The sequence below is a fragment of the Falco biarmicus genome, chromosome 5 (assembly GCF_023638135.1).
Source record: "Falco biarmicus isolate bFalBia1 chromosome 5, bFalBia1.pri, whole genome shotgun sequence".
NCBI lineage: Eukaryota > Metazoa > Chordata > Aves > Falconiformes > Falconidae > Falco > Falco biarmicus.
Genome location: NC_079292.1, coordinates 70,754,480 through 71,003,778, shown reverse-complemented (window position 1 = coordinate 71,003,778; position 249,299 = coordinate 70,754,480). Strand labels below are relative to the sequence as shown.

Here is a 249,299-nt window from a genome sequence, read left to right as displayed (position 1 = left end):
TACCCTTATCCTTGGTTGCCCTATTAAATAATGACTGACCAGATGGACAATTCTGTCTTTCTCTCCTGGGCAGGTTACATCTAATTAAAAGCAATTCCCTCCTTCTACCCCTACTGCACACTATACATATCATCCAGATGTCAGCTCTAGTAATTTCAGCAAAAGCTCACCAAGATTTAGATAAAACTTGCTATTGTTGTTTTGTGTTTTTTCCCCCCAGGGGAGGCAGAGAGCCAAAGTTCCAACTGAGCAAAATAAAATTAAAAGTAGATCAGTTTTTTCTGTCTCAGCAGCATGTGCTAGGGTATGTAATGTATGTTCCCTGCTTCACAAAGGAAATGAAAGAACGAACTTATACAACTGATGAAATAAAGATATCAAAGTATTACTTGCCCCAGTTGATATGTACACTTCACATATAATTACTATTTAATAACTTTGTTTCCTAAAAAACAGGAAAAAAGCTTACCCTCTCTCCCAATTCCCTCTTCTTGTAAATAAACTGATGCAGAATCTTCTAGATTTGCAGTTTCTGCTTGACTTTCTTCTTGAATTTATTCTCTTCTTTGCAAAGTAATGTGGCCTACAAAATGAAGCTATTTAAAATCCTAAATGACTAAGTGTTACAAAAATAATAAATTAGTATACAAGACTGACTTGCACAAAACATAAGTTATACTCTGAAACATATTTAGATGGGAGCACATAATTGCCTGTTCCTTTTCTAATGGCCTGAAGCACAACACAAAATCTGAACTTTTCCCAAAGTCTATGCAGTGATGGAGCGCTGCCCCCGCCCTGGTTCCCGACTGGGTTCAGGTCCCCATCGCCTTTCATGAGTTGTCTGCAGGACTGACAACCAGCTGCAGCAACCTCGAAAAATCACAACCGCCCCATCACCACAGAACTAAATAGCAGCAAACAGCCATCAGCGACAGGAAAGATAGAAGACAGTGGAAGTGCTGGTCAAGGGGAAGGGCAGCAAGCCTAGGAGACCACACTGCAGGCACTTCCAGTTCCCTGTGGGTGGGGGTGTAGGTCCTGTCACACCAGCCTCCCACCTAAGCTTAAAATGCATGTTAGTCCCTCTACCTCACATTCTTCGCTCTCAACTGGCTCGGTACTGGAATAAGACCAGCAACTGCTCTGGCCCTGCTCAGCCTCCCCCCACCCATGGCAGGGGTGCAGGAGCCCCACTTCAGCTCAGCCCACAGCCCTCAGCGGCTCCCTGAGCTATGCTGCAGAAGTGATGGTCTCCAGCTGTGCCTCCACCTCTGGGATGGACCTCAGACCTGCACTGTCGGTAGCTATCTCCTGGATGGGCCCCTTGGACATGCCTTGTCACATGTCTCCAGCCCAGTCCCTGCTGCTCCTGATGGGACCCCTAGCCCAGGTTCATCCCCTTGCATTGCCTAGGACTGTCAACAGACCAATACCTGGCTGGTACCAGCAGCTTCTGGGGGGGGCGGAGGGGAGAGACAAGGCTCTGGGTCACGTTGGGGGTCCACAACCACAGACAATATGAATACAGCGCACTTGAGTGAAAGAGAAGTTAAAGATAACCAGTCACTCTAACACTGAGCCTTCTGCTTATTCCTTGAAAAAACCCCACCCCAAAACCAGCATCATCTTTATTTGGATGTGTTTACAGATTGTTACCTTTACATTTTTTCTTACACACACACACACTCCCCACCCCACCCCCCAAATTAAAGGTTTCAATGGAAAAAATATTTAAATTACTTTCCAGTCCAGCTTCTCCTAAAACACTGGTTGGCTTGGAGTTGCACAGTATTTCACATCGGTGTGTTCGCAATGTTTCTGGGAAAGGGAAGCAGCACCGCCTTGTAGTTCCCATAAAATCCTCCATCCACATGGCTTTCCAGGAAAAGGAACCTCTCCCTCTGCAAATGGAGCCTGTTCCGTCTGAAGCAAAGTAACCAGCAGCAGGCCACGTGCACATCAACATGAAGGGAGCCATTGACAAAAATATAAACAATTCCTCCTGGCAAGTTAATTAATCGACATGCAGCTCCCATGGAAACAGTGAGGCTGTTCTCAGAGGCCCTCACATTAAATAGTTAGGTGGCAAAGTTGGACCTTCATTGATTTTAAGGAACTACACAGGGTCCTTCACCTAGAAATGAAAGCATCTCCCAAAAATAGCTTCTAGCTTCGCCTTAAAGGTCCAAAAGACAACCAACCACAAAGTGTACTTTGCAAGTGAAGTAAATATTTCTGTTGTGAACGTATTGAAATGCACTCCAACATTTTTACGGCTATAGCTGAAGAGCAGCAAAACCCAGTGCATGGCTGCTGGGAGGGCATGGCAGAGGGTCACCCTGGCAAGCACCTGGTAGGAGCTGACTGCACACAACAGGCTCTGTATTTCTGAAAGCTCAGCAGCAGAATTTTCCTCTAAATATGCAAAGAGCCAATGGATTCTTCCTTCAAGAAACTGGCAGTGAAATCAAAAGGAGTACCCATGGCAAAAAAGGCCACTTTCCAGGAAAACAGATGTGTGGATAATACAGCCACAGCTCAGCTTCATTTTCTGTGGTGAGACCTAAGCCAGAAAAAGGCTGAGCCTTGGATTAACTACTTCCTGGGAAATTAAGGCCTATTTTTAGTTCTGAGCACTGCATATAAGATTTTGATTTCTGTATATGTTTTTTCTCTGATATTTTTTTTCTCCTGTTCAACTTTCCTATCTGTCCAAGGTGTTCTGTCGAGCACTAGTGATTCAGGTGGTATAACCAGATAAATAACTGAGTTATTATCTTTATGAAGCACAGATCTCTCTGTAATGAATTTAACTTGTGGCTTGATTTACAGCAAAATCCTCCTCTTACTTCCCCGATGAGACCTACTTAAGTCAGTGAGACTAGTCAAGATGATAAGATAATTAAGTTTTTAGTACAACTCTGGTTAGTGAGCAGAATGCAGTTCTGAAGTAATGAATCTACTAGCTCTGGTCTGATATTCAAAAGGTGATTATGATTTCGGTATTGTTCTTAATGTGCTCTGAGAAAAGTACTTTTTACATTAAAGCTGTACCCCCTGTATAGGACACAATTCAAATCACCTTTTAAATCAAAGAATTGCTTTCAGAATGGCAAAGTTGAAGTTCAACCAGCATAACAGTGACACCTGCAAACTGACAGTCAAACCCCCCTACATTAAAATGGAAAGATTTGCATGAATGTGTTTTAAAATGACAGGAGACAGGAATGGGAGCTTCTAAGCAAGTTAGACTAAAATTTTAAGAGTGAAATGCCTAAAAATAGGTCCCTGAATGCATAGTTAGGCACCTATGTAGAGGCTGCTTGATTTTCAGTTGTTCTGATCACCCAGAGCTCCCATTAACTTCAGGAGCAACTGTGGATACTCAGCTGTTCTAGAAATCAAGCCACCTTTATTCAAGGGTCTAAATATGGATGTCTGTGCCCAAGTTTGGGGGAAAAAAAGACACACAAAAAAAAAGGCGGGGTTTTTTTTGCTACAGAGACATTTTATAAAAGAAAGTAATAGTCAATTTTCATTTTCTCAGATTACAATGCCTGAAACCGAATCAACATAACAATTAACAGTGCAACACATCTATAGTAGATTTTGTCTAAGGTGAATGGAAAGCTATTCCAAGATCTATAGCTCTTAATTAGCAATCTGAAACATTCCATAGATATTTCATACTCTGCGACTGCAAAGTGTTACCAGGCCACCTAAATCTTTTTCATAGTATTTCAGTGTTGCCATTAATAAGCTTTTCAGGCTGGTCTGAGGAAGACTTTGCAAGATTAACTTTGCAAATCTGTAAGTATTAACTATTTAACTATTTTAGAATTACCATTTTTTCTGCTTTTGGATCAAGTACAACCAGCAGACTTGAGCATATTTTTAAATACTATAAAATATGAAGAAGGGAGAATTAGGCCTTTAATTCTATCCTATGCACTTGCTTGTCAGAAGACTTGTGAATGCTGTATGCTTAAAGACCTCTTTTGTAAAAGTAATCTTGAGTTGATTTTGTGTCTAAGCCATTGCCAGGTCATGCTGAAGTGCATAAGAGCCAGTCACATGATAGAAAATCTGCAAGAAAAAAGAAAATTTATGATGGAATTATATATGACTATAAATCTGAAAGTGTCAAGAAAGTAACAAATTAAAGTGATGCCAGATGAAGATGATGGATATCTGTTTGTGTGTGTGTGCATAAAATATGATGTAATATACCTTTACATACTTGTTTATAGGATCTGAACTAAGGGCTCTTGCTGCTCTGCTTGTGAAAAAAAAGAAAAAAGCAAAGATTCTTGCTGCTTTTAACTAAGCTTTCAAAAAGAGCCAGGTAGAAGACAATGCTTTACTCTTATTGTAATCTCATTTTGATGCTTTCAGTATTATTTTGTGATATTCAAAGTATCCAAAATTGCTTATGCTTTTATATGGCTCATTTCAAACTAATCTTTTAACTGTATTGTCTTGGAGGTGAGGGAGTGTTCTCTCCATTTTCTGTGTTTGTTTGGTTTTTTTTAATACCTATCTGTTTTATTGATTATAATGATTGGGACATTTTATTTTACGTGCTTTTAGATGGCACAGTATAGCAGAGCTTTGGTCATGACTGGGGCTTTTGTGCGATCCCTGTCAGATAAAATGATGCTACCCTTAGGAAATCGGAAAAAACTGTGTGACACAATCACTGGCTGTGTTGTAAGACACAGCAGTGACAGCAGTGGAAACAAGAAAGTTCATGCTGCTTTGTCATAACCAGAGACATGATTTTAGGTCAAGAGTGAGGCAGAGGTAGTCTGGCAGTGAAGAAAGCCAATATCATTCTCATTGCAGGAGTGAGCCAGGGGTTTTCAACAGTCATGAATATTCACCTGACATCTCTCAGCTGTTCTGTATTTCTTCAGACATGTCCTTTTTTCAGTTGCTAGGGAAGGTGGGAAGAGGGAACAGACTGACACTTTTTTTTTCTCCCCCAAATCCACTACATCTCATGTTCTCCCACCAGCAGCAACAGCACAAGGACTCTCAGACCATTTTCTTGGTTAAAGCTAGCATCACCTCATCTCCTGGGTTTAATGAACACAGGAGTGAAGTCCAGCAGCCCTAATGGTTTAGTACTTCCTATGACACTGCACTGTTCTCAGCTATGCTGTACCCTTCAGGGCTGATACTCTGTGCCAGTGAGGCAGGTCATGGGTAGTGAGGTCAGAACCCTTCTTCCCACCAGGAACTACACATAGCCACTGCACCTCATACACTAATTTGTCTGCCAGCGAACACAGTGACCAGCCTGCACAATAATAAAATCAATTAGAAAAATGAGGCTTTGTAGAATGCAATTGCTTTTCTTCCCCAGGAAATAATCAATATGTAAAACCTACTCTATATCAAGCAGTACCATATGTAGCATGAGATGTGACTTTCTCCAAAGCATGGAAATGTATTGCGAACAGTTGGGGCACAGTGGTACAAAGGGTCTGTGAGATATTTTGAGGGTCAGCTGAACTGGCAGCAGCCAGGAGTGCAGGGGAGTGCACTGCCATGTATTTGCAAAAGACTCCATATATATGCAAACTGAGCCTCTTTGCTCACTGCATTGCAAAGCTGGCCCAGGCACTTGCCAGCTGGTGGAATATGACAGTCCCAAATGTCTGTAAATGACAGGCCAAATTTAAAGAAACACTGGGCTGGAAGTGAACCTATCATTAATAATTAGTTATATGTATGTTCTATTATCTTTTAAACAGCACCAAAAAGAATATTCTGCAAAAACAGTAGGCCAGCACATTTAGAAAGACTACTTTTTCTCTCCACCAAGCTGGAAACTGTTAAACAACTAACCTGTCTCTCAATGTCTTCCAGCAAACTACTGGCACCCAGGCGAAAGAGCTCTGGTGTTAGCCATTCCACTCCCAGTTCCTCCTTCACCAGCATAAGCCAAGTAATAGCTTCTTTTGCTGTCCGAATGCCCCCAGCAGGTTTAAATCCAACCTTTATATAGGAAAAAAGAAGTGCAACACACATTTTCATTCATCAGTAACCCTAGAAGAGCAATCAGCATTTGTACACCTGCAGTCTCTAAGTGCCTGTGGTGTACGTAACAACTCTGCTCGGTATGTATCTGACTGCAAACAGTATAAACTCTGGACTAGCGCTGAGAGCTATCAAGCCACAGCCATCACTGCGAAAGATAACATTTTCATCACGAGGGACAGCAACTGAGGGAGTAATGCTTTCTTTGACCCCAGTGCACTTTCTCAGGAGCTGGGCTTGAGGTCTAATGGGAGTACTTTGCCTGTAGTGCTGAGGGATTCAGGCAGAACCTGGGATGTCTGTGTATCACCTACTGCCCACGTCACAAACTAATTCCAAATATATAACAACAAATATACGTGCAATAACATAACACTAAACGTGCTGAAATAAAGCACATGAGCCAGCCAACTCATGTGGAGAGCAGTGAGAGATGGTTGTACATTATAAAACCCCTGTGCACTACAGTTATACATGACTGGGCTGCATATTCAAACCTATCAGTGGTTTAATTTTTACTAAAATTTTCTAAATGAGACCTTAAATTAGGTCTGTCTTTACCATAAATTGAAAGTTTTGTGTTTCACAGGAACTGCAAAACTTGTCTCCCAATACATTCTGGATATGCTTTCAGACACTTGATGTGACATATGTCTCATACACGGTCAGGTGAAATGCCACATATGCAGAGGCATACATGCCAAGAAGAACCTATCTTTGAGGTGAAGCATGCCTTGAATGCCATGCTCAACCTGCAGTGCAGAGCCAGCACGGAGGTGACTTGGCATGTATGCCTCATGCCAGTCTTTTGGTTACGTGCCATTTAAACACATCTCATTCTGACGCAGAGCTTGTGACATGCAGCTATCAAACCCCGTACAAAACAATTTGTCACCTGCATTAGCCGAAATGTTGGCCTGCAGCAGATTACTGAACTCTTCAAAAACAAGAATTAGGAATACTTTTCTGCACTAAAAAAAAAATAAAAATCTGAATGATCTGTACTGTAGCGCACAGTGATTCCTTCTACATTTCCCTCTGCCACAAACCTTTAGCTTGGGTACTCCTTCCCATCAGCCTCCTTCTGCAAGAATTATCGTTCTGATTTCCGTGTATATGTTCCTGAAACCTCACTGTATTGAGGATTTCTTTGTGCCTTATGGATATAACAGTAGAACCAAAAGCATCTGTTTTTAAATCGTTTGGTCATTTTTTTTTTATAGTGATCTCAGGACAAACGAACACAGAATAAATCCTTCTCTCATAATGAAGCATTGTGATAACAGCATGTTTCCAATAAGATTATAAAGAACAATAACAGGAAAAGCTTGATAAATCCAAAACATGAACACTGTTTTTTGTGGATGGATGGGTGCACGAGTGTATGCATACATCTGTTAACACTAGATTTTCAAAAGGAATTTAATACACAGCAACTGGAAAAGCATCTTCTAGACAATAAATTAAAATAGTGGGAATGTGTTTTCCCTCAGGAAAAGAAATTCTAATGAAATTCAAATTTAGATTTCTTCCTAGAAATATTACAGCTCTTTTGAGATAATCTGTGGCAAAAACAAGTAAAATAGAGTTAATAAGAGAATTAAAAACATCATGCAGAATTCCTTCTCCTTTTAGCAAATTCGGAAAGCTCTTTTCTTTGCAAAAAAGCTGACAAAGACAAGCCTGTCCTCTCCTCCATTTACCCGCTTTCCAAATGGCACATCTGACTGCCATAAAAACGCAAAAAGGAAGGGGGGTTGGAATTTAATTCAAGAGCTGTACAAAGTCCAGCTACCACTTTCCTGCTGTTTCACAGCATTTCATTATTTTGCTTAATAAGTTCATCTCCTCAAGAATTTTCTCTTCACCTTATATTATTAAAAGTAATAAGTTTTTCTGGATTGGGGGTTTTCCCAACAGAAAAACCAATTTATGTATGTCTTTCAATAATGACAGGAAAAGATTATTTCCCATTATATTGCACACTTTTCATATCACCACCACAGCTTATCATTCAATAAATGTTACTCTGCAACTTGTTCCTTTCCTCGAAGAAGTTTAATTTCTGTATTAACCTGTTTTTCCTAGCCAACGCCTTGCCAGAAAGCATCCCTACAGCAGCAAAATTAGTTTGTTAAAGAAACCATTTAGAAATCTCTTGTCACTGATAATATTGTCTTCAGTTAATAAAATCACATAAAGTCAGTTTACATCTAATTCACTGACACACACATGCACACAGACATAACCACTCATTCTTAATAACACATTTTATACCATGAATGCATCCTTTTAAAGAAAAAGGTGAATTCAACATTTATATCCAATTATAGGTACAAAGCTGTGTTAATGCAGCACAGCCCAAGCTCTGGCACACAGCTGCTGTGAGCAGCACAGGCACTGAGGTGAGTCGCGTGGTCCCAGGGATATGGCTCAGGCTGGCAGGAGTGAGGATGCTCCCACAGAAGCAAGACGATGGGAGCTGCTTGAGTTGAGTGGCAGAGAGAGATGCAGGCTGGGGAACGGAGGAGTGAGGACAGCCCAGGGATCCACACTGGCCTCATCTAGATGACTACAGAGAGCAGATGGACACGTCTACCCTGTTGTCGTGTGCTCCTCAAACTCCAACAGCCCCTGAAGCCACCTGAGCCCATATCCCACTTCTCATCCCATGTCCTAACATCATACCTTGAAAGGCCACCTGCAGAAGGGACAGAAAGGTGAGGTGGAGAGGACAGAAGGGTGACCCAGAAATGGGGAGAGGGTCTCAGCTAGGGATACAGTTTCCTTCCCTGAGGCTGCAGGCGAGAACAAAGCCCTCTGCTGAACACCAGCACCAGATCTAACTGGCAGCCCCCACTTGCCTGTGGATAAAGGAGGTGAGAGGTGACTTAAGCGTTCCTGTATAACCTCCTCCTGTCTCATTGCTTCAGTGCAAGGATGGATGCACAGAGAGTTCATCACTGGCTCTGCCCTATGGTTCCTGCTGCTCTTTGCTTTCACTGACCTCACTTGACAGTGGTTTGACACAAAAATGTTCTGTAACAGAACATAATGTTCTTCCAGGCCCTGTCCCTTCCTCCCTCCCTCCCTCCCAAACAACAGGATCCAACTGGATATGCCTTCTTGTCCCCTTGGAAAGCCCCTCTGGCGAGGGAGGAAAGGGCAGAATTTATCCCTTGGGTTGCCAGAAAAAAATTTAAAAAAAACAGTTGTGTACACTGGACAGACTCTTGATGGCTATAAATTTATATAGCTCCGCAGAGGTTTGTGGGAGTACACTAGTCACGGTCAGCTCAAGATTTGCCCTGTTATTAATGGAGATGAACATTTAAATACCTTAAATGGTGAAACAAAACAAATCCAAATGCAGCAAGGGATGCATCAAATTTCATGAACTTTTAAGGAATGAAGTGACACTTATTCGAGGAAGGAAAGCCAAAAGTGTTTTGTTGGCTTTTGGGGGTTTTTTAAGTATACAAATATTAGCAAATCCAATGAGGCATACAAGAGAGAAGTCCCATTACCTATTGCTCATATAGCCATGGAAGCTAATCTATGTGGATTTATATGTACTGCATTTTGAAGCGATTACACTTTCATTTCTTTCTGAGTGAGCGTGTTTGGTTAATTTTTATAAGATAGTGAGAATTACCTTGTTGCCAGTTTGCCAGTAGAATTCTCTAATGGCTCTCATCATAACTACTCCGACTGGAAAGGTTGCATTTTCCACCTCCTTTCCTGTAGATGTCTTTATAAAATCAGAACCTGTAAGGAAGTAAAAAGCTTTATTGTAGTTTTAGAACAAGAAGCACTCTGCATATACATAGTTCACTCCCTCCAAAGATGTTCTTATTCTTCACAACAATTAGGAAGCATTCCTTTACACGTACGTCCCTGTGGTGTCGGTGCTAACCTTGCTCTGGTTGAGGCTAGAGCAGGATGATACCCATCTGGTTTCAGAGAAAGTCAGACATCCCAGCAGCTAAAGGAACATCCCAACTCTTAGTTCTTTGCTTTAGCTATTAGACCAACAATGTCTTCAGGTCAGTCCAACATAATATATGTTCCTGTATGGACACTCAATAAGTATGTATATATACATGAATAGGAATGTGTCTGATTAACCACAACAACGGGGATTATTTCCTCCAAGCAAATTTTGCACATAAATCAAAATTTTATTATTTCCACATGGATCTTTCTAAACAGAAACAATTTTCTTTTTTTTTTAATTGAATTTTACTCTATTTAGTCTCATATTTGACAGCCTACTATTGTATCTCCCACAGCTGTTTGAAGTGAAAGAAATCCCACGTGTACTTACAAAACCAGCTGTGGCATACCATAAACTAAGGTAAATCCCCCTTCTCATGCATTTTGCTGTTGTAACATTGCAAATTACTCTACTTAAAAGCCATGGTCCAATATAATGCAGTAACAAGGTCAAAACATCCGTATTATTTAAGGAAGGAGAGTTAGCCTTGGCTTATTTTTTTTTTCCTGGTTTCTCACTTGTGAATGATATTATCCGCTGCCTGTTCTGAATACTTGTGTCGTGCTCTTGTGCATTCTTGCTGTTCCAGGTTAGCTTAAAATGAATCCTGTAGAACAATGTAACAAAAAAGCTAAGAAACTAACCAAAAAATTTGCTTTGCAGTGTATGATCCTGCACTGACACAATACAATGACAAAACTTCTTTAATTGCATTAGGGCGCACTTCATCCCAGGGAACCCACTTAGAAAAGGTGTACTGTGGGATCATTAATTATCAAAAGTAATCGGGAGAAGAAGAGGAATAATTCAAACATCGTGTAGTAGTGCATCATCCACTTAAGTCAATTGGAACTGCATCTGCTTCCACTTCAAATTTGGCTTAGGGTCCGTTTTCTCTCTTATTTGAATGATGATGCCTCTACAACATCCCCTAGAGTAAGCAAGGAAAGTTTCACTACTGGCTCAAACTAAAGAGCTAGATTACATTTTGACAGTGTGCTGTGGCACACTCCAGAGACCCATCTTCCTGATGACACAGTCGATTGGCATACAGCGAGGTCTCAGCCTGGTGGAAAGTTAAGACAAAGCCAGGCATGTTTCTGTGCCTTGTGGTTTAAACATAACCGAATGGTATCGCTAGCATCACGTCTTGTAAGACCACGGTTTTCTCCTAGGCACTGACTAGGCACCCACTGGTAATTAAATTGCACCCTCCCGCAACAATTCCCATTCTAAAAAGAAACAGTTATTTGTGAAAAAAGTTCTAACTCCAGAGAAAGTGCAACGTGCAAGTGAGGCAATTAATAGTTGATTGAGCTTTGCAAAGAATGGAGCACATAGGAGAGACAATTGAGTTACATATTTCAGCTACTCCCTTCCAGAGAGACACTATGGACATCTGATAGTCATATTAAAACAAGTAACAGTGGAAGTGAAACTTCAGCATCACCAAATTGTATTTTTAATTTCCCTTTCAAAATGTAGCACTTAAAGTCCTTCAGTGCGATACTTTTCATTTTTTCTAGTATAAGGTAAGTCAAAGCTTTTATAAGTCTTATAATTACAAGTCTCTATGGTACAGTTTCATTAAAAACTTTCATTAAACAACAGCTGCCCTTGTATATGGTCTTCTAATCAATTTGGTCAAACAGAATGACTTCTAATCAGCTGTTGATAAAAATAGAAGATGAAATTTTAATTCTAATAGATTAACCACAAACTCAAGATAGTCTTCAAAATCCATCTAGCTCTATTCTCCAGTGGATTTAACGACTATTCAGCAACTCATTACTAAATAGAACAAGATGAACATTTTCCAGTTCATTAAAGAAATGTACTATGTATTTTTGCATTGTCCTCATGATTCGTTACAGGGAGTCTTAATTACAAGATAATGGATAATGGTTATTAAATGCAGACTCCAGTAATGAAGCTCTATTCATTTGCGAGCCTCAGAGACTGCAAAGAGGGGAAAATAAAATTACTAGCTTCAAAAGATTAACGGATCAAATTATTATTCAATTTTGAAAATCTCATTCAGACTTCATAGAAACAAGAAGAGATTAAAAACTAGTATTAGTACAAAAGTAGTGCATTTATATATTTATTTTTATATAATATCTTAAGGCTATTACCAGAATAATCAGCTTTAGATGTGATTATTAGACAAACATACAGCCAATTTAGTAGCATCCTCTAACAATGAAAACAATAAATTTTTATTTCCTGAACAAATTCTATTTATGACACAAGAGCCTGCCAGCGGGACTGCATGCAGCCTCTCGCAGAAGACAGAAGACGCATGTTAGCAGGGAGCACCACAATGGAAGGTGCTATTAATGTTTAGATTTCAGGAATGAAAAGAGGGATTTAAAAACTGACCACTACCATAAAAAGCACCTCATTAAGTTGAATTTACGCCAACCGTGTAAGGGAGTTTCACCAAGTTTATTTCTTATTCAGATTTTCAAAAACAAGACTAAGGAATGAACTTCAGCAGGAGTTTCATCTGGAAACAGGTGATGATTTACAAACCGAGTTTTATCACCCATCTTATCATCTTCCTACAAATGTATACACCCAAAAAATCAAGTTGTAAGGTTAAAATACATGCTGGATGGCTTTCCTTTTCCATAGAGTAGGTTACATGATTCAATGAAACATTAAAACAAAGACTTCAAAAAAATAGTTCTTCAGGGTAGATTTGTAGGCTCAGTGAGCCTGGAAAATGTGCTGCTCGCTACTCTCTTCCAATGTGTAACCACAACAGTGCGCTGCCTTGAAAGGCAGCAACTCATGTAAGACTCATTGAATCAGTCCAGAGTGGCGACATCAAAGCCTTTTTGAAACACAGCAGCATCACGCGCCCACTTCAGGTGGGCTGGCTGCCAACCTAGTAACCCACCTGTGTGTGATACACTACAGCATCACAGCCTGACACGCACAAACCCCATCAGCTTGCTTTAACCAGAGATGGAAATCTGAATAAACCTCAAGAAACGTGAACAGTGCCACAGTCTCTGTTTTGAGAGGCTCTCTCTGGCTGAGAGCAACCGAGCTCTCAGCGTCATCAGCAGCCAGACCACCTGGGCTGCAGTCACACATCTTGTGAAATCAGGTAGAGTATTTTAAGATATTAAATGCCCTCTTCCCTTGCACTCTCACCCCCTACACACAAACGACCCTCAGCCACTGCAATCCACCAAGGACCACTCAGAATAACCCAGGTGAAGGTGCGCATGCTAAAAAGAAAATCAGTGCCTTCACAGCGCGTATACCTAAAGGTCAAGATGAAGTCCATTACATCATTTCTGTTTTAGATACTCACACAGCCTTACTTGTGGTAGCACCTGAGCACAGGTGTAAAGCTTGAAGTATACAGAAGATGAGTGACTTGCCCGAGGCCTCTCAGCAAGCATTTGGCAGGGCAGGGATTGAATGTCCTGGTTCCTGAAGGCCAGAAGAGCCTGGCCTGCCGCTCTGCTATCCCCTCTATCATCTCAAAATGCTACAAAGCTTCCCAGTCCACGTAACATTGAAGCAGAGCACGAGAACTGGAGAATCTTATTTAGATGACAGTACCCAGGAAGCACACTCTGGTTCCATAATTAAGCAATAAGGAATAATAAGCAGTATAGCAATCGTGGAGTAATCACAACCTTTTGGTTGTGAAGTGCTTCAAATGCCCTTGGGGAATGATTATCTCCTGGTAACTACAGACTGTGTTGTTGCCTTACTCTTAATAAAGAACAAAGATGCATCTGGCAGTTTTAAACAATAGTTTAGAGTGACACGCTTGCAGAGGGACAATTATGCCACACTACTTTGTAAGTACTTGCAATGAGCACAAATACTATCTTGGTTGCTGCAACTCAGATATAGCAATATGTGGTGACGTAGGGTGAACACGTACCCTTCCAGGGCTTCTAGGACTGGTGGCAAAAAGAGCATGCTGCTGAGGGGACCTGAAAAAGCCCTGGTGCTTGTGCTGACAAGGTAAGCAATGACAGGATAGTACATTATCAAATGTGCATGATGTCCCATTAGCAAATCATCTTTCTATTTTATGAGTACCTGAAATAAGGGTCTTAGGATTTACACACAATTAGCCTGACTAGGGGCAACCAAGTTATCTACCCTCTGAAAATGAGGCAGGGCAAGATATAAAAGGCTAATGTAGTAGCCAATTCTTGTCAGTAATTGTCCACTTACATGTCCTTATCCTACTCCAGCAGCAAGATAAAATACTTTCCCTGCTAGCTTAACTTTGCCACTGAGAAGAGAATACAAAACTGTGACAACTCACTTTAGCAGTAGCTCACCATGTAGCTTTAACTCCACTGCCAGACCACTTGGTTAGATGCCTATGCATGTTTTCACATGCCTGTCCATTTGACCATTTTTTAAAATGCTAGCTTATAACTTGGTCTTTTGTGAACTGCTATTTTTTGCAATACCTTTTGGAAAAGTGCCTGCATGGAGGGGGAAAGAATATTTAAAAAATCACATCATAGGGCTACATGTTTAATGTCTGTTTACAAGTAAGATAACCTTTCTAATGACCCATCCTATCATCTCAGCTTGGTTTTCAACACTCAATGGATGCTTCCTCTCTTGCATACCACTTCCAGTAATAGGTGTTATGCAGGCCAAATGATGCCTTTAGGAACACTTACACATGCACACGAAGGGACAAATTATTAAGACCATACTTATGCAAAATCCCCTGTAGATGATACCTGAAAGAATTCAGCATTGCTGAATTATGCATAGCTTGCTAATGCACTATTATAGTGCCTACCACAGGTCTCCACAGAATACTGTTACTTAATTAGTATTAGTTTCTTGTGTATTCATTTAAAATGTGTTTCTTTAGAAGATTCAACAGAAAGATCCATACCACCTTCTGTTGCTTGGCTATATAGCATGGGCTTTTGCTATTTTTAGAGCATTCCTTCCAATCCAATCCCTATTTGGTATGGTGAAAGAGAAGATAAATAATTGACACGTGCTCCAGGCTCAAAGGCCACAGCTGGAATCCCTGTGAATGGTGGTTCTTGGCTTTAGGCTTCAAACCACACTAAAGCACAGGAGGAAACATGCTCCAGTCCCCTCCCGTGTTGCAGCAGGCAGAAGCAGTGTTGGGAGATGCCAGGGTGCAGGAGCAGCACAGGCAATTACGTGCTGCTGGAACAGCCATTTCTCTTCCTCTCCGAAGAAGCAGCAGCAGGATATCTTTCCAAGAGTGACTAGTAGGACCACAGGGAAGCTTAAGGAATTCCTGGATTGTTATCTGCTTGTTAAATATCGTGTTTCTTTACCGAGATCTCATTTTTCTTCTTTAAAACTGTGTACCATGTATTACACTCAAGGGCTTTACAGTGTATGACCTATATTAACCTTACTTAATTTTGCAGATGGCATTACTGGAACTGGTTATACAGTTTGCCTAATGACACATGACAAGCCAAAGGTAGAAAGAAGAAATAAATCAATACATTCCAACACCTAATCCTAAAATTACTATTAAATCACTGAGGAAAAAATACACCTTTCTTCTCAACTTAGCCACTTGCAATCCTGTCTTCCTTTACAGACTACTCTGCAGGCTATTTTTTGCCACAACTCTTCGGATTTTGAGTAAGGCACAAAATACAAGAGACCGTGCAAATCTCCTCTCTGCTCTAGCACAAGCTCAGCCCAAGAGCACACCGCAGTGTGCACCCACGGGAGGAGGCAGTGCTGGTGGCTGCCGGCCCCAAATGCCCTAATCTGTGGCCTCCTCCAGCACAATACACATGACCAAACAGAAGCAGGTAGCTGTGGCGCATGTTATCCAGTGGAGAGAGGAGTGAACAGGGTCAAAGGAGTAGCAGTAGTGGTACAAGAAGATAAAAGAGTATTGGTTACCATTGGCTTTAAGATGTGGCTGTTCCATGAGCTACCAAAATACCTGAAGGATAAGGGGAAGGGAGTAGAAGAACCACAAACAATCGAAAAAAGCATAGATAGTGTGCTAGTGGTGAAAGTAGCTGCAGTACCTGCATAAAATCTAGTGGAAGTGCTCTGCAGCACGCATGGAGGCACAAAGCAGCAGACCTGCTCCCTCTCTGCCATCACTGCCACCGTCCCCACAATTACACAGCAGTTACCTACAAAAGAGGCAGTCGTATCTTTCAACACCTCATTCCGACTCCTTGCTGCAATAATAGTGATGGCTGAGTTTTGCAGATTGCCCTAGTATCCAAAAGTCACCATTTGGTTAAAAAAAGCTAAAGGTTATAAAACACAAGTATATGGCCATGGTCAGGGGCTAAGAAAGGAATGGTGACTTTCCCTGCTTTGGCAGTGTTAGTGTCCCACATACAGCAGCTAAAGGCATGCTGCGTGTTTGAGAAGGAACCATAACATTTATTCTCATTCCTTTGCCAGTAACACACAGGTTGCTGCTAAAAAAAAGTTGAGTCTCTTGTTTCAGGTTAGATGCAGGCACTCAGGTTCTCAGTACTGAGCCACATGCTCCTGCTAGGCTGGGTGAAAAAGCAAAATGCTGTGGGAGAAACTAGATTTGATTTGAAAATCTAACTCATTAAGCTTCTGTTACAAACACTGAATTGTATTGCATCATTTACTTGTTCACACTTAAACTAATCTGAACAATGATAAACTATCCTAAACTGTGATATAATTAAAACAGCACTGATCTAGGTCAGGCTTTTTCCCTCTTGGCATTCTTGGGTTTGGATCAATACATCTCAGTCTCACAAAATGTTGTCCAGTACATGACGTTATTACAGACTGAGGCTAAAACCCTGATATATCTACCAGTAATAGCACTGCAATTTGGAAGAAAATAATAAATATGCATGGCTGCTTAGAATCACAGCACTACGTGGCATATTGCATACCACATTTTAGCAATCACATTTAGCTTTGTGCTTTTTAATGTTGATACCAACTTTGAAACAAATATGTTAACATTAAAACTCAGGTATGCTTACATATTCTTTATTAGCTTGTAACAAAATTACTCAAATTGAAGAAATAGCTGTTTAAAACCCATTTGGAAATACTCCACACTGAACAGAGCAAGTAGAAAATCAGTCTACTTTATCAAGAAGGTGCTATGAATTTTAAAGATTTTTTAAAAAAACTATACATTATACAGCCAAAATCATGAAACTTCAATGTCATTTTGAGTGTTTTTCAACACCTCATGCTAAAAGCAGTTTAAGAGTCTGTTCCAACCCTAACCCAGAGAAAGGCAGGATTGATTTTTGAGATTTAAAAGTCATGTCTTAATGCCACCGTCAGAATCTGTCCAGCATCTAGCCTCTTTGTCATGCAGAGGACAAACAGCCAGCATCAGCCCCTGTTCCACACTGTTCCCTACACATAAAAGGGCAGCTGGCACAGCTGGAAGCTTCAGCACTGGGTGGATTTCCAGTACCAAAGGCATTTCTCAAGAGCATTTCATGGCCAATGTCAAGCTTTTGGCTTTGCCTGAAAAAAACATATAAGATGCCAGATCTCACTGGATTCATCTGTGATGGATGTCCTTGTTTCCTCCTGGCTTTTACTGATCAGGTAAAATAGGTTACTTAGGAGCTTGCATAGAGGGCTGAATAATCCACTCCCATGCAATCACTAGGAAAATGTTAGGCACTTTTAGTTTAATTTTTATGATACTCGAAAGCCTTCAGTACAATCAATTTACAAATATGTAGATTCTGTCATGGATCCCTGGGTGCATGTGTTGGGCATTCTCTTGATGCAACGAATACCCAAAGGGTAACACCCTGGAAGGCCTTACCTACATATAAGGTAGCACAGTAAAACGACGAGCTATGCTTGGTTTTGAAAGGTACCAATCTTACTCACGGCTCCTGTTTCCCAGAACTTTTTGCCCCTCAGAGTGTTTCCTTCTTCTTTCTCCAACTTGATAATTTGACATCTGGCAAAACAGCAAAAGCCCACATGTGTATGCTGCAATGTGGGTGAGAAGTTCCAGGACTGACAGATGTTTTCACCACTGTCAGTAGGGTTGTTTTACAAGGTTTCTAGCTCTTCAGGTAGCATGAATACCAAAAAGCCTACCAGTCCCCTTCAAGAAAAACACAACCAAACCCCCTAACTGTGCAGCCACACTCCAAGCAGGAGGCAACTCTCTGCTGGGGACAGGGAAAGACTCTTCTGGTCTTTTAAGAAATCCTTTTTTCCCCCCACTGTATTATTAACGATGCTTACATGGCAAAACTAATAATTTTATTTCAAAGGGATGCTTTATGAAGGCATGTTGCTGATAAATTCAGTCAGACTTTTCTGGCATAACAATCTACTGAGCAGTACTTTAAAAAAAAATGAAGGAAATCAAAAAGACCCTTAAGCATAGTCAGAAATAGACAGCAACTCATAATAAGGTATTTAACATGCTGGGGCATTGTTTCTCCACCACCATTTGTCAACAGCTTCTGTGCTGAGCTGGTCATGGACCGCAGTCATGGTGAGATCTCAAGCCAAAAGTACCAACAATCTGATTAAACAACTGCCTGGGTTTTGGTTAAAAAAATTGAAACTGATATAGAAATGCACATTTCATTAGTTCACTGGTGAGATTAAGACGGTATTTCAATCTTCAAATCTACATTTTATATATAAGCTTACATTTTAAAAAACCTACACTAAATATATGTTATAATTTTGTACTTTGGCATTCCAATCTTTTTACTGAAATACTGTGAATGAAAGAAATTGAGGATCAAACTGTCTTTGTGTTAGATGTATATATATCCTCATAGGTATTTAGTGGCAAGTTATTAAATGTCACTATTCATTGAGACAGTACATTTTATGTCTTTCTTACAGAAAAAAAAAAATCTATCTAAAGTTTGTAGCTTTGCATGGCAATATTTCAGAGCTTCACTTTGGTATCAATGGCTTCTTCATCCACACTTACACGTTCAGAAATAGAAGTGGTCAAGCAAAACACTACCTGTGTTTTACCGAGTTGTCACTTGCCAACCTGCCGTGGTAGTGATGGGGTCACCATCACATCAGGAAGCACGACCACCTGGTCTGTACCTTCCCTTCTGTAATCCTAAGCTTCTGACATAAATAGCAAAAACTTGCAGTACTCTCTCCATTCGAGCTTGGTCCTAAGCATGCTCTGTTCAGGTCATACGGAGCATAACGGTAAGCAAAGCCACCCAATGCTGCACCCCAAAGAAACAGATATTTAATGTGAACAGACAGACCCTAACTTGATAAAAGTAAAGCTTTGCAAGATCCACCATTTTAACTATGACTTCTTACAATATCTAAATTGATATTAATATTTCTGTAGTGGCTGCAGTTATTCAGTGTCAGGAGTGGGATCATGAGACATACCACCATGTTCCATGTTTCATACATAATCTGAAAGAAGATTATGAAAGTTTTAACATGATCTGTGGGGCTTTTGTTTTTAATAGCAGACACTTTTAATTAAGTAAATCTTGATAATGCCAGGAGACTAAAAATGAGGAAGCTTAAAAACTTGCCACTTGGTTCTTTTCTCCCACGTTCCAATAACGACGTGCACATTGCAATAATGCAGCTTTTTTTTACAGATACTGAATCATAGCTGAACTTATAAGGAATGATGTGTTCAGCATTTCTCTACATCAAATCACATACAAAGGTATCTAATAAGTATTTACATTGGAAAACACTGGCCTGAAGTATAGCAGTGTTGCATATCCCTGATCTATCAACTAAGCACAGTATTCACTTTGCTAGAAATCTGTACAGTGCTTTGAGGCCCTCAGATATTAGCCCGAAGCAAAAACACATTGTCTTCATTTAATTACCTATCTTTTTGAACTTTCTGTGATCAACATGACTGAGTTAAACAGAACGGCTACTAGTAACAGGAGACCATTGTTAACCAGCAAACTAAGATGGGGGTGTGTGCATAGAGCTAAGAATAAAAAGATGCTGCTGTATGCTGTTTGCTATTCGCTTCTCCAATGTGAATTTACAAAGGGGAGTGAAAGTGCAACATCAATTGAACTAGCAAGAATTAAAAGAATTAAAATCCCAGGAACCAATGAAGTCAGAGAAATGGAAAATGGATTCAGCCCTAAAAAGATAAAATTATTTAACAACTTATTAAAACAGTTCATCATTGTAATTAAAATCCAAGTGCCTAGAAAAAAGTGGCACAAGAAAGGTAATTATTTATGAGGAGACTTTAAAAAGCCATTTATTGTCAATTTGGGAGAGAATCAGCCTGAAAGAGTTGGTAGTAAAAAGAAATTGTTTGTTTATTCATAAAACTTATTTTGGTCTAGCATACCACTAAGAATCCCTAACATCTGCTCAATGGCAGCTGTAAGTAACATTAGGAACACTCAGCCAATTTATATCTTTCTTTTCTATTAAAAAATAAACAGGTCTTTTTAAATTATTCACTAGTAAATTAACATAAAAATCAGTGCTGTAGCAACTCACATTTTGTGGAAAGGCATCTGCAAGCTTTGTATTATCATGATGATCTAAATCTTTCTACATTTCACTGACTACTTTACTCTTTATGTGATGTCCCACCTAATCTAGCAAATTAAAATGTAGAAAACCTACAAGCCACACCAGAGTCACAGCCAGGAATAACAGAAAACATATCACTGATACCTCAAATGCCATATTAGTTGCCTCCTTCCAACCTGGAACAGATTCTCTTCTTCCTTTTGCCTTCCACCATTTAAAAATTCCACTCAGTCTCAGATCCTATCCTGCTTCTGTCTTTCACAAACCAGACATCAGACAATAACCTCAACTGGCAGAACCCTTCTCCTAAGTAACAAAATGCAGCAATATTCCTAATTAATAATTATTTTTTGTCATCTGCAGCATTTTCATACACAGATTGCAAAGAGCTCTGTATGTTCCTGTGTTTCACTCCAAAACTGTATTCTTAGGGAGTAAAAAAGGCACAGGAACCCTTCAAACATAAAGGCTTCTCTTTACCCCTCACTAACACTCTTTTTTAGTTAATCTCTTTAACATTTCAAAAGAAAAAAATATTACTTTCTTCCTAGGTTTCTCTCCTACCTTCAGTTCTTACCTCCCAACATAAGCAAGTCCCTGCAAATGAACTCGCCAAGAAGTTGTTCAAAAGCATGGAGTAGCTCTTTATTTTACTAGGATTTTTTTTGGTTTCCTTCTAAGCAACAAACCAGCATTTCTGCAGTACACTCTGGAGACAGCTAGTTTAAAGCTAAGTGAGCTGTAATTCTAACCCAGGCACCAGAAAATGCTGGAAATGGCATCATTACAATTGCACAGGGTCCATCCAGCTGAAGTTCCCAGAGGAGCCTGCCTCGAAGCTGCAACCGTGCTGCAACGGGCAACCAAGCAAACTGCTGTGAAGCTACATTTGCTTATATCCAGAGTAGCTGAACATACAGTACCTGATTACAATATAAATGTAACCAGCTAGCTATCAACGGCATGTATACGGTATCTTGTTATCAGGGCACGACCTGAAAATGCTACCCCTCCTCTTATTGGGGACCAGAAGTCATGAGAAACATGGCATCCCCTCCACCACACCCCACCAAGCTGCTTTCTCATTCTGGGGCTTGGGTTCATTTCACAGCTCCATTTATGCGGAAGGCTCTGTGTTTCCTTTGAGCTCTCTACATGTCCATTATCCAGAACCAGTGGGAAGAAGGCTTTTGAAGATACATGATTCATAATTTTGTATTGCATAATTTAAGTTTAATGTGCTGCACAGAATATGGAACATCATAATCTCTTTCTTCTTTGGTCGGCTAGGGATGAATTAACAAATCTTCTTGATAAGCTACAAGACTTCACCTCTGCAATGTTTGGGATAGGCTGGTAAATTGGACATTGGATTGGCAGTGTAACTGCAAAGTGATGGACAGAAGACTTTGCTTGACAAAATTTTTTCTACATCTTAGATTTAGGGAGAACTCAATTTGAGAAATCAGCTGCAGTTGTACACTGCAGGGAAATCACTTTATAGCGCAAATGCTAAAGGGGAAGAAACATCAAAGGTGCAAATGACAATCAGATGTCAGATCCCTGTTGACTTGCCATGAAGACTACGGACTTTGCTGTCATCTGTGCCTTTGAAAAAGCTCTCTTAAAAGCAGGACTATTACAGACAGCTCTGGGAAAGCTATTGTCTCTGGTAACTATAAAGTAAGACAATTTCTTGTGTCTGACTATGTTTATCTGAGAGACGCTGAAATTAAAACCTACCATTTCAGAAAGGGAATTTTAAAAAAAACATAAATCAGGAACACTTCTCAGAGAATGAAATTCCAAAGTATAGTTCCAAAGAAGGGAATATCTTCTGTTCTTTTCAACATCTTCCCACCACGGTTTGCACTCTGGCAACACAAATCAAAGGAGCACAGAAAGCCTGGGAGACAGGCTTCAAGTAATCCAGGTACCTACCAAGGAAGTTCAAATTACTTGTGCAATTCACCAAAAATTCTGCAGGCAACCACAGAGGCAAGTTGGAAAAAGCCATGGAGCTCTCTTTCTGAACACCACGGAAATGAGCACATGCCTGAAGAATATTGATGTATCACAGAAACACAGAATGGTCAGGGTTGGAAGGGACCTCTGGAGATCATGTAGCCCAACCTCCTGCTAAAGCAGGTTCTCCTAAAGCAGGCTGCACAGAATTGTGTTCAGTCAGCTTTTGAGTGTCTCCAGAGAAGGAGACTCCACCACCTCTCTGGGCAGCCTGTTTCAGTGCTCTGTCACCCTCAAAGAAAATATGTTTTTCCTCATATTCAGATGGACCTTCCTCTGCTGCAATTTGTGCCTGTTGCCCCTTGTCCTGCCGCTGGGCACCACTGAAAAGAGCCTGCCCCCATCCTCTTGACATCCGCCCTTAAGATATTTGTATGCACTGGTAAGATCCCCTCTCAGTCTTCTCCTGGCTACACAGGCCCAGCTCTCTCAGCTGTTCCTCATAAGGGAGATGCTCCAGTCCCCTCACCATCTTGGTAGCCCTCCAAAGGACACCCCTCCAATTCCTTGTCTCTCTTGAACTGGGCAGCCCAGAACCAGGGACAGTAAATAGGACCATATCCTATGGTCATATTGTAACAGAAATATTTTCCTTTGAGAAAAGACTGACAAAGTTTATTAAGAAGACCTTTTAAATTGCAGTTAAGCACTTAAACTCATATGGAAGGGAAAATGTTAAACACAAGCATAAATGTTCACATTTGAATAAGCAGTTTTGTTTAGCTCAGTGTGGAATGTGTATGCAGCACCATGCAATCTGGCAGCCAGCTTGGGTTTCAGCCTGTTTATCTGCACTTAATGACGTAACACTTTGAAATACAGCATCAGCACTATTAGTACATGATCTGTTAAAAGTTAGTGCATGTTTTTATATTAACCTCAGTGTGTCTTAACACCCAGTTTATCAGTAAGGAAATTATCCATAACGTCCTTATGGCAAACATGACTAATTTTTGTCCCACTTTAATACCTCAGTAGGTATTTCACTTATGTTTGTGGCCATCTTTTGTTAAGCTTCTTTGTTTTCCACTGTATTCCTGTTCCTTATGAGTAAATAGGTTCATTCAAATAAGTGTCCATAGTGTTTTGAGATAACTTATTGATGTTCAAGATTACATAGTCCTAGTGTATTTTTCTACTCAACATCTTCCTCTTTAGAAGTCTAATTTCACATTCCTGCTGTCACGAGCATACACCTTCAAATTAGATAGGCATGATCAGTAGGCCTTGCCACCTTTAAAAGCAACAAAAAAAATTCCAGGACCTACAACCCTAAATTCATGCTTAGTTTATTCCCACATCTTTATTAAGTTTCTGTTAAGGAATTTGATTTTCTAACTAGTGTTCCTACTTGCAATCTCTTAAAAGATACTTTAATATTTCATGAGCCAATTTTGTATAATTGATAGATACAGTAAATTAAATATTTATTTCTATTTTTCACTGGTTTAGTAGAATTTAACACCTGCTGCTGATAGAATAAAAAAACAACCTGATATATCAGAGAAATAAATAGTACCCTGTACATCTATTGATTTTACATAATATTTCCATGTTTTAAAATTGCATTCTCTCAAACCATTACCTTCAATACCAGAGCTTCACAGATGCAAAGTTTTTTGCTAGGAAGCCGTGTTATTTTGATGGCATGTTTAACTACAACTATTCACTGTGCAACGATTTCTGAGTCTGAGGCGATATGAAACTTCAGAAGTTTTAACTCAAATTCTAACAAATTATTTAACATAGAAACAAGGTTTCATTCATGGGGAAAATTAACGCAACAGGAGTGCTTTCTCACCTCTCTGCATCAGTTGTTATAAATTGAAAGTATACCATTTAGATATTCCTTAATTAACATGCTTTGCAAAGATCTTGAATATCAGCAAAAGAAAAATGCTATTCAGGCATTTAGGATAGCTTGCTAATAGAAGGTTGACCCCTCTCAACAGTATGTTATGCTGTCAGTACATGCCTACTCACCGTAACCTACTATTTCACAACCAGTTTTCAAGGTTGAAGCACAAATGGCCACTTTCTTACAGCTCAAGAAGCAGAAACCTGCAGATCAGGGTTCAAACCCTTCTCTGAGATCCAGTGACAAGTCCTAGGATTTCTAGGGAGTTACCACACTCCTGCTCCTCTGTGATTTCATGTAGGGCCATACTGCTCATTCCATTTGGCGCAGTGCAGGGAGCAAACACCAGAGCACAGCAAAACAGGCGCACAGGAGGCACAGTATAACTCTTACATTTAAAAGAACATTTTGAGCAGAGTGCCATGAAAGCAGATGCACTGCTGACTGGCAGTGATGGTCAATCATGCAGTGCGCCATACCGCTACCCTAAAGTACCACTGCAAGCAGTGCCAGATCCCACCTCCACTGCTGCCCCTAGGGTCAGTTGTACTGGGAAACCAGAGTCAGCAGCTTCTACCAGAAAATTTCCAGACTTCCTCTTGCTCTGTTTCCCAATTTCAGTCATGACCAAGGTATTCCATCTTCATGCATTGGCATGGAAAATTTCTGCCTCTAAAATGAGAGGAATATATTTCTGCTTATACCCTAATTTACTAGACCTCACAGAAGTCCTATCAAAAGTGCAATGTTAATTTTACACATGGAAAAACAGAGAAGCTAACAGAGTTGTCAAAGGTGATGATAAGTTAGGAGTCATTCAGCTACCTCAAACAATCCTACCCATCTACTGGCTTCCTGACTTGGTATTCTTCTGGTGAGAAGTACTTGGAAATAGCACTGTTTCTGTTCATAAACCAGGCTGGCAGAGGGAGAAATTCCGGTGGTGTTGTGGATAACACAAAATCAAACATACAGGTACAGACCTGACACATGTTATCTTTCTTACACTGGTATTTCTTTCCTGACTTCAGCAGAGGGTGTATATTGCTATTTTCTGATTACAGTGGAATACCATTAATGGAACAGACTTTTCACAAAATTAGCAAACTGAGTTGCCAGGCATCCTGGTATGGCAAATATGAACGGCCCCAGATAACTATCTCCCCTCAGATATGGCTGTATAGGCTAGCGTACAGTTCAGTAACCACATAAATAAATGCATAAGAAAATGTGGCATCGCATGCACGTCTGGGTTTCTAGCTTAACAAACTGCAAACAAATGAGTTTTTACTGTACACACTATAACTCTGTTCTCCCCTTACAGACTATGGACTATCTCCTCCCCCACCCCCCGCCCCCCCAACATCTCTCTTTCCCTTACATATTACTTCTGTCCTTTACTTACCCATACAGGGTCCTGTTGCTCTTCTGACTCTACTGAAAAGACTTTTCATTAGACCCTGCCCAAACCCTGAGTGTTTTTCAACCACTTTCTGTTCCTTCACTTCTGATTCCCTATATACACATTATTGAGTTTCAGACAGATATTTTGAGTCTCATTTTGCATTCCTTCAAGGTCTGCTTTACTCAAGCCCAATTTTTTTTTTGTACTACTACTCTTTGTATGGACTCTCATCAGTCATCCAAACCCAAGGATATTATGTTTGCATTGTTAGAACTTTTCAACTCCAAGCTTATCTATCACGCCTACATTATTTCTAGTGATTAGCTGCAGCATCACTGTTAAACTTGTAGGCAATTACATTATTTAAGGGAGAAACCTTGTACTGCCTTACCGAACGTGCAGCTATCTGCATTTTTATACTACTGGATTTTATTTCCCCCCACCCTGTTTCAGAATAAATGAAGTCACTTGTTCCCGTAAAAACCTCTTTCAGACTGATTATATTTAAAGACCATCCATCTTTTGATCTAACTCCTAACTCAAAAACTGTTTTAGTCAATAATATCATTCAAAATTTTGAGACAGATTGTGTCACTTTTACCTGCTCTGTGTCTTGGTTTTCCACAGCACATCTTGTGCTTGTTCCTTGCACTAAACTTTCAGTGATGTTAACCAGAGCTCTAAACATGCAGAAGAACCACAGACTATGCAGAATGCAGGACATCTGCTGCAGCGGACAGGGAAGTTATCAACTACTAATATAATTCTATAGCGTTAATGACTGTCTTACAACAGCCAACTGCAATCACTTCTACATATTCAAGACAGTAACCAAGGCTATGTTCCTAAAACAACATACAACGCTGCATCTGCATGATGCAAAGTGCTGAAGTAGTACAAACTCTGCAAGTTCAAATTTATCTAAAAATTCTGAAGGAACGGGCAGACCTTTGGACAAATGAGGTATTGTCTGCATGCATGCAGAAAGAAGTCAGCTGACAAACATCATTTTATGCAGTCTTGGTAAACTAACAGAAATTCAGAAATGTGCTCATGCCTATCTAATCTGTACTGCCAGAAGATTTCAGCCAAAGAAAAATGGAATTATTTACTGACTTACAGCACAGGTGGGAGAACTCTCTCTGCACTGTGCTTTGTTGTCTGAAGACAGACAGATGCAAGAATAAGTTGCATTTCAACATCCACCTTCCCCAGCCAGTGAGCGCAGCTTGGCCAAGCCAGAACAGCAAGCAATCCCCATCACACCTTGGACTCACTCTGACTCCTGCTTGGTTGGAGGGAGCGAGGAAACAGCTACCTGACTGTGACCGAGAAAGCCTTAGTCACCACTCAGGTGGTAAATCCTCCTCCCACACATTCAGAAGAGTAAGGACTTAATAGCTTGTCCCCAGCCCTATACTCTGGACCTCCAGACCAGAGCTTAACATCATGTGTCACCCTGAGACAGTTCACATCTGTAAAAATGAGCTGACAATTTTGACCTGGTCTGCTTTCAGAAGATGACAGCCATGCATTGCCCCTGATTTCTGACGGATCTTTTACAGGGTAAAGTGCACCCTTTACAGATACACTGTACACTCAATACAGATGATTGTATTTCAGATGTTTAAAATGAGACACAAATTGAAATTTTGTTTTATGTGTGTTACCAAGCCTCCTCCCTTAGTTTGCCTTTCATCTAGAAGTGCTCTATTTTGATTATATGATTTTATATATATTTGATAATATGATTGATATAGAAATGGGCTCTAACAACTGACTGACTTAGCATCAAATTACAAAATGGGCTCTAACAACTGACTGACTTAGCATCAAATTACAGCTGAAGTTGTAGACACATAATTAAATCAATACACAATACAACTCACATGTTATTGAGGGGACCCTCAACTTTTGGTTTGAGCATAGGATTTAAAGCCAGGAACTCACAACTGATTGCAGTTTGACTTGTCTGTTGGTATCTTTGTCTCATATTTCACAGGGTGATTGTAAGATTTATTCTGCTAGTGTCAGTATGTGCTTTGAAGATGTGAAGTGCTATCTAAGTGCCAAGTAATATTACTTATTCAGCAGTCTTGTTTCCTACATTAGTCACATTTTCGGAAAGCATACCTAGTTTTTCAGTCAAATTTTGCTAGTTCAGTTTCCTTTCTTCTCTTTCATTTTTCATGAAATGTCAGCTTGATAGAAGTTCTGGATCATGGTGGTCCACATCCAGCGGTAGGAAAGTCATCTCTTGCACTTACCTGCTAGCATGTTTACAGCCACACCACCTAACCCTGCTCAAAAGAAATCTTTGCCAGACAATTCTCAAAACACCAATAGCTATTGGTAGCTTAGATTTTGTCTTCCCATTATTCATACTAAAAATGGATCTGCACCAATATTAACTGCAGTATAAACTCCCTTATTTAGAGCTGAGGTAAAAGCTTTGTGTAGCCAGGCATTATTTTACAATGTTCCAAACCATATCTCTTGGACTCTCTCTTATAATCATTAAACAGTTACACTTTTTCTTAATTCAGGACAAGACTTTTGTACGCAGTGGGATGTTTTGGTCTTGAGGATTTTTGAGGAAACCTCTTCATGCACTACTGCTAAGTCCTGCATTTTCTTTGGGGGAACATTGTGGCACTGCTTTCCACTTTAAGAGACAAAGACTGGATACTACAGCTCTCAGCCAGTCTCTGGATCCAGTACAGGGCCAGCCTATTTGTGCCTTTAAGTTTTGGTAAGGTTTGCTGTGAAAACAGCAAGTGTGTATTGACTGGAGCCACTCCTGTAAAGCAGGATGAAGCCTGGAAGGATTTGATAGTGGGCTCTCCTGTGAACTGCAAAACACAGCTTTTCTTCAGTGTTTGGCTATATTCTTTCTGTTCACTTTGGAATGAACAGTATCAAAGCATCTAAAAAAATTTCTGTTCACACATTTCAAGTGTTTTAATTTTCTTCTTCTAGACTATCAATATCAGAGACCTTATTACCTCAGCCATCTTCTGCTACTTTTTGCAGGGCTTTTTTGTCCTAGCGACTTCAGAAGTTAGTTTGTTTTAGCACTAACTCATTACCTTTCTAAATTTAATTTTTACATTTGTCAGTATCTCAGCTTACAATTTATGACTGATTGCTTCATGACCTATGAAAAAATTGTTTTAAAGCCATACATTTAGTAGAGCTGCAGAAGAACATACATCACTCCTTTCTGATCTTTCCACAGGTATTTGTTTAGATACATAAAATGAAAACAATATCTTTCACACATCACTGCTGTGTTTCCCTTAGCCACCCAAAGAGTGACATAAAAGTAGCTGTAATATCAAAAGCAGGTTTTGACAGTTAAAATGACACAGATTAAGTTTTCACTTTTTAAGTTCATTCACTTAATCACTTTCTCTGCCCCTGCCCCAGTCTGTATATCTTAATTAATATGAATTGTTACACAGAAGAATAAAGATTCTGTAATTAGGTGATATAGTTAAAATGTGATTTTCCAAAATAAAAACCTTACATGTGACTGAAATATGCAACTAAATCATCCACACCTTTACCTAAGTATTCCTTTCCCCACAAGTTTATCATCTTTCCCTTCCTTGTCTAGCTTCCTCGGCAGCTTCTGATGTTTGTGTCAAAAAAAAATTAAAAAAAAATAAATAAAAATGGCCTAACTCTCATAAGAGAACTGTGTACAAGACCTACTTTTTTTAAGGACACCAGGATGAGGAAACAGAATAGTTATCACTGGTATGGGGGAGTCAGGCACTCCCATCTGTGTCCCTTAGGTCTGTTTATTCCAAGAAGCTACAAAGACACAGATCTGAGCATCTCCTGTAGAAATGGATGTGACTCGCACAAGTATACACAAGATGATGGAAACTACTAGTTAGCTGGCTCCGCTCATTGTCTGGAAGTGTTGAAGATGCAGTAAGTTTCCCTTCAGAAGCTTATGTACTCAAACCACAGCCAAGACTTCAAGAAACTCAAAGAAATGGTAGCAGACGTTATAAACCAATAACCAAAAATTCCCTGGTTCAATGCTGAGATCTTCTCTCGGTCAGCTTTCTGAAAACAATGTGCTCCTTTAGTAGTGACATAGAGCCGCTGATGTGCAATCCTACCTGCCGTTATGTCCTCTGTAGTACTGCAAAGATTATTCTTGCCAGGTGAGTCACTGCCCTTACAGGGCTGTCAGCCTCTTTCACTCAGAAATAGGTTCTTAAATATTCCACAAGATTTTATTACATGTCAGTCAAGTCTGGAAAGGTATGGTTAAAAGAATTTAAGAGAACCGGGTGCCTGCTCCCTTCTTGATGTCTTTCTCCTTATGTACTGTGCTAGAGAAGGAAGAAAAAGTAGTCATAGTAGTAGTCCTGATACAATTTCAGACACAGGAGGAGCCAAGAACTTCGAACAGACTCAAATTGTTTTCATAACTCACTGTGAAGAAACACTTTTTCCCCCAAGTCCCCAAGGTGCAAGCGTTAACATCTTGTACACAAGCGCGTTGTGCAAAGCACCATTTCTGCAGCTGGCCTCCCCCCGCAGTGTACTGCTGGGGTCCACACGCCTCGCCCGACTCAGCCTCGCCTGCGGGTGTGCAGCAAATGGCTCCTGCCCGGTCCTGCAAGGGCTGTGATTCAGGCCACAGCTGTTTGCCTGCACAAGTGGCCTGTGCAATCAGCTTTGAATATAGAAGCGCACAGGCACACCACCCCAACCTAAGCATGGCCCTTAGCATTCTTTTAAAACCCCAGCCAATGTAAAGATGCAAATTTTTTGACCTTTTACCATCCCTTTTCAAGGTCAGCCTCACATCCAGTGGCTGAACCCCCACCTGCTAGCTGAATCAGACCAAATGTAATATGCTCTGGTTCCCAGCATACACCAGTAATTCCTCAAGCCTGTATAAGGAATACTGTATACAAATTTTGGGAAGTTATTTAGGAAAGGAGACATCTGGGTTGTATTCCCTGTTCAGTTAATTGCTTTGTGCAAAGCAGAGCAATTTTACCAGGAGGGACCCAGTCCTTAACAGCAAATCAACTGTAAACTTGACCTCTGTGTGGGAGAAGAACCCCAGTCAAAGAAAACAAGTCCCAGACATCCCAGGCAAGCTTTGTAACCACAGAGCTACTGATAAATCAGCACTGTGTTACTCTCTCAGCCTTCTGAGTCTCATAAATCAGACACATGGAAAATACATACATTTTATGTACATGTTGCAACACACCTAGTGGCTTTGTGCTTCAGGACCTAGGTGAATGTGTGCATGCTCAGCAAGAGCAACAAAAACATCTGTAAATTCAGGATTTTGTGCTACCTACATGATAGGCTTACATTATGCACAGTAAAGCGAGAACAGTTTAAGGACTGCACACCATGTCCTCAGTTGCACTGACACAATTGCATGCAAGGCAAGGCTGTAAACCAGATTACTGAGGCTGTGACCATTTGAAAAAAAGCACTGCCAGCCAATCACAAAAAAATACACAACAAACTAGTTAACCCTTTTCTGGAGTAATTTTTAACTGTATTACTTTGAATGCAGCATGACAAACACTTCTAACTGCACAGCTGAAGGAGCAACAAATTTTGGCATAAAGGACAGGAGCAACTGACCAGAGGCAGCAAAAACTTCTAAAGCAAGTTTTGCAGCTGAAACTAGTATACGGTGTCACTAATTTCCCCATATAAAACTAATTACTAGGGCCGAGTGTATCAGAGCTGATGTTTTTATCTTCAGATAAAAGTTGCTAGGGCCTGCCATATCAACAAGATCATCTGGGTTTTTTCTTTCTTCCTTTTAAATCATAGTTCCAGTTGAAAAAGAATATATGGATACTAAAGCTAGAATTTAAAACTACTGTGACGAATTACCTTCTCCCCAGAATGCTACAAATACACAAATCAAACAAAATTTAACTGGAATTTGAGGTTCTCAGCAGTTCTGACAAGTTGCTCTGAAAATCTGGCTCTCCATACATGCACACAGGGCACTAAAAAATTTCTTAGTTTTACACCTACCCACAAAGAAAAAGAGACTGAAATAAGGAAATTACTGCATACATTCAGATGGATATGTATCTTGTAAAACGAATAACTATGCAAGCCAAATCATTAACAATAGAGCCATCTGCTGTATTTCAAAAAAACTACACCAGCAAAAAAATCTGAAAATGTTAAAATGCTTTAAAACCTGAATTTTTCAATATTCCATGTTACAGAAAGTGATCATAATGATTAGTACATCAGTTTAAATGACAGGAAATGTGTATTTCTTACACCTCTTCTTATTAAAAGCAATATTTACTGGCATAATACTGATCCTCTGTATCTAATGCTACTAATTGACATTGTAACTGAGCATGTAAAAAGCCTGAAATCCTTCCCATTCCATTTGAAGCAGATAAGCATAGTGTTTGTAAGGAGACAATGAGGTCAGCAGCAAGTTGAATATGTATTTAAATACTGACAACATGCTTGGATTATTTTTTCTTGCTGTAAAATAAGAAATTCTAGGTCTGAAGAGCTTACTATAGAGAAAAAAAAAGAAAAAAAAAACAACAAAAAAGCAAACCACCACAAACACCACACAATTGACACAAAAATGAGGGAAAATTTAGAAGCCAGACTAACCAAAGTGGTTCTTAGTGTATCTTTATATTTGTCTCTATTAATATACTTGAAGACCCCTCTTTCAAGCAGGTGTCTAGAGCCCAGTTCAAAGTTCATAGCCTTATCAGCCGATTACTGGTTTTATGTCTTAAAAATGGCATTAAAACCCAGCTCTAAAATCCTGGTTAAACTAGGGAAAGTTGTACCACTTCAGGTCCAAAGCTGCAGAGAGAATACACTGCTGTAATGAGCGTTCAGATGAGTGCTTTTCTACGTTCAGTCTGCAATGGCTATAGCTATGCAAAAAAAAAGTAATATCTACAAACTATGCATAACCCCTGAAAACGCTATGCTGCTCATGGGCACGTGCTTCTAAGCTGAAAGATTCAGCATAAAAGACAGACTCCTAAACATTAGGTCAGATGTAACCAAATTTTCAAAGACAGGGAAGACTGAACACCTTTTGAAGTGCCAATTAATTACCAGTAGCAAGTGCCACCACATTTGAGCATGCCAGTTAAACCCAGTTATAACCTAGCCCATCCTAGCGCCTGCTGGAGAGCACAGTGCTCATCCCCTCACTGCACTTCCAGTACAGTCGGTTTCCCAAGCCACATTCACATTGTGATCACAAACCACAAACCAGAGTGATTGCAAACCAGAAACAAGAGCTGTCAGCATGAATCTTCACAGGGAAATTCCCCCTGCATCAAAAATAAGCTTATGAGCCATATACCTGCACCGCGTCTGTAGCTCATCACAGTAGCCTGGATAATATGTACATCTGCCGCAGATGTGTGTGTCCTTATTAAACATACCAAGGATCAGATGTTTGATGACAAATATTACTAGTTCATATAAATTTTGTCATTCGGCAGTTTTAAGTGTTATTTAACATTTCATGCATTTTTTGTAGGTTATACAAAACAAGTGACACTTCATTGCTCCACCTGCAACTTCAGTAACTGATGTATAACTTTTTTCTACTATCGGCAAAACTAAACTCACAACTAGAATTTTTTAAGCTTCATAAATAATATAGCAAAGACATTCTTGGCTTAAAAGCAAAACCACACATATTTACCTGCCATCATAGCTATCATACTGGCTTTGTAGACATTAGCAAGGGACCCCAGTTCACCTGTTGCCAAGATTGTTTTCATATGCGCTTCTCCGCAGGCCTCACGGCACTGACGTATCTCCTCGTAGAGACCTGTGGATAAAAGCATGTGCAAATGATCAAAGTCGCCTGAGAGACGTTTTCAAGTATGGCTGTAATTTCCACTTCTGGATTAATTTCCAATCTTATAATTAGTCATAGCACTCAAGAACTGAAGTTTTGTAAGTTCAATAAATTACATGACTGGAGGTAATTAACAATGCCACACAGTTTCAGACTTAACTTAATAGCTATTAATGTCGGTTCTCTCAAAACTAAGAATGTGCACAGTATGCCAAACACTCATGAATACATCAGGAGTAAAAAACGCTACGATAGTTAAGATTGATTTTAAAACATCTTTTTCAGCAATATGGTGGTACATTGGATCAGTACATTGAACGCAGAGACAGTTATGTTTTCCCTTCCACGTCATGCCATCAACCTCTCTGTCCCATTCAGCCACATTTGCCAAAGGGCTCAGCCTAAAAGACACCAAAGGTGTGACCAAGTTGTCTAATCTAGTGCCACCTGAGATGCCATCACATACCCCCCTTGGATTCCAGCTGCCACTCCTGGAGGCTCCACATCTCCCTTTGGTTTCCTACCTTTCCCTCTGTGGGACCATATTGGCAAGTCTGATCACGGAGCTCAGTGTCAGTGTTCAGGCATCTGATTCTCAATTTCAGCTTCTTGAAAATAAGAACTTCCTGAAAAAATCAATGCAGTCTGCTAATTCCTGTTGAGGAGAGACTGAGGCCTGGGATCACATCTCAAGGACCAGCAAATCTGCATGGATCTGCGTTTACAATCCACCTCAAGTAGGTGCATTGCCCACAAGGTTAACAAGGACTCAGACCATCCTGTGCTGTGACCTCAAACTGCCCCAGCAAAAGTGAAGGAAGCACCGCGGCAGGGCCAGCAGGACAACATCTGTCCACCATGCTGTGGACCTACAGCTCCAAGGGCAGAGCTAGACCCTTGCTTGCTGAGGAAGCCAGCGGGAGCTCAGGATGGAGGTTTGTCACGAGACACTTTTATACACACAAGCGCTGCTGCTTGCACTGACACAGATGGCAGGACTGACTTACATAAAGCCTTTCAGAATGGCAATAAAGCAGACCGTGATCTCTGTATCTTCACACCACTAGGAAAACAAAAAGCAAACCCTGCCTCGGAGTCATCCCTTCCTCCCCACAGAGAACTCCACCGCCTTCAGAGGGCCCCTTGCTACCAGTCTGTCTTCAGACCTACAGCTCTCCTTAGCTCTCATCTCCAAGCAGTCAGCGTGTCCCTGAGGCAAACCAGGACACATCCCACCTAGCTCACCTCTTCCCAGCAAACCACCACTCAACCATCTGGCCCATCAGCTGCAGCCAGGGAGAAGCAGGGACAGGGAGGACAGGCCAGCATTTGGCTGCTCATGGACATTGTCCAGAGCAGACCATCCCCTCACAAACTCCTGCTTTCGGATTTATGAAGTTTCATGGCCAGAGGGATGCTTAACCTTCTAACAGTTTTATATTTTCACAGACTCAGTAAGGACTGGAATAAGGCTAGAAGTCATGGACCTGGTCAGGTAACGCAACACGGGGGAGCACAGGGAAATCCTCCCACCCTTTTTTGCAAAATTCAGCAATGCTCCCATAAAATTTTAAACATAGGGAGACTAAAAGAGGTAGAAATTACTGAAACATAACTGTTAGAAGCGGCCACTTGGTGATGTTTAAGAGTCCTCCAGTGTGGAGAGACAAGCAGCTCTTACAATGTAACAGCCACCACCTCTGGAATTTGAACTTAAAAAAGAAAACGCAAAATAAGCACACAGGATTCTTTGCAAAAGAGTAGTTTTCACAAGTCGTACTCAATCTTCCAACACATAATCAAAAAGTTCTTCTATGGAAAGCTAAAATACAGCTTTTAAGCAATCTTCCTTGCTAAAAAAGTCCAGGACATGGCCATGAAGACTAAATTTTTTCAGCTTTCTTTTCCTCTCAGTCCTCAAGCCAGACCTGGAAACATACAGTAGGGTTTGCCAGCTGCGGTGCGGCTGGACCTCCCCTCCATCCGTCATGCTGCAGCATCCTATTAGTGCCATCAGCACACCAGGCAGCCCAAGATGGGATCCCTGGGGTGGGTCCTCCAAGCCCTACTACACGCACTAGTAGAGAACTGGCTAGTGCACTTAGGTCCCTTTACAGGCACCAGGCCTCACCTTGTTTCTTACCGCGTACCAAAGGCGTGAATTAATCAGTACTGGCATGCAGTCTAACATGTTTTATTAATCAATTGATGACACTCCAGAAACATACATCAAATTGACACTCAGAAAGGAAATACAAAGAACCTGCGCTATTTCCTTGTGCATTTGATAACACTGCTCGTGTTAGATCCAAATGCAGTCTCTTTCTGTGGAGTGGCTCTTTCCTGAAGCTTTTGGGAAGCCAGGGAAAGCAGCTTTCATATTCTTCTAGTTTCGGTAAAAAGATGAAAAGACTCGAGTTTTTTCTACCTTTAAGATGTGCCACCAAAAATGTCAAAATAAAATCAACAAAATGTACATTTAGGTACATTTACATTTCTTCCATGAAAAGAAATTATATCCTCATAGCTGTTGTTCACTGGAGTTAATACTGCAGCTACAGCATCCTCCCTATTGTTGGAAGGTACTTTTACATGCAATTAGTGCCAAGATCATTTGAACAGTCACTATCTGACAGCATGCATCAACCCACAGACAGGAACAACTGAGGATCTTCAATCATCCATGTCTATCAGGTTATCTGAGGTGGTGGAAAAGTGGGCATACTTTAATAGGGCAGGTGTGTAGGTAATAAATACCGCTCTTTATTCAGAGACCAATTATCGCAGACAATAGCTGGCATTCATAGGACATTCTCAACCCTACAGTAAAAGCACAAATAGAAATGCAACTACCTCTGGGACAGAGAAAATTAGCCAGTGCACCCCAGTTCCAGTGCAAGAAGAAACCGCTTTGATACAGAACAAGTGCAATAACTCCTACTCCTTTCAAAAATAAAAAAAAAGTAGCTGCTGTACTCAGTGAGATTTAATTCAAGGTACAAATAACTTTATTATCCTGAAACTTCCTGGCAAATGTCTAAAGTATTGGTGAAGTTATCACACTTGAAAATGCACTCAGTGTCTCAAGGGATCCTGAGCTGCTGCTGGGACAGTCTGTACTGCCAAAAAGTCCTCCGCTTAACTCCGTTCCATCAAGCCAAGCAGGAGCACAGCTGGACACTGCAGTTCAGGGAATATCTGACCTGTGCAGAACACCAGTAACTGACACAGCAGATAGAGCTTCTCTGGTTAGCAGCAGTGGCACAAAGATTTTGGGGAAAACCTCTATTGCAGAAAACCCTGCAGGAATATTTTCAGCTGTGAGCTAAGACCACCATGAGGAGGTTGTAAGAGACTGTCCTGACTGCTAAAAATAAGGAAAAGAAAATCAAGAGTTATCCATTCTAAAGGAAACCCGGGGGGGGGGTGGGGCGGCAAGACCAAACCAAATCAAACCACAAAAATGCCTGAGCAAGCCAACCTACATAGAATGTATGTGCAGCCAAAAAAAAAAAAAAAAAAAAAAAAAAAAAATCACAGCTGTGGTTTTAATTTCACTGTTATGACAGTGTTGGAAGGTGTCTTTTTTGTCGTCTTCCTAGAATTGTAACTATTTGGTACATTACATTGATTTTTAGCAGCTATTAAATGCACCAAAGAAAAATGTTCCTCCCCCTACACATTTCTCAAGCAAAGATCCCTGACAATTACTGCTGGCTATAATCTGCCCTAGATTTTCTAGATGGTCTTTTGCTTTGGTGTATTACATTTGTCCTAAAAATCACAAAATAAAGGGGATAATCCATATCTCCTACAAAGGAAATGAAAATATTAAGAGGGGGAAAAAAATCACAGCTTAAATTTTTATGAAACAGCTCTTCTCCAAAAATGTGGTGATAAAAACATTTAATTTTTTTTCCAATTCAATTTATTTGCTGTTTTTATCTAGTCAGTCACATTGACTGATGTTAAGGGCAGAAACTGAGACAAGGAGGGAAGATGTTTCGGATTTATGTTAGACCAAAAGATGAAGGTAATCGTGATGGGAAACTGGAAAATGAGCTGGAGTCCCTTCTGTCTTGCATGTTAATGGCAGGTTTGTTAACAAAATGACAAGCACAAGGCTATCGGCACAACACGACTCTTTCAGTTCTGCTCTCAGCCACATATGTGCAACTCCAGGCTCCAGCAATTCACATGAAACTGAAAACAGAGCTTGGCTTCAGGACACTGAGCTGCTGCTGCCAATATAAGACAGAAATCATGCAACTAGACTTTGAGATCCCAAGTCAGCTTGCACATCTAGAAAATGGTTAAATCCAATATAATATTTCTGAACAACATGTGGAGTCTTTTCCAAGTCTCTGGAGCAGGGAGTGTACTTTCTCTGTGCTGTTTATAAAGTATGTGGTTCAAAAGAGCACCCCGATCCCTGAACAAAGTATCTAAGCTCACAGTTGAATATTAACAGAATTAAAAGGCAGCGTTCATAACGAGGTTATACCCAATACATTTCATAGATGCAGCCACATTCAAATTTCTCAGAATAGACTTGGGTTTTTACCTTTTCTTGTAGGAAAATGCAACTGACGTAGAGCAAATGATGGGTTAACAATACCCCTGAAGCCACTGACATTGTAGTATGTCCAGGGGGTTGCTAAAAGCTGTGGAATTAGAATTAACATTACAGCACCCCAGACAGATTCAGAAGGTACAGTAACTCCAACGTATTCATTGATAATAGGGAAAAAAGAGAAAAATAAATAAATCTGTTTTCTTTCAACAATTTTTTGGTCAGTTTCATCACTCTATATACAGACATCACATTCTGTGCCTAAAGACAGTATCTATATTGTGTTTTTTAAGCTTATTCCATACTTTGTCAAGTGATACAGGGCAATGGTTGAGTAAACGATTGTAAAGTAGTATTGCTTTAAAAGTTAATATGTTGTAGAAGGTATGTAAGTTCATAAACTTAGATCTCATTTAATGTTATTTCCCAATGTAATTTAGCTGTCCAATAAAACTGCTTTCATGTTCAGTGCTATTAAAAAGATCTTAAGAATTACTTCATAAAGATCCAGAAGATACATTCTGATTGTTATAAAGAGCTCCAGCAATATTTAAGAACTGCTTTAGAATAACTTGACATAATTGGACATATACTAAAATATGTAATAACCAAACAAGCCTTTGAAACAAATCACAAAGCAACACTACTCTATCATGGTGATCCCAAGCATTGCACAGGTTAGAAAAAAAGCTAAAAATATAAGAAAGGTAACATAAAGCCCTCTATGATGTACAGATTTTTGTCAATAACTCCTGAAGTGGTGAAGACAGGCAACATGAGAAAATAACAATAAAAATATATTAGTGTCATAAGCAGAAGTTCTGTCATAACTGCAAGGCAGCTCTAGCTGATGAAGCACCTCGAACACAGGCGTAGTTACTGCACTACACTTCTCAATATTATGTAATACAGGGACCCAGCCTAAAAAAGACTTCACCCCTTCTTCTAGCTTTCTTAAACATACTTTATACATTGTTGTGCATCACATTTAATCATTAGACAGAGACGCAAACCTGTATGTTTGCACAGGTGACATCCTCTTTAGCTTGCAATAGAGGTAAGACAGAGCTCTAGATTTCCACCAAAACATCCATATCACCTACTGAAGTAATTTTTTTGGATGGGCAAGTTAAGTATTGTAATTTTTCACCCTGTATCATCGTTATCTGTATGGCAAGTAAATTCTGTTCCTGAGGTAGCTCTTTTCAAGACCATGTAAATATGTGCCATATACAGATTCACGATCAGGAATAAACTTTCAGACATTTGGAAATAATTTAAATTCTGCCCTCAGTAAAAAACCTAACCATTGCCAAGAAAAAAAAAAAAAAAAAAAAAAAAAAAAAAGATGGCTTCCTACCTTGTCATAACTTCATAACTTCAGCTCTGGATAAAAGAATATTCATACCAGATCAAAAGTCATCCTTAATTGACTTATTTAGTAAACAGCTTTATACTACATCCATCACATTATGTCTATGTACTACTTCCCTGTAATTTGTGATCACAAAACTCAATGCATTTCCCCATACAGAAAAACCTAACAATTTATGTCCAGTCCATTTCGGTCACCGACACAAACTTTCTCTCTGAAGCTAGCGCTGTGTTTCTTCTCCGAGTTCTCCTTCACAATCCCAGACAATATAACCTCAGCCTGCATTTGCAATTGCCTACATGCACTAACTCTCTGATCTCTGCTTTATGCAGTTTGCACTCAACAGTGGTTTGTACCATGAAGTCTGAAGCATGGTAAGCACAGTTATGGCAGAAATTGCTACAAGACAGACTTTTTCAGACACAATTGCTGCTCAAGCCCAGTTTAGAGGTCTTTTTTTAGTCTTAGTGACAGATCACTGACTCAGCTTACTTTGTATCCAAGACCAATACGTGCTCTCAGCAGAGCGCATCTCCTAGAGGGAGATCATAGTGTAGACCCTAACAAAGATACAGCGTAGGAAGATGTGAATGTACTCTTGCTGCCAGCTGGTACAGAACTTGATCCATCATTCTGTCTTATTTAAAACTGCTCAGTCACCCAGCCTCTATATGCAGCAATTTCTGAGGCCATACCTGAACTTAAAATAGCCACTCTGAAAGAAAAACATATCTGCAACAACGCCCATCCTCAAGAAGCCAAACATTTGTAAAGCTGCATATATTTAACAGCAAAAGGACGGAGATGGTAAATACTACAAAAGAGGTCAAGAAGTTACAGCATGTGGAAATCAGGATATCAGTCCTGAAGACACAGATGCACAAACATGGGGGTTTTGGTTCATGCTAACTGCTAATTGAAGGAAGACCAAAATAAGGAAATATGATCTGTTACAATGTTGATTTTATTTCTGCATTATACAACTAAATGGAAAACTCATTCCAAGACAATGATGTGTTTACCTTCACATGGAGATTAGTTATAGCAGCATTGTCAGCACTTAAGGCAAACCATTCACAGTACATTAAGGAGGCAATTAGAGCAAAAACCATCTTCAGCATTATTGTTCTTACTAATTAGTAGTAGTCTACAGACACAAGAACATCAATAATAATATGAACAGCCAATTTGTACCCTCAACTTTCAGGAAAAAGAAAACTACTAAAATACATATTTTTGTCAAGAATTGAAACATGTATATTTAACAAGGTATCATCTACATTAGCAACCCCTTGGGAGTTTTAAAAAACTGTTCAAATAATTAGGCATTCACTTCCACTTCACTTGCTGTTTTTTTTAATCCTGTAAACAAAATCCTCTAAAGGCACAGAAGGAACAGACCTGAATTTTCAAAACACAAAGTAATTTTGCATGCCCAGCATGACAGGACTTGAAACATCATCCTTTTAAAGAAATGCAATCATTTGTCATAAATTCATTAAATAGTTTTTATTTAGTTCAGTGCCCCAGATTACCAGTCACCCGTGGAAGAGGGACCAAATTCTTCAATGACTGATGTGGAGACCTGGGGAAAAGACGACAGAGCTTGCACGTGCATATACAGAGGTTTAGGTTCCTTGCCAAAGGGTGGGTGCTTACCTTCCCACTGACCAGTCAGCACCAGACTCCTGCTAATGACAATGTCAATCTCCCTGGCACCATATTCCACAGCTAGCTTTATTTCGGCCAGTCTGGTTTCTAAAGGAGTTTGTCCAGATGGAAACCCAGCAGCCACTAGCAAAAAGGAGGATGCAGGTAGAGGGAAGAAAATGTTTTATAAATTGACCATAAAACTGCATATACCTTTAATACATCAAAGAATTTGAATGTTATTTTATTTCTTATCCTTACCATGATTCAAAAAACCTAAAGGCACCTCATCCTACCCTCACTTCATTCACAAGAAGCACTAGTTCTTCCCTTAAAAATCAATGGCCAGCAAGATACTAAGTACATCTTGTGAAAAGGTCTCTTTTCACATACCTTAATTTTTTCCAAAACAGCCTATATAAGAAAGCACAATATCTATGGCATCCAGCAGAACTGAGCAAACAAGAAGTGAATTCATATATGAAGCAATACATAATTTTTAATTCTCTCTAATTCTAAGTAGTATTTCAAGTTAAATTCTAGTCATATGTTTAACAGCTAAATCACAATATAGTAAAAATTGCTTTCAATGGGGTCTACTGAAGATTAAGTTTAAGTACGAAACCCAAATGTACCTTTGCAAATGGAAAAAATAATGGCTTTGTCAGAGATACTCTATTTCTCTGACATATAAATGCATTTAATGTGTAATTTTTCCCCTACACAACAATGAAACAACACCACCAAAAAAAAGCACACCAGAAAACATGGACCTTAGCATTAAGTACCAGATCTAGCATCAAAGTTAGCCTCTGCTTTGAGTAGGAGGTTGGCCCAGATGTCATCCAGAGCTCCCTTCCAACCTGCATAATTCTTCAATTATTCTTCTTGCTTATTGTAGATTCAGGACTTGTCTGTCATGTGTGGTGACTGGAGAAGAGCTGACACTACTACATTTGTAAGTGCAAGTCCTGAACCTGTGGGCTGCTCAGCAGGCAATATCCCTTGCCTCTGCACACAGCTTCATGATGTGCTGGGTTTGGCTGGGTTAGAGTTTCTTCATAGTACCTAATATGGGGCTATGTTTTGGATTTGTGCTGGAAACAGTATTGTTAATAAGGCATGTTTTAGTTATTGCTGAGCACTGCTTACACAGAGCCAAGGCCTTTTCTGCTTCTCACGCTGCCCCACCAGCAAGTGGGCACAAAAGGCTGGGAAGGGCCACAGCTGGGACAGCTGACCCCAACTGACCAAAGGGATACTTCATGCCATATGATATTATGCTCAGAATATAAACTAGGGGAAAAGTTGGCTGGGGGTCGCTGCTCAGGGACTGGCTGGGCATCAGTCAGTTGGTGGTGAATGATTATTTTGCATTTGCATTGCTTCTTTTTCTTGGGTTTTATTTCTCTCTCTTTTTTTTCCCCCCCTTTTAATTACAGCAGCAGCACCAGCAGTGGCAGTAGTGGTATCTAATTTCAATTATTAAACTGTCCTTATCTCAACCCACGAGTTTTCCCACTTCTACCCTTCCAATTCTCTTCTCCCCCACATCTGGCTGGCAGGGGAGTGAGCAAGCAGCTGTGTGGCACTTAGTTGCTGGCTGGGGTTAAACCATGACATCAAATTATAATTAAAAGCCAAACAACTGATAGGGAAAAAACTTTGTATTTCAAAACTCCTAAAGCTTTTATTTCAGCATGATTAGTAGTAGTAGTAGAAGAAGAAGAAGTATTTATTAGTAGTAGCATCATCTGCTTAGCGTCTACTGATATTTTGCCCAGCACACTATCTCAATTTCTTCTATTCAGGTGAGGAAAACAGTGATATATCTTAAGGACCTCTTTGAAAATCTTCCAGCAAAACAGACTTGACATTCCTGATAAGCTTGAAGTTGAAAGAAAACAAAAGACTATACCAGAAGCAAATCCTCTCCTCCATTTTCTTCCTTCCACCTGCTACCTTTTAACCTTACTCTCTGAAACAAAACCTTGTCCAAACTTCAGGATTTTTCTACATATTATATAGCATCAAAATATTTAATTGGGTATTTTTGAATAAAGCTTACCTGAAGCTACAGGTATGTTACAACCTGCAGCTTTTAGGGCATTAACAGCATCGGTGACTCTTGCGGGATATACACAAACCGCTCCAACAGTAATACCTGCAAAAGCCACAGTTCACTTTTTCATATATAGATTTCCACCTTCTGAAGTGCAATCCATATTATGGGCACATGTGCATTGTTCTTACCTCCCATTTCTGCATTGTCACAAGGGTCTTAAGCATCTAAATAGGGATGTCATACTGCTCAAATGGTTCAGGTAATTCTCCATATTGTTGCCTACCTCGTGTTCCTTCACCTGACCCTGGGAGCAAGTTTGCATTAGCAGGAGTTGAAACACCAGGATTTTTATCAACAGATTCACTTTTTAATGCCAATGCATGCAGTTAAGACATGCTTAGTCAGCGCATTACTACTAGAGAAACCACACTGCCAAGCTCTGTCCTTACTTGTTGAGCCAGACTGAGCCCAGCAGCAAATGAGCAGTCTATGTTAATGCAGTCCAACTGCATTTCTAGTTAAAATGCTATTCTCTCAAAGTCTTAGGTAACTGACCTCATACCTAATACTTCAACTGTCTACAGAGTCCATAAATCCAAGTTTTAATAAAAGACTAATCTTTGATATTTTACATGTATGACTTAAAACCAGAGGCCAGATTCCCCTCTGTTTCTACATCACATGACTTCGATCACTGGACCAATGCTTATTTAAAACTGAAATATTTCAATAGTAAAAGCATGCCCCAAACGTTGCAGGGATTTTCTTTTTGTTAGATCATCACAAGGTCAATGTGACAGGACAAAAGTCAAATGGCATCACTGACACATCAGTGACTACATCTGGAAAAAATCAGAAATGCTGCTCAGATGTAAAGAGGTTTTATTGATAGCTATATTGACTGTGTCCATTTGCTCTGAAGTTTTATTATGTTCAGTCTGGAGTGTAATGTTGGGACTTCCTATGGAGCCTGCCTGAGTAACATCAGTGACAGTTCTACCACTAGTTCTTAAGGGCCATCTTCCACCCCTTCAACTCTGTTGACTTAGCTGGAACTCCATGTGTGTGCAGGGCTGTACGTATATGTGATAAGCACACAACCACATATGCTCACTACAGGGCTGATTCCTAAAAGTAGACTGGGCTGCAAAGATGTTAAGATCCAAAAATGGACTGTTACGATACTATCTTAACTACTGAAACAAGCAGGTACAAGACAATGTTTTCTGAAGGAAAAATAACATGATTAGAACTATGGAATGCATCTTTTCTGACAGGCAGTGGCCAGCTTGGCAGTTACATACAGAAACAGCAGCTAAGTGCTGAAATCCAAAGGAGTCACCGAACACTACCCCCTTCTCCAGTTTACTAAGGACATCAGCAGATTAACAGAATATTCAGTTAGTTTCACCTTAGTCCATTGTTATTAAAAGACACACATTGAGGTTATACAACTGTGACATCAAATTTGCTCATTAGGTATCATAACTTGCAGTGTCACCCTGTGTCCATGCTTCACTTTGGTTGCCAAACTAAGAATGGAATTTTTTTTCTCCTTGTATTCTTATGTTAACTCAAAGGAATAGATATTTTGCAGTTAGAACTTAAGACAGTTGCTTTGAATTAGACTGTATAGGATCTAGTTTGTTCTGTCAGGACTATCAGTTCTGAAGTGCTGCCTACCAAAACTGTTTCCATTATAGGAAGAGGCCATTTTTACACCTTTCTGAAAACTGAAAAAATAATGAGGAAATGTAGACATTTTCTCTATAAAATACACACAACAAAAACTATTGTACCTTTATCATGCATGTCCAAGGCTTTCAGCAGATCCTCTCTAATGGGATGCTTTGCTTTAAAACACAGTCTATGAACATTTGAAGGAGTATCATCGCCTGAAAGAGTGGTAAGGTCTATGCAGGTGACAGCTTTCAGCAGCCAAGCAGCCTACAAAGAGAGTGAAGCAAGGAATACAGTATTTCCGTTTACACTTCCAAAGCCAAACTGACTTAGAAGATGCAGGAATCAGAAGCTTGGCTCTCACTCTAAGAATGAGGAATCGCATGGGATATAACAGGAAGGATATGCAAAGAATGATTTATGACAGACAGGGTTGGCAGATATTTGTTCATGTCTTGAGCAGTTTTAGAAAGGATTTGGAATCAAAAGTCCACTCTCTCAGAATCAAAGGATCAAGTTCCAATTTTTGGTGAAAAAGCTAACTACGAAATGGCACACTGTAAGAATCAGAACAATTTTGACCCAAACAAAAAGCATTTTGTTTCAAATTTCATTCTGTAAGACAAAGATAAAAACACCACCTATGCGAGGAACCTCACTGTTATAATATGCTCCATTCTATACAGTAAGTCTGTATCTTTAAGGCTTGTATGCATGAGAAATTATACAAATGCTGTAAGAGGAGCACAGGTTTGCAATTGCCAGTAACCGGATGACTCTACACATCAGTAATTTGCACATGGAATCAGTGGGGGGTAAGAACCCAGACCTTTTAATGCATAGGGTCTAGACTCCAGATGTTTCTACTTCCGTGTGAACGTGGAATAAAAAACATCTGTAATAATTCAGTGCAAAAGACAAAAGCAAAAGCTAAGTGACTAGGCTAAAGCACTGCATAGATGAGAATGCTACAGAACTTTAAAAGACTTACTAATCAGAGAATGGAACAGAAGCACAACTAAAAAAATCTTGAGCTTTTTTACTTAACAAAAATTGAGCTTAAGACATTACTTCGAAATATTTGTGTAAGATCTTCCAGCAAATTCTTATTTACAGTGACGGCTTCACTAAAAGCTGACATCTCTTAGTGGGCACTTGTTCAACCAGGGCAGAGCTTGCAACAGCAAAGTCCATTTGAGTCCATAAAGCCCCTCTCTGACTGCTCTGTCCTGCGACACGATTTGTCACTATAGGCAGCAAAACCTGCTTCTGCATGGAGGCACTACTCTGCAAATCTTAAGTGTCTGGCCAGCCTACAAACCTTTCACATTTTGCTGATAGAAGACTCCTTTCTGAACTTGCATTAAATGTTACACTGAAAGGTGCTCTGGGGTGACTGAATGGAGTAATGAACTGACCTCTGTTAGTCTAAGCTTGACTGTTTGTTTCTAACCAATTTCTACTCTCACCCTATAATACTTTGAAAGGGTTTTTCACTTTAAATGGTTTTAAGTTTCTTTTACTTGGATTTTTTTATCCTTTGTTTGAGGGAATTTTTGTCTCATCTCTTATGACATGAATCATAAAGTCATCAAGCCAGATGTTGTCAGGGAGTTCCAAGAACTGGTACCAACTTCATTTTTTTTAAAAAAAGGGTTTTTCAGATGTGTATTTTGGGAAATGGGTTTCAAAATTTGTATCTGTGGTGCTACTTACATTCAAACATGCAAAGGTTCAAAATCACCTCAGTGAAATAAACAGCACACGACTATCCAGCAATGACAGTGTTCAAACACAGGAGAGATTATTTTGGCATTCTTCAAAGTAAAACCTTACTTGAGTAGCTCACTACTGGTGTTGCTACACAGAGGAGTGGAGAAATGTTAGTACTAATTAAACATTTGTCCTACAGCGATGTTGAACGAGTGACACTAAATCCCTTTCTTCCCAATCATTCTTTGTAAAAGAAGGAAAGCCTGTGCCTCTCTAGGTCTTTGCTTCTTATACAGTAACTTTGGTCAAATCAGAAGACTTAATTTTTACATTACTGCACCTGCAGTATCTGAAGATAGCCAGGGTTATGGAATATCCTCTGGATTTTCTCACTGACACTGTTTCCCAACCCAAAGCCACTGGACTGCTAAACTTGGTATCAAGTGACTTCTCATGCATAAGAAACTTGAGAAATGCGGAGCGTGTGTCTAACTTCCCTCAGTTTATGTCCATTTTTTATTTAATCATAACATTCAAAGCACAAGCTTTCAGGTTCATGTAACAGGAGGAAGTTCCTTTCTATCATCTTCCAGTAGGATCTTGCAACTACATCCAATTATCTTCAAATTGTCACCCACAAAATCTGTGCTCATTGCAAACGCAACTTCAGCCAGCCAGCCCAGAATGGCTCCCCGACATGCTAAACTGAGGATGCCAACTATTTTGAACATATTTTTGTAAGAATTAAGTATAATTCATTTATTCTTGCTTTGTTCTATTACATAGCGCTGTTAAGACTGATCCTTCATTGTCTCCTTCCTCCTACTTCCAGGCATTCAGTTACTGTTGCAAGTAAATGACTTGTTGAGTGTGTATAGGAGGGGAATCACACACATTTGCTTGCAGAACAGCTGTTGGGTGAACGAAGAATCAATTTGTCCTTTGGACACCGGTTACAGCCCCATGGCTGAGAGCTCACTGGGAGCTCCGGGTCTGCTGCATGGCATTTCTCAACCCTCGCTCTTGGGTGAACATTGCTAAAGCACCCGCGGCACCCTGCGGCCAGCTCTGCTCGTCATTCCCCTCTCAGTGCTTCCCGTCCTGCCCCTGCACATGGCCATGCCTCACCTGCTCTGCTTTGCAGAATGCATTAGTTCACGCTGTTAACCTGATGACTTTGCATTACGATTCTCATATACAAACTGGAGAAACCAAAATTCACACCAGGCCAGTATCTGTCAATTGTGCCGGGGGGCACTAAACAGCAGAGCCTGAAGGTAACTGCTGAGATACTCTAAACATATGCATTCAATGCATACAAGTCACCCTCGTAGAAAAGTTCATTTGCACCACTGGCTTTAGCGAAGGTTATGTGAACCTATTTTCTACTAAGATGGATGGACAATAACCGATCATTAGCCTTATCTCAGAAGTTGAGAAGTCAGTCACCTTAACATCAGTGGGTTCGTTCTTTTTTTTTTTTCCTTCTGGTTTTGTTGGGGGTTTTTTCCCCTTTCTTCCCCTGAATGCCATAGCCAGCCAGGATTTTGGAGTTTTAGGTAAGAACTAGTTGAGCAAAGACATTACACGTGTTGGGGATATTTAAGTAAAGAAAAATCATCCAGATAGGTCAAACTTGACAGGGACCATGATCCCTTACAGCTTTAAAATTAAAAAATAAGAAGGCAGCATGCAGAGAAGACTGTCTTCAAAACAGAATAAATGTGGTGGGATAGTAATATACAATTTAATCCACTCATGAATAAAGATGACTTAAATTCATTTGCGGTTTTGCCACTCATGAGTTATAAGGTTTTTAACTTGTTTGGATAAATGCATCACGTTATTCCATCCCATCATCATCAAATACAAATTATTAAAATAAGACATGGACAACCACATCTTTTAAGTTTACATGTATCTTGAAAAAAATTCAATATTGCAGCCAGGAGAGGAAGAGTGACTGCTTTAAAAATACAGGAACAGAATGCATAAAAAGAGCACTTACTTGCCAATTACCTTTCACAGTTCTCCATTTTTTAATTTGTTCTGCATGCCTCACAACTGCAGGTCGATTCACATGCACTTTTGAGATCCAGCCAAGTTCTGGGGTGGAAAAGGAAAAAAAAAAAAATATTTTTTCTGTGTTCTTTTAGTATATGGTGTGGGACTTCAGAAGAAAGTTGTAACTTGGTTTGGAACTTCGGAATACCATATTGTGCTTTCATGTCCTTTTAAGGACTTGCATACTTATCAACAGTACAAAATAAGACAATAGCATTAGCTTCTGTTATGGTATGGTCTGTGAACTGGATGTTTCACACAGCATGTTTTGTTTGTCTTACAACTGAATTAAATTACTGCTGGCGAGAGACACTATGTCGCCAGTCCTGGGCTATGAAGTTTATCATACATGTCGCATGTAAAAAAACCCTGCAGAACAGCCTTGTGCCATTACTGACTTAACTCTTGATTCCAGAATATGGTAACATTTATTCAGTCCTTTGTTTGTCTGCTGGCACCCAGGATACAACATTTTGTGTGTGTGTGATCCTTTGTTTACAGGAACTGTACCCCACATGGTCACCAAAACATCTGGACAGACCGCTGCATAACAAAGCATTTGGGCTGTTATTGTCTAGAGCTAATGGTACTGAATTTGCTACTAGGGCCTGACTAACTGCAGGTTTCCAAAACCACTGAATTCCTGGTCAGCATACCTCCCTGGAAGCTGCCCAGATGTGTGCCTGCCTTGAGAAGTGCTCACCTTGCCAAGCACCCGGGAGGACACAGGGCAACAGCTTCAACATGTAAATTCTTTCAGGTGCCCACTGCAAACAGCCTGGCTCACAATTTCAATGACTTTCGGTATCCATAAACAATAACTAAACCTAAAGACAAGCAGATGCTCAACATGTACTAAAATAATGAAACTGTTTAAAAACAGAAGCACCAAAAGTTGGACACTACTTAATAAAGGGCAACTGACTGATAAAGGAGAACTAAGGGTTCAGGCTCCAGAATCTAAATTTTCTGCTTAGCATGATAAACCAACGTCTTCAAAATCTCTCATATCCCAATACATAAATAATTCTTCTAAATACTAATCATATAAGCAATCCATGAAAACACTCTGAAAACAGCATCAACAATCATTAGTTACCAATCATCAGTAAATCACCACCATCAATCATCAAATATCATCAACAGTTAAGGTCAGCATATGGACAATGGGCTTAGATACTAAGAGATAGTAATTCCAGGGGACTTAATAAATTAAGAGCATTTCATCTCTACAAGTCTTCACTACTGTATTAAACTTACATTTCACTTGAGCACATTGATTAAAAAACATTTAAAACTTTTTAAAAAATCCAATAGTCAAAATTACTAATTTTGTACAGAAATCTTATCCTCAAATATTTTTCTTCCTATTTCAAATAGCCACAAAAAGTTCAGAACTAATGTACTAGCTAAAGTATGCGTAAATACAAACTTGCTTTGCTAATTAGACTTACAGAAAGCTCTGGAAAAACCAATTTAGGGTAAAGATGACTCAGTGGAAATGCAGGACAAAGGCATGAAACAGCTGAAGAAAATCTTGTACTGAACATAGTAAGTCACCTTTCCTATTACCACATACAAGTAATTAAATGAGTGGTACCTGCAAGGTCAAAATGTTAGCCAAAAGCAGAAAAAGTAAATCAAAGAAGGAATTTCAAAGGAATCCTAAGCAATTTAAAGATTTCTTTAAAAATTTAGCATCAGTCTGACTGTATGGTGACAAATAAAAAGAGGAGCTTGCAAAGCTGCAAACCAGCTGAACGACGAACCCTCCTTACTTCTTTCCACTTCCAAAGCCACAGGTTTATCCATTCTGCCCCAAAAGCAAAAAGCTCAACTGACATGTAGAAAGCAGATGAGAAAAGCTATTGCAATAAAACCTTTGGCTAGAACTTTGATTCTTTTTGGATATTGATAAATGCAAACCATACAAACACAGAGAGCTGAAATAAAAGCTAGCGAACCTCTACATCCTCTGCAGTTGCTCTGAGGTCAAAGCTGCTTCGTGATCAGCAAAACATACATCACTTTCCATGAGACCACTATAGGCAATATTTGACAAAGTCCACAGGGAAGGAAAATACGAATAAATAAAAAAATAAATAAAGGAAACACCGACGCTGTATTGTGATTCTCCTACTATGCACCAAGTGCTCAGGCAGAATCATTTAATCATAATTCAATTTATCAAGGTAACTTTTGAACCCTACTGGGTGCATAGTGACCTTTCAGCCCCCTTGAAAAGTGTGATAAAAATCAAAGCAAGCAGTTTAAATAAGGAACTCAGCTTCTCGCTCTCTAATAAGGATCACTTCAGTTGCTCTAACCTGTTCTTTCTACATTATGAAAGACAATAAAGAAATCCAACTAAATAATTCATTTATAAAATTTATAAAAAACTACAGCCTTCTATAGACAAGTCTAGAAGAATATGAAGATCATGTCTAATCTGCTAGATATGGAAAATTTAGGTTTCAGATGAAAAGTTTGGAAGAATATGAAGATAGTGTCTAGTCTGTTAGATATGGAAAATTCAGGTTTCAGGTGAAAATTGAAGTGACAGAACAGAAACTTCCCCCACGAACAGGTTAACTCTTCATTACTTATTATTTGGAGAGGATCCAGCCTGATTCATCTTGTGTTGGACTTCGGTAGAAACATACATACAGCTATTGTACCTGCCCCCACCTGACTTTTGAGCATAGCTTCTCGTAGTCTGAGTAAACTTTTCAGGAGATAGACCACTGCACACTAGATTAGCTTGAAGGAAATAGTCAAGTACAAAACCATTTGGAGAAAGGAAGAAAAAAAAAAAAAGGAAAAAATAAATTTGTGATCAATGGGAGAAGAGATGGGGAAAAACAGTAGAAATGAAATAAGCTACTGCTGTTGCTTTGCCCAAAGGCACCTGGGACACTTACCATGTATCGGGTGATCAGCAATAGTCAACTACGTGTTCTTTGCAAATACGATTAAATTCATTGTCTTAGGCCCTTTTCTTTGCGTAGCACATTTTACTTTCTGTTTTCAATAACTCAAGACTACTCATGAAGGTAGCTGACACATGTCAATTCAGTAAGGTATAATTTCTAACATTTGTGCCTGACACACAAGTATCCTTGGAAGAGCAAAGAACTGGGATCTCCAAGTATTTTTTTGAATGTGGGATATCAAACCACTGCGCACAGCACAGGCAGAAAAATTTTTTAAAAAAGTCTTAAAAAACCATCAGAACTCCATCCTGTCTGTACAACTTAACATGAGACATTATGAAGCTTCCTAAAGGAAATAAAATGGTGTAGTAAAAACAACGCATGGCAAGGAAGGACAAAGGTTCTGGTAATATGCAGCAGCAGATGGAGACTTCTATCTAACACAGACCTTTTATTCAAGCCCACTTCTCCATTAATTAAAGCAGTGGGCAAGTGAAAACAAATATGTCTCAGTATAATTGTCTCTAAATAGACTTTCAAAGTTTGTAGTGTGAGGTCTCACCAAATCGTTAAATGTAAGGCTCTATTCAGAAAAATCACTCGCAATTCCAGCTTTTTTTTTTTTTTTTCATTAAAAATGAGGATAAAATAATTATTTGAAATAGAACTGACTGCCTTCGGATTCTCCCCCTCCCCCACTCCCCCAAGCTTTATGATTTAGAATCTGGCTAAGGAAAACTATATTTAATTAGGCTCATTAACCTTGCAGTGTGAACACATCTTTTTTTTTTTTTTTAAATAAGTCATCTGCTAGTCATCTGCACAGTCATGTGGCTTCAGGGATAAAAGTAATTAAAGCAGTTACACTATAGCTAATTAGCCAATATTCTGTAATCACTCTTGAAGTTTACTTTTTTTCTCTGAAGACATTTGAAAAAAATCATATTCAAAATCTTAACAGGAAATTCATCTCCTCACTTTGAAGAGCACGAATCCAAAAATACCAAGCATTTCCTCAGAAAACAATAAATAAACCCACTTCATTAGTATAATTACATAAATATCTAAGACACCTAACACATTCCTCATAAAGCAGACTAAGCTTTCAGAAACTTAAAAAAAAAAAAAAAAAAAAAGGCGTAGATGGCATCCCTTCAGATGGTAAAACAGAAAGCTCAAGAATGCCTGAGGCTGTAGTTTCACAAGCATTTTAAGACAGCACTGTCCCCAAAAGAAGCTGCCCCCTCCAACTGGTTATTTCCTCCTCTGTGCCAGAAACAGCATGTGTGCTCCTGCTCCTACCATGAACACATGATAAAAATGGGTAAGGGAAATGATGACAGCTGTTATTTCTGGAGAAGCAAGTGAAACATGCCCTGAACCTTTAGTGGAGGAATGAGGTATTCAGCTGGACACAGGCTGACCCCAGCCGGCCATGCATAGCTGAGCAAAGACACCAAGGAGAGGGAAAATGCTTCAGGAGCAGGTTTTGTTCCCGTTACCTTACCACGTAAGCTGTTCAGAGGTCTGTGGGTTATTCTGTTTCTTTGGGACAGAAGCTGTAGCTATTTTTCCCTAGTGACTCTTGCTACGGACCTATTTTATTTTCAAATGGGTCCTCCTTCTACAAAAGAAGTTCAGTCTCTAAGTCATCAGCATTCATATACTCAAAGCAGGACACCAAGATGTGAGTGCTGAACTAGAAATCAGCTCTGCTAGCTTGTGGCAGTAGTAAAATCACACAATGCTGACCATGGATCACATGAAGTGGATCGTGGTATCCTCCAAAGCACTTTGAAAACCACTGCCAAGCCTTTCCTTAGAAAGCGAGCAGCAGAACAACAGCAGCTTGATTTCCTGCAGGTCCAAGTCTTCTGCTGTTCCCTCTCTTCTTCTCTGGCTCCAGAGAACTCTCCTCACCCCAATAACCCAGCTGTCTTGTTATGCTTCTTACAGCTATGGAGTTAAACAGGAGGTTGTCACTCGCATAAAGCCCGAAAAAGATGTAAAGTCATGTAATTGCCGAGCTGTGCCTGTCTTTCCCTCAACAGAGGGACTAATTTGGCCACTCCACCCAGTGACTGACTTATTTCGAAAACGTCTAACTGTCCTTTAAATTTGATTAAATTATCCAGCAGATTCAAAAGGTGTTAGAAAGGAACAGGGAAGAAACCGCTATGGTACAGGCTAAAAGCAGCTATTAATATATTAGAACAGAACTATGCTGTCTTGAAAAGGGACACAACACTTCATTCTCTAAATGCCACTTACCAACAGGCTAGCTCTCACATGTAAATGACTCAGAAATACCAACTCTAATTAAAAATATCAATTGAAACATAATGAATGTATTTCTGGCCCTTCAACTAGAGGGACTAAGCAACACAGATGGATTACTCATTTATTTTTTTTTTAGAATTCAAGAACATACTTCTCAAAACAACTGCAACTAATTATTCTTTACTCAGAATATATATATACACACATATACATACATAGACACACACACAGGTAGTCACAGAATAATTTGAGTTGGAAGATCTCTGAAAGTCTTTTGTCCAAGCTCCTGTGCAAAGCAGGGTTCAGCTCTGAGCTCAGGCCAAGCTGCTGAGTGAGGGCTTTTTTCAGTTGAGTTCAGAGTGTCCCCAAGGATGGAGACTGCACAGCCTTTATAACAACCTGCCCTACCACCTGACTGTCCTGCGTGAAGTTTTTTCTTTTATCCATTATGAACTTCTCTGTCTCAGGACAAGCCTGCTGTTTTGCTTCATCCCATGATGCAAACCTATGATGAGCCTGGCTCTACTTTCTTGATATACTCCCCGCAGGGATGAGCAGGCTGCTGTTAGGACCCCTGAAAGCATTGTTTTCGCAGACTGAACCAGCCCAGGTCCCTCCGCGTCTCCTCACAGGGCAGGTGCTCCAGCCCCTGGACTATCTTGGTGGCCCTCTGCTGAACTTGTGGCAGTTTATCAATCTCTTTCTTCTAATGGGGGCAACAAAACTGGACACTGTCTTCCAGATATGGCGTAGCAAGTGCTGAGCAGTCCCACGAGCTACTGGCCATGTCCCCACTGGTCCAGCCTGGGGGGTTGCTGGCCGTTTCTGCTGCCGGGGCTCATCTTCCCCGCTCTGCCTTCCACCCTGCTCAATAACACTGGGCTCCTGTTGACCCATTTCCCCAGCCAGTTTGGGTCCCTCTAAATGACCTGGCTAATTTAGTCTCATCTGCAAACTTTATGAGCAAGCAGTTCATTGCCTCTTCCAGGTCATTGAAAAAAATTTTACACAGGATGTATCCCAAGCTAGACCCCTGCACTACCCTACGTGGTACCAGCCGCAAAATAGAGTGTGACCTATTAACCATCACCTTCTCTGCCCAACCATCCAACCAGGTTTTTAACATTTTGGTATCCACCCATCCAAACATCCCAACTTGGATACAAAATATTGCAAAACAGAGTGTCAAAAGCCTTGCAAGTGGATGTAAATGGCATCCACTGCTCTCCCCTTGCCACCACATCCAGTCATTTTACTATGGAAGTCAATTAGACTGGTCAGGCATGATTTACCCTTTTACTAATACAATATATGATGTAACTATGTGACTGGCAATCAGCTTTGCTGTTGTTTTGCCACATGACCTTTGTTACTGTTCAGGCCATTCCCCCTTCCCATTTACCTTCTGAGTGGCCTGAAGAAAGACTTGTATCCAGGCACAAGTTCAGGCTCCATGCAAACAAGCTGTATTATCTGCTTGGCTTTAAACATCCTACTTGCCATCTTCTACCTCTGCTCAAGGTTACCGACTGTCTGTCTTTCTCCATGAATTCTGAAGCTGTTGCATCAAGACTCCATCTGCACAGAACCCAAAATCCATGTGGCAGATGTCTGCATCCCCACAGTTAAACCAAAGGAGCATGCTACTAGCTCACACTATAAAACAGATGTTCATTGATGTGTTTCACTATTTTGTTGTGAACTGCATTAAAAAGTTGCATCTGATGTTTTCCTGAAATGTGACAAAACATAAAGCATCTGTTCCATTATACTCCAGTGTCCTTGGAAGCAGAACAGGAGAGGCAGACTCTTTTCAGGCCCTGCAGGCATCGTGGTGAACCCAAGTACCAAGAATGATCTCACCAACAGTCCCTGCAGAATGACAAACTTACAAAATTCCTTATCTCCCTTCTTTAGATGATTCTCTGATGACAAACATATCACTGTATTAAGACTAGTGACCCTCTGATAGTTCGCATAAATCAGTGTCTTTTTAATCTCTGTTACATGTACCTGTTCTTTACTACAAGTAAACACCTTGTTCTTCTACTAAGGAACAGCGATAGGAAGAAAGAAAGAAAGAAAGGATGAATTAAGGGCTTTTACAAAAGTGTATTTATTTTACAAAAAAACCCCAAACACATGGGAAAGCATTATATACCACAATTTGAGAAAAGATTGGCTTGTCATTGATAAACAAAGAGATGCTCCCTAACAGCTGCATCAGAAATTTACTGCTTAAATAATGACACGGGGCAGCAAGTATAGAAACAGCAGACAAGAGAAAAGGACTGAAAACATTTTTAAGTAAAAGATATTTTACCACTAGGTGTCCCTGTTAGAAAACTATAAGCCTACAGAATGCTCTGTGACATACAGGGCAAATCATTTGATTTATTGTTAAAGCTGCTGGCACAAGCTGGCAAAACCTTCAAAAGCCAAAGGGCCTAAGTGACAGAAGCAGTGTGTACCCTTAGCAACCATGAAAGATAAAGGCAAGGGTTTAACATGTCCTTTTTGAGTACTGCTATCAGCCAAGACACAGCATTAAATAAGATACTGCAACTTAAATATAGCACTTCACATAGTTCAGATGTGCATTTAGTGGGAGAGTGAATGGCAGGGAGTTTAATTCTCTCTTTAAAGCAGTCAGCATAAGGCAGCTGTTAGAAACAGCCACAGTGGGTATGCTGCTTAATATAAACATGGTCATGGCTGCACCATTTCCCTACTATGTCTGTCCTGCACATCCAACCCAGCTCATTTTGACCGCAATGGATTCACACAAAGATCACTGGGAAGGGATGGCAACAAGTACCTGCAGATAAGCTGAGGGCAGTGGCCTTTCCAGGTAAATCAGTTGCAGCTGGAAGAGGCCATATGGTGCAGCCCTGAAGACATCCATCCCTCTGTGCTCTCCGTTAATAATCTTGAGCATTAATTGACTCTGCCTCTTGGGCAGGGGACAGCTACTTACAGAAGACAGAGTTACATTAAATATTTGGAATGTACTCAGATTATTTTAGTGGCTGCAAAAAAAGCAATGATTATGTTGCATTGGTCAGCTGCACATTGAGTAATTTTCCCTCGACTACAGTTGTCACAGTACGACTACAGTTGTCACAGTAAGATCCAGCCAAATGTTACTGTTGTCGCCCATCTCTCCCAATAGTTTCCCACTTGGCAGCACAGCCTTCTTTACTACATATATGCCTGTCTGTCGGGGGATGACTGATAAGAACTGAACTGACTTCACATTCTGGACTCTCCACACATACTGACAATTAATTGTAAGGATAAATTTACACTAAGAAAAGGCACAGCATGCACCTAGTTTAAAGTAACTGGACCACATCTGCAAATCTCTGAGCTAGCTTTTTTTCAAACAGACATTGAAGTTTTGCCACTGTTATTAACACGTTTCTTTCAGCAAAAAGAGGGTGTTGAGATGATTACAGGTGAAACTCACCTGTCTCTGCAAGCAACCCACAAATAAGCACGTTACAGAGCAATGAGACAGCTCACTTTCAGGAACTACATGTCAATGACTTCAGTGAATGAAAATGCACTTGGCTTTCAGTTATCCACATGCTAATCATTTAAACTGCATGTTAGCTCTGCCCAAAGCCTGTGCTTGTGCTAGAGACCGGAGCACAGCCACGTGACTCTGTGCAGCGTGGCCTCCTGAACTCCTCTCGTGCTAACTTTGAGATCTCCCTGTTCCGCACCAGCTGTCCTTTATTTCTCACCTTCCATGATGCCATGCCTGTACCTCGCCAGGCAATTGTCCATCTACTCATATTGACCAAATTATCATATGCTGAAGGCAGGCTGTGGGAAGGCTCACCACCTTGATTCATTCCATCACTGCAGCTGGGTCTCACTGGGTGGAGAAGTCAGAAAGCTGTAGCCCTTACTCCTTCCCACCCCAGCAATCAGCAGATGGAGGGCTCCAGCCGGGAAATAGCAGAAAAAAAAAAAAACCTTTCTCGGCTGCCCTCTGTCGTACCTGAGGCACAACCACCTTTCAGGTCTGCAGACCACCTGTAAATACCTGGAAAATCCTTATCAGTTTTCAGAGAGCAAGCGACAGGGAGAACAATAAGGAAAAGTAAAACCCTGAGTTTGCAGATCAGAACCCAACTAATAAGTGTTCTCAGCCTCTTGGGGGGAAAGCGGGGGGAGATTTGTTCAGCAAGAAGCAGACAGGTACACAGAGGGCACCGGGCCCAGCCACCCGCCAGCGCGGCGCCCTGCCCGCGCCTTCCCCGCCGAGCCCTTTTCACCGGGCGTAGCAAGGGCGAACAGGCCTCCCGCAGCCCCCCGTTCGTATCCACGGCATCTGTCAAAGGATCTAGGGAATCGCAAGCACGTTCCGACTTCGGCTTTTCAGAAAGAGAAGGTTTTGCAGCAGCGCGGCGGGGGCGCGGGCAGACACCAGCCCGCAGCCCGCAGGCCCCCGCCACCTCGCCCGCCCGGCGCTCACCGGCACCGTGAGCCCCGTTCCCGGGGCGGGCGGGCGGCCCTGCCCGGGCCGCGGCGCCCAGTCTGCCGCCTCCGGAGCCCCTCACCCCGCCACGGCTCCGCAGCCAAGAGCTCCCACCGGTGGAGCCGCGGCCGGACACACCTCCACGGCCCCCGCCCGGCGGGGACGCCCCAGCGGGCACGGCCCCGGCCCGGCCCGCAGGCCGCTGCCCCTTACCCAGCTCGGTGCCGGGGTTTCGGCCCGCCATGGCCCGCGCTGCCGGCGGCTCCCCGCTCCCGCAGCCCGGGAGACTTCGGCCTCACCGGTCCCGCCCCGCACGGACAGGAAGCGGCGGCGGCCAGTCTCCGCGGGAGCACGGTGCTGCCACGCCGCCACCGCGCCCGCACCGAGCCCACCGCACCCGCGCTGCCGGCGCTGAGGCAGCCCAGGCCCGGCCCGGCCCTCCGCGGGGTGAGCGCGGGGCCCGCCGCCACGGCAGCCCCTAGGGCACGCCGGTCCGTCAGCCGTCCGCGGCACCTGAGCTGCCATCTCGGTAACGAGCCCAGACAACTCCAGGTTTCTTCGGGTTGAATCTTCAAGTAGAAACTGGTGTCACAGTACACTGTGGGCTCTGGGAACTGACTAACCTTGTGAATTTCTAATGAACTTACTAACCTGGTAAATTTCTAGTAACACCTACAAAATCAAAGACTGGTAACAAAGCCACCAATAGCTTCACAGCCCTTGCTTTGTTACCGAGTTGTAATGACAGAAACACATGTGAAAAATGTATTAAACCTTGTTAATATTCTCATTTAGATGAAGTAACTTGCAATTTTAGCCCTATTTGCTCAGTACTAGCAAAGAAACCACAAACACAACAGCATCACATAAAGCAGCCAAGGGTCACGGTTCTGAAATCAGAGGACGTCATTCCAGACATCTCCAACTGAAATGTTGCACACCCTAACCGAAACACAGCTCAAAGGCCACAGCCTGCAAGAAGCATCACCATGGGGCAATCTACGTGTTTCTTGGATTAAGCACATCCTCCAGCTTGTAAAATGAACAGCTTCCAGGTTGAAGCACTAGATTTTGAGCCCTCACAAGCCTTAATGGAATTAAAGATAAGGCTGAAACAATTAGCTATAAATCAGATGCAAGTTGCTTCTTTTTAGAAAAATGCAAATAACTGCAAAACTAATTTTGGAATGAAGTCAGAGAAATAACATGCTTAACACTACTATTGCACTAAGAAAGAATGATACCATGAGTCATGGTTTGTTTTCCTTTTTACTTCCCCCTGCCCAGCAGCTGAGGCTGGAGGAGACCCCTGTCAACCACCTGCATCCAACCACCTGCTCAAGCAGGTTCAGCTTCAGTAGGTTCCCTAGGGCCACTGTCTAGTTGGGTTTTGAGTATCGTCAGGAATGGAGGCTTCATGACCTTTCCAGGCAACCTGTTCCAGTATTTACCACCCCTCATAACAGAAAAAGATTTTTTATACATTCAGACAGAATGGCCCATGTTTCAATTTATATCTCAAATGTTTAGCTTCAATTTTTCTAACATGACAGCATTACTGTACTCTTAGGAAAAAAATCCAAAAGAATCTAATTACAAGTACAAATATGAAAAAATAAAAAGGTGCATGAATAAATATACCTCTGTATAAACTTTTCTTCTTTTCATACAGAATGCATTATGTAAATTCTTCAGTATAACATTAAAAGGAAATGACAAGTAGAACAGCAATATTTTCTTTAATGAAGAAAATATGATTTGTAACCTTGAAAGAGTAACTTTTTTTATCCAGTCTGGGGAACTAAACTCAAGCTTTATACAGATTCAGAGCCAACCGCTCAGATTTTCCATGTACAACCCAGTATTTCAGGCAGCATGTTTAATTTCGAGTTTTAACTGGTTTTGCTTTTAGAGACTCACTTTTACATTCAAACTTTAAAGAACAAAAAGACACAAAGCTTACACAATCAGAGAACTTGCCACCCTCGGTACCAGCACTAAAACATCCTTACTGCTTTTCTTCTGTATAGTACAAAAGCAAGATGCTCAGAAGATTACATAATTAACTTGGTTATTTCTCCATTCTGTGAACCCAACGCTCAACAGTAAGATATGAGTTTTGAGTCATTTTATTTAGACAACTGAAAACAGTTAAACATTCAGAAGCAGCATACAATGAAACAAAACCCAAACCAAATATTTTAAGTACATAATCCCTTCTTTTCAACTAAAGCCAAATTTTCCAACTTTCAAGGAGGGGAGGGAAAGAGGAAAAAAAAAAAAAAAAAGGAAAAACCATTGTGTCTCTTCTCCATAATAAAGAAAACACACTACAATGAGTCTAACAAACTGGAGAGACTGGATCTCAGCTTGCACACTTCTTTTAAAAGACAGTAGGCAATCATGCTAAAGAGATAGCAGAACTCTACTAGTCTTTTTTTTTTTTTTTTCCTTTTTTTTTTTTTTGGATACTCAGTTCTCTTACAGACAACACCTAGCCAGTTCCACCGCATTCTCATCAATTACTGCCCATCTTTGCCTTATGTAGAGAGCACACTCTGGAAGGCTGCTGTTTATCACTGGTCACTTGATTTAGTCTTGTATGTCCGCATGTCGCATAACAGTTGCGATAATCAGGCCTTAACTTCAGGAGTTGAGCTGTACACTGAATCTGAGTTTTCAGAGGCAAGATCTTCTGCAATTAAATAAAAAGTATTATTTAACTTCACCTTAGATATATAAACCAAAGAAACGTTGCACGGATTGCTTAAAGACAGATTCAGTTTGTTTTCCCATTTAACCTGATCCAGCTATTCCACCCTGTATGTTCAGTCTGCACAGCTCTAGTCACTAGTCTGACACTTACCAAATGGTCATTTTCAGGAAAAAGCAAAGATCTTTGAGAAGAGCGAAAAATGGCAAAAGGTATTTGGGGAAAACTACCTTGTCCACACTAAACATCTTGACTGATCTTTTAACACTTAGCCCAGTTGAAGCTGGCAGTTCAGTGCATTACCTATTTCCTCCTCTGCAGTTCCTGGAAGGGTGGTCCTTGCTTTTGCTGCTTCTGCATTCTCCTCTTCTGTAGAGGGGAGGGAGAACGAACAGTTAGTACCTTCAGTTACCCCCAACCCACCTTAATAAAAATAAAATTCAAAAAAATTTCCCACTTAGTGTTGAGAAGGAACAGCTGGGTAAGCAATTCCATTAATGAATACTCACTTGCAGTTTCCTAGACATTACCCCCGCAAGTATAGAGAACCAAATTACAATATAATTTTTTTAAAAAAATATATAAAAAAAGTCATCCACATTTCTTTCTAGAGACTTTTATCTCTTTAAGACTTATAGAAGTAGTATTTCATATTCCTTACTCTTTAACATAAATATACATCAGATTATTTGCTTAAATATCCACAGAATATCTATATTCAATAAGCTTACAGGTTTTAAGTGCTGTAATGGCAGCTACAAAAGTAAATCCTTCAATCTTAACAGATTTGAGTGGATATAGAAACCCTCAGAAGACAGTACAAGTTGCTGTATGAAATTCAATGTTTATCACTTATGAAAGTTAGTAAGTGCACATGGATCAGCCAAATTTCACCAGAAACAAGCACTTACCAGGAACTACACACTTCCAGAGACCATAGGTTTTCCCTACTGTTGTCTGCCACAGCCTTAGTGTACCATCCTCAGAGCCACTTGCATATAACTCTCCATCAGGGCTAAATCTCACACAGTGAATTGGACCAAAGTGTCCTTTGTAAGATTCTATAAGGGAACATACCAAGACCATTAATTTCAAATTTCAGCCAACAACTGAAATTAGTAAGTAAAAACTGATCAGAAGAGTGGAGAAAAATACTGACAGGGGGGCCCTTTTAGCTTCTGATGCAAAACAAACCTTCTATTAATTGTTATTTCAGCAATCTCCAATTTAGGTAACTAACATATTAATGTTTTATTAATTGCAAGAAAACTGGTGCTTATTTATTCTAGGCAAAACTACAAAGCAAGCCAGTAGCATGGAGCACACATGCCCTGTTCCTTCAACCACTCACTCCATACACATACAATTTTAAACAAGAACAGAATCAAATAATACACTTAGAAATACACTTTTTAAAAAATATATTTGGCCAACATTATCAAGAACACAAACATAAAACATTTTTCATAAAAGCAAGTAGCTGCAAATTAGAGACACCTAACGAATGCTATGGTATGGCACAAGTTAACATACAACTTGCTATTGCAGCTACACAGAATCATAGAATTGTTTAGGTTGAAAAAGGCTTTTAATATCTAGTTCAAATATAACCTAGCATGACAACTTTTTCTAAATAGGTGCAAGAAGCTATTTAATGGAGACTTTAACTAGTCAGGTATAGTGAGAAAGGAAGGAATGCTTGCTTAACTGATAACATACCTTTTCATCCTCTTGCACAGCATGCTATGCAAAGACCTTATTTGAGTACAAGCTTATTAGTCTTATTTCATTAATCTAATACCCATTTCAGAACTCATTTTTGATTACAGAAAACAAACATACCTAATTCTTCTCCTGTATTATAGTCATATTTATAGAGTTTAAAATCTTCACCACCTGCAACCAAACATTCCTTTGCAGGGTGAAGTGATGCTGAATTGATTGTAGCAGGTGCTTCAAATGATTTAATCTGCTCTAGACTGAGAAATAAAAGTTTGTTAACAAAAGTTCATTTAAAAATATCCTGAAAGCAAAGAAACCGTGATTCTACTAATCACAACTGCTTTTAAGAAAAACAGAATACACCCACACGGTTTCTGAAACAATTTTTAATACTTGAAAATCACACTTGTCAAGTTAGAAACAAGTTCAGAATAAGCAAAACAAAAGCTCACACATTCAGAACTACTTTCTGGAATATGCTTAAGTGTGTAACTTGCTTTCTTAAGACAACAGAGATGTATAAATAATTAGTTCTCTGAAAAGCACTGAACTGAAACTGAATCCTGATTTAACCACAAATACAGTTAGTATGAAAATGGCACTGAACCTTTGAAGCTTAGTATTTCATAGACAGTTTGGGTTCACTATTTTAGAAGAGGGTAGCTGTTTCACACTCTGCCTCTGACAAGACAGCAAAGACATTCACTAATACCAGTTCTGACAACTTGGTGATTTTAGTTTTTACCCACAAATAAGCCCATTACTCAACCTGTGCAAATTCTGTGGTCTGGACTCACGTTTCTGCACTATGAAAAGCAATAGTCTTCCCGTAAGTTATCACAAGTATCTGTCCTTCTGGAACATACTCCATGCTGCTCACTGACATTGCAACATTTAGTGCCTTCGCTTCAGTCATGGTACTCCGGTCCCAGAGGCTTAAGAGGAAACAAAAAGGAAAAAAAGAGACTCTACAATTACTTCAGCAAATCAAACAATTTTCACCTCCCATCCGTGTCAAGATTGGGATCAAAAAAGCCACCTAACAAAGAACACTGTTTGACTCCACAGGTACTTCAGATTGTCAGTGGCGTCCTTACCTTCATTCTCATCTAGGCAAAGTTTTAATACATGCTTACTTTAAAATACTTTTACTTTTGAAGCTTCATGCAACAACATTAAATGGTACACAGATCATTTAACTACTCAAGGATTCTCTTAGAGATTAGAAATCTTGTTTTTAGTCTGAGCAATAGAGCTTTCTAGAAGCAAGGCTTGAAGATTCCATTCTGCCTGTTTACCTTACAAGGCAAAGAGGTAGTAATGCCAACTTATACAAAGAACAGTGATTAATTTTAAATAATATGGTTTTCTTTGTAGGGGTGCAAGAACTATCTAAACAGAAAAGAAATTAAATTGTTCTGCTATGACAACTAAAAATCTTCATGCATTAACTGACTGCTGCACTTCTATGTCTACAGAGAAAAATGAACAAGACCAGGCCCTTGCCTGTCTTGAACACTAGGAAACTGAAAAGATCTGGAGCTGAAAAGGAGACTACAGGGAAACTGCACCAGTGACTTCATGCTCCCATCCTTCCTTCCACAATGTAAAAAACACCATTCTGCTTCTCTCTGTCCTGAGCCATAAAGAATCACTAATCAGCTAGGTGTGAGACGACACTGTTCATATCAGCCAGAAAGCTGAGGAAGCAGTTAGGCACATCTCCCATCTTTTCTGGACAGCATAGTTTGAGGAAGGGTCTTTGTTAATTAATCTCCCAAGCAGCCAGGTTTGTCTAGGTTTCAGCACATCTACCAATTGAGCATCAAGTAAACAAAATACAACCATGACTGGATGAGCCATCTTACAAAAACACTAAAGCCTACTCAACTTATCAGCATGGCAGAGAAATAAGGCTATGTCTATCAACAGTGCGCTCTTTCCAGATACTCTTCCCAGTCTTTTATCCTAATGCCTGGCTAGTCCAGGCCTCATGCATCTTTCAAGGCTCGATTGCAGAAGACAAGAAAGCAGTATCTCAGCACAATCCGTATGCACAAGACCTCATCTATCAATTCCTCTTCTCTACGATTGCAAAAGGCATAAATTTATTCTTACTATGCAGTTCTCAAAACCCAACTCTTATCAGGGAGGACACTTTCAAGGAGTAAATCAGAATTATTACAAAAGTTGTATATCTAATTGCAGGAGAACTGTATTAGGCATGCAGCTATAATAACCTAGGATCAAATAACCTGTGTTACTTATACCCTTTATCAAAACACACAACTATCTTCTTGTACAGATTATGATGATAAATACAAGTGAGCTTCGTAGATAAAAGAAAGTTACTTTTACTTACCGGACAGTTTTATCATCAGCTGAAAGAATCTGTTTGTCATCACTGCTCCATAAAGCCTTTTTAATGCCAGAAGTATGTCCACTGACAACATCAGGTTCTTAAAATAAAGCCAAATATTTTAATACATGTAAGAAATTGAAATACCATCATGCAGCAGTTTGGGCACTTTAAGTTATATGGTTTTCCATTTACTAGAAACATAAAATTACTTCAAGCACTTGTGACTTTATCTGTAGATCTTACTCTAGGAACTGGATAAATGTACACTGGGTAACTGATTGGCTAAATTTAAAAAGCATCATGAGTTTAACATCAAGGTTCTCTAGCTTCATATTACACATCAGCAGTTTAGTATTCACATTAATTTAAACAAACTTAAATATGTGGAATCTTTTTTCTTTCAGATAACTAAATTATGATTAATTAGACCTATTTCTAATGAGTCTGTATCAAACTGAAACATGCTATCCTTGAAGTCCATTACAGGTAAACTCCAACTCACTTGTAAAAGCATAAACTTAAAACCATCGAGGTTATCTTACTATAGCCACTATAGACACTACATTTGAAAAAACAATCATCAGCTTTTATAATTCATAACAGAAAGTAGATCTTAATTTCAGAACTTAATTATTTAACTCCACGAAACAAGAATCAGTTCTAAAAGACTCACCTGCTTCTGGCTTGCTCAAGTCATAGATACGCAACAGTTTATCTTGTCCACCTGTTAACAGATAATTGCTATCCTGAAACAGAAGTTATAAAGGGTCAACTCTATTTTGAATCAAAATACCAGCCTTCACCCATGAGTCTTTAAATAACAGTTCTTTCTCTCAGAAAGCCTCTTAACACACTTAACTACAGTTAAGCTACAATCCTAAAAACTAGAAATGGTATGCTAGATTATTTGCCTGTTAAGATACACACGTAAAAATTTGGGAAGTAACTAATAGCAAAACAGACCTTAAAAGCTTACTTCCCTGATGAAAAAGGTACAAAGGTTTTTCATACCTGTGTAAAATCCACACTTTTGACAATGTGTTTGTGAGCCAATGTGATTAGTTCATCGCCCGACACAGCATCCCACACTTTGCTAAACAGCAAGAGAAAATATTTGTATTTCAGTAGCACCAGGACAAATCCACCTCGATAGTCAGATTAGTTTGTAAGCAATCTTTCCTGACACCATCATAACATTTTATCATAAATGCTACATTCTTATGTATTCTTATAAACGAGTTAGTGAGAACACTTTATACGTTTTTATTAAAGCTTTTTTTTTTACTATGCCACCATTTAACTTTCTCCTTTTCTTCAGGACAAAGCAGACTAAATAGTATTTTACTTTTAAGACAAAGGGAGCTCTCCTCTGCAATTTTATTGACAGAGATTGCCCTCTACTAACAGGATTCAACTTGCTAAATATTAATTTATGCTGCAAACAGCACAAACAAACAACAAAAAACATCAAAGAAATAATTTAGTAGAATTTTCAGAAGAGCTTTCTTGTAATAAGAAGAGACTACCTGGTAGAAGCAAAATAAAAATCACTCTTTTAACTCTGCCAGAACTACAGTTGCTAGAGATTAGACACACATAGAAATGTTATTCTAGTGAACTGGCACGCTAATTAAGTATATTATCAAGAAGCAGTCACTTGTTCATCACAATGGCATTAACTGCAACTGCTTTCAAGAACCTAAAGTCTAGGTTTTATTTTGGCTAGCCATAAATAAACTAACAATTACTAAAGAAAAACAAATGGCTCGGTAATTTACTACAGCTACATGTCACCAAAGAGCAGTAAAGACTAAAATCAAACTACAGACTTCAAGGACAGATAATCACTTACGCTGTAAAATCTGCTGCTGCTGTAGCTGCTTTAGTGGCATCAGTGTTCAAAGTGGCACCCCAGACAGCACCTTTATGACCGAGAAACGTGCCAATCCAGTCTCCTGTGTCACCCTGGCGCAGCATAGGCTTACCATCTTCAGAAAAACAAAATGAATATGGTAACATGATAAAAAAAGGAAGTGGTTAAAAAAAAAAAAGATTCCTTTGCACCAGCATGTGTAAATACTGCAGATTTTATGAACCTGTTCTTTGTAAAAGAGTTTAGCTGAAGAGTTTAGATATGCAGCTGTACTTGCTGCATGTACCCAACACTGTGTAAACATTACAATACTACTCCAAATGATTTAGGTTTGTGTTAAGGTAATACGGAGACAGAAAGGAGCACAAGTCTTGTGCTTGCAATCCATTATGTTTAAAACACATACAGAGATGGTGTAAAAATGAAATAGACTTTCCCATGATTATTTTTTCTGGGAGGCTATCAAAAAGCTCTTCACATAAGAAGATATTGAGCTGAACCAGAAGTGCTCCAAGGCAGAAAGAAATGTCTTTTTGAACTTACGAACACATACAGAAGATTAACATATACATGAATGAAGGGGAAGTGCTATTCACATAGTGAGTTCTCATGGGAAGGGGGCGGACGTCGTCATCCTACACCCAGCGAGGCAGCTGCCCTGGCTAAACGGGAGCTCTTTAAAACCCACAGCTATGCGCACAGCCGGCGACAGCGGGCAGTTAGAAATAAAGCTTTTCGAGGCTTACCCCCCCCGCCCCCCGCCAGCAGTTCGGATCCAAACTGGGCGAATGCGGGCTGTGATACCCTCCCAGCCCAAAACAGCGACTAAAGCACCACGACAATCAGCCGCCCGCTCCCTCCTCCATGCGGCAGCACCGTGCGCTGGCGTTACGCGGCAAGTACCGGCCTTTCGCCGGCCGCACAGGGCACCGGGCACGACCGCCTCGGCGAGCTCCGGCCGCTATACACACACACGCCGCCACCCCCTCGGGAAAGCGAGACGCGGCCTACGAGCAGGCGGGCCGGCCCGCCGCCCCCCGCCCCCACCCCCCGGCCCAGGGCGGCCCGCCGCGCAGACTGCACAACGGGGCCGGCGCCGCCGCTCACCCTTGCAGGCGCTGATGAGGAAGTAGCCGTAGGGGGTGACGCCGCTGAAGGCCAGGTCCACCACGGGCCGCGTGTGGCCGGAGCACGTCAGCGGGGTCTGCCTCATGGCCATGGCGGCGGCGCGGCGGCGGGAGGGGGGGGGAGGGGGAGACGGCGCTGGCGCGAGGCGGAGGCGGGGCGCGCGCGCACGGAGCCTGGGAAGGGACACGAGTCCCCTCCTGCCGGGCAGGAAGCGGCAACGGCGGCGGCGGCGGGGAAGGAAGTGACGGCACGGAAACGCTTCGGAGCGGAAGCTGCGTCAGCCAGCGGGCGCGCAGCCGGAAGCGCCGCTAGGCGCAAGCGCGCGGCATTCGTTGCTGTTATCGTTGCCGGGGAGGCGCGGTGGGCCGGGCCCGGGCGGGGCCGGGCGGGGCGGGACTCTGCGCGCCCGGGACGCCGCCCCCCTGCGGAGCCGACCCGAATCGAGCCGAGCCGGGCTATGCCTGGCGGCCTGTGGGCGGGAAGCCGGCCCGCCCCGCGCTTCCCGCGCTGCCGAGTGCCTTGTCAGCCCTCAGGGCTTCTGCCGCCCCCGCGGCATTCTTTCCTCACCCCCGTTCCCGAAGGAAGACTGTCTGACTGACCCCAGGGTAGGGTCCAAGGCTCCTCAGAGCTTCTTTATTGTGTCTAGGAGCTCTTCTACAGCAGTTCCCGGCAGGTTCCAGCTTGCACTTGCTTTTCAGCAGTTGGGGTGTCACAACGCAGCCTGTCTCCCCGTGCCCAGCTTCTTCCCAGTTGGCACTCTGTGCCCCTGTGGTGCATCTCTGGCCTCTTCAGGCTCCTAAAACAGCAGCAAATAAACCCTGTCAAAAGGAAGCGCAGCTCTTTCTGTAGAGCTAGCTCCCTTTATGGCTCTCTGCAGGATCCGATAAGCCTTGCCAGCCACGGAGGCTGGTGGAAAGACAGATAGGGGGGATGTAGCGATCTCGGGATGCATAGCAGCACCCACCTGGGTTTGCATAAAAGAAGAGGGAGCTAAGATGGTGGTGGTGGTTAGGGCTGCCCTCAGAAGCATCTAAAAATGGCATTGGAAGATGTGTCAACAGCCTTCCTTAAAAATTAGGGATGCTGTTACTCTTCTTTCAAGAGGCTAAAAAATCAGAATGATTGACAGCTGCTCATCTACTTTTTCAAGTCTTACAGCTAGGAAAAGCATTAAAATCATTAACAGATAATTGACGTTTAAAATAACTTTGGTCTTCCACAGGTTCTCTTTAAAGGATAGGCACCATATTTCATTTTCTGACCTTCTGGTATTTCATTTATGCCCCCAGAGTTCTTAAAAGTAACTCCTAATGATTATGTAATTTCATGACACATTTTCATGCATACTAACCACTGCTGACACTTCCAGTTTTTCCACACACAGCCACAGACTACCACATAGACCTTTTAAGTACCTGAGATTTTCCAGATTTTTTCCTTGCAGTGATAGCAGTCTCTCACTGTGCTTTGCCAAATATTCAGCCTATAGCTGAATCTATCAAGTCTCAGACAATCATGGGGAATTCAAATGTAGCTCTGAAAGATTTAAAATTAACGTTAAAAATAACTTCCCAAAACGTGTGTTTGTCTTGGTAAAACTGACTGAAGAATTTTCTGTATTTTATCCCGTTGTTAGGAATACTTTGAGAGCTTAATGTACAAAATACTCGGCAGAGTGGCTAAAACTTCAGAGTGCAAAAGTCAAATGCCGTTTTATTATACTTTATATTATAGCAGTGTTTCAAAAATGTCATGGCATATTAGTGTTCTAAACTTTACATGTATGTTCTCTGTTTGTATTATTCCTTGTAATTTTTTTTTCTTCATTCCTAACCGTATATGTGTTTTGATTCTCAGTAGAGCCATTACACACCAAAAATACATTTATAGGAATGGGGCAGAAACTAGGGGTATAGATGGAGATCCCTTATCTAAACATATTTAAAACAGGACTAAACAAATATTTATTAGTTTCACATTTTTCAAAACCTAATCTAAACATATCATTGTGTCTCCTAATTGGAAATGCTGCTTGGGTTTGCATTTTAAAAAACTGTTCTGGTAACTGATGTTATAAACTTTCTGAGTGTGTGTGGGGGAAAACCAAGGGTCGGTAAAGTTAAAAACTTTGTACTGAATTTAAATTACCTACTTAAAAATCAGTATTGAGGAAGGGAAAGAAAGGGAAAATTGTGTTTAGGGAAGTTTATGATTTCATAGTTTTGATTGATTTTGCCTTCTGTTAAATTGGAGCATGATTTTCCACCTGCACAAAGAAACAATATGACATCTACTTAGGAAGACATAAAATCTGTAACAGGCAGACATGTAAAAACATTTTCAACTTGCCAGTAGGTAGCTGAAAATCAGAAAAGGAGAAAAATCATGGAGATGCAAAACCTATAAAGTCTAGACATATTAATAATCCCATCAGGCCCAGAAAAACTATAGGGTAGTACTATGAATTAAGTTTTTCGTATGCTGCAGGAACATGAAAATTCTAGGAAAGGAGCATGATGGGTGTCACTAAAGCCAGACCCTTAAAAAGAGACTTTGATACCTACTGTGGGACCTGGGCAGACTTGAGGCATCATACTGTTAACTGCTGTGTTTCATCCTGAGGGAAATAATTGTACTGGGTAGAGACCTGTGTACTGATCATCACCTACTGGCCAGTTTTATAAAAGTTATGAAACTGCTAGTAGATGGACTTAGTACAAGCATGTAGATGATTACGTGAGCACTGATCCCACACAGTGCTGGTGTCTGCCTCCAGCAGTAGGTGCTTGATTGATTCCCAGTTAGAGCCTGACATTTCCCCACTGCCCCCAGCCTCAACCTCTCTGGCCTCATTGCCCAGGCACTAGCTCCTCCATTCTGTACCAGACAGTGGCTTCCACAAACTGATTTTTGCCTTCCGCTCTCGATGTGTTTCCATTCCTATGTGCAGTAACAGTATAGCCACATGGCTGGACAAAAAGGATAGGAATTAGGCCCTTTGAGTCTAGATTTAACAGTGATATAGAAGGATATGACTTCTTAAATCACAGTTCTAGAAAGCAAGGGGGAGCTTTATTATCTTTGGGAAATACGACTAAGGACATACAGAAATAATACTGAAAATAAAACTATCTACATTTTTTCCTTAAATCTTTAATACCAAAACAGAACATAGTAATTGAAAGTCTCTGAAGTTTGTCCTAGGCCTAACTCGGGGTATATCATGCATAATGTAGCCAGCCAGTTTGTTTGGCGATGATCTCAGACATTTCCTGCTACATTCTGGTGTACATTCTGCATCTGTAGCCCAAATCCAACCAGAAATTTTTAATGCAGAATTTGTTAAACTGGGCGTGGGGAGGGGAAGTACTACCATGAAGCACGTTTGTGGCTGGAGAAGGAGAAACACTTTGCCATGGAGCCACTGCAAGGTGAATGAATGACAGGTGTGTCCAGGAGGAAGTATTTCAAACAGAAGCAAGAGCAAGGATTAGAAAGGAAGGGGCCAAACACACACAGAGCAGGAGCAAAAAGAAATGCTGAACTGATCCGGCATCGTCAGCGAGCTCTTGCTAAGGAACACATCCTAATATCATTTCTATCCGATGTGCTTCCTCTGCTTGTATTTAGAGCTGTTGTTTTCCTCTGTTGGAGCCTACCAGCCTTTGGCCCTAGCTGCCACTCCTCTGGTATTTCCCCTGCCATTGCCCTCCTTTTATCTCCCTAGTAGCATCTCCATTTAAATATGTTTATTCCCCACAGTCTGAGGATGTTTGATTTAGAAATACACTAATTCTGTGCCCTCAGGCTAAGCTACTTTTAATACAGAGATTGTTAGAGAAGCTAGGAACTGTGAAACAGGCCTCAGTTCTTCAAGAAAGGCCAGAGAAGGTACAAGGAAAAATAGAAAAAGTAGTTACTTACAACTGAGAGCCTAGCAAGCTTAAAATAAAAATACTAAGTTAATACTGAGTTTTATTGTTTTAGCCAAGGTGATTATTTATCAGATTCCAATAATGTTACAAATAAAAGAGATGTCATTAAAAAAGTTTTATTCAAAGTTTTGTATTTATCTACTTATTGTCCAAATAACTGTCTTGTAGTGTTAAATAAATATTCATCAACTCCAGTTTGTCGGCCTTGTAATCATACATAGTAATTCACCCCATTACTGCACGGAATAACAAGTATGCTGATCATAGTTTATAAAGTATCTGGGCAAGACTCTTAACATTTATAATTCAGTACCTGGTTAATTAAGACAACATCTTTTCACAGTCAGTGATTGAATTTCCTCAGAAATCCTGCTGACAATGAATAAAGCTATCCTATGAAAGGTCATGATTCTAGTGCTTTGATTAAAGTAAATCATGCAGAGATTGAATTAAGTAGAGGGTGTTTAGTATACATATTTACATTTCCAAAAGTTGGAAATACATTCTCTTGCCACTGAGTGGAGCTCTTTACATATTTATTAGTACATTAATTACCTAGCTGAGCACTTCTACTGTGAGGTGGCTTACTGATGTTTTCATCTTGTACATAGCAGCTTTGTGGACATAGTGCTCAAGAAGTTACGAAATAAATTAGCTAAATAGGTAAATGGAAATCTCTGGGTGCCACAAGAAACAGCAGCAAAGCACCCCGTTTTTTTTAGCAGACCTTGAATTTGCATTATTTTTATATGTTGTGAAACATTCAGTGTAATCTGTAGGCACACTGATGCTCTCTACCTCTTTGGAGAAATGTCCCCTACTAATCTGTATAGCTAACCAAGGGGAGGGCGGGGGGTGGGGGGGGAATGGGGGTATCGGGATGGAACACAGGATGGGGGGGACGGGACGGAGGGCAGGATGGGACCACCTCTAAAAAGCCCAAGGAGTATCTGTTTGCTAAAGGATATGTTATGAATGCTCCATGCAGTTATGTGAGAGCAATTGCAGAGCACGTTGCTGTGTTTTCACTGTAGGAACAATTACAGCTGAATGCCAGCCTTGAGCAGTCAGTTATCACTGAGTAACAAGATGTAAGGCAGATGTAATCACATTTCACAAATAATAGAACAGAGTGCTTCAGGTCAAGGAGTCCTTTCTAGATCAGCCTTTCACAGCAGGTGACCATATTTCTTCTCATTTCAAGCAATTTCTTCTAACAGATCTAGGGAATGTGAGTGCTGAACCACAGACACTCTTCTCTTGGATGTGCACGGTGGTATAGTTTGTGGGTGTGAATAGAGGCCAAGGGTATTAGACAGGGAAATGGGCTGTGGAGGGATAGGGAAGAGTCTGAAGATGAGTTTGAGACAGCAGCAAGGAAGAGAAGCTACATGGTTTAGCAGGAGAAATACAGCACATGGAAGCTGGGTAGAAGGGGAAACAGGAGACTTACTCAGAGTCCAGTTGTGTACCTCATAGTGGGATGTGTACTTTTTTTCTCCTGTCTCTTTATGTGAGGTCAGATGTAAGAACACTTCTTTAATCACCATCTTAGTGCTAAGATCTCAAAAGGATTTTTACTCTTCTGAAAAGAATATTTTTCCTAATGGTGTCTGCATTCAACTTAGACAATCAGGAACCTTTCCATCTCTCTGGAGGTCAGGAATCAGGCATGCACCAACCAAAGAGTGATGAAACCAATAAAGAATACTAAAAATTGTTTTCTCTTTGCTTTGATAGCTTTGTTCCTTAGTCTTCAGGTCCCGTTACGTCTTTTGGAAGGACAAAGTGCTGGCCAGGTAGACAGGAGACTGATAAGAAAAAGAAAGGCTAAACTTTAAATAGCCAGTGTTTTCACTGAAAGGCTGAGCCACTGCAAAACCAAAGGGACAGTAACTGAAGAGGTTATTAAAAAAAAATCCAAGAAAATGAAATTCTTCCCCCGTTTCTATCCAAATGCTCTCAGAATATACTATTGCTACAGCTAACCCTCAGGAAATAAAGGAATGTAAAGTAAATATATACATATTTAGGGTCTAGGCTGAAAGGTGTAAAGACATAGCTGGGGAACCTCAGACAGGGTCAATATAGGGAACATACCCGGAGAGGAAAATATAGTGCATGTATTCCAAAATCCTTTACTAGGACTGTTCTCAATCAATCCATTTAACAGTATAGAATGTTGCAGTAAGCTGATTTGTATGTTATGCATTTATAGAAGCAACAAAGGTCAAAGAACAGCATTATCACAGCTCATACAAGGTTTGGTGGGATAGGTGACCTTGCAATGTTAATGGGGGAGGTGGGAAGGGGAAATGGAAAGGAAGCTACATAAGTGTGTTCCCATGCTTAGAGTTCTTGTAACCAAGACAAGTGAAACAACTAAGTTATGGGTATTATGGTTGCCATTTTCTGGCTGAAATAAGCCATTTCTATATTCTCTTAGCAGCTTTTCTCTCTAGACCATTCAAAGCATGACTGCACAGTAAAGGAGGAGACATAGGAGTAACATAAGATTCTTTTCCTACCTCTTTTCAAGCCTCATATTGGAACCACTTGGTAATTCAGGCTAGGTAAATAAGTATTATTTGCCTCTGCAAAAATAATTTCAATAAATAATAATTGCTTTGCTAAAGGAGAATTAAAGTTGTCTGGCAGTTCATTTGCTTTCCAGGAAACAGTTTAGCAGAATTCTTATTCTCTAAGTATCATCACATCTGTAATACCTCTCTCTGAGCTTACTGTACTGTAAGAAACAGTAATACAAATTTTCAGGGGCAAGCTTTAGCTGAATTCATTCATAATTGTAGTCTCCTTTGATGTTTTCACTTGGAAGATGTTCTTCACAGTGCAAGATGTTTACACTTAGTGTTCTAAAAAGCTAAAGTAATTCAAACATCAGCCACTGAAAATCAGCTATAGCAGACATCCTTAGTCCTACTATCCTAGGTGTAGTTAAGCTGACTGGACATATACAAGTGTGTGGGACCAGACAGAACCTTCCCAAGAGTGCCAAGGGAGCAAGTCAGTGCTATTGCACAGCTGCTATCACCTTTAGAAGTCATGGGCATCGGGGGAGGTTCTTCATAAATGGAAAAATGTAAATGCATCCATCTTCGAGAAGGACAAGAGAAGGATCCAAGGAACTGCAGGCCAGTCAGCCTTACCTGTATTCTTGGGAAGGTTGTAGGGCCATTTCCAGGCCAACAATAAATTATGCCTGACCAACCATACTGCATTGTATAACAGGATACCTGGCTATGTGGATGAGAGGAGAGCAATGGATGCCATGTACTTTGACTTTAGCGAGGCTTTTGATTCAGTCTTTTATAGTATCCTTAGAGCTGAAGTGCTAAGAAATGAGTAAGAGGCTAGGTGCGTGGAAAATCAGCTGGAGTGCTGGGCTCAAGGGATTGTATCAGTGGTACAAGGCGAGCTGACAGCTGGTTGCCATCAGCATTCCTCAGTAATCATTGTTGTGGCCAGTTAACATGTAATGTCTTTTTAAACAGTCTGATGATGAGATAGAGTGCACAAATCTGCAAATGATTCCACATGAGTGATCCCAGGGGGAGAGTGTGTCTGTTGAAGGGTGGAGAAATGGGCTGAAGTGAACCTCGTGAAGTTCAGCAAATGCAAGTGCAAAGTCCTGCACTTTATGTACTGGGTTCATTCAGACATAAGAAGATAAAGCAAAGGTGGAGTACCTTATTGTTATGTATAAAAGGATGTAAAGAAGACAGAGGCAGACTGTTCTCAGAGGTGCACAAGTGAAAGGATAGGAAGCAATGGACACAAGCTGGAATATGAGAAACTCCAAGTAATGTAAGAGAAAAAAAAATCACCACAATAGTAAAAAAAAATGCTGGAAGACCTGGCCAGAAAGCTGGTGGAATCTCCTGTCTTAGAGATACTCAAAACCTGACTGTTCAAGTCCCTGAGCAACCTGATCTATGTTGTCCTGCCTTTGAGTAGAAGGCTGGATGAGGTTAACTCTGGAGTTTCCTTTCAGCCTATGTGATTTTATTTTCTTTCCCGTTTCTTTTGAATGATGATTTCTTATGCCTTCACTGCACGTACTTCAGCCATTGAAGGTGAGTGAGAAGAGCTTCCAAAACTGTCATCTTGTTTAAGGCAAGTCTTAAATGACTGACAGGACTTTATATTCAAGCATTGACCTGATTCCTCAGAAGCACATCCTGCTCCACTGCTAAATTTTACAAGTCCTTCACCTTCAAGACACAGGATGTCATCTAACATACTCATCCTATGCATTATTGAGTTTATATATCAGAGAAACACTGCTGACTGATGCAGGATTGCTACAACTCAGTATCAAATTGTATCATTTAGAAGAATGATACATCTGCTTCCTTTACTCACACAACCAGACATGGCAGGGAGATCAGTGATACTCTTATAGTGACCTCCTTACACTGCAATAACGCCAAGCTAGTACAACAAATGCTTCCAACAATGAAAAGAGCTAGACCAAATGCTAAGAACACAGTTAAATTTATTTGTATAATCCATGGCAGCCATCAAGACTTCTGCAGGGCAACAGATACAAAATTAAATTCATGTTGGTGTGTACTATTTTTCCCCCTTGTTTTGGGAGGTATAAGCTTTGCTGAGTTCAATAGTTTGGAAAACAAAAAAAACCTAAACTGGGTAACATCAGTCAGGCTTGACTTAAGACAGGCTTAATAAGCCTTTTCTAATCACTTTTTGAACAATCATGCCAATTTTTTTCAGATTCTGTTCTTTAGCAGTCTATTGCAAGTCCAGTTTTTATACCATTAATATTAGTGGTACAGGGCCAGGATGTAAAACGCTCTAATCTCTGATAAATAAAGCTTAGCCTGTAACTTGACTGTGAGCCTCTCTTCACCAGGCAACATGAAATCTGCTGTTTTATCAGAGCAAATTGTTCATTGCAGAGCACTAGAACACAGCAGTGTTGTTCTGCTACTACTTGTACAGTAAATTAGAATTTAAAAAATAGAACTTTCTTTTTTTAAAAAAGGAAAGTACTATGTAGTAGACTGTCTTTCCCTTTTAGGACACACCAGAAAAATAGGTGAACTTGAAATTAGAAGATAGAAAGAGAAGGGTAAGAGAGACTGTTTATTTGTGTTATATAGAAGAATTACTAGATACAATTTCTTTGCATAGCCAGCAATTCGTATGATTATCTCTGCCCTGAGGGCATAAACCACCAAACTTTTAAACAAATATTACTGCTCTTCTGAGATTTGAGAATATGTTCCATTTCAAAACAGCCTTAAGCTACATTTGTCTCTGGACTGAATCCACCAATGTCATCAGTATTAGATCATGGATTAATTTGGCTCATGGTATTATGGTTGGAGTAATTACAATTGTGGGGTTTTGTTTTTTTGCCAGGATCAAACTTTGAAAGAAATTAATAGCACTGATGGTAGAAGAGAGTGACCGTGCTTTTACAAGTATGAAACATGACAGGAAGATTTGTAATGGTTTCCATTTTATTGAGATTTTGGGGAACACAGATTATTGTCCCAAGTTGTGTAATAATTTTATAACTACAAGTAACTGAAAATATGTAAGAGTGGAGTGAGTCAAAAAGGTAGAAAGTACCATTATTATTCTTGAGCAGAACTTTGCTCATGAGGCTTATACAAATATTTGGAAATTCATTAGTGCAATGAAGATACTTGCCAGTTGGGTTTCTGTGAGACTGGCACATTTGGTGCTGCACATCATGTAATCATGCCATGCAAAATACAGACTAGGATTCCAAGAAGTGTAATTATTGTTTATTTCTTTTTGGTTTTTGATGGTGATACAAGAACAGCTTGACAAGCTGGGGGGAGGCATTAGTTGATCTCACGGTCATGTCTAAGCTAGTCTGTACTAGTAACGGATCATCTGCAATCACTGCAGGATGCTAAAAACAAGAAACCTATTTACATGTGAATGCTGGTGTGACCCAGGTTTTCTATAACATTTAATGAGGGTGTATTAATAGCTTTATATGAAAAATCAATTTAGATTTAGGCTGGAAGTGGCTAACTGTCAGAGTGCATAAAAATAGAAGAAGAAATAATCTTTAGACACCCATACTGCTTGATTCCAGGTCAAATCATCATTTTTGCTTATGAAGTTACAGGTTCATCAGCTGACTAAGCATGAACCAGGAAGAAATCAGAGGTTCCCAGAGTAGCTAGATCCTTTCACACCCATCACCAGCCTTTGAAGTTTAACGACAAAGCCTAACTCTAAGGACATAAGTATAGGACCATGTAAGGAAAAATCATTAAATAGTTAATCTTAGGCCTTATCTGGAAAGTACTTTATTTCTATGGAAACTGAGTACTTGGCTCAGAATGCTGGAGCATATCATAGGAACTCATTGTTAGAGTATTGGAGCAGAGGTATCCAGTGAGGTGTCAGCCAGAACAGCATTCTCTAGTTGTTCTGCTTGTCATTTCCACCCCCCACACACACACACACCACACACACCCCGTTTTATGGTTAATCCTTTACCTCAGTTTTTGTCCTTGTGTTTTACAGACTTGTATTGCCCCATTGTCATTGTCGTGGGGGTATTAAAACCAAAGGAAGCAGTGTATTCAGTGTATTCAGGGATCTCAGAGATATTCCCTGAGATAGTTGGGGCACTCTTCATTCGCTAAAGTACAGAGGACCAGCGTGGGAATACTATCAAGTGCAGGCTTTTGGGAAGGAATTTTTCTGGCAGACAAAAAAACTCATTTTATGAAACAGTAACACTCTATAGCTCCTGCAAATCCCTTGAACAGTGTGACCACCTAAGAGTTGACAGCTGCAAACAGAATACAGACAAAACCCCATATCACACTAGCATATCTGGGGGTGTCAGCTAGTCTATTTACATGAATAATAGAACAACACTAAAAATAACTAATGTGAATTATAGTATTACAACAAATAATACGCGTCTACTATCTCACCCATTCAAGGCACTGAACAAATAACCATATGTGAAGCAAGAAATGGGAGCAGAATTTGGAAACTGGTAACCTACAGGAATGGTATGAGTACTTTAACTTATCATGTTACATTGTAGTGTATCAGCCAGAAAAAAAAAGAAAAAAATCCATTAAAAATCTGCCCAGCACTAGGGAATGGGCTGTTACTACAGCTGGCAAGAGCTACAGAGATTTCCATCTGTGGACCATTAATCAAAGCTGTGCCAACTTGAAAGACCAAAACCTGCTATCAGTCAGGTTGCCATCTTAAAAAAAAAAAAAGTAAGTATCAGAAAACCCTCTTGTTGACAGCATCACTGCTTGAGAAGCCAAAGACAGTTTAATCTTATCATCTGAATAACATTCCTTCTTGTGAGAGTTACAATACATTGGTGGAAAAGTACACAGTTTAGTATTAGTGCATTCATTCCTTTCTACTGAAAAACTGATCTAGTCTACATCTTCCATTAAACAATTGTCAGATCATCATCTTATCTGTCAGATCACCAGCTGATCATAGGCACTGCTGACTGTAGCTGAGTGTGAATTGGTTGCCTGGAAGTGAAATGTTTTGTTCACTGTGATAACTGAAGTAATCCCTACCCTCCTGCAGGCCTTCAGACTTTTGCCCTGTGGCTTCTAACCAGGCTTTGGTACCTCTCCACTTTTTCTGTTACCTGCCTCTTCTGCTTCTTGTCAGCTCCTCCATTAAAGCTACAGCTAGTGCTTAAGCACATTCTTATCCTTAATGCTTTACAAATGTTTTGCTAAGTAAATTTATCTATTCCCTTAACCTGTTTTCCACCACAGAACTTGATGACAATGCAGGAGACTCCAGGTGAAAGCTGCTTTTATGCAAGCTTTCAGTTCGCTGCCTGTGAGTCTCCTGGTCCCAGGAGTGCCAGCTGCTGGTTTGATTCAATCTGTGAAACTCAGAATTGAAGTACTTGCAGGGATGTGAGTTTGAGGGGAAATATAGTTACTGGATGTTTGTTCAGAGCTGTAATGTGAACGAGTAGATAAAAACAAACATACCACTTTCTTACGTTCTTGATCTGACTGCAAGTACTGCAGAAAACAGTGATAGGAAACAAAGGTTTCAGGAATAAAACCTATGTTAATTCCTTTGGTGAGAATCTTTATACTTCTAGGAAAAAAACAATGCTATGCTTTTATCTCAATAGATGTTGCTGAAAATAGCTCAAATTCCACATCCAGATACCACATGACTTGGCATTAAGCTTGTAGCTACAGAATTTTTTACAAGTAGGTCCCTTCTTGTATAATGTCTTAAACCAAAAGCCAAACTATCAACCTTAGACTTTTGAGTCTATATAGGGCTTGTTTTCACAAAACAAGTTAAATGAGTCTAAAATTATTTTTAACTGTTTTCCAGAAAACTAAATTTAGCTTTTAAAACCATCTTCATTAAAAAACATAGGTAAAATATTTTTGCTTTGAGATCTGGGTTCACTGAACTCTCCCAAAGTCCTAACAAATGCATGAGCCAAAAAAACCCATGAAACAACTGTTCACACAAACTCCTGAGAACTAAGTCAGCTGATTCTGGCAGAGCACAAATGTTTTTAAACTAATTTCAGATTCTTTTATGAAGATAATCCAAGCAGTACCAACTAGCTCATTCCACAAGCATCTTTTCTGCTTCTCCCAGGGCAAAATGATAACATAGGAGTCAAAGACTTGCCGTGTCACAGAGTCACGACCTAGGTTTTCTGTAGTGTAGCAACAGTTCTGTAGGAAAGCAAATATAAATATTTCCATATTTGTAATATGGAAAACAATGATGGAAAATAACAGAAATCATAATCTTTTTTAATTAACCACAGTATATTTAGAGAAGGCTGGAATGCCCTGTCTCTAATGTAAATGTACAGTACCCCATTTAACATACTTCTTTTATTTATTCTGTCCTAGTAATCAGCTGCTGCCTTTGAAAGGGTAACAAAATTAGTTTTTATTCCTACACACAAACATGCACATACAATGTAATGTATTGTGACTGATTTACTTTTTTTATAGAAGCTAAAAAAGGAGAAATAGACAAGAGCACCCTTGTTTGAATAAATACTGGGCTGTCTGTATGGAATAACAATTATATGCTGAAGCTAGAGCAGATGTATGGGTGTGAATCACATAAGGGTAGGTTGGGGAATTATAAGCAGCCAAACAGACCTAGGAATCAATCAGCAGTGGAAATTTTTGTGTGGTCAAACAGCAGATTTTTCTAACTATTATGGGGCAAGATGGGGAAAGTAATTTTCAGCCCATGTTTTGCTGCAAGTCTACTGTGGAAGTTCCCAAAGTGTAGGACATGCATTTGTGGTACAGAAATGTGAAATGAAGTGAGAGCTGGCACCACCATTGGCAGCCACCATTAGGACTGCTGAAGAAAATTTTGCAGACTCCTTATTTAGTACTCTGCAAGAACAACTCTGTAGTTAAGACTGAGGATGTGAATGCTTTTTTTTTTTTTTTTACTGGTTTTGCCATACACTCTGACCTAGGTCAGATTTGGACTGATTTGCACCACCGCTGGGTATACAACTGTTACTGTAGTTAGTAGGAGTCAATAAAAGTCACCTTCTTTGAAGGATGAGGTCAGCTGCTGTGTTACAAATCATGCAATATAATGGTATGTCTTCATTGACTCTTGTGACATTCCTTCGATACTTTCATATACAGAGTAGCCTCAAAGCACTGTTTAAAACATGTTTGCCTACTTTTCATCATTTCTGCATTATCATACAAAAGATTTCATCCAATGAGGTCATTCAATGTCTTTCCCAGTAGTGTGTTTATTACCCACTTACTTATAAAACAGCTTTACCTGAACCATCAACGTAGGCACACTCCCAAAGAGAGTTAACCTGGAAAAGCCACGCTGCAAGTTTTGCCTTCTACCAAGTCCTTTCTTGTCTCCCGTGTATTTTGCATTTCACTTGGTGTCACATATCTTGCATTAACTGTTGGAAATAAACAAAGTAATCTGCAGGCTGGGGGTTCTAAAGCACCCTCCAAAACCTGCCAGAAGCATCTTCCATCAACTTCAAGTAGTACGCAAATGGGCTTGTTAACTTCTTTCTTTGTTGTCAACCTAAAATACACCATGGCCTAGGAGGACTGAGAAGAACAGGCAGTTACTGATTACACAACATTACCATTTGACAATGGGGTGAAGTTTATTTAGTGGGGTAGCCAGGGGGTTTTTGTCCACCTCCCTAAGATGTCTGCTGATTAAGAAAAGTAAATTTAGCTAGATACTGTGTGGGCAGTCTCAGCTGAGAGCTAAGACATAAAGTGGAAGGAACAGAACCAAAGTCATTGGTAGAGCACTGCAGGGAATGCGGAGTCTTGCAGTCGCTGCTTTTGCTGCTCTCATACCTTCTCTGAGTGGAGAGATGACAGTAATGTCTGTCATTTCATCACAAATGTTTTAAATCTACCAAAGGTAAAGGTCTTATATTATACTCAATTTAGGATTGAAGGAAGTTTCATCGCTATGATGCCCGCTACAGAAATTCCATGTGCATTAGCTGCTGCCCAAAAGACATGTAGCTGATCCTGGCAGTTAAGTATTTTCTAGTCCCTGAATTAAAATAATTCAAAATAATTTGGAAAATATGTGATAGTCCAGATTTTTTAACAACTTGTAAAAAGAAATATGAGTATTTTGCAATAACCTTGGATATGGTTATGGAACCAGTGACAAAAAATTCAAGCCTTTATATTTCTAGTGATAACTGAAATGTGTCCAGACTTCTTTCCAGTCAAGCCAGTGGGTATTTGTACAATAATTTTAGCGAAAGTAGATTGGGCACTTAATTATTTTCCACAATCTTTGTTAGGTAGACTTAAACATTATACAAAACTTAGTTGCTTGAAGAAAAGATGTTACATTAAAAGCAAGAAAACAAACCTATTGATTTATAATTTTGCTTAAGATATTAGACGACTGGGGATTGCCTATCTAAATATGGCTGAAGTTTGGTTTTGGTTTTGGGTTTTTTTGCAGTTGCAAGAAGCCACCATCAGAGTACATACTACCCCCACCATCAGAATATATATTATCTCCTCTGTAGACCTTTTTTTGCAGAAACTAGAGATCCTTTCTTCCAGAAGCCTGAGAAACTCATCTGGTAAATGTATACATATGGAAATAATTACGAAGCATCACAGTGGCACACTGTGGAGAAGATGTATGGTAGCTAAATCAATAGATGATACAAAGAGCATTAAGACAATTGAACAGTTGGGGACAGAGTTTTTAGTAGGGCCTGTTGCAATGGGTTCAGGGGTAGTGGTTTTAAACTAACAGAGGGTAGATTCAGACTAGATATAAGGAAGAAATTTTTTGCAATGTAGGTGGTGAAACACTGGAACAGGTTGCCCAGAGAGGTGGTAAATGCCCCAACCCTGGAAACATTGAAAGTCAGCTTGGATGGGACTCTGAGCAACCCCCTGGTCCAGTTGAAGATATTCCTGCTCATTGCAGGGGGGGCTGGATGAGACGACCTTTAAAGGTCTCTTCCAACCAAAACTATTCTATGATTCTATGGTTCTGTGATAAGAAGTTATAGTGGCTTCTATAGCACCATGGAATGCATTTTCAGTTTGTGTCCAGCTTTTTTTTCTTTTGTTAGAAGAAATGGAAGACACACAGCATCCCTATTTCAAATAATATTCAAATATTTTTTTGCAAAGTTATGTCACCTAGTGCCACTTCTCATTTAAGCAGATCTCTTAGCTTTTTATGCTGTTGTACTAATCATGTAATGCAGGGGTCCTCAAACTACGGCCCCCCAGGGTCCTCAATCTGGCCCCCGGTATTTACAGAACACCCACCCCCCCCCCCCCCGGGGGTAGGGGGAAAAACCAAGCAGCCGCAGATGACTGCCTGCCACTTCATCCGCGCGCCGACCCCCTGGTTAAAAAGTTTGAGGACCCCTGATGTAATGCAACCACAGCAGTGATATCTTAGATGACTTATCTATCCTATTTTACAGTCAATATCAGCCAAATAAGAGTGTCACTCCCAGAGGACAGAGGATTTTCACCTCTCTGAGTTAGTTTTACACATACAAGAACCTCTCGCATTTGGGGTCTAAAACATGAGAGCCTGCAAAACTAGCCTGGCATGTCTTCTCACTGCTGAAGAAGTATATATTTATTAATGGAAATTATGAGCTTCAGAGACCACCATTAATTTCATGAAAACAATAGGACTGTCAGGATAACAATGTATAGTGGAAGCCTCCCCATTTATCACATTATTTCATCCTCCTTTTTTAGACAAAAATCATTGTCGAGAAATAGTATAGCTTGCAAATATTCCTGCTGCTGGATTAACTGCATATTATTAGTAAGACACAGAGAGGCTAGCGATGATGCAAAGAAAGGACAAGACTTTCTCGTGGCACTGGATAGAAACTGTGTGTGAATAGTGAATCTTTAGATAGCATGTCTGACAATGCAGAAAACCTGTTTACATCCTGAAGTGGAATAGGAAAAATGTACAATTTGGCCACTCAGTATGACTCAGGAGTCAGTCATTCCCTGTCAAAAGCATTGTGAGATCAGTAAGGAGCAGGAAGTTCTTTTCTGCCAAGTTGCCCTGGATGAAAATCCTGCTTCAGTAGATATATGATACCACTTGGGAAAATGGAGCGATACCAACCATACTTCAGGTATAATTGTTTGGATATATAGTTTTCCACAGAAGAATTCAGCATCAAAAATTCCACAGTATTAAATGCTTGAATGAGGAACCAGTTATTCAGATTAATAGTGTGCCATGTCAAAATAACAGTAGTTGCCTCCTAGAGCTGACCTACATAGTTAAAATACATTTTCTTCCTTCCATCCAGATGTTAATGTGATCAGAAACATCAGCCTATTCACTAGTTCATAAGCAGCGTGGCAAAAACTCATCCTTAAACTTCATCCCATCTCCCTGTATCCTGTCAGAACTTACTACAGTAGCCCATCAGTTACAGAGGTTTTCCGAAGGTGAAGACAACACTGGGGGCTTCTACTGCTGAACAATGCAGCTACCTAATTTTCAGGGGGATTAAGAGCTGCAGCTATTCTATGTTGTTCCCCTGCACTGATCTTTGTTAGCTTCAGGTCTACTCTGGCTGCCAATTTGAGGGTCAGATCCTAATCTTCAAAGCCATCACTGAGTTTTAATCTATTCATATTGGCAGGGCATTGCTATGTGCACTACAGCTACAGAGCCGCATCCTTCTCAGAAAAGCAGCTCATAGAGTCCAGGATAAAGTACACTAAGGCTGAAGACAGATAGTTTTGGCAGAGGGTCTTCACCACTGAGTAGTCTCCTCAAGAAAGTCACATATTTGGCAGTCCTGAGCCATAAAACCACTCCTCATATCCTTTCCCAAGTTACCTGTCTTCCCTGTAGAATGCTCCCCTCATCTTTATGGTACAAAATAATTTCTTTTATATCAGAAATGTGGAACTGTAAACTAAGATTACTGAGATTTATTTACAATCTAGAATGGACAAATCTACAATCACTGAAAAGTTCTTGCACACACAAAAAAACCCCAAAACTATGCTGCTCATTTTGGGATCCATATGACAGATATCCCGGACTCTGACGTTGGAGTTTGCTGTTTGGAAAGAAATGCTGCTGGTTCCCAGATTTAAGCAATTTTAGATACACCTGCAGACCTTTCTTGCAAAAGACTTTTTTCCACTAGAACTGAGATGATTCAAATTATAAAGTAAATCTTTCCTATATAGAAAGAGATTTGTGTTAGTTATTCAACTCCCTTCAGAAATAGCCTCTTCTGCCTTTCCATGTATCCTGATGGAGATAATCCCCTGCAGCTGCTGATTCATGCTGAGATTGCTCAAGCAATGGTTTGATGCAAGATTTACATTTGCAATAGAGTGCCTACCATTGTGTGAAGGGATTCTTGCAGAAAACTAGATTTATCTCTCCTTTATAAGCAATCAGCTGTGTCCCAGGTGGTGAAGCAATGCTAGGAATGGGGTACCAGCTTGAAGATCACCTGATCTATATGGGAGCCCACAATTTGCTCCATTTCTTTAGTGAGCAGGAGGAAAAAAGGGGGAAATGCTAAGCAAAAACAACCAACCCCACAGCTCTTGTTGCATTTATTTTGCATTTATTTTTCTGCCTTGTAGTAGGCCAACAAGAGAACTCTGCCTGTCGATACTTGTATGGTTGAGAAAGCAAAGACTGCCTTCTGTTTCCAATGGTGCTCGCTTTCATATCCACCCTCCTATTTGGCTAGGAACAGTGAAATAACACTACTGATCATTGCAGCTTCATTTTCAAACAGTATTTCATGGTTTTAGTTAATACTTCGGATCCTGAAGAAAATCAGACTTCACTTTTGTAAAGTTACTAGGTCTCTCAGGGAAAAAAGACCAACAACTGTGAACCCAAGTGCACCTTAAGGGCTCAAAGTTACATGGAAACTAAAAATATCTTAATTTCATATTTCACAGCTGGACTGCATAATTTGTGTTGTTTACAACTAACAATTTTGCCAAAGATTCTGTTCTAGATATCATTTTTTTCTGAGATAACATTTTATAATTCAAATATAGAATGGTCTACCCTCAAAGGCATTTCAAAGATTCCAGTTTTGTGATTCACTTGTGAAGGGAGTTATTTTCAGTCTTTCCCATGATCTCAGTGTCATGGGACTTTTATTCTCTGGGAGCCATGATGACACACATAACGTTAACAATAATAAATGTGTTATCTATTCTGAATTTATGATAAGAAAGAAACTCACAACTTCTGGCAATTTCTTTGTGGACAGCAGCTTTTGTTACCTGCTACGAGTACAAACCTGGCTGTCTTCAGTTTTGGAAGACTGCATAAACTCGAGTAGATGTCAGCAGAACTGCAGTTTATTTTCACCTTTTTCCTGTGTTTTCTGTGTAATCTGTCAAATCACATACTCTCTCTGCTTCATATAGCATCTGTAAAATGGGATTCTTTAGGTTTTCTTTATTTGACTATAAACATTTATAGTGGGACAGATTCTGTGCTCTTTGTCCTTGCAGCAGAACACTTAACAAAAGAAAATAATAGGAGTGAGAATGTATATTGAGTGTTTATTAGAAAGGGAGACTGATTTTTAAGCCTGTATCTGTATTCATTTATCTGCATATAATGAATAAAGTTACTAATAAAGTGATAAAACTTTCAGATGGTGTGGAGGCTTAGACAGTGTACAAATTCTTGATAATGCAGGACAGTTTGATTAGCATACTAGCTGGTAGTTTCTCAACACTTCAGTGCATATAGAAAGAAATCCCTATCCTTTCAACCCATTTCCATCACTTCAGGCAGACTTTGTGTCCATTACGTTTCTGTTTTGTGGTTAAAATAAGGACATCAGTTTCTTGGAACATCCCATACTAAACTGATATAGTAAAACAAATAGCATTTGAACAGAACTGTGAAGGCAATACCAGTATGCCTAGAATTGTCTGTCCTGTACCTCCTCCGCTCTGGGCTTGGTGAACTTGGTCCAGCTGCGGGAAGAATTCCAGTGAAGCATGTTGTGTGTGCCAAGGCATCAGAGAGTGCTGCAAGGCCACCTTGAACCTCCAGCTTCCTACTTTGCAACTAAAAATACTGCTCTTGTGTACAAGCTTCTGTTTCAATGTTATCTTTTTGGAATTTGATATCAAATGCCTGTTCCACATAGGATACACATTGTGTTTGGGAACCACCAGCTTGTGCTACATTGGGTTAAAGTTCTTACTGTGTCTCATGAATGGCTGTCCTGTGTTGAAAGAGGAACAACTAGGAAAGTGTGGCCATATATATTGATATTTGTACTGTGTTTTGGCAAAGGATGTTACAAATTCATAGTAGAATTTAACCCAGAAATTTTCGTAGTAAGTACCTGAAATATAGACACTAGACCAGACAGGAATTTTACATATGGTCTTTTCATTTATTTTTATAGCAGGAATGAATATGTAAGGGATGTGTGATACTCGTCTTTCTGTTTCCTACAATGGCATGGGGCAGGTAATTGCTGTCTCTTTCATTAAGTTTTGAGTCTAGTTAAATAATATTTGTAAGGCACTGTAAGGTATTATATAAGAACAAAATAGGATTTTTTATTATTCTTATTTTTTAATCTAAGTTTGTTGTAAATCAATGGGTTTTGTCTGCCCAAGAGAACACAGTAAATCAATGGGTTTTGTCTGCCCAAGAGAACACAGCCATACCTTACCTATGTAAGCTATTTTTGTTACTTTGAAATATTTGTTCTTGTTTCAAAACGTGTCCAAATGAAGTTTTAATATTCTTGATGGGATTCTTATTTCTCCAGAAACTTTTTAGACTTTGAACTATTCAATTTAAATAATGTGGTCTAACATACCTCTAGATTGGATTTATGATTTTATTTTGGAGATTGTTCTGCTTCACACTCAACACGGTCCAGGATAATAAAACCTGTTGCAAAAATGTGTGAAGATTCTAACATTGGTAAGGACATATGTATATGTTTGTACATTTATTTCAAGAAGGGTCTGTTTCAAATCCTTGCAAAGTAAGAGAAAAGTCATTCTAACTTGTTTTGGTTTTGTTTTCAGTCTCACAGAAACAGGATGCAAAACTTGTATCATCTTTCAGGCGTATGTTGCCTTCCTGCCAAAAGTCAGCTCTGTAAGCTAACTTTATATTTTTCACATGGCTGTTCTGTGCTTCAGCTATTTCTCTGGTGTATTAAAAACAAATAGGCTCTTCTTCAATGTAAAATATTCATGTCTTCCCTTTATTTCTCTGCCTCCTTTTTAACCCTTACAACTGTTTAAACCTAGGAAGATGCCCCCGCCCCCTTACCCCATCCTGTCCTTAAGCTGCCCGTTCTCCAGCTGCTGAACTTCTGCACTTAAGACCTGAAGGTCTGTCTTGGGGACACAAGGGTTAGGCCGTACTAAGTTGATAAGGAGAAACTATTATGGATCCCGAAGTGGCAATGACTAAGGTCAAGGATGCATAAATATTTGTTCCTCTGAACTGCCGTGTGATTCCAGAATTGGGTGGAAGACTGTTGTAGGAAAGTGCTGGGTTTGTTTTGTTCTGGACCTATAGTGGTTTTTCCGTCCTTTTGCAACTACAGTAGGCTTTTTCTCTGTCTTAGGTGTACAAATATTGAATATACATTAAGAGGTTTTCAAAATTAACTGCGAAATTGCAATGTACCAGACAATTGCAAAACACAAAGGTTCTGAACTCACTAGTTAAGTCTTTACTGTTTTGCCTACTTCTTCCTCAGTGCAGTGAGGGTTATGGTCTGGGCTGTGGTATTGAGTTTAAGTTTTCATGTCTTTGAGAAATGTATCTAGTGGGCAATGCCTATATACTGGTACCCACTGGTAGCTAATAAGAATGTCTCTCCTATCCATATAAAGTTCCATAAAGAACCAACTAGGACAAGCACTATCACTGAAAAATGCCCATCATTCTTAAAATAGAAAACTAAATCTTGACTTGTCAGTGCATAATACTAGTGTCTGTGTTTCTTGCTTCTGTATCATATTACCAGGGCTCCCTGCTGCACAGGGTAGTGTGTCAGCAGTCAGGAAAACTTTTTGACACTGAAAGGACTTTGCTGTGGAGGTGCTGCTCTCCGTCCAAGTCCCTTGTTTAAAGATGCCCAAAAGGCACTTAAGGGGGCCGGAAGAGAAATGTCCCTGTCCAGAAGCTGTAATGCTATTGTAAATGGACATGACAGGCAACGTCACAAGCCTCAGTATAGTAACCATACAAGCGACTATACAGTAGCTATATAGTATTGGAAGTGAAGAAAGTAACGTTGAAAAATACAAACGAGATGAGCTTCTGTATATGAGAGCATCCTCTGGGCTTCTCGATGTCCAAATTCCTCTGCATTGCACTGTTGTGTGCTTTTAATGCCCCAGAAGTACAGACGATATTTCAGCTTAGAAGCTCGATACTTTCTGGCTTTATAACTCTGAAAGCTAAATGAATTATTTTCTGGTTCATATCTATAACTTAATGACAAACTTCCTCTTGTAATAAATGCAGCTGTGACAACATGGGCCTGGAATCCACGGGATGCTAAAACAACCCTTGCACAAATGAAGTGTTGGCTGTTGGTAGAAAGAAGGAGGTATCTGTGGATCTTCATATGAGTCCAAAAGATGACTCAGTGGTAGAAAAGGCAGTTCTAAATTACCCCCTGTCATGACCTATAAAAACATACCCGACAGCCAACTTTTTCTGTTTCCAAATATCAACGCAGGACTCCAAAAAAACCAAACCAAACCAAATGCAAACCCAAGAATGAGCCCTAACAAGGTGAAATAAAGCATACTAAAATGTAGGCAACTTAATGAGAAATCAAGTGCAATTTCTTTGGCATATTCCCACAATTTAAGTTAATGCAAACAGCAATACTGTAAGTAGTTAGCTGTTAAGAGTTTATGGCTCTCCTCCTGGGACCCAGGAGGAGACCCGCACCTCATTTTTATTACTATATGGTCAAAACTGCCTACAAGTGAGAAATAATTTCAAATGCAGGTCATTAAAAATCACATTCCTCTAGCATAAAATAATAAATCCTCTGAAGAGAAAGGTCTACTGCAATAACTAAAGATTTAATATCCTTAAATATCTTAAGGATAGAAAATGATGACTAGAACAAGGATAAGGTCAATATAACATTGTAAACTCAATGAAATAGTGAGGATGAAAGACATAGCAAATCACTTGCTGACAAATGATGATGAGGAACTGTGAACTATTTATTTCCAATGTATTGTGAGATCCACAGTCAAAACCTTCAATCTTGCCTTCAATTAATTGAGTTCTGTCTCACTTAACTCCAATCTTTAGCTTATAAAGTTTTGTTTAACAGCAGCAATGAAATCTTCCTAATATGAAAATAACACTTTATGAAAAGATTTTGAGAAAAGGAAAGCCTTCTTGTGGAAGAGCAGGTCTACTACTAAAGCAACCTTCATTTTATTACTGCTGTTACTCAGAAAAATTAAGTTTTCACTAGGATAAACATGCCTTGAACAATGCGCTGTTCCTGTGTTGGGCAGCAAAAGAATTTTATTCATTCTCAGAGAATCAAGTTCATTCTAAACCATGCAATTAATTCCTTCATATTCCATAAAGAAAGAGACAGTAACACTACCATGCCTCCACACAGCAGTCCTGCGTTACAATTATGCAGTCTGGCAACAAACCCTAACTTGTCCAACATAAACCTTTTACGTTGAACGAGGATGTACGGTAAGCCAGTTTTCATAGCCAGCAGACTTCAGAAAGCTGGTGATTTGAAAAAGAAAAGAGATTTGGGAGTTATTTTTTAATTCCAAAACAAAGTTTGAGTCATAAAGGTGTTGGGATGTGAGGAGGGAGAAGTCTGGTGGGAATGGTCAGGGAGAAGGCTCCTCAAACCAGTGTTGGTGGTCTTAAAAAGCAGCTTATGGATGAGGGAAAGAAAGGTTGGACATGGAAGTGTATTCACCATATTTGCATTTTACATCAGTATGTTAACTACGTCTTGGATGTGTATTTTAAATAAAGGGGATAGAAGAGCTGGAAGGGTTACAGTTAAATGGACAAATAGTCAGTGAAACCCAAGTCCAAAACAGCTTACGTTGATTTAATTGGTTTAGCTCCCAAAGTTTTCTATGAACTGGTTTCTTATGCTGCTGCGTTCTCTATTAGGATTATAAGGTTACTATATTAATTATAGACCATATAAGCAATAATCATAATGTATTATTAACAAGAATACACCATGTATTTTCTTTTTCTTGTTATTTTCCTTTTACTTACTGCCAGATTTTGTAGACATTACCATATTATTACTGTTATTATTTTGTAGAACAGAAATGCTTGAGAGCACTCAAACCAGGATTATGCAGCAGCTAGACTGAAGCAATGGAGACACAGTGACCCCCCTCCAGGTTGCTTAAAATCAAACACAAAATGCAAAACAACAGCTGGATTTAACATACAAATGCTTGAAAAATACAACCACACATGAAATAGCTCTAGGGTTGTAGAGCTGGGGACGAAGCTTGGGACTGACTGGGGCAGGGAGCAGCTTTGCTGTAAAGGACTTGGGGGTTCTGTAGACAGCCAGGTCTGAGCATGCATCGGCAGCATGCCCCAGGGAAGTGGAGCCTGAGCTCATATTAGGCCGTAGTAACAGGAAGGTAGCTGCAGATCACAACCAGTGATTCTGCTTGTCCAGTAGTGCTTGTGAAGCCCGTGTCTGGTTTTGGCCCCCAGAATACAAAAGCAATATGCACAAACTGAAATGAGTCTAGTGAAAGGTCATTAAGATGATTTATTTGGGCGATACGATGTACAAAGAGACTCTGAGAAAGCTGGGTTTCTTCAGCCTTAAGAAGAGGAAGTTTAGGGGAGATCTTACTGCTGTCTGTAACTACCTAACAAAAGCGTGCAGAGGAGACAGGGTCAGACATGGCTCAGAGGTGCACAAGGGGAGGATAAGCAGTGATGGGCACAGGTTGGAACATGGGAAATTCCAAGTGGGTGAAAGAAAAAAAAATCACCATGAAGCTGGTCAGCATAGGAACACAAACACAGATAGGCTGTGGAATTTTCATTTCTTGGAGATACTCAAAACTCAACCGTACAAGTCCCCGAGCAACCTGAGCTAACTTGGAAGTTAGCCTTGTTTTGAGCAGCAGGTTATACTACATGACCTCTAGAGGTCCCTTACAAACTGAATTATTATCTGAATCTGTAATTTTCTGGTTCTCATTTATATTAAAGCCTCTTTTACCCCAATTTTTGCAGTTTTTCAGGGCTTTCAAAATAAGTGTAAATAAAAATATCCACATACGTAAATGAAATGGTTAAACTACAGTGCCGTAGCAGAGTACACAAGAATCAAGCCCATCAAATTTCAGATTTTGCCATGAGTGGCCATCAGCTAGAGTCACGGCACTGGGCAAACCACTGTCTGGAGAAAACAGCTGACAGTCTGAACTGTAGAAGTTCGTAACTGCTTGAAATGGGAAAATCCACTAAGTCCAGTGCTGGAGTATATGCCAGTGCTGGTAGGTCAGGGTCCAATGAGAGTTAACCCCATATTGAGAGGATTCACTCATAAACACAAAACTTTCTTTAAAACTTCCCTCTTTCTTGGCCAGTATGTCCTCAAGGGAACTACACAGGGAGTTGCATGAAAAGTCCCGTGTCCCCATTAGGACAACCTGACCTATTGTGCGTGTTCAGCTGCGAGTGAATGGAGAGCGCTGACGAGACTGGGTAACATAACACGTCTGTCTTCTCTCCACTAAAGAAATAAGCTATCAAACTGTCTCTGCCTGCTCTTCCTGGGAGAAGCACGGTGAATGAAACACATGAGAATTTTTCATTTACCACTAAGCTTTTGGATTCCTTCAAAACTGCTCTAGCATCTACCTCATAAATGAGGAAAATTAATTGAAAATTGCTCTCAGCACACAGAGCCTGACACTGGGGGAGTATTGTCTCTCCGTGCTATAGTGATTTGATTGGGGCTGCTGTCAGATGTTATATATGTTATGTTCAACTCAGCACTGAAAAACAGTCTCTGCCATTTGCCCTGTTCTCACAGACGAGGAAGCTCAATCCATTGTTCCTGATTTGTTTTCAGTTGTTTCAGTCTTCATGCTGATAATTTAACAGTCTATAACTTCAATGAGGATAACAAGAATATCTCTTTGGAATAATGCAGAGCAAAGGCACATGAAAGGATAATTAATTCTAGTTTCATAGTACTGGGTGCATCCTGATTTATCTGTTGCACCAGTCATTTACTCTGTAAAGTTCAGTAGTAATTTTGCAGTTTGTATGGGCCTGCTCCAATGTCCCATAAATTGAAAACATCCTCTTGACTTCAGCGGGCTTTGGATTCAGTTTTATCACAATTCACATCTTAGGATCTCAGAGTGTTTTGTAATTACACCTGAATAAATCTTCGCCATGTGTCACCCTCCTCCATGTAGCAATTCACTTTCTCCAGAGGGCAGGGTAGAATTTGGAGGCAGAGAACAAGAGGGAAATGCGAAGTGGCCATAGCACCTCGCTGAGGGAGAGCAGCCTGTCTGGCGGGGGCATGTGTGAAACTGGAGCCTGCCTACTCACACCCCCTTGTGAGGGACCTGCACTTTCTTTTAGGACTATAAAAGACTGTGTTGATTTAAAAAGAAAAAAAAAATCTGAGCTATGCTTATTCTTACCCTTATTCCATTTGGGTATGGTGTGCATGTAATACACCTTAGAAAGAGAGCTTCTTTTTTAATGCAGATACAGCAACATTTTGAAGTGTCACGGATACTCTATTTTGAGGGAACATTAGGAGCAGTGTTACAACAAAATTATTACCATTTCCTGCAGCTTGTACAATGTGTGAATATGCCTGAAAAGAGGGAGCAAAATAATTTGTACAGCTGTTATGAAAACTAGTTAGGAATAAGTTTCAGTTTGCAATAAAGACAAAAAGGAAAGGACCAGAAGTTTAAAGAAATAAGAACGTTTAAGCATTTTTATTTTCAAAAGAGATTTGGGGTCTTAGGGTGGAAATCCCATTGACTGTCTCATTTGTGTTGGCTTTGCTTTTGTTTTCAGACTGAGAAGGAGGGATGTTCCAGACATCCAAGGTTCACTTTCCTCAATTGCATCAAAAAACCATACACCCTCCAAGTCTTAAAGGCATGGAAAAACAGTCATAAGCCTGTCATGTTTTTTCAGATCCCACAAATCCACAAATACTTTGTGAGTTACAGATCCTTGAAATAGGTTTCTGTTAGACCAGGTAGGCTGGCGATGCCTTGTTGTACATACATTTCTGGCATGTATCATAGTCTTGTGGTTGTGAATCTGAAAGTTCATACAGTCCCCCCAGGGAGTTTCCAAGATTATCTATTCAGTTATTTCCAGTAGCTGTTTGTTTGTTTATTTTAATTTGGGATTAACTCAATTCCTTCCTTTCCCATTCTTCTTATAGTTCAGAATGATCTGTATCATAAGTGTGTTCCCAGTCCTTAGTTTGTTCATTCTAGGGGTTAAGTCATCCGTGTCACGTTTTAAGAGTTTCAGTCCTTCTCAGTTTTTTCTTTTGTCTCCATACAGCTGCACCAGCCACAAGCATCGCCTGATTGAGACCATTCAAGCCCCCTTTTTTAAATTCAACAGCAGTCCGGGTGCCTCTGCCCTTTGGAGTGGTGAATTCTGCTGGCTGACACCACTCCAGAGGAAGAAGAAATTCTTCTCTTGGCCAAGTACTTGCTTATTCTTTTTAACACAGGCTTGTGTAAAGAGGAAGGACTGACATTATTTTTGTTATTATTTTGCCTGATTTGGCAGGATAAAGAGACTTTTCTCAGTACAGAGCCCTGGCCGTGCTAGGCTGTATACATATATATGTGAGGACAAATCCCAGCCTTGAAAATCTCACCCTTTTAGAAACTGAAACCACAGAAGAAAATGTTGCTATAAACAAACAGGGTGATTATCATTGTGTGTAAGCTGGATTTCTTCCTTCAGTTCATTGAAAAGCAGCTCTGCGAAGGGTCAGGAGGGAAGGCAGTGCAGGTTTCTTCTGCTTTCAGTGGTGGTCGGGTACAGAGGCAGGGACAGGCCATGCTGCAGCATGGGAGCCTTTCTGCTGATGTGCCTGTCACCTGCAGCCTGACATGATGGCTTTTCCCCATCCTGTACCCCTTCCCCTCATCATCCCCTTGTGTCTCTCCTATAGGGTCACAGAGGGAGGGATCATCCCCAGTGCTGCCTGGCTGCATAGCGGGATGGGGTGAAGTCACCTCTGCAAGTCTCACATCCATGGTGTGCCTGTGATGGGTGTATCAAGGTCGGGGTCTGTCAGTCTTGAAGATCACACCTCTGTTTTTTGGACCCCTGGCACCAGAGGGGTCAAATGCCTGGCATCTTACTGTCACTAGAAAGGACAAAAATGCTTTTGACCCATCACTGTGTCAGTGGGTGATGATGAGTGCACTTATAAAGGAGTGGGAAAAGTGATGGGGCATCACAATAAAGATGAAAGGAAGAAAGGGGGAGAAGGGGAGCACTGGTAGAGAGGGTTTTACATGCAAAGCCTTGTTGTCACTCAAGGGGTAACACACAAGCCAAGACATTTTTAGTCTAATTAAAATCATAACACGCTAACTAATATACACCACACAGTTAATTAGTAGTAGTACAGTTACAGTGCACAAATATTCAGTCCAAATTATCTAATTAATATAAAATAAGTCCTATTAATAAAATGATTAAAAATTGTTATACAGGGAAACCAGACTGGCACACCCACCCCTCATTCTGCTGTGTTATATTTCTTTCCACTGCCTCTGTGTGTCCTGGGAGCAATGGCATGAGTCTTCCCTACAAACAAAGCAAGTAGCGGGTTTGCAGCAAGGCACCAGTGCCCTGTGTGCCATGGCCCTGGCAGCACCACCAGCCCTGCCCAGCTTACAGCCCAGCACCCCATGTCAGCCCCCCGGGGCCATTGGTCTCTGCCCCAGAGGTGCCAGAGCAGGACTGGTCTCCAGCTCCCCACAGCCCTGCCCTGCCTGGCCATGGGTTCCTGGAACCAGGCCCACACACTGGCCTATATCCTGACCCATCCCCATCCTCATAGCCCTTGCTGGCCACCCTGGGGCCGTGTCTGACCCCAGTTCGTTCACCGCAGGTAAATGGTTTATTGTGCTGAAGTTGCCAATATCATCCTGTGCCTGTAGTTCTCTGGGCTGCAACCTGCATCCCCACTTAGGAGGCTTCTGCTGTCCCACATCGTTATACTAGGGTTACAAATAATTCGTAATACACAGACTGTCAGCTTGTTACTGTTATCTGTATAAAAATTATTATGCCATATGGTTATACCATATGCTTCTGCCATATGATTTTGCTCAGCTCTAGAGCTAAGCAAAAGTTAAGTAAATTAGGCAATAGCCACCTGGACATTAGGAAATTGCTCTTATGTCTAAACAAGCTAGAACACCATTCCGGTCTGGCCAAAACAAGTCCTGACAAAGTCTGACAAGTCCTGAGGTGTTGGCAGGTTAGTACAAAGCCCGTGGACTGTCTGTAACCATGCCTCCTGGCCAGGAGGCTACAGCTTGGCGTACAGGGCTGGGAGGAGGGAGGGACAATTCTGGCGGAGCTGAAGGAGAAGGAAGGTTTGGCAAACAGCCACCCACCTAGGCAAAACATCCCTCGCCTGGAGGTGCCCTGATGCCCAAGAGACATAGGGGTGGAGCATGCTGTGGGATCTTCTCTTTCCTGGTATTGTTCCTTCAGTTACAGCTGAAAAAAACTGAACCAGCTGGTGGTAGGATGGCCACTACAGGGATGGTGCTCTCAGAGACCCCTCCACCATACAGGTCTGGTGAGAAGCAGTGACCTTCAGCTGGGAGTTTTGCCACTTGTTCAGTACTTCCCGAGATGTGCGTCACACAGCTGGTGATGCACCCACCTTCTACCTCAGTGAGAGACAGGGTGCCAAACAGTATGAACTTTCATAAGCCCTTGGGTTAAAACCCACATCTTTGCACTGTTTCTCCCTGGAATTACATGCATATGGTGGATGTCCTCTGAAATCTTGCAATCCCTCTTTACCAGACAGGATTATTTTGGAGTTCAAAAGGTCTTTCAGACCACTGGAAGGACATCTGTCAGTACTGTCTGACAACATGCTAAAGCTTTGCTTATTTATTAAAAGGGGAATTATTTGTTTCTGAATACAGCTAGTGGTGCAAAATGGCATTTAGGTGAATCAATTTTAAATTAAAAATGCCTTACACAGTGGAGGAAGGAGAATGGCACACAAGGACAGCGACATGCAACTGTACAAGTTGCTTCTCAATTTGTAGGTATATATGCAGTATGTCCCATAGTGTTTGGGATATTTTGCTGAGTTAGAGTGTGGAGTCATTGTCCTCAACTTCTTCAATTTATTTAAAGCTGTCTCAGAAGAAGAAACATCCTTTAGGAAGTTCATAGGTCTTTGAGGCAAGATCTTAAGCAAAGGTGATGAAATCAGGAGTGATCTATGGGGTAAATGTATAAGGCAATTAAAATAGAATATCAATGCAGGCTTCCATAGTAAAGGTTCCAGAGCTGCTTTAAAAGTGTTCATTGACTGGCACATCACTTATATTCTGTTCTCTCCATATCTCACCTATTGCTTTGCAGTGACTTCTGTGGTGTGCACAGAGATTGGGCAAAATTCAGCCCGAGTAATTGAACCCTGCCTTTCTAAAGCATGTTTTTGTTTGGTTGTATTTATGTTCTCACTTTGCCTTATACTATTGTGTAGTGTGCTAGTAAACTGTTAAGAAGCCATTACAGTCCATCCAATGAGCTTGGTGGAGTTAAATGATTTTTCTAGGCAGATTTTTATTCAATATGTGACAGTAGCCATTAGACTGCTTGCTCAGTGTTGGTCTGCATCAGAGGGCCTTCAACCATAGTTCTGTGCACTCCAGGAGGGCTGCGTAAGGTCTGCTGTGGTAGGTGGCTTCTTCTTGTGCCTGCATATCTAAGCAAAGAGTTGTGACCACCTCAGGATGAAATCCACCACTGGCTGACTAATGGTCAAAATAAAGGTAGGGTTTAATCTCCCTTTTAATTATTATTAGCCTTCCCTAACCATACTTGTTCTAAGCTCAGGGAAGGTCCTCTCTGATTTGGTAGTATGTGTGCTTGAAATGCTGATATGCCTTAAGGCAAAATCATAGCTTCAGGTAATGCAGCTGTATACTTGCCACATCTGTCATAGGCTTAAGTAATTATGAACTTGGACATTACATATGTTTATCTGAAAACTGTATGGAAATGAAACTATCTCATGGGCATCTTCCTTTGGAAAGAAGAAGCTTGTTGAGTCTAGTTGTGTTTGTGACTATATAGACAGACTTTCCATCATGCCATAACCTTCTCAGTTGTAACTCCCAGAACTGCACCTGTGACTGTGTGCGAAATCAGATTCAGAGACATTGTCCCATTTTTGTACAAGGCACTGTAACGGTCAGAGCATCACGCTGGGGGCTTGGGTTCCTGGGTCCCACCATAGCCCTGCTTCCGTGGGCACTGGATGCAACTTCCTAGCGTGATGGAGCCTCTTCAGCTTTGCCATGTGGTGTGACCAGAAATAATGAGTCATGTACTTCACAAAAAACTCATGAGAGTCACCTAGAATGTGTTTGAAACTACACATGTACACACACACACAGAGTTATTTTATATGCATTTATTGCTATTTTAATTTCTGATCTCCTAGGGTCAGATGGTACAATATTTAAAATTCTATGATTTCAGGCTTTAATAAAAACACAACTTATCCAAGTTTCAGGATATAACTGTGAGGTTTTCCAGCGTTAGGTGAGCTTTGGCTGCTCCTTCTGTAAAATGAAGCTTGTCTCTCCAGTTACATTAATGGTAGTAGATAATTTTGAGGTCTGTGGCAAGAGCTATGTAACCAAAAATTGTCATCACCATTATTAATTACTTCCCTTAGCTAATGAAGTAATGATGCAATCAGACCTAAACAAGTATGTGCTGAAATGATGGGGATTTTTCCCCACTATGCAAATGCACAATTTCAGATGACCTACATGTTCTCTAAACAGGTCAGACAGCTCAACTGGGCCCCTCTGTGCTTAAAAGCAGGAACTGGGACTACTGGTTTCAAAATAAAAATTTGGTACAATTAACAATAAAAATGCAGTTTACAAAGTAATCCTGGCCAATCTAGTGATTATAGTATTGTGGTAATGATATTTGACATAGATTTCTTAAAAGCTTGCTATAGTCTTGTGATGCACCGAATCCTCGCCATTTATTATTAGAAGAAAGCCTCTCCTGCTGGCATTTTTGCTAGGAAACATGAAATCTACAGCCCCCAAACCCCAATAAAAATGTCAGCATCTTTTTTATCAACACCTTGTGATTATTAAAGAAATGCTTTGATTTTAGATGCTTGACTCAAGAATTCTGAAGGCTTGGGATGAGCCATATGGTTAAGATTGTTTCCCTTCCTCCACCAAAAAAGTATAGTTCAAAATCCTAGAAGAAAAAAGAAAAACCAGAAATTCTTATAATTTCTGGCAAAACAGATTAAAATATTTTTTCAGTTATGTATCTTTCTGCCTGCCTGCCCTCTTTCTTTTCTCATGAATATGAGTTATAAGGAAAATGAAATATCTGAGGTTTAATGCTCTACCTCTCTCCCAATAAACATACAATGTAATAAAAAACATCTGTCGTGCTTTCCTATGAAGAACAGAGTGTAGATATAAAAAGATTGATTGTCTGTGTCTTATTTCATTTTTGTCTCCATAAGATAGGAATATGAAGGCATCACAATGCTTAACAACATTTGAGTTTGCTTTGTAACCCGCAATTTATTTGCTTAAATTCAATTAGAGTCTCATCCATCAACCACAGTGTAGCTCCTGAGAGGGGACAGATCAAAATCTAGTAATCACGGATGTGCTGAGCTTTGCCCACATGATGTCAGTTGTTCCCGTATGGCTTTTCTTATATCTCAGGTTTCTTTCAGGACAGGGTCCTTGACTTCCAAATCCAAGTGTCAGCCAATCTCAGTGCAGAGACTGAATAATGAACAAAGTAAGGATTTGGGTCTGATTCCAAAATAAATGGCAACACTCCCTGTGGCTCCAGTGGGGAAAGGTTACTCTGTGTTACTTCACTAGCTGATTGTGACCCACATAGGATTGTGCAGAAAGAACTGCCAGATATTTCATTATGTCACAGAGCCCTTGACTTACTGGAAGGCTTTCTATCATCACACATTCAACTTTAACCCTAGCCATAAATTTACGTGGCTTGTAATTGATGCATTAGTAACTGGAGTGGCTGGATAGCGAATTTGTAAGTCATCAATGATGGCAGCTTTAGACTGAAGAGTTTTGGGCTCACGATAAACAGCTGGCTCATTTATCCTAGTCAACTTACTCAAACAATCTCCCTCAGGGATGTAACAATAATTAGGAACAAAGAATAAGAATCTGATACCCCTTGGCAGCTAGGCTAAGGGTCAAATAGGGAAGATGTGTGTTTACTGATGCAAGATCCAAACTAAGCAAAACAGAGACCAGAACATCCAGGAGGTGTAACTCCATGTTCTCTGACATAGGAGTGCAGGCACAACAAGGAGCATTTTTTTAAGATGCCGAACTTCTCTACCGTACAGGGTAGTCCCTCATATAATTTGTACAAAGTGATTCATGATGGCTCTTTGAGGCACTCTTATCCATCACAGTTGCTGTGAGTCTCCGTGGAGTTCAGTACTGTGACCGCACTCTGACAGACACCTTGTTCTCGCCTGATATATTCTCTGCTGTATCCTTGAGCTCTTCAGAAGAATCATTTCTTGGGTGGAAATGAGGCTTCTGGGAGTCCTTTCTGCTCTTTGGCTCTGTACCTGGGGTAAGGGGTATGGGTCAGCCAGGAGCAGTCCAGATGTTTTCCCTCTGGTTCAGAGCTGAGTCTGGCGTTTGGTTTCTGTGAGGAGGTTACAGACACGCAGGTTTCCTCCTTCCTTTTCACACTTAGATTGTGGGTAGCTCTCTGGTCTGCTTTACTTCGTTTGCCTGAACCAACCCTCCCTAGAAAGTTTATTAAAGAACATGCAAGTAGCTTCTGTAATTTTGTAATAATCAACTAAGCACAAGTTCTCCAATAAAGGCATTGACTAACTACTTCTTAATGTTCCAAAGCCTATGGCAGGAAATGAGGTCTTTTAATAATTTTTTTTTTATATTCCATTTTTGGGCATAGGGGATGATGACACAAAACCAAACACATTAGAGAGTTTGCCCAGTGCTAATTTTTGCATAGAAGACCCTAGGTTCCTAACTAATTTAGAAGTTTATGGAATGTCCACAACATTATTAGACCAAATCTGTCTCACCAGTTTTGAGGCCATTATGTTGTTCATAGCTTTACTCAAATAATATATCTGAACTTAGAACAATTACATTCACTTAGTTTCTACTGAAAATGGTCTAAAAATATGTATATATTTATAGCATGAAGGATTTAAGCAGAATATTTTAAAACCAGACACACCCCAAAGAAGCTCCCAATCTATGTACAAATGACTTTGGGACTGGAAGAATCTCTATACTTATTCTTCAGATCCGCAGGCCTGCATTGTTTTCTAGATAGAACCGTGTTTAGCCTTTATGCAAAATGTTTTATGTAATTTTACCTAAGCAGCAAAAGAGTACTTCCCATATTTGGGATTTCTTTTTTCTTTTTCACAGCATAAAGAATGGAAGATAGCCAGTCTCTTTTGTTTCTCTCATTTTCTGTGGATTCCTCTGGATTAACCTCACATTTTTATGATCCTAAATGAGGAACAATTCTGCTGTTTCTCACTGTAGCTGCATGTGCCTTAAAATCACGAGAAGAATCAGGCTTGCTTTGTATATTTTTCTCCTGAAAACTCTATGGATACAGTAGTGTCTGTTTTCAATGAGAGTGGAAATTCCAGTATCAAGCAGTTAATCTCAAATCCCCAGGCTTGCTGTAGCCAATACTGTACAAATTGAACACTTGCTCATCTATTTTCAATGCATCCTCAACAACGGCTGAGCCCCATGAACCTGCAGGATGGTTCCCCGCACCATGCCTTCCATCCTGTGTACACCTGCAAAGGAGATTGCAACTGGCTCGGGCCATGGCGTTTGGCTGAATTCTGTGCAGGAGGGGGTGTGTGTGCCAGCAAACAGACTCTGCTGGGTCTGCCAGACAGTTGTGTAAGTCATTTGTTGTGTGTAAGTCATTCTGCAGGTTCCCAGCACGGAAAGTATCTTTAGGTTATTCTACAACAGAAGGAAATTTTTTGGCATATTTTGTCTTTTCCCCAAACAGAAAAATAATGATGAAATCTCTTCTTCATCCCCTGTGTTAAAAAGTTCTGGTTTCCTATCTGCAGTGATATTAGCCTCATCATCATATCAAATAATCTTATAAATGTCCATACCTACTGTACACATTCTGAAGAAAAGTTGATAAAGCACAGAAATAGAATTTATTCTTCCCCAAATCTTTGTCTCTCCCATTTATTCTTCCATTTGCCCTTTTCTCATCCTCGCGTCCCACTTTCTTTCCACATTCTCCTTTATTATCTCTGTTCCTTTTAAACAGTTTCTTCTAAAAGCAAACAAAAATATCAGCCCACCAGAGTCTCCTGCATTTCTCTTCCGTCCTTTGTGAAAGGGAATTGGAGCAGGGGGTGGGCTTGGGCTTCGATCCAGGAAAGGGGGAAGAGAGGCACTGTTCATCCCTGCCCAGAGCTGAGGCAGTCCCCAACCTTTTCTTTAGTAGCATCTATCATATTCCTTTCCGCCTCTCATGGGGGAAGCATTTTTATGAATACGTTACTATTATTATTTACCTAGGGAGCTGGTATATGGTGACTGGCATACCATACAAACTGGAAATGTCAGTTTAGATGTCGGTGTTCCTGTAAGCATTCATTCACACAAATGACCTAGGTGACCCCTCCACAATCTGACTCTTTAAGGTTTGAAGGTTTGTTGGAAACAAACTTCCCGTTAACAAGTGTGTGGTATCTGTGCATTTCATTGCTTTTTTAGGTACATCAAAGTGGACTCGGCGCTCCCCTCCCCCCATTATTTCACAAGATTTCTTTGTGCTTTCCTGTTTTGTGGCGGACCCTCTGGACCAGAAAAAGCAGCAGAGATGGAACCATTAGCAGAAGATGCGGCGTGACAAGAGGCTTTGTCAGCCCAGAGACAGGAAGGAACTGTTTTTCCTTTTCTCTGGTTTGTTTGTGGGTTTTTTTGGGTTTTGTTTTGTTTTGTTTTGTTTTGTTTTGTTTTTTTTAAGCAGGGTGAAGGTGAACTCCTAAGCAATCGTGGAGTGAGGCCCCACCTCTCCCAGCCTGGTCTGTGTGCTCGGGTTACTCTCCTGCCCGGTTGAGGGGAGCCTGCAGTGAGGCTGATGCCTGCCCACTGCCTGCGGCCTCAGCTCCCAGCCTCCCGGCCAGCCTGGCGAAATCAGCCTGCACAGCTCAGACCTTGTTCTCCCGAAGATTTGCTGCAAAACAAGGGTGGGATAGCACCACCTGAGAAGAGATTCAGCAACCGAACCGCTGCAAACAGTAGCTGGGCAGTATCATCCCTTCTTCTTTATTACAAAGCGTTAGGGGAAATCTGTGTCCTTCCAGAGAAGCCGTCAGGGGCACGGCTCTGGCAGTGATGCCTCTGACTTCACCTGCCTCTGCAAACGAGTCACGGAGTGTTATAAAAAGCAAGGACCTGCCAAGTCCCATTTCTTGGAACTGAGTGGAAATTTCAGCAAGCAGCTGCTCTTTCATTAGTTTATACTTTTCCTCTGCGGGTCTCTCGAAGAGGGCCTGCAGTCACAGAAACTTGGTAGCATAAAGGACCTGTTGGTATGTTTGGGGAACTGTGGCTCAGTCCTGGAATGCCTTTGTGTTTGGTCTAGATCTGATTTTGATCTTTGTGAGGAATCCTGGTGAAGCCTGGAGGGAGACTTGGGAACATAATTAAGCAGGTTTGTAAAGTCTTTCAGGATTGGCAATGCAATCCTATCAAAAATCGGGAACGGAACCTCAAAGTCAGATGAGCTATGTACTACCTGAAGGGGGGTGGGGGGTGTGTGTCTTCTCATCTGTCCGATGCTGTTGAAAGACTGATGTTTTCTAGCTTTCCTCTGGAGTCACAAAAGACAAAAACTGATTTGAAAGTGAAAGCAGTGAAAGCAGTGAAAACTGACATTCTCAGGGAACACGGTAGTTTTAGGAGTGGAAGTGGCCCAATGCAGATATCTGACCGTTGCAACAGGACTTTGGCTACCTGTAAGCATGCCAGCAGTGTGTGTGTGCTTGGGGCTGTTCCCCTGTGCCCGAGTGAGAGCCACGTGTAAGTTGTCAGGGAAAGGAGGAATGCGGTGCCAGATGGAAACAACATAAACAGCTGGGAGATTTCAGCTGGGATTTCGAGTGAGGACGGGGGACTTTTGTTCTCGTAGCCCGCTCATTCCAAAGGTGGTTTAGATACATCTGCTTCTTCGGGGAATTTTGCTTTGGAGTCTTGGTAGGTTTTGTGTGTGGCTTCCCCCGACCGCCCCCCCCCCCCCCTTCTTTTTTTTTCTGATGAAGGCTTACGATTCCATTAAACAACTCCCCTATTTCAGCCCAGCTCCGGGGTGCTGCTCGCAGTACCTTTGCCTTTTGTGAGCGCCCTGTAAACCGCGCCAGGGAGCGGGCGGCGAGGCGGGGCGGCCCGGCAGCGGGCACAGCCCGCATGGCGCCGGGGGCAACGGGGGCTCCGGGGCGCTCCCCGCTGTCCCGCCGCGGGCCCGCCCCGGCCGCGGGCTGGGGCTGGGGCTGGGGCCGGGGCGGGGCGGCGGGCCGGCAGAGGGAGCTGCGCTCCGCTCCGCCGCTGCTCCCGGTGACCGGCGCCCTGCCCGCGCCTCTCCGACACTTTGTTGGCGGCGCGGAGCGGCGACCCCGCGCCCGCCCTGCCCGGAGCCCGGCGGCGGCGGGGAGCCCCGGGGCCCCGCGCGGAGCCCTGCGGCCGCCACCCCCCCCCCCCGCCCTGCGCCGGAGCTGCGCGGCGCGCCCGCGGCAGGAGGACGCCCGGGAAGGTAAGGGGCTGCCGGGCGGGGTTTCCCCCGGTCGCCGACCCCCCATTTTGTTCCGCGACCCTCAAAGCCGCCCGGGCAACCGCCCGGCTTGGTAACGTGGCGAGCTGCGGGGCACGAACCCCAGCCTCCCGGCGGGGCGGGCGCTGCCGCCGCCCTCCGCCCGGGCAGGGGCCGCTGGAAAACTCCCTGCCGGGCCCCCGGCTGCGCCCGGCGCTCCCGCGGCGGCCGGGGACGGCGCCCGCTGCCGCAGCCTTTCCCTGCGCCCCGGCTTTACACAGGGGCAGCTCGCCGTGCGTGCACGCCCGTGTGTGAGTGTAGGTGCACGTATCTTCTGCTCGCCCCCCCCGCGGTAAGGCGAGCCGCCGCCGCCACACCTGCTCGCACCGTGCCCGCCGGGCTCCCCACCGGCAGCGCGGCGCGGCCCCGGGGGCGGCCCGCTGAGCGTCCCTGCCGCTGCCCAGCGTCCCTGCCTGTGCCTTCGGCCGCATCCTCCTCCTCCCCCCCCCCCCACCTTCTACCAGGTGACTTAGCTTGCTGTCCTTATTGTGGTTTTTCTTTCCCCGGTGGTGAAGCTAGCTTTTCCAATGGCTGTATTGCTGGGAGCTGGCAAAGGGCCGCTGTCAGGTGGGACAATCCTGTTGCGTGCCCGGGTTTTTTCGGTGCTCTGACCTGCTGTATTCCATCTCCTCGACTGCTCAGCCCTTTCCATCTATCTGCTAACTTTCCCAGGTGTTCTTCCTCTCTCTGCCCCCCTGCCCCCTCTCATCCCCATGACACGCGCTCCCTTCTGCATCACACCACTGTGTGAAGGATGACCTGGGCGCACGGTGGAAAAGAGGTTTGTGGTATTTTGCAGCATGATCTAAGGTGCCCCTGTCCCGTCCCCCCCCTCCCCCCCAAGCTCAGCAGGTCCGCATAGTATCCATGTGAAGCAAGGCATTGCAGCTTCCACTAAATCAGTTTCAAGCCAGCTAGGAGTGGGCAACAGAAGGGTGGAGCAAGTTTTTCCGAAGGATGTTGTTTGCGAACCAACCCTCCCACTCAAAAACTGTGCCTTGCCTTGGCCGGTGGGTTTTGTACCCTGCAGAGTTATAGACGTGCAGCAGTATGACCTTTGGTGGAGTCTGCTTTGTTTACTTAAAATGAAGTACTGAAGATAAAAGTATTACTGCTCTGCGTTGTGTCTGATGAAATATTAACCAAATGATGGATCTCGCGTGTCTTTCTGGTATAGATCGTGTTTTCATTGTGCCTCTCCTTCATCATCAAAATATGGTCCTCCTCCCTTCCTTTTGGCCATCTTCTCGTTTATGATTGTGCAATGTCTATATGTCAGCTACAAAAGTTGCTTATGTGGGACAATATAAAAATGACCATTTTCGTTGTTAGCAACTGGAAATACTGAATCAGCATTGTGTGACCGGTCTGCTTTCTGTGGAGTACCCATGGAAATGCTGCAGCCCTTGCCCTCTGAGAAGTGGTCCTCCCCGAGGCCAGGCTTCAAATGGGTTGGTGGTTTGCTCTCGGTGAGCGGTGGGGACTGTGAGGAGCTTACAGGCTTTCCAGGGTGTAAGGGAGACGCAGCATATCTCGTGTTGATTCACAGTGAGCGTAGCATTATTTGCATACGGGTACTGTCAGGTAATGAGATACTGTGCTCAAGGCTCTACGGAAGCAGGTCGGAGCTGCTGCTTGCTTTTACTGGGGGAGACTGGAAATGTAAGTGGCTTTGGAGTTTAATTGTTCAACTAGCTTTTATCATCAGATACTCATAATGGTTGCGGTATGGTGTTATGCCTTCTGGTAGCTCAGAATGAATATTTCTGATTGCGTGTAATTTTGAAAGCAGCCGAAGTATCCCATTAGACTTAATTGGAGGTAGGTAACACCCCACAAGCAACAACACCCAATAGTGATTAGGTGCTGGGTTATATATAGGAATAATAGAGAGGACAGGATTGATCTAAAGATACTTACTTCTGCTGTGAAATGCACAGATGGAAAAAAAATACAGAAGGTTTCCACTTGGTGACAACTGAATTCATAAAATATGATTGATTTTCTTTCTGTCCATAGTCTAGCTGTAAATGGCAAATCAGTCACATTAATTGCTGCATTTTTTTCCCCTGCAGGTGAAAGCTTATTAAAATCTAAATATCTGAAGTCAAATAATTGGTGCCCTAAGGGTCAAAGTAGATTAAGTATATAAGAACTTTCACTTCAGCTAATACAGTGAGATAACAGAAGACTTCAATCCACACAATGAAAACTGCGCCAATAAACTGCTTACTAACTTTGATTTCAGTGTCTAGCACTTGTTGCTTTTATACTTTTAATTACAATTCCTGCATCACACTGTCTTCTCAAATGGTGAATGGTCAAAGGTACAAGATTTTCTTCAAGACACAGCTTTCAGCTGTAACAGACAGAAAAATGGAGCCCTTTGGTCTGTGACCCCTCCAGACTCTTCTCTCTCTGCTGCGGGGCTGGTGGCCAGAAAGAAAAGACATTTAACACCACAGAGCTGTGTTGCTTATGGTACAGTGTGTGTGGCCCAAACCCATCATCTCTGTTCAAAGAGAATTGAAAAGGTACTTTGCTTGCGTGTATGTTTTCCACATGTGGACAGGTCTGTTTCTCGTGTGTCGTTTGAAACCAGGTTTTCTTCTTGCTTCCTTACTTAACAGCATCTGAATCTGTGTCCCCTTTGTCCATAGGGATTCGGAGTTTTCATCATTCTAGTCCTGAGCTGGGTTCCCAAGGAGGCTAATCAACATCATGCTTAGATGGCTTTGAATTCATTTTGAAGCCACAGTATTTGTTTTGTGGTACAGGGAGCAGCATGATGGCTGAGATAAAGTTTTAGCAGGTATTGTGTAAATATGGCCTTACTATGAGGAAAAAAATGTAAGTCACCAAAAATACCATTGGTAACTAAACTAATAGTGTAGTTTATATATATTTAATTTTCACACTGAAAAGAAAAAAAGAAAAAAAAAAAAGGACTAAGAGGCAAATTTCTGGTTTTCAGTGCTAGTTCTCTAGTTTTTTCCAGTATTAAATGCTTTGTGTTACAGAAACCAGAATTCGTGCTTTCAGAGAGGAATGTAACTGCTGCTGTTTTATCTCAACTACAGAGTTAGATTCTGATTCATCCATTAATTTATTCATCCAACACATCAAATTTATCATAGGTTTATACAGATCTTGATTTCACCCCGATACCTAGGAATTTCAGTTTCCCACCCTAGATCTCATTTTGCCGGGAACTTCAGCTGTTACTGCAGTCCTGAGTGACTACTGGGTTTCTCCATGTTGTGCCCTTAAACGAACTTAGTTATAATTTGAAGTTTCATCTAAGTCGGTGAGGCTATTTGGTGTCTGTGTGTAGAAAAACATTTGCGTAACTGTTTACAAAACAGAGCTCTTCGTTCACTGAAATGGAAAGGTAAGACAAGGTGTCTTTTTTTGTGTTTTTGCTCGGCGATCCTACGTAATTCTCTTTGCTGCCTGGTGAGGTTAGTCACAGCCTTCTTGGAAAGGTCATGATGATGTGGGAAGAAGCAACCTTCGCATCTGTTTTGTGGGGAGGGATTTTTTTGGTGTTTGTTTTTAATTGTGTCATGGACACTGGGGAGATAAAAAATGAATCAGTTACAAATGGAAATGTTGTTAGCATTAGCTTTTGGGGGCCCTGTTTTCATTTTGAGCTGTGACCATGAGACCACAATCAGTAACACGTGCCTTTGATTTTATTCTGTAATGTCAGTTTTAGTAAAATCTTTAAATATTGGCCAACTCAGGGCCTTGAATGCTACTAGTTGAACGCTTCCAGTCCTTTCTTCCTTTCCTCTCTATGCCAGTGTCTCAGTAATTAAAGTTACTCATGCTGTGAATCTCCACAGGATTAAGATCTGAAGTGGCAATAGCAAATTACAAATTACTTTCTTTGCATTTATTACCTTTTGTCTCTTTCTGAATAGACTTCAGCAACCTTATGCATTCTGGATAGACAAAGATAGCAGATGTCTCTAGCTTCAAAGATGCAGGGTTAGTATTTTCCGTGGAATTTTGTACATCTCTCCTTATATTAACCGTTTCTGTGGGATTTTCTGTTGTGTCGCTTTCTAATGCATAACACGCATCTTCATTACTGATCAAGTGACAGGGGATTTATGGTCAAAGCTTCACTCAAGCTGGCATTTGGACCAACCATGGGAACTGCTGTGTTCTCTGTAAAACTACAGAGGAGAAAAACAATGCTGCAGGAATCCCAACCTGTATAAAACTCTGGGTTGTGAAATGATGAATCCCTTGTCCTCTAATACTGTGAAACCTTTGAGTATTTCATCATTTAGAATAAACCTCACTGTTTTCAAAATGGTATCTGTTGAGTGAGAGTAAGTGTTACAGGTGCTCGGTAACATCAAGTAGGGCTTTTTGTTTGTTTTTTCTAAGAATGCCATGAGTTTAGGTGAGATAGAGGATTTATCTTTTAATAATCCAGAATTCTACCGCTTATGGATTTTCTGGATTTTATAGATTACCACTGCAGGTAAGGGAACATCTGACTTTCAAGCCTTCTATGAGTGTAGAGGAGCTGTAATGAGCTGACTTAATTGTGAAGGTGCTATAGCTAGCTGGTTCTTGGGGCAGGGGGCTGGAATTTGCTGTAGCTGGATGCTTCAGGCTTAACCTAGTGCAAGAGTATCACTGTAAGCCTTAATGTCTATAGCTCAGGAATGTTTGTAACTGGAAAATAAAGGGGTGACTCATGGGAATTTGTTTCTATTTGATTTCTGCTCCTGCATAAAAAAGCATTTTTAAAGATTTGACCCAAGTAGAAAAGCAGGCACTGGGCTTACTGCTTCTCCGGAGCGTCAGTACTCCCTTCTCCTCCCCCTTGCGTTCCAGAAATGGCCTCAAGTGCGAAGAAAAGCTGAAAGTGAGATGCTGGCAGTACCTTTTTGCTGTTTATTAGTATACATCCAGACCCATTAGGAAAGGGAAATTTATATTTAACATACCTCCCAAATCAGCTGCATAAAACTTGATCTAAAAAACATGAAAAACACATGAGATCACAGAAGTCCATTTGCTTTTCAGTACTTGCAGATGCATGGTGAGATACAAGATTATCCCAATTTTATCAGTGTTTAGGTAGAATTTGATGTTAGCTGCTATTTGTTCGATTAATGCTCCTAGTGATTTGTCTTTCACCTGAAAGGTGAACTTTGGTTAATGAGCACTTTCTTTCTGGGGTGGTTGAGAGGGCTTGATGTTAATTCACCCCCCTGAATGCGCCTTTCATGAAGGCTGAGGACTCTGCTCTTTGTACTGATATACTCTTCCTTCCTTAGGTGCCGCTGTTCTTTTTGATTGTTTACACAGTGTGTCTGAGGTGTTGTCTTCTATGTTTCCTGAGTCAAAGATCTCTTTGTTTCCAGCGTAGAATATAATTTGGAGTAATCAGCCTTGAGAAAACTTTCTTTTTCTGATCCATAAGAGGTTTAACACTTGGTGTTTCAGGGAGTTAGGTATCTGGTTGACGCAAGGATTCATTAAGAGTTCAGTGCCTGTAAGAATCCCAGTCTACGTCATAATTTAAAAAAAAAAATATCTTGAATGGGCAGTTCTATAACTCTGAGCGTGTTAATGTGAGACCTTTGTACAAAGAGCGAGACATTCATCTTGCATGTTGAGTTCTTCACTGTAACTGAGTGCATATGACAATGATATAGCAAGGGCTATGCAATGAAATTGAGGTACATCGTAAGGACTTTGTGATATCAACTTGGAATAAAACTCAGCTTGACGATCCTCTGTGCCATTTTAAAAATGGTATGGAAAAGTCAGTCATTTATAGATGTGCCCCTAAAGTAATTTTCAGCTTTGCACACATGTCTTGAGAAACCAATGAATGCATTATACTGCCTTTGCCTGAAGATATAAATACAGACCTATGTTTCACAGTCAGAATTGGGTGTCAGGCTGTGTATTTCAATACATGTTTTTCTTCTTGCACTTCAGTGTCGTCTCAGGCTCACTTTTCCCAGAGCGGTATTACTTATTCTCTTTTCCACTTCTAGAATAATTTATTGCTTTGCAATTCTTCCCATGCTCTGAGAACCTTAGTGTAATGTTTCATCTCCTCTGTTTCCTTCTCTTCGTGTATTTAAGGATGAAGAATCATCCAGGGGTGAGGGCAGAGGGCTGGGAGGTAGGAGGGTGGAGTCGGTTCCTATTTTAGCTGTAAACTTCGTTATGGCTAATAAATCTGGGCTAACTGGTAATTAGCCTCTTAGTGCTATCTCATGTACAGAGGGCAAGACAGAGTGAGGAATCTGGTCTTTGTACCTTAGTGTCCATCTGTGTGACGAATGTCCTACTACTGCTGAGGAACAAACACAGCTTCTCCATTGCTGTCACTGTCTCCCTTCTCGTGGCTGCTTCAGTGCTAAAGCACTGCTGCATTTTGAGCCTTACCTTCAGCTTTGGTCTCAGTTTTTCTCCCTGATCAACTTGGCCCCTGGGTGAGCTCTTAATGTTTTCCTTTCTTCTCCACTTGCCTGAGTCGTGTTTCTCCACCACCTTCCATGTTGTGGTCAGTCCTACTCTTGAGTCTTGATGTAAGTTTAGTCTCCTGGGTTTTTTTCTTTCTGTTTATTTATCCCTAAGTTTTACCTACCCTTTTTTTTTTTTCTTCACTCTTCGGTTGCACATAGTGCTCTGTGTCCAGCTTTGCAGAATGCACTTTGTGCTACTGCTTGTGGTAAAGCTTTTTGTTCCAAAATGGCTCTTTTCCCCTTTTTGTGACATCGGTCTTTATTTCAGTGTCTTCTGAAATGCATTTCAAATCCATTGATCTCAGTGGGACATATCCTATGTGAAATTACATGGATAGTCGAATCTTTGTCTCTAAAGGTTTAACACAGTGTATTTTGTCTAGGCAATAATTCTAAGCTCACTTCAAGCAGTTCTAGAACTCAAGACCTGAATAGGAGGTGTTTGAGTGTGTGTAGGCATTTGTTTTCCCTGTGTGAGCGAGGTGTCTAATAGACACACAAAAAGTCAGTCTTACTGTCTTTAATGTCTTACTGAATATGAATGCAAGATATTCTCAGAAGTGCCTTCAATACGGGGTGGCATTTGTTCCTTTCTGCTTAGAATGTACAATTTTTCTCACTTTTTATATTAAAGCTAAATGTTGACATGCAAGAAAAAGAAGTGTTCATATATTTCTTAAATAGTGACAGAGCAGAACATAGCCCCGGCGGAGAAGCAAGCTGCTGTTGAGGCCCAGTTTTGGTGGAGAGCGATGGAAGTTGGGTTTGTGCAGCTTACCAACAGTTTGGCTTTTTCAGAGGGGCTCAGGCTTCCAGGTGGGGGTTTTGGCAGGTGAGAGGGTCCTGCTGGCCTGTGCAGGCCAGCGTGGTGTGCTCCGCCGTGGCGAGAGCTGGATGGAGCAGCTGGCGGCACTGAGCTCATCTTCCCAGGGAAAGTGTTTGCTGACTCTTCTGGAGGGGGTGGACGCACAGAGCATGAGAGTTTATGTCCCATCGGATTCTTTGGGTATTTTAAGCTGTACTTTTAGAACTCTGAGTTGTCCAGAGAGATCTCAGTTCCTTTTTTTAAAATTATCTACAGATCTTGATTTTGGGGACAGCTGTTTTGTCTCTTTGCCTTAGTTTTCCTATTCATAAACAAAAAATGTATCTGTTTCTCAGGAGTGTGTGAGGCTTAATTAGCAAATGTTTGTTTCTACAGCTTTTGAAAATATAAAGCACCCTATAAATGCTAAGTAGTATTATTATTACTATTACTACTACTACTACTACTATTATTATTATTCTTACCACCAGCTGCTTTGTTGTAATTGCAGTAGTAAAAGTTTCAGTGCTGGTGGTTGTGGTATCATTGCTGTAGACAGAGTTTTCATGAACACTGGAGACATTGAGGGTGGTGGTAAAAGTGATGGTGCAGACCATACCAAGGTACAATGTGTGGGAGAGCTGAGCTGAGAGAATCTGTGCTTCCAGCTAGGAAATATTTGTGAAGGTTGTCTTAAAAAAACAAAAACAAACAAAAAAACCCCCCAAAAACCAAAAAACCCCAAAACCCTCTCTTGCAGTATGCCAGCATTTACAAGTCACAGGTGTGTAAGAGAAGGGATCTTTTAGAGATGATTGATAATTGGTAGTATAGGAAGAGAGACGTGGTATAAATCACAATTACCCTTTAGGATTTTTTTTTTTTTAGGTCTACTTTTGTAAAACATCCATGCCTTAATGCTGAGCTATTTTTATTAATGTTCTTGTGCTTATCTCACATAGCCAGCTTGTTAAAAGAGGATATGAGCACTTTTTAAGCCTCTGACTTATAAATTGTGAGAAAGAGAAAGGAAGATTGATTCCAACAGGCTTGAAGGTAGACTCATTTCTCTTCGAGTTAGCAAAATGAGAAAGGGGGGAAAATTAAACTGAAGACTTAGAGGGCCAATCAGTTTTAGCCAGGTAGAAAATCATTAAATTTAGCTTTAATGTACAATTAAATTGTAAAACTTTAACCTGAAAGAAAATAATTGCAGGGGAATTCTGTTTTGGTAAACGGATGATAATATCTCCAAGTCATTTCTGCCTGAAGTAATAAGGGTAAGAAAAAAATAAAGTAATAAGAAAAGAACACTGAGGGGGAACAATTATTTTGCTAACATCTCCTGAGGATCTGAGGGAGTTACTCGGTCACATTATAAGAAGAATATTGTGCTGCTGGAATGTTGGAGAGGATTGATAATAATTGTGCTTTGAAGAAAACTTCTCTGTTCTTTTTACTGTAAACATCTGAGATAAGATGGAAAAAGTTGGAAGAGCACAACACCTTCTGTGAGTTCTTTCGGCATTCTTAACTGCTTGTTGTGAGACCTCAGTTTGAACATTGTTGTTAGGTATTTCTGGTGATTTTTAGAGGGTTCTGGTTTACTAAGTCAGGCTGTCAAACTGCCTATAACAAGTGATCTGTTTCGTAGTGTTTCTTAGTATCTAGTATAATGCTTATTTAAATTGCTAGGGATGTCTCCTGTTGGCTTCTGGATCAGTTCTAATTATGAAGACTTGAATCAGTTAACATGTTAGATCGCATGAATCTGGATCATGGCCGGCATGATTTTCTGGTGGCTGCACTACAAGGGCTTCTAAAATAGAAATGATACAAAGCAGGGAACTGATTCAGTCTTCTATGATTACGTGTAAGCAAATTTTCAGACAACTTTGAACATCATTAAACAGCAGGAAGAAAAGCACCAGCCGCCTTTTTCTTTTTTCTTGGTGGTGTTTTTTTTTGTTTGTGGGTTTTTTGTTTTTTTTTTACTTTTAGAGAAATCCTATTTTAAAAACAGCTATGAAGTGTATAACCACAAAGTCCTTCTGCATAGAAACAAAGCCATTGAAACACACAGAGTTAGATAGCATAACCCTGAAGCTCGTGTGGAGATGTCCTAAGTGCTGGATAGTAGGTTCAGAAAATGTTGCTTTAGCTGCTCAAAATAGTTTCAGTAGCAAAGTGGAAGACAATTCATAGTGTTGTATTAAAGCTGTTCTCTATTGTGTGAGACTGGTGGCACCTCGCTTTGGATGAAAGTCTGGGTTTTCTTGAGGGCTGTGGGGAAAAAGAAACTATTTTGTGTTCCCTACATATAGCAGTACAACAATTTGATAGGAATTCTTTTTTCTGTTATCTTAAACTGTAACATACAGTAGTATAATAGCTGTCTTTTGAAGTACAGAAGATCTGCCTAAGGGGCCATAATTTAAAGCATAATATGAAATACTGTTTTAATAAGGTTTTCTCCTTGCACATTTTAAGTGCAAGGAAATGTGTGTGTTGAAACCTTGTGAGTCCTCCGTTTGCACAAAGTATTTGGCTCATTCTCTAACTGTCAAGGAATTAATGGTGTGCTTCAATGAGATCTTGCATTACTAGACTGTAATTATTTTTATAAGAGATTCTACACTGTATTTGATGGTGCTTTATGAATTATCATAATAAATAAAATGAAATTGCTGTTGTGAAAACATATGAGCAAAGTAATCTGATTCCTGTTGTTCTGTACTCGCTGGCTCACGACATTAAGTGATTTCCAGTGGACTTCCAGGCCATTCATACAAGTTGGTGAGGTTTGCTGTGCTGTATTGTTTTGCTTGTGCTTGTGACAAGCTAAACAATGGTGTAGCAGACAAGAAGCAGCTCCCTAGACAGGGTGAGAGCACCTCTCTCCTGTACTTCCTCCTTTGGCCACGTACTTGAGAAGGGAAGCAGAAAGGCAACGCGTGCATTGGTTCATGTAATGAATTCAGGTCCTCATCTGAACCATGATGGCATGACCTCTGGCAATTATTGTATGGTAACTGGCTTTGAGTTAAATTATTCAGAGGAGTGCCTACAGCAGAGATGTCAGGACAGTGCAGGCATATCCAAACTGATTTTAATTGTACTCTCCCAGTACCAGAAACAGACAACAGTTGCATGGGACACAGTGGACTCCATGCTTCTTGGGTGAGGACAGAAGTCCTTACTTGGGTGAGGACAGGAGCCCTTACTGCCATGGCTAGACTGGGTCCAGTACCCAACATAGGTATGGTGTCTGCACGCTTTTCTGGAGATCTGCATCTAGCTAAAGCAGACTATATAGAAAACAATGCATACTATTTGCTTTTCGGAGTCAGTGGGATGAAATTTCAATTTATCTACCTAAGATTTTTCCCTTTGGTTTATTACAAATACTCGTATGTTCATAGCTCATCCAATTCTTAGCCAGTGACTGGAGGCTTGTTGTAATAGGCACTCCATTTCCAGAGAATTTTATTATTTAAACATTGTGTCTATTTTTAAGTCAGATAATCTATAAAACCTGTTTAAAGCCATGAGGCATCATTACATCATCCAGTTTGACCTCCAGAGTATATGAAGGAGGAGAGTTTCTGCCCTCCTATTTCTGGTAGAAAAATAGAAAATGAGATTTCTGGTCCTTCCTCTCAGAGGAAGATGGACACAATAATTTAAGCTACCTGCCTCTGGCAAACATGGGCATTTTTCGCTAAGTACATTAGCTATTTTTTTTTTTTTAGTGGTTCTGTGTTTGGATTGTGTAAATGCCAGTACGTGATGCTACCCTCTAGACGCTGTTGTTTGTATTTTTTTATATATATAAAAAATTCTTTTTTTTGGCACATAGCAGATGCAATACAGATTTCTTCCTCTACATATAGACCTTCTCCCCAAAACCTGAGAGGCTACAAGCAGATGATCCTGGCGTCTGTACTTCTCTCTCTTCATGCTTCACTATATAAATTGCATTCATGCTTCACTATATAAATTGCATAAACTCGGGTCACTTTCTTAATTCACTGTATACTTCTCTGAATAATAATCTCTTGCTCCCATGATAGACTGAGACACTTGGTTGCAAACCAGTTTCTAAGAGTTAAAGGCTATATTGTCCTGTGGGAGAGATCCCTCAAAGTGTTGAGGAGGCTCTTGTATAGGTTCACCTTAATGTTTGAGAGACTCAGGGCCTTCCTACCATGGAGATGGTGGTGTACGGTGGCAGGGATGTCCAGATGGATGCTGTGTTAGTACTTCCCATAACCATTTTCTCTCTGTGGATGTGTGTCCCTTACAGCTGCCACTGAACAAGATTCACAGGTGTTACTTCAGGGAGTTTAGTAAATTGAATCCACAAAGACTGCGTGGGAATGTCTCACAAGTAGTGCAAGCCCTCCTTGGTCTTAAAACCTCCCTCACAGAGCTTTAGTGCAGTGACTTCCTCAGGACATAAAGAAAAGTGCATGGTAATTTCACAGATGACCTTGCTTTTTATGTGCTCCATGCGTGGGAGTCTTGCTTCCAGCTATGAGGAAATGTCTTGAGGCAGTGTTGTCATGATGACATAAAATAACAGAGACTTCTAGATATTTCCCTGTTCTTACCCCGTGATAGATATGGGCCTTCAGGGATCAACTGACCTTAAAAATGATGCAGATCTGGAGTTTGAGATCATTTTTGTTATAACAGAAATTTGTTTTTTTCATAGGCATTGGGGTGGTGATGTTGCACTTGCTGATTTGAAACCATATGTGATTAGCATTCTTGATCTAAATGTGCACTGTCCACTCTGGACACATATTTCCCCTAGAGCTCCTAGAAATGCACTGAGTCATTGCTTTGGCAGAAGAAAATGCAGGGCTTTAGTCCTCTCTTGCTTTTTCCCAATTTATGCCTTGAAGACAATATGTGTATGTATCCTGCACAGATAGTTTTTCAGTTTCTTTCCAATTTTACAATAGCTGTGTGCTTGTTTTCATCTAGATCTAGTGTCTTTCCTAGGAAAACCAGGTCTAGGAAATGTATGTGTCGCTGTCCTGAGCAGCTGATATGTTCCAGACGGTGATACAGCTCATGCGCTGAGAATCTGACGGAGCCAGAGGCTGTGGCGTACAGTAGTACTGAAATGTTTGTGGCTTAGCAAAAAGTCTTCTCCCCTTTCACTGGATATAGTGAACAGAAATCTTTTGTTTCAAAACTTACTGAGAATTGCCTAAGACCTACCTTGGTGAGTTTGAAGGTATTTTTTAGCCCTGTTGGAGGTGTTCACTGTTCACTTGGTAGCAGTGTTCTTGAGGGAGTTGCCTTCAGCTGTGGGGGAGAGGGCTGATTCAGGATCAAAATCTTGAAGTAGAAATACTTACTTGTTCCACTGGGACAATTTGTCTGTCTGTTAAGTTGAATGCTTGTGGCCCAAAATCTCATTAAAAAACATACCAGCAATGCACAACAAAAAACCTGAAAAAAATGCTAAGAAAATTCAGGTGCCTGTTTTATTAATAGGAACTTAGATCATTTGGAAACAATTTAGAAGAATTTGTCACCATTCTTATTATTTTTTTGTGTCTTCACTTTACTGTGAAACACACAGTTTGTTTGAAGTGTGTACTATTTTAAAAAAGGGTTATGTTTTCATGAAAACTCTTCTGGGCAATATCTAACTCCAGACATAAAAGCAAATAAACCAAGAAAAACCCTCTGCTCATCTGAGATGAGAGGGCTTCTTTTTCTTGTTTTTTCTCCTCTTTTTTTTTTCTTTCTTTTTTTTTTTTTTTTTAAGAAAAAGAGAGAGAGAGGATCTGAAACTACCTAATGGTCTCCCTTGTCTCTTTTTAATGATCCTTAATGATGTTCTGCAGTCCTCAGGAATTACACTCTCATTGATATGTCACTGCGGTATGAACTACAAAGAAATCTTAAAATGCTACCATCTTTAGACTATGTTGTGAAGAGGCTGAAAGTGCTGCAGTTCATTGTTTCACATAGGTTGATTCTAATTTTACTCTGTTCAGCTGTAGGTGGAAATTCAGAGATTGATGTGAGTGCTTAATGACAGCTAATGCCTTTTGGGTGCTTCCTGCACCCTTGTGAAGTAGATGTGAGGATTAACATCTTTGCTTTGGGGCTGCTCATTTTATGCTGAGATCTCTTGCATGCAAGGTTGGCGATTGAGGATTTCTGAAGCTAATGAATGGAATATGGCAGCTCAACCTCAATTTTACTACTCGGTGTTGCCTCAAACAAAGCTAAGCAAGTTTTACAGTAAAAACTTGTCTAAGCTCTTCTCTGTTGAAATCCATCACCGTTTCCAGTTGCTTGCTAGGCTGAAGAATCGGCTGTCCTATTTCAGTATTGGCATTGAGGAGGCAGGTGTACTAGTGGCGGTAAGTGATGTGAAGATGAAGAAGCAGGGGCTGTTGACTAGGGAGTGAGCAGAATGGTAATGTATGCAGGCTCATTTCACCTCCATTAAAAACTTAAGTGTGTGACAGAGAGTTAGGAGAGCCTGCAAGGTTCACTGCCATGAGGCACTTCAATTTGTTTTCAATTTTTTCTCTATCTAGATTTACCCTTGTAACAGCTAACAATGAAATGGGAAGTGCATCACTAATTGTCTTGCTTTTGAACCCTTGTGTTTTTCATAGCATCCACTGTATGGATGGAGCAAAAGAAACTGGGTTTGTTTCCATATATTTTTACAGTCTCCAGACCTTTTGCACTGGCTGCAGACCTGTATGGCTAGCTACTAAACAGTGAAAGCAAAATGACTGCCCCAATGACTGTGAAAAATTAAATCCTCAGCCATGATATCAGATGGGGCTATGACAGTGGTAGCAGAGGTCTGGAGTAGGGAATGTCAGGGCCGCCTCTCGGGGAAACTAGAGCTTGTAGCTTTTATCCCTCTTCTGCAAAGCTCTGGGATTCTTCTGTTATCTTGACTTCAGTCTGCTAAGTCTTTGAAAACAATAAACTGGCTCACCTCCAGTACCGTGATTTTATCTTGAATTAATAATAAGTTATCTTTTCTCACAAAGACAAGTGCTCTTGTTCAGAACTAAAATTGCTTTATCTTCTTGAGGATTCTAACATGTTAGCTAACACGTTAAATGTGGTGGGTTTTTTTTCCTAATATTCTTTTTGCTATCAGGCCCTTTGATCTGCCCTGGATTTCAATGAGTCATTTAAAAATAAACCCCTATTTTGGCAGTTCGGCTGTGATGCTCTCTCTCAAATCAGTTACCATTTTGAGGATGACATCTGAGTCTGCTTATGTTTCTGCATGACTGGAAACTGTCACTACTCATTTAAACTTACTAGTGCTGGAAATGGATATGCTGGTTTGTCTAACAGGGATGAAACATGAGGCACCAGTATTCAAATTCAAATGTAGTTCCTGACAGTAAAGGAAGAGGTAACTGTAGTCACCAGGGCTTGGACAGTTAGGGGGGAAAGCTGCATTGCAGCTCAAAGAGGTGTTGGGCACTTTGCCTACAGGTTGCTAAAAACAGGTTGTGGTGTTTTTGACCAGTTCAAGAAAACACTGTTTTAAGATAAAAGTTTAATAGAAGGATACAGTACTTTAGCTGAAGGTTATACCATGGAAGATATTAACTTTTGCTGTCAAGAGGAACCTAAGTTGTTTGGGGAGGGGGTGATGAGCATTTGAGAAATTAGACTTTTAAGAGGGCAGATGCAAAGCTCTGACTGAAAGTTAAGCCTCTGTAATGGCTCTTGAAGAGTCCACACAAACACTGAGGATATGCAAAATGATTCTTAAAAATACAGACCTGTAGAATGAGGGCCATGACTTTCCATCTATCTATAAAAGACCTGAAGCACTTGGGACATAGGAGCACCTCCAGCACATGGTACCTTTTCTCATCTAAAAGGGCTGGGTGCCAAAAGAGCAGAAAGAGACAAAAAGAGTCCCTGGACGACTTGAGCTGTAACTTGCCCTTAATGTAACACTGCCACTGCTTTTCTTATGAGGCTGTAGTGTGTGAAACCATATATTTTAATTTCTTCATTATTCTTCAACTTTATTATATCTAAGTATATTCCCAGAACAGATTATTTTCCCCTACCTCTTCTCTTACTCCCGTGCCTAAATACAGGCCCAGAACTTGTTCGTAATAGGAGTATTTTGATTGACAGTACCTTCGCCGTTTGAGACTAATGCTGTGCTAAAATGAACAACTGGCATTTCGAAAACTGTAAAACTGACCTGACAAAGTGTGATTTTCAAGTTTTTCTTTCTTCTCCTACCCACCCCCCACCCCCCTTCCCTTCTCTCAGCAAGTTGTAGATGTGTCTTAATTCTGATGCTGTCATGCCGTTATGCCACTGGTTAACATTTCTGCAATGTCTAGAGATCACACATTCTGAAATGCTTAGCCCATCAGTTGGTAAACAGAACTTAAGTGATACAGTTATAAATTAATCCTGTTTTAACCTTTTTATTTTTCTCTATATAGAGTTCAGGCTGCAGCAGTAATACAATGATCTTGTCTGAATCTGATGGCTGATAGGGAGTGCAAAGGTGACTTTCAAGGTGATGGGAATGGTTAGGACAGACTAGGTGCAACTTCATGCTGCCTCTCGATAACCCATTCATTTTTCTCTAACAAGCTATGAGTTGTGACAATCTGCTTAACTACTTTTTAAGGTAGGCTTACAGTTCTGCCAACCTCCAATGCGATGTCCTGGAGGCTTTTTCTTCTCTTGACATAAAATGATATTGGGAGGAAAAGGAAGTTTTGCAACCCTTAAACTTCCTGAATAAAAAACAGCTGTTAAAAATCCCTTAAAAATAAATTAAAAGCAAACCCCCAAAATGCAATGAGTCATAGTTTACAGGAACATCAGCTTTTTTTTCCCCTCTGTGGTGATAACAAGATGTATTTTTTTTCCCCATTTATCCCAAAGGCAGGCAAACTTTGCCAGGTTTTTTTGCTGGTGCCACACGTCAGTATTGCAATAATAATTAAAGAAATAGTATAAAATGTCATCCATCGAAATGAGGATGCTTCTGAACAATTAATAGAATCTCTTCACATCAAGTTTGAACATTGAATAAAAGGAAATGATGAATCAGTTGAAAAAATTTGAGGTATGAGGAATTTCTAACAGGCATAGTATAAATAAGCTGGATGTTTGCAGAAACACAAAGGAAGGCCATTTTCATTGTAGCAAGTAGTCTGCAGCTCAGTGATTTGGAAGAGAATGCTGCTTCAATTAACAAAATTAATTTCTGTAACACAGTGGTGAGACTTTGGCTTGGATTAATACTGAAATATTCTCTTACTAAAGCACTAATGTTAAACAGTTAATGACAATTCTCTTCCAAGTACAGTCATGTTTCCTGTATGAAGTAATGACCTGATCTTAAAGGTCTTACCTGATCAGCCTTTGAGATACTGCACTAGGCATTACATGTATTTACAACTCTTAGGCTAAATAATGTTTTAAAGGGACGTGCTTTCATCTGATGGAGGTGTGCTGTATGTTAAATTTTCAGCTTATGGGGACCATCCTGTTCTCCCTGATAATTCTTCTCGTCGTCCCCCCCCCCCCCCCATTTGGGTTCTCATTTTTTATATCTGTTGTGCATAGGGTTTTCTTTTGACCTCCTGGGGGGGGCGGGGGGAAGAGGGGAAGAAGTGATTTTATGAACTTAAGTGAAAGATTGTTATTTATTTTTCTTTGTTTTTTTCAGGCACTTAAGGTAACTATTGACATATTGTTACTTTGTCCGTTTCATTCTCGCAGTTGCAGTAGTGGGGAGCATCAGGAACCTGGCTTGTCCTGGACCTTGAAAGGAAAGTTGCTATGGTAACTGGGCACTGCATATCCCATTTGGGACTCGAGTTAGGTGTGCACACTTCACTGAACTTTTCTAGTAGTCCTCTTGAAATGTGTTAAATCTGTGAACTCCAATAAAATATCTCTGGTGTACTAAGAAAAAGTAATCCCTCGCTCTGTCTCTGCCTCCCTTTGCTGTGTCCCGTTTGCTTGTGCCCTCCTTCCCGCTCTGTGTTGAGTGAGAGCTGGAGATGCTGCTCTGGAGCTTCCCAGGCGCAGATGGCAGTGATGGATGGGCTGGCCCAAGCTGTTGGTCTCCCTCCATCAGCACAGTGGCTGTGGGAAGGGGACACCGCAGGAGCTGAGCACGATGCCTGAACACCCAGCCAACTGGGTGCAGGGGCAGGGCAGGGGCTATCTGCACCACTGGGTTTCTGCTCCTGAAAGTTGCTTTGCCTTCTCTGTGCTTTAAAACCAGGCAAACATCAGCTCTGGTGACTGGCAGCTGGTGTCCTGTTTCTGGAGCATTGCACAGGTGAGATCTCACCTTCGGTGTTAGTGCCCTGGGGGCCGGACCTTGTCCAGGGCGCTTCAAGCAGTTCCTTTTCATCATCCCTTTCCTAAGAAGCTAACAGATGTTAAAGGGGCTGCATATGCACTTAAAGGAAAGGAGGAAATCTTGATGGGGATGAACAGTTAGGAACCATCATGTAAATATTTTTACATTCTCTAGTAAGAATAATTCTCTCCCCTCTGATTTTTATGCTTTTTAAACTGAGTTCTAATCAAAAGAGTCTTGTTTTTTAAAATGCGGACACCTCCCACATGCAAGAATGTGATGGCTGCTCTCTTTCTTCTGTGTAAGATGTTCTCTCTTATTCTGAATGATGTTTTACCACTCATTCGGTGGTAGGGCTGTGGGCCAATCCTGTTGGTGCCCCAAACACTCATCAGAGCAGAGCACAGGCAGGCTCCCAGAGGATGGGCTGGGTGCCTCTCTGAGCTTGCAGCTGGATTGAATTATGGGTTTCTTTACAATCTAGCTGAGGGGTTTAGCACCATCTGTGAGCTGTTTGTAGACAGCAGCAGGTCTCACGTTCTGGAATACATTTGGGTGAAGGAGAAGAGAGGCTAGGAGGGACAGCAACGCCTGTTCCTGGCTGTGGGTGTACTTCACGTGCCCATTGTGGTCAAGGTGTGCCCGGACTAGTTGATGATACCAAAAATTCTTTGTAAGACTCTTTCTCACCATGGTCAGATCCCACTAGCTTGCTACATCCAACTTTTGTGTGCTTCTTGCTAGGTATGTTGGGACATCTGTAAATATTTATTCACTTCCAGCTGGTAGCTTCCTACTGCCTACTTCTCATCGTCAGTTTATTTGCAGCATTGAGTGGTGGCTGTGGTGCCTATGGGGTAAAAAATGAAGAACAGATGTATCTATTTTGAACCCAAACTGCCTTTGGGCCCTGCTTGTGGTGGGGTTTCCATGCCTTTGTGATAAGTAAGAGGCCATTTTCCTAATTCAGGGGGTGGAAAACCCCATAGCTTCCATTAGCAAGGATATCATGATGTGATTCTTCTTTTTCCTCCCCCCACTCCGAAGCATAGAGGGGAATTTAGTTCTCAACTAATACTGTAAAACTGCCAGTTCCTTTTTGCCCTTGGAGAATGTTTCTCTACAGATTTTGGGGGTTATTTTTGTTTTGTTGTGGGTTTTTTTTTTTTTTTTTTTTTTTGAGCCAGTTTTAGTAAACAAGTTAAACTTGCTCAAGGCTAGAGATACAAAGAAATGTAGGATGGTGACCTGAGGCCTTATGCTGAGACATGTTTGCAGACCAGCCCTGTTGCCAACTTGGAAGCCATAGGTAATTTGTTTTCTCTGTAAGTGTTCCTGAAGAGGAGGCAAATGGAAAGTATTTCAAAAAACAAAGCTTGTAGTCAGCTTTCTGCCTTTCCTGGAGGTGGAGGAGAGAGTTATTGTGCATGTGCACAGTTCTTGTTTCTTCACTTTTATGATCTTTGATAGTCGGGAGTGGGGTAATATTTTACATAGTTATAATTAGAAATCTGTTGTTGGTGCTTTGCATCTTAGTCCTGACTTGAATGCAAATAACCATTCAGTTAGGTAGAACAGGTATAGTGTATACCCCTGGGACACTGATTGAGAATAACTGTGTAAGGCCATAGATCTTTCCCTTCCCTCATGCAAATTTACCAGGAGACATTTGCCCAACCCCTTCCTTGTTTCCTCAGCCTTGCTTAACCTGGAACATAATGGAGTGAAGTGTGGGGTTTGTAGCCGCTTACAAAGGGGAAAAATAAGAAGTGCAGGCTCTTCAATACTAATCTTTTCTTCCTTGTTAGGTACAAGCTAAGCAGAGGTCTCCTGCATCTGGTGCTGCGTCCCTGTGCTTGTGCTGGGAAGTGCTCAGCTGGGCTTCGTGGCTCAGAGAAGTTCTCCCTTGGGCTGTGATGGAGGAATGTGATTTTTCAGCCCTATTTTTGCAGGGAGATTCACAGTGAAAATAATACTGGGAACTGTCAAATCACAAAGGATCTGCAGATTTCTAAAAAACAATATGCCAAGATAAAGTTAGATTTTTAGGAACTGTCTAAGCATTGATACATGGGGAAATTATTATTTTCCTGCCTGGCTAGAAGACTGCGAGCTTTCACGCTGTCAAGAAGAATCCACATGTAACCTGAATAACACATAATCATGTCTCACTGGGAATTAAAAATATGATTTACAGGGCTGACAGTCTCTTTGCTATATCAGCATTGTGTGGTTGCAGCACAAACAAATATGCACTTCAAGTACCTAGAAAAGAATCAGACTGAAAAATATGTCGTGTTTTTAATTCTGTGAATTGTTATGTCTCTGAGTAAGTCTTGTATGCAAAACATTTTTACTTCTCTCAGGAAGACAGGTGATTAAACATAATATTTCCATTTTCCTGTTGCTGCAGTATTATTGCAGCTCGGTAATAAGCATTTCTTTTTTTTTTTTAATCCTTCTGTGCCCACTGTGTTTGGTTTTGCCCACTGAAAGCAGCCTTCATTTCTGGCAGTTTCATGTAAATTGGTAGCATTCTAGGGACAAAGCTTTGCCACGCTATTGCTACTTGGTGCAGGAACAGAGAGGAGGTATTTAAATTCCCAGCTGCGTGTTGACAACACTGTGGTCAAAACTTTTTTTTTTTCTTGATCTCTTCAGCAGCCATCCCACCATTGCTGGTATCAGTATAAATAATGAGTGGTTAAAAAACGAACCCACTGACTTAAACTCCCATTTCTATAAAAATAGTCTCTTCCTGCCTAGTTTTCCCAAGATAATTTGCTCTAATGCTGTTTGCTCTACAGATTGTGGAGTATATTAATCTCAAATGCTTTCACAAGGGTAGATTGGGGGATCTTGTGAAGTCGCTGGCCCAACATCGCTACTGAGCAAATATTTGCTGGGTTAATTTATGAATGCTATAAATGCTAAAACTTATGTTACAGACAAGTACTTTAGGTGTTTTTATACTGTAGGTGGAATGTGTCATCTCTCAGTGGAACAGCTACCTTAGTCTCAAGTAGAAGATGATGTGCACAGTCTGAATGCTTTATATTCATTCTGCTGCAGTACTCACAGTCATCCTGCAGCTACATTAATTTCCTATAGGGAAAAATTTAGAACGTCAAAATCCTGGCCTGAGCGTCATTCTTCTGAAGTAACTTAATAAATTGGTATATAGCCTTGCCATCTCATGGTTTGTTGAGGTCCTGAGGCAATATTTAAAGTAACAGTAAAGTAAAGTAGCAGTGCTCCAGTTCACACAACCATCCCTTATGCAGGGAGATGCATTTATGCCTTTCAAGACAAAGAACCTTTTCACTGTACATCCAGCTATTATTCTGTTAATTCTTTACAGAGAATTGCCACATCTTTGTTTTCCTTTGGGTGGGGAAAGAGTTTAGTGTGCCTGCACTGAAGAGCCCAGAGTTTGATGCCACAACACTTACACGAGGATTAAGATTTTTAAGGACTTGAGGGTCCCCATGGAGTTGCCTCAGCCCATTAATCAAAGATTGACTTTTTAGCCTAATATATTAGTTATGTTTGTCCAATTCCTAGAGGGCCCAGTAGATTGAATTAATTTTAATTAAATTAAGCCTGTGATAGGAGAGGGGGAAAAGAAAAAGAGAAAATCATAATATTGTAGAGTTTAAAGCTTGAAAAGATCATTAGCCAAGCAGAATGTTACTTTTTCTGATTAAAATATAAATACTTCTAAAATTCACATTTCTGTAAATACATTTTAACTTAATTTTTAGACTGTTAAACTTTCAGTAATATGCTGGTTAAACTTTCAATAATAAGATGACTGCTGTGCTTTGTCTTCATGGGAAGAGTATTTTTCAGACTAGTAGGTTGAAAGTTCATTTGATAAGCCTGTCTTGCCGTGCTAAGCCTGTAAATTGTTCTGATCAAATTTGCAACTTTAATTGTAATATTAATATTAGAAACAAAATTCCTATAGTAGATGTTTCCATCTGCTAGAAAGGGGCAAAGCTGAAAGTGGCAGCCACTTATATATGTGGTTTTGGTATGTATTCTTAAGTTGACTTAAATCTTCCATTTAAATCCTGTGTTGGGAATCCTTAGATATGTGAGACCATGCAGAATTACTTAATCTCCTGAGGATGTCTGCATTTTAATAAAACAGATGTCAGCTTTGCATTTCTAGGTCTATTGATTGTTTCTGAAGGAAAATTTCTCTTATGCTTTAAATCCAGTAGAAACTTTTTTAAAGTATTTGTCTTCATCGGGCCAATGTTGCCCTCTTTCAACATAACAAGGTATCTCTCCACTTCTGATTCTGAAGGGCATATTTAGTGTTCTGTCATATCTCTTCTTTTTATGTCTCGTAAGAAAGTTTATCCACAAAACACATCACCAGTGTGCTTTTTTGGGTGGGGGTTTTTTTGGGTTTTTTTGGGTTTTTTTGTTTGTTTTTGTTGTTTTGTTTTTTTGTGGGGTTTTTTTTTTTTGCATTAAATTAGATTTCGGTGCTTCAGAGCTCTGAAAGACAGTATTAGCTTTGTTCTTTCTTCTAGAAACATTCTAGTTACCAGCTCTAATTTGCATCTTCCCTTGTCCCATTTCTTCATTTGTCTTGTTTTGAAACAATTCCTAGAAGCTTCCAGGAAGCTTTGCACAAGATGTGCTTTGTGTAATCCACTGATATAATTTATGTATTTTATAGTTCTGTGTCCTAGATGGGCAACCTGAAGTAGCTGGTTTATGTTTGGGGCTTTTTTTTGGCGTGGCATGACACTGGCCAGCAGTGTTTTGAGCCTCCTGGGAAGTAAAACCATCCTCCAGGGTACGGTCTTTATGCATTAAAAGGTTTCACTGTCACCTTTTCCCTGTCTGTCTCCCATGTGCATCCTTCCTTTATTTTAGCAGTCTTTATTTCATCCTGGCAAACAGAGGGAAGCTGTGGATTTATTATTAAACTCTAATAAGGGTGCACAAATTGCTCTCAAGTTGAAGACAAACAACTCTGCTTGGGCTGTGTAAATAATGCAGCGGGTTACCTGACGTGCTGGAGCAGCTCCTAGAGTTTCTCAACTCAGCGCATCTCCTGCAAACAGTCGGTAAATGTTGGCTTCCAGTTTGGCCGGTCACTGTTACTTTCTTCGTTAGATTTAAAAAGGGCTGTCATTCTTCTCTGTTTTTTGTAATGTTTCGAAGAAATGAAGCTCCCTGGGAGAGTTACCAAAATTTTTCTCTTTCTTTGCGTTATGTGTTCTGTCGTAAGAGAGGCTGAGGGGTTTGCCGAGCACCCAGCCACTCTCCTTGCTTTTGAGCAAGGCTTCTGAGCAGGTCACTGGGCCCAATTCAGTGAATAAGTTATGCTGTGGTTTATTGAACTATCTAATAAATTGCAGTGATACAGATGTTGACATTTATTTAAAATCCCAACACACGCAGCCATTCTGTATTCACAGGCAAACCTGTGTATTTAGGAAGAGACCAAGACTGAGCCCTTGTAGCCCTTGGTCACAGCTCCACTTGCTCCAGCTGAGCTGTGTCCTTGCTTCTACTGGCAGGAAAATCTGGTTTTCTTACTGCCAAACAGGCAGCTGCAGTCTAGGATACGTTTGTTGTCCTCTGCAGATCTTGAGGCCATAGAATTGTCCTACTCTGTGGAATATATTGCCAGATTTCTACTCTTCGAAAGGAGAGAGATGGTGAGGAAGAAAAGAAACGGAAAGTGTTGTGTTTAGGAGCTTCGTGGGTTTGCAGTAAACCTGCTTTGAACACAGCATCATCTTTCTCCTTTGGTTCCAAGCCTGGTAATACATGTGTGTAAGATGCATTTTGTGGGTCCCTTGTTGTCAGCCTTCCCATTACAACCTCCTCTCTAAGTTTTGTGTTGTGGCCCTGAGTTTATTGCTCCATGCAAAGATGTGGCATAACGTCTTTCAGCCTACAGTGAACGCTCTTTTATCTATGTTTTTCTTGAATTTGTGACCAGTTTGGAGTTTTGTTTTGTTTTTTGATTCAACACCATGAACGTGATATTTTGTGACCACAATTATACGTGTAAAAGTAGCTTTGAATGCATAAAATAACAAGGTGATGAACATTATTTTAAACGCTTAGAGTGGATTTCTGCTTTTACTTATCTATTTTTCCCAGTAGAATTCTGGTGGTAAGATTAAAATGATGAAACATGGGATTAGGAATTGTTTGTTCAGAGGGATTTTATGTTTGACTGTGTTAAGCACTGGTAATGATAATACATGACGATGCAGTGAACAAAACCAAACACAATTAAAATACTTTGTTGATACTGGCAAGGCAAAATTTTAGGCACTCTTGGGGAACTTTATGGGCTGGCTTTCCTCTAGCTTTCACATTTTTTGCTTCTGAATGGGATATAGAAAAGTCCTTTTGGTTATGTAGATCGTAAATGTCCTTATTCTGGCTGCGTGGCTGTGAATTTGCCTAGCCATGTTGCTTTAGGTTATTGTGTTTTGGTCATAATACCTAGCCAAAAATAGTGTAGAAATACAGGGGGTATGCAGATAGGTTAATGTAGAGCCAGGAAAAGTATCCATATAACCATGGTGTTTGCGGCTTTTTTTTTTTTCTTTCCAGTTTGCAAGGAGGTTGAGCTTTTTGCACGTTTGTTTTTATGTATGATCAGTTAGCCCAGCATCAGGCTTTTTTATGTTTATGCTGTAAATCCTACTTTTGGGCTAAAATGAATGTTAATTAGACCTCTGTACTTATGTGCCACATTGCAGAATCAGCTTCTTACTAATAAGACAAATAAAAACACAGATGAGATGATATAAACCAAGTCAAAACGAAACTGGGATCAGATCAAGGACACTCTTGTTCCAAAACTATGAAACAGAGGAAGAGAGATGCTTAGACAAGCTGGAAGGTATTTAAATATGAGGATTTCCTTTATGTATACCCTTAACTTGTAGAAGGGCATTACTGCAAGACATTACTTAAAACACTACCTTTTAATAGGCTCAATCAAAGATACTATAGCAAGAAAACCTTTACAGAGATAAGCGGTGGGTTTTGTTGTTCTTGGGTTGGTGGTTTGTTGGGGGGTTTTTTGTTTGTTTGTTTGTTGTTTTTTTTCTTGTGGGACCTTTTAGAAAGCTGATTCCTAGCTCAGGCTTGGAAATACCTAGGTAGGGGCTGGTTAAAGGAATACTGCTTTATAGTTGTCTGTTGTAGGGCTCCTTATCAGTACTTGGCCATCATTGGTACCAGTCATCACCTATAGGAAATGCAAATAGGGGACCTTGTCCTACAGCAAAGGAACCATCATATTTATTATTACTATATTTATAATTTGTTATTCTTACGTAGGACCTGAGAATATTTAGCCCAAGATTTCCAGAAATCCCTGCCTTTCAGAGTGTTGTGAGCTCTGTCCTGGCCAGAGTCCTGCTCCAGACTGGATTGTTCCCGATGATGTGTGCTAGTGCAATGGGAACTAACAATCGAAGTAGTAAAGTGGTAGCAGTAGGTGCTTTAAAAATATATTTTGTTGGTGGAATCTGTTTTTTATAGGCATTGGTAGTTATGCTCTATTGGGAGCATTGTAGATTCTTCTGAAGGAATAGTGTGGCCCCAGGAAGATTGCCACCTTGTCCTTGTGGCAGAGCAGGCAGATTCGTTAGGTTCCTGCGTCTTGTTTTGACAAAACGTGATGCTTTTTTGTTAGACCTAATAGTTGGCCTGAAAATAGGTTTGCTCTCCCTGCCCCCACCTCCCCGCCCAGCTGCATTACTAGACTAATACAAGCTATTACAAACCTTGCTTTTCATAATTGCATTGATTTTTAGGATGATTTAACTTGGAATGCAATACAATGAAGCACATTAAATTCTGGTAAGATGTTAATTCATGAAGCAGAGGTCATATAGAAAATAATTATGAGTTCGAAGACTGCGGTCAGTACCAATGATGGAGTAGAAGAAAAAGGGTCATTAGCTGCTGAGTTGCATAACAGGTTGCTTTGAGTTAGAGCCGAAGCTTTATCACCTTGATGGGCAATAGCAGAAGAGACTGGAAAAATTCAGTGATTTTTATTAGCAATAAAGGTAAAGGCATAAGTAAGAAACGGTATTTGAGGAAAATGGGGAGATGAACTGAAAATTGTGGCATCCAGATGTCTTAATACTGCACCTATTTGTGATTCCCAGGAAAAGGATAGCACATCCTGATGAAGAGTATCTGGTTTTATTACTGGGTACATACAATGTGACTTGATGTGCTTGAGTGTGGAAAAAAATTATGTGAACTTAATCGAAGTCTAGGTGTTTTAGAGGCCATGTCTATGGTGTGCTCTATCTTCTTTTGAGATAAAAAAAATTCATGAATCCCAGTTTTGATACAGCTTGGAAGCAGACTCTGATGATGTCATGTTGGGAAACTCCCCTGCTCCTCAGCTACAAAGAGAAAATTATTGGCACAAACCCCGATTTATTACTACAGGCTGTGCTTAAAATAACTTTTATTACCATAGTGGCCATAATGTGGTGGAAGTCTGTAGGTGCAAAGATATGGAAACCTCTGTGCTTTTCTTTGTAGAATGATTTCAAAAAAAGCTGACTGATTTTTATGCTTTCCTTGATAAATGGAAAATATTCAAGATCTTTCTGATGACACAGTGTTAACAGTGTGGTAACAGAGTTAGGAACTCAGGTTCAGGAATAACTGCAGTTTTAAATTTGTACCAGTTTGAACCAAATGTTCATTCACCTTTTGGCCATGAGTTTTCTTCTTCACTGGTTACTGACTGCTCCTTCATGCTGCTTTCCCATCTTTCTCCTTGTGAAGGAATTCCCCTTTTTCTGTCTTGCCTCGTCCATGTGTCTAGAAGTCTCACACAAAGAATGGGCTATAATACAAGACAGGATCAACAAATTTTCTAAATAAGTTTGTTAGATTTCAGTACGAATACTGGGCATTTTGTGTAGCTTGCTTTGCCTTTGTGAAAAGAGTAAGAGGAACCTGACTTTTCAGGCTATGGTGGGACAGTTGCCTGGATTATTTCAGCTCTCATTTTACAAGAGGGCTAGCAAAGGAAGGACTTGATAGCAAGCAGCTGGGAAAGTTCTTTGCTACCGAGGACAGTGGGTGCTTTGGTAGGCTCTAGTGCTGGTATGTGGGGGATGGACATTGGTTTACCCCAGTCTGTGCATATCCTCTTTTGTTTCTTTATTTCTGTGGAATGCAATCTGTTGTTTTCTTTTTTCCCCTTTGCTGAACAGGAAAATTGAGCAAAAATGGCCAGCTAAGAAGAACTAGCGCAGTTACTTTTCATGATCTAGTTTCTGCTGCACTGAGCACCTGTGGCAAACAACATTCTCTTCTAAGCCAGTAGTCAGATGAAAGAAAATGAAATAAATTGTCTTTGGGTGTGCAAGGGGAATGCACGCTATCTTCATGGTGAACAGGGATATGATGGGTGTTTTTGCCACAAGTTAGTGTCTGGAAATTGGTATTTTAAATGCTCTTCAAGTCACGTTGAATGTGGTAAGTCTGGGAGTCCCAAGGCTGAGCACCTCTGCTCTGAACACCCTTCAGAGTGACTAGAAAGGCACCTTTCCCTTCTGGTGCCCCCTGTTCCTTTGCAAAAAACAGATTATTTTTCTTACTGCTTTCTGTGATACCATGTGATGCTTCCCACACATCTTTTAATTTACATCAGTCCTTGTCAAAGGTCTGAGAGTTGATGTAGTTCTTAAAAGCGTTCACGATCTTATGATCTCCCTTTGCAGGAGCAGGCAGGGAATTTATGCTTGAGACACACCCATGTGTCTGCTCTCTGTTGGGATACCCACTACGTGCATCCTTTTAAAATCTGCAACAGTATTTGAAGACAATAAACTTACCTTCCTGAATAATGTGCTGCACTCAGTTTTGTTTGCTTACTGCATGCATGTATGTACGGAGACAAGTTTGTCTTTTGTAGCACTGGGTCTGTTGAAATGTAAGATCAACTGTCTATTGACTTTAGAAAAGCAGAAACTTAATCATGTGTGTCGTTTGTTAATAATCTCTCTTAAAATTAAAAGATGATAATTTTAGGAATGCTACCAAGATATGCCTCTGGTAAGGAGACTAAGGGTTTGTATGTGAATATATTTGCCAGTGTAACTTTCATACACTCAAGCGTAGAAGTGGATCCAAGTTGAATATAAGAAAACAACTTTTATAAAACCCGAGCCTAATATAATTTATTTTCTGTTTCAAAATAAGAATGGTACTGATCGGTTTTCAGATGAATGACCTGATCCTTGCAGAGCTTGAGACCTAAACTTTGTGACAGGAGGAACCGAAAAGTAAAACATACTTCGTTGTTCACCCTACAAGAAGTTGAAGCTGGGAGAAAGGCAAAAGTAAACAAGGCAACAGTGATAACTAAATAGCCACTGAAATCATCTTAACAGGTGTTAATAAACCAAGTCTGGCATTAATGTACAGGACCAAGGAAGGTATAAGTACTTGAAGGGCAGTAGTAAATATTTTTTTTTAAAAAAACCTATAGCAATTTTGAACTAGTGGCAATGAGGATGGACAACTTAGACATCTGACTTAGATTTAGGAAACTTTGTATCACTATAAGTAAAATGAAATACATTTTGCAGTTCTGTTGTAATTTGCATTAGGTTTCTGTCTTCTTTTTATATCCTTCCCAGTTCTGTGGAGTATTTTATTGGTCTGTTTAGGATGTCTTTTCTACAGTGGGATTGTAGCGCAGCATTTCGAAACGATATTGTTGAATATAATCTTTTAAGAAGTGACTGGCTTGTATCTAAGTTGTGTGGTGGTTTCCATCTCTTTTGGCATTCTGCCAGTTTCAGGCAAAATAATGCAGCATCTTAGCCCATGAGACCGTGAGAAAAGATGGTCATTTGTGTCGCAAATATGACAAATACGCCTGTGGTATATTGGTGGGAAAAAACTGTACTTCTAATGGTTCTGGAAGTAGTTTTGCATTGTATGGTTTGTGAAATGAATATTTTTGCTAGTCAAGAAACTTTCACAAATGTAAATGTAAACAGAACAGAAATGTACATGTAAACCCCTCCATGGTGGGGCATTGGAACTATATGATCTTTAAGGTGCCTTCCAACGCGTTCTATGATTCTATAACTGTTGTAGAGTTAGACATCAGTGTGTTTTTTCTGGGGCTCAGGGTCCTGATGTAGGGTAGGGGGTGTGTATGTCTATATACATATATATTTTTTTTTTAAAATCCATTACTGTTTCTAAACAGGGTTTACAAAAACGTCACACACAATATGTTGTCTTTTGACCTTACCGGTAATGCTTTTCTCTTTGCTTTGGAAAGGAACTTTTCCCTGTGGACTTGCCTATCAGCTCCTGAAAGGCAAAAGGAGGTAAAAGCTGAGCTGAAGTTGGGGGTTTTGAGGTTCTTTTAATTTTGGCCTTGTTTAGTGTGGTTTTTTTTTTGTGTTTGGTTTTTTTCGGTTTCTTTTTTTTTTCTTTTTTTTTTTGCTTAGAGATATATATGACTGATTTAGGAACAAAATATTATGTTAAATAAACTGGTATTTGATGACTTCAAGTTCTTTCCTACGTTTCTTTACTATCGGAGCATGCTGCATCTCTTATCTCCACATTCTCAAACTGTGCTGGTGTGCATCAAGAGACTAGCATTAAAAAAACCCCCAAACTAAAACCAAAAACGACAAAAAAGGTTGATTACAGCTGCTTAGAATGCTATGGAAAAAAAATTAAAAAAAAAAAAAAAAAGGTCCAAAAAATCCTTCCAGACTATTACTTTCAGCAGAGCAGCAGTGGTTCCAGATCTGTTCAGGTGGCCAGTTCCACTTACTTTGAAGGATGTGACTGTGCTTTCTCTAGACAAGGCTATAGCAAATTAAGTTCTTTCTAAATTTATAATTTTTATTTTTTTATTGAGTAAGTCTGACCAGCCTGCACTTAAATACAAGCAAAAAGAAAACTCGGATTAGTTCAGGAAGTTTGTTTTGTGGCTCTTTGGAAGAGAACATTCTGTCCCCTCTTTGGAAACCAATACAAACAGTCTCTTGGCACAGACACTGTTCTTTGTAAATATCTTACTTTAAATTATCTCTGGGTTATTTTGTAAGATTAAGTATCAGTGTTCCTATTTCCTGGATAAATTCTGCCTTGTATAATTGTGCTTTCACTTTGTAAGTCACATCTGCAGAGGTAATTGGCAAATACAATTACATCTTCTAAACACTATTTGAGATCTGATTATAGATACTGAATAATAGAAATGGTGATTATGAATTGTAGGATAGTAAATGTTGTTTATAAAAGAGCACTTATTCAGAAGTAGTTCTATCTCATTGTAGAAATGATCATGTAAATATGGGTTGTATGAGTGTTGGTGTTACTGTAAAAGAGCTGTAGAAGTACAGAGTAGCAGTAAAACATCCAGAACTGTGAGGGACTCTTCTTTTTTGAGTAGTTGAGGAATTGCATGTGTTTTGTAGAGATGTCCTTGTCCCTTTTGTGTGTGTGGTTTTTGTGGTGTGTTTTTTTTTTTTTTTTTTTTTTTTTTTTGGTTTGGTTTTTTGAAGGCTATTATTAATCTCCTCTGGGTTACTAAAGAAGTACTGAGAACAATGCATTTCATGTGCTTATATTAGCCTTCTCTCACATGTGAGAATCTGGCATGAGCTGCTGGAATTATGAATAAGACCAGGGAAAGAAACATGCACTGTGCAACCTTAATCAAACAGGAGCAATCTCTAGTGCCCTCTTTTGATAATATATTCAGTGGAATCAATTAGGGAAGGATCTTAAGTGATGTTGATAAGTTGTTGGACTGATTCTTCAAGTGGCTGTAACTCCTACTTACTTGGGCTCTTTCTAGAAGGGAAAGGAAAGATGCCTTGTACCTTGTAGAAGGCAGTCCTACTTGTAGTAAGTAATATTCCCAGAGTGATGAAAGCAGAACAAATTGCTGCTGTAACAGCTTTGAAGTGAGCTGAAGGTTTATACACACACTCAGATGTAATTTTTGAGAAAGAGCTTAATTTTTTTATTATAAAAAGAAAACACACTGGAAAACCCACACCTTGTGAACTTTCCATTTCCATACATTTAAATCCAGGGACTAAAGTGGTTTGACTGTCGTGTCTGTCTTATCTTTCTAGCAAAGACTTTTTCCTATAATTAAAAGGGCATCAATTTTTCTAATTGATGCCAAATCCAATCCAAGCCACCCATGCGATTATTTCACCCTTCCCTCCCCCTCCCATCATTATCTGATATTTTGTTTGCACAGTCATTATTCATTAACTGTGTTCATGTCCAGGGCTGCAAACAGCAAAATCATATTAGTAAGGAGCAAATCTGCGACTCACCATTGAAATCTGTTTTTTCCTTTTCTGTTTTACATTGGCTTTCAGATGAGAATCCCAAAACCTGGCACAAATTTTGGAGATAAGGAGCTTGGAAACAATGAATGTGTTAGTGTTTGGTACTTTCTTTTCTTAGCAGAGTTCTTTAGTTCTCCCATGCTTCTTACACAGAATTTAACTCTTCTCAGTAGTTACTGGGATCACAAGTTGCTATTGGAAAAAGAGGTGTAGCCTGTCCTCTTTTTGCATACGTACATATATATGTATATGTACGTACGCATGCAGCCAAGCCTATTCCCCTGTTGCAGAACTTTATAGATGACCCTGTTTTATATAGAGGTAACTTCTGAGCATGTCCCGTTTTCCTATTTGGTGTATCCATAGGTGGCTCTGTCTACCCCCTTACTCTTTTGAGATAGAGACACCTACACACAAAGGTCTCGCTGTGATTGCTCCTTAAGGCTTTTTAGTCTATTGCTTTTTCAGTGTTTGACTTTGTTTCCTCTGAAATCAGTGGCAACCCTCTCACACTGACCCAGAGTATTGGCAAGCATTGGATGTGCTGCTAACCATACCTGGCTCTTAGAGTGCTCCTCATCACTTGCACTCACATTTTATTAAGACAGCTGTCACCTTTATCTATGTTTTGCAAAGAAGAAAATGAGCATGGAGAGGTAGAAGGTCTTGCACAAGGCCAGTGAGCTGGGAGAGGCCAAGGGAAATGAGATACTGATGGAAGGCAGCCCGTGCTGCCTTATTGTGTTTTGCCCATGTGTTGTCCTTTCTTTGATGTGGGTTTCCTGGTCAGCAAGCCATTAATTGCCTGTCTCCCCTTAAAATATTAAATGTTTATGGTTTTGAAAAATTAGGTGATGTATAACTAAATCACCACTATAATCGGATCATATTAGTAGGCAACCCGGTGAGGTTCAGTACAGTGTACTGCTTCCTATATTAATATGCAGCTACTGGATCAGTTCAGATTGACTGAATTGACCCATTGCCATTTACCCCGTTACTGGATTGACCTGTTACTGGTTCTTCCTAATTCTGTTGCAAGATCAAATTGATCTACACTTTTTAATTATTTTTAATTGGATTTATTCTAAAATGGAAAACATCACTGTAGGGCTGGCACTGTAAGGAAGGGGCAGAGGAACCTCTCACGGAAGTCACAGAACTGGGATAATGTCAAAATGATGTCCTGCAAAGAATTCAATTGTTGATGGAGCAGGTTTTGCCAAAATTGAAGGACTGGTCAGTGCCTGGAATGGTGTAGCAATTAAGCTGGAAGTGTCTTGTATGTACAACCACATTAGAACAAAGTGTTGGGTATGACTTAAAAAATTAAATAGAAAAGCACTAAGCTTGTCCGAACTTTTGAATGTCAGATTCAAAATTGAGGGGTGGCAAAAATTTGAGGAGAAAATGGGACAATACCATAATTATCACCTTAAATAAAACAAAACCCAACAACAACAAACCCGAAAAAAAACCCCAACCCAACCCAACCAACTGAAAAAAACCCAACCCACCAAACCCCAACAAAAAATTTTCAGCATTTGCTGTCTCTCTCCTCTGCCTCCCATTTTGGTTTTCATCTTACTCTTCCTTTCCTGCATCCTCCTTCCCCAAGTGCCTCGTGGGCTCCAGCCCCACTGGTTTGTGGGGAGTTCTTGAGCTGTCCCCAGTGTCTCTCAATACAGACACGTTCTTCCTGTCTCTCTCCCATTCGGGCCGTGTGAGTGCAGTGCTGGGCTGCTTGCCCCTCCGCCACGGCTGGGTGCTGGGGCACGGGGCTGTGTGGGCAGCAGTTGCTTCCCACCAGGGACAGGGATGTGAGGTGAGGAAGGAGCGCCCTTCTCACCAATCCATCCTTGTGCTTGACCAAGCTTTTACAAAATGTGTTTATGAATGTGTTTCACTCCCGTTCCCTTTGGGTTTGCAGCCTTCTCAGCTCTGCTGAGCCTGTCAGGCCCATGGCTTTGTAAACTCCTCACTCCACTGTTGAAGAGGGATCCAGCTCCAAACTGCGCTTGAAAGCAGGGATTAGGGTGGAGGCTGTCCAGGTATCTTGACTATGAGGTTCCTGTTAGCTGTACAGAGGAGTTCTTTTTGCTGTTACTGGTGTTTAGAAAGTTCACGTTGGACAGTAGTAGATGAACTCTAATCAGAAATGTACTTCTCCCTCTCATGCAATACGTGAAATCACATTTCAAGAAGTCAGCAATTCACAAGTCTAACTTGTATAATGTGTAGTGGAATTACAAAGCTGAACCTGTTTTGTTTCTATTTTTTCAGTGATTTGCCCTGTTGGGCAGCTGCCTTCTGAGTGACTCTGGAGACGTGCCAGCCATCTGAGCTGAATCAAGCAGTGGCAGGGACAGCATCTACCCGGGCTGAAGTTTTAATCCCAGGCACGTGGCATTTGCACAAGTGGTCACTGGTGAGCTGTATATAAGCGCAGCTTCTCTCTTTCTCTGTCTCTTTAACAGCTGGCACCTTTTTGCAAACTGTAAGTTTCTGGATGCAAAGACTTGCCTGCCTTGCTTGTTTTTCCCAGAGGATGACGGACAAGCTTAGGGAAAATAAGAGTGATCCAGGTTACCAGCTAATCTCAGGAAACCCTTACTATTTGTTTGTGTGTTTGCAGAGTATTTTTTCCTCTCCCTCTGCTGAATGAATAATATCCTGGTGAGGACAAACTTCAAATTTGTAGCAGTTGGTTTGGTGTACTAGGCAATATCATCATACCTTCTTAATCAGAGGTTTTATACTCTCTGCCTTAGTGCTTCACGGCCTGGAAATACAAGCTGTGGGGCTCTGATAACAGAAGTAGTGACTGGCTGCTGTCAGCATAAGGATGATTAAAAATGCGTGTGTGTGTGCGTGCATGCTTGTTCACTCCCTTTCCAGCTGAATAGAAAAAGAAACTCCTCAAAGCCTTTTATGTAAGTGCATGTTGGGGTTTTTTTCCCCCTGTTTGGGTCTCTGTGTGGCTGTGTTCAGACAAACTTCATCCCCTGCTTCCTTTTAGAAGATGCTTTGTAAAGAAAAGAGGGTACTTGACCTCCAAAATGTCATCCTGTCATCAGTTCAATACTAGACATACCCTCTCTGCAAAAGATAATAGCTAGCAATTTTTTTGGAGGGAAAGGTGGTTTCCAGTCAGTTTCTCCCATCTGTGATTTTCCTTGATAAAACAATGGCAATCTGCTGCTTCCAGCAGCTGAAATGCTGTGATTCTTTGACAGCGAATGTGTGGAGTGCTGCCTTGCACCTTGTAACACACTGCTTTATTTAAGACTCTGTCATGCTGGGCTGACTGCTGTCTTCCTGGGAGTGTTACACCAAGGAATTATTGATGAGATGCAGCCTGGTCTGCTAAGCACACATTCGCTATTAAAACAACATATGTGCCCTTAGCTATTGCTAATCATTTAAACATGTCTGTGAAATCTGGGGGAAGTGGCCCCTCTGTACATGGATAGAGTCCCATTAAAGCATCAGCATGATACAGCTCTGCATCAGATACTGAATCTTCCAATGAGTATCAGAGTTGAAAACTGGTGCTTTAAGCAGAACTACTTGAAGTTAACTTCTTGAGAAGGTAGAAGGAGCCCCTGTAAGGATGAGTGCAGGAAAGGCAATACACATACTAGGTTCTTGCCAGATTCTTTCAGGTTTTTACCAAGTTGTTAAGAGTGCTCGTTGGAGTATTTGGACAAAAACCTGGAGGTCAGTGCTGTACTGATCTGTATGTACTAACTTAATTAGCAGTGGAGTTGGAAAATTACTCTGGCTTGAAAAATTACGAGGGTAATTCTACCTTTATGCTGGAGGAGGCAAAGGCAGAACAAGGAACTCAAGTACATTAAGGTCCAGTAGTCTATTAAACCAGGCTAAGTCAAGTAGATTTTAATTAATGGAAAGTTTCAGAAAACAAGTTCAGTGCTATTGTCAAGTATCCATTGTATTTTTGCGAGTTGGAAGGTACCTGTCCTTAAGTTACCTCCATTCTCATTACTGCTGCTCTCCCCTTCAAGTTACGCTTCCGTTCAAGCGTAACAGCTGCTATGTTGAGATCCGCTGAAGGTAGACGCAGTTGCTTTATACTGCTTGAGAACTCTGAGCCCCAGTGCTTCAATAATATAACAACTTCTTTGCTAACGCCAGCAACTTTGGAGGAGAAATGTTTTAAAATTGTTGCAATTGATTTTCTGGTTTCATAGAAATAGAGAAAGCAAGGCAGTAATTGAAGCAATGTTTTTTTATTTAAAATTATTATTGCTTGAGTAGGTGCACTTTTTTTCACCAGTATTTCCATTATGAGAAGTTGGAGGCCACAGATTTTCTGGAAGCCTAATAATTTCATGTAGATAAAGTTACTCTTTTGCAGTGGAAGCATGTCTATGTCTTGGTCAGGAAGGTACCAAATTTAGGACTAGTTGTTGTCTGTCATATCTGTGGGCCCAGTCTGACCCACAAGCTTGAATGCCAGCATGGAGGAGAAGGCAAAAACCTTTGCTCCCCTGCAGCGTGTGTAGGAAAGCATCTCCATGTGGAGAGACTTCTTTTGAAACCCAAGATCATCAGGAAGGTATGTTGAAAATTCGCTGTGCAGATAAAGATTGAGTCAGCCAATGCCTGCTTATCATGTCAAGTAGTGATTATACCATGACGTAAATCACCTCATGCTATGAATACATCCAATTTTGATGGGTTTGCCTATGGCTGCACTTAAGAAATGTGTGTGAGCTCAAATGCAGGTGTTTTTTTTTTCTATTTCTGTGAATGCTGTAGTAACAGAGCATAGAGCTTCAAGTACAGCATACATGGAGAGTTTCCTGCACTTTGGCATTTTGCACTTTGCTTTCAATCCCGCTGTGTTGCTTTTTGCTACCTGCAAATGCAGTGTGCTTTTTTGAAACTACAGTGTGAATCTTTGTCTGTAACTTGAATTTTCTCATAGTGTTTTTTTTTTTTTTTTTAAAACGATCCTTTGCTGTTTTTCTTGCATTTCTAGTTCTTCTTGATTATAGACATCCTTTGGTGTCAGAGCAGTATTACACCAAAGTGATTGGCTAACACGTATTATAAATATGTAAATAAATATGTTTCAGAATCAGGTAAATGAACCTCCTGCTCCAGATATTCATTTGTGTTGCTGGGATGCTAGAACACACTGACAGATATTGCAGACCATCATAAGCCTGCAAATTAATAATGGTCAGTTATTAATGATTATTTTGAAACTTAAGAAAAGTGGTAGCTTAAGCAGTTGATATAAATCAAACCACTCTTGTTAGCATACTTTTTGCTTAGCTCCATGGAATCACTGAAGCTAGATGGATATGTCTGGTAGTTTCACTACAGGGGAATTTAACTTATTTCTCAATGAGAGTAAATGGGACATAACCTCTGAGAATTTATCTGCTCAATCACCTGTGTTTTCTATTTTAAAAATAACATTTCTAGGAACTGCTGTTTTTTCTAATCCTGTATTTCAAAACCACATGGTTACCCTGTCTTTTAAATCATGAAGATAGGGAGCGCATTTTCACATCAAGACCTGGCTGCTCAGATGGGACATTTGTTTTTGAGAAATGGAGAAATCTGAGCATTTTGAGTGTTGTCATTGCATGTGGTGTGGCTGCTGATGCCCACGTGCCCCGCTCTGCAAGCAAAGAATCAATGTCACAAATGAGAGCTACGTTGCTCATTGAGTGTTGACAGCTTGTCATTACAGAGTTTTTTCCTCTTGGCTTGCAGTTGAAAAGGTTTAGAAATGGTCATAATCTCTTTCCTTAAGTGACCGAGGGAAGAAATATTGGGCTGTGTTCTTTCCAGATTTGGGGAGAAACTGCTGCTTGTTTGTGTTGAGCTTACAATTATTTTACTGTCTTGGTCAGATTTTTTTAAGGTATCCAAAATCATTAACCTCCCATGGAGTGAAAGAGGATGTGAAGGAGTGGTAAGGGGAGAGGAAGGAAGAAATGGTAGCTAGAGGTTGGGGGTTTTCTTGGTTTTAGGTGGGGTGTTTATTTTACAGTGGCTGTTCCTGGTATGTAGGGGAGGACGGTGGGGAAGGTAGGGTGATGGTGGGTACATGTAGTAAGGACGTGGCATTTGCTCAGCCGTGTGGCAAGAAGGAATTGTGTATCAGCCAGTTTTTCTCTGCCTTTTTAACTGGGGCTATATAAGAATTTTTTTGTTTAATGCGTAAGTATGGCTGTGTTCTGCTCTGAGCATGCATGCTGGGCTGCTGAAAATTAAATTAGTAAATGAGACCCAATGACATAAAAACAAACCCAGGCAAACAAGCTCCCTGTAGTGTGCAGGCGGAGAGCACCCTTCGTCCTCTGTCATCAGAGGAACAGGGTGGTTTGAATTGGCTTCCACCTTTGTTTTGAGAGGTTGCTGTGGTGATGAATAACCTTTGCAGAGGGTGTGTGAGCAAGAGTGTGCGTGTGCCTTCGTTCTTGCATATAGAACAATGCTGCTGAGCGCGCTGCTTTTCACCCCGGCATCAGAGCGTATATCTTAGCAATGGTCAGCTGCTTCCCCAGAATGAGTTAAATAACAAAACTGTTGTCTTGGAGCTAGTTATTGACATGGTGTTAATCCACTGATCACTTCCTTGCATTGCTTTCATGCCAGGTAGCAGGAAGCTGGGTGATGGCAAAGTGGTAGCTTTTTTCCATTGCATGGAAGGGGAGTTGCAGGATATCTGATACGCCTTATTTGCACAAGCTTATGACACCTTAGCTTTGTCTTGTTATCCTGGGTTTGAGGAAGGATAGTAGGTAGAGAAATAGACTAACAGAGGTACTCTGTAAAAGGAAAGAGGGAAATGCTATATGAGAGGGCTTTCTCTCCCCTCCTCCCCCCCCCCCCCCCCCCGGGTTGCATTTTCTTTACTGAGGAAAAAACCCGGGGGACTGTCTCTGTGGGTTTGTATTGTTCCTTTTAGTCTCCATTCATCAATAAATATTAAAACAATGTATTATTAAATTTACTGCAGCTCAAACTAGATGAGTATGTTTTTCATACTAAGATATAAAAATCTGTTGAACAACTGCATATTGGTACAGCAGTGACTGAAGATTAGCATATATGTATGAATATTCTAAGTGAGACTTCTGTGCTTTCTTCATGAAGTCGCACTGGTGCAAGTATAGTTTGGTACAGTTGTCTGAAGAGTTATAAATATCACTTCTAGGTAAAGAATTGCCTTCAAGAAAGTCTTGGAAACTTTGTTTTCCCCTTGCTAGAAAACCCTAGCAAGGATTGGCAAGGATGAGTCACCACCTGAGACAGCTCACAGAGAATTTTCTTTCCCGCATATTACCCTCATTCTTGATATCTGTGACCCTGCCCCATATATAACCTGTAGGAAGTACTCGGGGGAAAATCCGAGTCACTTGGAGAAGATCCAGTGGCCATGATAAATGCAATGAAGTTTAAAATGTTTACTTTTGCTGTATAATTCCTGAACTACAAAAAAACCCCAAAAAACAACCAACAAATCAAAAAAACCCCCGTGTGAAATAATTCTGTGTCAGCTCCCCATCTCTTCAGAGACCATCATAATTGGTGGTTTCATTTGTGAGGCTGTGTACTTTGAAGGTTGTCTTTTTCTTGACTGCAGCCATACTGAAGGATCAAAGAGGAAGACGAAAACATTTTAAAAGCAGCAAGGCCTCTCATGGTATTTAAAGTGAAGGTGATGAAGTCAGAGTACGTGGCCCCCTTGCATGACTGAGGGAACTTCTTGCTGAGTTAGAGCAGTTGGGGAAATGACCTTCTTTCCCTCCAGCAGTTTTTTGAGGCTTGTCATCTTGAAGTTTTCCCCAGCGCAATTTAAACATGCTGTCAGCTCCCTTTAGTGGCTCACTTAAGTTAAAATCACCTTCAGTAAGGAGTGTTTAATTACATCTTCTAATACCTTATTCAGCCTCCCCTCCTGGATTTTTGAGAATCTGGAGAATGCTGCTAATAGAGTAGAGCTAGCGCTTACAGGAATAAATTAGCAGCAGTACCATAGCTGTGCTTTTTACATCTGACACATTCTCCAAGGCTAACACCACACCTCCTGTACTTCTTCAAATTCATTTGTTCCGTTTCAGTTCAGTCTTTTGAAATATTTTGTGATGAATGAGTTCACTTTACAAGCTGGTGATCAGCAGCAGCTGTTCATAGTCATGCTTTAAATTGAATCCATCTGTCAGTGGACTCTTTAAAGTGGGAGTTTCACGTTGTCAGGAGACTTGATTACACCAGAGTAGTATCTGGGTGCTGTTTGCCAAAAAAAAAAAAAAAAAAAAAAAAAGAAAAAGTAAAAAAAAAAAGTGTGCTTGGTTGGACTCTGGGCTACCCTTACAGTTTCATCTGTAGAGCTGTGATTTAGCCTGCTGAGAGGAGAGCAGAGCGGCTACAAGCAGTACTTCTGCACTGACATGCAGGTAGGTGTTCAGATGTAGGTTGGAATTAGATGACCTGCAGTAATCTTTGTGGAAACCATATGCAGTGCTTGCTGCTTAATCGTGACTCTTTGATGAACCTCATCCCCAGCTCTTTACATGTTCTGGTTGTAGCACTGAGGCAGATTAATGGTCTTCACAGGATGAGCTGAAGAGGAAAAGACGGCTTATTCAAATCAGCAAAGGAGATAACACAGCTTTTTTTTGCCCTGGTACACACACGTCATTTTTTATTTTCATTTGTAACCAGAGGATGGTGAAATGTATCTGCTGAGGCTGTTTTGCAAACTGCATTTAAGGCAACATTTGAGAGCAACAAATGGTCATTTGCTGACTGCATTAATTGTTCTTACAATTTTATGTGAAAGTTTTGGTCAGTAATGTTCTCCATAAAGTATGTATTGGATGTGGAAACAAGCTGATTCATGGTTTGCAGTCCCTGGGTCTTAGCACAGGTAACTTAGCATGTTTTCCTTTTCCTCAGTTTGTTCCTCACCAAGACTTCTGTGGAGAGGACTGGGCTTGTGCTGGGATGTGTGTATAGCTCTATGGAAAAGCGTTTCTTACCAGCAGAAGCTTGTTCACCAAACTACTGCATGTTTACCTGAGAGTGCCATTTTCATTATATCATTTCATTTTAGGAAAGAAAACTTTCCTTGGAGGAACAGAACAATGGTACAGCCTCCTTTGCTACTGCAAAACTTATTTTTGTGGTAGGAGGGCTATATTTAATTTCCCATCTCAGTTGTGGTCTCCAACCACAGAGACTGCCTTGTCCGTGGTCAGATAAACCTTGCTTGTCTCAGCAGCTCACAGCAGCAGACCTCACACCATGTCTGACGTTCACCCGTGTTTCTCTGCTATAAACTTCTCTCTCTCTCACTTTTGCTGTTGCAGTCTGCAAGCATTGCTGCTCAACAGGGCAGCTGCAGCACTGCTGCCTGCATTCCTAGTGCAGTGCCAAGTCAGCACCTCAATTAACACAAAGTGCTGGCAGAAGCATAGAGAAAGGGAAAAACCCCCCAAATCAAACAGCAAAACACAACACCCAGACTGGCATTGTGAGCTTGTATTTTATGTCAATTGAAGCTAGTACAGCGTCTCTGAAATGAAGTGTCTGTTGTCATGTGGTAAGATAAGAACCTCTTAGCTTTTCTTTAACATATAGCAAGCAGCACTGTATACACCAGTCTGTTATTGCTGTGTACCTGATAACTACAGATGATATTTTTTTTAAATGGAGACTCATTAACGAGTTCCACATGGAGATGGTGAGAACTGCACATTGAGTGAAGAGATTGATTGATGTTGGCTTATGTTAAGAAAATATGGCTGACAGAAGGAGTCAATACATGCTCTTTTTTTTTTCTGTAGTGCATTGTTTTTCCTGCATGTGTTTAGTCAGGGAACTTAGCAGGGGGAATGCCATTGCTTAATAGCTGATAGAATCATGTTATCTTCCCTTAAAATACTTAATAGAGTTAAAATACAGTTATTAAGATCTGGCACTCATTTGAACGCCCACTTGGTGCTTGGATTATAAACGTGCAGTATCTGTAAATTAGCTGCAGACACAAAGTATTCAGTCCTTCACCATTTAACTTAATAAGCAGTCAAAGCTGTGCACCAGTGAGCATGTGAAAGGCCTTGTTCCACAAATCCCTAGACAAATGCGTCCCTCCTTGCTGGGAGCACTCAGAACTCTGAAAACCGCTGGGTTCTGATTTCAGCTTTCCAAACTTCACAAGTTGGGCCAGAATGGAGGGATTTGGGAGGAAAGAGAACTGTGCTTTCCCTTCCCACGTAAAGAAATGGAGACAAACACTGAGAGGACACTGGAAGGGATGGGCTTCCCACATCAGGAGGAGTGGTGTGGAGCAACAGCTCTGTTGGAAGCTCAGGGGGTATCTGTGCACAGCAGCAACCCTCAGCTCCGCGTCTTTCTCCAAGATTAGCATGAACGGGCAGGGTATGCCAAGCCCACTGCTGCATGGATATTTGAAGAGGCAGCAGTGATATCTACGGAGGATTATGAATGAAAATTTCAGTATCTTGTCTAGACTGTACTGATCATTAAAGATGAAATTATTAATTTTTAAAACCAAGTTATTTTCCTTTTGGCTTTTACAATTGTTTTTAAAAAATCAGCTTTTTGATGCCACGGTATGCTTTAAGCAAAAAACTGATATGTATATGGGTACTCTGTGTCTAATTTTTCACTTGAAACTAGATAAATAACATATTTTGTGAGTATCTGTGACTGAATACAGGTCTAATGTTTGTGTTGCTGAGATAGTCACAGCATGAGCAGTATGGTTAGTGCTGTGTAAAAATTTAAGTATTTTCTGATTTGTATTTTTATGAGCAGTTGCAAGTAACATTTTAGTATCTGGTTTAATTTTTATCAGCCATGCACAGATGTTTTATTCCTGGAAATGTAGAGTTGGGAACGAGGTAAGGAACAGACAGTGCTGACTGAGGAGTTTTGTAATCTCTGTTACTCACCGCAGTTCTTGACGGAGGTCTGAAGCAGTAAGGGTTGAGCCAATGAGGATGCGATAGAAAGCAAAGCATTCTGAAATTGCTAGCAACTGGATTTTCATGTAGTACATCTTAGTGGCTAATCTTTTATTGGCATTATTATAGTTCCTCAGTTTATATTGTAGCTGTTACAGCAGAAGCTGAAATACTCTTTGCTATCATTTGGAGATGGAAATTTCTTCCATTTTATTTCATTAGAAATTCTGTATGAAAGATCTGTTGATGTATAGAAAATGTAAAACTATAAAAATGGTTGCCAATATCTTTACCTACAGCATTTCTTAATGCAGCTCAGGTTATAAATGGAAGAGTTTACTCTTTTTTGGAATTCCTTTCAGTAAGTGAGGCGGAATGCAGACTGCTGTAAGACATGCAGAATTTCTTACTGTTATATACTGCATCTGGGAATCTTTGTGTAGAGGGAAAAGTAAAAGGCTGAAAGCACTGTATAGTAGTATACTATGTAACCAAAAAGCATCTGTCATGTAGGAACAATGAGCTAAACGGTACATTTGGAAACAAATGTAACTAAATTTGTATCCCTGCGGCCAATTTACTTTCATCTCCTCCACAGCCAAAGGCCACATGTTGAAGTTGTACCATGTGAAATTTGACAGGGCCATCTGAAACTTACATTTTTGGTGGCATGGCTCTCTTGGGTGTGCAGAAAAGCCACCACCAGGTGCCACTTCACTGACATCTTCAGCAGCCAGCTAAATATTGAGCTGTAGCTGTTCGAGATTTTGTGTGGTGTGCATTTATGTTTTGTTTGGTTGTTGTTTTTTGGGGTGTGTTGTTTGTTTGTTTGGACATGGGTTTGTGTATTTAAAAAAAACCATTTCCTCTATGCCTACAATCTGCTTTCTTGTATTTGTGGCAGAATGTCTTAAGTAACTAGGTAGCTGCCTTAGGAATTGCCTGTTGTTTTCTTTTAAGGGAAGGATCGCACACTTGTAGCCAGCATTGTGCCACTTGCTGTTGGTTCCTCTTTGCTGTTGCTTGCTCAAATGCATGTGCTAGTCCGTAGGAGAGGGCATGAGTGGCTGAATCATGCCTTTCGATTTCAAAGAATAGCCACTTCTGTGCTGGGTAATTTACATACACTCCTCATTTGCTCTACAGTTAGGTCAGGGCAAACCGGCAATACTGGCTTTTGCAGCACAGGCTGCTCTGTTTGAAGCTAGGTATGTGGCAAGGCATCGTATTTATTATCAAGCCCCTAATATCCATCTGATTTCATTGCTGTTGGTGTCCTTTCTGTGGCTTAATCAAGAGCCCTTACTTAACACACTGTAGCTCTCACACAGGTCATGTGTCTTGTGTAACACAAGGATGCATCTGTGTTTTATCTTCTGTGGCTAAATAACATTTTGGGCAAAGAGGAGACTGCTGCGCTACTTTCTTGGTAGAGTTAATTGCTGATAAATAGGGATCTGATTCAGCTAACTGCTTACACCATATGTTCCTATCAAATTGTGTTGAGTAGGGTTATGTGCTCTCCAGAGAGCTTCAGGAACTCGTGAACTTTGGCATCTGCCTGTTTAGAGGAAGGTGCAGCTGGCTGCAACTAATAATTCCTATAATAGAGATGAAGTGCAGAAAAATAAGCTCTGTTTAGCAAGTAAGGAACTGCAAGTTTTATCTGTGAAAAGGAAGAATGAAGTTCAGGATACTGGCAAGACATTGATACACCTGCACAGTTTTATAACATTGAGCTGCAAGTACCAGTTGAAGGTTTCAGTTTTTAAAGAGGAAGGGTATCATTCTTACTTTGCTTTTCATGCTGATCCCTCTGCGGGGTGAGGAAGGGATTTTGTCTAAAATTCTTAGTGAAGGTCACAAAGATCACTGGCTTTATGTTGTGGGCAACCATAGAGTGTTGGCTGCTAACGGTTGCAAAATATTTAAGCAAATAGATCAAAATACATGAGTCATTATGGTTGTGTATTGCAAAGGTGGGCTCATTTTTTCTCATTTCTTATCCCATTACTTTTCTCATTTAAATTAAACTATTGACTTTTCCTCTTGTGTAAATGAATTTTTCTTACAGTTCTTACAAATCTTTTATGTATGCTTAAAAAATTAAAAAGTAGAGTATTTCTTCTACAGCTGCTAAATTGTTTCTCACGCTTCTTACTCTTGTTTAAAGAAGAAGAGGTCCAAAGAAATTCAGACCAGAACTCTTGCTACTTACTTGTCTTCTTAAAAACAAAACAAATTGGGGAAAAAGCGCCTTTCTAATATGTGGCCGTATAGAAAAGCAGTGTCTCATTTTAAGCTAGTACATTGCTTAATAGATTTTATTAGTTGGGAAAAAAAAATGCAGAAGAATCTTCCTCTGTGCCGTCATTGAGGGTGGTTAAAGTGACACTGCCTGTCTTCACTTAGAAGGATGCATTCCCCCCCCTTAAATATTTTCAGTTAAACATGCTTTTAAAATTCATTATCAATATGGAAAATACAATTAGTCAGGCAGCTGTAAGCCACAGTCCCCTTTCTCCATTCCCTTCCCCCTATTAATTTTTCCTTTCTGTACTTCTCAGTGCTCCATCTGCGTGTGTGTAATAATTGTCTGTGCTCTCTCTTCACTGGTCTTGTTTCCATTCTTTGCTGGCAGAGTAACTCTCATCATTGAACTGGCAAAAACTTTCAGGTGCTGTTTATAACTTAATTGAGAGGTTAGGTTTGCTGCTGTAGGTGATTGTAAGTGGGAGGAGCTCCTGAAATCTGTTGCTGTTCTGAGGCTGCAGTTTTGGTTTGAACAGCTGCTGCCTGCTCTGGGCTTTTTCTCAGAACTACGCAGGTGAGCTCACTTCCCAGCTGTTTTAACCAGCCCTTTAGTCTCCTGGGTTGGTACCTAAGACTTGGGTGGCCTGGCAAAGCAAAGCTTTGGGGGTCTGTGTCCTGTCTTTCTGTTGTGTCCAAGACGTGTGCAGCTTGTTGCTTGGTGTTCTGGATTGTTCCGTGCTCAGGTGTCAGGTACTACATTTGCTGTTGAAATGACAGATCATGATGGTGTGCCATCATTAGGAAATGTGACTTGAACTTTGTGGTGTATGTAGGAAGCTGTAGGAATAGTATTGAATTATAGACTGCAGTTCACAGCAATCTCTGTCGAAAATCCCTTTGACAAGTTTGGTAGGGATTGAATAGGTGCAGTTGAAATTTTGTGGGGTTCTGGCATAATACATATTAGTGGTGTTATGGGTTTTCAGTATCACTGGTGTTCCAAAATATATGCATGGAGATTTTTCAAAGCAGATGGGAAAACGTAGTCCTCCAAGTAGTGTTCATGTCACTAGGAATTTTCACTATTTTTTATTTTGCTTTGTAAATTTAGATTTATATTTTTCTTTAATCCTTCAAGTCGCATGCTTTAAAAATGACCATAAGTAGGCAAGTATACCTTTTAAAAAGTCCTTATTGTTTGTGGTGTCAAAGCATAACAAAATTGATCTTGGTCTTAGGGGCTTTGGTAAGACTGCAGTAATTGTCTAGATGTTTACCTTGTAAAGCTACCTTCTTTGCATGAAATATACAGTGATTTAGTGTTTTGTTGATACTAAATTCATGATTCCTTCAGTTAAACTAGTGTCAGTAGCCATTATTTTATCCTCTTCCCTTCTACTATGGTATTCACTGTTGTAAAATTGTAACACAATGGATAGATGTTGCACAGAAACGAGGTAACCATTTACTTAACAAATAAAAAAATTCTTGGTTAACACCCTTGGAAAACTCAATGAGGAACTTCATAGAATGTTTGACTATTGACTGAAAGACGATGACACCTCTTTGCTGATATGCAAAGTTATTTGTCATTTAGGGAAAAGGTAAAGCAGCAGCTTGAGTGTCAGTGCTGCCTGACTGTGTCTTAAGATTTTTTTTCTTTTTTTTGAGGTGGAGCTTTGAAAGAATGTGTTATTAACTATGAAAGTATGTGTTATTTGGTATTTGAGAATTTTAATTATTTTGGTTGTCACTTGTCGAAATACGAAACAAAATTTAGTGTGTGGTGTACGACATTGATAAATCTTAAATTGCTGGCCCTTTGGGCATTTATAGCTTATCAGCAGTGAAGTGTTTTGAAAAAGATTTCTGTGAGAATTTAAAGCATTAATATCACCTATACTTTGTAGACCTTTAGAATACGATTCCTCTGAGATGATAGAAGTATGATAATAACAAGTCTTAGGCTTCATTTGAAGTGATTTTCTTGACACCAAACTGAGGTTTACACGCTTTTATTTTGTTGATAAAATAACGTCCAGCTCAGGTGACCTTAGCTGTGAGTACACAGTCTTAATCCTAAGGATTTCCTTTCTAAGCATTAGGATTTTGTCCCAAAAGTTATGAAGCATGTTGCTTCTAACAACTTTCAGCATATAGTTAAGACTTAGAGGCAATGTGTAGACTTGCAAGCAGATGCTGGCATGGAAGGCTTAAATTTCTGAGTTTTGTGTTGAAGGGAAGAACTTGGCTTAAATCTGATAGGGATATTTTTAATCATTTTTTTAAACTGGTGGATAGATCATTTACAATCAAACTGAATTTTTTTTGGAATAGTGAAGAATCACTTGTTTTAAGGGTTGTACTAAAATAAAATAATATTTCCACACTAAATTTTACCCTGAATTATCATAACCATTGAGAGAGGAGATCCAACACCACCTGTTGTGAGAACAGGCAGATCAGGTATTGGCGCTACTGAGTGGGAAGTAGGAACGTGCAGGGCCTTTTCTGCGAGGGCTTTTCTGTTAGTCTAACAGATTATTCAAATGTTTTTGTGTTGACTTTGTGCAGTCACTAATTTCAGCTATAACCTTTAAGTAGGATTTAAGTCTGTCGATAGATACTGAAGATAGCTGTGAATTTGGGAGGAGAGAAGAGGAGATCTGTTTAAGATGTGATGTGGAGCTGTGGGCCATGGCCATGCTGGCACTGGGGAAGGAGGGAGGGAAGGCAACGCTCCCCCAAGAGTGTAACATAGGTTCGGGTGAGTGTGGCACCAGGTCAGGCCCTGTCCCTTGTGCAGTGCTTGCAGGTCCCGGCAGTGGCTCAGTGTGCAGCCATCACTTCCCTCTCATCAGTGTCTGTGGGTGTTGCCGCACTCATGGCAGAATACAGATCCTACAGAAGGAGTTGGGAGATAGTGTGGCTTAAAACTTTTTCCCGTAGAAAAAGGAAGAGGAAAAACCATACCCCAAATGCAACCCCCTCCCCCCGCCCCCTTCAGAACAAGGAGTGCAGGAGGAGTGCATGGGGGCACAGGTGTCACATGGCTGATGTGGGGTCCCGTCTCAACCCAAGACCTCAAGAAGTTGTCGCTCTTCCCTTCTGTTTCAGCGGGTATTGATAAGTAGCTGTGACTAGTGCAGCTAATGCCTAGGAAGCTGTGTGTTGGGTTTTATTTAGCTGTGTCTGTAACAGTGGCAAAGATGACTTTGAGATCAAGAATTTCTTCACAGCTTAATTAAAGGTCCTGTTGACTTCCTGACTACCTTTCACCCATCCCTGTGGCAGTATTCAGAAAACGCCCTTTGCCAGCCACTATGTCTGTTTAATTTGTGCTGAGGATAAAACCCCACTTTATTTCTCTCACACTCTTACTTCAAACCATTTAACACTGGTGATGCGGAGAGTTTTGCACCTACCCAGACTTCCTAAATGTCTCTCAGGTGACGGAGTGGGCAGCCAGCCAGGGTAGCCTGCTCCTTGTGCCCAAGACCCTCCTGTCAGGCCATGGGCAGGCAGGGATTTGGGGCAGCCCGCTGCTGCCGGGGGGCTCAGCTGGTTGTTTCTGCCTGGCATGTTGCCTGTTCCTGACTCTTAATGACATCATTTGGGAAGAAGATCAAGAACTTAGAAGTAGGAAGAGAACAGCTGCTCGTCCTGTAGAGACAAGGAAGGGGCTTCTGATCCCAGAGCAGGAAATACATTTCAGTGGATCCTGGTATGTTTGCTCTTAAATAACAGTTTCTTGCTTATGTTTCTCCAGTAAGCTTTGCCTGCCCTTCTTTTCTTCACATCCCCACCCCCCCCACCCCCCCACCCCCCGCTTTCTTAACTGGAAATGGTTGAATTAAAGTACTTGCCAATACATTCTTGAGCAATATGACAGGCCTAAGTCCAAGGTAACTTATGACACCTTATCCAGCCTATATCTTGCTGTATTCCAATAATAGAAACTCTTTCCTGATTTTATGAAACACTTTGTACTCTGATCTTGTGAACTGCAGAGACAGGTTCCTGGGCTGGTCCACCTATCTGTAATCATACTATCTTTGGCTTGGTCATTTTCATAATAAGAAAGTTGAAAGTCGTGGTAGTTTTGTTGTTTTTTAAGTTCTTTTGCTGAACTGAGGACTGTTTCGCATAGTATATCTTTTACTGTTTACAGTTGAGGAAACATGGGTGTTAATTTGATAAAGCTACCAACCATTGTTTTCTTCTTGCACAACTAAATTGACAAAGAGGAAAGCAAAAGGAGTGCCACAGGGTGGGAGACAGGTTTGGTTTGATAGCTGTATGGTTGGGCAGTGCAGGGTTTGGGGTTTTGAGCATCCCTTTGTGGTCTGTGGTTATTGTCACAGGGCAGTGACTCACAGATGTAAATGTTGGGCGGCACCGATACTGTCACCAGCTTTGGTCTTGCTGGGGATGAAGAGAGGAGCAAGTTGCGTCCGAGTGCCAAGCTATTTGCTTGGACAGGAGGGCTGTAGGGAGATGGGACAGAGGGATGCTCCCAAGTACCTGCTTCCCTTTTCCTAGGAGGGAAGGTGGCAAATGGTGCAGGAACTGCTTGCCATCTGGAATCAGCCTGTGAGAAATTAGTGGAGCTACACTGAACAGAACTGCAGTATTACTCCACTGTTTTGGAATTAGCCCTTTTAGTTGCACTAGATTTTAATTTCTTATTTTTTATTTAATATTTTTCCAAAGTACAGGATCCTGCCTTTTGACCAGTTTGACTTCTCTGTTCATTTACTAGAAGCAGTCATTCCATCCTTTGGATGTCAATGTGCTCTTGGATATTAGTGTTTGACCTTCAGAATTAGCCATCTAATTAAGGAGCGGGTTGATCACATAGTCTGTGTTTGACCAAATTGCTAAGAAATAACTTTGTGAAAACTAACGATGCTAAATACAGACTGCTTGAAGTCCTAGTGCTTGCAGAAGCAGCTGCACCTTTTTTCCCTGCCCATGTTCAGCCAGCCCCAGGAATAAACATAGTGATTCTGCATAAGTGTTTTTTTGTTCAAACTCCTTGTACTCAGAACCTGTTTCAAACTACATAGGAGAGACTTGAACGACCCCCCATTTGTTTCACGGTCTGCTTCTCATGACATGTGTTGGTGTTTAATAGTTGATGTGACATTTTAAAAAATATTGCTGTAGAATGGTGTGTCCTGCATTAGCATTTGGAGAATATTAGGTAAGTTTTAATTCAGAATTAAAAACCCAGGCATACAAACCCCATGAAGTTTGAGGTTATAACGGCGGTGAAGTTGATTTCAATAGGAAATGTTTTAAAGGTACAAATTGTACTTTCCACTTCAGATTAAATCCTACTGTAGCTGCTTATAACCTTGCTTTTTTCTTAAAATTTGTAAATTGGCCTGAATGTCCCAAAAATTTGTGGGAAAGAACTGTTCTTACTCACCTTACCTTGATATTCATACTTTTGGTTTATTTTGCACCATTTGGTGTGTTTAATATTGATGCTTTAATATTCTATCTTACAATATTTGTGTTAAATAGTTTAAAAGCATACTAATATCTTAACATATCAGTAGATCTATGATATTACAAACAACCTTAATTGATGTTTTTGAGAGGATTTTTAGGAATTTCCTATGTATTTTAAAATGCCCTGAGTCTGTAACATACCAAGTCGGGTTAAAGGATTCCCAGTTGCAGCTCCCATGTGTCTGAGTGCCTTTTAACGTGAATTCAGAATACTAGTTGTGCATAGGCTCCAGCAGCTTGGTGAGCAGTGATGACTGCTTCAGATGCAACACTGATGGCTGTCCTACTTTTGGATTTATTCCATCCCTCAATTCCCTTCTCTGCAGCATCCAGCCTCCCCTTACTCCTTTCCTGAAAAAGACAATGTCAACTCCTCTATATTCTTAAAATACGGTATATTTTCCTTTAGTGCAAAGGAGGAATACTACTCAAAGTTCATTAGACCGAACTGAAACAAAGTTACTTTTTACAGCAGAGTATTACATTATTTTTGTTTTAGAAAGAGAGCTTTGTTTGATTTCAGTATGTGTATTTATTTACTGTGCACCATTAAAGCTGTTACTGAGCTTGCAATGACAAGTTGTGAATATCAGCTAAGGGGATGCTTTCAAATAGCTAAATATTAACTGGGGACCTGAACATGCAGAAAATCTACACTCTCTCCTCTTTTTTTTTTTTTTTCCCCCTTTCTTTTTTTTCTCTTTTTGAAAGCTTTTTTTTTTCTTGTTGTTACCATGCTTTGTGTTCTGAGATTTACATTGATGTATGGCATTGAAGAATGCTTGTTTCTAATGCATGAAGTTTGGATTTCTTTCAAGGAGTAATTGAAGAGAGTGAAGCAGAAGAAGCTAGATTTAACAATTTAATCTTTTCTTATTTTTTTTCAATCACAAAACTCTGAGAAAGGAAGGCTTTGGATAATAGCAGCTACGAATCTGGGAGAAATTATTGTGCTCCTGAAGATGCTTTGGAGTGGATATATAGTAGGGGTCCTAGTCCCTTTTTTGCTTCCTCATTACAAATATTTTTTTTTTCAAACCAGTTTTGTTTATAAGGATTATGAAAGCACTCCCACACTCAAAATGCGCAAGACACTAGAATGCAAGACCACAGAAGAGGTGTCAGTGTTTAGATATTCAGCAAGAATAAATCAGGTACCATTTTAGCATATTAGTGTGTTTTTATAGTTATCTAGCTTCTGTCACTGCTAGTTAAGTGCTTGTTTTAATAAAAGGGCTGTAATTTGCTTTCGTTTACTTTTATTCAGGTGTATCTCACCATACTATGGATTCTGATATATTTTTATTTTAATATAACAACTTATAACTTTACACAGTAAATACACAGATTATTTTACAGTATCCTGCATGGATTTACGTACAGATTCGTTGGTTTAACAGCCATCTAAAACTGAGTGGTTATAGTACATTTAAGCTGGTGCTGCCATCCATCTGCTCCTGCTTAGTCCTTAAAAATTCTGTTCTGTCAAAGGTATCAGAAGTTTCAGCTCTGCCATCAGCAACTTGTTGCCTGCCAAGTTTTTGAGGTGGCTTGCATGTATCTAGTTAAGTTACTCACAACATGTAAAATATCAAGAGTATATAGCATTGGATGGAGTCTTAAAGCTACAAATTGATAAAAAAAGTGAAAACTAGTGGTAAGGGAGACATTTGGTGATTACACTGGCTAATTAACGGAGCTTAGAGACGAATCCTTCCTGAGGGGCCCTGGCCGTGTTCTGGCTTAGCAGAGTCGGTTTATACCAAAATAGAGGGGAGGGATGAAAAAGGGATGTGGAGCAATGAAATGGGGCTCTGCCTCTTCCCCGCAAGCCAGCACTCCCAGCCGGGGCCAGGCTGGACTCTCCTTCGGTGCGCATAAATCTCACCTTTGGTGTCCTTCAGTTTTACTCACGATTTAAGGAGGGCAAGGGTAGCGAAAACCATGTGAATGGAAGTGCAGGACTACAGGCGAAATGAAGAGCACTGAGGAAGTCTGATTGTAGCAGCCTCTGTAGGAGTAGGATTGAAAAGGGTGTCTTATTCATAAGTTTTCAACCTTAATGATTTTTTTGTTTCAAATGCTTTTTAAATATATATCAGTGTACTGTTTTTCAGTCTCCTGTTCTGTTCTTAGGAAAAGTAGGGTATGCAAATTTAAGTTGCAATGAGAGAGGCATGGAGAAACAAAACTAAAAGCATCCTTTCTCCTCAGAGAGCTTCCTTTTTTCCCCTCCTATCTCCCCCCCCCCCCATGCTTGTAAAAAGAAACAGATCTGACTTCAGGAGGAGGGACCTCATTTCAGCACTCTATCAAAAGTGCAGGGAGCTGTTAATCCCTTATGTATTTTGATTTGGAAAAAAAATAAATCAGTTATTCACTTCTATGATCAGTCAAGGAGATAACAGAGAAGCACAAGCGGGTATTTTCTTTCTGTTTTTATCCAGATTATGAGGGAGGGAGAAGTAGTATAAGTTGGTGACAGCTTTAATGCACAGATGTGAATACTTGAGTAACCACGTAAATCCCAGGCACCTGTCCAAACATCAAGGTTAGCCTAGAAAAAATATTTATTTTGCTACCTGAGTTGTTAGTATCTAGTAAAATCTCTGTTTGCAGCTCAGCTGAAGTGTATTTTAATTCTGTTTGTACTAACAAATGCTTGAAAAATCCAGAACTATCATACTGCTTACAGATTAGGGCACAAGTTTTTTTAACTTTTTGAACAGAAATACAAAATGAGAACATGGTAGCAGATATGGAGCAACTGCCCATCCAGAGCTGAAGCTCTTTGAGAATCTGTTTGCAGTGATGTGGGGTGAGGGGACCTGTATACATTCAGCCATCACTTCTTCAAACCAGTTGCTTTTGGGAAAAGAAATTAAATTTTAAAGCTTTTTGCTGAAAAGTTTTCCTGTTGCAGATTGAAAATGCTCACATAAAACACATAAACAACCAAGGGCTTCCCCCCCACCCCCAGGGGGACAGGGGAAACTTTAGCTTTGATGCCCGTTAACAGCAGCTTTTACACAGTTTGCGCATGGGCTGTGTAGTCTGTGTGTCCATCCTCTCCCTGTCCCTCACAGGGGTGCCATGGCTGCTCAAGAGTGGGCATCTGAGAGACAGCTTCCTGCTGTGATTGCTAGGTGGTGGTGGGTTAGTGGAACTTCAGGGGAAAAGGTGGGTTTCAGCACCTTCCCTCCCCCCGCCCCCTGCCCCTTTCCCTATGAAAGTATCCAAATTCTTACTGAAAAACTGGGTTGAGTAGCAAACGTTCTGAAAGATTTTAACAAACACAGAGCCTCATAAAGCTCTATGCACAGTCATTTCAGAAACAAAAATTGACTGAGGATTGGAAATGCAGGTGGCTGAATAACTTTTGAAGTCCAGAGGGGTGGAATTGAAGGGATCCTGACTGCACATGTAACACGTTGCTCCGTTGCCTATTTCTCCATGGCAAGTGAATGGTTCAGGAAGGGGAGAAAAAGATGACGATAAAGGGAACTGCTTAGTGAGGTGGTACAGAAGATGATGGCCAGGAGGTAGAATGGCGTATGTAAACAGAAGTGCTGTTGTCCTTAATGTTTACTAACATGCTAGCCTCCCCTGTGTGCCAGGTTTATACAGTGGTGTGGGGTTTATGATCTGTGTTTTTTATCTAAGCTTTTCTGTACCAGAGGTTTGTCACAGTGATGCACTTGCACTCTAATAAGCACCTGTCCAGTAATAATCCATCTGCTCCTGCAGCATGTGGTATTTCATTGCAGAGTTGAGGGTAAGTCCCTTCCAAGGGGGATTCTCCGTTGTATTTACCAAAACAGTATGTGTAGCTACAGGCTAAGATACCCAGCCAGTACAAGCAGAAACAACGTAACAGTGTTGGTATAGTGTTGCCCAGGCATTGCTGCTTCTAGGACTGGACCAAAAAATGTCAACATGCTGCTGTGTGGACGGATGGGCTCATGTGAGAGATCTTTAATGTATTTCTTTATTGTACCTTATGCATGTGATCCAAACTGAAGCCATGCAAAACACATTATTTTTCTGGTGTGTTTGTGCTAATTGCACAATGGAGTGGTTTAGCAGGTAGAGAAATTTCAACACTTACTAGATTATGCATATTAGCCCAAACAAGGAAACAAGTCATGAATTAAGGGAATATCTGCTGATATACTCTGAAAGTTTACCTCTGTCTTCTACTTGTGTCAGAAGAACTGGCAAAAAAATACTTCTTGGCGATTCCGTGTGAAACGAGAGAGCCGTATGCTACTGCTAGACTCTCAGGGTTATAAAAGGACATTTTCCCGATACCAGCATGATGGTTGCCTGCTGACTGAGAACATGTGCTTGCAAAGTCTTGTGTAAGAGAAAGTAAAGTGTGGAAAGAAATATTGTCCACCTCCTGTGGTGGAAGATGTGCTGCACTTAATAATTCAGGAGGCGTAAAAGAAGCCAGATGTAAAATGTATCAGAAAGGTGGAATGTGGCAGCCTGGACCAAGGAAGCTTCAGCTGGTATGAGGCCTCAGAGGACCAGGGATAACCCCAAGCCTGCCCTGGAAAGGATAGACAGAAGTGGGGTTTTTTTTGCATTTTGAAACAGTAGAATAATGATACGTTTTGTTTCCATGGCTGTTTCTCACTGAAATAACTATTTTTAACCAAGTTTCATCACATTCATATAATGAAAATAAGTTTCTATAACTGTTTCTGGTGTGCAAATGTTTGCAGCATTCTATGTATGTAAGCATATGTTGCACAGGTGGTACCCTTACATATTAACAGAGAGGTGTTTTAAAACAGGATTTCTCCCATGCCAAAATGGTGCATCATGGGTCTGCTATTACATCAAGATGCATTGCAAGCCTGCAGTCCTACCGCCTGCCTCTTAGTACCTTTTCTGAGATACAGCCTCACGTTGTGCATCTCTGAGTAGCTCAAATAGCTGCCTTTATTATCAGGGTGAAGAAGGAATTAACAATAGTAATAAATAAGCTCAGGAAAGTGAACCATGGGGAGAAGCCATCCCTCCTCTCCTCTCCCCAGAGTTGCCTTGGCTTGCGGGTCAGCACTGGCAGAATTCAGTCCTGGACCAGAGATAGCTATGATGAGCCTCAGGGCACAATGGCTGTGGAGCTACTGAACTGATAGCTGTGCTCATGTTCATCTGATAAGGACACAGCCTTTTATGCCAGGCTAATTTGAACAGCATTTAATTCTTGCAGAAGCTTGGCATAACTAAAAGGCTTGGCAGCATGAGTCATAAAAAGCCATGAATTTGAGAGAAGTTGATTTAGGTGGTTTTTGTTTTGTTTTTTTTTATTAGGTGCCAAAACCTCTATTTAAAGTGTTTGACCTAAAGATGCAAGCAAAAAGAGATCAAGTTCCTCTAATCTTCTTTGGCACCATTTTAAGACTCTTTCAATTAAAGAAAATATTTTGGTTTTACCACCACTTAAGAGCCACCCTCTTAAATCTGAAATGTGGAAGGAATGGAAAGCTCTATCAGTTACAACATGAAACTATCAGTGGATCAGTTTCTGTTATCTGCCCTAAGTTTTTGACTTGTTCTTTGGTGGCACGAAATGAAATGGATTCGACTTATCACAAGCATGTACATTGTTACTGGCACAAATTCAGTGGTTTTAGTAATGCTTTCTCAGAAGAGGGTTCACTTACTAATCCAGTCTGTGTCTGTTCATTAAGATGAACAGTTTATTGAAGTCTCTACTCCTACACTGAGGTTTGGGTTTTTCTAAAGGAAAAGAATATGGAAAAAACACTGGAATATGGAATACTGCCAAAAACTAGTATGGCAGAACTTCTTAGCTAAAAGAGGAAAATACTGCTTGACTTCTTCATAAGAAATTTCAGGCTTGATATAATTATTTTTGGGTGGACTTTCTGAAAAAAATGGGGGTGTGACACACAATAGCAACACTGACCTTTTACTGGGATGTTAAGGAAGATGCAGGCACTTCCAGATGTAAATATGTTGTATGCTGTATTTGATTTAAGAAAAATAGTTGGCTTTCAGGAGCTTCAAGTCAGATAAAGGTAAGAAAATAATGGTGATGTCTGGGAGTCCTGGGTGGCTCTAGAAACGTCTTGTTTTCCTATCTGTTTCTTCTTTCAGAGGCTCCTTATCTCCTCAACTTTGAGGTTCCAAAGAGCAGGCACCGTTACTAGGTATTTATTTCAAGTAGTGTCAGAATATACTCGAAAATATTTTAAAGCCTCACATTCAAGCATATGTTTTCCCTCCTAATGTTTTCTAATGGTTTCCAAAAAGTAGTAGCTTGCCAGTTTGAACATTGAGAACATGCATGGCCCGTTTCTTTTCAATCACTTAAGACCCAGTCCTGTACAATAAAATTTATTAGTATTCTGGTAGTATCATGAATTAAAATAGTTTTTTCTGGTCTGTATTCTTCACTGAAATGATGAGCTGGTATTTATGTGTAATATGTGTATGTTGTATTTTATTCTATGTGCTACATCTTCAGCCTACACATGTGATACTGAACTTCGTCATTGAAAACCGCTTGTTAAATCTTCTATTCCAATGTGTTTTCTTACTGATGGTTTCCTCTGGTTTTCTCCCCTTTATGATAACTTGCATCTGTAGCATTTTACAAAGAAAAACTGCAGCCCTTGAATCTGGCAAGTGATTGTTTAAAAGTAGGTTTACAAGGCTGGAATTTCTATTTGGCTCTGGATTAAACATTTCCCAATCTCGTAGACTGATCTCCCTTCCTAAGCGTTTTCACATTATAAAGTTTGCGCAGAGCAAAGCATGCTCGGACATTGTCTCTGTATCCCGTTACCTGTTATCGAGTGGTGCAGCAAGAACTGTCCAGATATGTAATTGAAAATTAATGAAGAACTTAGCTTTATATAGAAGATAATAGTATTCAGTTTGCTGCACAACAATAACACTGATATCCTGTTTCAAACAAGCATGAAAGTAGTAGAACCTTATTTATCTCACTAGTCAGCAGCAATCACTCCTGACTGCACACTGGAGGCAGGACTGCTGAGTGCAAAGGTGCTGTTTTTATGTTGTTATTTATCAGACCAGAACTGCTGCCTTTACTCTCAGAGCATTTATTTTATTTGTTTGGGAGATTAGTACTCCTGCAGAAGAAAAGTATAAATCCACTGAGGAGAAACAGCATTCAGAAAAAGTGCTTCAGACCTGCTTTTAGAAGTTACTTACTTTATTTTCTCTATTATTTAAATATTTATCAAATACATTCAAAGTCAGTCACCTGTATGCCACCCTAGAGCTATTGGTAAAACACCTGTGGTAAAATACCATCAGCCTGCATGGAAGTGAAGTGCTAGAGTGTAGTAGAAGACTGGTACAGGGTTTTCAGATACTTCATTTATTCATAGCTTTGCTATTTATCTTGTAAATCCTCTTGGCTTTATTTTTATCATTTGGTCTGTGGCCAGAACTACAGGAATGCTGGTACTATAAGCAAGCTCATGAGAAGATGCAACTTAGCTGTAAATGAGCAATGAGTTATGAGGGAAAGAGGAAACAGAGGGAATTAATTATATTAGAGTATTATTTTGTCTGGGTGCTGTAAGAGGTTTTGGATTTGATGTCAGTTATTGAAAAGAATTATTGCTGGTGGTTTTTAAATATGAGATGTTTTAGTATGAGGGTAGTTGTGGGGGCAGAGAGAGGGTGAAATAGGTTCAAGAATAATTAGGTGAGCTGAGCTGGGCATGGGTTGATGCAGAGGTTCCAGGGAGGCTGCTGCAGCCACACTGAGCGCTGGGCTTGCTGTCTCTAGGGCAACTGTTCCTTTAAGTTATTTTAGCGTGTACTCTGCGGCTCCTGGATCAGCTTCTTGTCTTGGCTTTATACAGACCCTGAGACTAGAGGGCACATGTGGCGCACAGTAAATTTTGTCTTAATATTAATTTGAGAGTATTTCTTTTAAAGGTAAAGCAATCAATACAAAGGTAAAGATGCTTGCCTGTAAAAATAGATGGTGAGATCTGACTATCCAAAAGTTTGGAAGTCACCACTCTAGGGTATTGAGAAGCTGTCTGAACCCACTTCTGAACTATTGACAGTGTTTGCTTGTTCATGGAGGATGGGAAACCGTAAGAGGCTGGGAAAGAGCAAAAATACAAATAAACGAAATCTTCAAAGTGAACTGCTGAAGACTGAAGTGACTTATGTCAGTTTGCAATGTACAGGGCAAAGCGGGGTATGTGAAGTTAGAAGCAAGCCCACCTATCCCTTTCTTTTTGTGTGTTGGTTGGGTTTTGTTTTGGTTTTTTTTGTGTTTGTTTAGGGTTTTTTTGTTTGTTTTGGTGGTTTTGGGTTTGTTTTTTTTAGTAGTTTGTTTTTGAAATTGTTCATACTATTGCTTCAGAGAGCATTGTTGGGGGACACTCAAATACTTGTTCTTGAAACTCCTGTGTTGTCTTTTAAGTCACAAGACTTAAATGTTTTTAAGTTGGCTTTGTTTCCAAAATGTGAATTTAGTACTTAAAATCAAATGGTGAATCAGTGTTTTGAAGACTGTTTTCTCATCTGCACTGACCTTCTCCCACCACCAAGGTCATTCAGCTGTACTACAGAGAGGAAGTGTGGAAGGAAAATTGTTTTCAGTTTGCCAGGAACTGCTACAACCACGAGGGATTTTAAGTAGTGGGTCATTTTAAGCACTGTGATTTGTTTAAAGTATGAAATGTTAACAACATTGTTGCTGATGGAGAAGCAGTTACTCAATTTTCCAGTATGATTGAAGTGTGAACAGCAAAATTTGTTCCTATCTTTTGGACACACCTTGTAACGCAGACTGCTTTCAACACTATCCTGAGTGACCGTTTTTAACTTTGTTAGCTTAAGAGGGTTTGTGTCTGCATGTGGGAATCATGACAAACTGTAGCGCAGGATGGTTGAACCATTAGAGAATGTACAGCCTGTTGCACTTGGCATAGCATCTTGTTGTAGCCTCAGTGTATATGTTAAGTCCAAAGAGGCAAAGCCAAACATATCGGGGCACATTGTGGTGCTACAATTCTTATTTAAATATTTATATGTGTGTATATTTAGATGAATTATGCTAATACCAGACAATGATACCAAATTTACAGCTTGACAAATTTTCTGTGCTGGATAGTAAATGTTCATTCTCTGCTCTGCGCTAGAGAATGGAGCTTGTTGTAACTCACTCACTCTCCTCCCTGCAGCCCCATACTGAGGCCTCAGTTAAGGGGAATGTATAAACAGCTGCAGCAAGGCTGTTGCAAATACAGATGTCTTCATGAAGCGGGATTTTTGGGTCACCAGGGACCATGCAAGCCATACTAAATGGGTTTGCAGGAACCTCTCCATGTGTTAGCCAAGTGAGCTGTGCTGCTGTCCTCCAGAAAAACACTCTGTTGACTTCCACCCACAGTCTTCCCCCCACTGGGCTGTCTACCTTCCTCCTAGGGATTCCTGCAGCTATCTGTCCTTGCTATGCTGCCTCAGCCTAGTTGTCACCACACCAGATTTCCTAAAATGCTGTTGAACTGCATTTGAGTCAAAGGTCAGCAGCTGTGCTTTTGCCAAGACTTTACTTCTGTTCTTGATCTCATTCAGATGTACCAGGACATAAGCATAGGACAAATTGGGGAGAGTTTTTCACTTGTGGTCAGGGGCTATTGGTCGATCACTTGCTGAATTTCTGAGGAGTCATTGTGGTTATTGTACACAATTCATAGACCATATCTCAGTCTAACTTCAAAGTTAGCCTTGTTAGCATCAGTAAGTTGGGACTAGATGACCTCCAGAGATCTCTCCCAACCTAAATTATTCTGCAATTTATACCGTTATTTAAACATAGTACAGTTAAGGAGTAGATTCATCAGCCAAAAGAGCTGGTGAGCATAGCACAGTATTGGGAAACAATAGGTGATTCATAGACTAAAAGATAGAGGGGCGTTAAGCACATATCTCTCGTTTGCAACTCGGGATGTTTGCATAGGCTGGTATTCAAAGGGTCTTGATAAGCCACTATCTAACGGATAACTCATAAAATAAAGGTCTGTGTATATGTTTGTTACGCATTTTGTTTAAAATTCTTATTCTTAACTCTCCTTAAAAGAGAGCTAACCAGAAAATGTTAACTACTAAGGCTACACAGGTAAGTAGTATGTGTGTGGCAGGGGAATAGGGGTATTAAAAAAGGATTAACTGGTAGCTTTTTGTCATCCCTGAGAGGTGATTAACATACTTGTATTCCTTTATACCCATTTAAAAACAACTCTGTAACAACAGGGTGATCACACTTATTCACTAGAATAAAACTTTCTATGATAATATATTGTCTTAGTGAATACATTTGTGTATATTCATCTTGCAGTTGACTTGTTATGTTGCTGAATCATCAAACTTTGATTCCTTGTATAACCAAGCATTTGTTTTGCTACTGCTATTATCACAAAGTATAAACACTATTGCTTGGCTACACTCCTAATATGTTTGTTTAAAAATGGCAATTTGTGGTCCACTGTACATTAATTACTAGCGCATAACATAACCTTTTTTTCCTTGAAGTAGAAGAAGAATTGTATGCTTTTGGAATGTGAACAATAAATACAAATGTGAAATGGTACACATACCTGCTTGGAAGTCAAATCAACACAGGGCTTAAAGCATGTTTTGTACCTTGTGATATTCAATCTTAGTTACTTGGGACTTCTTTTATTTTTCAGAAGGCAGGTACTGGAAATTATGCTTTTTTTGGCTTGTATGATTAATAACTCTATTACCAAATTTATGCACACAGCCCTCACCCCAAATCACCTGGATTTTTTTCTAGATTCTCTTTGCAAGTTATCCAAGCCACCGTGACCCTGTGGAGCTTGTAAGGGTGCTGGCCCCAGTTATGTGGGCTGTTCATGTAAGCAATGCCATGAAGAGTCCAGATACTGCCCTGAACTATGCCTTAAATAGTACTATGTTCATCGTTGTTCTCATAATTATCTTTTTTCTTTTTCTTTTTTTTTTTTTTTTTTGCTGACCACAACAAAGTAGGGAGAAATAACCTGTTCCTACCTATGTGGAGTGGTAGAAACCTTTAGGGTCACGATGGTTGCTGCAATAAAGATACAAAGGTACCTGGAATGACATCTAGTCCAAGCCATAAACTATAACCACCAGTTTCAGATTCCCTTGTCACTGAGGGATTGTGGCTTGTAGGTCCTTCTGCACTGCTGGATGCACCCTCCAGCTGCAGCCAAGATAGCTGCTAGTCCTAGGGATTGTTTTGTTGTTTTTAAAAGCTGACACCAGGTAATATTGCTGTGCCTGTTCCCAGGTGTATTTTTGAAGCCTTTGTATTTGCTTGATCCGTGGGGTGTGTGCTTTTCCTGTTCCTCCCCAGCACACGCCTGTGCAGAGGAGGGAGCCCGTGCCTGCTGCCCATGCTGCTCCTGCCTCAGTAGTTTACCAGCATCTCCCTGGTAACTGTGCCAGCAAAAAGCATCCGTGCTGGCACTTTGGGAGAAGATCCTGCAGCGGACAGCTTCATAGCTGGGGTTGGATACATGGGTTCATAGCCAGCGTCATCCGAGTGGCGATGCGATCTGTGCAGTGTTGGCAGGCTTTCCGATGCCAGCGCGTGGCATCTTCTTTGGGCACAGGGGTTAGCAAAGTGGCTCTGGCTTCCCCAGCATGGTTTGGAGTATCAGCTCCTGCTGCTCTGGAGAGCTTTTGCTTTCACAGTTCTCTAGGAGAGCTGCTGGTATCTTCTGAATAACTTCTCTTGTTTGAAGACTCAATAAAGGTGCTGACAATTTATGTCAATTGTTCTTGTTTTGGAACATATCTCCCTTTTTTAAGCAGATACATTTATCTGTTGTTTTTCTCTCTTATAAAATCTGTCCCATGCTGTTATTTAAAAGTGGATATCTCCTCCTAATCACCTTATAGCTCCCATTGAGTGCTGGTGATTGCACTACAAAAATAGGAACCAGTGATTTATATTCATTCTTGGTAATAAATGACCTTAGGACCTAGACTGTCAGGAACTAAACAGTAAATAATTAAGCTTTGCCTCTGTGGAACCCTCACTTAACCCAGGCTGTTTCTAGCTGTAATCTTATAATAGTTAATGCTTAACTAATACCTTTCCCAGAGACTGTAGTTATGTGAGGTGGTCAAAACAAATAAAAATTAAATGCTATGCACACCTTTTCTATGTACGCAATACAGTAACCACTGTGGACAGTCAAAAAAATAAAAGCTGATATAACTGCAGAAGAGCCATGTGTTAGTTCCAACTTGGCCTAGCAATTTAAAACAGGAGCAGGCTCTCAAGTTCACTGATTCCCTATTTTATTCTGAAAATCTATCAAAACTATAAAGTTTCAGCATCTGAGTTTTATTCTTGACCAATCTGGTATTTGCAACTGAGATATTTTTTGCTTTGTATCCAAAGAAAAGAGGGTGCGGAGGAAACATGGGAGGATGCAATTTTCCTAGATAGCTGATGAAGTGGAGGATTGTAAATTTCCGAGAAGATTAAATATCCTTTCTAAAACTTGGGGTTTATTTTGGGTGTGTGTTTTTGTTGGTTTTTTTTTAAGTTTGAAGGATTCAAAGAATGCCAATCATTTCTCCTGGTTTAGGTTTTTTAATTGGACAAGGCTACTATTTGGGGCATTCTGAGCCGACTGATCTGTGAACAGCAATGCTCAAATTACACAGTATGAGATTTAATCCTGGGAGCATATTGTGGTGAAATAAATTATTTACTGGGGCATTTGGAAGTGAGGGTTAAAGATGATAAAAATGTCCAGCTGACTGTACTACTGCACACACAAATATTACTCATACCAAGTTTTTTTTCTGAGGATCATCTTGGTGCATGTGAGTACCTTGATTGTCATGAAATTAAAATCTTTTTCAAAATCAGTATTTAAAGGGGACTAATGGAAGCTGGGCAATTGACTGCTCTATGGTTCCTTCACCCCCTTCCCCTAAAACTCTTTGGAAAGGAAAAAAATTGAAAACTGTAGCTTTCATTTGGAGAGAGGCTACCTTCCATTTCATGATGCTCTTTTGCTTTTATAGTTTTCTTTCACTTCTAATTCATGCTATCAGATTATCTCTTAGTTGACTTGTAGCAATTACCTCCGCTGAATAACTATTTTAGTGTCCAGGCAGTCTCATACTTAGTACACTGTCATGACTTTATCCCTTGCGTCCCGCTTCTAAATAATTCTTAAAAGTCATCTCTGTTTTCTCACAGGGTTCTGTAATTTTTGCAAATCCCATGGATTTATTTTTTCTGCTTTTGTAATTGAAATATTGAACTGTTCATCTGAATATTTCTTAAATTAGCAATCACTGCTCAAGTGTCAGTTTTCTGCGTGCAACAAGATGGGGATTAGAATTTAAAAGGGATTAAAAAAACAGAATGAAAAATAAAGTAGAAGCAAGGTTTTCTCCCAGCCTTATTTGTAAGCTTGGGAGAGAGCAACACAGCTGACTCCAGCTGTGTGGGATTTGGACAGTAGGCAAAATGTATTATTCTCTCTAGGTAATTCAAAAATACACACACACACACAAAAAATATTATGCTGCTTACAGTTTCCTTTGTGGCTTGAAATGTATCCCAAATTCCTCAAGTTTTGTCCAGTCTTTTTTCTTCTACAAATCTGGAGCTGTGGACGCTTCTTCCCTCCTCTGCAGCATTCAACTCGTGTGGATGGGGGGTGCCCAAATGCCATTTCTGAGTAACAAACCATCTCATGTTCAGGCCAACAGCATGAGTCAGGAGTGAGAGATTTCTTCCGCTCCTTGCCTCCACTTGGACAGTTTTAGAAATCAGCTCTGGAAAAGCATTTGTGGTCAGTTTGGCATTAGTTTTTATGTTGCATGTGGCTAGTTTTCTGCATCATGTATATTATCCTCTTGGATAATATCCCCTTGGAGTGCACTAAAACATGAGGAGGAGAGGAACATTAGATAAGAACAGCCTAATATTAGGGAAGTGCAAATTACATCACATTTTACATATTTCCATTTCTAGAACAAGTCCAAGAGAGTATCATCTGCTCCCTGGTTGGAGCAGCCTTACTATCTTATGTACTAAGCAAAATTTACCATGCTTAAAGACTTGCAAGCGTCATCTGCCACAGTTCAGTGTGTTAGACTTCATTACTGGGAATGAGGATGCTGTGCAATGTGTGCCTGAAATTTTGAAGGACAGCCATCGCTGCTGCTGGTTTTGTTACCAGAGCACTTTGTCCTTCTTGTCACGTGCCAGAGCTGTCTGATTGCCAGTGTTAGGGCTGCAGTGTTGCTTCTGCTCATGATTAAAAGGAAAGTGGATGTTTAGCATCTCTTGAGCTTCCAGATTGCACCAAGTCTGAGCAAGAGAGTGGGGCCATGCTGTTGATGGTGCAGGTGTGAAAGGAGCTGGTTGTGAAGCCTGGCAAACTGGTGCTTCTGCTTCAAGCTGATGTGAAACTGTTCAGAGCCAGGGAGGGGAAAGCCCTGTGCATGGTGAGAAGTAGCCATCTGCTAAGCAATACTAAAACTTGGCAGGACTGAACTACACAGGAGCCCCTGGTGCTCACCAATTGCTCTGGGCAGCAGGAAAAATGTTAGGACATCTGCTGGGATTTCCCTGTTAGTAGAATAATGGATCCTCTCCCTCCCCAAAACATGTGATTTCTTAATATGCTCCTTGCAGAAGCATACAAATATTCTGGGGTCTTTTTCTAAACCAAGCTATACATGCTCCTCACTAGGAAAAGGTGGCAAGGAAGATGGGGGCAGCAGGGCTTGGCCTTTCAGAAACGGTAAGGGGGTTTGAGACTGTTGGCCACAAGTACTCTTATTTGAGCCTGAAAGAGTATGAGCTTTCTCCCCATCCCTGGATAACAAGTTTTCGGGATTTTCTCCAAATGAGCATGGGACTTAGCGAGTCTCAAGGCTGTCAGCAGAAACAGTGTGCCTTTCCTTTAGCCAGGTGTGAGAATCCAAACAGAGAGCCCCTTCTCAGGTACAAGGGGAACTCTGGGGTGACAGGAGCACTGTGCAAGATGGCAGGGGTGCATGGGCAGGAGGGGAAGGGCAGCATGGTTGTGTTCTCAGCAGTACGTTTCTGCTGGCAGAAGGACTCTCACGTCTTACCCGTGTTTTTTTTTTTTTGTTGGTTTGTTGTTGGTTTTTTTTTTTTACTTTGGGTGTAAGATTGTCAGGTGCTGCTCCAACAGTAAAACTGGAAAGTTTGTGCCCAGGAGGGTGGTCTTGTAGCAGGAAAAGGGCTGAATCCAATGGCCTTCCCCATTTCTATTTTTTTTTAATCCTTGAACTCTGCAGTCTGATTAGAGTAGTGATCTTACTCAGTTTTTTGAACTTCATTTAGAGAAAATGGGGGTGTGTATCTCCCATTAACATTACCTGTGAGGATGGTACTGGCTGAGATGTACATATGCTCAGAAGAACTGAGTCATAAAGCTGAATAATGGCAAAGGAAGCAATTTTTTTTGAATATGTATTTTGCCTAAATGTCACTTTCTGGACTTCAGCCATGCTGTTTCCCCTTTGAGAAAGGGCATGAAGGTAGTTGGCCTGGCCAGCTTGGATAGTTCTCAGTTGTGCTGACACCTTTGGCTAGGAGTATTGGCCTTGTCATGCACAGGCAACAAACTGGTGACCTCTCCATTCCTGCCTGCAGTGCAATGCCCCAACTCGCGGCTTTGCTCCCACCACTCCTCCTGCGCAGCTGGTGAGGGAAACAGCCATGACATCCCCAGGCTGGGTGACCTGCAGGGTCGTTTTTGGAGAAGGTGGCTCAGTGGGATGTGGAGCCAGGCCCACACTGGGTGGCTCCCTGGGGGCCTGGGTCTTGCAGCCATAGTGAAGGGAGGTCAGGGGAAAAGAAGTGTGGTGCTGAGTGATGGGGAGCTCTGCCTTGGGAGAGGTTCTTACAGACCGTCACCAGCTGTTACTTGGGTATTTACAAAAAGGAGTTTCGTAGGGCTGAACAGCATGCTGAGTGCAATACCAAGCAGGTTGCTGCTGAAATACCGGCTTGAGACATGACCCAGTGTCTGCCCTCACCCAAGTCCTTGCTGCGCCTGAGCAGCTGAAGCCCTGGGGCCATTTTGCTGTAGACAAAGTCATCAGAACATGGACAAGGGAGGCTCATCTCACTCCAGCAATAGGCTGCATCTGTCTGAGTTGCTTGTGGAAATGGCACAAATCATAGTGTTTCGGGCCAGGCCGGAGGGGATTCAGTAATGCCAGGCACCGTAGCTGTGCTGCTGGCTGGCAAAGCAGGCGCAGCTGCAGGCTGTACCACCAGCAGACACGGCACCTCTGCAGAACCCTCTGCACTGCTGACCGTGCTCTCTGGAGATTTCCCAAGAGATGTGGCCTCTTTTTGCAATAAAATTGGGTTAGCATGTTGATGAACTACCGTATGAATAGCTGGTGTTGGGGTAAGGGCAAGTCTGGAGAGAACAGAAGACTTAAAAAGACTTTTAGGTCTGTTTCTTAGACTGTAAGAAAGAGTCTGAGGAACATGAGAGCAAGCCCTTGTTCAGCAGCTTTTTGCATGGTACTAGTTTGGAGTAGGGATTTTCTTAAGAGCTACCTCCTTGGTTTGTGGTGAAAATTTATAGAATATGACCCACGTTTGGGTAGCCTGGGGACTGTCTAAGCTGTTGGTGGATGGAGAAAGTTGAGGCATCTGACAGCTTTCCTGCTGTCCCGGTAAACTGCCTTATCCCTGTGCCAAAACTCATTTGGGCCATAACCTCAACTGCTGCAAGTTGCAGCTCACTCTTCTGAGATGGACTTCAAACTCTCTCTCCCAGAGAGAAGTTGCAAGTTTTATGTCATGTTTTTGCATCCTTGTGAAGACAGAAAGAGGGCATAGGCAATTAGAGCAGTAATTGCTTCTGCCATTTCACCTAAATCTATCTGTGAATGATTGTGAGTTTTCAGAAAGCTTAATGCAATACCTGGGGAAACACAAATTACCACATCCATTCACAAAACCCCCTACCTTTAATGCCTTTGCTACCTCCATTGGGAAAGACGGTATTTACAGCTGTCAGTGTTAATTATCTCAATGGTCATCCAGCTCAATCACATAGGAGATGAAGGACAAATCACAGTGTGGATGGCAAACTGAGTCCCCGTCTTAAACGCTTTGGATAACATTAGGAACTATTTCGGAGACTGCAGTTGGATTGTTTTTTCTTGAATTACTTGATTTCAGAAAGTTTGCTGTACATGTGCATGACAAAAGGAAAATGAGGAGAAAAGCATAAGGCTGAATTAAACAATATGAGGAAAGAGAAGAGGTTATACAAAGTTCAAGAAACAAGGGGATATGGTTTAGAAAAACACTGAGATAATGAAAGATAATATATAGATGAAGTAACTGTAATATTGTTCCCCCTGAAATTTGCCTTCTGGGCTCCTGTGGGAAAATAGAGGTTGATGTCTGCTTGCTTTGGATTCCTTAGCTGGAAAAACATATGAGATGACATCCTTGTAGGCCTATTCTAGTGTTGATATGAGTGATGAGTTATAAAAGAGAGAGGATGTAGCAGTAACCCATCTATTCTTGATCAAACAAGACTGAGGAACAGGATATTTTTATAAGCCCATTTTAACACTGATTGGATGCATGTCGTTGTTACCTTTTTCCCCTTTTCTAAAATTAAGAACCTAATGTATTTCTTGGGTATGCTGTGGATAGAAGCACTATCAAGCATGTTTAAATTGCAACAAGGCTTTAGATTATTTATTGAGAAAAACTTTTTTAGAGTAAGGCCAATGAGACCCTGGGTTTCCCCAGGGTTGGTTTTTGTCCTCTCTCACCAGTGGCCCAAGGAAGGGGTTGGGAAGTACTACCATATGGGACGTACCTTGGCACAGTTGCTCCTGCCTTAAGGATGGATGATGACTTCGTTCTCTTGTAGCCCCATTTTCTGGGATTGTCTGGGACACTGTTTAGAAAAACATTGAGTTTTGGGGAAGCACATTTGCACAGTAAATCCTGCTATGATCTGAATAAATTCCCAAGAATTTTCTCCAGGTTCTTTTATACCCTGGCTGTGCCACAGAGCTGCCCTAGATTAAGCAGCAAGCATTGTGATAAGACTCCTACATGAAAGCATAGGCACCTAAGTATTTATGTCAGTATGGTTTTAGTTCTTTATATCTCTAAAACATGAATATATTTTAGTCTGTTTTATCATTTTTAATTAGAGCAGAGTTCGAAAGGGCATATGCTTAACATTTAAAACTTTGTATAAAGATAGCTGAAAGCTTTTTTTTTTTCATAAAAGAGCTTTTTTTTAAAGCTTTGCTTCTATTCTTTAGTCTTATTTTCCTCTTTTTCTTACAGTAATATAAAGACAAATGTAATGGAAACAAGTAATAGGTACTGCAAATGGGAAATATAAAAGGGATAGGCAGAGAAAAGAGTTCTACTTTTCATAGGATTTCAGAAGTTTTTGGGTGCTTGCTAGAAGTGCTGGCTCTAATCCAATGTGCTTTTATTGGCATACATGAACAAACTATCCAGGGCACAGCTATTTTTCTTACAGTAGTAAAAACAGGGACTCTGAATGGAGGTTTTGTGTAGGACAAATATTTTTCCTTTGAAACTGGGTATGAGTTTAAAGTTTATCTCGTGTGCCTTCTGGAAAAAGAAAAAATATCCTTCTAATTCTCATCAAATAGAAAATGTGTAACAATGTAGGCAACTCGGAGCTATATAAACAAGATTTCATCATTGGTGAGGAGCTAGTGAAGTTTTATAATAAACAGGATCTCTTAGTTGCCTGCAATGTGGGAGAAAGCTCTGTTTATATAGGCCTTCATTCCTCAAAAATTTTCTGTGGATGCCATTGCTCCAGTGTCTTTTACAGGGATCTACATATTTTCTAGCCACATGGGTGTGACCAGGAGGATAAGGGTCTTATGGAAAATAGGTTTTAAGGTAACATTCATTGCTTTAAGAACTGTCTTCACAGGTAATTCTTATTGCAATTGAAGGTGTAATTTGTTTTGTGGTAGTAGCATTACTATTGAAAGTTAAGCAGCCTGTGAAGTCTGACAGCTGTGTTCAGTATCATGTATTAGAAGTATCAAAGAGATACAGAGCAATCCCAATGTGCTTTGGGGGGGGAGGGGGGGGAAGGGGAATAAAGATAACAAAGAAAACTCCAACCAACCTATAGTACCTTCAGTGACTAGCATTTGTGCAAGACTCAGTGTTTCATCTTGAAAGATAAAGCAGTTTAATTCTTTCTTAGCTCTGTAGAAGGGTAATCGTATCTCTGAAAAAACATTGTAGCTGGGTATTCCTTATGTCATGTTAAGATCTCTAGAATCAGCTCTAGAACAGTTCTTGAAGTGCATGGAAATGAATGGTGCATTCAGATTTCCCCAGCTTCATCCATCACCCCTCTAACACATACGGCTTTTATAGCTCCTTCGCTTTCTCCCCTTTTCGTGGTTTAACACTGCCTGGTGACTAAGCACTGTGAAGCTGCTCACTCACCACCACCCCACCCCCCACCCCCCCCCCACACACACAGTGGGATGGGGAGAGGATTGGAAATGTTAAAGTTAGAAAACTCATGGGTTGAGACAAAGACAGTTTAATAGGTAAAACAAAAGCCATGCATGCAAGCAAAGAAAAACAAGGAATTCATTCGCTACGTTCCCTTGGCAGGCAGGTGTTCAGGAAAGCAGGGTTCCATCCACACTTGTGGAAAGACAAATGCCATCACTCTGAACATCCCTCTCTTCCCTCTTCTTCCCCCAGCATGTATACGCAGCATGATGTCACATGGTATGGAATATCCCTTTGGCTAGTTTGGGTCAGCTGTCCTGGCTGTGTCCCCTCCCAGTTTCTTCTGCCCCTCCAGCCTCTCGCTGGCAGGCAGAGAATCTGAAGATCCTTGCCTTAGTATAAACGTGACCCAGCAACAACCAAAACCATCCGTGTGCTGTCAACATTGTTCTGATACCAAATCCAAAACATAGCACTGCACCAGCTACTAAGAAGAACATTAACTCTACCCCAGCTGAAACCAGGACACCCTTCCACCTTCCCATCCACACTTCCTTGACACACGTATTTTTAATAAAGGAACTGAATGGAGAACAGTAAATCTGTATTCTGAAAGATTTTTGAAAGTTAGCTGCCTTTTAAACCTGTGGTAACTTTTCATAAAAGTTGAGCTCCTCTGAGGTTTCCATTGGGAGCCTATCTCACATAATTTTAGAAAAAAAATGGCATTGGAAATGCCTCAGCAAAATGTTTTCAATTCAATGAATGAGCAAGTTGCAATAAAATATCTGGTTGCAGTATTTCAGCATCCCTTTCTGGCAAAATCTTGTTAAATTTGGCTTCGTAGCCAGTAGTGACAAACTCCTGGGCAAAATTTTCTGGTGATATGTGAAAATTCAAACTCCACAATTAGAGGAAATGGGAGCCAAAACATTTTGCATTGATTGAAATTTGTCTTTTATTGAGTTTCTAATTTTGCCATCTTAAAGCACTGCAGATTTGCTGGAAAACTAGTATGTGATTATAAGGGCACTGAAATTTAAAAACATGTATACTTTTACTCCTAAAAGTCAGGCCTGTAATTTGCCAAGCATGGCCGTTCATGTCAGAGGCTGCTTTGGGAAATGTGAATTTGTTAATTGGTTTGGAAAAAAATCATGTTTCTGCCTTTGATCGGGTAACTTAAAAAAACCCAACCAAACCTCCAGAATTTGACGTTAGTTGAATATATGTTTTCATTATTGTAATGCCTGTAGAGGAAGGGCTTGGCCCAGTTTAATGGAGAAGAAAATTGTATCTGTACAGAGAAACATAAAAAATTGCAACTAGAAAATCAGAGACATGAAATGCTAAAAGTTTAAATTAAATTTCTTCCCACAAATTGTGGAATCTGTTGTTGCTCGGTTTATTTTCTTCCATGAAAGAAATGCTGACTTACAGAAGCATGCTGTTAGTACTGCAGCAGGGTGTGACTTCGTTCATCAGTGACCTCAGTTCAGTAAGTTCTTTTACACTTGAATCGCTTTGCGCTGAAGAGTTGTAGCCCCAATGTGCACTGATCAGTTATGCTTAGATATTTTAAGATAGCCCTTTGTTTACTTGCTGAATTGTAATATAGTCTCTTCAGGTTATGTCTGCATTAATGCAAACAAAAATTGATGCTCAAGATTTTTGGTGACCCAAACAAACATCTCCAGGTGATGTTTGGATGCAGGTGAGTTATCACATGTCTGAAAGTGCTGAGAACTGCCTAGACTGTGTTCAAGGTCATGCGTCTTAGTGTGCGGTCATACGCCTGGTTTTAACCCTAGGTAAGGGGAAGTTGTCCTTGAAGTTTATTGTTTTAAATTCATGGTTCAGAAGGAAAAACATCAGGGAAATGCTGTGTGATATAGAGGGACTGGCCATTTGACTTCACAGTTATGTACAAGTGAACAAGTCACATGGCTCCTATCTCTGCATTACTCCACTCTGCTGTGGAGTGGGAAATTATTTTAGATTACCTGATTGGCGTCAAGGCGGTACTTCAAGTAGAAGGGGAAAAAGTAATGTTCCCTTGAAAAACATACATTATTTTCAGTGCATATTTTCCAAATACAATGAAATTATTGTATTTTTGGTAGTATTAAATTGAGTATCTCGGTTCACTTACCACCCCTGAGTGATGGTGATATGGGTTCTTTCTTTCATGGATAGGAAAATGGAACAGGGTTTGTAGAAGTCAGTGACTGCTGGTGCTAGGTCTTAACTTACAGTACAACTCCATTTCTCTTTAAAATTTAATTTTATTTTCTTTTGTCCTATTTTCAGAGTCCCTATGTTTTTGGTTTTGTTGTTACCTTACTATATGGACGGTGTGTATCTAGATACTCATGATGTATCCGACTATTAATGAAAAATACAAGAGGTAGTAATCAATTAAGTAACTGGATGGCAACTTGGGTACCAACTTTCAGGAGCAACGTTTCCCCCCATGTTAAAGACAAAGTCATTTTCTTAGGCCTGTCAGTTTCGAAGAAATAGGATTCCTGTAACACAGGGTAAGTTTTAAAGATAATGTACAATTTTCTGTTAGTGTCTATAAAGCACTCCATGCAAGGCAGGGCACAGAGGTTTGAACTCACAATTACTGGCAATGTTGCTGTTAAACACTACAGCTTCATAACTACGTCGCTTTGAGGACAAATTCTGCTACTTCTGTGGTTTGTGTGTGTGTGACAAGTGAAAACCTGGTCCCTTTTAGGAGACGTGATGACTAGATTTGAAATTAATTCAAATACTTACCAAGTCTCCTGTGTTGATTAATTCAAATACCTTTCAAGTCTCACATGTTAATTTAATACTTTCATGTATACATGATGTTTAAAGTACACTGAAAAATATATGGGGAATATTTTAAATTACATCTGAGAATATGAATACTCACTTTTCTAGCATTAAAATCTTGTTAAATCCCAAAACTTCTGATAGTGGTGTTTATTTTAAATCATGTTACCTAAAGTCATGAGCTTGCTTTTTTTTTTTTTTTTTTTTTTTTTTTTATATCAGCCTTGTGAAGCTTCATGTTCTGCCTTGTTTGCACATTATTTAGTTTAGACCTTTCTTAATAGGGAAGTTTGAGGAGTTAATCACTGTTATTGGAATAGTATGTGCTCATGTACCATGGTTTTAAAATAAAAGTTTTAGTTTTGCTATTGAGCTCTGCTGTGAGCTTATCTTTCACCTGAGCATTGGTGAAATGCTATGGTCTGACTAATAATTTTTAAATCTGAAATGTTTGTTCACCTTTGTTACATGTGGCCTTCTCTGTTTTCATTTAACTTCATGGAAACTTTATATATATATATATATATATGTATGTATAAAGTGCCTATCACCATATTGATAAACATTATTTGGAACCCCTTATAGAAAATGTAAATATCACAGTAAGATACAGAGTGTGAACCCTTCCTGTAATAAAATTTGAGGCTTTTCAGACTTGTGTGAGTTGGCATTTGGAGCACTTTATTGGTGGAAGAGATCCAGATTTCATAAATGTTGCTGGGTCCATATCATCAAAAGATACCATCAAAACGTGGTCCACAGCAGTATGGAGCTTGGGCGTTTGAAGATAATCGGGAAACTAGTGCATGTTGCTCCTACTCAGCTTATTTTGTCTTGTTTAATTCAAGATTGTAACCTACTACTAACCTAGAAATTGGTTCTTCTAAGTAACTGGCTGATGGATTTTTATAGAAATGAGCCTTTGATTTATTCTGTGTGCTGCCCTGTTGAGAATAAATAAGAATAGATATCAGCTGTGTGGAGTGGAGGTTTTGTGTTTGGAGGGGGTTTTTTTCTTTTCTTTTAAATAGGGCTAGAATGAAAGTTTAAGTGGGGAACAGTAAGAAAGTCTTGCAATGGGACTCGCTTATTGCCATGTCTGAGACCATGATAACTGCAGTGTCAGTGTCTGGCTATAAGGCCTGCAAGATAAAAGCTAATACAATAACTTCACCAAAACTGAAGAAGGTGTATTTGTGAAAACAAGAATTAGACCTTGCCACGGTTCTATTAAACTAGGGAGGTGTTGATGAATGTTCCTGTCCTTTTTCCTCCTTCTGCTTGATGTTAATTGTTATGGTCTGGTTGGTGTATGTCAGTTCAGCTTTTGTTATGAACTCTACCACACCAATTTTAGTAATGTCAGCGTGTCATGACACAGCTATTAAGCTTGTGAGTAGACGTGGGTAGGTGGTTAAGCCAGTTCCGGTTGGACAACTTGCAGCAGCAAGCAGTATTTTAACTATGTTGGGAGTTCACTAATTTTTTTGACCAGACCAAGAGGAAAACTTTATTTAAAACAACATATGACACCTAAAGACATTGTCTTGTTAAGTATATACTGAATAGTATTACTACAGTAAGTCTTACCATTTCTTAACATTTTCACAAGCACTTCAGTGCAAGAAACTGTTCAGAAATATTTAATCAGCTACACTCACAGCCTGTTTCCAATGTGAAAGGGAAAAGTATGTCAAAATTTCATGATCTTTTTGACATTTGTCTTCTTGCTTATATGGCATCTGGGAAGAAGCACCCTCTGCATGCTGTTTCTTGCTGTTTTCTGCTGGCCCAACTAAACATACACACTAGTATTATAATGCTATTTATAAGTTCTCATTTCTAAAGTCAAAAGGTGACTTTCAAACCAGTGTCTGGGATGCCCTCTTGAAATCTTAACGATCTCATTTGAAGTATGGTGTAACAAGGAATAAAAGGAAGTAATGAAAAAAAATCAGAGACCATGAAGAAGAGAAATAAAACTGGTATCTGTGCTAGGTCAGCTGTATTCACCAGTCAGTCGTTCCAAGTCAGTTTGTTTAAAAAAAAACAACTGCAACAAACAAGCAAGCAAACAATAAAACTACTGAAAACTCAAACCAGAACAAATTATTGTACTTCTCAGGTGGAAATATTGAGTGCACTGTTGTAGCCATGTTGGAATTAGGATTTTCGAGTAAAAACAGTTTCCTTTGCTAGCTCGCTGCTGTACTTGGGGGTGGGGGGTGGGGGGGGCGGGGAATAAAGTAGACCTGTTCCAGACACCTGGACCCTTTCTTAGGTCTGCAATAAAAGCAGTAGCCTTCAAAGTCAAGTGTGAATTGAGAACCACTGCTCTGAATTTCAATAAATATTAAATTAAAACAGAATTTAATTTTTAGCTTTCTCGTAACTGTTTTCCAGTGTTCAAGGAACAGCTTATAAGGGAGAAGGTGGTGATGCTGCTGGGGCTTGTCCCATGGGAATTGTTTTCCTGTATCCTTTGTGTGAGTCTACATGGGTGTGCAGGGTTTCCTGGGTGCTGTAGATGAGGTGCCGAAGTAAGCTCTGGTGCAGGATGCCCATGGCTCTCTAAATCCGTTACGACTTCCATTGGATGAATTTTTCTTCTTTGATCCTTTTCAAATACTTGAGGTAGACTTACCAGAGACATTGATTTTTTTATGATACTTTATAATTCCTTTTTTTCTATGTCCTCCTACAAATTCCTTCATGTGCCACAGATGCCGCCTTCTTTAGACTGTTCTGTATGTGTGAAGGGGTTTTTTGTGTTGGTTGGGTGCCCCCCCCCCCCCTTCCCCCCCCCCCCCCTTTCCCCCCACCCCCTTTCATACAAGATACTGGTCTTCCAGCTGCGGTGATACTTTCTGCAAGGTCTGCATAATTATCCTGATCTTGGTAATTAATACTCATCTTGCTTTAGATGAGGTGGTTAATTCTCTAATTAAAAATAGCAGTGAGTGGTGGCTTTAGTGTTTGGCATATTTATTAACATTCCTTTGTTGCAATAGGGATTTGAAGTCTTTGAAGCTTTTGTATCTGTAAAGCTGTTTTATTTTCTTTTAATACAGTTAATTATAAATTATGGCCAGACCTGAGTGAATTGAATGGAAATAGGTCGCCGTGCCAGAGTAAGAACGTGTTTTCAAGCAGGGTCTTTATTAGTGTGGCAGTAAGGGCTAAGTCTATGAACAGGATCTATCTGAAATATATTCGTTCAGTTCTTTCTGTTGGTCTTCATATTTCTGCTTTTTCTCAAAATAAAGGACATTTATCTTTACTATACTGTTACAATTAATTTCATTAACAGTGAATCACTGGAAAATGTCATAGTAGGAAAAAGAAGATTCAAAATGCATTTTTTTGTTTTCCCAACAGAAAGCTTCTCTCTTCGGTAACAGTTCTGGCTCTGAAGACTGGTCTTGAATTATCATATAGAGTTTACTACTTTGATAATTATATCACCATACTGTCTTAATAAATTTATCCTGTCCCTCCTGCTGAAAGGAATCTCAGTGATGAATGTAGTGTACTCCTTCTGCTGAAGGACTGAGGAGAAAATACTATTTTTCACAAAGTCAATGAAAACTGTAACACGGTTTGTAACTGGATAAAGCAGCATTGATTGAGCTCATCTGCTGGACTGCTCTGTGCAGGTGAATACGCTTACAAATCCCTCCTGCTGGGCAATGCTCTGTCCCCCTGTCATGTGGTGTTCCCTGCCTGGCCAGAGCAGTATTCATTTATGTCACAGTCATTAGTCTCTTGAAATGCTCCTACCTCTCTGCCCCCTTAGACAAACGGGCAAATAATATTCTGGGTTTAAGTTCAGGTTTCTATCAGGAGTGAAATTCAGGGGGAAGAGGGGGGCATATCCAGTCCTTTCCTGCCTGCCCTCAGGTTTCCTTAGCAGGAGCCCCGGTTAGCTAACGTTGCATCCAGCAGAAGGGTGGGTTGGGGATGCACTGAAATCTAAACACAGGATGCAACTCAGTGCAGGCTTGTATAAACTGAGATGCAGTGTAATTCGTGCCAGTGGCCATGCAGGATTACTCTGAAACCAGAGAAGACATGAAAGTAACAGCACTTTCAAAATTATTTTTTTGCGGCTATTGTATTAACATGTTTGCTTGAAGTCGTCATACTTGGACACAGGAATGTATACTGCAGTACCTATTCCTTTCTCAGAAAGGTTCATTAATAGAACAGCCCAATCATTAATAAGATGGCTTGAAAGAGTCAAAGAGGACAACAGCCAGAGTGGTGGTGAATGAAGTCCAAGTGTTCTGTCTTGAAACTGCATCACTTGCAGGGTCTAAGTTTCAATTTTCTGTGTGATTTTTGCTGTCATCTTTTTGACCAGCCTTTGGATGCTCCAATCCTGTTAATTGAAAATAGAAAGCATTACAGTACAAAGCTGCTGCCAGCCCAACCAGTAGCAGTTTGTCTCAGAGCAATTCTGATATCAATGTACCGAGGATGGAAAATCCCCAGTGATCATTTCCAAAGTAATACTCGCTTATGCATGCAAGTGCATCTTGGTGTTTATCTTGAGGCAGGATGTTGAATAGCCAGCAGAACTCATGTTTGCTCTCGGTGGTTGTCTGAAGAAGCCCCAGAGCAGAGGGCAGCAGCAACATTTCATCTGACTCCTGGGACATATTTCTGTCAGGAGTTCCCCATTTGTAAAATTTGTGACTGGAGTGGAGATACAAATAGGAGAGTGTTGGGTCAGAGCAAGGTAGACACAAGAGGAGAAGACACCAAGATGCAAGGACATAAGGAATAACTAAGAAATTATCTTAGTGTGGAGAAACAGGGGGGTTAGAAGTAATAACTATTCAAAAATGAGGAAGGAAAATGTGTGTGTGTGAACAGGGCGAGGTTCGAGGAAAAAACAAATGAAAAAGAGTAAGTCATGCAGCGAGTTTTAGTAGTTCATATTCTGTGGAACAACAGTACTGAATGTTGTGGGATAGCAGTAAGAAGCATTTTTATAGAATGCATGATGAGTTATAGTGTAGCATGGATATATCTGGGGTTTTTTTGTTGTTGTTTTTGTTGTTCTGTAATATTTTTTCAAAGGGAAAGGGTAGAGAAAGCGTCCCCTGATCTGACATTACTGCAATGTCAGATCCGCTACAGATATGCATTACCTTGTAATAGTTTAGGCTGGAGTTACAGCCTGTGCCTGCTATCTACCTGGGGAAGAATTCTTGGGGTTTTTTTGGGGTTTGTTTTTTTTTTGTTTTTGGTTTTGGTTTTTTTTTGGGGGGGGGGGGGGGGGCATGTGATAACAATGGCTTATTACTAACAATATTTGGTTAATCAGTAGATAATTATTGTTCCAGCCATTCTTGGCTTTCCTTTTTCCTTCCCCTACATCCTTCTCTCCTTAACCCTTTCCCCCTCCATAATTTCTAAAATGTCCATGCTGTTAAGCTGTTTCTCTTTCTGTCCATCTGGTGGTGTGATATGCTACTGGGTGGGACTGATGGAATCAGGGTAAGTGGAAAAAACCACCTGTCTCTGCAATATCTCATTTTCTTTAATGAGATAGTTCGGCTCTTCTAGAAAAGGGATTTTTACAAGTAAATTGAGGCATTTTTTTACCTTTAGTTCCTACTAGGAAATTAAATGGCAGGGCATGTGAGTTGCTGATGTGCCAGCTTGTTGTTGCACAGGGACTGTATTGCCTTTTATTAAGCTGCTGTGCTACAAGAGGTATGGAAGGTGGAGAGTATTTGTAGCATTTGGGCAGATCCTTAAAATGGCTATTTATGTCTGATATAATAATGTTGTATACCAGTATAATATTCCTCATGGTTGGGATTAAGCACCTCTAACTGTTGGCTACTAAAGAACCAAAGTATATCTGTCTCCAGAAATGGTTTGTGTGTTACAAGGGCTGGAGCCTTGTCATTTATATTGATGCTTACTATCAATATGCTGAAGTCCCTTCAAAAATAAAGCTGATGGCAACAGTGAAGTCCTAGGTGGATTTCTTTTTGTTCAGTCTCTGACACTGTGGGAAGAGAATTCAGTATGTATTTGTTTTTAGGAATTTCAAATTTACAACTGTTTTCTTACTGGGTTTAATAATATATTTAAAGATAAATACCTTAATATTTATCTTTGTTTCTTATTATGTTAGCTTTTTTCTTATTATTAATATCTTCTTAAATGGTTATTTAGTTTTCCTGGTTTAAAATATTTCTTGTTCAGAGTACGCATGGTTTCTTTGCAGAATCCTCAGAAAGGCATGACCGTTCTTGGGCATATTCACAAGTAAACTGTTAGTACTTCAGGCCTATTAAAGAGGGATCATACAGTTAATTTTGAAGGATGTTTATCTTAAAGTCCAGAACACCAGCGTGTGTTGCTGTGAACTGCTGGGCTGAGGTGAAAGGGAAGATTAAAGAGGAAGTGGAGTTTATTAATAGACTCCTGGATTACAATGGCTTTGCAGTGTGCATGAGTTGACTTTTGCTATGGGACTGGTTGTAAGAGATGAAAGAGCATTTGAGATGAGAAATGCAGCAGAGAAAGCTGTAGAAGAGAATAATAGGTGAAGCACTGCACATTCTGTTATCCTTTTGTGGGTCTTTTTTCTTCTTTCCATCATGCACTTAATAAAAAATGTAAAGAGTTTTCCTAAAATATTTTTTTTTGGAAGCATTTAGGTTGAAAGAGATGAAACTGCCTGATAATTTGGGGGAATTACGAGTAGCTTTTTGATGCTGTTACGAATATTTGGACTAATTATAAATAATGACTGAAAGGATTTGTTTGTATTCATATTCAGGAGCTTTCTTGAACCAAGTGATAGAAGCATTGCGTAGCCTCTTGAAATTGTCATGTCAAAATAGTTGTCTTGGCATTTGGTTTTTTAACAGTGGAAACGGGCATGAGGGACAGGAAGTACTTGTTGGCTTTACTCGGCTATCAAATAGCAAGTGTTTCGTTTATCAGCTAAAACTAAAACTTTTGTGCTTACTTGGCAGAACAAACTGCTTGCCTTTCTTTTTTCTACAGATAACATTTCTGACTTCAGATTTTCATTATCACTTGATTCAAAATATAATTTTAAAGCTTTTTATATTTACTCTAAGTGCTGTCATGCCTGACAGTGGGCAAGTGTTTAGTCATGAGGCATGTTTTCTTCCCTTAATGTGAAAATCTGCTGCTCAGCTTCATTGCTGCTTTAAAACTTGTTTCGTGTGTTATGCTAACTTTAAAGACTGAAGCTTTAGTTTCTAATATATTACATTCCTTCTACTTAAAATATGTTTCACCACTTTCATAAAATTAAGTGGAGCACAAATAACCCAAGTATTTGTCAGATTAAGATGTTAGAGGAATGAAATAATTTTGAGACACTCAAACCAAGTTTTTTCCCCACATCTCACTTTAAAGGAGATAGCTGTGGAGTTTGTTATAAATAGAGCTATGAAAAAGACTGCCAGTGATAAAAGGGTATGGCAAATAGAATTATTAAATAATGTGTGCATGGAGAGCAAAGAAAGTTGGGGATACTGAAAAGCAATGGAGATAATTTGTGTCAGTTTTTTTGGATCTGGTCACTCTTAGGAGGCTAATCACAGGGTAACAAATTGAGCAATGGTTGCATGTGGTGTTGCAGAGAGTAAGAATTAATGGCCAGCAGGAAATCTTGAAGAGCTTAATGGCAGCATGAGCTGGAGAGGAACACTCTTGAGTAGCTCTGGTCCCTGCAGTTGCTGAAATGGAACAAGGAGTGCACAGTGACCTGGCAAATTCTGCTGAGAAAATGAATATTTTTATCTTTTCAAGTCATGGGACAATTTCAGGATGCTTCCCAAAGGTTGTAATTGCTAATGAATTGAGCAGTACTCGTCATGGATAGTAACTTATTGGAGACAGCTGCTAAGTACTGCACTCTACAAAAACTGGCTTAGAGCAGCTAAACAGGATACCAGTATATGTCAGTAAAGATGTTTTGCAAGGAGGAATCAAAGGTTTAAAAGAAAAATTTTAAAAAAGAGGGATAGTAAGCAAAATTGCCAAGTATGTGCTCACTAAAGGCAATACTACACTTCCACATGATTCCATTTGGCATGTAGTTGAGACAGCTCAGTTCTAGTTAGCTTTGCTAACTGCATCTCAGGTAGATGTCAGGCGTTCCTCGGAAAGGCACAAATATGACTGTTCTCAATACAGAAGACCAAAAGCAGCTCCTATGTCTCCAAGAACAGAATTGGATTTTGACTGTGGTTTTGCCTGAAAAAGGAAAGTAGCAGAACATATGTGGGTACAAAATACAGTATGCACTGTAGGTCAGTCAGCTGCTGCTGCTTTGTACAAGAGAACAGCTACAGTGAGGCAGTAAGTTGACTTAGTGATTCAGGAGATAAGCTGGTTGTAAGGTGGCTCTAGTACAACAAAGCAAGTTGTGCTAATTTTGGAAATGGAGGTTTTGTTAGGTACAAATTTTATCTGAGGTACTTTTGACTATTTTGCAGAGTTAAAAGAAATCTTCTGTTTAATGATTGAGATGTTAAGAAACATTCAAATATGTATTATTCATATAGGTATAAATGAAAGAATATTTGCCCATGGTAAATTTGAATAGGGATTTGTTAATTGTTTAGAGGCTTGTGAAAGTCACTTTCCAGAGTCAATTTTAACTTAAATGGGCACATTATTAAAGGGAGAAGGCATTCTTTTAGCTGTTTCATCATGGCTTTTTCAGTATTGCTGTTATATGAGAGGTTCCATTTGGCATGCCAAACTTTCAGGATGTTAAATGCTTTAAAAAAGAAGGGCTTTTTTTAGTCCCAAAATTGCTAGCCAAGTTTTCTTTTGTGCTAACAATTGTGTTCTGTTTTGATTGTGCATCTTTCTAACAATTCAGCTAATAAGTTTCATAGAGCATGTATCAAAAGGTAATTTCAAAAGTTTCATTTGAAAGAAATGAGCTGAGGGTTAAAATCAGGCATGCTTAACTATGAAAGTTGCCAATTGGAACATCTTGTTAATTTCTGCAGTAGATGTTGGGTTTTGTTTAGTCAGCCTTTTATTTCTAAAGCTATTCCTAAAGGCCATTGTATCAATAATTTATAATTTAGTGAATAAAGTTATTATTATTTGAAGCAATAACTATCACATTACAACTGGGAGAAGTTTCATAACGGGTCTTCAAGGCATCACCACGATGCAAATAATAATTGAGCTTGTTGATGCAATTTCTTTCCCATTTCAATGATAATTTTCTCGTTAGGTTTGTGTTACGTATGTATTAAACCTTCATCTTTTAAGAGACTTCAATTCATATGCTATTGTTTCTTTTCCCAGGTCGTTTCCCTCAGTAAGTGGCAATAAGAATGAATGGACATATATCAAACACTCCTCCCGGTGGATATGGAAGTTATTTTCTTCAAATGAAGTAAGGTTATGCCTCTGATCTTCCTTTTAAGGACAAAAAATAATGCTGTATTTTCTTCTTTATGCTTTCATTTCAGATAGAGCTATAATTGTTAGTTCCCATTGGAATAATACAAAGGCAGTTTCTTTAAAAGAATGTGCATTTTTACAACCATGTAACCAAACTGACAGACACGATATGACTGATTTTTGTTTTAGTGTAAGGTTAAAGCTGTATTATTGAACAGAATCATCTGGAACAGAAAATAAATTGCTGTAGCCATAACATACTTACTGTATTACTCTGAGAGGTCTTCTTATGCTTGAGGTGTTCAAGCTTAGCTCTGAGTGAATGCATTTTTATACATAAAAGATGCAGCTGCCCTTTCCATCTGTGAGAAAATATTGTTTCCTAGTAAACAGGACTAGCAACTGCTACCTGAAAGTAGGTTACCTGAGATAAGGTGCTCCCTGCATTAGAAGCATGGCACTAGGCTCATTTGCAGCCCTAGTGACAACTGACTTAATCTGATGCTGAAGAACACGTACATATGAGCAGGGCATATGTGCTGTCCTCATTGCTGTCCCTTTAAAGTGAATTTGTGCATGACTCACTTTTGTTGTTACAATGTTCGGAAGTTGGATTGCCTTTCCATTTGTTGTAGGCAATGATATTCCTTTTAAGTCTTTTATGAAAAGCAGTTAAAGTTATTAACAACAAATGACACCTGTGTGTGCAGGAAAACCCTCAAAATCCTATCGAGTCTTTGGCATAGTCAATATTATTGTTGTTGTTATTGTTATTATTGTTGTTGTTATTATTATTATAATAATAATGTAGTTCTGATTACTTATGGTAATATTTGTGTGCATACCACACTCCCATTGTGTGCGATGTTGTATTAATGCACCCCCCCCCCCAAAAAAAAAAAAAAACCAAACCAAACTCAGAAGGGCTTCCAACCTAAGTGAAACGTGCTTCATTGTATTCATGGTGCAGAACAAATATCCCATATCATTACCTCTGTTAGGTAGGTATATATAGTCCTGCATAAGGGGAGGGTTTTTCTCAGTGCCTGTTTCTCTGTGGCAAATACATCTATACAGAAATTGACCAGAAACGTTTTCTTCCAGTGGCTATGGTTCCCCAACGTTTGCTCAGACAGAGAGGGAACAGAATTCAAGAACAAGTGCAAAAGCTCTTTATGGTAAGATGGCGTGAGTTCTCTAAACTAATATGTTTAATTTTTGGTTTAAATATTGATTGTGATGTCATGGTAGGAATATTTTATGCATACAAATCTGAAAGTGTATGTCTAAACACATGGGTGTGTATGTCAACAGAATAAAATAGCAAAGTGATTTTATTCCTACTAAAACTAACTAGGCTAGCTAGAAAATGTTTTTTTATGGTTTACTAAGCAGGGAACTCCCACCTGCTAATTTTTAAGGCAGCAATGTATAAAGCATTTATCACAAAACTGAATGATCCTATAGCTAAGGTATGTACCAAGGAGAATGCGTTCAGGGGTCTAGCAGTGCTATTGGTTTGATTCATGACCTGTGTCTCCCCCTGCCTCCCCAGTTTTATCCCCTGCTAGCAGAAAAGGAATTTACAATATTATTCTTGTTTGACACAAGGATTTCATGGAAATTAGATTTGATGTAATGGATTTGGAGTCCTATTTGGCCTGCTATTGTCAACGGGCTTTGTGACTGTTAAACGTGATGTTACTTACAAATGCCTAAATGTTGTTACACTTAACCAACTACAAATGCTAGTATTTGTCTTGGCTGTGTATGCTCCTCTCTACCCCATGGCCAAATGACTGTGGAGGCAGAATGTAGTCATGTTCCTTGCCCGCCAAATTGCACCATTTCCTGGTCATCCACCTCCAGTGTGAATATATCCTGCTGATAGCTGTGCTAATGGAAGTAGAAGCAGCAGTGAGGCTGAGAGATGTTCTGTTGTGTAAATCTGTGCCTGTTGTTAAATGCTCTTTTGAAAGTCAGCAAAACTGATGAGGTTTGCAGCGAGAACCCAGTCCTGTGCAGGACCCCTTGCACCTCAGCCTGCTCTCCTTTGTTGTATCTACCACCTCTTCTGCAGGTTAACAAACTGGAAAGCTCAACGAGCAGAGGCTGATAACTGCAACATCCCTAGTAGTAACTAATCTTTTCTCCCTCCTGTTGTGGGTGGGGTGATGGCTGGGAGTGGCCTTGGACGTTAGGGGAGTGATGGCAGGATGCTTCCTGGCATTAGAAGGGTGTTAACTTTGCCCTTGGAAGGATTCCCTGCAGGCCTCGAGTTTGGTTACTCTTCCATGGGCAGATGAGAACTTTGTTCTGTTGGTTGCCTTGTTCGCTTTCAAACTGCTTCAAAATTCCTGAGGCTAAAAGCCCCCAGGGGAGATTGGAGGTGTCCTGGCTTTGTATCCTCTGAAAAGAGGAGTGGTGTGAAAAAACTGATGTGGTTTGGTGGCTGAAGGCACTGTGCTACAGTAGTGCTGAGGTCCACTTTAGAAAAATCAGCAAAGACAGAAGTAGAACCCATTTAAAGCATTTGTTATTTGGCAACGAATGTTGCATGTGAATAATTCTAAGTTAAAATTTGTCTTTTTTTAGTGGTATGCTACAAAAGTCAGTCACTTCACTGACTGACTATTAAAGGCAGGAACTGCAACTGAGGAAAATTCAGAAGTGATCATTTTAAACAATGATGTCTGCATCCTGTATGGGTTCATTCAACGAACTGATTGCACGTGTTGACAGAAATAGTAGGTGGTAACAGAAACCAGCAAGAGACATTGTGAAAAACTCTTAGCAGATTATTTCTTTATGAGATGTTAGGAGAGTGTTGCACTTTTCTTTTTCATTTTGTATCATAATAATAATGATTTTTCAGGAGTATGTGGTTTGAACAGTGTGACGGTGCTAGTAAGTGTCTTCACTATGTCCTTTAATCTTTGTGGGCTTTGAAAATAGTAAGTCTTTGAGCTTTTTCTTATCAAACATGATTGGATAGTCATATGTCAGTAGAAGACGGGGACAAGTTAGTTGATTTGAGGTATATAATGCTAAGCAGCCTTTTACTTCTAACACACTTAATTGGATTCAGGTACCAATTGAAAATGCTTAACCATATAATTGCTGCATGGTGGCTTCTGTAAAATGAATTGTTGATCTTGGTTCACTTCCATTGTTGGTAGATACAGCACAAAACCGTAGCTGCAGTTGCCAGGAGCTGAATGAAGTAGACAACTCAATTATCCTGGAGCTCTGAGTGAAGATATATTGGCACAGCTTTTAGAGAGGAATTTGCACATTTTACTGCTGCTTCTCTGTTTTGCATGCATAAAGAACTAGACTGTCAGTATCGCCAAATGTATGAACTGGAGAAAACAGGAAAACGCCTAAAACCTTCCTCAAACTCTGGGCAATTCTAATTTTTTAATTTTAGCAACCATGTTACCATTCTGCTGCATCCCATGTGTGTCTTTTCTTCCCTTGTGATGTTAGGGATTTTCATGCACACTGTCACGCAGTGCGTGGGAAACAATTGAATGATACTGGAACTGTTAAAATATGGTAAAAATATGTATTACAAAATATTTTATTATGATTTATTTATAATTAATAACTAACAAATATTTTATTTGAGACCCATGTGACTGAAAGCCTATAAAGCAGATTGGAGGTGTCCTACCTTTCTTTTTACATTTTATATTATGTATATGTATGTTAAATGTCTGTATTTTACTTATGTAAATACATAAAGCTAATGCATAAAGATTCACTTACAATATATTGGAAATATATATATAGTCTTACTGTAAAAGTAAAATGGACCATGTGCTTTGAGAAAAAGTGACAATTTAATGTTAGCGGCAAACTTTGTCCATGACAAACTTCCTTCCCTTGGAAGGCTATTGAATGTCATTTGGATTAAAGCATCTATCCATGGGTATCAGCAAGTGAAGATGGTACCTGGGATCCACAGTGACCACTTGATCTTGAACTCCGTTTATTCCAAGCATAGTAAAGACTAATTAATAACAGCAACAATAATAATAATAGTGATGATATTAATATGTGTGTGTATATATATGTGTGTGTATATACGCACACACACACGTATGTGTCATGGCATAAAGTTTATCTCTTGAGTCCCAGTGCTGAGGTGATTCATAATAGTTCAGTCTTTCAGTCATCAGGCAAAATGTTGGCTCCAGTGCCAGTGGGAAAGGAGGCTAAAGTTTTATTGGTATTACAGACAGTTCCGTTAAAAACTAGACCAGAGTCGTCATTATCTCTGGTGTGGTTATCTGATAGAAAAAACTTCCTTGCGACTGCTTTTTTTCCTGTGTCAAATAATCCCTTTTGTTATCCATCGTTTCCTTCCTGAAATGAACTGTTTTCTATTTGCATGATAAATCTCTTGCTGAACTGGGAGGGAAGATGCGCTCTGCACATTCTTATGGGGTTTATTTAATTGTTTACTTCCTGATCTTTCAATCTGAAGTGGGTTTTGGCTCCTACTGTCATCTATTGTTCTGACATTAGCTTCTCCATCTGTCTTCTGCAGCTCTGCTTGTGGAGAGATGGGTGGCATCAGTCAGCACCAATAGCCAGGGTTGCGCTGGGGGGTTGCCGGCAAGTGACAGTGTGGAGCAGCCCCCTTCTCCAGGAGTAGTGAGCCAATGGTTCACTCCAAATTGTTAGATTATTATACGACACAGGATTGAAAGATGTTGCTAAAATTGTCTTTACACTGCATGAGAAAAGACTAGGCATTTTTTTGGTGTTTATCTTCTCATGGCTGTGATTAGGTGCTAGCAGTGAAATTGCATGTGTATTTTTGCATTGCTCCAATACCTCGTTCAAAGCAAGAACTGTAGTGTAATATATTTAAGGAAATCACAAGCACATCATAGACTAGGTAAACGAGTCCGTTGAAAGAAGCCATCCATGTCACATGCTTGTATTATTTAATACTCAAATGAATTAAACTGACTCCTAAACAATACACTTTCTTTGTTAGTTAGTTCCATATAGCCATCAGGGAGAAGCTTGTAGCATAAGTTTCTGAAAATGCTAGCATTTGCCTCTCTGAAAATGAGATTTGTTTTGGACTCAATTTTGACCTTTCTCCCTGGATGTGTAGGTTCTGTCTCCTGCACTTTGCTCTCAGTATCAAGTTGAGTTTTTCCAGCTGCTGCAATTCGTTCTTAAAGGGGCATCAACAATCAGTCCAATGTAAACCAGAAATGTATGGTAGTAAACTAAGTATTGGGCTTTTCTGCTTGATGATGTGTGGTAATAATTTATACTGGCACTCCAGGATTCTTAGGACAGCTTGTGAGGAAGATTTATGGCCACATGGATTGCCATCAGATTTCAGAGCTTTGCCTCTTTGTACACTGTACAGGCATTTTCCAATTTGACTATGGAAGGGGAAGATGGGATCCACCATGACCCTTCTTTGTGTTATCATAGCCATAGCACTGATAATATTTATTACGTCTGGCGTATGCAATTATTTGTAAGACACTGGTGTAAGTCTAGGCATAGAGATGCCTCATTTCTGTTTTAGGCATTTAGGAACTGAATATTTATTGTGTCTAAAGGTATTGCAGCTCTAACCAGCACCACCTGTGCTTCAGGTCATCTGTTAAGACCCAGCTTGAGATCTTTTGCTTTTGGTAAGAGTTTCACCTACCTAGATAAAGAGTTAGATTTCCTCTGCTGTGATACATTTCTCTGTTTGATCTGGACAGTGGCACAGAGCCAAGCTATGGCTGAGTTTGTAAAGCAGCTTTCTAATTTGCCATACTGCTGCATCCTCGTCCAGTTGGAAAATGGGTGAGACAGGACTCTAGCTATGTCAGGTTCTGTTCATAGCTCTGCCTCAACGTACCTTGGGCAGCACTGGCGTTTTTGTCTGAAACTGCGCAATAGTTACCCTTTCCAAAGTATGAAATGGTCCTTTCCAGAAATAACTGGGGATAGCGCAGATTTCTTAGTGTACTGAGGGCAAGGAAGAGAATGAATGATGGCAATCTTGAGTCCTGTTTTTCTAGTAGTATTTTTGACTCTGCTAAAAGTCTTTGGTCAAGAGGTTGGGTTTGGTGTTCTGGTGGTTTGGATGCTTCCAAAAATAGTATGAAATCAGTACCTTTTAACATCTTTTAGAAACCAGAAACATGGTCCATTCTGGATGACTGGGAAATTCAGTAAATTCGCAAAGACATGAATAGCAGTAGCATCTGTCTACAACAGACAGTGGGAAGAGTATTAGTTTCTGTGGATCAATGTTTCTATTCCTTTGAAGGTTTAGTAGCTGGTAGATCTTACAGTCAGGACCTAGGAGTGAAATGCTGTGCTGCTTTTAAGTTAATTACCCTTGTGTTGTGAGAGATTTTATTTTGCTCAAATTCTTCTGCGTTACATTTGCTATAGATTGTGATTAAGAATTTAATTTAAATGTCTTCTGCCATGATCCTTTTTATTTTTTTCCTCTTTATCAGAGAGAAAATACTTTAGGTAAATTTTGTGCAGCATATCAGCACGGTTTGAGCAAACTGCGATATTAAGGCTGCACTGTATTTTACATGTTGGACGTAAGAGCTGCAGTAAGTAGAATAAATAGAAAAAAAACCTCATTAGTTCTGATAGTTCTGTTCATCCTTTGATAGTTTTATACATCCTATCTGGAAGTCTCTGTTGCAGAATTTCACTTTAGCTTCAATAACTCTCTTCATGCATGAAGGGACCTGTGAGAGGCTGATACTGACTGGGAAGATTAGGAGAGTGAAATGGAGCATACAGAATTTTTTTTTTTTTTCCCTTGGTGTCAGGGATTGACCCCAGCCAGCAACTAAGGGCCTACCTAGATGCTTGCTCATTCCCCCTGTCTCCTCCCTGCAGCAGGATAGAGAAGAGAATTAGAAGAGCAAAAGCAAGAAAAAACTGATGGATCAAGATAAATATAGCTTAAGTGAAGCAAAGAGAGAGGAGCAAAAGGTTCCGAGTAGTGCAAAGGCAATCACTCACCACCTGCCACAAGCAGACCAATGCCCAGGCAGTCTCTGAGTGAGGGCTACTTTGGAAAGAGTACCTGCTACTTTTATTGCTGAGCATGACATTATACCATATGGAATATCCCTTTGGTCAGTTAGGGTCAGCTGTCCCACCTGTGTCCCCTCCCAGCCTCTTGTGCACCCCCAGCCCACTCACTGGGGCAGCAGAGTGAGAAATAGAGAAGGCCTTGACTGTTCAGCAACAGCTAAAACATCTCTATGTTATCTGCACTGTTTTGGTCACAAATTCAAAACATGGCATTCAGGCTGCTGTGAAGAAAATTAACTCCATCCCAGCCAGACCTGGTACATTCAGTAAGTCAGCAAATTCTGTTGTGTGTTTTCAGTAGGGTATGAGTTACTTGCATTTGAAGAACATGTAATAAGTCAAGAGGAATTTTCAGTGTTTCTGTAAAAGCAGTCAGATTAATATTGATGAATAATAATCAACTACGTTAATATGTGGAAGAGTTGAGGAGATGGAAGCTACATTTCCAGAAGAATGGTAGTGGGCAACTCAGTAGGAAAAGAAGAAAAATAAGGAGCTGTATATGGATGAAAAAAGACTGAGAGTCATATGCCCAGATATAGCTGACTTGGAAGCGGAAATGTGGAAATGTTGTAGGAAGAAGCAGCAAACCCTTGTGTCATCTGGGTAGAGAAAGATCAAGAACAGGTTTGCAGGCTTGTATCAATTTTGCTAGAAGTTCAAGGCAGTGGAGCACATCAGTAGAAGTGGGTGCAAAAGGATTTGGGTCCTCCTTCCTGAGGTCAAGGTGAGAACTTGTGGAGGTTTGTAGGCAGAATCTAGGACATGAGCCAGGCACTAGGAGAAAGCAGAGGCTGAGATTTAGTTTTGAGCTAACTGGCAAAAAACATGGGAAAGAGGATGTGTTCTAGATACCACCCTTTTTTTAAATTATTTTAATTTTTTTCCTTCTTTCCTTTGTGTTATGTTCATGTTATCATGGGGGGACTTTATTTGTTCTTCCTTCATTGCAATTTATACCAGGCAGCCAAAAACTCCATCTCCCGGGGAGCCTGGGTGCTTAGCAGCTGGATTGACCCTGTATGAGAAAGAGTATGTACTTTCTAACCATTGCATTGTAAAAGAGTGAAAAACAAAGGTTGAGGAAAAACCCTTCCAGAAGCAAGGGAAGAATTTTGCCTGATGCTAAGGTACTTATTAGAAGATATATTCTGAAAGGTGAATACTTTCAGGATGGAGCGGTTACCCGTAGTATCTACCTTAAGCTTCTCTATAGCAGTGTTAACATTCACAGCAGCTATAGGCTGCTGCTTAGCTCATCCAAAACCACGTAGAAGTTGCAGCACTGAGCAGTAATAAGAGCCTGTAGGTGCCCTCTTTTTTTTTTGTTTTGTTTGGTTTGGTTTGTAACTGCAACAAGACTTGGAAGCCTCCCCAGTTTTAGTTTGCATGCTTTACTGCAGAGTTTAGATTGCATCAGTTGCTTGAACTTCCAGAAAAGGGAGTTTCCAAGTCTGCATAAGTGACATACATTACATGGTGGTTTTTGGCAGAAGGACCTGTAGGATAACAAGAAGAGGTGGTCGATGCCCCAGGCCTGTCAGTATTTGAGGCACTTGGACAATGCCCTTAATAATGTGCTTTAACTTGTGGTCAGGCAGTTGGACTAGATGATCATTGTAGGTCCCTTCCAACAGAAACGTCCTGTCCTAAATGATAATTTCAATCTCTAGCAGGTTCTAACAATCATTCTGCCTGCATTAAAGATATAAATAGGTAAACAGGAATTGTTGCTGAACTCAGTATGGACTGTCAGTTGTGGTGACCTATCTTATTGTTTAGTAACACAAACAAACTTTTGCTAATTGGAATTTTTTTTTATGTTCTTCTTGCTATTCTGTTGTAATTAAGAACACAGAACTTGAGGTGTTCTCCTTGGCTCTCAAGTGCAGGCAACCACAGATTTTATTAGCACTCAGAAAGCTGTGTCTTACATAAACACTATTGTTCTCACCATGGCGTAGTGTGTTGAAAACCTTGCTATCATGTCTATTGTGAGTGTTGTGCTGCTCTCTGGAAGAGGATGTGTTAATCAGTGTACAAATAGTTTTGGATATCCTGTCTTAACAGAGGACAATTTCTGTGAAGCAGAGCAAGGAATCTCTTGCAAAACTTACTCTCAGTTTTTTAATTCCTTTAGAGCCTGTACATATGCCAGGATTTCTTTTGTTTATTTAAAACAACTCCAACTGTTACTGTTTGCAGGATTTATAAGTCTTACAGTGGATTAGTGGATTTAAAGTTTCTTATCCTTGTTTAATTTGATATCGTTAAAAAACCATATCTTTTTTTCACCTAAAAGAAGATAATAACAGTCAAAACTGAATATCTGAGGCATTGTTAATTGAAACAAGTGACTTTTCCTTTCTGTGTGTGTGTCTCTCTCTCTCTCTTTTAAAAAAGCATGTATTCTTTCTTACTGGACAATGTTTTAACTATCATTTACAGTCCATAACAGAAAACTGTTAACTGATCCTCTTGGAGATGCAAATAATTATATGGGGTTTAACTAGATACTGCTTTTTAATTCCCTTGTTTTGTTAGGAACAGATGGACTTTACTTCTTCAGATCATCATCCAAACAAAAAAAGAAAGGTAGCAAATCAGACAGTACTGCTTTACTGACTGTTTTGTTGGGGTGTGCATGTGTGTGTCCATAGTCGTTAAAAAGAAAACAAGAAAAAACTTCAAGTAACATGCTGCAAAAGCAGAAATGGTAGTTACAGTTGAAATCAATGCAGGTCCCCTGCCCTGGGATTTCAGAATAGTGGATAATGAAAGTAAGACATCTATTTTGAAATATGCATGCACCTAGTTAAGAATTCTTATAATTCATGGTGTTCTTGAATTTGTCTGATTGTGCTGCACACTTCTCTTGCTAAAGCAAGCTGAGTAGCTGCTGTACAGGAGCAGGATGGCTTTGTTGCATGAGTGACGTTTGTCATCATGGGAGGGGAGATTTGAGCCAGTGAGATATTTCAGAAACTGTACTGCCTTTCATGAGAGTCACCGAGAACTGGAGAGATAATAGTGTGATTATAATAAAAGGTGACAAATACTTCTACAGGTGACATCTGAAAATGAGGGCACTGCTGTCTTTGTCAGCACCTGAAATCCCTGTATGAAGGAACCCTGGTCACAGAAGAGACCTTTACAGTGTGTCTTTTATGGTGTCCTCACTGGAGATCTCCATATGTGCTTGGTAGTAGTTAGCATCTTTTTATTTTGCAAAAAGTAACTTAACTTTCCTGTCAACAGAATCACACATGTTTACCACCAAGTATGATGAAATTGATGTATTTTGTATATACATCAGGTACTTTCCTTCCAAACAAAATCAAACTGCCTATTTTACTTAAGATCAGAAATCAGGTTACTTAATGAAATGGAGAGAAAAGACTTGCCTACTTGCGGAGTTTCCTTGGACCTCTCTTGGCCGTGTCACCTAGTGACTTTCTTCCTTAGACAAAGCTCCTGGTGTTCTGGATCAGGCACTTAAGGGGAGTATAGTGAAAAAAAAAGAAGAACCTGCCAAATGTTGCATTCAATTTTTTTTCCACAGAAGTTGAAAAGTTTTCTTCAGTATTAATCTAAATTCGTTAATTTGTGATGTGGATGTGTGTCGTGTCTTCATCTTGCTTTTCCCCTTCCCTCCTCACCTGTTTTAATATTAACCTATTGTGCAGAGTAAAAGGCAAATTACAGTTCTGATTTTGCAGCGTTGTGTTTTGTTAGCTGAAAAATATTTCTGTTTAGAGATAGTTGGTGTGTCTGTCTTTTTTTTAAACTCCTTTCCATCCATATTTCTACATTAGTAATTCATCAAATTGAATAATTTAAGGAAAAATAAAGGCTAAGTCAGGTCTGTTTTGTGTGTGGCTTTGTTGTTTTGCAGATTTAACATGGGAATTTTATATATATCAAAAAATACTTTTGCTTTCAAAAGCATTCATACAAATACAGCGAGCCTGATGCTAGTTATCATATTGCTACCAAAGTGGCAAGCCTGTGATTTTAATAATCAGGCTTCCCAGTGAAGCTTTTTCAGTCAGAACACTGCTCCCTCCGGTGTCCTGACTCACTGTGATGAGATAAGTGGATTTGGTTTGCACTCACTGGTAACCGATCTGTTAATATCATTGACAGAAGTATGATCCTTTTGCTGGGCTGTGTAGGGGTGAAGGTTTTTTGTGTCGAAATAGAGAAATTAACAGCAGCTCACCTTTTGTTTTGATATATACAACTAGTCTTAAGTGTCTCTGAGAAGTATTCAAAACAGCAGGATAAGAAGTTCAATGAATAATTATTCTTCCGTTTCCTCCCATCTAGAACAAAGGAAGAATTATGCACGAGACAGTGCCAGCAGCATATCTGAAACTTCGCAGTATCATGTAGAGGTGAGATGAAGAGTGATATACCAATTATAACTTTCGGTTACATGCAGTTATTTTTGCCTACATGATTATTGAGGATACATAATGCTTGAAGGCATATACATCTTCCCAAACATCCTACCAGCCTGAGGTCACTTCAGAACAGATTACACTGAAATGTCTCAGATTCTATAGCTTTGCCATAATGAGCTGAAATTTTGATGTAGAAGAATGTAAGCAAAGTTGTGTGTAGTTTGGCAAACGGACAGGACTTCTCAATGGGATATCAGTTCAATGTGTTATGCTACCCTGTCTCTGAACCTGGCTTGTTGCAAGGATGAGGCAGAGCTGAAAAACCCTGTGCTGTTGGCGAAGCACACTGGATGATATTTAAAATAAATACTTTGATCAGTTATAATCAGCAGAAGTGACAGAATATTCAGAAGGAGCTGAGCATTAACCCCTGAAAACCCCGGTTAGTCTACTGTGTAGTAATTAAACAAATATATTCTGTCTGCACAAATTCTTCCCCCAGTGTGAAGTCCAAAGTATGTTACTTCCTGTCTTAAGCTGCTTTGCAGAATTACTGCGTGCTGCTGTCATATTTTATCCAGGAGTGTTATATTTCAAATATTCAGCAAAGTAAGCCTGCGTGCCCATATGGAGCCTGTTAAGCACTTTTGGATGCAGTGCTTCATTCTCTAGTCTTGCTTTGGCACAAACTTTCTTCCACTTATTTCTAACCACTGTCATGGGTTAAGTGCAGTCTTACAAATACCATAGATTCTCAGCTCCTTTTTGCTGGGTTTTAAATTGGCTGTTAAATATGAGATCATATGCAGAGAAGTCTCAATTTCGAGGGCTTCTATCCTATGATCAGCTTGCAAATGAATATTGTGTTGCTTCTAATTGTCTGTCTGTTTTTCTTTGGTTTCTTCTTAACGGCTTTGGTACTGTACTGGCATAAAAATTAGTACTTGTATGTGGAGTCCAAGCATCCCTGTGAGCAGCCAGTAGAGAGTTTGTTTCACTTCTTTTATATACTTTGATTATATGCAGCTTATATCTACTCTCATCTGTCATTACTAAGTGGTGTTATCCTGTAAGAGAAGAAAGCACACTTAATTATCTTTTTTCTTCATTTTTAAAAGTTATTTAAAAGATAGATATGCAGGCATATATTAAAATTGGTTCTTCACTAAGCATGTGAAGCTGGATTTATGCCTGGACAAAATGAAATAATTCTATGGATTTCCTTGCATGGTTGGCATGTTGAAGGAGAAATTGTCAGAACCATGACAGGAAAGCCAGTTGACGTGATATCTGTGAGGTAGTATTTAATTTCTAGACCATTAATTGAATCTGGAGAATATTCCAAGTTGGTGGGGAGCAGAAGTAGTTAGTATACTACATTTTTACAGTGAGCCACATACAAGAAGCGACTAGCCTGTCCATAAGGTATCCCAGTCAGATGCAAGCCCATTATGACTGCCACCAGCATGCTAGCTGGCAGCTCTGGAAGAGGTGAGGACACTCCAGGTCAGAGTGGTGGTACATTGGCAGGGTGTTTCTGTGATGCTTCTGCTTACACTTTCTGGATGCAGCTTGCCAAGAGAGACAGGTTTTCACTCCTCAAGAAAGCTAATTAAATACTCAAGGGTTAATTCTAGCTTTGATACCTGAAAGATGTCAGAGTGTGCCTTCAAGGCTAACCATCTACTGTAGTGAGGAAATGACAGAGAATGACAAACAGTGAGTTACAAAAATCAGTTCATTTGAAATGACATTATGGACTAAACAACATCTCTTGTGGCTTGTTGGTAGGATCTGTCATATACAAAGGCACTTTTATTCACAAATAATTTGTATTGCTGTTTCCTGGCTATTTGAATATTGACACTGCCAAGCAATGGGGAAAATTGCAATTTTTTATTTTTAAATGTACATCCCATTCACTAGCACTTGACCACTTTTGTTCTGGACCGAAAAGAGGCAATGATTACAGTAGATGATGGAATAAGGAAGCTGAAATTGCTGGATGCCAAAGGCAAAGTCTGGACTCAAGACATGATTCTTCAAGTGGATGACAAAGCTGTCAGTTTGGTGGACTTGGAATCAAAGGTAAGATCTGTGAGTGGCAGTCTCATTTTCAAAGAGAGAGAGAAAAAGGGAACAGGCAGAAAAATGATGTGTGTGAGATTCAGTATTTTAATTAGCTTATTATCACTTTTCCTTTTTAACTCATGCAGCTTTGCAGCTTTTCTAAGATCAGGACACTGTATGATAAGGTGGTGTTTTGTGTTTGTTTTTATTTTCTCTTCCGGCAGAATGAACTGGAGAATTTTCCTTTAAGCACAATTCAGCATTGCCAAGCTGTGATGAATGCATGCAATTACAATTCGATTCTTGCATTAATATGTAAAGAACCGACCCAAGCCAAGCCCGATTTGCATCTTTTCCAGTGTGATGAGATTAAGGTAAGATAGTAATGGAGATCTGCTATGACTTATTTGAATAGGGGAATTTTATGAATTGGCAAATACAGTGGATAAAATCAAATGAGCTGATTCATAGAAAATAATTCTGTTCTTTTATTCTTATAAATATTCTTTAAGTTTAATGCACTTATGATATTGACACTACTTATAATATGTTAGTAAATGTACTGTAGTATGTCTTGCAAGAGAGTAGTCCAGTGTGTAAGCTGAATCCTTCAATGCATGTTCAGATATGTCATTACTGTAAATACTGATTCTTGGGCTCTGTAGCTGTTCATTTAGTCTTGCAATTGTGTAAAGCTCTAGAATATGGTTTGCATTCACACTTCTGAAGAAAATGGTGTAAAGCAGTTTGAATAATCTCAAATTTATTTTATACTCTGCAGATAACTCATCCAAGCTCTGAGTCTTACCTAGTCTTTCCCCTTTTTTCTGTTCTTTTTGTCACTGAACAATTAGACCTTGTCTATATTCTCACCTCTCTGCACCTCTGCTCTGCTGGAGAGATAATGAAAAGGAAAATACTATTTGCAGGAGGGACAAAACAAGGAAAGAAATTTTTTATCTATCATTAAGATATGTCCTTCAAGTATAAATAATTTTTTAATGTATCCTGCAACACTTCTTTATTTCCAGGGTTTCAAATTTTAATTTCTTTTACTCTATGTAATTGGTATTGCTTTAACTCTAATTGATATTTTCACAGGGATTTTTAAATTCCTTTGTAGTGGTTTACATCATTGTCTTAAAACAACAGATTGCTAATCACACTGTGCAACCATTTTGAAATTAATATAGTGAGTGGTGTGAAGATGACTGGCTAGTTGTGTAATTCGTTGCACAGAGTTTGCTGTTGCAATGGAAATGGGGATCCTGAGAGTAGTTCAGGTGGCATTATGTTAAATAATGCAGGGATCTTTTTTGAGGTCTGGTTGGACCCAGCTCTCCAAAGTGTAGAGGTGGTCTCTGTACTTCAGAGTTTCATCTTTTGAAGTTGTTCCTCTGTGTACAAATATACAGAGCATAACTTGGAAGTCCAGGATCCTCCTTTTCTTCAGAGTTATTGTTTGAGTCTGTGACCATACCCTAGGTTTTGTTCCTTACCCGTAGTTAGCTCTTGTCTTTTTCCTGCTTTTAAGTTACTATGAACCTCAGGAGCCTCTGCAATAAAAAGTTTAGTCAAAATCAATAATACTTGGGGCAGTCAATGGTTTTAAAAAAATTGTTAAATAATAAATATCAAGAGTATGATTAATAGAGTTCTTATGGGTGTAAGTTTCTCAAATCCCCTTAAGTTTTTCTATTAATCTTTTAACCTTCATGTATCCCTTGTCCATATTCTGTAGTGCAATTCATTATAGCCTGGGAAGTCCCTTAAATCCCCTTGGATCCTAAATTCAACAGTCTTCTGGTCCCATCAGAAGATACATGCTTATCCCAAAAACTTACATACCTCTCCATGGTAAGGGTACCAAGAAAGACGTGGACCATTTAGAGTGAGCCAGACACTGACAGATTTGATCTTTGACAACTTGTGTAGGAAATGAATTTGTCAGCTGAAGACATGTAACAGAGCATTCTAAATCCTATGAGAATCCGTGACCTATTTAACGCAAGAGCAATTAAAATAATGCCTTAGACCTGCATCAAAATTTCACTTGTGGGCCACTGGTGGAAGCAGGCTGCAGTTATGGAGAGGCAGGAACATACAGATTAGGAAATGTTCTGAAAAATTAGTCTTCTGTTACATCAAAGAGAAATTGGAGGCTATTGTTATATCTTAAAGGAAACTGTATCACTAAGTTACTCTCCTAATGCTTTATGCTGCTACTGTCTGTAGTAGTTTTGCTGCTACTATCTATAGTAGAATTTTTTTTTTAATACTGTTTCTTTTCCCTAACATACTTGAGAGAAAAAAATTATGTACGCAGAGGGAAAAAATAGCTTATGTAGTAATGGTTGACTTGAGATAATTACAGCTGTTCAGACAAATTTGGTATCTAGATTATATGCTCATCTGATGATAATGCTGGAGTTTGGAACAGTGGCAAAAATACCAAGTCCCATACAATAGCATTGTGTGTTTTTTTGTTTTGTTTGTCTAAAATAGTTTATCCCAGAACTTTTAAATAAATGGGATTTGATAGAGTATTCTGGAATCTTAAGATGTCCTAAAAAAAGAGCATGTGGAGATGTTTATTTCATATACCTGGATAGTCTAGCTGATAACTGATGGATTCTGCTTTTGGCTCCTTAGGCTAGCTTTATTCATGAAGATATTGAAAGTGCAATCAGTGACAGCAAAAGTGGAAAACAAAAGAAGAGGCTTGAAACACTGAGGTAAAAACATAATTTCTTGGTAGTATATGGGATCATCAAATAGTGTTACAGCATTCAGAAGCTCAATTCAATTTGCTAGTTGACAATGTACTTCCAAACCCGAATGTTTTAACATTTAACATGCCTTGCTTTAACAATTATCTCATACTCTCTTGATTTATGGCATCACACTTACCTTTCCCAATCCTCGCTTAGTGATGGGAACAGCTGACATCAATACCACTTGCCAGGGAATAGCGTTGCATGCCTCAATTCTACATATGAGTCAAGTAGTTCAGAATTTAAATTAAAAACATATATGCCCCATAAAGTAAATAAGATTATGATAAAAGGTTTTGGGATCTAATGATATTAAATAAAACAGCAAGTGAAGATTCAATAATCTTCCTGCCTGCCTGTTTAACGATGCGGAAGACTTCTTGTTTCCCTGGTAGTGAAAGCTTCTCTGCCAGTTGGAAAATGTGAGGGAAAAGAGTCAGTTGGGTTCAGAGAAGATCAATACAGAAATTAGAGGTAGCCAACAGAGGTGTAGAAACAAGGCCACAAATATTTTAGATACTGAATGGTAATGGTGATAGTTTGTTGAAAAATTAGTATGTAACTGCATCCTGATAGGATCTCTCGGTAACACTTAGTTTTGTGGTTCAGATAGAGAAGTCTCTGCTGGAGAAAAATCATTAACTTAAAATGTCACCATTATAGGAATGAATTTATATTAGTCTTAGCTACCTGTTAAATTCTGATGCACAGCTTTTCAAGTTTTCCTAGAGTAATGTTCCTATAAGAACAAAACAAAAACTGAATTATGTCTAACTTTATCTGCAGGTTTAAAAATAAGTTAGTAGACTTTACTGGCTGTGGGACTGTAACAAACAGGTATAAGCACAAAGAGGCAACCCAGAGGAACTCAAATGCATTGGATATGCTGAGAAACTAATGAGATTTAATTGGGAGAAGAATGTAGGTCAGTACATCTGCTGGGAAAAATAATCCAAGATATCAGTCTCTGAGAGCCGTGAGGCCAAGAGGTCATGAGCGCATGGCAGCTTAGTGCTGGTTACTAGCAGTTGTATCATGTACATGCTGGCATCGGATCACGGGGGAAGACCCTCCTGCCTGGCATTGCCTTCTCGAGTTGCTACAAGGTTATTGACACACAGAAGTGTGGGACATGTGGCGGTGAGGGCCCAGGAGACTGGAGGAAGGAAAAGTGAAGGAAACATCTTTTTTTTTCAGTGTTCAAAGAACAAGTAACACTTTGCATTTGTGGTGGTGTTGCATGCTATCAATGAGATTCGATTATAAAGAGATGAATTTAAGGTGAAGATCTGGCATTTAAACAGGGGTGTGGGGAAGAGGTGGGGTATGTTTATGACAGGAGGAGTTGAGATGTCCTTGTTGGTTGGTATCAAACTGCAGAGTAACTTCAAACACATCTTTTCTTATGGTATTTAGAACCATGCTAAGAACTGGAAAACTGGAAAATTGCCGGTGGGAACATTGATACATTTGTATCAAGACAGGATGAACAGGGCACTGTTATAAAAAGGAGAATCAGCCAGTAAGTTTAATTGGGTTTGTTGATAGGGTTTTAAGAAACAGGTGGTTGACCACCTGTCAAATTTAGGGATAGATACTCAACTTGTGATGGTTGAAAGGTAACTTCTAAAGAAAACTTTCACATAAAGTGGAAGTCCAGCCAGTAAAATGTGTATGGTGGTAAAAGTGCCACCCACTAAAACCCAAGCTACTGAATTTACCTGTGTAAACTGGCAGGCCTGTAGACATCAAGTTATGTGGCACTGCTTGGGCATTTCCCATGTAGCCAGCTGAAGAAGATTTGCTAACACCATCATGGAGTGGGTTTCCTACTGTGTTTAACATATTTACATATCATGGTCTTGAGTACTGCTTATTTGGGAAATCCACAGTACGTTCAACAGTAGAAGAGGTCCTTGTGAAGCCTCCTTGACTTCTCTGATTAAGCACTAGAAAAGAGAACGTTTTCCCCTTCAAGTGTCACTTGTGGGCTTCTCTTCCTCTAGAATGATATCCAAAGCTGACAGCGCCATCCCACCACCACCACAGGCACCGGCCCCTGTGCCACCAGGGACCATCACCCAAGTGGATGTGAGAAGCCGTGTGGCAGCGTGGTCTGCATGGGCTGCTGAGCAGGGGGAGTGTGAGTATTTCTGGGAGCCCGCTGCTGCGCAGCATGGTGGCAAACAGTTGTTCTGGGCAGTGCATTTTTGTGATGCTTGGTAATAACAAAAGTAGACTAGTTTCATAAAAATTACGGTAATTGCATCCAGATACAGAAATGGTTGTACAAGGTCACCCCTCTGTCCTCGCTGAGAGCAGACAGGATCATTCTCCCAGCCTAGTCTGAAATGCCCCAAGCCACCAGTGCCTGATCTGGGGAATATGACCTGACTGTCATAATCAGACTTGTCATTTACTTGCACTTACCCATTTTCTGAATTTCTGTTCAGAGCTGCTTTTACTTGTGCTTAATTGAGTGGGGGTGTGGGCTACCAATTGTAACTTGGGCTTTTTTGTGAACATAGTAACATTCATAGTAACCAGTACTGCCCTAACTCTAGTAATTCAATGATGCTGTCCTCAGTAATAGGGAGAGCGTAGGCCAGATATTTCAGACAATTAAAAAATATAATCATGGATTAAAAAGTGACTAGAGATCAGCATTATTTATTTATTTTATATTTATCTTTATAATGGCCTGTATGGTTAAACTACCTTCTTTTTTTTTTTAAAAAAAAAAACTTTAACCAAGGAATGCTGTAGCATTTCTAATAGGTTTGGATATTTTTTTTTGTTTGGTGGTTTGTTTGTTTTGTTTTGTTTTTTTTTAAATCTAATGGAAAAAATTTTATTTTGATCAAATATCTTTGAAAAAATATTTTTTAGAAACAGTAAAGCTCCTTCTGTAAAACAGCCTGTATTAAGGTTAGACAGAGGCCTTTTTTGGTTGGTTTGTTTAGTTGTTTTTTTAATAATAGACACTAAAATTTTAGTTTTAGAAGTCATTAACCATGGAGTCTTTATGTTTTTGGTTTATTAAACTATTATCTATATCACTCAACAAAATATACAACTATGCAAAGAAAACAACTAAAAATGTTCAGAGAAATCTGTAATGTTAAGAACTATTTTGTCTTTTTACCTACAGTATTACATTTATCTTGAATAAAGGCTAGTTTGTTCTTCTGCTTGACTTCTTACTTCACGAAAGGTTCACTAGTTTGTTGAGTGCCTTGCCACACCACATGTGGATCGGAGTTGGAATCATAGAATGATTTGGTTTGGAAGAGACCTTAAAGATCATCTAGTTCCAATTCCCTGCCATGGGCAGGGACACCTTCCACTAGACCAGGTTGCTCAAAGCCCCATCCAACCTGGCCTTGAACACTTCCAGGGATGGGGCACCCACAGCTTCTCTGGGCAACCTGTTCCAGTGCCTCAGCACCTCCACAGTAAAGAATTTCTTCCTTGTATTTAATCTAAATCTACCCTCTTTCAACTTAAAGCTATTCCCCCTTGTCCTATCACTACATGCCCTTGTAAAAAATCCCTCTCTGGCTTTTTTGTAGACCCCCTTTAGGCACTGGAAGGTGCTATAAGGTCTCCCTGGAGCCTTCTCTTCTCCAGGCTGAACAACCCCAACTCTCTCAGCCTGTCTTCATAGGAGAGGTGCTCTAGCCCCCTGATCATCTTTGTGGCTCTCCTCTGGACTTGTTCCAACAGGTCCATGTCCTCCTTATGCTGGGGGCTTCAAAGCTGAATGCAGTACTCCAGGTGGGGTCTCACAAAAGTGCAGTAGAGGGGAATGATCCCCTCCCTCAACCTGCTGGCCACGCTTCTTTTGATGCAGCCCAGGGTGCAGCTCGCTTTCTGGGCTGCAAGTGTACATTGCCATCTCATGCTGAACTTCTCATTCACCAACACCCCCAAATCTTTCTCCTTGGGGCTGCTGTCAATCCTTTCTCCTCCCAGCCTGTGTTTGTACTTGGGATTGCCCCGACACATGTGCAGGACCTTGTACTTCGTCTTGTTGAACTTCATGAGGTTCATGCAGACCCACCTCTCAAGCCTCTCAAAGTCCCTGTGGACGGCTTCCATTCCCTCCAGCATGTTGACCACACCACACAGCTTGGTGTTGTTGGCAAACTTGCTGAGGGCGTCTCGATCACACTGTCCATGTCACAGACAAAGGTGTTAAACAGCACCAATCCAAATACTGACCCCTGAGGAAAGCCACTTGTCATCTCCACTCGGACATCAAGCTGTTGACTGCAACATATGACCATCCAGCCAATTTCTCATCTGCCAAGTGGTCCATTTGTCAAATCCCTGTCCTCCAATTTAGCAACAAGGATGTTGTGTGGGACAATGTCAGATACTTTGTACAAGTCCAGGTAGATGATGTCAATTGTTCTTCCCCCATCCATCAACACTATAACCCTGTTGTACAAGGATACCAAATTTTTCAGTCATGATTTACCCTTAGTGAAGCTATGTTAGCTGTCACCAGTCACCTCTTTGTTTTCCATGTGCCTTAGCATAGTTTCCAGGAAGATCTGCTCCATGATCTTGCTGGGCACAGAGGTGAGACTGACTGGCCTGTGGTCCCCCGGGTCTTCTTTTTTTTCCGTTTCTAAAAATGGGGGTTATGTTTCCCCTTTTCCAGTCAGTGGGATCTTCACTGGACTGACACGACTTCTCAGATACGATGGACAGTGGCATGACTCTTTCATTCGCCAGTTCCCTCAGGACCCATGGGTGCATTCTGTCAGGTCCCATGGACCTGTGCACCTTCAAGTTCCTTAGATGGTCATGAAGCTGATTTTCTCCTGCATCTTCTCCTCATCTTCTTTATACTCCCATTCCCTGCCTTTGTCTTCTGTAACTTGGGCAATGTGGCCGTCCCTGCAGTTTCTTTTATTCCACTCATGTGGATCTTTTCTGAAATGTTTTTACTAAAATTCCACCCGTTAACAAACGCAATGCAGTACTTAGTGTGACTTAAAAATGCAACATTTACTGTTTCTCAAAATGTTAACCCTTGTTTTTGAATAAAAGTCACTGACTCTTCCATTGTTATTTGGAAGTACCAGTTCTGTCACATCATTACCTCCCATTTCTATGCTGCCAGACTTTGTATCCCTTTTTGCTAACTACCTTTTATATCAAAATTGTCTTCAAAGTCATGGCAACACTCTTTCTTGCTTCCTTTTGCTGGAGTAGCTTTCAGCATGTTTTGCAAAATGGAATGATTTCTCATTATGCTGTATTTATGATCTGCCACTTTCTGCTGTAATTTTTTGATCCAGACCCCAGTACCACATTTCTGTGGTTAATTTCATTTATGCAGCTAAGCTAAGGCAAGCACACACCTAAGCTTTTTTTGTGAGACTTGGCAGGCTCAGGAATTAGGTTGCAAGATAGTCAGATTGTGTGGAGCAAAGGGAATGGTACAAACAATTCTGTCCGTCTTTTTCCTACACTAGTATCTTTTAAAGCATAAGCTGTATAGTAAGTGTTGGTTGCTAATTCTGTGTATATGGATATCTTATTCTCTTCTTCCCTTTTCTACAGTTGAAAAACATAGGCAATACCATGATCATGAAGAAACAGCAGAGATGATAGCAGCCAGGATTGACAGAGATGTTGTAAGTGAGAAGCTACAAGTGATACTGCTTAATGTCTCTGAAATTTAGGTAGACCTAAAAATAAATAGGTGGTAGCTCTTTTTCTTTTTCCTTAAAATAAAAAAAAGACAGGATAAATAAAAAAGAAAAAAAGGGACTGAATGTTGATGTGAAGTTTTATGCTTTGAAGAGGTAGAAATATAAACAGTAATTTTGTGTGGTAGACCAAATTCAACAAACTATGTAAGGATAAAAAATTCCATCCGTTTTGTGGGACTCAGATATGTCCAGTATCTGGAAAGTAAACATATGGTCATTTCTAAAGACAGGTGGACCGTGTATATGTATAACCTAAACTTTCCTTGCCTGTAAGCAATAACATTGGCCAGGTCCTACGATGTATGCAATAACAAATATTTTGCCCCATTTGTCATTTGTAACTTTCTACTTTTCTACTCTGCTGTTGCCCTGAGCAACATCAGAGGGTCTTGAGGAAAGCATGTTGGGGCCTGTTGAATTTGTGTGTTCCCCAGGGGGTCATTCATTCTCCTCCACTTGCTTTTGAAAACAGTTCTTCAAAGAGCACTTCTTTGTAAAACTACATTTTGACATTCAACCACTAGCTTAATACTTTGTGTACTAAAGGAGATTATGAAGTTACACTGTTTAGGAAAATGCTGTCCATTCAAATAATTAGAATTTTTTCATGTGCTGTGAGAGAAAATGTAATGTGTGCACAAATTGTGTAACTGCAATCTGAATTTAGTAAACTTGTTGCTCACATTTTAAAAGCTTTGGTGGTCCTAAGTTTTTGAAAACCTAAGATTAAAAATACTTTTCAGGTGTGTAAAGTTAAAAACATAATGAATCTAAATATGGAATGTTCTAGCATGAACTTCGTTACGAGGAAGCTGTTGGTGTCTGAAAGCGTGGTCATTCTGATTTCTGGAGTATTTCTGCTTGAGAGTCTGTAGAGAAACTGTTACTTTTCTTTTCTCCCATAGCAAATTCTGAACCATATTTTGGATGACATTGAATATTTTGTTACCAAACTTCAAAAAGCTGCTGAAGCTTTTGCTGAACTTTCAAAGAGGAAGAAAACTAAGAAAAGTAAAAAGAAAGGACCTGGAGGTAGGGGTTCTTACTGCACACAATTTGCTTCTCTAAGAATCATTGAAGTAGCTAGCAAATGTATCTTTTTGTGGTATTTTTTCGTGAGCACAGTTTCTTTCACTTTGAGCACAAAAAATCCTACCCAGTATATTTTTAGAGGGAAACCTATGAAAATCATTTGCTTGAAATGTGTGGGGTGTGACTAACTAGAGATGTGGTTGCAGAAAATGCTCATTTTGTGGTTCTATATTGACCATAAAATTCTGTAAGTTGGTAAATCTATTATGTATTTATGTGTTTACTATATCTGTAACATTTATAGAAGTTACATACAATATAAATGGATACATAAAAATCTTTTTTTGTTCACCAGAGGGGGTTCTTACTCTCCGTGCAAAACCACCACCTCCAGATGAATTTGTTGACTGCTTCCAAAAATTCAAACATGGCTTCAATCTTCTGGTAAGTGACTGCTAGTGGGTATGGTGGTGTGAGGCACGAGGTAACAGTTTTTTCTGGGATAGGTGATGCTAAGTATAACACAGTCTTTGTTTTCCCTACCACTACAAATTAATTTGGGTGTCAGTTTTGCTGCATTGGTTTTCCTATGTCCGATTCCACTAGGGTGAAGTGAAGAACTAAAATTGTGGTGAAAGATGAAGAGGAGAAGGAAGAATCAGTAACATGATGGATTTGCTTTGTAGTTATTAAGTTGGGTTTCTTGGCCATTCCAGCTATTCCAGAGGGGGTGGATGCTTTACTGTTTACACCCCTGAGGGAGCTGCAGGTCATCTTGGCTTTGGGAATGCATTAATCAAGTTTTCTGCCTTCTGCCTAACTTGCCTGGTGCCTTGTCCATGTATGAAAAACTTGTGGGTCTTAAATGCCCTACTGCTACCAGCTGTGCAGAGGTGGTCATGTCATCCAGGGAATCGTGAGCCTGAGTCTGCTGTCCTGATCTCCACTGCACTTTCAGAAGGAGCAAACCCACAAATATCCTCCTCAAGAATGCTAACGTACCTGGAAATGTAATGTTATTTGGTCCTTGGCTGGCACACAGGAAGATAGCTCAGCTGATACTTGGCTGGTCTTGGACTTTCACCTTTTCCTTCTCCGTCCAAGGCTGAACTGAGGCAAGAGCAGGCCTGGCCACCTAGGTTGGCCTTTGAGGTTTGGGATGCTGCTCCTCAAGTTCTCTACACAGTGACTAGATGAGTGTATTTCTTTCAGCATTGTTTCTTTTCCTGGTTCTTTAAAGCCTTTTACTTGGAAAATTTGAGTTTAAATCATAAAATAATCTCTAGGAACATCTGTGGGGATCATGGCTCTGTTGCATGCTTGCCAGCCTCACCAGCTGTGGCCTTAATTTAGTTTTATGCAACTGTGCCCATCAGACTCTCTGTGCTTGTTTGCCATCATTACGTGGGACCTTTCTGGCCTCAGAACTCTCCATCCGACAAATTGCTGTTGCTTTATAAGTTCTCGACAAGCAGAGATGCTAAATCAAGAGCCTTGTCCTGGCATCTCCTCTTCTGCAAGTGCTATTAAAGGCAGGCAGCAAGTGGGACACCACCAAAGCATTTACTTTCAGATACTGACTGTCCCTTCCAATTGCTGTGGAAGCTATGCCAACACAGAAAATTGTTCTTGCATTCACTGAGTAAAATCAGCTTTTTTCTTCTTCTTAGGGAATGAATTCTGATTGCAGAACTGTAGGAGCTATTTGGAAGTATCTGTTTTTAAGAAATGGATATTTCTTAGATGTATCTATTAAGAATAACTTTTTTTAACAAAACTCTGTATTGAATGCTGTGATTCTGACCTTAAAGGATTGCTGTTTTGTGGAAGATGGAAGTCTTAGAACATACTGATCCTTCTCAGTAATAGTGCTTGTAGTGTTCATTTTTTTCCATTCTTACTTCTTATCTCATTCTGCATTTAAATGTTTTTCACCCAAGAACAACATGTGCACTTTTGCGTCTTTTATTTTCTGTGCAGGAGAAGAAGCAGTTCTTGTTCTGATGTTCAACAGCATCTAGGACTTGGTGCTTGTGAGGAGCTGTGCTTGTAACAGTGCTTTACTTCTGCATTGTTGCAGGAGCCACAAAAGCCTGTGTCCTGGTTCCAGCTGGAATAGAATTAGTTTTCTTCTTAGTAGATGATCTAGTCTTGTGTTTTGGTTTCAGTATGAGAATAATGTTGATAACACACTGACTTTTTAGTTGTTGCTAAGTAGTGCTTACTCTAAGTCAAGGACTTTTCAGTTGCCCATGCTCTGTCAGTGAGCACAAGAGGCTGGGAGAGGCAGCATGGCCAGCACAGCTGATCCAAACTAGCCAAAGGTGTATTCCATCCCATAAAACATCGTGCTCAGCATACATATTGGGCGAGTTGACTGGGGGCCACCGATTGCTACTGAGGGACTGTCTGGGTCAGTGGGTGGTGAGAAATTCTATTGTGCATCATTTGGCTTTTTTCCCTTAGGTTTTATTCCTGTCTTTCCCTCTTCTGATCTTTACAATTGTGGTGGTGGTGATGGTTGTTGTTGTTATTATTACTATTATTTTAACTTTATTTAAATTATGAAACTGTTCTTACCTCAGCCGCAGGTTTTACCTTTTTCTGATTTTCCTTCCCATCCCACCAGCAGGAGAGGAGGGGGGAATGAGAAAGGGCTGCATGTTACTTAGTTGCTGGCTGGGATTAAACCATGACAGTCTAAAATTTCACTTCCTGGGGCTTTATGTCAAGCATGGAGGACTCTATAAAATGAAAAATCTAGTTAGAAAATTTGAAATTAAAAAGGAGTAGCTAGAAGAATAAAATCTTTGCCAGTAGAATGGAAACTGTTTTAAAACACCATGCTGGAAGCTTCTAGAAAATGCCTACCATTTGTCAAAAAAACCTTTAGAAAGACTGAAAGTAAGTTGTTATGACTGAAGAACAATATATAGGAAGTTATTACAAGTGAAAACACATCCTCCTCCTTTCTTCATTTGGAGGCACACTTTGGAAAGTCTGGATGTGAAAGTAGAATGAGGCTAGCCAAAAGCAGTTTGAGGAACAGACTGCAAGATGCAGTAAAAACTGCTATAACTTTTAAGAACACATTCTGGCATGCTGCTTAACTTCTGGAGCCTGCAGGGCCAACAGGTCATCAGTAAATAAAAGAATTCCTCCAAAAAGCTGTATCAGAGAAACTATATGATTTTTTTAATATGTGTGTTTACTTGGAAATCCTTGGTAGTGGACAGTATGTTCATGAAAATCATTTTTTATGGGAGACACAAGAGATATTCTGTTTCAGATTTGAAGAACTGGTAATGGGTTAAAGAACAGCAAATCAAAATGACAAGTTACAGACAGGTGAATAGAAGCCCTGTTTGAATGGGCACCATTAATCAATCTATTCCAAAAACTAAGTCAGCAAACCACACAGTACAGTGTGTAACCTCTCTCAAACTGCCTTTCTTGCAGAGGAAGAGAAGTCATTAAGGTAATGCTGATAATCTTTAAAGTCATTCCAAGGATCTGAGACAACCAGGTACCCGCACATGGGATGCAGTTTGTAGGCAGGTATATTAAGTTGAGTAAGAAGCAAACGTGCGTCTTGCAAAACAAAATAATGTCTATAAATCCATAAGTTCCTTGGATTTTATTTCTTTGGATTTCAAAAACACATCCAGCAAGGTTGCATACCGCAAAGTTCTTAAAGAAACTGAGCTGCTGTGGGGTTGAATGTAGCTGCTTAGATTGTTGTGTGAAATAGAAAACAAATTATGGGACTAAAATGCCAGTTCACAAAGTGCGGTAAATTCAGCAGTGGCATCCCACATGCCTTTGCAGATACCTTTGCTGTCCAGCATGTTTACAGGTGTCTAGGCAAATGGGGATTATAGAGTCTACAAATGTAGAAATATCTCATGATAGCAGATAAAGTGACAGATGCAATTCAACATTGATAGATATGGTAGTCATGGACAGGTGGGGGAAAATCTCTATATTAAATCAGAACAAATGTTGATGCAATACAGATTCCTGTGAGAATGTCATTCATGTTCAACGGTGATCAACCAAACAAATGTTAAGAACCATTTGGAAAAAGAAAATAATTAACAAATAAAAAACATCAGTATGCTGTTATGATCCCAGTGTAATAAAATTGAGGGAGGACAAGAATGCTCAAAGAAATTACTTTAGCCTGGAAAAAAACAAACAGAGAAAGAATGTAATAAAGCTGTAAATGGTTATGAGCATCACTGGAAAAAGCGAGTAGAGGATTGCTCAGTTTTCTTTTAAGAGAACTACAGAACACTAGTGAAACTAAGAGGTGGTGAATTTCCAAAGGAGATGCTTCTCTACGAAGCATATAATTCAGTTGTGGAACTGCTGGTTTTGCATGATAGGTGCTAAAGATACACGTGGGTTCAAAAGCATTTGGATGAATGAGCATTTGCACTTAGTGGCTGTTGCAGATGAAACACTGGGCTTAGGCAGACCTGTGGCCTGATCAGGGATGCCCATTCTTATGTGAAGTATTTATTGTCATAAAAGCTAAATGTTTCTTAAAATGTATCATTTTCCCATTCTTTCAGGCCAAATTAAAGTTCCATATCCAGAATCCTAGTGCAGCTGAACTGGTTCATTTTCTCTTTACCCCACTACATATGGTAAGGTTTATAATTTTCTCAGTGTTTTCCTTCAGCACTCTTTGTGTTTATATGCTCTGTAACCTTTTCAAGGATAACAAGTTTGAAATATGTCCCTGGACAATAGCTAAGGAGAAATGTGTGTGTCTCAGGATCTTTTTAGAAAATAATTTTTATCCTTTTCTTTGTATATTCCTATCTATTAAATATATTTATTTAAATCATCTTAACTTTGTGTGTTACAGTTAGCCATTATAATTTTTAATTACTGATAAAAAATTGAGATACTTTACATAATGCAAGAGGAGAGTTGAAAGCATAGCCATATGTCTATTTAATGGAAGGATGTGTGGTTTTGATCAGTGGAGCAAAAATAACATTGCCAAAAGTGAGGCTAAATATAAAATGGTTGGTGACCAAAACAGCAGTTCTTCTGCAATAAATGGTTTAAGTAATCTGTAGGACATTAAGACACATCGTTAGCTTCTCAGAGTTTTTTTGGAGGGGTTGTTTTCATGAGTAATAAATGTTTACTAGCAGCACTGTAGTTAACTTGCATTCACTGTAACTTCCTTACTGACAACGTTCTTTGTATTATTTCAATACTGGGATTTAGGTGGTACAGACAACAGGAGGGCCAGAGCTTGCTGGTACAGTTCTCAGTCCCCTCTTAACAAAAGATACTATAGACTTCCTGCGATATACTGTCACCAGTGAGGAAGGCCAATTATGGATGTCATTGGGTGACACATGGACCAAAGCCAGGTGAGAAAAAGCCTTTGCATATTTTATTGATAAGCTTTAAAGTCAAGTTTATTGACGTTATCCACCCCCCCAATAAACTCAATATTAATTTCTTAGACTTTGGACTCTTCAGAACTGTTCTTCAAAGTTTTTGGAAAGGAGCTCTTTAGCCCCAGTGGAATTTGGGAGTGGTTTGATTTTTAGGGGTCTCAAGGAGGGAGAAAATGCAGACAGAAATTTTTGTTTTCTCCATAGTATCAAGAACCTCTTGACATAATCTCTTGCAGTAATTTTTTCTGAACTCTCTCTTACATGTTTCCAGTTGTTTTTCACTATTATTTTTCAAACCCAGCTATCTGGACTTCACTAAAAATCAATTTGAAGAAGACGCAATAAAAATTGGCCAAATATTGAAGAACAAGATAGAGATTTCTATTTTCAATTTCCAGTAATTATCAAAGCTGAAAATCTATGTCTTTACTACTTCAAAAGCATCATAATGCTGTAAAGAAAATGCTTATAATTTTTGGATGTGTATTGGCTGAATAATGTTACATGTGCATATCCTACACGTTGCACTGTTATGGTCAGACTTAGCTAAAAATGAACTATTTTATGCATTTGTTCTTTTTGAGGTAAGTATGTGGTTCCAAGTTACTTAGGTAAATAGAACACGCAAAAGAAAAAGCTTAAATTAGCAAAGTGTGTTTTAACTCTAATCTGCAGTAAAGTACATTTGATGATGATTAAGTATGCAATCACTTGGGCTGGAAATGCATCATGTATTTTGTGTTCATTCATCCTTGCTTTTAGATTTTAAATTGGAACATAAACATCTACCAAGTGGATTTCTTTAATTGATTGATTGATTGATTGATTAAAAAGTAGTTGAGTGTTTTGCTGGTAAGAAAGGCTGCACAGAAAGCCCTAGAGCATGGAGTGACAAACATCCTCGGAGTAGGGAGAGTGATATACAAGTCTTTCCCTTTCTTGATCTCACTCTCCTGCCAGACTAGGAATGTTATCATCCTTTGGAATGTTGAATGTTGTTCATCCTTTAGGCTTATGGTTCAGTCTGCTACTATAAAATGCACTGGGAACAGGAATTGCAGCTCCTTGATACTGCCTGAGAGCTTACCCCAGCAAAGCACCATTCTCTTGCCTTTACCTGCTTCAAGCTCTGCTGTCTTCGTAGCAGCTTGTGGAGGGACTGGCAGTGGAAATTGCTTCATAGCATTGGAGCCTTGTGCAGGGAAAATGAATCACTGGGTAAAATAATGGGCTCTTTGCGTTGGGAACTGCCACCATCATTTGTTTAATCTGTCCTGAAAAAAGCTTAATGGAAAGAGAAGCAGCTCATGTTGGGCAGTGAAGAATGAAGCACTTGGAATACAGTTGTTTGACCTGTGCAGATTAGAAATGATCTGATTGATCTCGGTATCCAGAGGTACGCTCTGGTGTGGTGTAGCAGGAGACATGAATGATGAAACTCACGGGTTACTGACCTAGCTCAGGGCTGCTAATGGGCCAGTAATTTCTGACTGCTCCTGCAACTTGTGTAACTGGCAGCATTTGCCCCTTAGTTTTGAGCAGTGTCAACAACAAGACTTTTAAAAGGATGTTATGTATGTTCCTGTTTCTGCTTTCACTGTTAAGATACAGTAATGTATATTGTGGGACAGTGTGTTATGTATAGTGCAGTGACAGAGTGTGCAAGTATTAGTTTGGGTATTTTGTATCACAATAGGGAATGCTAATGGAGCTCTGAAAAGTAATACAGCATTTTAAAAAGAGCTATCTGGACCATGAAACAGCAAATATGATACTAATTCTTGTGTCTTGGAGCACTTCGAGTCGTGGGGGTTTTGTCAGTAAAAGCTATTGTTTAACTTTTGGGCTTAGGTGTAGCTAGGCCCCCTAAGCTTCCATACTTCATACCTGCTTTCAGACTTTCTCTTTGAAGACTTTGTCTCTTTGGAGTCTTTTGTCTGGTGCTTGCACATAAATGCTGCATTGCAATATCTTTCCCCATCAAATAGTTAAATCCTAGATTTGTTTGTGATTGATTTTTCTATTATTCATCCTGTGAGAGAAGACAGAAATTTGTTGTGTTTTACCACTGACATGTCCTTACGGCAGGAGCAGCTTCCTTCTGCAGGGTACAGTAGGGAGCATGGCTGTGGTCAAGCAATGTTTTCTGCCAATTTTGTGTTCCTGTGCAATTCTGCCTTATTGTAATCCCAATATCTCCTCTATACTAATAAAAAATCTAAAGCATTTCAATTTTTAGGATATCTATTAAACCAATATTTGTATGGCCCTTGATACAGATCTGTAATTTACTTTTCATACAGAGCGGATTGGCCCAAAGACCATTTTATTCCACCTTATGTCCCCCGTTTCCGAAATGGTTGGGAGCCTCCTTTGCTGAACTTCATGGGAGCTCCAAAGGAGCAAGAACTCAATCATTTGGCTGAGTCTGTGGCAAACGTTGCAGAGCAACAGCGGAAGCAAGAAATGAAAAGGTTGTCAGCTGAGGTAGGTTACCTGCAACAGTGTTTTGTAAATTAGCTGAAGGCAACGCCAACTGTTTACTTCATGATGAAAATAATCTGTGATGTTGTTGGAATAACCATGCTCTGATGTCTGCTATATCAGTGCAAGTTCATTACACTTACATTAAAGTTATAAAAAAACAAATACCTGTTCAGCCACCAAAAATGTGATTAGGAGAAATAGAAGGCTTTTGCCTGCTGCTCTCCTTGAACTTGGTGCACTTTCCCACCTCAATTGGGATGGTAGTCCAGGCCCCTGAGGTTCAATTTGATTCTTGACCTGTGCTTTCAGATGCTGGTTTTTTTGACCATATATTTAGGCAGAATTTGAACCAAAATGCTCTTAAATGTGCATCCATGCAAGGCTGGATGGGATGCTAGGGGGAAAAAGCACCACTGTTCAGGCAATTTTGGATTTAAGCTACTGCTTCACAAATGTGGAGTTTAATATTCCTTTCATTAATTTCTTGATGCTTTCACTGTATTGCAAGAATGTATTCAGAGGTGGTATCAGAAAAATGCCATGTCAGGTAATTTAGACCTACTTGTGAAAAACAGCTGCCCATTAGAATTCTTATACAGGAACATTTTCCCATCCTTGTCTTCCAAGAAATGTGATGAATTTAGCAAAAGACAGGTTATTCTATTTAGAGAATGGAAACAGGCACCATCATCTGAAGCCTTCAGAGAAACCAGAGTGTGCTTTTGGACCAACTTTATAGTCTGCTCCTTTGGTTCTTAACAGAGATTCTTCTCCCTACTTTTTCAGTAGAGTTGGTCAGAAAATGTACTTTCATTTTTCTCACAATTCTAAGAATATATATGGATTTTGTTTCTTTTTAATTCACAAAAAAAAACCCCTATTGCATTTTTAAACATATAAAAGTTTTCATTTTGGGAGCTTTTTGTTGTTGGCAGGACATAAGTTCTAATTCAAAATTTTGAATTCTTTTGCTATGCTAGTTTTACTTTAAATCAATTGTTATTTAGTCCGAGGTCCCCTGTTAGCACCTGAGAATTTTCTAGGTTTAGTCCATAGTCTTTCCTGTCTTCCTTGAGCAATCTGCACAATATTTGGAGTATATCTTAACCCAAGGACACTGCATTTTATCTTAATTTTATAATATGTGGGGTTTTAATCTGTTAGTGAAAAAATGCACATATGAAAGAAGGTTCGAGGGAAGGTTTTTTGGCTTTTAGGGCATGGTGGTTTTTTGCAGAGCAATTCCCTATCGGAGACAACAAACCTTCCCCAGCAAAAGTTTATGAAAACTGCCCGTGGAAAGCTTGTCATAATAAAACTTTGTTTTCATGATAATCTCCATCAGTCCAGAAAAAAAAAAATAATCTACTCAGCTATTGGATAAAAAGTCTGCCAAGCAAAGGAGGTTAATGTGGTAGATATTTGATTAATTAAAACAGTTTGGCTTTATACCTAACAAGATATACAAGAAAAAGTGCGCCAAAAACTTAGTTGTTGCCAGTGATTCATTTTGAGCAAAAAAGCATTTTTAGTAAAGTTAACGGACACAATAATGTGAAATGTAGCTGTTGCCATTGCTGTCACCCTCTTCCCTAGTCATCTTCCAAAAATGTCTTATTAATCGCTGTCTCAGTATTTCTCTGCAGCTTTACATTTCCATGCAGATTTTTTTGTTTACACTGTGCTCCTTCTAAATAATTTAAAGAAAAAAAAAGACAAAATAGTGTTGAAAAAAAGAAGTGCATTATTTTTTCTCTTCTAATGATTATAAGAAGTTCATGTTATTTTATATATAATAAGTTAAAACAGTTTTGGAGGCAGATAATATATTGAGGTATTTTACTTGCTTGTGTTTCAGAGAGTTAGTTTCATTCTTTTTCATGGTGGCAACGGTTGGATTGATAATTGTTTGTGCCAACTTAGCTTCTTTGTCTTAATCTTAGAAAGACCAAAAATAAATAAATAATATGTATCACAGTTCCCTGAGTGCGCGGCACCTGGGATGTCAGGGCTTAGTTTCATGACTGTCACTGATTCCCACGTGGTCCTGGGCAAGCACTATAACCTTGGTACCTTGGCTGCCTGCACCAGTGCCTCCTCAGCACATCCCTAGGGGGAAAAAGCCTTGAGCTGCTTAATAGCTGTGAAATGCTGTAGGTGCTCAGCTGGAAAAAGCTGTGCTAGTGCAAAATGCTGTTTGTCTGCAGCAAAAGGACCACCCTGGAGTGGGTGATGACCAGAATAATTATTCTTTTGTAAGTCTGCCATAACAGCTTATTTAATGAAGAGCGCTGGCTGGAAAAATAAGATGAGGATTTAAGTGTTTGTCTCTTGCCACTGATTTGCCTCCTGTCTTGGTGTGACATTGCTCTCCCGAGGACCATGGCTGCATGTCGAGAGCTGTGCTGCCCCAGGAGTGGAGAGGGGATGAGTGCGTGTGGCTGCCCTCCCTGCTGGGCAGGGACTGCTCTGGCATCTGGCTGGAAAAGTGCATTGGAGGTTCCTGCTCATGAGAACCATTTTATTTTCCTTTTTCTTTCCGTTCCTGAATCTTAAGATCTAGCTACACACACAGCTCCCACCAGAGGGGTTTCAAAGTGGAATCTGTTCAGTGAGGAGGGCTTCAAATGGCAGTGAAACAGTGGGGAACTGGTGGAAGAGAGTCCAGTGAGGCTGAGGTGATGCAAATAATCTGTGTGTGAAGTAAAATGAATTCCTGCTTCCTGGGTGAATTTTGATGTAAAGTGTAAGCTAGGTGACGCTTGAGATTTTTTTCAAAGTGGTCTTAATAGTATAGTTTTAAAGAAAATTCTATGTCTATGGGAGCTTTTATGCAGTTTTAATTTCATTTCATAAACCAACCCTCAGCTGCATAGGCAAGTGTCTTTTGGTGCCAGGTCAGATACTTGGAGGCAGAAATTAGGTGAGTGACTTTTCTGTAGCCACACAAAAAAAAAAAAAAAAACAACAACCAAAAAACCAAAGCAAACAACCCCCTCCCCCCCTGCCCCAAACCCACCAACAAACCGAAAAAACCTCACAGAACACCAATAAGACCAGGAAACCAGGTGTAGAGATTTGGCAATTTCTGATGAATCTCAGCTGTTCTAACTTGTGCAACTGGATGGTGGTATAAGGAAAAGATCTAGAATGAGCAATTTCAATGTCATAATCTCCAGAAATGAACTGCTTTGTTTTTGTTTTGGGGAATGGTGGTTAAAATAATTCTTACTTAGAAGCAGAGTATCATTGCTGAATGTAAGGTGTTTTTTTAAAAGACTGCTGTTTAAGAATAATTTCCTAAAGCCTTGAATAGTCTTATATATGTGCTTGTGATAAATTGTGATTATTTTCCTTAATTATACTGTCACATTCCCTTTTGCATTTCTTTGACTATAGTCATGTTCATTGAGAGGGTGGAAATGAATGAGCCACTTCATATCCTGCAACAGAGTGATAGTTTTACTTGGGAGGTTTTATTTCTTAAACAGAGCTACTGTTAGCTAGCTAGAGGTTTCTGGCTTTAAGCATGCATCTAGAACAAAAGCTCAACATGGTTTCTTGGTGTGGTTTATTTTAAAGCCATTCAGCCATTGTTCATAAGTTGTGTTGCTGTAGTGATATCTGAAAGATGACATGGACCTTGCCCCAGAGAACTATTTTTCTAAAGAGTATCCACTGCAATATTAATGCAGTGGGATGACTTAGGATCACAATTCTTTTATCCTTATCCTTTTGATCTCCCTGTTTATGTATTTGAAATGCAGAAGTTATTAACTTTTCATAGAAGAATCATGAGCACCCGAGGATGCGTGAGTGCTGACAGAGACCCTCAGGGTGCTGGATTACGTGAACTAGGCAGTGCCACTGATGACACTAATCCACTTTGTGGCTTTGTTTCTTTTTTGTCTTCCAGCCTCCCAGCGTTCCTGACTACCCTCCGTCCGATGGGTATGCATTCAGTAACACAGTTTACAAAAGAGGGCCTCTGCTGGACCAGGGGGCGGCTGTTGCTGCCTTTAAGCAAACTGTTAGCCGACATGTAGATAGGTAACACTGAATCAATGGCGTACGTGGTGCTGTGGATAACTGTCCCGACTTACTGCTGTTGGGGTGGCGGTGTCTGTAATTACTTCTGGTTGTGTCTGGAGTTGTATCTTATTTCTATGAGGAAGTGATTCTGGCTAGCAGTGGGTATTCTGCTTTTGCTTCGCTAAGGCACATGATTAAGACTTTTTTGGTATGGTTTCTATGAAACTACCCTGTTTATTTATGTATGCTGTTAAATTGATGCTTTTGTCAAAAATTATATAGTGGAATTCCAACCCAATTGAGAACACAGAATCCTTCTATTTGGGTTAAAATTTTATTTCTGCTTTGTTTCATGTTTTTAAATATAATCTTTACTCTTTTCAGAACTACAAAGAATGACACGTTTTCTCGGAGATTCACCTGTACTTGTTTTGATTTACTTAGCTGCTCACTTAGCACTCCCTAGCCTCCTGCTTTTCGTTTTCTGGGCTGGTGCATAAATATCCACTTTCAGAATAGTAACTCCTCATTTCTTCCATTCTTTTTTAAATGTTACAGAAAATGCTCGGAAGTGTTTGCATAGCAACCAGTGTCTTTTTGCACATACTCTTTCATCCCCTTCATTTTAGCCTAAGTCGAAATAGCTTGACAAGATCAAATGCAAGGATCCTTGGAGTCTTGGCCTTGTCTGTGGGGAGAATTTATACCACCACTAGCTGTGAAAGTAAATTGGTAAAACAGTGTTGGAATTGCTACCCCATGCCAAAACATATTCCATGCACACCATATGAACAGTATTTTTGCTTATGTGCCATGGAAGATGTTTAAGCTAAGTTTTTTGGGATCAGACTGCAGGTTAAAACAGCATTGATATAATTTTTTTGGATGAAAACCTTTGCATAATCCCTAGTTTTGAGCTACCTGCTAAAGATCCTGTTGTTAATTTGCGTGCAAACATGTTCCTGTGTGTTGTGCTAGTTGAAGTCTTGATTTTTTTTTCCTGAACTTTGGATGTATTCTTCATAACAACAGCAGTTTTAATCAGCTCTTAAATTTTTCTGAAACTTAGTTACTTTTTGAGTTCTTGTGTCAGGACCAGTTAGCTTGAAATCTAGGTGATCTGTACTCTAAATTCCTTTCTCTCTTACTTGTAACGTGATAAGACCTATTTTGTTCTTTCAGAGTAAGATTATTCCATGCAAATGTTGTTGCCTCAATTTCAGGTCCAGAGAGTGAGTTTTATGGCATTGAATAGTGATATCATCAATAGTATCTGGCTGCAACTGAAAGAGTCATCCAAGCCTCCTTTGTGGCGGGTAAAGAGAAATGGGTGTTTCTAAGAAGCAGTTAATGTAAAGTGAAATTAGTCTTTTGAAAGATATGAAATGAGACATGCTGTAGTGGTGCCTGTTTCTCACCACTGGTTGTAGGAGTGAGTCTAGATGGCTGGTACTGATGCAGACATCCACAGCATGCCCCTATCTTCCAGTCTGTTCAACATGACACAAACTTCCATTTGTTAATTGGCTCTCAAGACATACGATACATGCCTGGTAGGAGCTTATTACTGAGGGAAAGCTGTTAACGTGTATTACCCCACGCAGCTTCCATTTAAAGATAAATTGTAAAGTATCTGTGAAGAAGGTGGCGGAGTAGGTTTGGGGGAGGGAGTGAGAAATTCAAGTTGACCCTTTCAACCATCAAATGCTGGTTCTTGTTCAAAGCTGACATTCCTAACGAGTGGGCCAAAGGCAGTGACCAACTCACCCACTACCTTCAGAGGAACTGGTAGGTTACAGAGAAATGTCCAGGGAAATTTTAATTACAGAGAACTTTAGTGACCCTTATTCCAACATGCCAGGATATCCAGTAAGGTGGATTTTCCTTGGGTGATGTAAAACAAGTATCAGGATCTCAAACTTTCAGTGTGATATTAGGTATATCAAGGACTCCCTCTGATACTGAAAGAGTACTGAATAGTTTTTCAGCAAGTTATGTGGTGCTTGAAAGTGATATGCTTTGTAGCTTGGGTTTGCACTGTTATTTGAAGAAAATCACCCTGAAAGTCTGTGCAATCCACTAGGCTTTGAGCAACAATGCACTGGAGAGCAGAGGGATTCAGTTATGGTTTATCTGATAGGCAGTAAGAAAACGCAGTGGAGGATGGATGTAGGGGGACTACTGAGAAGATTTGTGCCCTGAGTAAACTGTTTGACTCATTAAGCTGGGCTTGAAGAATTGTGGTCTGTTCAGACACTCACAGCCATTGCCCAGCCCATGTTGTGGGGATGTTGCTGTTGATAGCAACAGAGTGGAGTAAAACTGAAATGTAAGCATTTTAAAAAATTCTTCCTGAGTTAAGTTTTTTGAAGGGATCAGGGTAGTTATGTGTGGACAAGGTAGGAAGACCCAGTTAGTGAAATGAGTTTGGAAAGGCAGGCTAAAAGTGCCTTCAGAGGTAGATTAGTCATATCGCTGAGATAGTAAGGAAGGAGTTCAAAATCAATTGAATTTTGAGTGGGTGGCAGAAAACATTGGGATTACTCACACATCTTTCAGCCTCATGACAGCTATTCTGCAGTCTAGGGTTCATCCCATGTTTCACTCTCTCCTTAAACACTTCTAGTGTTTTGTCTTTCTTTTGAAATAATCTATCAATCTAAATATTACTCTTCCTTTGTTCTGTTCTTCAAGTCAAGTGAGACAGTTCTCCACAGCCGTGCAATAGCTAGGTAACTGCTGGATTGCTGAGGCACACCTGGGACTCACGGTTACACAGCACCAACATCGGCAACAGTCCTCATTCGTATCCCTGTGCTGTGATGTTGTATGCAGCATTTCAAGCCACTGATTGCCACATGTTTTCATTATCTGTTTGGATTTATTTTTTTTCAACTTTACTACCTGGTATGGTTTGAGGTTGTTGGGTGTAATTGTCAGTAAGTGAATCGTGTTGTTTCTTTTGGACCTGTTTTGAGGGGGCTGGGGGGCTTCTCAACTTGAAGAGGTACTAACTACATCAAAGAAGCTAGTACCTGTTTCGCCAAAGGCATTCTGAACAGGTCTTTCCTCCTGGAAATGGAAAAGCACCGAGTTAAACTGTGGTATGCTGTGTTCTACAATGAAGTCTGTAACTGCCAAGAAGTTATTGTTCATTTTCAATTGATACAGTAACTTGAGGTTGTTAGTTGATGGTATCTTATAGTCAATTAAGAAAACTGATCTACAGTAGGTGACCATTTTTTTTAGAGTTTAATTCCATCAGTGATGATGGGAAAAATTTACTTGTCTATTACATACTTGAAGCAATTTATGATGAATGCTAGAAATACAATTTCATACAAAGCACCAGATATCAATTATATGCTAAGTATAGTCATTTGTTTATATGGCAAATGATTGTTTAACCTACTGTAGGAAAACAGACTAAATATAGTGTACATGGTTATTTTGAAACAATGTCACCTGCTAATCTAAGTTGTTATCATACATCTTGCAAGCAGTGAGCCGATAAGATTAGCAGTTCAAGAGGTCCGTGTAGCTCAACCAGCTCAACTGCCTCTTTCTTTTGTTTGTTGCTTCCCCCCCACCCCACCCACTCCACCCTTAAATTGGTGTGTTATGAATAGGTAGTTTTAATAGGTAGCATTAAATGTTTTGCATGTTGCTGGAAGAGGGCATTTTGTCTGTGTTTTTGGTTGCTTGAATGTCTCACTGAATAGTAGTCTGACCTTTGTTTTGCAGAAACTATGAAGCACACAGTAAAGCACATACCAAGAAATATGCCAAATGCAAGTACGAATTTATGGCAAGAAACAACAGTGAACTTTCTGTCATGAAGGAAGAGATTGTAGAGGTAATTTCTTTTGCAAAGAGAAAACATGGATTTCTGGTACTACTCAGAGCTTAGGGTACCTTTCCTGTGGACAGTGTGGCTGTTAATGATTGCTTTAATGTATTTGTTTTAATTTCCTTAATATTGAAGGTTCAATTAATTTGTTTTGCCTTGTTGGCAAGATAAACAGAGATTCTGTGCTGACTTATGAAGTGATGCTATAGAGATCCATGCTAGAAATATATTTGTGTGTTTCTTCTGTCTTCTCTGGTGTTGCTTTTAAAAGTCACATTTAGTAGTATTTAAATAACTGGCTCTGGCAAACACTATCTGTGTGCGCATAGAGCATAGTGAGAGACTCCCCTTTCCTGGAAGAGCTGGTACCCTGAAAGCTAGACATAGGAAGGGAGGGAGCAACAGAGAGAAAATGTTGTGTATGAGATTGCACGGCAGGTAATCAGATTTTGGGACTGTTCCTGCTCCAGTTCCCTATTTACTCAGAAGTGCTTTCTCTCCAAATGTGTGCTGTCCTAGAATGATGCACTTTTCTTTGGGTTATTAGTAGTTCCTTATTTCTTTTGTCAACAGCATGTAAGTTGTAGAGAAGCCAGCCTCTCTGCACAAGTGTTTGATTTTCATTCTGCGGTCTGGTCCAGCACATGTCTGAGTTTACAGAGATTCGTTACACACTTTTCTTCCATATCCTTTCTTGAGAGCCATGTTTTGAAAAGTGCAGTACAACCATGTAGAATTAATGATGGTCATAATCAAGGAAGCCTACAGGGGTTTCTTAGGGATGTCTGTGTAAGATCTGTTGGCAATCACAGAACCTGGCAAAGTTTTGGTTTTGTTTTGAAATGATGCACAGTCTAAGTACTGGCAGGAGGAAAGTCAGGAAAAATATGTAACCAATTTACCAAATTATTTCAGATTCTGGATGACAGAAAGCAGTGGTGGAAGGTTCAGAATAAAAGTGGCAGCACAGGTTTTGTGCCAAACAACATTTTGGACCCTCTAAGGAATCAAGAAGGTGGTCTAGGATGGTCAGAACCTGCGTATACCCGCACCATCCAGGTACCATCTGCTCCCTGGGAGCAAAACTTTCTTTTGAAGCGTGCATGTGTGTGATTCACAGCAAGGCTGAAATATCTGTGTGTTTCACTGATGGGTGAAAAGATTTGTATTTCTTATACAGGCTGAGGTTGATTTTTCTGTATTGTATAGTCTAATGTGAGAATAAAGCTGATAGAGATACAGCGAAATGTTTCCCCTTAAGGTGGTTTTTTTTCCTACTTATTTGCTTAGAGGTGGTAATTTCAGTCTTAATCGATGTGTATGCATTTATTCTAACTGCAAATATCTCTTGTGGATTGGTAGCTGTTCATGCCAAAAAAGGAGTTTGAATTATTTAAGGTAGGGTCATCTTTGTTTCTCCTAGGAGAGTGAACACTAGCTTTTCTTTTTATTTTCTGTCTTTGTGTGACTCTACCTTAGTCTTGAATCTATTTAATTACTGTAATTTTGGAGTCATAAAAAAGTAGGTGTCTTTGCTTTTGAATTCACAAAGCAGGTATTTTTCAATTGCTGTGCCTGTGCATCAATAGCACTGTATTCTCCTGACCTAATTTTGGTTTTCTTCCATGTTGTGGTGTGGAATTAAGATTTTTGGTTTTGTTGTGTCTTTTATATGTTGAACAGAATGAGAGGGTAAAGTATTTAAAAAAAAAAACAACCAAAAAAACCCACCAACAAAATCTTACATCAGTGCAGCTGTCCACCTGAGTAAGGATATACAGGACAAAGTTGTATTGTGTATTTTTAGACAACTTTGAAGTGGGCTGGAAGCTCATAAAATAAGACATTATATTTTCTAAGACTCGTTTCTTGCCTTTTGTTTTTGATGATTTTGAAAGGTTAGGCAAACAAGTGTGGATTAAGCAAAAATTCTAGGCCTACCTCTGAATCGGACTTTTTCAGTCCAAATACAAATCAAACTTCTGTTGAAACTTGAAGTTAAATTTTATTTATTTTAACCTAATATTCATTCCTTGTGCCTACACTTTTAGCTGATGACTGAAAACATGAAATGCCATAATGTTACTTTGACTATCTCTGCTGCAGACTCATCTAAAAGTCCCAGTTGAAGGTGTCGCTGTGCCAGATTCTGTTTGCACAGCTACCGTGAAAGCTGCAGCTTTTGCAGTATTTCCAGTTTTGCCTTGGATATGGAAAATCTCTTGAGAAACAGGTCCTGTGCTATTCCTGGCACAACAGTGCGGTAGATCTGTCTTGAGTGTGGTGGGCTTGAATCGGACCATTTCTGAGTTTTTCCTGTCCCTAATTGTTTGCCTATAATGTATGAGATCATTCTAAATTGATTATGGTTTTTGTCTGTCTGTGAAATGAAGCATGCATCTAGAGTGCTTTTCAAATCCTGATTTAAAGATCTGACTTCTTTTTCTTCTGTTGCATGTCATTTTGTGTGTTTGGAATTTGTAAAGAAATCCTGAGCAGAATGAGTACAGTTTTGAGTAGGGGTTCTTACACTGTTCTCTGTGATGCACTTCAGGTTTTGAAGTTTTGTGTTTGATTTAACGACATGATATAGGAAATAATAACATAATCATTTTCACAAAGCATTCTTCATGATTTATGAAAATCGGGTTCAGAGAACAGCATTTAAGATAATTTTGTTTCTTTGCCCTCCGGCAGATTGTTCCCTACAGATTGATCATATTCAAATGTGAGCTTGAAATACTATGGAATTATTTAGGAATATAATGAATTACACAGGATAAATGGAGTTTTTACCAAGACGTCAGTAATGTTGTTCTTAACTTTATGGTGGTTATTATAATTTTAGCACTCCTGAGCAGGCTCATTTGTCTATTTTCCTGTGATAGATACATGGATCATTTGGGATCTGTTTGCATAACCCTATTTATTTTCATAACAGTGCTATGAGACATTGCTGCTATTTCAGAAAGAAATGAGGCATTGAAGGGATGACTGCCTTGCCTGAGGTCAAACAGGAGAACTTGTGGGTAGAGGAGGAAATTGAAGTCGTTCCTATCAGTGCCTTTGCCAGACCCTGAACACAAGCAGGCTCAGCGTCTGGTGCTGTGCAGTTTTGCCAGTCTCCTAAGTCATCTTTGGTTTTTGAAAGACTGCTTTCAAAGTAGTCTATCTGCTGTGGTGAGCCGCAGATAAATGTTATGTACAAGGTTAGTGTATTTCTTTACAGACTAATGGCCTTCAAAGCATATCTGACCAAGGGATGTTTCTAGATTATTAGGAAGGGGTAAGGATTCCATTGAAAGAGATATTTTTTTCATTCAGTTATTCTGCAGATGGACACTTTCTCTGAGAGATGGATGCCTCGTTATCACAATTATTGTCAGACCTGCAAAGTTTATTTTACTCTCACTCTGCCCTCTCCTAGTGACCTCTGAGTCTATGCACTAGATTAGATCCTGATTTTTCTCTCAGTCCTTTTTAAGATCCAGGACCCAGGTAGTTACTTGAAAGCACTGAATTGTCTATAGTGATACTTGCAGGAACACTGCAAGTTATTTCATCACCTTTGTGAGTCAAAGGCTCTAACATTGTCTTCTGGTCAGTTGAATTAGTTCCAGGAGAACCATATTTTTGCTTGTTTGGTACCTTTGTACATTTAGGAACATGGTTTGCTGATCATTTATGTTTTCTGCTGTAGTTATTGTTTATCAGAGTTTCCCGTAATGTTGGTAGTTTGGTCTGCTATTTTATTGTGAACCAATAGTGGTACTTCACCTTCCCATTTTATATGATCATAAACATTTTCCTAGGGACACTGATTTCTTCTTTCTTATTAGTATTGCTGGTGAACATAGGAAATAATCATAATATTTCCTATTTACTGTGCTTTTTATTCACTTTTTTAAATGCTCTTGAAAAAGAAATTTGAGGAAAATAATTGGGATAGAGGTGTGTATCTCAGTGGGCTTGTTCATTAAGCTCATGACAACCTATGTAAGCTGAGACAGTTACATTATCAGTGATGCGTATGAAATCCTGCAGCATGGAGAGTAAATGTAAAGCCAAATGCAGTCTTGTAGTCTTACTTTAAAAAAAACATGAGTGTCCACGGAAGTGTGACAGTTTATGTAAGAGGTATGTTTATGGTATGTAAACACCAAGACAAAAGTCACCACCTCACTTGGGAGAAATGTCCTTTGCATTTCATGGCAATCTACCATCAAAACCTTTCTTTCAAGTCTCTTTGTTTAGCAGCTCACTTAAAATATCTCTGTGGGAAGTTGTTTCCCCTCAAGCACAGCGTTTGTGCTCCAAGTTAGTGTCGTATTTATCTTTTGCCAACTGGTATCTTTCCTGCAGATCATGAAGAGTTTGATAATGAAGAGATGCAGTTGCCAGGTGTTCATTTTGCAGTGGCCAAAGAGATGTCATAATTTTTGACCAAGAGCCAGTATCTCTTCTACCTCATTTCATATCAAATGCTCTTTAAAGTTGTCATCAGACCAAGACTTTTTGATGGCTTTAAAAAAAAAAAAGTTGTTTCCTGTCCAATCCAACACTGATCCAATCCCAAATTATGGGATGCCATTTATTATACAAAACCGTACTGAATAGTTGTCAAAGGATGATAGGAATTAAAAGACCCCAGTTTCCCCATGATTTTTTTTTTTTTTTTTAAGAAATGGGGACTAATTCTTGCTAATACCAATTTAAATAAGTAAATTCTGTCTGTAAATTTCTCCCTCTTCCATCCTAATGTACTTCTTGCTTTCTGGCAAGATTCTAGCAAGGTGGCTTTATAAATCCAATAAAAATATAAATTCTTTACTGCCTAGAAAGAGCTAGTTAGATGACTTGTAATGGGATTTTAATAGGCAGCTGTTTGACTCTGTGTAATAGCTGAGCTCATGAAAGGAAACTGGCAAAAGACCTGCTTGAAATTTGCTTTTCCAGTCTTGGATACCTCATTCTCCCTTTTGGGTGAAAACTATTAGTTGGTTCTCTCTTCTCTCTTAAAATGAGTCTCCAGAAAACATCCAAACCACAATGCTGTTGACAAAATTGAACCTGAATGCTCTGCAGCCCTCTTGGTGAACTCCTGTCACTGTACAAACAGGAATGTGGTGCTAAAATGTTCGGAAAGAGGGTAAACAGGAAGCTCGGTGTCTGTTTTAGCGTAATGAGAGCATTTCCCAGCATTAATGCTGGTTATGGTTGTACCCAATGTCTCTTTAATGCTAACTACCTGCCATAGTTTGAATACACATATTCCCTTTTTTTGATGCTGAAATGTATTTGAAAATACGTTGTTCCCAGGTTTTTTACAGTGATCAGGAATTAGGGTTGATACTGTTAGCACTTCTACTCAAACATAGTATTTTACTTACATTAAAAATAGATCAGATCATACAGAATCTAGGTGTTTTTACATCATGCAGCCTTAGTGTGTTGAAAAAAGAGCTTTGGGACCTCTGTTTTTTTTTCTTTAAAAGCAAAGATTTTCTGGGAAAAAATAAGAAAAAGAAATCTAGTCCCAGCAAGCTTTTCTGATATATCCAGATTCTTAATAAGTGTGTATCATCATTGCTTCAAATAATTTGAAGGATTTGTTCCAATTTATGTGAGTTGAGTATTGCAAGTTTATTCTTAAAAGAAAAAAATACGAGGAAGAAGGAAAAACAAAATCCAGAATTGTTCACTGTTCTGATAGCTGTCAACAAATTAATGAGTACATGTGTCAGCAGTGACCTTTACCTTCTTTTCTAAGCTAGCCAACATTTCTTAAGCTAAAATAAGTAAGTTCCTTTTTTAATACCTGCCATGATTTAATTCTTATTGTTCTACAGTGGCAAGTGTTCTCTGCATTCACCTTATGAGCTTCAATCCATTGTCAGTTTTTTGTTTGGGTTTTGTTTTTTATTAAACCTCTTTCTAAGTTTCTGTCTGGATAGCTGCTTTGAAAAGAGCTCATTGCTTATGTGGTGTCACATCGTATATTTTGTAGCCAGCACTCTGTTCATTATTCGAAATAAGAAAATAAGAATAAATCACTGTGTGAGTTCCTTAGTGAGTAAGAAGAGGTAATTATTAGCACTGGTTTTCCTTTGTTTTAAGTTGCTGATGTATATGAAATTTCAGAGTGATGTGTGAGGCAGTTACTTTTTACCTTTCTAACAATACTATTTGATGTGATTTACTCCATTTTCCTGACAGCAATTGCTGGGAGAGCTTTCAGAGGTAACAAAATTACTCTTCTGGTACTGAAACTCAAACCTGACTCTTTTGGACTATCTAGTCACCAAATTCCAGAGCGCATGCTAGCTTTATTTGTAGCAATGAATAGAAATGATGGGATGAATTTGTGGATGTCCTCAAAAGATCTGGAGTTAAAAAAAAAAAAAAAAAAAGTCTTAAAAAAAGAAATGTTAAATGTGATTCAAATGTATAATTGGCTTTTGGGCACAATTCAACAAAATGTGAAGTGTATTTCAATGTGGTTTCATCTCTAAATTTAGAATTTGAGTGATGCTTCCAGTTTAATTTTTATTTTCACTCCAGCAAGTTGTTTTGATGAGGCTTGTGATTGCAGTAGAACATGGTTTTGAAACTGCATCAGTAGCGTCAATTGGCAGCTATGTGTAGTGTTGAGGTGTTGCTTTTTCTGTATTATGTTTGTGGTGATGTGCAGTTGATGCCTTGGTTTGTAATGAATCCTCTCTACCATAAAAAAAAGCCCTGCTTTTTCCTTGCATGTTGTTCAACAAGGTCAGGGCACACATGAAGGTAAGTTGTGGGGATAACAGTCTAGCAAATGGAATCTGTGAACAAGATTCAAAAACTATTTGGACTATCATTAGAACATGTTAATATCTGTGAAATTTTTAAATTCAATAACAAGATTTTGGGTATCACAATTAATTATTTATGTACTATAATAACTAGTAGGACACTCTTTCCACCAAAGGACAGGTTTCTTTAATACACATTATTCTGCTTGTTCTCTTCTGTATTATACATTTCACTTTTCTTGGCATTTGGCATTTGAAAAAGCATTTATTGTCTTAATATTGAAGTAGTAGAATACAGAAAAGTCAATCGTATGTTTTGTTTTTTGGTTTGGTTTGTTGTTTTTTTTTTTAATCTCCCTACAATGCACTTCACAAGGTGGACACAAAATAATTGAGATTAATGCCCTTGAACAGCTAAATACTAAGGAAAAAAATAACCCCAAACCAAAACGGTTTAATGGAGGATGTATTGTAAGACTATACGTTTGCTTCAGTAGCTGACTGCTACGGTTTAAGTGAAAAAATTATCTAAGGGAAACAGAAGACTTTTTTCCTATGCTCAATTGACTGGCCATAGAAGCTGATGGGATAAATTTTCTGCTGGTGTAACACAGTGTAGCTTAGCTGTAATGGTCCCAGTTTATATTCCCTACAAAATGCCTTGTCCATCAGTTACTGAGTTGGGGATTCCGGTATAAGGGCAGTTGCTGATGTTTAATGAAAGTTTGAATGTTGTCAGGGCGGTGAGCTGCTGCTCAGATTCTAACATACAGCTCCTACAAATATTTCCTGACTTCATCTGCCATAAACCCTCTGCCTCCAAGGAAATAGGGAAAGGTATTTCAGGAAAGAGCAATGAATCTGGGGAATGTACTCATCTATTTTCATACCAAAGTAAGCAGACTTTTTATAACCAAATATGAGGCAACCCTATTGAGCAAACAAACTTTAATATTAAACTTTCAAGCTGTGTTAGTCCAAAACTGCGGAGAGGGAGCACTGTTAAAACTGTGAGATGTGGAGTTTCAACTGTTTGAAAGAAAAGGGTAGCATAGGTTGCTTATGACTTTCTGGGCTTGTCTGTCATTGGGATTGCTTTGGGGAAATACATCATCTCCCTGTAACTGGTGCCATTCTAAAGGCAAAGAAGAAAAGAAATCATTCCCCAAAATTATTCTTGAGGCACCTGCTAGTGGGTTATTTGCAGCAAGATGATTTACATGTTGTTAGAACATTGTGTAAAGCGAGCGGGAAAGAAACTATAGCCCTATTCCAAGAATTGTGGGATTTGGAGTTTGAGTTTTTGTAATTGGATTATTGCACTGAGGTGGCATGTAGTGATCACGCAAATAGATGAAAAGGCACAACTGAGTGGGCAGGAGGAGCAGGAACCTTTTAAATGGTGTCTGCAGTTCAAGAAACAATGTGTTATCCCAACCTCAGTGACGTTTGTAAATTAAACTATTAGTCAGGCTTAGGTGTGGCTGGATACATTCATTTTTCACTTGTTTTACATTACATCTCTAAAATACACATTTTTACACTGATAAAGTCCAGCAATTCCAAAATTTTGGAAGCTGTTTAAAAGTGCCAGGTAATAGAAGTTTGGGATTTAAAACCAATTTCATTTACAGAACTCATCTGTTTGAAAGAAAGAAGCGTGTTTCAGATGATGCCATTGCTGTGGATTTTGTGTCTGACAGAGAAGGGAATTGATGCCAAATCAAGTTTTGGCAAATTTTATAACTATATGTGGCAATTAAGGTGTGTCTGTGTAAGAAATGAAATCAGTTGGTGCAAAGCATCCCAGCATTTTCTGCAGAAACCTGAGTTTATCTGATGTCTTGTCCATGTTTTGGTGTCAAACTGGGTGTCTCTGCATCTTTTCAGAAACAAAGGATGGACTATGTTGCAAAACAGCCCAGTCCAGTTCCTGCTACTCCTTCACCACCTCCAACACCTGCTCCCGTCCCTGTGGCTGTCCCCCTCCCTCCCAGTGCCCCAGCACCTATACCGGTTCCCGTGCCCAAAGCGCCATCAGCCATCAGCCGCCAAAGCAGCACGTCTAGCGACAGTGGTGGTAGTGCAGTGCGAGACAGTCAGAAGCAGAAGCAAGTTCCTGTGGATCGTAAGTTTGTCCAAGAAGCAAGAAAAAAAAAGTAGTTCTCCCATTCCTCTGTTTTGCTTAATCCTTAAATTCCTTAAAACCTTGTGTTTCAGATAAATGTTTATGAAATGTTTAGCTTTAACCCTATGTTTAAAATACACATTTTCTATGTATGCATGTTCTGACCCTCGCTAATCACAATGGTAAGTAGGGAGAAAACATTTCAGCGCTTGTTCCAGTCCTAAATCCTCTCCTTTTATGACTGTCTGGGATCTTCAGTCAGTGATTTTCAACAATTTTCAACACTGTAAATGTCTATGCTAGTATTCTGGCTAAAGTATATTTTCCACCTGAACTCACTGCCACATTACAATCTAAATTGCTTTTCAAATCAGTTATGCTGTTTTTACACTTCTCTCCATGGTCATCCATATTTCTAGGGCATTTGCATCAATCTGAAACCTGTATCCAAGGCTTGCAAGAAGATTTACAGGTCTGGCTGATGCATAGGAACCATGTTATGATGCTGTTGAAGGAGACATCTTTTAATCAGGTCCCCTTAGCTTGGTCAAAGCAACAGCAACTGGCAGGTCATTGAGTAAACTTTCGTGTCCTTGTTTTAGGAGGATGAGAGAATGTACTCCATAGCCCTTTAGCTGGAAAAAGTGGTAGCCTGCATCCAGCAGTGTCTGGCAGTCATGAAAAATTCTGATTAAGACCACCTTGTGAATATAAAACCTAGCTGATGCTTCTACTCTTTATCAACTGAAAACCAGGTTAGGTTAGGAGAACGTATTTAGTCAATAATTTCTGTCCTAAATGCACTTTAAGCAATGTGATTGCTTGGCTTAAAAATAACTGAAACTTGTAGGCAAGCATTTGCTATAGCTTTTAAAATAATAGCTGTTAAAATAATGAGCCTCTTGCAGTTCAAGAGTTGACAGCATTTCCCATCCTTTGCCTCCCAGCCTTATCAGAAAAACCGTCTGAGTTTTTCATCACCCACTCTTCCATCTGAGGTGAAAACTAGCACCAAGGGCAATCCTTTCTGCAGAAGGGCTGCTTGAACCCCCTGTCCCCAGTGGATGGCAAGCATGCCTGCTGGGATAACCACACTCGGTGGAGCCTGCGTTGACATTGCCTAGTGGCAGACAAGCTCTCACCTAAGCTCTGAACTCAGGAAGGCTCTGGGATCTTTCTAATACCTTCCCCAATAGACTGGCTGGCTGGAAATTATAAATGGAGAACAGCCTGGTAGGAGGAACAGGCTTCACTGCCATTTCCCAAAGCAGCAGTAGGGCCAGCTTCTGCCTGTGTCCTGTTTGGGGCAGTTTGTTACTTAAATCAAAACAGAAACCTGAGCAGTTATAAAAGATGCAGAAAGTGAGGATGAATGTCACACACAAATTATCATTTTATTTCCACACGAGAAGGACATTGTGTGCTGTAGCAAGTATGTTTCATTGAATTCATGATGGCCTTCTGTATCCATTACAGATGGAATATGTGAAGACCATCCTGGCTCCAGGTGCAGGGTGTGAGATGTGAAGGGCTGATAATAGACTAAGTGGTGACAAGACATCTCTTGCCCTCTCAGCCTCCGCTGAGGCCTTGGGCCATGCACGAGAGCTCCCAGGAGCTGTCACTCAAGGCCAGTTAACGGGCTTTGGGTACCACAGTCCTTGCAGAATAGCTGCCTCTGGTATGGGCAGCCCTACCCGTACACCTGCTGCCCAGGTACCTACCTGAACGCTGCAGAGAACACACCACATAGTACCTGCTTCACACTGAGGGTACCTTGTTTGTTTATGATAATGCATCTAACAACAGTAAGAATCTGTTATCTAACAGCTAAATATTTATCTTTTCATATAGTCTTGGTCTAGATAAAATGTAAGTCTTTCAAAATCTGTGTAAATAGAAGGAAGATAGCATTTTTCTCGCTCTCTTCCTGTTTGGGAAAACAACTGGTACATGCTTTGATTACATTGTCTAAAGGCTTTACTTATATATCACATCTCAGACCTTCACATATCACTGAACACATGTCATTTTGGCTTCAGATTCACACTCCAGGGGAAAAAAAACCTCAACACAATAGGGCCTGAATGCCTCAAATATTTTACTAGAGATTTTGTCCGCTCTCAACCTGGGGCTCTTTTGTTAAAGAAAAAAGAAAATGGTTAAACACAGTTGGTTCTTTTTTGTTGTGATTAACAAATAAAAAATCCTAAAAGCTTACATAAAGCTTGTTTCTATTTGTCTAACTGGCTAGAGATGTTGATCAATGCAGAGGCTTTGTGAGAATATAAAAAAAAAAAGTAGAGGAAGAAACATTTTTGCTATCTTACCATTTTTTTCGTATTGAAGTTGTGGTGTTTCCTTCTGTTGCTGTCAGTGTGATGGGGTAAAGGGAATAGCTTTTGCCATCTGAGTGCATCAGAGGAGGTGCTGTAGTTACTGTTTGTGTATCAAAGTGAGAAGGTTCAATAAAGATGACTAAAAATATCTTGGTAAGGAAATCCTGAGAATTTTTGAGATCATTTAAAGTTGTGTGTCAAAGGATTTTTATAGCTATTCCAGAGTTACTGTGTGGAGAGTTTAATTGTGTGAATTGTGTATCTTCTCTGTGACCAAAAATAGATTTATACCCTTTTGGATTCTACCTATTTTTGTGAAATTATCCATAGAACTTTTCATGTGCATTTTAAACAATTTTCAGTGTCTTATAATTGATTTTTTTGAAATGCATGAAAAGCATTTCAGTGTGTTGCCTGTTAATGACCAGCAACTGAACTAAATGTTTCAGACAAATGGGTTCTGTGGGATAGCAAATTTACAGGTTTTAAAAAAAAAAAAAAGTCTTTCCCAATTCCTGTGTCTCTGGTGAAAGCAACTTTTTTTTTTTTTTTTTTTTCCTACTCCCTTTTTTAATGGAAAGTGTGACATTGTTTCAGCTAACCTGTCACTTCAGGCTTGGAATGAATTCAAATTTCTTAAAACCCCTTCAAAAATGTGATTACCATAATAGCTTATTAGATGTAAGGTGATACGTGTCAGCAGCAGTGAAATTTTTTTGCTTACATTCAACTTTTTAGTGCAAATGAGCTTTCAATTAAAAAATGTTTGTGGAAAGTGCTGCCTTTCCACAGTGTAAGCAATATTATATTCTTCCTCATCATTTTTGTTTTCATTTTCAAAACGGCAGAATTCTATTTGAAGAAAAACTGACCGTGACAATAGAATAACCCTCTGTACCCACTTTCTTCTGCAGCTTGAGTGCTGTCAGACTGATCTACACCTCTGTGCAACATCAAGCTCATCTCCTCTTTGTAGGGTCTCAGTTGAATTTGGGGTCGTTTTGGTCAGGTTTTTTCTTTGGTTTTGCAAAGAGAGGAGTGGGAATATTGAAATCTTCCCTGGGGAAAAAGAAGAATACTAATTTGGTCAGATCTAGTGCATGAGTCTTTAAACTTTTTTTTTTCCATTAAGGTTTGAAGAATTTCATTTTCATAAGAAATTGCCTGGCTTTGATAAAGCAACCTTGAGAATAACTCCTGTGGGTCATCTCTCTCTCTAGGCAGGAAATCACAGATGGAGGAGGTGCAGGATGAACTTGTTCACCGGCTCACCATCGGCCGGAGCGCTGCCCAGAGGAAGTTCCATGTGCCACGACCAAACATCCCGGTAGTGAACATCACTTACGACTCTTCACCTGAGGATGTGAAGGCGTGGCTGCAGTCCAAAGGATTCAATCCTGTGTAAGTTTAAGGGCAAATGTAAAAAAACTTCTTAAAATTATTTTCTTGTCAATAATTAGGATGTGTTCTGCCTGCTTTTTAAAATTAAGCTGCCTTCTGAAAATCAAGACACGTCAGCTGCACCCCCTTGGAAAAAAGAATTTGGTTTTACATATATAGTCACATGTATATTTATGTACATATATATGATTTATATATACACTTATATATATATATATATATATATATGGTTTTAGATCTATAGAGATGTAGATATATTTAGGAAAAAAAATTCTATGTATTAGCTTCCACGAAAAGGTACTTGTTTTAACAGGCATTTAATGGATTTCAAGACTCCTTTTGCATAAAGTTTTGTCTTGATTTAGTAGCCCTACCTGAGACAATGTAGGATGAAGACAACCTACTTCTCTCCCTTGGCTAGTGTATTTTTGCTTATTTCTTTTTGTTCCCTTGGTGTGATCTCAGGACTGTCAACAGCCTTGGTGTGCTGACAGGTGCTCAGCTTTTCTCCCTCAATAAAGAGGAACTGAAGACTGTTTGCCCAGAAGGGTCTAGAGTCTACAGCCAAATTACGGTACAGAAATCTGCTTTGGAGGTATGTATAACCCTTCTTACTAACCTAATGCTGGCTCACCACTTTTATACTATATATAGAAGTAAATAGCTCTTTCTCTGCAGCAGCTGTTTTTTCCTCAGTTCCCATCATGTTGATAAGCATTATTTGTACCTGAGTTATTTGGTATGAATCCTTTGAAACAGCATCCGTCAAAACACCAGGTGGGCTCCCTCCCCACTTCTAAAGAGGTCCACAAAGTGTTAGAAAAAGTACATGGTAGTACTCAAGTTTTAAGACATTGTGTGCTGTAATCAGACTGCAAGAAGACAAAATGAGCCAAAAAGGGCTTTGGGGAAAATAGTAGGAGAGAGTACAATGCACTTTTTCTTGCTTCTTGCTCTTCCTGGGACAAACAAGTAGTCCTGGTACTTTTGGTGGTGATGAGTTAGTTTTGCTTTATCTTTGTAGAGGAGATTTGATTTATTAGACGTGAGAAAGTGGTAGAGTGAGTTCACTGTTGTATCTCAAGGCCTTTCATATAAAATGCTGGGGCATCTGTACTGGTGGGTTCCCAAGTATGGGAAAACATGTTTGCATGTTTGACACTGTGCTAGCAGGATTGCTGAGCTAAAGATAAAAATTTTGTATCTCTGTATTCATTGCTCTGTGGCAGTTTGCTTTAATTATAGCACTATTGTTCCTTAAGCAACTTAAAAGCTTGTATACAGAGTTGTGCTAGGGAGAATGTTTACCCATTTTAAACCAGGAGAATTGCAAGTGGGTCTACATCTTTTTTAAAAACCTGCTGTGGGAAGTGGAGATAGGGACTTGATACTGTCTAGAGGTGAGACTAACCCAAATGAGAAGCTATATTCTTTACATTCTGTGTAAAATAAAATCTTGAAGAAGTTTAAAATGCATTTCTATCCCCTCATGAAGCAGGGACTGCCTTGCTTGAATGATTTTAAGCTTTGACTACCAGGCATATTTTTAAAGACAAGTTTATGATGGATGTATATTTTACGATTTACCTGATCGGTGTCGTTCAGAGAGCATTGCTTTCTAACACGGTTAAAAATGCTTTATTCCCTTCTTCAAGCCCTGTTTTCCTGTGAGAGGAAAGGAGAAATATTTCACTTTTATTCTTAGGAGTATATGTCACTACAGTCGAAAGCAATCCATCGTTTTCTCATGAAGATACATGTGTATTCTCCAGCTTTTCTGGAATGTCAACAATCTTATTTCAGTTTCGTTAGGCTTCTGTGTACTAAGATGGAAGTGTCTTTATGGTGGAAGTCAGCTTGAAAAGCAGAGATGCACTGAATTGTAGAAGTCTGTCCAGTTTTTTCCTTTGGACTGATGCTCTGCTTGCCTCTCTTAGGTCCCATTCTGCAGGAAAATGAGCAGTTAAAACTTGTCTAATAAACACTTTACAAGTGTTAATAAAACAGGTACTGAGTGTTTAACAAGGTCATTGGCTTTTGTTAGTGAAAAGGTAATTGAAATATTTATTTGTGCTTCAGTTAAATAGCTCATGAATTTCAGAATTTATGCAATTCATGAGTGCTTTAGCCTGTTTGCTGAATTACCCAAAACATTTAAGTTGCATCTTCCTTTCTGTCCTTATAGTATTTCTAGTCACAGAGTTCAGGAAGACTGTACTTGTGTAAGAGAAGCTATAGGGATGAGTATCACAGCCAAAATGTCTGTGTGACCTAGCAAAGATGAGCTTGCACATTCCAAACAGGCCTATTTTCTTACTGCTCAAACTACAAATGCTTCTAATAACAGAAGCATTTAAGCACGCAAATACTTGTGCCTCTGTCAGGCCTATTTTACCATTGAATACTTAGAAGCACTTACTGGGTGATGGGTTTGTCCTACATGATTAATCAGTGATAAATTTTCATGAAGTTCTCTGGCATCCCTCGTGTAGTTCTCGTGGTGTCATATTGCAGTACATGGCCTGGGTGTTAAGTGCAAATAGCCAGAAACAGAGCAATTGCACACACTTTCTAGCATTACAGAGCTCCGTGCATCGTCTTTGTTTATTTCCACTCGGGATCTTCCACAAGTGTTTCTGGATTCATACCGTTTCTGCAAGCTAGTGCAAGGCCTGCATCTTGGGTACATTTGGATGCTCCGAATACAGACAACCAGATCTTCGTCGTTGTGCAGCTGCAATTTTCTTTTTAGTGTTCTTCTACCTCAGGCAGAGGAATTCAGTGTTTTGTAATTGGAATTCCAATTGCTGCTGGAATTTAGTTATTTTACCCTTATGAGGAAAAAAAATGAATAGGTACCACACTTTCAATCCACACTAGAGTTTAAAACATCCAAGGAAGCAAGGCTCCTCCTAATGGAGTTTTGTGGCCTCTGTATATAAACATGACCAAGTAATAGACTGCAAGTGCAAGGAAGGTCTTTGGGGCTTAACAGCTTTCTGGACCTGGGCAAGCAAAAGCAGAAAGACAACTGTGTGAGACCAGTGTGTTAAGACAGCAAAGCGCTGGCCATAGCCAGGGCTAAACACCTCCTTTCTGCCCGAGGCAGCGGTGGTGGCAAGCAGGGGCTCCTCAGGAGGAGGCAGGATGCTCTGCGCTCTTTGTGCTGATCAGAGTATCCCTCTAGGGAACTGTTTTCTGGGGCTGCTTCAGAGACCTGAAGTTCACCTTGTATGCCAAGTACGGTGTGTTACAGCATCTTGGCTGGTCATATATATGGATTTACTTCTTCACTGCAAAGTAAAAATATTAATAGTCTCCATGCTTATGAGTGTTTATGTGTCCATTTCGTTAACTTCCATTGAGCATTTCAAGCTCTGGTGTTGAAAAGCGTTACAGAAGATGAGTAGACACACAATATGCTGAATGCCACATTTGTCATCTCCAGGTGTGATCACTTCAGGTCTGTGTTCTCGTTGTCTTCCTACCCCATCAATGGGAAGCATGGGCACACATCACTTCCAAAACTGAAAATGGTTTCTGTCCAATATATGTGTCAAATTGCCTGGAAGAACAGCTTATTCTCTTTGACACCTCAGTGAAAGGAATGACCCAGGCACAAAAGTGGGATTGAATGGTGGAATTTACTGAAACCTCATGATACGGTTGGTGGCTAAGCTGGGTAAATCACTAAGGCCAAGGTCTAGCAATCTTTTCCAAAAATTGTATTCCTAACAACAGCCCTAGGCTACTTAGCCACGTTGTACCCCACCTCTGAGTAGGATGTGCCTGTTGTCCTGTGTCACATGATGTATTGCAGTTGGTTTAGTTGAGCAGCATTTCAAACTCATCAGTCATGTTGTTATTGATGTTATCAGGAAGGTAAACTGTTTTAACCTCAGCTGCTCAGCCATTTTCAGAAAAATATTTCTACGTGACCTCTGATAAAGCACGTTGTCAAGTATCTGCTGATGTTTTTTATGCATGACTTCAGTAATGGGTGACTGCTGCACTTGCTCAGTATCTGAAACCAAGTGCGCAAGGACAAGATGAATTAAGGCAAATAAAATTGCTCTCTCACCTTCAGAGAGTCAATTATAAGCCCCCTGCTTTGCCCTTCCACTCCGGGAGAAGAGACCAATGGTAATTTACATAGGAGAAGCATCCTAGCCTCCTTCCCTGTGGACACCTAACCTGTCTGCTAGGTAATGGCAGGAGATGACGCATAGTAATGGATCTAATGGGATACATTTAAATAGATTTTATATAATGGGATAAATTTTCAGAATTCAGAATCAATTGAAGGATTTCCCTCTTAACAGTCTTGAGATTTGTTTTACAAATTTCAAAATCAGTTTCTGCTTCCTTATTCAGAGGCTATTTTGAAAGCTAGTTTTGAGGCTTGGAAGGTCATGTAGGCAAATAACACAGCAGCAGATACAGCTCTTGCTTTATAATACTCTGGTTTTATTCAAAGTCATGCACTTTGGAAAGTTCTCCTCCAGTGGATATGTGTCCCAGCCTTGCTAATAACTTCATTTACGTTGTCAGAGCAATCTGTTTGCAGCTAGCTCAGCAGACCGTTTTTTCACCCTAAAGGTGAAATACTTCTCTGTTGCTAATACAGTAATATGATTCAATTCTTATTCCTGTGCTCTAAGTTTGAAACCTGTGTCCCTGAACAACAGCAAATGCATGAGGGTGTATTGTGTAACGTGAGATACTAAGATTCAATCCTTACTTAGGCCTTGGCTAGGCAAACCCGTGTGCATGCATGCATTTTGTGTTGGCATAAATCTAAAACCACCAAGGGTTTATGTGCTTTAGTCTCTAAATACGATTGCTATGATTTTTAAGTGCTCAAGGGTGGAATCCTAAGAAACTTGCTGAGTTTCAACACTGCTTTTACCTAAGCCGTATTTCACCTCATAATCTCCAACGCTTCCAGGGGCTTCTGTAAGAATTAAAGATGCTCAGCAGTGTTCGAAGTCAGGCTGACACTTTTAATAATCTGTAGGTTCTTTTCTGGTCCATCTTTAAGAATAGTATAAATAATTACCTATTTGAAATGTTATTTAATCAGAGTCTTAGATCATTTTTAGTTCTGGAGCTGTTCGGTGAGTTTAATTTGTTCAGACGCCTGTCTTAACAAAATACTAGCAGAGGAACTTCATCACATGTCAAAACCATAAGTAAACTCTTTTTCTTTGTTTATAGGCTAACAGTGGTAGTTCAGAATTGCAAGAAATTATGAGAAGACGACAAGAAAAAATCAGTGCAGCTGCCACAGATTCAGGTGTGGAGTCCTTTGATGAAGGAAGCAGCCACTAAATGCGTTTCCTCCTTTCTGTAATTCCATTGTCCATAGCATTATACCATCCATCTTTGCTTTAGGAAGGAGTGAAGGGGAATGTCTTACTATATTGTAAATGTAACTAGCCACCATAAAGAAAATTTACAGTAGTCTCCACAGAAGTACCTGCTGCTTGCTTCTCATCATTACAAATGAACGGATGAGAAATTCAAAGGAGGTTCCTGACATGGGAAGATATTGGCATGTGATTCATTTACACCCAAAGATGAGTCTTGGCTTTATGGAATTAACATAACAGATAAACGGCAACACATCTTTGTGATTCATCTGAGGGAAGCTGAGCGAGCAATAAAAAAGCATTTGAACCCTTCAGTAATAATAAGATTTTGAATCCCTCCTCTTGCTGTAGTGTGCAATTATGTCTTTTTGACTCAGTCTTTCTTGTCATGCATTTGGCTGCAGGATGTTTACTCGAGTCGTTGATGCCAGCGATCAGAGAGGAAATGTTTAGGGAATGAACAGCAGCCCAACATAGACTGAATCTTTCTTGCATCGCTCCCAAGGTGTTTTATTACTAATGATGCTGTTTATAGCAAAATAATACTCTGTACATTGATTTTATCAATACTTCGCCCTTGAACTATAATATTGGACAAGAAGGAATAACTAGCAAATAATAATGCAACTCAGCTCAAACAGGTGATCAGATCTGCTGTAGGTAGCCATGAAATAATTCACAGTACATTTTTTTTTTTAATAAACTTGCATTTTTTTGTCTGTAACTTAACCTGTCAGAAGAACGGCGTATAATCTAGACTTCTCTGTGTGTTGATCCCCAATGTCAGTTTTTCCGTATGTAAAAAAGCTAGTGTTCCTTTATAAATGTAATCTTTTGGAAAAGTGATTCCTGGAGGCAAAAGCGGGAGAAAAGAAAACATCCCTTCCAGGAAATATTATTTTTGAAGATGCAATGATTTTTGTCACAAAATGTTCTGTTCTTTCACATGGTCGTGTGATTTTATATATAATACATGCATTATATATAATATCACTTAATTTAGACAAATTTAATCATCTAGTTTGATTACGTTTCATAGTGCCTTTCACATGAATCAGCTTAAAGTCTGCAATAAACGGTATTTCTTGTCTGTTAAATAGTTGTATCTTTGTAGCTACAAAGATGGTAATGAAATAAGAAAGTGTTCTTGATTTCTGCCATTAGTTTACTCTTCCTCTGCGTACAAGGCAAAAAAGGATCCTATTCATTTTTCATAAAAAAAAAAAAAAATTAAAATCTTAATAAAGGTGTTTAGTGCCATTTATTGAACATGTCCTTACAAATACTACTTCTGTGTGTTGGTTATGTGTCTATGTATATTTTTAAATTTAATATATATTCTTTATGCCTGTGAAAAGTATGTAGGTTCTACACCTGTAGTCTTATCCAGAAATGTGTCAAGAAGTGACAGATCCCAAACTGAAGACTCCAACTGCCATAGCAATCATGAAGAAATGGATCCCAGTGAAAGAAGTGATGATTCTCGATTGCTTTCACCCTATAGGAAACTCTTGAACCAGCACACCTGCATGTTAACTGCATCCATTCAACTATATACCTAGCTTTAGGGGGGGAAAACTGCCTGTCTCTGCCTGTCCTATCACTAAAGGTCAATCCCAGACTTCCAAAGGCTTGATGTATTCTCTGATTCACACTTGAAATTTCCTCTTTCCTACCCTCTCTAGTAAGTGTCCATACCTAGCCCGAAGAACGTTCATTGTACAGCAAAGGCCCCTATGCTGGGTGGTGAATGACTAAGAAACCAAAGGAAGATCTGAAGGTACTCTTGCAAAGATGCTTCATTACTTGTAAGTACAGGAGTAGGAAAAATTTTAAAAAGGGCTTTTATACTTGTATTTAAAATTAGAGCCATAGTCTTTTCTCATGGAAGGTATATCTTCCATAAAAGGCACTGTGGTGATTATCTGCAGCTCTGTTCCCTTGTTAATTACCAAAATATGAAATCAATATTCATAATCTGGAAGCTTATTCTGGCATTCAGCATATGGTTTGCCTGGAAGGTGGCATTAGTTCTGAGACTCTTCAGACTTTGTGGAGGTTGGCATGTCTTGGAGGAAGCACCCATGTTTCATCTCTGAGAGAAAAGAGGTGGCTTCACAAGTGTTTTTTTGAAGCTGGGATTCTGTGTAGCTGTTAAGTTGTACAGAAGGAGCCAGACAAGTTTGAATGTGGTCATTGTGCTCAGAGGTATATTTGGAGATGCTTGGGAGGAAAACAGGAAACCCACTCCATATACTTAAGGGATAAGCAGCATAATCTGAGGTTTGAGGGTTGGTTGGTTTGTTTGCTTCTGGTTTTTTTCATAATTTTTAGATTAACTACTAATGACTTCACAACCCAGTACAACTCAAGTTGTGTTTAACCCTTTAACTTTGCTGAACTAGACTTTATGATTTCTGTATTACAGTCTGTGAAATCTGAATGGCATTAAGGCAGATATTTCCCTTTTTGCTGAAATTTCCTTGATTGTTTAAAGCACTGCAGGGAGCTTCACCCCTCTGCTGCACAGTTTTTGCGTTTTCAGCTTGTTGGCAGTTATGAAAAATCAAATACAGATCTTATTTGGGGTTCTCCAAACAAAAATAAAATGTGTTCTTCAAAATTTTTAGTATCTTAAATGAAAACAGTGGTTAAATGCAGTGTTCCATTCAAAATGTTTTCTTTAGGAATTGAGAAGGATTTTATTTTTTTACACTAATATTTTAGAAAGGTGTGATACATGAATAGTGTCTTTGAAAAGGAAACAAAACAGTTTTTTAAATGTCGAAAAAGCACCGTATTTGATGTGGAAAAAGGAGTCATGTTTGGTAACATAGGAACTACTTTACTATTTCGCTGTCATTGAGTTTAACTTTTCAACTGGGTAGAGGCAGAGAGTTTTATCAGTGTATATGTTCACTCAGCAGTTTTATGCTTTGTGAGTACATACCTTTTAACATCATCAAGGCACTTCTTCCCACTCATTTAGCTGGCTTGTTCCCTTGGGATGTGAAGGGGAGAGAAACCCACTGTGAAATCTCACATTTAATTCAGAAAGAACACTTCTAACCAATATTGATGCATGGAACAGTTTACTTACTTTTTAGCAATTCAAATGTAAACCAGTGCTTTGCTCAGACAAATTGTGATCTGGAATTGTGAGACTTTTATACATACTTCTATTGGTCCACACTGAGCTATATAAAAATTGGGTGGGAGGTGAGCTGAAAATAACTGCAGACTTCCACATTACTGACGTGTGCAGAAATCAATGGTTTATGGCGAAGTAGATGCCCAAAATGGTAGGATGTTCTGAAATGTGCAGAGCTCCCAGTGACTGTGAGTGTATTCATCAGTGTTATGGAAACTTGAGTTTCCCTGGAAGTGCTTTGTTGGACAGTAACATCAGTACTTTGCTAATTTACCTAAGGGAACAGACAGAAACACATGTGATGTGGATTAAGTATTTCTAATTCAGAAACCTGTAACTACCAGAATTTTTATTTTATTTTTATTGTGGGAAGTGAAGGCATTTTGTTTTCAGGTTTTTTAGGACATACACAGAAGCAGGCTATAGCTTGAATACCAGACCCTTGTTCAAGCAGGTATCTCCACTCATGTTTTTAGGCTTCATCTCATGCATAATATAAATGGGAACCCATGTTTCTGGCCAAGCTACCGTTTCATAGGAGTCTGTTTTCTATGATGTTTTTCCTCAATTGTAAAGTCTGTGTAGTGTCTGAAATGTGAAACATGCAGCCCTGTCTAAGGATTGAGCCTGATTCATCAGGAGTATTTGAGGGAATAAGTCTGTGCTCAGCCTCCCACCTTCACATACAAGCAACAGCATTTATGTATAGGAAGTGCAAATGAGGGAATTTGTAAGCGTGCATTGGGTTCTGTGTTTAAATATTTTACAAACATGTTTAATTTTTACCGTGGCTGCGTTAATTTTTTGCTGATAAGTGCCTGTTTAACTGTCTTTGACTCTCCACTATCTTTCCCCGCCCCCCCCCCCCGGTTTCTCTGTAGTTGCATGCTTAGGTTGCAACTTTGGCCTTTTACTACTTCCTCAGCATCCAGACCAAAAACAGTATCAGCACATTAGTCTGAGCTTCTACTTCTTAATAGTATTCATAGATTAGAGGAGGAGATGAAAGAAAATAGGGAGACTTCCTAGATGCTTCCTAGCCACCACTGTTGCCTGTCGCAGCAGCAGCAGCAGAGTGCAAACCCCCCAAGTCCCATCCATGTCGACAGCACTAACCATGTTATCCTCTCATAAGAAATAGCTAAAAGCAACAGCTTTTGCCTGCCTGAATGAAACTATTTTTTCATACAAGTCCTCTAAAAAGTTAAAAGTGGAAAGGTGGTAGTTTGTGGTTAATGACCTGAGGGAGGGAAGGGCCATTTTGGTGTTTAAGACTATAATGTTGAATATTTATTGTCTTTAGGTGCAGGAGAAAAAAACCACATCTGAAAATGAAGTAAAGCACAAGTAAGGCTTCTCAACCTCTTCTTAATCCTTGTGTGAGGGTGGAAGGAAACAGTTCTGAAGACTCAAGTGTGTCAGGGCTCACTGCACGGGGCACGCTAGGAGCACAGCACTTTCACACATGCCTTTCTAAACTTCTTAGCTCTTCTAAAG

General features: G+C 40.0%; 3 protein-coding genes across 15 annotated transcripts; 1 reads left to right on the top strand and 2 right to left on the bottom strand.

The window, feature by feature from the left end:
* Positions 1 to 1,617: 1,617 nt before the first annotated feature.
* DERA (deoxyribose-phosphate aldolase) lies at positions 1,618 to 58,938 on the bottom strand. Of its 3 annotated transcripts, none has more exons than XM_056341614.1 (9): positions 58,772 to 58,938; positions 48,801 to 48,898; positions 45,199 to 45,346; positions 43,403 to 43,498; positions 41,344 to 41,478; positions 33,578 to 33,706; positions 9,704 to 9,816; positions 5,857 to 6,006; positions 1,618 to 4,089 (listed from the first exon to the last, which is right to left on the bottom strand). In XM_056341614.1, the coding sequence occupies exons 1-9, from the start codon at positions 58,800 to 58,802 to the stop codon at positions 4,033 to 4,035; spliced, it is 957 nt and encodes a 318-aa protein (XP_056197589.1). In that variant the 5' UTR covers positions 58,803 to 58,938; the 3' UTR covers positions 1,618 to 4,032. The 3 variants fall into 3 exon arrangements, with proteins under 3 accessions (XP_056197589.1, XP_056197588.1, XP_056197590.1); XM_056341613.1 differs by lacking the exon at positions 58,772 to 58,938 and adding an exon at positions 49,560 to 49,617; XM_056341615.1 differs by lacking the exon at positions 58,772 to 58,938 and adding an exon at positions 49,560 to 49,617 and having other exon boundaries at positions 33,635 to 33,706.
* Positions 58,939 to 60,276: 1,338 nt separating this feature from the next.
* STRAP (serine/threonine kinase receptor associated protein) lies at positions 60,277 to 68,599 on the bottom strand. Its single transcript, XM_056341355.1, has 10 exons — positions 68,336 to 68,599; positions 67,208 to 67,343; positions 66,367 to 66,448; positions 66,029 to 66,101; positions 65,356 to 65,452; positions 63,791 to 63,928; positions 63,114 to 63,250; positions 62,183 to 62,332; positions 61,575 to 61,640; positions 60,277 to 61,253 (listed from the first exon to the last, which is right to left on the bottom strand). Exons 1-10 carry the CDS (start codon positions 68,445 to 68,447, stop codon positions 61,192 to 61,194), a joined length of 1,053 nt encoding a protein of 350 aa, XP_056197330.1. The 5' UTR covers positions 68,448 to 68,599; the 3' UTR covers positions 60,277 to 61,191.
* A 36,300-nt stretch (positions 68,600 to 104,899) lies between these two features.
* EPS8 (epidermal growth factor receptor pathway substrate 8) lies at positions 104,900 to 245,911 on the top strand. 11 transcript variants are annotated; one of them, XM_056340272.1, is made up of 23 exons: positions 104,900 to 104,919; positions 139,417 to 139,561; positions 187,618 to 187,708; positions 188,821 to 188,894; positions 197,359 to 197,409; positions 199,144 to 199,211; positions 201,147 to 201,308; positions 201,515 to 201,664; positions 203,943 to 204,025; positions 206,071 to 206,207; positions 209,642 to 209,715; positions 210,699 to 210,825; positions 211,181 to 211,269; positions 215,403 to 215,477; positions 216,073 to 216,221; positions 218,555 to 218,738; positions 222,655 to 222,788; positions 226,515 to 226,626; positions 227,536 to 227,679; positions 235,302 to 235,539; positions 239,099 to 239,279; positions 239,745 to 239,874; positions 244,497 to 245,911. In XM_056340272.1, the coding sequence occupies exons 3-23, from the start codon at positions 187,647 to 187,649 to the stop codon at positions 244,608 to 244,610; spliced, it is 2,538 nt and encodes an 845-aa protein (XP_056196247.1). In that variant the 5' UTR covers positions 104,900 to 104,919; positions 139,417 to 139,561; positions 187,618 to 187,646; the 3' UTR covers positions 244,611 to 245,911. The 11 variants fall into 11 exon arrangements, with proteins under 11 accessions (XP_056196247.1, XP_056196246.1, XP_056196245.1 ...); XM_056340271.1 differs by lacking the exon at positions 104,900 to 104,919 and adding an exon at positions 105,313 to 105,461; XM_056340270.1 differs by lacking the exon at positions 104,900 to 104,919 and adding an exon at positions 105,802 to 106,014 and having other exon boundaries at positions 139,417 to 139,532.
* The last annotated feature ends 3,388 nt before the right edge of the window (positions 245,912 to 249,299 follow it).

Coding starts and splice junctions, on each gene's coding strand:
- EPS8 (XM_056340272.1), top strand. CDS start 187,647: ATGAATGGACATATATCAAACACTCCTCCCGGTGGATATGGAAGTTAT. Junction 201,309..201,514: donor TGGTGGACTTGGAATCAAAG/GTAAGATCTGTG, acceptor CTCTTCCGGCAG/AATGAACTGGAGAATTTTCC. Junction 239,875..244,496: donor TACAGAAATCTGCTTTGGAG/GTATGTATAACC, acceptor CTTTGTTTATAG/GCTAACAGTGGTAGTTCAGA.
- STRAP (XM_056341355.1), bottom strand. CDS start 68,447: ATGGCCATGAGGCAGACCCCGCTGACGTGCTCCGGCCACACGCGGCCC. Junction 66,449..67,207: donor GCAGCAGCAGATTTTACAGC/GTAAGTGATTAT, acceptor CTTGCTGTTTAG/CAAAGTGTGGGATGCTGTGT. Junction 63,929..65,355: donor GCTGATGATAAAACTGTCCG/GTAAGTAAAAGT, acceptor TTTCCTCTTAAG/CCTCTGGGACCGGAGTACCA.
- DERA (XM_056341613.1), bottom strand. CDS start 49,602: ATGTTGAAGCTGTTGCCCTGTGTCCTCCCGGGTGCTTGGCAAG. Junction 48,899..49,559: donor CCTCCCGGGTGCTTGGCAAG/GTGAGCACTTCT, acceptor TTTCCACCCCAG/AACTTGGCTGGATCTCAAAA. Junction 9,817..33,577: donor TATGATAGCTATGATGGCAG/GTAAATATGTGT, acceptor ACTTCCTTACAG/GTTCTGATTTTATAAAGACA.